This window comes from Mugil cephalus, chromosome 15, assembly GCF_022458985.1.
Source record: "Mugil cephalus isolate CIBA_MC_2020 chromosome 15, CIBA_Mcephalus_1.1, whole genome shotgun sequence".
Taxonomy (NCBI): domain Eukaryota; kingdom Metazoa; phylum Chordata; class Actinopteri; order Mugiliformes; family Mugilidae; genus Mugil; species Mugil cephalus.
The window spans coordinates 3,573,734-3,836,019 of NC_061784.1; the positions used below are offsets into that span (position 1 = coordinate 3,573,734).

At 40.0% G+C, this 262,286-nt stretch overlaps 14 protein-coding genes and 1 long non-coding RNA gene across 31 annotated transcripts; 6 read left to right on the forward strand and 9 right to left on the reverse strand.

The window, feature by feature from the left end:
- The first annotated feature begins 2,756 nt into the window (after positions 1-2,756).
- npas2 (neuronal PAS domain protein 2) lies at positions 2,757-44,288 on the forward strand. 4 transcript variants are annotated; one of them, XM_047606926.1, is made up of 22 exons: positions 2,757-3,186; positions 26,868-27,065; positions 28,649-28,705; positions 29,949-30,103; positions 30,206-30,297; positions 30,495-30,584; positions 30,980-31,100; positions 32,143-32,256; positions 32,374-32,492; positions 33,288-33,370; positions 33,461-33,567; positions 33,691-33,838; positions 34,015-34,099; positions 34,188-34,314; positions 35,824-35,921; positions 36,040-36,126; positions 36,567-36,767; positions 38,055-38,261; positions 38,470-38,654; positions 38,914-39,006; positions 39,094-39,304; positions 40,286-44,288. In XM_047606926.1, the coding sequence occupies exons 2-22, from the start codon at positions 27,010-27,012 to the stop codon at positions 40,508-40,510; spliced, it is 2,661 nt and encodes an 886-aa protein (XP_047462882.1). In that variant the 5' UTR covers positions 2,757-3,186; positions 26,868-27,009; the 3' UTR covers positions 40,511-44,288. The 4 variants fall into 4 exon arrangements, with proteins under 4 accessions (XP_047462882.1, XP_047462883.1, XP_047462881.1 ...); XM_047606927.1 differs by lacking the exon at positions 2,757-3,186 and adding an exon at positions 18,033-18,848 and having other exon boundaries at positions 35,827-35,921; XM_047606925.1 differs by lacking the exon at positions 2,757-3,186 and adding an exon at positions 18,034-18,848.
- Positions 44,289-45,141: 853 nt separating this feature from the next.
- Positions 45,142-55,296, reverse strand: radx (RPA1 related single stranded DNA binding protein). 2 transcript variants are annotated; one of them, XM_047606930.1, is made up of 15 exons: positions 54,208-55,296; positions 52,691-52,833; positions 52,187-52,379; positions 50,209-50,317; positions 49,918-50,018; positions 49,729-49,848; positions 49,540-49,635; positions 49,267-49,434; positions 48,810-48,967; positions 48,577-48,725; positions 48,422-48,469; positions 48,234-48,340; positions 47,650-47,880; positions 46,903-47,085; positions 45,142-45,553 (listed from the first exon to the last, which is right to left on the reverse strand). In XM_047606930.1, the coding sequence occupies exons 1-15, from the start codon at positions 54,791-54,793 to the stop codon at positions 45,417-45,419; spliced, it is 2,529 nt and encodes an 842-aa protein (XP_047462886.1). In that variant the 5' UTR covers positions 54,794-55,296; the 3' UTR covers positions 45,142-45,416. The 2 variants fall into 2 exon arrangements, with proteins under 2 accessions (XP_047462886.1, XP_047462885.1); XM_047606929.1 differs by having other exon boundaries at positions 47,650-47,883.
- A 2,734-nt stretch (positions 55,297-58,030) lies between these two features.
- tbc1d8b (TBC1 domain family member 8B) lies at positions 58,031-71,170 on the forward strand. Of its 3 annotated transcripts, XM_047607098.1 has the most exons (21): positions 58,031-58,286; positions 60,824-60,934; positions 61,164-61,282; positions 61,371-61,596; positions 61,939-62,179; positions 62,481-62,688; positions 62,804-62,971; positions 63,072-63,233; positions 63,403-63,553; positions 63,713-63,927; positions 64,551-64,668; positions 64,764-65,049; positions 65,139-65,268; positions 65,350-65,448; positions 65,524-65,592; positions 65,682-65,922; positions 66,012-66,077; positions 67,717-67,809; positions 67,947-67,994; positions 68,072-68,169; positions 68,266-71,170. In XM_047607098.1, the coding sequence occupies exons 1-21, from the start codon at positions 58,160-58,162 to the stop codon at positions 68,692-68,694; spliced, it is 3,405 nt and encodes a 1,134-aa protein (XP_047463054.1). In that variant the 5' UTR covers positions 58,031-58,159; the 3' UTR covers positions 68,695-71,170. The 3 variants fall into 3 exon arrangements, with proteins under 3 accessions (XP_047463054.1, XP_047463056.1, XP_047463055.1); XM_047607099.1 differs by lacking the exon at positions 67,717-67,809 and having other exon boundaries at positions 58,032-58,286; XM_047607100.1 differs by lacking the exons at positions 67,717-67,809; positions 67,947-67,994; positions 68,072-68,169; positions 68,266-71,170 and adding an exon at positions 66,167-67,664.
- Positions 71,171-75,053: 3,883 nt separating this feature from the next.
- Positions 75,054-77,911, reverse strand: gja2 (gap junction protein, alpha 2). The gene is made up of 2 exons (XM_047608045.1): positions 77,636-77,911; positions 75,054-76,754 (listed from the first exon to the last, which is right to left on the reverse strand). Exon 2 carries the CDS (start codon positions 76,701-76,703, stop codon positions 75,636-75,638), a length of 1,068 nt encoding a protein of 355 aa, XP_047464001.1. The 5' UTR covers positions 76,704-76,754; positions 77,636-77,911; the 3' UTR covers positions 75,054-75,635.
- A 1,568-nt stretch (positions 77,912-79,479) lies between these two features.
- On the reverse strand, positions 79,480-82,864 carry gjb1a (gap junction protein beta 1a). 2 transcript variants are annotated; one of them, XM_047606108.1, is made up of 2 exons: positions 82,699-82,864; positions 79,480-80,995 (listed from the first exon to the last, which is right to left on the reverse strand). In XM_047606108.1, exon 2 carries the CDS (start codon positions 80,979-80,981, stop codon positions 80,259-80,261), a length of 723 nt encoding a protein of 240 aa, XP_047462064.1. In that variant the 5' UTR covers positions 80,982-80,995; positions 82,699-82,864; the 3' UTR covers positions 79,480-80,258. The 2 variants fall into 2 exon arrangements, with proteins under 2 accessions (XP_047462064.1, XP_047462063.1); XM_047606107.1 differs by lacking the exon at positions 82,699-82,864 and adding an exon at positions 82,112-82,206.
- Positions 82,865-85,553: 2,689 nt separating this feature from the next.
- Positions 85,554-111,874, forward strand: LOC125021215 (oligophrenin-1-like). 2 transcript variants are annotated; one of them, XM_047607182.1, is made up of 24 exons: positions 85,554-86,233; positions 87,414-87,509; positions 87,970-88,031; positions 90,340-90,411; positions 95,909-96,010; positions 96,099-96,209; positions 96,369-96,473; positions 96,574-96,703; positions 96,927-97,027; positions 97,139-97,230; positions 98,410-98,488; positions 101,113-101,146; positions 101,294-101,356; positions 101,893-101,967; positions 102,871-102,955; positions 103,366-103,424; positions 104,308-104,413; positions 104,537-104,696; positions 105,318-105,456; positions 106,141-106,434; positions 107,261-107,408; positions 107,811-107,861; positions 110,686-110,727; positions 110,835-111,874. In XM_047607182.1, the coding sequence occupies exons 1-23, from the start codon at positions 86,080-86,082 to the stop codon at positions 110,708-110,710; spliced, it is 2,343 nt and encodes a 780-aa protein (XP_047463138.1). In that variant the 5' UTR covers positions 85,554-86,079; the 3' UTR covers positions 110,711-110,727; positions 110,835-111,874. The 2 variants fall into 2 exon arrangements, with proteins under 2 accessions (XP_047463138.1, XP_047463139.1); XM_047607183.1 differs by having other exon boundaries at positions 101,896-101,967.
- A 1,926-nt stretch (positions 111,875-113,800) lies between these two features.
- On the reverse strand, positions 113,801-139,959 carry LOC125021432 (androgen receptor-like). Its single transcript, XM_047607500.1, has 8 exons — positions 137,687-139,959; positions 132,636-132,787; positions 132,369-132,485; positions 124,912-125,190; positions 121,984-122,128; positions 118,001-118,131; positions 117,734-117,885; positions 113,801-117,266 (listed from the first exon to the last, which is right to left on the reverse strand). Exons 1-8 carry the CDS (start codon positions 138,838-138,840, stop codon positions 117,108-117,110), a joined length of 2,289 nt encoding a protein of 762 aa, XP_047463456.1. The 5' UTR covers positions 138,841-139,959; the 3' UTR covers positions 113,801-117,107.
- Positions 139,960-163,739: 23,780 nt separating this feature from the next.
- Positions 163,740-165,251, reverse strand: LOC125021284. The gene is made up of 2 exons (XR_007114318.1): positions 165,161-165,251; positions 163,740-165,042 (listed from the first exon to the last, which is right to left on the reverse strand). It is a non-coding gene; the product is annotated as an uncharacterized LOC125021284 (long non-coding RNA).
- Positions 165,252-168,391: 3,140 nt separating this feature from the next.
- Positions 168,392-183,257, reverse strand: msna (moesin a). Its single transcript, XM_047606755.1, has 13 exons — positions 182,931-183,257; positions 175,822-175,905; positions 175,297-175,392; positions 174,890-175,164; positions 174,703-174,786; positions 173,656-173,802; positions 173,468-173,564; positions 173,188-173,351; positions 172,812-172,942; positions 172,531-172,691; positions 172,326-172,418; positions 170,971-171,201; positions 168,392-170,668 (listed from the first exon to the last, which is right to left on the reverse strand). The coding sequence occupies exons 1-13, from the start codon at positions 182,940-182,942 to the stop codon at positions 170,504-170,506; spliced, it is 1,740 nt and encodes a 579-aa protein (XP_047462711.1). The 5' UTR covers positions 182,943-183,257; the 3' UTR covers positions 168,392-170,503.
- Positions 183,258-187,185: 3,928 nt separating this feature from the next.
- Positions 187,186-202,627, reverse strand: zc3h12b (zinc finger CCCH-type containing 12B). 2 transcript variants are annotated; one of them, XM_047607053.1, is made up of 6 exons: positions 202,127-202,627; positions 196,907-197,701; positions 196,626-196,765; positions 196,232-196,466; positions 195,755-195,861; positions 187,186-195,651 (listed from the first exon to the last, which is right to left on the reverse strand). In XM_047607053.1, exons 2-6 carry the CDS (start codon positions 197,518-197,520, stop codon positions 194,228-194,230), a joined length of 2,520 nt encoding a protein of 839 aa, XP_047463009.1. In that variant the 5' UTR covers positions 197,521-197,701; positions 202,127-202,627; the 3' UTR covers positions 187,186-194,227. The 2 variants fall into 2 exon arrangements, with proteins under 2 accessions (XP_047463009.1, XP_047463008.1); XM_047607052.1 differs by lacking the exon at positions 202,127-202,627 and adding an exon at positions 201,554-202,120.
- A 275-nt stretch (positions 202,628-202,902) lies between these two features.
- On the reverse strand, positions 202,903-209,457 carry LOC125021806 (APC membrane recruitment protein 1-like). Its single transcript, XM_047608023.1, has 2 exons — positions 208,986-209,457; positions 202,903-207,406 (listed from the first exon to the last, which is right to left on the reverse strand). The coding sequence occupies exon 2, from the start codon at positions 207,302-207,304 to the stop codon at positions 204,266-204,268; it is 3,039 nt and encodes a 1,012-aa protein (XP_047463979.1). The 5' UTR covers positions 207,305-207,406; positions 208,986-209,457; the 3' UTR covers positions 202,903-204,265.
- A 303-nt stretch (positions 209,458-209,760) lies between these two features.
- Positions 209,761-219,646, reverse strand: gab3 (GRB2 associated binding protein 3). Of its 2 annotated transcripts, none has more exons than XM_047606977.1 (10): positions 219,338-219,646; positions 216,077-216,377; positions 214,005-214,161; positions 213,459-213,907; positions 213,275-213,324; positions 212,172-212,421; positions 211,865-211,955; positions 211,562-211,643; positions 210,673-210,789; positions 209,761-210,380 (listed from the first exon to the last, which is right to left on the reverse strand). In XM_047606977.1, exons 1-10 carry the CDS (start codon positions 219,491-219,493, stop codon positions 210,261-210,263), a joined length of 1,773 nt encoding a protein of 590 aa, XP_047462933.1. In that variant the 5' UTR covers positions 219,494-219,646; the 3' UTR covers positions 209,761-210,260. The 2 variants fall into 2 exon arrangements, with proteins under 2 accessions (XP_047462933.1, XP_047462934.1); XM_047606978.1 differs by having other exon boundaries at positions 209,761-210,377; positions 219,338-219,643.
- A 2,354-nt stretch (positions 219,647-222,000) lies between these two features.
- On the forward strand, positions 222,001-232,871 carry aifm1 (apoptosis inducing factor mitochondrion associated 1). 6 transcript variants are annotated; one of them, XM_047606970.1, is made up of 20 exons: positions 222,001-222,263; positions 223,574-223,707; positions 224,857-224,977; positions 225,327-225,410; positions 226,171-226,242; positions 226,422-226,493; positions 226,602-226,667; positions 227,048-227,169; positions 227,305-227,435; positions 227,878-227,968; positions 228,270-228,354; positions 228,969-229,045; positions 229,214-229,322; positions 229,410-229,517; positions 229,638-229,726; positions 229,817-229,957; positions 230,487-230,629; positions 231,985-232,109; positions 232,200-232,387; positions 232,474-232,871. In XM_047606970.1, exons 1-20 carry the CDS (start codon positions 222,176-222,178, stop codon positions 232,543-232,545), a joined length of 2,118 nt encoding a protein of 705 aa, XP_047462926.1. In that variant the 5' UTR covers positions 222,001-222,175; the 3' UTR covers positions 232,546-232,871. The 6 variants fall into 6 exon arrangements, with proteins under 6 accessions (XP_047462926.1, XP_047462927.1, XP_047462928.1 ...); XM_047606971.1 differs by having other exon boundaries at positions 225,330-225,410; XM_047606972.1 differs by lacking the exons at positions 226,171-226,242; positions 226,422-226,493 and having other exon boundaries at positions 222,002-222,263.
- A 1,193-nt stretch (positions 232,872-234,064) lies between these two features.
- glra4b (glycine receptor, alpha 4b) lies at positions 234,065-243,965 on the forward strand. 2 transcript variants are annotated; one of them, XM_047607176.1, is made up of 10 exons: positions 234,065-234,446; positions 234,919-235,046; positions 235,824-235,891; positions 238,633-238,856; positions 239,944-240,026; positions 240,120-240,257; positions 240,360-240,574; positions 241,324-241,482; positions 241,967-242,062; positions 242,179-243,965. In XM_047607176.1, exons 1-10 carry the CDS (start codon positions 234,385-234,387, stop codon positions 242,449-242,451), a joined length of 1,446 nt encoding a protein of 481 aa, XP_047463132.1. In that variant the 5' UTR covers positions 234,065-234,384; the 3' UTR covers positions 242,452-243,965. The 2 variants fall into 2 exon arrangements, with proteins under 2 accessions (XP_047463132.1, XP_047463131.1); XM_047607175.1 differs by having other exon boundaries at positions 239,944-240,257.
- A 335-nt stretch (positions 243,966-244,300) lies between these two features.
- nufip2 (nuclear FMR1 interacting protein 2) lies at positions 244,301-254,917 on the forward strand. The gene is made up of 4 exons (XM_047607332.1): positions 244,301-244,882; positions 246,359-248,029; positions 248,759-248,791; positions 249,947-254,917. The coding sequence occupies exons 1-4, from the start codon at positions 244,735-244,737 to the stop codon at positions 249,997-249,999; spliced, it is 1,905 nt and encodes a 634-aa protein (XP_047463288.1). The 5' UTR covers positions 244,301-244,734; the 3' UTR covers positions 250,000-254,917.
- Positions 254,918-262,286: the final 7,369 nt, after the last annotated feature.

The window sequence follows — 262,286 nt, forward strand, 5'->3', positions numbered from 1 at the left end:
TTGGTGTAATTCTCCCTTTTCAAAGACGCAGAAATTTCAACTGGCATGTGAACATTGAAACTCACACTTTATTTATCAACAGACTGACAGCCAGCATTTAAACTGATGCCGTCTGTCTGTATGCCATGCGGGACATATTATGTGAGAAGTCCAGGAAACTCCCAGAGATGTGAACAGCAGGTAGCAGACTAGTTTCTGCCCACACATGATTTGTTGTTTTATCGTTTGCAAATGAAGCGCAGCAGCTCTCACATTCACAAGCTTTTTCTCACACCTTTGGGGAAAAGTGCTGATTGGCCTTTTAAACTTAAGCCTATAAGGAATTGTGCTAAAGCGAAAATGTATGCACACCTTTCAAACATGGATTCATCTACATAAAAGCTACTTTTTTTCACTCTGAAATGCTGGTGCTGTAATGTAGCACACCCCAAATGTGCACACCCTCCGTCATTACTTCACAGACAATACTCGACCTTTGAGATCACTGCTACGCAGCTTTGTTTTGACAAGACTTTGTGACTGTGGTGTCAAGGCGCCTGCTGGGGCAGATTTACAATTTAACCTCTGACTCTAATTCAGCTCTGACGCAATGTTTGACGCTATCGTGATGCAGTGAGTTGTATTCTGCTGAAAACTTAGGCGTCCATAATTGTATACACAGTATACATCTACTGTAGGCCCTCCTAATTGCCCCTCTTGAGGATAAATAAAGTTTTTCTGATTCTGATCTACAGTGATCTGACATCATGTTGTAATGTTTCCTCAGACTCTCAGATTATTTCCGGATTTCTCTAATGTGGGATAAATTGAAGGGTCTTATCATATGTATAAGAAAAGTACTCCTGATATAAGAACGACCAGTTCGACCAAGTCCGACAGTGTCTTTGAAACCCAGACTTACGATGAAACATGTTAGAGCACAGATGTTCTTCCAATAAAATCACTACCTGTTTACTAAATTGTAGCATGTGCAATTTTCTGTTTGGTTGGCATGTACTTATTTTGACATGTCAACAGTCAGAGCCACAGTACGTTTATGTATATGGTGTAAAAGACAAAATGTGCATTTAACAATTTCAATGGGTAAATTAAAGAAACAAAGTGATGAGTCACCCTTGGAGCAATTTATTTAAACCGTTGGTTGCTTGCTCGAACTTTTCCATGACTTCTTTGTCATAGCTTCCACTGACGCAGTACACTGACCAGTGTTTGACTCACAAGATCCCAAATTCCACATGAAATGCTCACTGAAACTTTTACATTTATTCCAGTTGAACCTCACATAAATACATACATTTCTAAGATACTATTATTTAGATTAGAAATGTTCTTTACATCAGTTCTTTACAGTTTTAGTTACCGCTCAAGTTTCATATTAATAATTCTGTACACAGAAAACAGGCCCACGCAACAACAAGTTACAACACAAATATGCTACTTACACCATACATGAGTATTACCAGTCAACAGTGTAAAATAACAATGGCAAGAGCCATTTTACTGCATATATATTTTTACATTGTATCCAATGCATGACTTTTATTTGTGACTGGATGCTTTTTTATTGTAGCTTTTAGCATCTTTAACTGTTTCCACCACTGAATAGAGCACATTGACCTAAGGATGGCGCTACAGCGTCTGCTGACCTGGACTGTGTCTAACCTCCTGTGCCCCTGTTACAGAAGACATTTTTGCCTGTCACTGTAGGGAAAACTCAGAAGATGTTTTAATCATGGCTGGATTGCACATAGGGGAGGGTTTGCTTTTGTGCACTCTAGGAAACATAATTGCTCATTGGGACAATTAATGGAAATGGGCCATCATTAATAGACCTGTTCTTTCTCTGGTGTGACAAATGAAAGTGTCTGCGAGCATAGGATAATCAGCCGCACAGTCTAATGGCCTTTGAAAGCGTGCATCAGACAAAATACATGAGTCACACCAATCAGTCATGTATGCAACCACATTCAGTGCACCAATTAGTTTAAAATACAGTAATGTAAAATCCATGCATTTAAAGTGTCTTTATAAAAATGGGTCTTAACTACAAATATTAGATCACATCACAAATCTAGGAAATCTTATTTGAGCCTAACTTTTCCATGGACATGTGAAACAGTGCAGGTCACGAACCGAGGCCACCAAAACTTGAGAGTCATTTCGACATAATTTTATTTCAAAATTTTTTTAAAAACTATTTTTTGTAAAATACTTAAATGTATTCATTTTCATACGTCGACTACCTGAGTATATGGAAGTGAGCTGTGTGCATTTAACATAATGGACTGTAACTGAGACACATTTCTACACTAAGGGCTATCTATGGTTACAAATATTTATTGCAGTTAAATGTGGAAATATTATTATTATATTATTTTATATTATTATTATCCTTATTATTATCAGTTGTATTTGTGTTTTCTATTTTTTTTTATTTTGATATGCATTTAATTGTCGTCCAATTTATTTCAAATGGAAGATTTAATAATAATAAAAATAACATATTATTATTATTATTACATTTTATACAGTAAAAATAGTAGTAATTATATAATATTATATTTTAATAATAATTATTAACTCACACATCCAAACTTTCGACTGGTAGTGAGTATATATAAGTGTGTGTGTGTACATTTAGAAATTATTATTATTATTATTATTAATATTATAATTATTATTGCTGTCGTTTTTAAGTTATAAATGCTCATTAAACATTTGTATTAAAATAGAAGTAAATATGAAGTAGCCCGCTGTTCCAGTTCAGGGCTATTTTAGCCCTGAGGTAACTTTAGTTAGTGTGTAGTCCAGGGGGCGGGTCTGTGTCCAGGGACGTCCACTGGTTACTGCCTGGCTGGAGGACTCCTCATTCAGCCTTCATCTGTCTGAGAGCAGGACCCGCTCAGATCGGCCCCCCTGTCTGATCTGGTGAACATTTGAGGTGTGAGGTGTGTAGGCTGGATCTCCTCCCTCAACGAGCCGTGTCCCAAACACACACCGGGAATAATCATTTGCAGTCCGGGACGAGTCGTCGGCGCAGTTACATCTCTGGGTAACTTTTTTCTGGAATTTAGGACGTCGGAGTTTTTTTTTTTTTTTTTTTTTTTTTTTTGCCTGTCAGAAGATATTTTGCTCCCAAGGCTCTTTGCTCTGGATCCGGTTGACTCTTACTACTCCTCATACAAGGTAAGTTTCAAGGCTTAGCGGCTACGGACGCTTCTTACTAATCCGCCCAGCTAGCGTGAAAAACTGGGAAACTAACGTTACTCTCCAGCACGGACAGCATTATCTGTAACTGTTTCTTTTTCTCACCGCATGTACTTAAAGCAGCTGTACACGTACAGAAACTGTTCTCATTAGCGAATGACTTTCAGTTTTATTTTTTCTCACTAGCTAATTTATTTATTTACTTCTTCTTCTCTCTGTATTTAACTGTGGTATAAGTGTGACGCAGGAAAAGCAGCTGTAGCTATATTCTCTTTCCTTTGGTTTTAACTGTCGGTGAACTGTTACTGTTACTGCTGATAAAGTTAACCTGGAAACCTGCTGTTGATTTGGGGCACACACGGGTTCACAGGCTTTATTAAATTTGAATAATTAAGTCCATATCATGTGTGTGGCCATATTGTGATAGTATTGTTGCGTATGGAACGACAAATCACACCTCCACAAGTAGGTGAAAGTGGTGTGTTTGGTGACCGTCTGAGGCCAAGTTCATTGTGACTGCTTCAGGTGCTTTGGGATGCAAGGTAACAGGACACAGCTGAAAAGTGCCGGGGTTTAAGGGCCAAATCGATGACTTATTTCTCTACTCATGTTGAGGCTGGAGTCATTTTGCCGGCTTGCTGCGTCAGTGCCGAGGTTGGCCCAGAAGACATGAATAGTGATGAGGATGTGTGCTGACAGCTGAGTGGGGCAGGATGGGCTGTTCCACGACTGACTGGCTGAACTGGGGTGTTCGCCGCACCATATGCTCCGTTTTACATCATGCCGTTTAAACATTTGGGCCAGCCGCATGACTCAAGCCCCCTTCTTCTGCCTTCAGCTATTTTTTTTAGTCCCGTCACCAAATGGGAAAAATCTAGATTTACGCAGTGGGCTTGATAGAGTGGTATGTTCCATAACGCCTGACCTTATGCATAGAGAGGTGAGGGGTCATTCATGGTCCACTTTGTGTGTTTTTTATGTGATGAAGCCCGTTGCTAGACGGTTTCTGAAGAGTAAATCTGGGCTAGGCAATAAGCAGCTTCGCTGGGCATGCTGTGTCATTGGTACGCTGATTGTACAGTATGCCAACCAGTGCTGTCTCCCTGTGCGTTTGACTTTGCACATTAACCCAGAAACGCATAACAAAGGTTTGAGGGTATCAGGTTGCAGGGTTACCTGTTTACAGAGCTGTTCACCTGATAAATGAACTGTAATGGGACGGGGTGTGCGCAGAATAGAGGGAAACCCAGCACACTGTGAGGTTTTCTCTCTGTAATGCTGCCACTTAGCTTTATATAGATATAAATCATTAATGTCCCAGTAAAACAGTAAAATACTGTAGCTCAACTGAGAACCATTCTATTTCTGGAAAAACTTTGCCACACTCTTAAACTAATTGTCCCAACTGCCACTTGTTGTCTCATAATTGTGAATAGTTGCCTTAATGCCATGTCACGCTTATTACATTCCTTCTCATTATTGCTTCCTACTCACTGGTGTGACAATCCCTGACAGTTTATTGTGTATTCGTTTACACCTTGTTCTGTGTGGCAATACCTTCCCTCATGTCCTAATTTCCAATTTTAGCCTTCCCCGCTGCTTATTTAGAAGACAAACACACAAAGAATGTCAGCGTTGCATTTCACCTTTAAGAGTCAAGTGAGCCAGAGTCCATATGTAGATTTGTTTTCCTGAGAATATTGTTATTCATGCTTCGCTCGAGCTGTGCTGTATTTGAATTTCTGCATCTCTTTGCTGAAACTATGCTGTGGTGAAGGTTAGTTAACTGATGACACAGAGCCTCCTCTCTGATGTTACAGAGCATGTTGTGGGGAAAGTAGGTTACTGGGCCATGTCCTGCAAGCTTAAACTGAACGCTAGTCTGAATATTGCTCGAGCTGCTTAGTGTGACTGGGCATGCACAAATGGTGTAGGTCTGCGCAACGGCAAAGGGATCATTTGTATCTTCTGTCTCTTTAAGGAAACAGAGCGGCGCTCCACATAGACCCAATGTTGAATGTTCAACCCATGTTGATTCATCCCAAACACACATGAAATAGATTGAAACCTGACAACAGGTTTACTAACGTCACAGGGTGCAAATTACTAAGCCCTACTTACCTTAAAAAGCAGTGGTCTCATCCTCTTATGCGTGAGCAGGCCACTTTCAGTGTTTTATTACTATTCACATTGTGCTTGCTCTCACTGATCCCACTGTTTATCATTAGAGAAAAAGAAGGATTTTAAATAAAAACTAAATGAAGAAACGTGTGGTTAAGTGCTCCTGTGTCTCAAAGGAATCTTGGAGCATGAGAGGTCATTTACTCTTATAGTGAAACATCTCATTTTACTTCTAAACAGATGCCTTTGTACATTAGGTCTTGCACCTATAGCCATTATGGTTCACACAGCTGTGACAACACTGTACCTAGGAGATAACTAAACTAGATCTTGTGCCATATCCGATCTCTGTATTTTCCCTTTTTGTTTAATTAATGAAATGTCCTTTGTGTAGCTATAGAAGATGGCAGGTTTAAAATCTATTGTGAAACTTTTGTTGGATTAGTTTTGATTAGTTCCTAGACATCAGTCATCGCGTATAAAGAAATAACAGCGCATCAGAGATGGGCTCAGTTATACAGCGTGTCAGTGAAAACAATTCAGTTGTTGCTAGTAAAATAGAAGAAGCTGAGAAAGATTGGAAACAGGCTGCCTGGCTGTATTAAAGTGGTATTTAAAGTATTTCTAAGTTCCATCACAAGTAGACTTTCCATGCTCCATACCAAACTTTAACAGTAGTTCCCAGGGTTGTTATGTATGCTGTCTATCCCACCAGAGGCAGTCTGAACTTTGGACCGAGGGAGGATAAGGCATTTTGTGACAGTGCAATGCACAGCATCAAGGAAATGAGACAAGAATAATGGCCAGGCACTCTGAGGCAGAGTAAGACAAGGATGTCTTTATTTAATGGGGCATATTAGGCTTTGGTCAAACTGCAGGCCATTGACATTTGGTTCTTAAATGAGAACTTTATAACTGTCAGCACTGTAAGTTGCAAAGTAATGAGATCCGATTTGTGTGTCCAGACATCACTGACTTATTTGGATGGGTTGCTGTGGTGACACCACAGTTGTCAGTAACCATGTTGCTACATTAGTGATGTAGCGAAGCCTTCCCCCAGAAGCCCATCAGACAGCTTATTTTGGCGTCTGTCTACCGACTGCTGTTCTCTATGTTGTCCTCCCAGCAGTGGCATGGATTCGAATGAGATCTTTTCATCACTCTGGAGTCACCTTGTAGTTGTGTGCCGTGTTGGGAGGGATACAACGGAAGACTTTTAAATCCTATTTGAGGAGCCAGATTGTTGAGCTGAAACGCATCTGACTCAAAACCCGGCTAGATTTGCATTTCAAGTCACATTTCAGTGTGTTCTGGATTCGTTAGCAGCCACAGATTTAGACCTCAGTATATACACCAGCTAGTTTTGAGCCCACAGTGTCGCTATTAATGAAAATAGGCATAGAAATAAAGAAAGAATATTTGAACAAGCGTGAATGTTGGTCGTCCTTGTGCCATAGTAAAATTGTGTCATGATGGATTTATTCGTTGTTGAGGATTGAGTTTCACCGGTATTGATAACATCTCTGTAACTGGCACCATTACTCAGTATGTGTTTATGTTTAAAAGTGACTGTAGCCATGAAAATGAGGCTTAGAAGTCAACTCTAAATAGCACATTTGGACTAAATATGTCTGAAAATGTTATTTATCAATTAGCCACGCTTTGCTTTGATGACAGTTTTGCGTACTCTCTTACTGAGTTTTTACGTGGTTGACAGGTCTGATGCAACACTCATCATTCCTCATCGTTCTTCTTAGTTTTTTGTCTTGGGTCACTGTCCCTTTGGAAAACATATCAGAGTCCCACCAAGTGTGAACCAGATGGGATGTCATTACAGAACGTTGTGGTAGCCATGCTTGTGAAGATTTGCCTTGAATTCTGAATAAATTGCTGAATAAGTGTCACCCTCTTACCCACAGACACACATACACCCCCGCACATGTGCGCGCACACACACACACACACGCCATCACACCTCCTCCTCATTCTCCACGGTGGAAGCGCCACATGCAGATACCATCCGTTCACCTCCTCTGCTTCTCTGCTTGATGCGTCACGAAACAAAAGTCTAAAAATTTGGAGTCACCACTTCAAAAAACGTCCGTCCCTCGTGTTTGCTTGTGATTTCACTGCAGCAGTTCAGCCACGAAGGCCCGATTCACACAGTCTCTTCTGAACAGCTGACGTGGAGACGTGAACACCGAGAAGCTTTAATGTGGGCTTTAATCAGAGGTGCTGCAAATTGTTGATTTCCGAGGCTGGAAGTTTTAATTAACTTGACCTCCTTAAGTGGTAATGATAAGTAAGTAATGATGATTTCCCTTCACCGGGCTGAGCTACTCGCTATGAACGAGGCTGTTTGCTGTTTAACTAACTCAACACAAAATATTATCAGGTGCCTTATGAATGCAACAAACGTGGCCACTTTTGACGTCTGGGTATCACCTGTAACTATTCAGATGACCACATCATGAAGCTACACACAATTAAGACGTGTGATAAAGGCTACTTTCTGTTTTTCTCTCACTAAATCATGTGAATGTTTTTTGTGTCATTCTGTAGTTTCGATGTCTTTAATGTCAATATGCACTATAGAGAAACATTTGGCTGGTAGTCGCAGCAATAAAAATGTGAACAGCACTCAAATGGGACACTACAATTAAGCTTGTTCCTTGAAATCAGAGATCAGTATCATGTGCTCTGTATTAGATTAGTATTAGAAAAATAACTCAAAATGTTGTTTAGTAGGACAGTACTACAGCTACTACTGCAACTATTTATAAGTCAACATGATCATGGCTTAAATAACTGTGTACAGGAAAGTAACAAGTTACTTGCTCTCAACCTGCAGACCATACACTGCACATATGTATTGTTATGTCCCCTGTTTTTTTGTTTTGTTTTTTTTTTACTCTGCAGGTCCAATAAATTGGGTTCTTACACAACAATATTTCAGAAACAATCTTCCCCAGCCCTTTGAGTGCTAATTTGGATTAATGCCGAACGCCTAGTGTGAGCATTTACCTTGTGTGTTGCAGCAGGGATTATTCTCCTCTGCTGGATGCAACAGTTTCCACTTAACATGATGAGAGGAAGGACTGGCTATGTAGACCTCTTAAAATCAAAGAAAATACAATACTCGACAAGACGCACAGCGCCATTAGTACTTCAAAAGAATGAAACTACATTATGTAAGCAAACATGCTACTCTTCGTCTTTATGTCAGTGTTGAAAATGAAATCAATAAAAAATGGTAGAAAATATAGTTACAGTTAAAGTAATGTAGTACTTTTATTTGCATTATGGTCTCTTATCCTTACTGTAGAGCAAATGCTGGCCTTGTTTTGAATGTTTAAATGGTGTGAAGGAGACTAGGTACTTCTGTATGACTGTTTGTAGTCACAAGAGAAGCAAGAGACAGACATGTTGATTGTTAACCTCACAAAAGGACATTCCTTTCTGCTCCATACTGGACTAAACCAGTGGCTGCCTTGCTAAATTTTGCTTCATTTGGCCAGTGGAGCTATGTTGCACATGACTCTTGAGACTATGACTGGTATTCATGTCACACTTTTTAACCTTGTAACTATGACAGACAAAATGTTCGGCTCCGGTTATATAACTGCCTCTACAGACGTCATCGGCCTTGCTGCTGTCGCTGATCTCTTGCTCCACAGCACACAGTGATTGTCCTCAGTTGCTTCAGGCTCAGGTTCAGCGGGGCATGATTAAGCCATTTAACTTTAAATTAATTTATTTATTTACTTAAAAAAAAAAAAAAAAAAAAAAAAAAGAGGGCTGCCTTCTGGTTGTAAAGACCAGTCACACTGTGTGTATTTGCTGAATGACATAATGAGATACGAACATTATGTGTGAGAGTTTCTCAATGGCACTGCAGTAATTCATGAGAATCTCTGTTAGATGAAATGTTTCCAGCTGACCTTATATCTTCTCAGTGTGTGTTAGAGTCGTTTTCATCGTTCAGCTGAGTAAAGCTTTATATAAATGAGGTTCTTTTAGAAGCTGCTGACATTAGTTCTGCCTCCAGTGTTGAAGTTCCACAATGCGAATAAATGCGTCCGTTTAATGTATCTGATTCACAGGATGGGAGGTTGCACTTTCAATCTTTTCCTTCGCGACAGAAGGCTCCTTTTAAAGAATCGGGTGGGGCTGCTTTTTGTGTAGGAGATGAAGAAAAAATAAATTGGCTTCACAGTATAAGCGCGCCCTGCCCATGTGTGTGACCTAGATGTGATTCACATTTTCAGCTCAGGGTGTTGGCTGCATGAGCATTACAAAGTTGTTTGTTTTTTGTGGGGTCAAACACACAACAAGATCACGTCAGGTAGGATGCTGAAGCGAGCAGAGCACTCCCAGACGGGTTCCTCTTTCCTTCAGTAGGTCAAACCTGATAATTACTAGTGACTGAACTGGAAAATTCACATACAGTGGTGATGATTGACTTTTATTTGAGGAAACATCAAGTTTTCTTCCATTTTTCTTGCACCTACTCATTGTAACCTGGATGCTCTTGGATACACATTTTCTTTCCCCTCCAAGGGCGTTCCTTTGATTTATATTAAGTGTCTTGTCTGATTTGACATTCATCTAATAAGACCACATTATGAGTTCAAAGGACGGGGTCTTTTTTTTCACAGAGCTGGAAGTGATTTAGACTGGCTCAGCGACACTTTAGCTTAGTGAACCGTGAATTATTATCACAGTGAAGCAGGATCACTGCTCGCTACGAGTGCCTGAGTGCTTCTCTTTTGGTTTGAGCTGTTTTTCTGAGTAATGATCTCATGTAGAATCATGGCGTTTTTAAGAAACTAAATTAGCTCTATTATACCGTCATTTAATCAGACGCCAAGCAAAAAATGTGAAAACTACTCAGTGTGATTATTCTACTATTACTAGTAATGATCCTGTCACGTATATTGTACATTACAAATGTGGATGCTATTAAAACCACTTTATTAGTCAGGATCTGTTGTGATCTTATGAAAGCTCTCCATGTTAAGTAAAGGTAGCTAACCTATAGCTAAGTTACATGTTAATTACTTCAAACTATGTCACTGGATAACGTGAAACCTTCAGTAATTCCAGGAAAGTTCTCTTTCATTCTGGGAATAAAACTGTCTACAGTTGGTTTCTGTGTATCAAACATCAGACAGAGTAGAGGTTTGGCTTTGGTTCAGTTCAGTAATCCAGGGCAACTTTTGTTTACCTGTATCCTCAAAGACACAAATTCTTTTAATTACATGCTGCTTTTTTTTTGCTGAGAGAAAGTCCAACGTCTGCTTACAGGGGGAAAGCTTCGGAAATGAAGAAGACAGAGTTTCATAACGCGGAAAATGAAACAGCAATAGATAGGAATGGAGACATAAGGTCATTTTTTCCATGGTCTCCTCGCGAAAGGCTACTTGAGTTCAGAACAGAGTGGCTGGTGGTGGTGGTGGTGGTGGTTTTACAAACGCTCACTGATTAATTCATAACGACAATGTTATTCTAGTTATCATCTCCAAAGAATCAGTTGTAAAAGAGTCCGTTCTCTCCCACAGCCAGGAATTTGCTCAAAGATGCAACCTGCGGTCTGAGCTTCAGAGAGTCGTGAAAAGAAAGAGCTGCCTTGGCCTTTCCACCCATGCCCTAGAATTGTGTCCCACATATTTGCTCATACACTGCCTTAGGTAACTGCGTCTTTCCCTGGGCAGCGGTTGCAGCAGTGGACAATAACTGGTGATTCATTTGGAATTGTGCAAAGAATATAATTATGAGGAAATTTGAGAGCCGATCTACCTTGTGAAAGGATGTTTGCTTTATAGGTCTGCATTCTCATTCAGTGGATGTGACCGCCCACAGGGAGTGTTTGCTGTGCAGTGAATGTTTAATTACAAGGCACATTTTGGGTAAAGCATCCTCATAAAGTGAACAGAATAAGCGAAATAAATCTATGTTAAATGTATGGTTATACAGAAAAGTACTGACTCACATTTTTGCTAATTTTTCAGTTATTAGTTGTTATTATTATTAATATATAAAACATACAAAAGGTATATAACCATCAATACATCATAATAGATAACTCCAAAATGTCAGTATGCAATTTACAGAAACAGAAATCGGGAAAGCATAGCTTGAAAATTCTGTTTTATATATATTAATAATTATCTGATTGTTCAACGGATGCATTAACAAGTGCAGATAACACAGGAAACATAGGTTTTGTGTTTGTTACTCTCATGCACAGCAGGTGACGTTGTGTTAAAGTGAGCTGTGACAGGATTGTCCAGTGAGTGCAGCTCAGAGAGTGTAAGGGTTCAGCTGTTGCCCAGGGGAGGATTAGTGCGAAGCTGCTGCTCCGTTGAGACGGACAATGCTTGTGGGAAGGCATGGCATAATGATTTGTTTCTTCACTGCCTTTTTCCATTGGGTTCTGAATGGAAGAAAATGCTGTTTGGGCAAGAATGGCCCAAATAGTCCCCTCTGTGATTTTTTCCCCCAATTTCCTTCCTCGTCTGCTGGATAAGGTCTGGAGGTTTAGCCAATGGTGCTCCATCTACACTGAATTACATGGTGCAGAATGTACTTGACCTGAACATTGTGTGACTTCAGTGTTCTGAAGAGCGGTTATGTAGAAATGAGAAACCATTTCCTCCTACAAGGTGATTTCTTTTGGGTATTTCAGGGACTAGGAAGAATATCTATTGTCACACCTGTCTCTTTGGAGAAGCATTCAGTAATGTCAGTTTTTCCACCATGAGGAACATAAAATAATTAGGTAAAATGAGGCTTTAAGATCTTAAGCTGTGAACTATGGAACATGTCATTTTCCTTATGGTCTTCATTAGTGACTGTTGAGAAAATCTCAACTGAGAAAAGTCAGTAAATACTAAATCATTTTATTTCCCTCCCTGCACATTTATTGAGAAAGTGTTAAAACAGTTTTGATCAAAGCACACAGGCGGAGAGGTTTCCTGACGCTTTATTAATATTTGACAGATTAATGACAAATTGGGTTATGTATGAAAAATCTCCTAGACCTGAAGAAAATGGAAACCAGCAGCTTGGTGGACATAGCTGTCTTGGTTGGGGGAAAGTAGACACCACACATTGTTACCATGGGAACACAGAGTGAACAGCAGTGCCACAGTCTAATTAATGACAGTCAGTGCTTCAGCAGAGGGCCACGGCAACGTCATCAATACCAGCACCACAGATGTAGCAAGAGGCAATATGGGCTTGAGTGATTATACAAATACCCAGTTTTTCACCGGTGCAGACGTGACCAGTCTGGATGGAGGTGCGGGATGTAAAGAACACAACAATGGGCATTTATTATGTAGGGAAAGCCGCATATGAGCACTAAATGTCACCTCATTATCCAATAGCATGACCTACATAAAAGAGCGGAACTAATCTCTATGTAGGCGGATGGTGAATAATGCAGTAAAATGTGGGAGATCTTTATGAATCTTAGATGTCTCACACTTGTTGGTTGGTGGCAGAGCAACAATTTAGTTCAGAATGATTTATATCATCACTCTGGTGCTGTTTGCTCTCTTATCTTTGCTTATATACAATGGGATTCATGGAATCTGCTATAGAACTTGACATATTTGCAAGTCTTTCCTTAGCTGACTTGTTACATAACTAGTGTAAGCTGCTTTAATATGTCATTCATTTTTGATGTAAAAGTACAACCATTGTAAAGAAGTTGCAGTTTCGCAGAGCTAAATGCATCTTCACCATGCTAACACGTTCACAATGACGTATTCATTGTTTCAGTGTTATCATGTTAGCATGCTAACTTTTGCCGATAAGCTCAAACAGAACAGGACTAATGGCTAAAAAACTTTGATCACCTGATGCTTGCTGTGCAAAGTCATTTTGGCCCATTTACTGTGAACTGATAAGTGAGTGTGAGCATTTAGTCCGACATGGGCTGTTGTTTAATTTATTGAGCATTGCCTCAAAGGCAGAAACATGAACCTCTTGATGGCACAGATGAAAAGCCAGGGGCCTCGTCAAAGTAGCGGGGTCTGAGAAACCATGACCAAATCCGGACCAAAAACAGGTTGAGAGACCAGCTAACCAACACTGCCATCTTTCATGTTGGTTATTCAGTCCCATCAAACCATAATTGTAGCAGCAGTCAACCACAGTGCTAAATGACAGTCATTAAATTTGCACCACTGGCCCAGACAAATGTATTTTTGAGAAGTCCTTAATGGTACCATTGTTGGGAGTCTTTGTACTGTAACATTTTCAGGTGTGACTGTAAGAACCCTTAAAATGTAACATTTGGAAAGAAAAAAACTGGACTCGCTAACTTTGGATCTTTTGTCTTTGTCATCTGTTCACTACCCTTTAGTGTAAGCAATCTCAGACTAGACAGATTGGTAAATATGAGTGTGCTCTGTGCAGTTTATTGACATTGTGTTGCATGATATGGAAGTAGAAGTCCAGAGTGTTTAGACATTCGGCCCCCACCATGGAGATGTCATTGCCTCTCTTTGGTATAACTGTAGGACGTCTCATTTCACTTAACCCTTTATGGGAAAAGGAACCATATATGGTAACTTCAGCCCACTCATTCAGCCAATCAAAGAAGATCAAGTAAATAAATCAGGGTCAATTGTGGTCTTCAAGGTAGCATAACTGATTCATTAGGTACCATAAAGAAGTGCCTTAATGTTGTCCTAATGTGATAATGTGTATGTTGACAAGTGCCAGAATAAGCTATCATGTTCTAGTGGTCTAAATACATTTGTTTACCACCTAAGGGCCTAAACCATATATGATAAATTCATTAATCTTGATTTTCTACATGAAAATTCAAAAATTTGAAAACTTTTGCAAAAGTTAAAAAGTCTTCTTATGCCCTACAACAACACTCCAGGTTTGAAATTTAGAATATCCAAGCATTTCAATGAGTGCCCTATAAAGGGTTAAGGACTGAACCCATGCATGACTGATTTACCATCTTTTTTTTTATGTCTATGAAGCAGGATTTACCACACCCATCTTTACCTAAGGCCTTATACGTGTAGGTGTAATGCTGCTTTGAAGACTCAACACTGAAGTCATCTTATGTTGGGGTTTGGTTTTATCTTGTAGTCAGAACTCTTAATGTATCAGTACTCAAAGCTGTGATTTAGAAAAAAAAAAAAAAAGTTTTTTTTTAAAAATGGGACAAAAACATATTAATGAACATTTTTAATGTGAATATGTGTGGGATTGTAGATTATACCGTTGGCAGGTATGTGTCCAAGGAAAGAAGGGGAAGAGAGAGAGAAAGAGAGAAAAACAACATTTATTTATTATAATTATATACACTGACCAGTCACAATATTAAAAGCACTGACAAAAGAAATAAAGAACGCTGACCATCTTGTGACAACACAGCTGGGCAACTTGGACCTGGTATTCATGTGGATATTAGACATGTAGCACCCCCTAGACCAGGTCAGACACCCCCACCCCATAGCAATGACACTCATTGATGGCAGCAGCCATCCTCCTCTACATACATATGCTTTTGTATGAGAGTTTATTGGTTTGGTTTCTGGCGTGGTATTTAAAGTTATATATTGGGGCCCCTCTGTGGTGGAATTTATTTTCTGGGGCTTATGGTTATCATATTGTATGTGAATACACTATAATGTTGAAACAATGACCGAAGTCTCATGAAATGATTAGGATTCACAGACATGTATTTTACTGTAATTTAAGCAACGCTAACTGCACATGATCTGTAATGAAAAATCAGTTTCCATTCAGTTCAGGTTTTTTTGGCACAGTACCATCATTTATACGGACAGCATAGTTGATTTTGTTTGATTTGTTTTTAGCTAAGAGTTGCTTCTTACTGGGAAAAATACACACAATTAACGCACACCAACAGCTTTCAACCAATGCAGAGCTGTGGAAGAAAGATTTTTTTTCTCTGATGTCATTTATTGTCGTTTTTCTCCTACACTCTGGCCTGATTAAGAATCTACTATTACTTGTATATAGCAGACAAAATAGTTGATGAGCCATCATGTTCATATACACTAAGTGAAGGACTAAATCAGTCAGGTGTCACCGACCGGCTGTGTGCAATAGATGCTTCAAGGTGCACCTATAACAATTCCTATAACCTTGGTACAAATGGTGCCATGCCGAAAAGTCAGTCGAACACAAAGGTGCCTTCATTAACCTGTGTGTGGCTGAGAATCTGTGACTTCTGTGTGATGTCTTACAAGCTGGCGAAAATGGCATCACACTGGCAAACCCTCATAAGCCATGTCAGTCATCAAAATGGGGACTACAACAACAGCTGCAGTCTGAATCAGCCGTGGGGAAAATGTGACTCATCACATTGAGATGGTCATTGAGACAAGTTGTCTGCGAATCCATTATGGCCGCAGTGGTTGTGTCTCAAGTTCATGGAAATCTGGACTGAAATGTAAATCATAGAACATTGAATAATGAGTACTGGCAGAAGCAGGGTCAGACATTTGGCTGCCTCTGACCTTGAATTAAAACTTTTTTTTCTTTCGTTAGTTTAGCTATCTAAATGATAAAAAAGGTTGAGGAATAAATGTTGGGAAAAGCTACTGGACACATCCGGAGAGCCAAAACCGCATTATAAATCACAGGATATAGATGTCTGTGTCCTCTCTCCATGTTAGATTTTAATGTACAAACCTATTTAATATTTTGTTATATCATCTTAAGCATCTTAAGAGACTTGTTATTTTTGCTCCCACTTTAAAGGGTTCCGAATAAATGAGATTCACTGAAAATACTGAGGATACTGTAACGCACAGGCCAACGCTCTCATTCTCTGTTATAAGAGGCTCCATTTGTCTAATTGGGAACACATGCAAAACGCTTTCTCATGTCATAGACTAACCTGTCAAAGCAGTTGATTCTCATGTGCTCTGTCCTCTTCGCTCACAAGACAACTGGCCTTTATCACAAGACCATCGACCATTACATAAATGCACGTATGCAAGAAAGACTTCCTGAATTGGAAGGAAATGATGATGTGAGTTGATAAGAAATAAAAAGTGTCATTTGATGTGTCCAATTCTGCCTTATGGTTACGACAGGGGGTGTCCTTAACACTAAATGCTTTGCATTCAAGTGGTAACTTCAAATCCTTGGAACACAGCTTCTAGGAAACTGTTGCCGTCTAGAACTCACTGGAAAATGTCCACTTACGAGGTTGTGAATAGTACAAGAGGGGGCCATTCATGTGGACTTTTCCCATGAACATGTGAAACAGAATCCCATCTGAAGGCAGCACAAGTGCAGCCTCACAGAGATGACTGGCACAGGTGGTCTTGGTATTGTTACAGAAATTTAAAATGATTGAATTCAAAAAACTAAAACATATGAAATAGCTAGCCGGTACTAATTGCCCTTCGGGAATAAATAACGTTTTTTTCTGATTCTGTACAAATCAAAGAGTGGTTTTCTAACTGAAAATGACAAAATAACTGAATAGATGCTAGCCTTTACTCAACAGTTTAAAATCAATTAGCAGCCATTACACAGCCACAAAATGTTCACCACTGTGTAAGTGGTCTTGTGTTTATATTACGCTTTTCTGCCTATTGGTATTCAAAACTGACCAGGTTTTGTGAAGTGTCTTGAGATAATTTGTATTGTTATTAGTGCTATAAACATAAAATTGAATTGAAAGCATGTTACAGTCACAGTGATACATCTACCTGTTGGCTCACACACCAGTGGCATGCACTTGGAGTTCATTGTCTTGCTCAAGGGCTCTTCGCCACATGGCATGTTCTGGGAATCAAACTGCTAACTCTCGTAGCGGCTCGTAGACAACCAGATCTACCTACTGAGCCCCAGCCACCCCATAGTGTAAGAATACACTTTTACTTTGAAAAGGGCCCACAATAGAATTTACAGACAATAGACTTTGAACATAGTTAAACGGTGACATTGAAAAGACACATTCAGCAAGTAACCTTCAATTGCAATTTGTTTTGGTATGTTTTTGTTTTTTGATCTTAAAAGCAGCATCCACTTCAAGTTGATCATCAGAATAAAAATGATTTTCTAGCATTTACTGTTTGAAAACCCTTTATCTCAGCTAAATGAGGGCTCTAATCACTGACAGTGGGATCATCGCCTCAGCCACTGAAAACATAAGCTGTGTTGATCAAATTCAGGATTTGCTTACAGTTGTTGACGCACTAAAAGACTCTGTGTGGGCTGCACAATTAGATTACGCGACGACTGACTGATGCACTGATATGTGTCAATCAAACACCGACAGTGTTGTTTTAGAGTCTAAAGTTTCCTCTGTCTTATCTCAGAAAAGTAAACAGATTCCTGTAAATGCTAACTTTCAGTGAAATCTCCCAGCACGCCCGCGTCTGTAGCCATTTGAGCGATCATTTAACAGAAGCAAAAATATTTGGAGCCTGTCCACCATGAGCCTTTGAAATTAGTCATGCAGGCTGCTGACCCACATTTTGGACTTCATGTGAGTTAGAAGGCCAACCAGGAAGTTGTAAAAAAAAAAAAAAAAAAAAGATAGGAAGTGCATTGGGAAGTACTTAGTAGAAAAACAAAGGCCTCCAGATTGTTGTTTTGCTTATGGGTATACATGTCATCTCTTTGTATGGCCTATGGTGTTCCTTTTTTTTTTTTTTTTACACAGATTGAAATAAATGGTTTATCAACTTATAAAACAGGGTCAGACAGGCTAATCTGCCCCGTCTTGCTGGCAGGGAGGCGGCTGAATTTAACCCTCCTTTATATGACATTTGCTTTAATACACCTGTGAGAAGGAGCTTTGGTCATTTTCCATCATGTCAGGTCGTTTCATTCACGACAACATAACTGGTGTGTGTGAACCTCACAGCCGTATAGATATAGAGGCTAGCCAGGCGATACTACACCTCAGATTGTACCATTCACTATTTGACGCCCAGACTAAAAGTGCGTTGCAATCCCACGTTACACAAATATATATTTCTCGCTTTTCGGCGACTGTGTGACATTTAACTTGGCGTTATTATGCTTTAAGCACGTGTTAAAGATTACAATCGGCCCCCTCCTCCCGGTCACTGCAGGGTTTCTTTCGGTTGTGCTGCTTATGCTGCTGCCGTGGTTAGCCGAGTATTGAGCTACCAGCTGACCTACTTTCTCTGCTCTCAGCCACTCGGTCCTGTTTACAAGCCACTGCCAGCGGAGGATGTGGAGTACAGAGCCTGGAAAATAGCTAGAAGAAAAAAAAGAAGAGAGAGAAAAAACCCACGAGCGACAAATGTGGTTGTTTTTGTCGCTGATAAATTAGGACCGTCAAAGCAGCAGACGGCGACCGGCGAATTAATAACACCACGTTATTAACTTAAGGCGTTGTTATGCAATTTAACGCTTTCGGTGCTCTTTCCTGCCCAGTCAGACGCTGCTGTTTGGCTGCTATGCCGTTTAAAAAATGACTTCTAAAGTTAAGTGTGGACCTTTGCTTCTGTCGGAGACCCGTTTAAAAGGTACGTGAGATTTAAGTTGAGCTTTCAGTTTCGCGTCACTCTTGACGGGCGAGCGCAAAATGCGAGCCGCTGTTAACGCCGTTTTTTATCATCAAAGTTCGCCGCAAATTAAAAGCAGAGGCGGCGGACCGCATGATTATAACTAAAAACGTATTTGTTTCTCTTTCTTCTTCTCTGTTACACGAGACCAGACCGTGCAGAGTTTTTTATACATATTTATATATATATATACCTGTATCAGCCAACGTTACATATACTCGGCGCTCTTGAATGCTGCTTACATGTTTTCAGCTCAGAGTCATCAAGTGCCCTGGTTACAAGGTTGAAATAACCTATTTTTCCTCCCGTTCTACCGCTGCTCATGACATTCATGGTAAAACACTGAAAGGATTTTCGTCACTCGTTCCTCTAAGACGCTGCATAGAAAAAAATGTTTAAATGTCACAGGAAAAAAAAGTGCTTAAATAATTTCTCAGCGGGCTTAGGTCAGGCTGATGTTACCCAACCTGGCAGCTTTGAGTCCACTGGAGTTCACATTTCTCTCACTAGCCCACAGTTTTCTTGTTGGCAAGAGACTCAGGGGCTTCTCATTTAGAGTTGGCATGAAGTGTGACACAACTACTTATTTACCCTGTACATACTGAGAAGTTATGGGGTCATTGAATGTACTCACTGGCCTCTTCGCTGCTTTTCATTCGTAGGTGTGTAACCAGTGGAAGTGTTTCCCCTTTCCTTATCACTCACAGCGGAGACTTTTTCAAACCAGAAATCACAAACAAAATGTACAATGTAATTATACATGCATAACCTATTTATACTCAAATAAATGAATAAATAAATAGGAAACGATGGACATGATTTAGTCTAAAGCAACGAGACACATTAAAGCAAACATTACCAGATTGACTGAAACTAAGCTTGTCCAGGCCCAGTTTGTGTTTACCTAACAGCTTGAGCTGTCGGCTCAAAACCAGATGCAGGTGGAGGTGTTCAGGCAATGTCAACTTTCAGGCAAGCAGACAGCACACCAGACCCTGCATTAGGATTAGCAGGTATCTTAAAGCCGTCGTTCACTACAAGAGCAGCAAAACTGGTCGTTTAGCGTTGTTGGCTTTCAGACCATCTTTTCTTTTCCTAACAGTGTGTTAGCTCCTTCAGTTTCTTCAATGTTAACTGGTATTGCAACAGTATTATGGTGATGATTAACACTTGTTTCACTGTCTGCCTTACTGTTTATATTTGGTGCAGCACCTGATTTAGCTAGTACTTTTGTGTCATTACTTCTCAGTATTGTGTTGCTGAATAACTTATTAACAGCCCTCCCTCTTAAGAATGTCGTTTTGAACACATCATTTTTTAAGCGTCATTTTCTAATAAAGGTCTCTAGTGGGATGACTCACCCGTACTTCTTTCGACATGAGAAAAGCAACAGTTGGTGAATTATATATTATGACACGTTATCTACACAAAAAGAAAGAAAGAGCGTCTATATGTAAATTGAGAAGATAGGACCCAGGAAATGAATAGCCAGGGAAATCAAAATGCTTCCTCACAGTCCTTCTCCTCGATATGCAACCCTGCCTGTAAAGGTCTTCTAATAATATGGCCAGACATATTAAGGGGATAGCAGCCTCAGTAAAAATGTTGTGGTTGTTGTGGTATCCAGTTCTCTACTCTAGTATGAGCAATAAGTAACTTTAACATTTTAAAATATTTATAAAATGGGTCTGTTGAGTCTCGATTGTAATTTGTGAGTGCTGGAATAAATTAGAGGCAAGGAAATTACATAGTTCTGGACCGGTTTGGTATAAATCGAGGTTTTATGGTGTTTGGGTTTACAGATTAAAGATGAACTGCACTGCTCCAAATTACTTTGTAAACACTGTCTTTGTTATAATGTTCCAAGCTCCAAGTTCCAAGAAATATAATGTGAAAAGTCTTGGTTTTACTCTTGCACATACGTGCCCTGATTTCTGAAGGCCTTGAGCTTGGTACTTTGTGCATCAGATGTACACCTACACTATCTGGATGCCATATACTGTATGGAGAAAAATGCTTATCTTAAATCATATGTGGCAGAACATCTATGAATCTTCAATCCTTTTGGGTTGACTCTGGCTGACTTGCAACGCCCCAATCTCTGATGTCAAACAGGTATTTTATCTTTGACAGCTACTATCAGCATCTCATATCTGTACCTATGCACCTCTACCGGCCGTTATTACAGTTACAGAAACAACCTGTTTGCATGAGACGTATGATCCATCATTGACTATGAGTCACAGGTCACATGACAGCATTCTGGTAGCTTATATTCTCTTTTTAATGAAGACAGACAGAGTAGTTTGTTTAATGGAACCTGTACAGTAAGCATACTATTTTATAAAGGCCGGCACTAATATCCAGTTAAACGTTAACAAAGCGAGAGTAAGGAGGAAACACTGGCTTTTCAGGTGGCATTTATTGCAGAGGTTATTATAAAGTATACTATATTTAACAGTGGCCAAGCTGTATGACACAAGCATGCTTTTGTTATTTGTGTTGACTATGCACTGATGTTCTGATTAGATGGGTAGCAACTATTTGAATTTGCTGAGTGTTCAGGAATGAAACACCAGATGGAAACACATATTATATTTCATCCCATCCTTTAAAGTAGGGTGTGACATTGAGTATGGCAGCGTCTTCTCTTATAAAGTATAAACTAAAACCTATACCCATTCAAGGTATCCAGCAAGTCATACACAGAGTTTGTGTCTTGTAATTTTACGAGCAATAAGAAAGTGATTTTGTGTTAGTTTTACAGCCCCATTCTCCTTAACAGCATGTTTACTTACAGCGTTGGTCATGAACTTGAACTTCAGTGTACCTAACGTGCGTCCTGAGTTCGGGTTTCTAGTTAAAGGCTTTAAATACCCTAAGGCATCAGTGTAACTAGACTCTAATGTTTTTTAGCTGTTAACCTTGCAAGGTGTGGTTTAACCTCAATACATTAAGAGAATGAGGTTTCATTTTACGCAGCTTTGCAGAGAGGAGAAACGGTTAAAATGATTCTTGATTATAATAAAATTGCAGAAGTCATTAACACAGTAGATTAACTTGAAAGTATTAATGCATTTATGTCGCTCATAGACATAGCTTGTCTTTGTTTAGTCAACATTGCCCGCTGTGGAAAGTTTCAGATTTTGTCACTGCGTCAACATTTCAGGGACATATTTTCTTGGCATCAGGTTCACACTCTGAAATCGTTATTGGTCCTAACAGTAGTTTGTCAGTGGGTGCAGACAGCACTGCAGTAAATGCAGAAATTATGTTTCTGATTAAGTGTTAGTATTTCCCTCAGCAGCAGCAAATGTTTTTTCCTGTTGAAGGCTTCTCATACATTTGGGAAACATTAAAATTGTAATGGCCCCATTAGATAATCGCTTGAATTTTCTGTAGGAGTTCAGAACTTCTGTCTTGGGTCGCTCAGCATTTGCCTGGCTCTTGCTCTGGTTCCTCCCTGCTTTGGTTTCTTCCTGCTGCTTTCTTTTCTCATAGGTCTGTTTATGTTCATGTGGCCATGGGGTGGAAAAGGAGGACATACTGGTTTGTTTATATTAATTAAGACTTTAATGGAAATCTGTTTATATTGAATGGGTCAGTCATTGGATTTAGCTGAGGCTAAAGGTGACAGTGAATCGCAGATGGGATGTGAGCCTGGGATGGGAAATGTAACCCTGAGAAGTGACAAATTCACGTTTATATACAGAAAACATACAGTCAGTTTGTTTGCTGTCAGTGCTATTTCCCCAAAGTGCTGTTTTGACAAATCAGTTTAAGATTCCTGACTTGAAGTAGAAAAACAGGAGGCATACAGGTGTACGCATCCACAAATGAATTGTTTTGGTTACATTGTAGCAGGAGATTAGCTTTATATGACTCATTCAACCCTTCTGTCTGAGGTTTCCCAAAAATTAGTGTTGATGCTCATAGTGGTTTCACCGGTTGTCGCCATCTTGGTAGTGCCTGATCCTCCCTAACTCCCAGCGTATTAAAAAGAACATTTAAGTGGCGGATGACAACACCAACCTGTCAACCAAAGTAGTCTGAATGATGAATACATTTAAGCCTTGATGAACTGTAAATGTAATGGGTGAGGCATAAAACCATTCACCTGTGCAGTTTACAGTAAATGGGGAAATTGGCGAGAGAAATAGAAACCGATTTTTGTTTAAAGTTGTGCACTTTAACATGGATGTGCTATGAGGACTGACTCACTGTTGGACCAGGCGTCGTGTGGCTGTACGAAGATAAATGCAGTTTTTGGCACTTCCTTGTTGTCTTAATTTTGTAGCCCTGGAGTTTACCGCTTGATGTGAACATAATTCATTGTATACACGGCTGAGCAATGTGTTATCCTGTTGTGGACAATGTCACCTGTTGCTTAACAGTAAAAGCCTTTCAGGAACAACGCCTTACTTTGATTGTTTGATTTAATTTGCTCGCATTTTTCTGTTGAAATAACGCAAGTTTAAATCTGTATTTCTAGTCCACATACAGTAAAAGCCAAATTATTAAAAAAGTGAAAATAACTAAAAGGTTATGGGGTGAATAAGTTCCAGTGGGAGCTGAATGTAACAGCAGGTAGTATTAAAACTAAAACTCAGGCTCCTATTGCTGGAAGCTAAGAAGTGGAGAAAAGTGTTCTCTCTTCTTGGTGTTTGCCACTGGTCTAGTAGGCTGTAGCAGCCTCTTGGACTCTTTTGGACTGGAAGCTGGAGCAATTACATGAGTATTTCCAATAAAACACAAACAAGGACCCTGAATAAGAAAGCAGCTCTGCCACCGCCGAATGGAAAGAACAAGAACATTTAAACATAACAAAATAATAAAAAGCAGGGCCAGACCTTGAAGCAGAATGTAGCATTTAGATTTTTCCATAAATTGGCATAAATTGAGGGCGTAAGTGAAATGCTTTTAGCTTGGCTGCAGTACCAACTGATATAATTAGTGAAAGCTATTTTTCAAAATCTTCACATGAGGGTTCTAAATCACATCATACCATTAGAAATTATAGCGTGAATATCTGAATGACATTAATAATGGAAATGTTTTGAGAGCAATGAAAGTAGTCTGAGGGAAACTGTAATAATTAATATGTTTATTCCATTGTCAAGTGAAGAAATGCATGCTTTATTCTTTATACTCCTATTCTTTAGGATCAAATGTGTATGGAGTAAGAATGATACACTGACATTATAGTAACTATAGTGGTAAGAATGTTTTTAAGAAAGACGTCCAGCTCCTTGTAATATGATTTTAAAAAATCCTAATCCTGTAAACCAACCAGTGGGCTTCTAAAATCAGCCAGCTGTCACTGACAGGTTTCTTCTCTCGTTTCATGTGTTGCAGCACAAAGAAATGCACATAATTAAATTTCACACAGTGTTGGTGCAAAAGTGGTCTGAGGCTGAAGTAATTTAGACTGAAGTGGTGCTTAAAGACCAGCAACATTCAGTTGTATATTTGTATATGCTGTGGGAGCAGAGAATGAGTTTCAAAACTTAGTATATAAAGTGATTCCTATAATGAAATCCCTTGGTCCCTATAATCTATTATTAGAGTTTATTGGATTTTTCTTCGAAACGGGTTTAAGGCACTATCAGCGCGCACTCATTTTATGGCAATTTTAAGATGCAGACTTTTTTTTTTGTCAGAGTCTAATGAACTTTTGAGGAATTAATTATTTGGGCTGCCTCAGATCACTCTTGTATTTCCATGAGAGGATTCTTCCGCCGACATTGGGGCTCATTGATTTCAAAAATGATGGAAAAAGCAAGAACGGATGGTTTTGCCAGAGGCCGCTCTGTGCACGCTGAATAAGGAAAACACTGATGACTACCTGAATTAAGATGACCCGCTAACTAGAGTTATGACTTAAATATAATTGTGTGTCTGTGTAAATTATTTTCAGACCACAAAACCATAGGCTATTTTTACTAAGTCAAATGAAATCATGTGTGTTGTTTCCTACTGGAAAGTAATGGTGGCTTGGAATAAAAACTCTTTTATTTGTTAATGTCAGCATCAAGTTGAATTCAGCTTTGTACTGTGTTCGCCACAAGGGGAAAATAAATAAAACCCAGTGGTTTTGTTATGTTTGTCAGAGGTGCATGTATGTAGGCATGTTATTGATAATTGGTAATTAAATACAGGGTGCATGGTGATTAATTACAATCGGCAAAGGCTCCACTCTGAATTCTTAGTTGGTCTGTAATAGAGGTGTCTGCTCCATGTTGTTTATGCTTGCCATATACAAAGGATGTGAAGAAGGTGGCTGTTCTGCTTTCTTTTTTTGTGCTTGCTTATCAAAAGAGGTGTCTGCTTCAAGCAGTTTTCTAGGTCAGGAGAGCTCCCTCCGTACAAAAATACTTCTTTAGCGATGAAGGACTGTATGCAGGTGAAGATAGTGAATTCACTTTACGTTGCATTATTGATGCTTCTATATCCCCGTTGCCACACTTGCAACCTGTGTGTTGTAGGCAGTACATTCTGTGTTGCTCACAATATTGTAGCGCCTCAAATTCTATTATTTTATTCCATTAAGTCGTCAAAATGGAGTTGTTGTTCTGGCTGTGTGCAGTTTGCGAGGCTGATGTTGTTGTGCAGTGCTCCATGACACTGTGTGTCATGGAGCACTGTGAGGTCTGGGGCTAAGTTATGTTCAAATTGTAGATCAATTGTAGACACACACACACACCCAATTGTTTTGTAATTGATCAATTGTTTCAGACCGGGTTTTAAATCGGATTGTGTAAAGCCTCTTGAGACAATTCGTATTGTTATTGACGCTATATAAATAAAATTGGATTGAATTGTATTACACATGATCGTAGCAGGCTAACCTAGCAAGACTTTGTAGTTATTTAATTTGTTTTCTTGTGCACAGACTGTTACTGATTACATGCTAAATAAAAAGCTGCGCTTTTAGAATCATTTATTCAGTCAAATCCTCTTCCTTTGTGATATTGCTGTCATCTAAATGTGTGCTCTACTCCAAGTCAACACCAGGTTGAAGGTCCACAACGTTAAAACAGGAAGTGGGCCATCCCAACATTTTATGGCAGGGGGTTGGACATGCTGGATAGAAAACAGAGCAGAGACTTGCACCATTCTCAAGAAAAAGTCTTTTAACCCTCTCAATTAGCCTGTATATTATGTTAATATGTAGGAACAATGGGAATAATAATGTTGTTTTTGCTGTAGAAATATATAGTACACTTGGTGATTGTGAGCACACATGGATTGCTCTTGAAGGAAAGGCTCTCTTTCACAGAGACAGTTCAGTGTTCCACTGCTCAGTGTTGGCTGCAGGTTTATTTTACAGATAAATGGAGGCTCTTGGGTATTCCTCTTGGATATTGTGTTTTGGTAACTACGGTGGTAATATTGATGATCTTTGTTTCTCTTTGGCAGCATCTGTGCACATAAGCTGTAATTGCAGGTGTGTTTTTGAACCTCTCTTACCGGTTTCACCTTTGAGACACTTAGTGTGTTTACATGCACAGCTGAATTGAGCTATGCTCAAAACTCAACTTAATTCGATTAAGCGTATACATGGTGGAGAAAAACGAATTCCAGTCGCATCATCTGGGTGTCTAAATAGGATAAAGACAACTAAGGCAGGGGCAATAATTAGTTTGTTTTTCACGTGCATGTAAACGCGCTGATTGTCAGATTTATGTTAGCTTCTTCCGTGATGGGACACACGTCACTAACTGTGTATAGCTCGAGAGTTTTCGCAGGGTTGTGATCATAGATGCCCTGTTGATGTCTATGACATGATTATGTATATTCTACATAATTTCCTCAGTGGGTCATAGGCTTCATCAACATGTTCTTACCTCAGTCATGAATAATGACTTACAGTAAAATGTTTAAGATTGAATTTGAGGCAATGCTGCTTTTATCCTCAACAAATTGCCTCACTTTGAAGTTGCACTAATCAGTTTGTTTGTTTGTTTTTTTTTTTCACAGGATTTGGAGCATCTTTTTTGAAATCGAGGAGGTGGTGGGCTACTGGACCACGATAGGTTTTCTAAAATAGTGTTCAGACAAGGTCAGCGCGGATGGGACTTACACGACTTCAGAAAGGGCCTGGCTGGGAGAGGGAGTGAGTATGGACAATCTTTCGGACTTCGGTGGCCCCTGTCCATCCACACACAGGGAATGGGAGTGAGTATCCAATCAAGTCAACGTCATTCTGGGGTCTTCATTCAGTTTGTTGTGCAAATTGTCCTGCAATATTTTATGATTTTATTCATGAAGATTAAACACACTGGCTATAGCAGGCCTGCATTTTAAAAAGGACACATTTCTCTTCTCTTTAATTAGACTTACAGAATCTTGACTAGTGCCACCTGTTTCTCCTCGCTGATACCATATGCTGTATGCACATTTAATAATCCTTGCTGCAGTGTATTCTTTTCCTGTCTTCCTCTAGCCCCGGGGAAATATTTTAATGGTTTTTCATTCATAACTTGAGCACCATCTCTCTAAACAAAGAATATTCATACATACCGTTCGTCTTGTGCTACATAGATATAGAGTTGTATTATTTCAGTGAAATACAACATGGTAGAATACAAGATGTTTGTGGATGTTGAAATCAGAGTAAAGATCATGTTAAAGAGAACTTTGGAGATGAATGCACATTTTCCACGGACCATTAAATAAGCTGACAGGAGGCAAATGTGTGGGTAAATGTGACTCAGCTGACTCAGTTTTGACTTTGGCATCCAGTAACTTTCCATTGACTTTACTCGTTGCTAAACTGTATGCTTTATATAGACTTTGTATTTAATTTTGTTTTCTGTGATGCACTATATTGAATACGCGTTGCATTCCGTCCTTGTTGTGTTCTTCCTGATAGCGCACTTGGACTGCTTGGATTGATAACAAATTGCAGTGTTATTATACGATCATAGTAATGAACTAGTCATTGCAGTAGTGTAGATGTGTTCAAACTACAAACTCTAAATGTAAAAGGTAGTTTCAGAAGTTTTCCATGGGAACAACTATGTGTCTGCCTTATTTTATGCACAATTAACAATCAGCTCACAAGGGTTTTTGTAGAGTATTTTTTACAGTGCAGATGTCTGTTACAGTCACAGAGAGATTTTCGAATACGTTACATTTGAAACTAACTAAGCCTGAACCCTGCACTCGCCACTGGACAGGTTAAAGTCTTAATTGGGTGGGGCTGTTTACATACAACACAATACTTTATGACAGTTCACCTCTGTTGCCCCAGGTAAACCTATTATAGTACTGTGTAAAAAACAAAAATGCTCACACTTGTGCTCTCAGACAGTGCATGTCTAGAGGTCAACTGCCATTGCTCCGCTCACTGATGAATAATGTGTTGAAATTGCCGCCATTAACAACAGCAAACCATGTGATCCTGTGTGTGTGCGCTGCCAGTAAACTAAAAATACAAATATGGAGTAGGTTGTTTACATGCCACAGTGACCTGTTAGGTATTGGAGAAAACCAGGAGCTTCAACTGGGTTACCAGGCTACGCTAACAGAAGCAGGGCATTAGTAGTGGATAGACTCTCATGATCTCTTTGTCTGATTGGTGCTAACTACTGAATGACCTTTTTTTTTACATATCCTACACCCAAGATTCATACTAGCCTTTTTTTTTGTTTTTTTGACATGTCATAGAAGAAAAAGACTAAATGACCAAATTCAATTTAATACCTACTTTCACCTCAAAATTTAAACATGCCCTACTTGTGTTATTCTCTTTCAAGCACCAGCAGCTGTGTGGATGATTTGATGGACGAAGATGAAAAAGATCGGGCAAAAAGGTAAGCAGTCCTTTTACTCATCATGGTGGAAATCATGCATTTGCGGTGGAAGTTATTCATTTTAAAAGCAACTTCAACTTCAGTGTCAAAAGCCCTATTTGCACAGGATTAGTTTTACCTGAGGACATCTTGTGATTCAGATATTACCCCCTACATCTGTGTTACATGTGGCGCATTCACACAGAATAAACAAACTCAGTGTTTTACTCAAATTACGTTCTGTTGTTATGGCTCTGCTACTTTCAGCCTCACTCCACTACAGTTTTAATTTCTTTGCAAATCATGATGGATGATAAAAACACATTTTTGATTTATTCCGGGGAAGAAATAACCGAGGACCTGTCAGAATTTAAATCAGACCAAACTTTTCTGATGAACACATTATTGGTTGATTTAATGTTTTCATCTGTCTAAACAGGTGAATAGTTCAGTGACATCTTGACTTTGCGCTCTATCCATCTGTCCAAACTTTGAATTATAGCACATTCTTCATAATTCTTAAGTAACAGGAGGCAGAAAAAAGCTGCAAATCAAACAAAAGTTGTGAAAATGTAAAAACTCGCCCCTAAATCACAGAGATGTCAATTCACACTGCATTAGTTTTATCAGAGGACCTCTGTGTTACGAGAATTATGGTAGGTAATTTGCAGTATAATTTTTACTTTAGAAATCACGAACATGGATGATATGCACAGGACTAAGATCACAGACGACCTCTGCGATTGTTACAAATTACCCTCCCTAGGTAAAACTAATCTCGTGTGAATAGGGCTATATTGTGGTTTGGGCTCCTTTAGCCTAAACCACCATTTTACAGTAGATGTAGAATTGCATTCTCAGTGGATTATTCATTTTGAACTTAATACGCTTTACTGATCTCTTTTGGTACAGCTCTACACTACTTGACTATGGAGGATTTCTCTTCACATATATGAATAAAAATGGTCCACTAACTTTAGTGTTTTGGATATCAACATGAAAGAAAGAAAATACAAATTAGTAGGAAAAGATGGGAAAAAAAGAAACATGCAGGCTGTAGACCTGTATTCATCTACCACACAACACACTAGTTTTGTGCTGCTGTGATCCATCGCTCTTCTCTTTCTTTCTGTGAGATTGTTTATGCTGAACTGCCTTTATTGTTCCATGTGCAGTGTGGACATAGTTAAACCACACTATGTTTAATTGGCCTGGTTTTTCACTTGCAATTCCGCTGATTGCTTTCATCTGTTGACCGCTTCAGGGCATCCCGTAACAAATCGGAAAAAAAGAGAAGAGACCAATTCAATGTGCTCATCAAGGAGCTCTGCACCATGCTGCAGGGTCAAGGCCATCCACGCAAGATGGATAAGTCCACCATATTGGAGAGGACTATTGACTTCTTGCAGAAACAGAAAGGTAGGAAACTACAATGCACTCTGTATACCCTGCGTACTCTCATTAGTTTCAGTCTTTTGCAGACTTAATTATCATCGTTTACTCAACTTCCATCTTTTTCAGACATCACTGCACAAAATGAAACGTGTGATGTGAGGCAGGACTGGAAGCCTTCATTCCTCAGTAATGAGGAGTTCACTCAGCTAATGCTGGAGGTAAAGCTCAGAAGGATGTGTTTGTATAAGAACGCATTTAACTCTGAAACTGGTAATACTGAAAATCAAAATGATGATGATGATGATGATGATGAGTTTTATATTTAACAGCAGCATGTTAGTTTGCCATTGTTTCATTTACACTACACTGTTCAATATACTGTAACCCCTTACCAACCTTCTCCCTCTTCTTACAGGCCCTAGATGGTTTCTTGGTTGCATTAACTACAGATGGCAACATCATATACGTATCTGACAGTGTGTCTTCACTTATGGGCCATTTACCGGTAAATGGGAGAGCTTTATTTTCACTTTCTTGCTAACACTGCATTGTTTGGATGTTGCACTGAATTTATTTTGTGCTCGCTTCGCCTTCAGGCTCATTCTCATCCAAACATGTTTGTCAATGGACATGTTGCCATCCAAGTAGAAATGACTCTTGATTAGGAACAGACCAGTTACATGTTATGATCTGAAGTGATTCACAGTATTCATTTCATTTTTATTTCAGTAAATTTTGGCAACAAAAAGACACAACCGTAGTCGTGCTCTAGACCAAGCATTAAAACCCGTACCCTTCAGAAGTTAAGATCCCTAGTGTGCAATGATTATGTCACGCTGTTGCTTATGACACACTCCTTTGACCAAGGCTGACCGTCATTTATCGATCCTTTTGCATCAGTCAGATATGGTGGACCAAAATATCTTGAATTTCCTCCCGGAGCGGGAACACGGGGAGGTGTATAAGCTGCTATCATCCCACATGCTGATGACTGACCCCATTGCTGCTGACTTCCTTGACAGTGAGTATCCTGCTGGGCGGGCTGTCTGCACACACACTGCGTCTAGGTCATGAAGTTGAAGCACAGCGGAAGTGGAAAGGTTAAAGCTGTAGATTGTTTCCCATGAAAGGAGATCAAAGGTTCAGTATGTATTCAGAAACAATGACTACGGGGCAGTTCTTTTTGCAATCTTTCACTTTTGAGTCAAAATACAGTTTTCTGAGGCTCTCCAAGGTCTCTCCTGACTGAACTATTTATATATAGAACAGGTTGCCGAATTGGGGTTTGTAGTTTATTGGATTGCTGATTAGTTAGTGTCTATGATTAGACTTTTAGCTAATAATAGGAGCTTGCTTAGTATCATAGTTAAGACTTTAAATCAGTCCGTGTTATGCTAGCACAGTAATCCAAAGCAATGTAGTATGGGAGACTCAAGACACTGACCTTAATCCTTTGTTGCTATCGGGCTTTCCTGGGGAAGATAATACAGGGTTAGTTACTGGTTTCTCAGCCTGTCCTCAGAAGCCTGAACTGTCACAAAGTCATGTCAGGAGCCATCACCCTCTTTCAGGTTCAATACTAGTGGCATCCATCATTTATTTGCCTCTTTACAACATCAAATTGCTATGTAAGATCAGGTTTTTTTTCTATTGACTGAATATAAATAAAAGACATCTTCAAGGGGCGCTAAAGAACCTTGACTAGTCCAACCAACTCTTTTCATGTTCTTTCGTGGAAAAGATCATTTGCCTCTGAACACAGTAGTCTTGTCCTTTAAGTGGGCTGTTAAAAACCATAAATGAATGTGGATGTCATACATGTAATAATTACTGTATTAAAAAAAAAATTATACAAACCTTAACCCTTTGTTAAGATTATTTTAATGTTTAATAGCAAACTCGTTCTCTTCCAACGGCTGCTGAAGTGTGATTTAAATCTTTGTTTTCACACTGCACATCTGCAGCTGCCGTGTTGTTGCTGTGTCATTAGAAGGTTATCAGGAAGAAATTATTGGTTATTATTTATAGGAAGTAACCATGACAACACCTTGTGCTGTTTTTAGGTGAGGCACATATTGAATTTTGCTGTCATCTAGCCAGAGGTAACATTGACCCAAAGGAGCCACCCGTATATGAGTATGTCAAGTTTGTGGGAGATTTCAAGTTTCACAACAATGGTAAGATTTCTTTAAATATGCACCTTGTGTGCTTTTAGTAAACTTTGATTCAGATCTTCTCGACTTAGTATTAACTTATGAAACTGCATGAGATTAAATATGTTCCTCGTCACGCAGTGCCTACGTCTTCTTGTAATGGGCTTGAATTGACGTTACCAAGAAGTCTGCAGTCATCGCTGGAGGAGCAGGTCTGCCTCATTGCTACTGTACGATTAGTCACTCCACAATTTCTAAAGGTAAGACCAGGTCTCAGTTTGTTTTGCATGAATCTGGTTGTATTACTCCCAGAGGCATAAAGCGTACAGCATGGCAACAGCGAGTTAGGGTCCGTGACACAATAGGGATGTTGTCTGAGGGAGGGCACATTTTGGTCTGTACCTCCTGTATTATTTCATGAACTCTCTGGAAATTTGTTGTGACACAAAGGTCCAGTGCGGCACATGGTGTACTTCCAGCAGTACATCATTAGGATGTGACTGATCCCAAAGGTGCTCTGCGGGTTCAGACGTGGGTTCTTGTCAAGTAATAGAAGTAAATAAAGGTCATGGCTCCACTGGATTTTTTAATATCATCCACATCAAAACAACAGTGTTATACTTAACCTATAACCTTGGAAATGGCACATGTTGAGTTATGGCTCAGGACGGATTCACTTTTGTTCCATGTTAGCATTTACAAAAGTGCAAATAATACTGTTTACAACTGACAGGTTCTGTTAAAGTCCTGTTAACCAGATATGTTCTGTTCTGTACTAGTTTTTATCTGCTGGTTTTCACAATGCGTATGTACACATCATACAGAGCTTTCAGTAAATATGCAGAGCAAACTCTCTGAATGGGAAGTGTTAGCAGAGTGTAAATTGTCAGAGGCTGCTACCAGTGCTAGAAGCTATAGCAGCTATTGTACATCCTGCGCTAATTTACTCGTGACAAATGCATCGGCTTGTCTGCTACTCATGCTGCTACTAATTTCCTGTCTTTGAAGTGAAAACGTAATGAGTTCTTTCTCACTCTGACTTTGTTTTCGTTTAGGACTTGTGCAATGTGGAAGATCCTTGTGATGAATTCACTTCCAGACACAGCCTTGAATGGAAGTTCCTGTTTTTAGATCACAGGTAAAAGAGCTTTATAATCCCATCATTCTACAGACTGCTTATTTAAAAAGGATAGTTCTTGCATGTACATCATCTTCTTTTATGTTTCAGAGCTTCACCAATCATAGGCTATTTACCCTTTGAGGTTCTTGGAACTTCTGGCTATGATTACTATCATGTGGATGATTTGGAGCTCATAGCCCAGTGTCACCAACAATGTAAGTAAATACTGTATGTCTGCACCACCAGATATAGATGTCTCCTGTACTAGTGCACAGTAATAGTCTGTTTGTGATTCCTGAACAGAGCACTAATTTGCCCTGACGTTTTTCTCTTTGTAGTAATGCAGTTTGGAAAGGGTAAATCCTGCTATTATCGCTTCCTGACCAAAGGTCAGCAGTGGATTTGGTTGCAGACTCACTACTACATTACTTACCACCAGTGGAACTCCAAACCTGAGTTCATCGTCTGTACTCACACTGTTGTCAGGTAAGCTGGCTGTTGTTCTTGGATTTTCTCTAATAGCATTTCTCAAGGGAAGGATGTTTGTGTGTTTTCCACTGTCCTGGGATTAGGATTGTGTATTAGGCTTGGGCAAAATACAACAATATGTCTGTGTTAAGTTTGTGCTTGTCACGTAACTCTTTGTGCCTGTTGTCGTTTAGCTACGCTGAAGTGCGAGCTGAAAGGAGGAGAGAGTTTGGCCTTGAAGAGTTGTCTCCACCTGAGATAGCTCCCTCCTCTGTGAAGGTGAGAGCTCTTACATAGAGTGTGTGATGTTCAGGGTCAGTAATGAGGTCAGCTATAACGCTGTATTGAACGTAACTCTGTGTTCCAGGCTCAGGAGCTGTACTTGGACATCTGCTCCACATTGGATGCACCACCGGACAGAAACAACCGTGCACGTTCGGTTTCCTCCCACAGCTCCCGGAAGTCCTCCCACACAGCGTTGTCAGACTCAGCATGTGAGTCATCCTGTGCTCCCTAAAGTGCTAACTCACTTTACAGTGGGTCATTATTTACAGAAATGATGCTCGTGTAGGCCTGAAAAATCTGGTATTTAAATGCAGCTTTAAAAAGGGGGCTTCTCTTTTCTAAACAATATGACGCCATATTAACCTTCTTTCACTGGTTTCAACTTGTGAATTTCACGTGTATGATGAAAGGTGTCTTACTTTAGCACAACCTGTTTGTTTGAGCCACGTTCTCTGTGACTTGCTGATCTTCCACCCACCACCTAATTGACAAAACCACTTCACTCGCATCTGCATATTTATGAAGAATGCGCAGCAGCAGTCCCACATCATTACAGTTGCTGGATATAAAAAGTGAACATTGTGGAGCAATCTTCCTTGAACCCACACATACTGTATATACTGTTTCATTATTTATGAAGACATATTCAGGGAAGATGAATGTTAGAAAATGGCATGTGGATATTTTTTGTGCTGCAGAGAATGCTTCACAAGTTTGTGGGTTATAGACAGTGGCAGAATGAGGTGGCAACCGAGGGCTCGTGAATCAGCAGCGTTGTTATACAACCAAAAAATAGCGTTTCATATCAGTTAGTAGTAACACCTTTTAGGGAAAGAAATGTGATTCTTTTTAATTCTTGTTGTATGAAGGTTTTAGTGGGTTCAGGGGGATTTGTGATGGCACACTGTCACACTTAAGTTACAAACAGCTCTATCTGATGAATGCTAATTTGACAACTGAAAACAACAACAACAACAAAAAAAACAATTAGGGGCATGAAGCTAGACAGTACCGCTCTACCTAAAATATAACGGTGGAAGAACCCTCCGTAGTGGTTTTGAATCTCAGTGTGGTGACTCTAGCCGTCGCCACATCGGAAGTGCCTGCCTAATTAGCAGCCTAAATCCAAAAAAGAAGCACAACATTTAATTATGCACAACTGCCATTAATAGGGAATTAGCTTAAGGGTACCTGACTGTAAGGATGTGTAATTCTGCTGTGAAGTTGACCGTTTTGACATGAGGTCAGCATCGAGTCATCGTTTGAGGAAGTGCAATATTTGGCCCTTTGCTTCCTTTTTTGAGCTAGTGATTGAGGTTTGCTTAGCACTTGTGGGGAAGCACATGATTCATTTTTGAAAGGCCTATGACTAAGATTCTGTAAAGGAAGCTGATGCAAAACTTCTGTCAGTTTTTGTTGACCAAAATGTCAATAAGAAATGGCAGTTGAAAGAAAAAGCGGGACTGAACACAAGAGCTAGAAAATCAAGAAATAAAACCACATATGCTACGTAGAAATGGTGCTGCAGGAAGGTTTCAATGATTCACAGATAAAGAGACGAGAATAAGATCCCACAGCATCCTGCTAGTATAATACGTAGAGAATCAAGGTGTTTACTCACCATTGTTGTTGTTATCCTCTAGCAGGTGACAGGGGAAAAACACTGATTACAGCTACTTTGACTGAGTGTTTTTAGAGCCAACTTGTCTGTTTTGCAGCAGCTAACTCCTACTCAGAGGCCTGCACGCCAAAATGGCAGTCTGCTTCCATGGGGCCCGAGAAGACATCTGCCAGACTCCAACCTAGTGGCTCAAAGGTCAGTTTATTCTATATATAGATAAAATGATCAGTAGGAAACAACTGCACAATGACAACACTTTATTGAGTCACACACTGTGTTAATTGTAAAACTTTCCCCTTCCTTTTCCCTGTAGAATTTGGCACAAAGACAAAATTCCTTTGACCTTGTTCCCCAAATGAGCCTCCCTGTTTCTCCCACCTGCAGCAATCACTCCACAATGGTTCGTGTTTAGACTTCCTCTCCTGCATGTTGCTTTCCTCGCTCCAGTTTGTTTACAATATCTTACTGTTATGACTGTTGCCGCTGTATGTGTTTACTTCTTCTTCTGCCTATGAACAGTTCTTCTCGACCCTGTCATAAGATTGTGTTAAAACAAAATCAAGATCATATCTGATATGCTTCCTTTATGATTTGTATGTATGGCTTGTGCAGTGAAGCTGTCAAAGAAATTAGTCATTTCAGCCATGTCTCAATTGTAAATTCTGTTGTACAGGAAAAAAAAAAAGAAGAAAAAATTGGAAGATTGATGTGCTTTCACCTTCACGAGAACAAACCATACCATGACTCATGCTAACTGGGCCAAATTTCCTGCAGAAAAACGCAACAAACAAACTCGGGCTACAAAAGAGTTTTTTCCTCTCATGTCTGCTTTCTTTCCAGCAACAGCAATCACAACAACCGCAGCAGCAGCAGCAGCAGCAGCAGACCTCTATGTATCAGCTGCAGCAGCCTCAGCTCGGTGTAATGAACCAGCTGAAGGAGCAGCTGGAGGAGAGGACGCGCATTCTGCAAGCTGACATTAAGACGCAGCAGCAGGAGCTGCACGACATAAAGGAGAAGCTTCACCTTGCTAATCTACAGGTAGCGTTGTCACAAAAAAGACAGACAGCTCGGTTCATTTCCTCAGTCAGAAGTAATGAAGTAGTATTGCGTGTGTGAGTTTTGTGCACTGAGGAAGCCAGAGATGTTAATGTAGACATTATGAAATAATCAGCATGTACACTATACTGCCAAAGGAACTCGCTCACCTGACTTTACACACATATGAACTTAAGTGACATCCCATTCTAAATCCATGTGACGTAGGGATGAATAAAGTATCTATCTGTAACAGCTTCAGCTCCTCTGGGAAGGTTTCCACAAGGTTTAGGAGTGTGTTTATGGGAATTTTGAACCATTCTTTGAAAAGATCATTTGTAAAGTCAGACACTGATGTTGGATGAGAAGGTCTGGCTCACAGTCTTCATCTAATCCATCCCAAAGGTGTTCTATAAGGTTGACAGAAGGTCTTTGTGGACCTTGCTTTGTGTACTGGTGCACAGTCATGTTGGAACAGGAAGGGGCCATCCCCAAACTGAATTGAGAGCATGGAATTGTCCAAAATCTCTTTGTATGCCGAAGCATTCAGAGTTCCTTTAACTGGAACTGAACTAAAGGGCCAAGCCCAGCTTCTGAAAACAAGCCCACAACATAATCCCCCTCCACCAAACTTCACATTTGGCACAGTGCAGTCAGACAGGTCCCGTTCTCCTGGCGAAGGCCAAACCCAGGTTGGTCCATCAGATTGGCAGATGAAGAAACTTGATTCGCTACTCCAGAGAACATCTCCACTGCTCTAGAGTCCAGTGGTGGTGCTTTACACCACTGCCTTCCACGCTTTGCATTGCACTTGGTGATGCGGCTGCTGGGCCATGGAAACCCATTCCCTGAAGGTCTCTATGGATTGTTCTTGAGCTAATCCGAAGGCCACATTACGTTTGGAGTCTGTAGTGATTGACTCAGAAGAAAGTTGGTCACCTCTGTGCACTCTGCACTTCAGCATCCTCTGACCCCACTCTGTCATTTTACGTGGCCTGACACTCCAGTCACGTCCACTTCATTATAAAACCACTGACAGCTAACTGTGGAATATTTAGTAGCGAGGAAATTTCACGACTGGACGTGCTGCACAGGTGGCCTCCTATCACAGTACCACACTGGAATTCACCGAGCTCCTGAGAGCGACCCATTCTTTCACAAATGTTATAGGAACGGTGAAATTGCCCCACCTAGAGGCACACACTGACTAGTACATGACCTAGACTTTTGTATGTTAGTTTTATGTCACCACTGCTAAATTAATATCGTTTGTTTTTGTGTGTGTGTTAGATGTTGTTACAGCAGCCCATTCACAATGACTTTGGTCAGGGCCAGCAGCAGCAGCCCCAGCAGCAGGGCCCCGGGAGGCCGGCGCAGCAGAGCCAGTCAGGAGTCATCAGGCAGCACTCTGGCCACCCTAAACCCTCGCCAGCCTGTGGGGCTCACAGCTCATCCCCTCGCTCACTCCTGAGAGAGAACAGCTCACCATCAACACAGGTACAGAGCTGGGAAAAAAAAGATATTTACAAAAGTGAATTAAAAAACACCCATGTGGAAAACAGTTCTGTAATGTTAAGAATATGATATTGGATGAAGTGAAGGTCAATTCATGACACTAAATGAAACCCATATAAGTAAGATTATTGATGCTTTATTAGCTGGCAGTATATACACTGATCAGTCTGTCTCCTTGGCTTCATTGCAGGGCCAGCAGAGGATCGCTCGGAGCAGCCAGGCGCAGGCGGTGAGTTTACCGGTGCAGACCAACACAAGCCTGACGATGCCCTTCTACAGCAACCCCATGATGTTCTCTCAGACCAACACAAGGCCTCAGCAGGATGCAAACCAAAGACACACAGACAGCCAGTTGAACCAAGATGGACAGCTACGGTGAGGAACTGACACACTATAGTCTAAACCACAGGGAGAAAACAGAGTCGTGGCACTACACACAGTTAATGTCACCACTAACTTTATGCAGCTTTGCAGGAAAAACACTTCGGTTGAAATAAATGTAGCATTGTAGGCATGGACATTTATCCATGTATTTGTCAATCAGCTCAAATAAAAAGGAGCGTGTTTTCCCGATAGAGGATTATTTTCACAGCACAGAATGAGTTCTTCCACTGACAGATTTATTTTCCTGCAGAATGCTCCTCAACCAGCCAATGCAGACGCTGGTTCCCACTAGCAGCGTCACCTCGCAGCCTTCGCAGTGCAACATGGGCATCTCCCAAACCCTGTGAGTAGTCAGATCGCGCGACACGTCAGGTTTTTGTTCTGTTATGTCACACTGTGCGTGACTCTTTCATTTCCCCCACCAACACAGATACACCTTGGATCAGCAGCTCCTCGGCCCCTCGTTCTCCATGCAGCAGGTCAACTGCAACGCCGTCCTCGTCCCCTCTCCGGTCTTCACGTCCCCCATAATGATCCCACACAACAGCTTCATCACTCACCAATCTCAGTCAGCCTACCACGCTCAGCCTCAGGCCTCTCAGCACTCCCTGCAGTTCCAGCAGCCCCAGCAGTTCTTTCAGGTATGACGCCGTGTTACTCAGCATCTTACTAACAGCTTTCTAGGAAGTAGGTTTTTCCACTTAAATATCAGCAATTTGTGATGGATTGTTGTACAATTCTGCTCCGTGCAATCACCCATGGTTTTATATTGATTAATTTATGAACATTTTAGGTATCACACTGCATCTGAATACCTAGTTACCACAGCAACAAGCTGCCGTACAATTCTAAAACCTCAGCGTTGTTTTCAAACTGTGATGTGACCTGGTAAGATGTAAGTGTTTAAACGTTGAATTTTTTTTTTTTTTAGGAATGTGCCATGTAGATTTGGTGCAAAATGTTTTGTGAGATGAAATAAGAAAGAACGTCAAAAGCGTTATTTGTCATGTGTGGAGGACAACAATATCAAATCTGGAACAGGGATTTATTCTCTAGTAGACCAAAACGACATTAAGACTGCATACTTTCCTCACCATGGAGGAGTCACATTACTTTATTTTACATTATGACAAATTATGATATACCTAAACCTTCGGTATATTAGTGAAAATAAGTTCATTCTAATGTAACAGTCCTTCACCAGATCCTCCTTCATGACTGTTTATATTCAGTTCATGTTGAAACAGCATCAGAGAGGAGAGAATTTAACTGGATGGTCATTTTGGAGGATGGGGTTTGTGGTGCTGTTAAACTGGATTGAATGAAACGCTGTTGTGTTTCTGTTGTTTAACCTAGCCCACTGACTAAAATGGGGTTTCCAGAATAATACAAATGTGTCGGTGCAACACAATACAATTCAAAAGTACAAACCACAGCCTTCAGAATGAGGACACAGTTGAATCAATGGCTCTGTTATTAAGCTAATGCTGGATACTGTAACTCTCATGAAGCTAAGAGTTGGTGCCTTCACGTTACAATATATTTGTTTCACTTGTGAACCTAAAGTACAGTTTAGGGTTGTGTTTTAAATTAAAACTATAGTTTCTCTCTTGTGTCCACAGATGACTCAAGGACTTGTACATGGTGGATCTACTCCAGCATTCTTACACACCACTAATGTCCCACAACAAGGCAGTGGGGTGGGTTATATTCAGCAGCAGCAACAAACGCAGCAACTGCCACTTGCACAGCAGCAGCAGCCACAGCAGCAGCAACAAAGACAATACCAACATTCCCAAAACCAGACTGGCAGCGTTTCAGACTTCCGAAATATGCTGACGCGGTAGCAATGTGGACTTTGTTGGAGCACCGAGATCTGTCTCTGTGACGTCGTCATGCAGGCGGCAGCAAGTTGTGGCATTTGTGAAGTCAAACTCGATGCGGAGTTCTGCTTCAGAGAAGTGGGGGGAAAAAAAGAAAACGCTTGTGGTGACCGAACTTTTGATGTGAAGCTGCCCGCTGAGAAGAAGCCAGTCCATACGTCTCTAAAGTGAAACCAGATCTGGAGAGTCTGAGGCGCTGGGCCTTCATCACCAGGCTGCATAGCACTCAGGCGTCCACCAGTCCAACTGCTGGAAAAGTGGATTATCAAAGCTCTTAAGAAGACACTTTACATGTTTACATGTGGAAGTTTTTGTCTAACAGAGTTTCCTTCTAAGTGTCTGTTTGCACTTTGGTACTACCCCCTTCCCCGAGAGTAGAATATTTATTCCCCTCTCCCCCCATATTTTAATATTCTATTTTGTCCATAAATAACAGTTTAAGAAGAATTTGATTACTATTGAAATCTCCAACTCAACACCCCACCCCCATTGACACATGATATTATTTTTGCCTCCAATGAAAGTAGTTAATGTAATAAAGGGATTCATGTACATGAGGATTCTACATCAGTGTACATTTCAGTTGGCTGCCATAACGTTCCCAAAACAATGATTTACTCACATGTTCTTGGCGAGTTGGTTAGACGATCATATCAGAACATTAGGTTTGGTAGGAAACTAATAAACGGGATTTTCTCCAAATGTTAGGAAGCTCCATCTAGATTTTTAAAGCCTCAATCTGAAGAAGGGGTCCTGCAGCTATCAGAGCTCTGGAGTTGAGCTGGGCAGCATGAGTCCTCAAATGATAAACAGCTACCAGAGAGAGAGAGAGAGTTAGAGAGAGAAAAATGTGCCTTCAGCCATGGTGCGCCCATGGTACGGTTTGATGGTTTTGTCCGATTACGGCTTTAAAAATCCAGCTCAGGTCCATTTGGAATACAATGTTTTATTTTCATAAAGGTCATAATGAATTATTTTCCTTATCAGATTGAAATAAAATACATCTAGATTTCTATTGGGATATATTACAAATATATATATATATATATGTCAGATGATTTTTACATGCCTAGTACATCCCAACATTTTCATGAACTCTAGTGTACTTGATAAGATTCATTTATTACTTAATCCCTATTTATTACATGTATATTTCAAACAATATATGATTAAGAAACTACTTTTATACACAAAGATTAAAATAGTTTTTTTTTTTGTGTTCATTTAGACATTGAAAGGTCAACTCTGGTCTTTCCCTGTCATTGTTTCATAGAAACTGTTAGCATGTGGCTAATAGTATGGTTCAAGTCAGAAATTTACATACACTATAGCCAAATACTTTAAACCTTTCTGAGGTCAGTCAAGATCACTACTTTATGTATTTAAAAAAAAAAAAAAAAAAAGGAAAAAAAAGTGAGGTGAAAAAGTGAAAGGAGAAATAAGAGAGGAAAATATTTGTTTCATATATCACATTCCCAGTTTGCAGTCAGATTTGTAGCACTGGCATGTACTCTACTTTGTTGTCTTTGACACAGGTGTAGTAGGATGCTTGGGTTCGAAGAAACAATGGGCAACATGCTGCTGCCACCCCCATGCTTAGTGGTCAGGATTGTGTTATTTGGTTGTCCTCTTTTAATTCTAAACCTAACAGAGGACATCGAAGGTTTAGTCAGACTAGAGGATATTTTCCAAGAAAGTAAGATGCAGACCGACATCAGTTTCTATTCCAATCAGTTTTAAAGGCACATATAAACTTCTGACCTGCAGGAATTGTGATAATGACAATAATATTATATGTTAAATAATCTTTATTAAAGTAGATGTCTTAACTGACTTGCCAAATATATAGCTTGTTAATATGAAATTCGTGGAGTGGTTAAAAAAACAAAACAAACAAACAAAAAAAAGAACTCAACCTCAGTGTATGTAAACTTCTGACTTCAACTATGTTTTACACCACAATATAACAAGCGGCAGCAGAAGAGTGGAACTAGGGATTTGAAGATCTTTGAAACATCAGAACGGATTCTACCTAAACAGCATTACTATCTTTATCTGGTCAGATCAGTATTGTTTTGTTTATTTGAACATTTAAAGAAAAATGTCCGCTTATTTCTAAGCCCCCTACGACAAATGCATTTAAATACAAATATTATGAGCACATGCTTCATTTACCTTGAAAATCTAGCAGCCTCCAACGTGGGAAGAAAACCAGATTCGAGAATAATGTATTCACGTATGGAACGTTCCGCCAGTCACTATTTCAACATGTTACAATCTTTTCATTCTGATGGTGTCTATTTACATGTCCATCTTTGGAGTGCGGGGAAGGAAATGTTGCCGCAATATGTTTTGCAACTGCTAATCGGCTCTAATAACTGCACTCCTTATCTCAACAATATAAAGTTAAGCGGATACAAGCATATTCATTGGCTTAAGTTGTAAAGCTGTGTTGTGCATTTTGTCAGCGTGTTACCAGTTTGGGGTACTGTAATAATGGTGAGATTATGTGAGATTACAGTTGTTACAGAGAGGATTGGAGTATATCGACCAGATTAGCATCTGAACAATACACAGGAAGAACTAAGAAAAGAGCAAACTGCTGTTTTGTTTTGTTTTTAATGACAATCAGACAGATGGCATAACATTTTGAAACGTTCTGCTTAGATTTTTTTCCCCCACACAGCTCAGCAGAAACACTGATAATGCCGTTTCTTGTGCTACACTTTATAAAAGCCACCGGAATATTCAAGAGTCTGATATCAGGATATATTGAAGTTCAATTCATCATAGTACCATTGGAGACTGCTGTTCATACTGGATGACAGCTGTCAGCTAGTACACTTTCAGCATGATGTATGTTCAGTGCAGTTTTCCACTTTTCTATGTGCAATGTCAATTTGAAGAGAAGAATGTTAATTTATACTGTTTTAAATGTTTCAGGACAGATGTACGATGTATATAGAGGTGTAAAATAAGCTGTTGTACCTTGTAAATTATATGGAAGTATTTTTTTAATGAAAACGCCCTAACATTCCTTCAGCTGTTGATATTGACAGTATCCTTTTTCTCTAAAAAAGAACAGAAAAAAGGAGGAAAAAAAAAAGGTACAAGATGTGTCAACTGAAGTCTATGATTACAATGATCTCACAGGACTTTAACTGCATGGGAACTGTGTTAGTTTCTCCCGAACACAGAACCTCTGGGGTCAAGGGTCGTATGTTGACCAGGATGATTGGTAAACAAGATTAAATATTAAGTGAAGAATCCTTAACGGCAGGGTGCGGCTGTGCAGCTGCGCAGTCGCTGCTTTAAAGGCAATTCAGTGCAAACTGAATGAAGTCAGAAGAAAAAGTGCAATTTTACACCATCATCAAAACGTTTTTTTTTTTTTTTAAACAGCTGAAACAAGTCTCCCTTCATTCATCTCTATAGTTCCACGAGTTATCAGTGAGAGAGACGGCCCGTTAAGGTTCAGTTCAGCCAGCAACTCACATGTGCCATAGATGACGAGATTCGCTTTCCTTCATTTATTATGGAAAAACCAACAGAGTTTTGCAGTATATCACCCTGTCAGACAGTGGTAGATTTTTCTCCCCTTAATTCACCTAAACACATCATGCAAAGATTTCAGTCCACGTCTGTAAACAAATTCACTGTTATCACATTGTTCATGTTGTATGCCTTGCGAAGGTGGTTGAGGGAAATTCTGCTCATTAAACTCCACTGTGCTCCACCTAAATGTTGATGTTTCAGTGAGATGATTTTTAGAAGGCCTACTTTTTTTGTTGGCATGTATTGCTTCATAGAAGTTGTAAATAATCCATCCGCTTTGTCGATAGACACAGTTTTTTCTTTGTAGTTGGGTTCAAATGCTCCCAACAGTAGTTGCTGCACCTTCATTATTGTTTCCTTCAGAATGCTTTTCTTCTTCATGGTTATTTTACATTGTCGCTGTTTTGTTTTTGAAGGTGTGTGAATTTAATCACATCTAACCTTTTGTTTTCCGATTTGTAAATGAATGACTGACACCTTAAATGTGAGCAGTCGGATCAATGCTTTCTGTGTAAGATTCACCAGGAATGAACAAAACCAACCTGGTATATACAGCCATTTCTGCAGTTTCAGTGCAGAAAAAAAAGAAAAAAAAAATGAATATATTGTATAATAGAATGTAAAAAAAAACACTTTAGGCTACATAGTTGTTTATTTTATATGTCCAATAGATTACATATGTATGTTACATGATTTTAAAATTAAAGTAATTTTGTAACTGATATTGAAGTGTCTTACTAGAGGAGGTGAGGCTTTCTTTATGCGTTAAAGTTGGTGTTGCACAGTCACTTGTATGGCTTGTTTTATTTCTGTATTTACCATCAAAATAAGCTTTAAAAAATTGTTAACATTGTTTTAAAAGAAATTGACAAATTAAGTTTACATTCTAAAATAAATATCTTGATATTAATTATGATATACTGAATTATTTATAAATCATCCTGGATATTGTGAAATATTTGAAAATAAATATTTTTAAACGTATGTATTGTTATTCTGAGCCAGCGTTTCACTCAGTACAGGAATGTTTCACACTTGTGTGCCCTTAGTGCAAAAAGACACATTTTTATTTTGACATCAGACAACTGGACTTGTATTTCTCTGTGAAAGAAGGTCACAGATCTGTATTTTAATAATAATAATAAAAAAGCTTTCTCAAAGGATTATACATTATGTGACACTTACTGCTAGATCTATGACAAGAAATCAGAGAATCTGCAGGTGTCAAAAGTTATGTTTAGTATATAACAAGTGTATTCATCTTCCATGGCCTCAATGCTAATGTTTACAGCTTCTTCTCTTATTCTTGTGTAGACTAGTCAAGAGAAACTTCTGTGGCTCTGTACACCTTACTGATCAGGATTTCCACCTCATCTCCACCCAGATGACACAGGTCCAAGATGCACACCACATGTGTGTCCTCCAGCTCGCTGGCAGTGACCAAGACCTCCTCTGCAAGACAAATTTTAAACATGAGGTGTTGGTGATAAGAGACTGTACAGGTCTACGGAGCCCTAAGGGGACATCGGGAAGAAAACCGCCTCACTCCACTACGTGTCAGAGGGCAACAGTTCAGCTTTAGTTACTTACTTCATCACAATTTTTTTTTATCATGTTCATGTTTAATCATGCTCAAATGACCAGAACACACATACAATATAACAAAATAATTACAATTACAACAATGTGCTCTCGGATTAAACTGTAACACAGAGTCCCGCCTGAGTTTCTCTGATTTCAGCCAGTTGAGCATATTTGCCTATTTGCATGGGACTAGTAGTAAGTGTACGAAATGCCTTGTTGGTGTGAGAGGTCAGAGGAGAATAAGCACACGGATTCAAGATGATAGAAAGGCAACAGTGACTCAAATAACCACTCGTTGCAACCAAGGAATGTAGAACACCATCTCTGAACACACAACACGCCCAACGTTGAAGTAGTCAAACCAGCAGAAGACCAAACTGGGTGCCACTAAGAACAAAACAGGAAACTGAGACCACATTTCACACAGGCTCAGACTCAAACTGGATAGAAGATTGGAAAAACGTTGCCTGGTCTGATGAGTCTTGATTTCAGCTGTGACATTTGGATGGCAGGGTCAGAATGGACCCAGGACGTCCCAGGTGAAACTAGTCGAGTGTAACTACATTTTTCATCTCGTGAGCACGAGACTCTGTCAGTTTGAATATCTCACATGATGCTATCTCGTGATGCTTTCTGTAAAGAGATGCTATCTCGTGATGCTTTCTGTAAAGAGATAGTATCTTGTAATGCTTTCTGTAAAGAGATAGTATCTCTTAGCAGTATAGTATCTCTGCTTTCTGTAAAGCATCACGAGATGCATCACGAGATGCATCACAAGGTGTAAATTTGCACTTTTGACTTTGACTTGAATAATACAAAATATTACATAACATTAAAATTTGAGAAACTATCTCATGCTCATGTCCTCTTAGGGGCTCGGTACAGGTCTGTTGAAAAGCACGCATCACCTTTTAGTTGGAATATATTTAAACAATCCAAAATCCATCAGATCAGATTTTCAAACTGAACCGTTCACATTGACGTCAAATAAGATGATTCACGTCCCTCATGGAAACTCCTCAAATCTCTGGATGTTTATCCCATGTGAGGCAAACATGCACAGGAAGAATTGATTCATGCTTTATTAGGTGTTAACTGACTACTAAACTAACTACCCTCAATAGGGCCACTGTGTTTCATTATGATTGTGCTATTATTCTAGTTATTACATAAGGTAGCTAGTGAATGCTTCCCCCCTCAGCTTCAGTGCTGGCTACCTGGCTCAGGGAGAGTTGCTCCGCTGTGGTTGTCTGTGTGGCTGAGCGGGCAGAAGAAACCTGATGACAGGCAGGACAGCATGCTGTTGCCGTGGGGAACCTGAGGAAGGCCGACAGCCCGGGGCTCATCGGACCTCACAATGGGAAAATAAGCAGCGTCAATGGCTATCTGCTTGTTGATGCCTGTCAGAAAGATTACACAATAAAGACCATTTAATTGTTATCACTGTTCTTTGCTCTATGCAAAAATAAATATATGGTTATTATTCAGCCCTCAATGAACACTTATCTGATCATAGGTTTATTTTACACACAGAAAAGCTTCCATTCAAAGATAAGGCGATGTGTAATTACAAACAAACAACAAACAAAGCAGATCCACCTTAGTAATACAGAGTTATATAGAGTGACTCTAACGTTTGACTGCGTGACTTAGTTTCCTCTGACGGTGGGTCTCCACCTCAGAGTGACTCATGGAGGACGTTGAGGCCAAAACAAAAAAGGTCAGTTAGCTATTCAGGAAAAAAACAATCAGACAAACATCTTTGTCTAGGTGGCAGGGCTACTTATAAGAAACAGAAAGTTGGTTCCTGTATTCTCAAGAGAATATTACAGACAGAATATTATTCAGAAAAAAAGAGGATGTTGTGTCACAGTTCATGACCAAGAGAAATCACAGTGAAAGGAAGAGCGAGGAGTATGATTTTACAACAGAGACTGTCTCATATCAGAGTAACAGTACTTTACCTAATATTGTTACTTGGTAGTATCCTGTACAAAGTGGTGGTGGGACAGTGTCAGCGGTGTGTTCTGATGTCCACCGTGTTGGCTGAAGGTTGCTCCACTGCAGGAGGACATTCTTCTTGTCAAACGTGAACCTTCGAGAGATGCTGTCCTGGTAAAGTCCACCTTGACACAAATGCTCAGATATGTCTTGTTGTTGATTCGTCCAGCTGCTGCTTTCCCATGTTAAAGAGTCTGCTGAAGGACAAACACATCTTTGGCACAGGTTTCATGATAAGAGCCAATATACTTGTATTCATTAACTTTTATTTATTTTACACAAAGAAGATGGCTCACTGTTACGTATGACACAAAGAGAAATTATTAAGGACTAGCTTGGAGGATTTTTCCCTTGATGCCTTGCAGAGCTATTCAGCTGTCAAGCTTAAAGGCCTACATCGGATTTATTTGGAAGTTTATTGGACATAATACAGTTGCACTGTGGACAAATGATCCAAGAGAATACAAATAAGATTAAAAAAGCCTTTACGAAAAATAATAATTACAAAAATACTTCAATAAAGATTGGGATCGGACCGGGACATCACCTGGACTTGGAGTTTGCAGTTCTGCCTCTTGAACTCCCTCAGATACAGAGCCACTCTCTTCTTCTACTTCTTCTTCCTGCTCTTCTGTATTTTGATATACAGCCCTCCTACAGGAACAAAGACAACGAGCCAAAATAAGAATGCTTAAAATATTTTACTCACAAACACAGCAGGTGAATCTTAACTACCTTTTAGCTGATGCTCTACTGCGTTTCGGGGAAGCCTCCGGGGCTTTACTGTAAAAGATATTACATTTAACAGATGAATTGAGGCTTAACTCTGCCACATAACTATGATAAATATGTCAAACACACAAATCTGTAAGTCAAGCGTCAAACCATACCTGATATGAATTCTTCTTTTCTTCCTGCCTGATGAACTATTGTCAGATGGGGATGTTATCTTGTCCAAAAGACTCTGTTCCGATGTTGAGGGATTAACGTGTGGTTCTTGTACAGTTTGTTCACACACATCAGGAGAAACATCAGGCACCTGAAGAAAATTTGTGGAGTTATTATTACATATTTAATGGAAATTACAACTCTCTGAGAAGTGCTCTGAAATAACGACTCTTACATCTTTCTCTTCCGTTCCTTGTGACTCTGGGGTCTTTGGGCTTTTCATGTATCGCACCGCTGTGATCTGTCCTTGGATTGCAAGTTTTTTATGTTCTCTATATTGCAGAGTCTCTAACTCCTTCTTCAAATCAGCCACAGCAACCAGGGGAACTTGAACTGAAGACAAAGGGAAACTGGGTAACAAAAGTCTACGAAGACAATTCAGCCACATCACTTTTAGGATAAAGACATAGAGGAGATGCACAGTATAGATGGTAACATGGTTTGTACAGTATGCTGTATCGTGTAGCAGAACTACAGAAGAATGCTAACACAGATATGACTGAATTCCTACCTTGTTTTTCTCAATCTAATAAATGTACTCTTAAATGAAAAAAAACAAACAAACAAAAACTGGTTTAAATATGTTTTAAATAAACAAAACCTTTGAACTATTCTCTATTCTCTATCCTTACTTGAGGAACCTGCTGTTGACTGTGTAAATATCTGTGGGGGTCGAGGGTAGCAATAGTGGCCACCAACTGCTGTCTTCTCTTGGACGGCGCTGTCCTTGAGAGTCTTGGTCCACTGGATGAAACTCTTCACTCTGGGATCACTCACATATGGCTGACCTTTGTGGTAGCCTATTGTGGACACAGATCAAGAATATTCAATTGAGCTCCACCAACAGCACATGATACTACCACCACTTGATATTATCAGGCACTTATTGCTACAGCTGTTTTAACCTGTGATGAAAATCTCAGTCTCGCAGCTGCTTGTGAGGTACGGCAACGATCCCTCCACTTGAAAAACTCTCATCTGAGTGCACACCAGGTAAGTCACTGTGGAAAAAATGATGGTATATTAAGAAACTAAGGGGCATGTTAACAGGCTGCAGCAGAGCTAAGAGATACAACTTGATACAGGTGACTTACTTGGACAGATATGACTGAAGATTTCAGCTTGAGAAGAGGAAAACAGCTCCAGGATAAAAGGATGGTTTGAGGTTCCATCCACCGCATGGACCCAGCGATATGTCCAGTATTTATCTGGACCTGAAATGTGAACATTGTCAGTCAGTAAATTAGAAAGGAAGTAGCAGATTAAATAGAAATGTTTCTCACCCTTGTTCCCTTTATTCTTGACTCTTTCAACGCGACCAACAAATGTTACCAAACCAATAACATCACATGCAGAGTTGTTGGCCAGGTTCTCCAGTTCTGACCTGTAAAAGTCAAACATGGAATAGTTCTGGAATAATATTGAAATCATAATATTATGATTATGATTATTTGGACCAATAAGCAAAAGCTACACAACAGGATCGTATTAAATGTCTCAGCTAGAATCACATCTGGAATATAAGACAGACAAATGTAGGACCGTGGGGTAATTAAATGATTCCAATTCATTACCTGGTAGTGAACTGGTAGGAAACCTCAGGCAGACCCCACTGAGGTAAAACACTCTTTGGTGAGACCACAGTGATGACAGAAGCTGGGTTGCGAGGGTTCAGGCAGATTTCTTGGAAGACAGCATGATATAAGTATAAGCTAAGGCTTTAGTTTATTAACTTAATTTAATTAACTTAAACCAAAGGTATTGACAAAATAAATCACAGATGAGGTTTCCTGCACAGTTTAGACCTTTACAAAACCCTGAAGAATGAAAAATAAATGCCAGCACAGATGGAATTATTTGAATTTGGAAAGATTATATAGAAATGCTATGCAATTTTCACACAGTGCTGTCGCATCTTCGAAATGCAACAATATGATTAATAGTTACAGTGGGGGAAATAAGTATTTGATCCCCTGCTGAATTTGTAAGTTTGCCCACTTCCATAGAAATGATCAGACTCTGGTTTTTATGGTTGTTTACTGGTTATGGGTATAGACAGAATATCAATCGAAAATGCATAAAAAACACACAATCTAAAAGTTATAAATTGTTATGTATTTTATTAAGGGAAATAAGTATTTGATCCCCAACAATTCACTTAGAATTCAGGCTCCTACAGATTGGCTGGTGCGCATGTGGCACACAGCTGTGCTCAGTCAACTAATTACCAATACTCCTGATCTTAACTCGTCATGTATATAAAGCACACCTGCTCTAAGAATCAGTTTCTTACATTCCAACTTCTACAGCACCATGGGCAAGACCAAAGAGCTGTCAAAAGATGTCAGGGACAAGATTGTAGACCTGCACAAGGCTGGTATAGGTTACAAAACCATCAGCAAAAGGCTTGGTGAGAAGGTGACAACTATTGGTGCCATTATTCGCAAGTGGAAGACCCATAAAAGGACCATCAACTGTCCTCGGTCTGGAGCTCCCCGCAAAATCTCGCCTCATGGAGTGAGGATGATGATGAGAAAGGTGAGGGAGCAGCCTAAAACAACACGGCAGGAGCTTGTTAATGATCTGGAAGCAGTTGGGACCTCCGTCACCAAGAAAACAGTTGGTAACACACTGCGCCGTTATGGATTGAACTCTTGCAGGTCCCCCTGCTCAAGAAGGCACATGTACAGGTCCGCCTTAAGTTTGCCAGTGAACATCTAAATGACTCAGAGAAGGCTTGGGAGAAAGTGCTGTGGTCTGACGAAACCAAAGTTGAGCTATTTGGCATTAACTCGACCCGCCGTGTTTGGAGGATGAAAAAACGTGAGTATGACCCAAAGAACACCATACCCACGGTTAAGCATGGAGGTGGAAACATCATGTTTTGGGCTGTTTTTCAGCAAAAGGTACAGGGCAACTTCACCGCATTATGGGGCCAATGAATGCAGCCATGTACTGTAACATCTTGGACAAAAACCTTCTTTCCTCAGCAAGAACACCGAAGATGCCTCGTGGGTGGGTTTTCCAACATGACAATGACCCAAAACATACTGCCAGGACAACAAAGGAGTGGCTCAAGAAGAAGCATATTAAGGTCATGGAGTGGCCTAGTCAGTCTCCAGACCTTAACCCGATCGAAAACCTGTGGAGGGAGCTGAAGCTCCGAGTTTCCAAGAGGCAGCCAAGAAACTTGAAGGATTTAGAGACTGTCTGTAAAGATGAATGGGCCAAAATCCCTCCTGCGCTGTGTGCAAACCTGGTGACCAACTACAAGAAACGTCTCATCGCTGTGCTTGCCAACAAAGGTTTCTCTATAAACTACTGACTTGTGTTGTGCTTGGGGATCAAATACTTATTTCCCTTAATAAAATACATAACAATTTATAACTTTTAGATTGTGTGTTTTTTATGCATTTTCGACTGATATTCTGTCTATACCCATAACCAGTAAACAACCATAAAAACCAGAGTCTGATCATTTCTATGGAAGTGGGCAAACTTACAAATTCAGCAGGGGATCAAATACTTATTTCCCCCACTGTATGTACCTACCTACAGAGTTAAAGTTCTTCATTCTGTGATGGTCCATTTGTGGTCGTGACCGGTTAGAATAACTCTGCTTCAGGGTGTAATTTTGGAGGTACAACACTGTGCCAACATTCAGTCTCTGGTAAAACTCAGGACAAAGTTCGTTCCAAAGCACAACAGACATTGTGCCACTCTGATCAGCAACTTCAAAGTATGCCTGAAATTATGACAAAGAAAACTTTTTGACATTTTGGTTCCAGACTGAGAAACTACCTCAGTCTTCAACTATTTTTTACCATTGTTTTATTTTTATCTTAATCTATTTTTTTCCCTTGACTCATATTCTTATGTCTATGTCTGGTAACATTTATGTTCTCTGTTATCTTGAGACTCTTGGACAAAACCATTTCCCTGCAGGAATCAATAAAGTGATCTTGAATCTTGAATGAAAACTGAAATAACAACACTGATATATAAAGAAACATAAGATGAGATACAATATGAAAAACATCTAATTTAAAAACTCACCTGGTAGGGGTAATCAATCTTGAGCCCAAACTTCCCATAGTACCTTAATCTGGATTTATGTATTATTTTCACCAGGAGGGGGAGATTTTTCCATGTGCTTCTGAAGAATGACTCCAGACTTGAAAGGAGCGCAACTTTGGACACTGTTGAAAAGAAGATGTGTTCATCACAGTGTGGTAGACGAAGCAAATTCAAATCTAGACAAGTAAGGAATAATAAAATGAAAATATGTTATGTCATATAAAAGAGGAGCTGGACTCTTACCTGACTCGACTTAACAAACCAATTTCAGCAAACATGTTTTAGCCAACTGTTAGTGAATAGATATCATATTAGTTTACTATTAAAAATAAATGTTTTTTTGTTCTGTTCTGGTTTTAGCTTTGTAAATTTTCTTTTTTTCTCTCTTTTATGTCATTATAAATAAAATATGTGATAAACCAACAGGCACTCAAAACCAGATATCTGAGGACTGTGACACTGTAATGGGTATGTGACACCCACTGTTGATGGCAGTAGCTCAGTTGGTAGAGCAGGTTGTTTACTAATGTAATTGGTGGTTCAATCCATAGCCAGCAAACGTTTGGAGGACAAAATGCACTGCACATCACCCCAAAAACACCACACCAACAGTGAAGTTTGGTTGTGGGAACATCATGGTGTGGGGCTGTTTTTCTGCATATGGTACTGGCAAACTTCATATAGTTGAAGGGAGGATGAATGGAAAAATCTACCGAGACATTCTTGAGAAAAATCTGCTGCCATCTACCAGAATGATGAAGATGAAAAGAGGATGGACATTTCAGCAAGACAATGATCCCAAACATAGAGCCAAGAAAACTCTGAACTGGCTTAAGAGAAAGAAAATAAAGCTGCTAGAATGGCCCAGACAATCAGCTGACTTGAATCCAATTGAAAATCTATGGAAAGCTAAAAATCAGAGTTCATAGAAGAGGCCCATGGAACCTTAAAATTTTAAAGACTGTTTGTGTCAAAGAATAGGCCAAAGTCACACCTGAGTAATGCATGTGACTAGTTTCTCCATACAGGAGGCGTCTTAAAGCTATCATTACCAAAAAAGGCTTTTACACAAAGTATTAAATATCAGTAAGCCTGTTCAATACTTTTTTTCCCTCTGTTGTTTTACATTATTACACGTAACTTAATTTCTAAACTTATTTGTTTTTGTTTTTTTCTATGTATGGATTACTTGGGTTGTTACCAACACCTGGTGAAAATTTCATGTCAATAGCACCTTTAGAAATTAGTTTACTGTGAAAAATTGTGATGTGTTCAATACTTAATTTAACTGCTGTATGTTGAATGACAAATGACTGTGAAGACTCTTTTTGACTACCGCTATTATAGAAAAGTGGTATGCATGCATCCATTTTTCAGTACAAACTAAGTTGTGTTGCACCTGCTATATTTACTAAACTAAATACTGTCACATAATTACAAGTCAAACCACATTAGTGATGTAAATGATATGTAACAGAGAAAGTATAGTATCTCACCATCCAGAACCGAGACAGATGAAGGAGACCGTGACTCCCAGATGTCTCCCTCTGGATCATCATTGTTCCACAGAGACAGGTAGTGTTTGCGGCTCACCTGAAGGGGAACATCACTTTGCAGCACCAGACTCCTTTCCATGCCATGCTTTATCAGCATGGGCAGTGAACTGGCATCCTTGACCTGGGGCAGGACAGCAGACGTCTCTGTACCACACCTGAGCTTTTCAAGGCAAATGTAACCATGTCCCAGTCTCCTCTCGTTGTAAACAAACGAGCACTGCATGATGCGGATGTCACTTCCAGTCCTCAGGGTGTTTTTGTGCACCAGGTGATTCAGGCTGGGGTGGACAAAGCATTTGGCTCTCCAGACTCCATCGGTAACCGTCACGTCATAGCTGTAGCTATCGACCTGCTGCAGCCCATCAGTTTGCTCCGACAAGTACCTCTGGAGTGCAATGACAGCTACAGGAGCCGTCTCCTCAGTCTTTAGTTTCAGGCACTGTGTATTTGATAACCGCTCCAACGTTCTCTGGAGGAAAGACGCTGGAGACAGACCAGCCGAAGAACAAGACGAGCTGTCCTCCATGACACCATTTAAACCAGTTACTTGTCAGATAGCCGAAGTGTCACAAAATTATCTCATGTTAGCTCGGTGGCTAACTTCCCTCTAGTAATAGCAATAGTGTCAGAAGTCATACGCGTTTAAATGAGTACGATGAACTAGTCGTAACTAACTTAATAAAAGAGTAGACCGGTCGCCGTGATACAATTATTTTCTCGCACAAGACTTAATAGTGACGTTTATGAGCAGAGGCTACTTTGCTAGCTAACAGTTACTAGTTGACAGTTATTGCTAACTCGCTACAAACACCTCGGTGCCAGTTGATGGCGTCACTATTCACCTCGAACACCAAAACATGTAGAAAGCGAAATAAATTCACTTCATACACGCGGATAATTTATGTCTTACTTTGTCAAACCAAATACTTAAATTTGACCTAAAACTTAGCCGGCTAACGTACTTCGTAAATTTCTGTTTTTAAAATCCGCGCTGAGCTGAGTGAGCAGTGAACAGTTAAACTGACGTCATTCAGGGGACGAGTGCATTGTGGGGAGCATAGACATTAATACAAGCATTAGCACCATTAGCACTAGCACTATACAGTCGCACCCATAGATGCACCGAGCAGTTTGGTACACAAAAGCTTTTAAGAGTTTATTGTAAAACACATGTATGTTTAAATATTTACAATACCTAACAACATAACATGATTGGTTGTTGACTGCACACTTAATGAAAAGTTAGCAAATCAGAATCACGAAGACATTTAAATTATTATTATTTTTTTAAATTAACGGTTTAAAATTTTTAACTTTAAAATGCTGTAGACATATTTTAAACCTTATAAATTTGATTTCTATTGTGGCATTGTGAAATGGCCTAATTTCTTTTTATTTTTATAAATGGCAGGGAATAAGATTCTATCACAGTACTATTCTTCCACATCTTTATACCACGGTCCAAATGTGTCTTCATGTCAGACCAAATCTATTATAGTCTACAGCATCTCAAATCAGCTTCCAATGGCAGCCTTTTTTGTAGTCAGTTGAAGGTTCACAGCTGTTGTACCAAAACTGTTGTCCAAATTGGACTATCCAAGTATTTGGCTTAGATTCCCCTAAAAATCTTGAGTTTATGAAAAAAAAAAAGAAAAAAGAAAAAATGCAAATCATTAAAAAGCAAACCTATTTCTCTTTATGAACTTCTATTTTCCTTATCTCTCTTCATGAACTTCTTTTTCCTTATATGGATAACTGTATGTGAATATATATACTGTATGTGATTATTATTAGTTTGTGTCCCATGCCAATGGTCCCATGGCATTTTATGTCATTTATGTGAGATGCCAGCAGGGGGAGACTTCTCCTTACCACTGCAGAATCCTCAGGAGATTGAGCCCAAACACACCCTCTATTGTTCTCTGTATTTTCCTCTCTCTATATATATTTTTTTATTTATGTTCTCCAATTGTGTTTTCTTGTTTCAACCTACCCTGTTTTTCCTTCATTATACTCTTGTTCACTTGAGCCTTTCCTTTTTCAGTGTCAAAGTATCTTCTTGCACAAGTAAATGGTTATACAGTAATGTTTTTATTAGACTTTTCTTGCCCTCACAGAGCTTTAATGTCCACCTGAACCTCTGGGTTGAATAGAAACTATGAATTCCAAGCTTAAAGGTCAACCTCATTCATTTTATTTGCTTTCTGGTTAAATAGCAGGTAATCAAGGTGTTCTTGTGCGACTGTTGATACTTGTAAAAAGTTAAAAAAAAATTTTAATCAGACTTTTACATGATTTTAATTCTAATTAACTGCATTTTATCACATTTTATGATTTTAATTCTTCCTGATTCTATTTTATCACCGTTGATTTTTATTTATGTTATTCATGTTTTACATGGCTTATTTTAACATGGTTCATTTATTATTTTTATTTATTTATTGATCTATTTATTTTAATTTCTTACCACATCTTACTGTTTTAGTATTTAATTCAAGTCAAGCTCAGGCCTTCTGGGTGTATTAAGTGGTAGTAGAAGATGAAATGAGAGATGATTTGATTTGATTTGATTGATTTGATTTGATAAAGAAGTAGACACTGAAGGAGTCTCACAGTTATTCATAACACTGACATGACAAATATCACTGTTGCAACTTCCTGGCAAGTGACTCAGCCACCATGTTCCTCCTATCTATGTCACTTAAACTTTTTTTTTTTACATATTACATAGGGTTCAGCCACTTTCCTTGTTCACGTGTATAGGTTACTCATTTGCCACCATGAAATGCAGTATATCATTATAAAGTCACAGGTATCATATGTTCCAATCTTACAGTTTGCATTCTTGGTCAGGTTTCTTGGTGTTATAATGTTTGGGTTTTTCTTGACAGTACAGGACAAGGGACCAAGATAATAAAATAAAACCATGCATAACATCTTTCAGTGGTGGTGCTGCACTTATATTTTTCGCTTATTATGTTACTCAGTAATTCAGTTATAAGTGAGCAGAAAGAAATGGCAATGCTCTGAAACCAAAGGCTGACGGTGTTTACAGAGGTTAATTGTACATATTGCTCATATTTCATATGTACAATGGCATTAAAGTGTAAGTAGCATGTAAAGTCTACCAAACAAACTGACCGCAGTCATTTAACAGAGGTGCAACAAATATCTGCTGCTAAGTTAACACACTCTTGTCACTGCCAGCAGAGATACTTAATGTATCTTGGGACAAATTAAAATATTTGGCCTGTGAAGCCAAGTAGACCAAGTAGGGGAAAAAATGAAGAGGGGCTTCAAATAAGGCTAGCTTTAGTGATATTTTGCAATAATAAATATAAACTTCTAAACCTGTTTAAATGAAAGTGCATTGAAGATGTTCCACAATTCCCCCTTAGGTGCCCCCAGCTATCTTCTTTATGACAGATTTTGCTAGTTTGTTGTGGAGGGGGTGCCGTTCAAGATTTAAGAGGTGTAAATACTGGTTCTACTTGTCCCACTGTGCTACATATGTATGCTGACAAGACACACAATAACTCCCACTGCTGCATGTACTGTCGCATCTACTCCACATGCAGAATCTGTTGAAATATTTGAAAATTGTTGTGGCTCGGGGAAAACAGACTTTATTAGCAATTAAAGGTGAGCAAATATGATGGATAATTGGCCGTATTATTCATTCATTATTTTTTTTTAAGAATGAAACGCCTTCGCGTCGTAAACTACAATCCCCACAATGCCCTGCGGCCCTGGCAGCATTTCTTGTCGACGTGGGAAGGAAGGGAGGGATTCGGACACAAACAAATGTCCACGGGTTCACTGCTGGAGCCTCGTTACAGACAACCGTAACATGCCAGCTGGATTTAACAGATAACTCTGTGACATTTGAAACATGTGGCTCAAACCTGAAGAGATTCTGCTGAAAAACGCGTTCAAACTGTGGGTCACCGAGAAGGATAATGAGTATTTCGTACTGCAAAGGAGGCGAGGGTACGGAGAAGGTGGTGGCGGTTTGACAGGTACGGTTAGCGGGTTTGTTGTCGCCTCCGTGTACACGTAGGACAGCTGCTGGGTCTCCGGAAAGCACAGTTAAAAAAACACAAGTTGTTAAACGTTTGAACAATCACACATTTGCTCGGCTAACGGGCTGTCTGCCTTGTATAGGGCGGGTTCTGCTACATTGCCTAATGGTCCACAGAGAAATAGCCTCACTGCAACAGGTATTGACTGAAATGACAGGAGGCAGGTTAGGAAGAGAACAGCTGGCTTTCACAGAAACAGTCTACAAGCTGCCCCTGAGTCAACATTTAGTCTTATTTGGTTTGGATAGGTTAATGATTGTTACAACACAGAGCAGACAAGGAGGCGGCTAATTGGGAGAAAAGTGTCCACTACACAGTTCATTTCATTCCCAGCTGTTATCACTGCTCTGTTCCTGTTTTGTAAAAACTGAACCTGTTGTTGTGTCACAGTTACACTGAAGTGAACACATACTAGCTAGGAAACGAGACTGAAGGTGACGTAGGCCACACATTTTGCCTGTTGGGTCAGTTTGTTGTTGTTGTCTCCCACAGCAGGCCAAATCACCCTTCATTTGTAATGTCACTGCAATGTCAGGGTTGTCCTAAATAAACATTAAATGCATCAGCGACTTTTGTGCAGGCTCTGATGCCTTTGAGTTGTTACTCTCTAAATCACATTATATTACAGCTGCACTAAAATGAGATGTCATATTTTTGCATTGAGGGAAAACTAATGTTTCTGCAGACCAGGGCTGCAACTGTTGGTTGTTTTAATATTATTTAATATTATTATCTATCTACACTAATACAATTCATATGTACAAGGTGACAACTTTATAAGGCTTCTTTTGTCAAGTAATCCAAACTGTTACTGCATTAAAAAAACAGCTTCTTGTCCTTTTTTCATTTCAATTTAGCAACACAAGGAAAAAAAAGTCAAGAAGCTGAAAACAAGCATTTATTTATTTATTTTAAATTTATATTTAGGGACAGAGCATATTAATGAACATTATAAATAACATAAATATGCCAGATTCTAGCTGAGGCTAATTTCCATCTGTTGTCCCTATGGCAGGATGTTGTTTAAAAAACAAAAACAAACAAAAAATATGTAGAAAATACCCTACGAGGAACTAAATATAGCAATAAATACACATAGACACACTGTTTTAGTGGGACAAACAAATAAGAAGTGACTCCAGTGTATCAATTCGTTAGTGACCATAACAAGAATAAAGAAATAAACCAAGACCCAGATTCTAGTTATTTATCATATAATGGAAGTGTTAAATATTCTGTTCCTCAGCTGATCAACTTATCGGTTTACTTGTACAGATGTTTCTTAGAGCTGGTGTAACAGCTTTCCATATTTCTTATATGTGGAAATATAGAAATATAGTTTGTATTGTAAATGTTTTGGAAGTTGTTCTTATTTTTACCTTCGTTTTACTTGTTTTCATTACTATCATTGCGCAGTAAGAATGGAATTCAAGCAGATGCTGTAGTGCATGTAAAATTTAACAATGTGAACTGTCAGAAATGGTTTTGTGGTGTGAAAGCACCAGCAATATCCTTTTAAATTATACAACACCTTCAAGGTCCTCAGTTCCAGCTGAGCCCTCAGCGAGTTTCTGATTTAGACACAACCTGCATCACAGACTTGAATCTCTGAAACCTGTATTCACCTGACAAAATAAAAGTAGTGCTTTGAAAGCAGCCAGTGATAGTAGATTACAGTTTCTAAACACATACCAGAGTGTGTCATTAGCAAGGTAATTAATAGATAATTAATGATAATGAGTGGTGTTCTAGATGAAAGAAGCAGAGCCCTGTCTGGCTGCTTTAATGATAGTGGAGGTTAAATAATATGTGGTGGTACACAGCATGCTGCACTTGGAGACATTTTCAGCCAAACGGCCTTTTTTAAATATATATATATATATATGTCTGAACTATCTTTTATTATGTGTTTAAGTCGATCGTGTTGTTTTACACCGATGAGAACATAAATTCTGTAAACCGTGTTTGATCTGCTGAAAGCTCTACTATTTGGCAGCTCGATATTAGAGCTTGTGGAGAGCTGTGTTCAGCAGGCAGGCCAGTATAATGCTGATGCAGTGCATGAGAGAGTGGTTTCACTGCGACCTTGTTAATTATTCATGGAGGGCACGTCAGAGAGAAGTTGTAAAGGTAACAGATTTGGCTAATTTTAGTTCTGGTAGGGCCTGGGGGATCTTCCATTTCCACTGTCATGATGAGTTTACGCACAGTCAGTGATCCAGCTATATAAAGAGAATGACTAAAATGTGTTACACAGATAAACTCAAGCTGATTTAGCCTAAATTATTCATCTCTTCCTGTTCTCAACACAAGAAATGCTTACTTTTAATCAGTAAACACAATTTTTTTCACACAAGCGCAAGTGTGTCAAATATAATTCTTCGGGATACTTGTCTTTCTGGTTTTCAAAAAAGTTGCATGTCTGAAGAGTTGTATTTGTGAACAAAAGTATATCAGTATGCTGTATGTTACAGGCCTCCTTGTGGGAACTCTGGATACCGTGCTGGACTCCACATCCAAAGTTGCTCCCTTCCGTATTCTGCACCACACACCAGACTCGCAAGTGTACTGGTCGATAGCATGTGGTATGTCTGTGATTTTTATCTCATTCTGGCAAACATTTTATTATTTATTGCTGTGTTTATGGATTAAGTACATATTACATCACATGCAACTACAGTGTAGGAAGCTGTTTAGTAAATTCTGGCAAATACAAGTGAGTTCATCAATATTATGTCACCTAATAATCTTTTTCCTACAAAGAAAGAAAACAACCTAAACATGATAACTGAGCTGAGATTTTCTTTGGTTCAGGCGTTACCAAGGAGGAGATTGTTCAGCACTGGGATTGGCTCCAGCAGAACATCATGAGAACACTGTCTGTTTTTGACTCCAGCGAAGACATCACCAGCTTTGTGCAGGGCAAGATTAGAGTAAGAGTTGATAAAAAAAGCCTTGAAGAACATGTGGATCTGTTAACATTCCTCAATCTGCAACAACCGTATATGTGGCGTATTTTAGGGTCTTATTGCTGAGGAAGGGAAGACATCACTGGTGCTGGAGGAGGATCCTGAGAAGTTCAGAGAAGCACTCTTGAGGTTTGAGAAGTGGTTTGAGCTGCCACCGGAGGAAAAGTTGGTCACATATTACTCATGCAGCTACTGGAAAGGAAAAGTGCCTTGCCAGGGCTGGCTCTACCTCAGCACCAACTTCCTGTGCTTTTATTCATACCTTCTGGGATCTGAGGGTAAGGCATTTATTAACACATGCTGACAGTCAATCTTGATGATGTTTGGTGGTAATTGGTGGTATTGTAGTGGGCTTTTATGGTCTGAAAAGAACATTCTTTGGATATTTTTTTTCAGTAGATAATAGCTCTTAGTAATGATGGCTTCCAAAGTTGTGAAAAAGCTGTTAGAGCTGACCTCATAGTGGAAGCTTGAAAAGGCACTCAGATAATGGATGCCACTGAGTTTCTACATTTTAAAAATGTTCACAATTATTCTTCCATCACTTTCACTCTGTTGGTATCAGCAGCTCACTGTAATAAATTCTAATCACTGTTTTCATCTTTTTCTCGTTGACTCAGTGAAACTGGTCATCTCCTGGGATGAGATCTGGAGGCTGGAGAAAACCTCGAATGTTATTCTGACTGAGAGCATCCACGTTTTGGCTCATGGAGAGGATCATTACTTCTCCATGCTGCTGCACCTTAATGAAACATTTGTTATCATGGAGCAGCTGGCTGACTACTCCATCAAGCGTCTTTTCGATAAAGAGGCTTTTCAGAGGGAGCCAGCGCTCTCCGACCCCCTACAAATTACTAAGAGGTACTGCGTGTCTGCTACACTGCACAGCTCTACATGATCCTATTTGGGCTGGTTGCCACCTGGTAGAACTAAAGTAAACATAAAGTCTGATTTGAGGCAAAAAGCATTTGTGTTTGTTGTCATCAGCCTCCAGTGCCAGTTAGGTGCAATGTCAGATTTATGTCAGGTGTTTTCAAAAGGACTTACTCTATTTGTTTACTTTGATTTGGTATCAGCCTGCCATAGCCATGCTTGTAATTGAGGAGATACAGGCTGCTGAAACATTTATTTGTGACGTTCTACTGCTTTACTTTCCCCACAGAGGCCTGGAAACTCATGCAAAGAGTGAGCAGTTCCGGACATTTTTCAGGCTTCCTAAAGAGGAAAACCTGCTAGAGGTGCATGAGAGCTTCCTGTGGGTGCCCTTCAGCCACTTTAACACTCTTGGAAAGATCTGCCTGTCTGAAAACTACCTGTGTTTTGCCAGCCAGGACGGAAGCCAATGCCATGTCATCATTCCAATGCGAGAGGTAAAGTCAAGCAAAAATTGTGTTATTGGATCAATAAAAACATTGAAATTCACTTTCAACTAGAGAGATGATTCAGCAGTGACTGTGTGGTCTGTAAACATTTGGCTTCTTCCAGGTTGTTAATGTAGAGAAGCCAGATTCCAGCAGCAGAGCTTTAACCGTGTGTGTGCGTGGCAGGAGGGCGTTGCGTTTCTCTGAGGTTCGGGATTACCAGCGCCTTGCAAACACAATCCGTAGCAGGTGTGGGATCAGTGCCAGCCCACAGCACTCTGCTTCATCAGAGGTAACATGCCTTGACCGTTTTATTTGAGCTATTTTGATATGCTGCTGCTGCTTTGCTGTGGTTTCTTTCTGACTGTGAAAATTATGTGTTTGTCCCAAAGACCATACGAGGGGAATGTCAGTCACTCATAAACCACTTCGAGGACAATCCAGAGGACGTGACTCTAATGGTGGGACAGAAAGACAGCAGCAAGGCCGTGAGCACTGAGGCTCTCATGACTGTTTTCCACCCCCAGGATGTGGAAAACCTTGATCCCAAAATGGTACCAGAGTTCAAATTAGAGATACACCAGTATTTTGTATAAAACAACTACATTTACTCCAGAAATCTAAACAGTGAAACTGATGTAACTGTGTGTGCATGATCGAATCATGGCGCTGGCCTAAATACATAATTACGTGGCATAATTAGGTATTTATTTGGTTTAACAGCTTAAAGAGAAGATGAAGGAGCAGTCTTGGAACATCCATTTCTCTGAATATGGACGCGGTACCAGTATGTTCTTCACCAGAAAGACCCGGGACTTGATTGTCCGTGGTGTTCCTGAAGCCCTCAGGGGAGAGCTGTGGATGCTTTTTTCAGGTATTTATACATCAGAGATTACTTTCTCCTCCAGTGATGTGTTACTGAAGCCTTGATTGAAAGTACTATGTAATCAAGTTTTCACTCAACATCAGTAAATACATAAAAGATGGTTGGTGTGGGATCAGTGCATCGTCTATTTTTGGATTGACTCTGTAGGAGCTGTAAACGACATGGCCACTCACCCCGGCTATTACACTGAGCTGGTTGAGCAGTCTCTGGGCACAAGCACTCTAGCTACAGATGAGATCGAAAGAGACTTGCACCGCTCTCTGCCTGAACACCCTGCCTTTCAGAGTGACACAGGAATCTCAGCCCTACGCAGGGTTCTTACTGCCTACGCCTCCAGGAACCCTAAGATTGGATACTGCCAGGTATTTGAAATCTTGAGATCTTCAAATCTGAATTCTCAGCCAATTGGCTCTTTGTTGACCTTCTGATTGGTCTGCTGATCACCAACCACAGGGCTCCTACTCATTTCCAATCCCCATCCTCATGTTACTGTTGCTAAACTAGACAAACAATAGTAATGCAGTGGTCCATTCCCACAATAAAATTAAAGCCTTTAATAGTAGTAGTATAATAGAGGGATACAGCTAATGTTAGCAGACACTGATTTTGTTTATTTCATTTTATTTTATTTTATTTTATTATTTCCAGTTTTTATGTAAAGTTATTTCCTCTACCAAATTTACTCTTGTCAACTGTACATTTTTCATGTTTTTGAAGAATCACAATTATGAGATTCAATGCTTAACAAATCTAGATGTTAATGAACCCCCACATGACTATTGGCTGTCTAACCTAACAACAGTAACATACTGTAGGAGCCTGGAACTTGACAAAGAGTCAAGTCCATATGCAGAACAATCAGAATGCCAACAACATGTTGTCACAGAAAAATGTTTGATAATTATAAAGCATAGATGTTAACAGGATACTAGTTTGCTCAAACCAATGAAAACTAGTAGTAATTGAGTCCTCTTCTCTTCTTTAGGCCATGAACATTCTCACCTCAGTTCTTCTGCTCTATGCAAAAGAAGAGGAAGCTTTCTGGCTGTTGGTAGCCGTCTGTGAAAGGATGCTGCCGGATTACTTTAACCGCCGAATTATTGGTGAGATGGAAAGATATTCAAATATTTTTTTTAATATTATTATTATTTGGTTGGTAATTTGTGGGCAATAAATCACTCTGAACATGTTTATTCAGGTGCTTTGGTGGACCAGGCTGTGTTTGAGGATCTGATTCGAGAAAACCTGCCCCAGCTGGTGGAGCACATGACAGACCTGAGTTTCTTCTCGTCCGTGTCCCTGTCCTGGTTTCTCACACTATTCATCAGTGTCCTGCCCATAGAGAGCGCTGTGAACGTGGTGGACTGTTTCTTCTACGACGGCATAAAAGCCATCCTGCAGCTCGGCCTGGCCGTGCTGGACTACAACATGGAGGCTCTGATCACCTGCCATGATGATGCAGAGGCCGTCACCATCCTCAATAAGTCCGTGTGAATACAAACTAAGCAGGGTTGGCATATTTCAAACATGATCACTCTGTAAATGACTGTCTCTATCTTTTTATAAACCTCAGGTTCTTTGATAGTGTGACAAACAAAGACAGCCCTTTGCCTCCCACAGTGCAGCAGGCTTCAGCTGGCAATAATGATAAAGCTTCCCACATCAGTGTAGACATCACTGAACTGATCCGAGAGGCCTACGAGGTATTACAATATTACTCCTTGTCAGTTTTAGTCACTGATGTTATTTTAGTTGATTTAACCAATTGAAGGACTTCTTCACAGAAATATGGAAATATCCGTTCAGAGGAGGTTGAGAGTTCACGCAAAAGAAACAAACTGCATGTGATCCAGACTCTGGAGGATACAACCAAGCAAAATGTTGTAAGTGGGTTTAGGATAGTTGGTATCATTGTATAGTTACCACAGCATTAAGGACTGATTTAAATCTGTTTTCAGATCCGAGTGGTGTCCCAGGAAGTCAAATTCAATGCCTCGCACCTTGATGAGCTGTATAATTTATTTAAAGTGAGTCCAAAATATCTTTATCTTCCATAAATGCCAGTTAAAATAAGAAAAATTAACCCTGTTTTTTTTTTTTTTTTTGCTCATGTCAGAGGCAGCATTTCCTCAGCTGCTACTGGACAATGAAAAGTCCAGCTCTGCTCCACCATGACCCCAGTCTGGCCTATTTGGAGCAATACCAGCTAGGTTTCCAGCAGTTCAGCATGCTCTTCTCCCTGCTGGAGCCCTGGGCTTTTTGCTCCACCAAGAGCACCCTCTCCCTCTGGGCCTTCCGCCTGATAGACGAGAACCAGGATGGCCTCGTCAACTTCAAAGAGTTCTGCTGTGCCCTTGGTAAAGTCCTACCTTCTCAGCCCTCTACTAGTGCATCTTTCAACCTCAGTATCCCCGCTGTTATAACTGCATTATTGCTTCTCCCACAGATACTTTGTACAGTGGATCTTTCACAAATAAGCTGAAATTTCTCTTCAAGCTCCACCTGCCACCAGGTTAGTTACAGACCAGGCAACAGCTAATCTAAATTCTGAACATGACATTTCTCACATGCATCACTTGCATCTGTCTCTTGTAAATTCAGCCTCTGACCCACTTCTTTCACAACATCTCTACGTTGACGACAAACTCCAGCAGGTTCAGAGAGTTTCAGTGTAATAATGTTACAGGATGGATGTTTTACAGTTTCCAAAATCTTCCCAAATGCAGTCAAATACATAGCAGACATACAGAGCAGTGAAAGCAAAGCACAAGGTCAGATCGCATTACATCAGTTTGTGGCCTACAAGTCTTGAAAATATATGAGTTGTCATTTCAATAACCCAGTCCATAACTCAGCATTTGTTGGGTGAGCACATTGCCTGGGGGAAGAAGCTGTCCTTGAATGTGTGTCTCTTATCTGCATGATGTGACATTGTCCGCTTGAAGGCGGCGGTGGTAAGAATAGTCAGCGCTGGGTGAAAGAACTTGCCATGGCAACGATCGGTGTAAGGAGCTGCGAGGGCATTTTGGAGTGGGTTAGTTTCTCCATAAAGAGGATCTGCACTGAGGACGAGCTGCTGAATTTACAACTGACAGCCTAGCAGCAGAGGAGCACTGAGTCACCGTATGTGACATGACAGGCCAGTGAAAATCAAGCAGCTTTCACGTCTCACAGACAGCACACGTTGCTTCAGCGCCGAGGACAAGTCACATCCTGGTGGCACAGTCCAAACAAGATGGGAGAGGCTCACTTCCAAACCCTGGCTCTGCTCTGTTCTTTGCTTCCTCTTTATAATTAAAGGCATTGGAACCGGGCCAAACACTGAGAGATGAAATCTTGCACTATGTAGAGCTGAGGGTTTGCAGGTCAGTCCAAATACACAGCACAGCAGCTTCTCAGTTATATCACCTGTGTTGTGGTGAGTAGAGACAGCATGTCTTCTTGTACCTTTAAATAACAGTTGCAGCCCTTCTAAAGTCCACATTGTTCTACAGACTCCACACTTATACTGAGGATTTTACCTGGAGCACAAGGCAAACAAGACTATTATATTAAATTGCGTCATATGTGTGCAAGTTGAAATTTAGTGTAAACGTGTTTTACCTACGCGTACAAAGGTGAGCAGTAGATCAGTTGCTGCTGCAGGAGAAGGAACTTGTGTTCAGTCCTCAGGCTGTGCAGCTGATGCAGCAAGAAGCTATCAGGCAAATAAACTGACACCGCTGGCTTGTGAGGATAATTGTTTAATCCAGGCATGTAAATCCACACTCATGAATGCACCCACATGTGGTCATTGGTGAGCTTGGAGCGTGAAATTACGATGATACAGACAGAAAGCATTTTAAAAGTGTTATTTAATTTTCAGAGTAAGGCTCAGCTTTTGCACTGGGATTATACACAAATGATTAATTATATGCATGTAATACTGTACATTTCAGTAAGTAATTATTACCACCAAGTTATGCAAATGATAACTTTGTCATGGTGAGCTTGACGAAGATACAATAATTTTTTTTTTAGAATTGGTTGCGTAAGAATGTGTCTAATAAATTGCTGTGTATGCTTTCTTTAACCTGATTCCTCAACAATTTCATCTCTATCTATGTTTCCTTTTCTTTCCGTTCAGTGCTCTCACAATCGGTGTCTTTTAGCTTTCACAGGCAGTCCTTTGCACTTAAAGGAGCAAAGAATCCAGCACTTTATTCCAGTGACTGAAGACTCTTCTCACTTGAGTAGACTCACTGGTTAGCCTCTTTACTCCTTCTCTTCCCTCACACATTTTCCACCTTTTTTCCTAACTAAATTCTGTAACAACCCCGTCTTGACACTTGCCTCAAAGTATTTCTCTTTACATTGTGTTCACGTGTCACTTATATTTCAGCATTTGATCTTCCAGAAGATGGCGTGATAAAGAAAAGCCCCGAGCGAGGTAATATTGCATTCTATGCATGGACGTATACACTCAGTGGCTACAATACAACTACATCTTATCTGTAAAATTGACAGGCAGAGGAAAGGTTGACCTGCAGGCCTACCTGAAGCAATGGCAAAATGAAATACTCAAGAAAGAGGAGACCATCAAGGACCTGCCCAGAATCAATCAGGTAATCTAAACCCCACATTTTCACTATAAAATAACCTCTCCTGCTATATTTCTGATTATCTGACGAGCACTGTTCACATTTGTTCTTCCGTCTCAGACTCAATTCATCCAGTTCTCCAAAACCCTCTACAACATTTTTCACGGTGATCCAGAGGAGGAGACACTGTACCGAGCCGTGGCCCACGTGACCAGTCTCCTACTGAGGATGGAAGAGGTGGGACGGAGGCTTCAGGAGCCGAGCAGCCCACCTGAGTCTAAAAAGCCTGCCAGCGTCACTGCTGCGGAGGAGCCTCCGACTGAAGAGGTCTCCACCACCCCCGAGAGCTCAGACACCTCCAGCTCCCACAACAGTCAGGATGCAGGGCCCGACCTCTCGGAGACGGAGTGGTCGTTTTCGTTCGAGCAGGTCCTAGCGTCTCTGCTCAACGAGCCAGTCATAGTCAACTTCTTTGAGCGGCCTGTCGATGTTCAGGCGAAACTCGGACAAGCTAGGGTTGCCCAGCTGAAGCTAAAGGCAAATAAGTGAAAGGATGCACAAGTGAATCGTCGCTTCAGATTTACACCTAGGGGTCGCCATACATTTCCTTTCTCCTCCTGGGCAGGGCAGTGGATTTTGGCGAGGCAGAGGGTGAGACATCATGGACGAAGAGGAGACATCAGAGAGTCAGGCAGACAACGATCAGCAGTGATGGCTGAGGAAACGTATGAAATGCAGCATCTCTAAGACACTGTTAACACCGTTCTGACCAAAACCTGCAGAGCATTTTCATGTCTAGTCTTGTTGCACACACATTGTAGCTTCCTCAAATCTGATTATGCATTTCCGATTTTGTCGATGAAATTGTTCCCCTCGTGTAGCTGCAGTTTGTTCAGATTTAAAGTTACAGTTAAAACTACGTAGGTTAGTGTTGTATCAGGCACTTTCACTACTCGTTCTGTATTCAGAAACAGAAGAATTTCTCATCCCTCTGTCTCTGATGTCAGGTTGAGATCCAGTTCTTGATATATATATTCTCATTCAGATTAATAGTCACTGCTGTAAAGTGAAGTTTACTGTAAATGATAGTATAGCCTGTGACTTCAGTGTCTTAGGGTGTGTGTTATCCTCTAAACTTATTGTGAGAAACACCAGCTTTCCAGTTAATGCAGGCACAGAGCCAACAGGAGTTCGGTCAGTGAAGGACCAGGTGAAGTGTTGTCCCCGGAAGCCATAAATTTCAGAGACTATCTGAGTGAAGATGTCAGACAAATTTTATTGGGAGTAGTAATACACATTTGCAATAACATACAATGGACGTGCTGCACTGCCACAGCACTCTCACCTGTCTCTTCTTATAGCAGCACACATGTCAACCATCATATAGCATGACTTCATGTGTGTCATACTTGAAATATGTAATATGTAAAGGTAGAAATCCACACTGCTGCTGCAGGTGAATCTCCTGCATCCTCTGAAACTGTCTAAAAATTGTGTGTTATCTTCACACCGTGGCTGGTTTCTGTATTAGCTTACGTCTATATGTTGGAAGTTATGCTCTAGTGTCAGTGCAGCGTTTTGTACATAAAGGTCAGTTCAATAGTCGTGTGATTATTGTATTTATGAGGCTTATATTGAAAATGTTGTATATGAGCTAGCAGACTGTTGTGGACAGCTGAAACCTTTTAGTTTTATCAAATCTCAGGGTGACATTTGTGTAAAATGAAAGGGAGAAAAGGGATATTTTTCAACCTGGGATATATAAAGTAAATGAGTTATACAAAACCTACATCTTATCACTAACATTAAAATTATAAAGCATGTGTAGCATAGTTACAGGACTTGTCATTTTATGCCAGCCTTCGATTAACAGCCGCTTGCTACAGAAAGTCAGATTTTACTTCAGTTTTTCTATTTGTTTAAATGATTTAAATGTTTCTGCTTCTTTACTTTCCTCTTGCCTCTGTCCTTGCTGAATCATTTGCACAGTTGTAGATACGCCTTTATCTCGGCCAGATCTCAGAGGCGTTGGATTCAAAAAAAAGGTCGTGACCACTCCTGCTGCAGCTTATCGTCTCCGGGGGCCAAAAATCATACATTTCTAAATCTTTAGTGCTTTAGATGCTTCTTAAGTGCAACTGAAATTCAGTTTTTATTACTTTGCTATTTACTAGGAATGCAAAAAGCTTTTTTTTAATTTTTATCAAGTACTTTGTCAGAACTGTATTTAATTGTGTAATTACTGGGTCAGTTTGATGTATGTTGTTGGAGTACCTTGTTCAAAATCGTAGACCTGAAACAAAATCTGTCTCTGTTTACATGACTAATGTAAAAAAATAATAGTTTCACATCTTAAATCCAAAGCCTAATCAGTGACTTTGCCTCAGCATTAAACACCATGATATAAAAGTACTAAGGCACCCGGGCTTCAACAAGAAAGCATCTTTGTTTTCATGATTTCTAACTCACACCTGACCATTTCACTACAACTATTTCCAGTTTCTTGTCACGTTTGTAAAATCTACAAACATCTAAATGCGAATGACAAGTTGTTATCGCATGCTTATTTAATTTCTGATTATTTGATAGTTAATGAAGATCAGCGATCACATAAGAAGAGTTTTCTTTTAAAAATGTGTTTGTTTGTCTTTCTGTGACAAATACACAGCTGTAATTAAGATGAACGTGTTTGTGTGTCTTCAGGCTCAGCGTCTTGGAAGAGGCACTTGATGAAAATGATAGGTTGTGGTTTCTTCTTGCTGGGATAATAAATGATGACTTTGTAGAAAGTGAGGAAGAGAAATAAGATAGTTGGAAATCTTCCCCTCACTCCGGCATGTCTGCAGTTCTGCCAGTTAAGCATCAGAGGTCGTTTGTGGTCAACTAGAGCATTTGAAGTCTGTATCTTTTAATTGAATGCTTATTTTGCAAAATATGTGGCGGACAGATATTTCTGTTTACTTGCTTGATTATATATATTTTTATTTCCATAAAAATGTACAAGAATAAAGAGATATGACTATGAGTGATGAGGTTATTGTCATGTCTTCACACACAGGTACTTACAGTGAGCATGTACACCTTGGATTAACTCACTTAGTACTTTGACCTAACACTGATTAACTACATTAATGAGTAAAAGGTTATAATGAACTGTTGAAGTGGAGTCAGGATTTCACCTACTTTCAAGGGGATAAAAGAAAAAGTGTGACTTACTCCGTTTGATACATTTCAATATGTGATATTCATCAGGGATGAAAAAGCCAAAAGTCAAAACCTGTCCACCAAGCAATAAATCTGCTCAATGTATTTCACACATTGCTGGAATTTGGACCGCTTCAAGTTAAAATAAAATGATACTGATGATAGATCTCAGTTCACCCTTCTATCTCAATCAAACTACTTGGTTAAATGGTGTTTGAAGTATATTGATAATTACACCAGGAGTCTTCAACATTTTTCAGGCGAAGGACCCAAAACTGTTGGAGAGATTAAGTAGAGACCCCTACCTACTATATGTGTTCTATATTAAACTCAGCCTACTGCTGTTTATAAATATACATTATTATTTTGCATTCAGTATTAAGCTATCCCTTATCCCTTATTTAGTAAAATATGTTGGATTCATGTTAATGTGTATTTAACAAAATTTAGTACCCCTGCAGTCCCTAGGGGTTGTGGACCACCCTGTTGAAGACCTATGAATTGCGTGCTGAAACTGCTTTTATCTACATACTACCACTACATGTAACAGCCATATGAGCTACTTACTTCCCCTTACTTCTAATCAGCACATGCAATATTAACTACACTGATCAACCACAACATTATGACCCCTGACAGGGAGAAGTAAATAACACTGACCAGTACAATGTGAAACATTTGGACCTTGTATTCATGCAGATGTTGCTCAAACATGTAGCACCCACCTAGACCAGACCAGACACCCCCACCCCATGGCAATTACACTCCTTGATGGCAGTAGCCATCCCCAGCATGATGCAGGCTGACACACACACACAAATGCTTTTGGAAAAACATGCACAAGGTGTTGACCTGGCCAAATTGACTAGATCCCAAATTGATCAAGAATCCGTGGGATGATCCACAGAGGACCCTCCCCTCAACCTATAGGACCCAAGGGCCCCCACTAACAACATCCTGTTTCCAAACACCACAGGACACCCTCAGAAGACCCATGTCCATTCTCTGATGAGTCAGAACTGTTCTGGAGTTACAAGAGCCCCCAAGGCCTATACAATAAGGAGGTCACAATGTTACACCTGATCTGTGTTCCTTATCACCTCCCCCCGACGACTTGACACAATCTGTTCTGTTTGACATGTGTTGTTGTGGCTCAGTTTTGTTGTATGGGTGACTGTGCAACGACAATAAATCGAAAAAGGCTCTGCCAGCAAACTAGAAGGCCATTCACATCTTAATCATTAACGTCCAAACTTAATTTCCTGACAGTCCATCCAGTAGCTGTTGAGATATTTCAGACTAAATCGAAGTTGTGGTCAAATGGATCGACTGTGTCATTCAGAAACTGTAGAGTTTCCAGTGTATGGGTTTTGTTACTGCCACAGTTGTTGTTGTTGTTGTTGTTGTTGGCTGGGCTTCAGCTTTCACCCACAGGTATGTACATTCATTGCTCCCTAAAGACAGCTGACTTCCCAACAACAATAAATATCTACAGTTCCTGGCTTGTTGGCTTCCAGATCAGGTCTCCATAAAAGCCTCTCCCAACACATCAAGTGGGAATATACAATAACTATGGGAGTTTAGTGGAAAGTACCCACATTATGTCCTAATGGTTATGTTGTAATCCGTTTGGAAGACAAAACCTGTATGAGGCAGGCCTAAAAGCTTTTGAAAACAACACAGTTCACGCAGATGAAATGTCATCATACACGAAAGAACACTTACAATACATCACTTGCTTGCTTTGCTCTTTTACATAGCATGTACATGGAAAATATTCATATTCTACATGAAATTGATGATTTGAGTCTGCCAACATAATTGAATGAATCATGTTGCAACTACATAGTTAAGTTTTAATGTCTTTCATAAAGAGGATCTCAAACAGGACTTCTCCATTAGTGGGTCATAGTTTGACCTCTATAACAGGCGGCATAATGGACATTTCCAGGTTTACTGCTCACTGGCAACACAGCATCAACAAAAATAGCTTCTTTTATGAACTGACGCGCACACAGGATCATCGGGTCTACAATGATTCATCACAAACAGAAAAATGCCCCCTCCTTGTCACGTACCAAAGTGTTCACTCCGTCTGCCTGATTTATGAGAGGCGGTGGGACGCGGTGACGAATAGTCTCTGCGTCTCCCTCATACTATTCTGGCTCGGAGATTTGGTTGCATATGGTTGTAACCCAGAGTTTACAACCTTAACCCCCGTCACCTGTTCTCTTTTCAGCCCTGTCCTGTCAAGAGAGATCGATCTGCGTTGAGTTTTTTTTTTTTTTTTGTATTTCTGTTCATTGAATCAATCAAAGTCAGTGGAGAATGAATGCCTGTTCTTTCTGAAAAGAGTAGCACAAATGTGTATGAGGATTCAGCTTTAATCTAACACCACTGACTGTTTAAAAACATGATTCTGCTGGTGCTTGTGATACATTTAAATATCAAAAATGAAAAGCTTAAATTGGTTTAAATAAGATAGACCATGGATGTTTATCATTTTGCAAGTAGTTATCTACTGGGATTGAATTAATGAATTTGTATTGCTGCAGGGTAAAGGACAGATAATGCACTGCACCATCATGTAGTCACTGTTTCCCTATTTTAAGGCAGCATCATTTCCATCATTTCCATCGAATATTAGTTCTGCTTCATGATCTAATAGACAAGAAGCCTTTATTTATGCCAACAGCTTGTCATTGTTACTGATGCAGGACAAGAAACTTACAAGAACCCCACCCCCACCCACTCCATCTCACCCACAATGCTCCTTCAAGTGTGCATGAGATCTATTTATAGTTAGCAGAGAGGAAACTGTGCAGCATGGCTCTCAACAGTGTATGATGGTATGTGTTTTGGAAATGGGTCCATCCACACCATACCTCATCTGCGTGAGTGTCTGCTGCAGCTGGTGGAGACCAAGCAGCTAACATGGCAGCTTCTGGGAAAAAATAGCAGGCCGGCACTGATATACCGGGCAGATCACAACACAGCTCAGCACAGAATAAACATACCGTAGACACTTCGTTTATAGTGTGATAGCAATACAGTTATACAATTAAATGATACAATACAGTACAATAAAAGATTTTCATGGGTCTTTTAAAATATGAATAAAAAAAACTAAAGTTTTTTTTTTTTTTTTATCAAGTCAAGTTAAGACTTGAGTTGATTGGCTTCTTCTTGTAACTGCCAGCTCCTCCTGTCCAGTTAGGTCAGAGTATAACATTTGTGTAAAGGAAGACATTGTTGGGCAGTCACTGTCCACACCGGAGACTGAGGACTAACTTAAATTAGTTAATTAGACCTATTACAAAACTGCAATAGCCTGTATGAAGGCTGTAACATTTAGCAGTGTGGTATATGTATATGCTGACTCAAAAACATGTGACATATTCATATTTAGGGTATATTATATAGTGTATATTTTTGTATATTTTTCAGTTTCTGAGAGCTTTAGAATAAACTCAAACAGTGGATCTTTTCAAGTGAAGTCCGAAGATAAAGCAAAAAAGTGGAAGGTTTAAAAAAAAAAAAAACGTATCTCTGGCAACTCTGAGGATAATTGAAACCATTATCTCTGGCCTACATCTTCCTAAAACACCTAAAAGAAATAGGTCAACATATGGGAGATGAGAAAGAAATGAAAACCATTCTTGTATTCTCAATGTGCATGATATATGAAAGAATCAAATCAGGGATGTTGGACAGTACTTTAATCAAACAGTCTCAAACCATCAGAGCAACTTGATGCTTGTGTATGCCAGCGTTTACTATGACATTTATTGTCAGTACTTGACGGATAAAGGTAACAAGTGGTAACATGGCAATGTGACAAGCTCACTAAGACATTCACATCAAACAACACGTATTTTTGTTCATCTCAGTTTTTGTTTAAGTAAAAGACTCGTAAACAAAAAGAAATCTTGCAAGTTAAGAAAGATCATTAATGACAAATTTATTGTGCAAGAGTTTCAAGTAAACTCACTTATACACAGAAATGGCCCATGTTTCCAGTTATCTGCAGAGGCTTGTTGTCAATGACCTCTCACATTTTAAAGTCCCTTGAGCTAGGGATTTCATTTCAGCCATTCTTGTTCTAACCCCCAGAAATGTGTCCCTGTGTGCTCTCAAATACCGACTTGAAAACAGATGAGATCAATAGTCTGTTTTGCTTTTATTGCTCAAGTTTAGTCCCTAATGTCTTCCACACTTTTTTCACAGCTTAATGCATAGTGGCATCTCCTATACTCCCTGAGTGTTGGATTCAAAGGTGGAAGGCCCTAGATCTTCAAGTCGTCCAGCCTGCTCTTGTTATTGCTGTGCTTGCTTGACTGACTGTTTCTGCGGTGGTTTTCAATAGGCATCTCACAGACGGTACTGGAGGTTTTTCTCTCCTTCGATTCATCTTCGGCTTTGCCTTTCCTCTCCACAGCCATATTGTCTCTGTTCTGCTTGTAAACTGCTTTGCTGTTGTAAGGGCTGTAAGCGGAGTTGGGTTCTGCCATGCCGTACTTTGAGTCGGTGGGGAAAGGCTCAGGTACAGTAGGATGACCACCAAAGTAGTTGTAGCTCGGGACAAAGTGCATGACTGCTTCGCTTTGGGGCTTGGGAGCCTCAAGTGCAGCTTGTGACCGCCTGTAACGAAGACCCTGGTGGCATTTCGTGAACCCTAGGTGGTACATCTCTACCAGGTTGAGCAGCAGGGAGATGCAGGCCACAGCGAGCATGAAAAGGATGAAGACTGTCTTCTCAGTGGGGCGAGAGATGTAGCAGTTTACCATGTTTGGACAAGGCCAGCGGTCGCAGGTGTACATGGGCTTGAGCTCAAAACCATACAGGAAGTACTGAGCTACAATAAATGCAATTTCAAACAGGGTCTTAAAAATAATGTTGAAGACATAGGTACGCAGCAGCGCACCTTTCAAGCGAACATGCCCCTGGTTATCCTTAACTGGGCCTTTCTTGGCCTTACTGCTAAGCAACTGCTGCTGAGTTTCATTCTGCATTGAAAGCTCCTTTTGTTTGTGCTTGTCCTTCTCCTCCATGCGGACCAGATGGAGGATGTGGCCCAGGTAGATGAGAGTGGGCGTGGAGACAAAGATGATCTGCATCACCCAGAAGCGGATGTGAGAAATGGGGAAGGTCTTGTCGTAGCAGACGTTCTGACAACCAGGCTGCTTGGTGTCGCAGGTGAAGCCGGACTGCTCATCGCCCCACACCTTCTCAGCGGCGGCCCCCAGCACCAGGATGCGGAAGATAAACAACACTGTTAGCCACACTTTGCCCACAACGGTGGAGTGTTCCTGGGCACTTTCCAGCAGCTTCCCCAACAAGTTCCAGTCTCCCATACTGGCTCAGAAATGTACTCTGTGCTTTATCTGCAAAACCAGGAGAGATGTCTGAAAGGAGAGAGGACAAAAACCAGAGAAATGTGTAAACTTCGTAATAGTCCTTTAAACAGAGAATCTTCTTTGTAGCCTTTTCAACGTGCTGATCAGTCCAAAAATACACTGCGTTAAAAACTTTCAATTTAACATACTTCAGTTTAGTTTAGTTCTGCTCCTTGTAATCAGCTCTTAAGAAAAATAATTGTAATTAAGCCTTTATATGCAAGATGCAATATTATTGTATGTTGTGTAGCAAGCTGTTTTGAAGCAAGCGTGATATTCATTTATCTGATTTAACAACCATTTAAACAGACATGTTGCATTTTTACAGCATAATGACAAAAGTTGAGCCATTTTATTTTATTTTGCTAAAGTTTTCAGACTCATACAAAGACTGTTGTACATCAGAAAGCTTAGCAAAAGAAATATTAATTCTCCATGTATTCACTGCCTGTATTCCTAATAATTGTGTCCTATCAATCGAATGTTGCTAAAAAAAGGACCAGGACAAGGTTGACTGTGTGTGAGAGAAAGCCCTGCAGCAGACTCAGCCAGACGCTCAGTCTTAGCATGGATCTTGTGACATAGTACCCAGCAGTGCTCCCCTACTCCAGAATTAGGTTACTCGTTTAGATTTCAGGGCCTATTGGTTACAACATTGCAAAAGTTTAACTTTAAAAATAGTTGTACTTGTCCTTTTCATGTATGGAGCTTAGAAATAGGCAAACTGCGTTTTGACTGAGAGCCAAGCTAGAGGGAGACACTTTTCACTCAGCTGTAATAGTTGGAATTAAATACAAGAGGTACAGATGCAACAATTAGTATCCATTTCGGATTATCAGACAACACACAGAGAATGTTACTCCTGGCTACGTTCAGTAAGAAAGACTTACCTGGTAATGTTCATTTCCTTCAGAGTCACTCAGTGACTGAAGCTCTTCACTTCCCAGAGAGGCCACGTTCTCCTGAATCACTGAGGAAGCTGCAGCGCCAAGATAAACTTCTCAAATAGTTTTCACGGAAGACTGTGATTCTGCCCTGAGCAGTCCCTCCCACTCTGACCTTATCAATGCTCAACAAGCCAACACAGCTAAACTCTGTCTCCGTGCGAGCGTGGATGAAAACGCTCCAGTCTGTGGAGAAGTCTAAAGAGGTGTCTCTTCAGCTGAGTGGCAGCTGAGGGGTCCAGTGAGAATGCGGGTTACATGTCAATGTCCTCTAAATATAATTCACGGTGAAGGGAGTGGCCTTGTTGTCACTCTTATGGTGATCTGACCCTTGACTGTTTGGAGGAGCCTCAGATCCCCTAGAGACGTCCCGTAATGCGGCAGTGAGGGCTCGACGAGCGGCTTCCAGCATGGCGGTAATACATGAGGGTTCATCATTTCATTTAGACTGTGTGTCAACTTTGTGCACACAAAGGTCCTCCGTTACTGCAATCACACCATTGGGACACAAAGTAACAGATTCACTCTGCATGATTTCCAGGTCCCAATGCTTTGTACTTGAATGTTAAACATTTATTTGTAACGGTTACCAAATCAAAAACAATGATAACCTTTAAAATAGATTTCATTATTCCTGACAAAATGCAAATACAGAAGTTAAAACTCTGCCTTAATTCTCACCTCAACCACCCTGTCTACACATTGATCTGTCACATTGATCTGTCCGCCATATCGTAACATAACACAAATGAATTAAATCCATTAAACCGCATTTTACAGAGGGGTTCCACTCTTATCTACAATACATAACAATACTGACAAATGCTAAGGGGAAAATACGGCAGCCGTTATATGTTTTTTTTTAGCATGGGTACTGCCATTTTAGCATGGGTACCGCCATCTGTGATCCGTGACATCATGGGGTTGATGGGGTGATTCTGAACTTATTTTATTTTTGACTTTAGCAAAGGTTTTATTTTGGACATAGTTTGCAGTACATAAACTTGTCATCTCCCCTTTCAGGCCTGATCTCTGCCACAGTGAAACAATCACACAAGGCAATTACTTTTGTTGTTGTATATTACTTTTTGGATAATCCCCTGAATACATAATATTAATATGTCTGAATCAATCTCAGTATGATGAACTCCTGTAAAGAAACTTTCAGAATTTGCGGATGTGGCTTAAATATTCCAGAGATCATCTGATCTTTGGTCGGTAATCATATACCTAAAAAACAGACTACAGGTACTTGTTTTTGGTACAGTGCTGCCAATATGCTTCCCGTCTCTCTGAACTCTATAGATGGTGTGTGTCAACGCGCTCCTTAAAAAGAAAAGTGTCCTCGTCCCCAAGGCCATGGCAGGACCAGCTGTCCCTGAGGTCAACCATTGTCACCCGCGCACACCGACCCCCGTACATGGCGAGGCTATTGATAACCCCAAAACTTTGCACTCTGGAGAACTTAATCAGCTTCAGATGTCTTCTCACAGGTGGCAGGACGGCCTTCAAGGATCCCTCTAGCCTAAACATGGTGCCACCAAATGTGTGAAGGTTTTTTATGTTTTTTTTCTCTAAGTGACACTGCCGACAGCAGAGAAGAATCACAAAGTGCCACTGTTATGGCTGCAGCTTAATTTGTTCTCCTGGGTTTCTTTATTGCTATTTTATGGTATTACATTTCAACTTTCAGATCAAAATACATTAAACATTCCTGTTTAAGAAGCAATGACATGTAAAATCTGATTTTTGGAGACTATAAGAAAGCCTGATAAAAAGGAGACAATTACACAAATTCTTGTTGATTTTAATTGTAGTATACAGACAAGATATAAACATCCAGCTTCAAAATCAACACATTTAAATGGTAATGATTAGTTTAGTAAACTTCAGAGAAAAAGTTCAAGTTTGGGTTGTTGTAGAATGTGCATAAAGCAAACTCTGTTTACATGTATTAGTGCAACGTCTCACCAGTAACAGCTGTAGAAAAGGAACCAATCCTCCAGTCCATTAGATTCAATTCAAGCTAGTCTTAAAGACACAGAGTGTGTGATTATATTTGACATAGATGATGGGATATTATTTATTAGGTTTCACCACGGTGACACACTCTTCTGATACAGTCTGATGATTTAAAATAGCATGAGGCAGAAATCACCTTTCATAATTTAATATTTTCAAGATCAAAAGCGGAAACAAATCCTCGACAGCAGAACGCTACAACGTGGTCAGCTGGAAAGTTGCTTCATGAAATGTTGCTTAATTCATCTTTAGTCAGCCAAACCTCAAACCATTAAATGATGTCAGTACAAAGTGCTGTCCTTCAAATACTGAGATGATGTCAGTGATCAGATTCTGAAACTTAAAAACGCAGGTGTAAAAATGGTTTCTGAATAGAATGTGTTTCCCACACCGGTTCTGGATGCTTCTTGTCTCTCTGATTATAAACCACAGAGTAAACCCTCAGCATCATATTGTGATGAATATGCTTAATGAGCCTTTTCCACAAGAAATCAGTATTGTTACCTGAATGGTCACTTATATCCCTATCTGTTTTAATGTATGTGTGTTAGTATAAGCAAAGCTTTTGTTGGATCCAAGCACCCATAGCCGAGTCTCCAGCATTGTGCAAATGCTTGCTGCAGGCCTTCCCCACCAAGAAGATCACCTCTGCAATGTTGAGCAGAATACAAACCCCGGACACGGCCAGCATGAACACAGTGAAGACAGTCTTCTCTGTGGGCCTCGACACAAAGCAGTCCACCGTGTTGGGACAGGGGTACGAGTCACACTTCACCAGCCTGATCATCTTGTAACCAGGGTAGATCATATAAAACAAATACATGAAGATGACTTCAAAGATAACGCGGAACAAGAGGCTGATGACGTACGTCCACCACAGGGCCCCTGTGATTTTCATCTTCTGGGTCTTTATCTGCTCCAGGTCTTTGGGATTGGTCTTCCCTGACAGTTTGTAGAGCCTCTTGTCAACGTGGCGGCGGTGGGCCACGTGCATGGCTACGAGCAGGGCGGGAGTGGAGACGAGGATGAGCTGTAGCGCCCAGAGGCGGATGTGGGAGATGGGGAAGAAGTGGTCATAGCAGACGCTGTTGCAGCCCGGTTGCTGGGTGTTGCAGGTGAAGCCGGACTTCTCGTCGCCCCACACGCTCTCGGCTGCGACCACTAGGACCAGGATGCGGAATATGAACAGGACAGAGAGCCAGATACGACCGATGCCAGTGGAGTGTCTGTTCACACCGCTGATGACAGCATAAAATGATGCCCAGTTCATCTTCGGTTCCGGGTCTGAGGCAAAAAACACAAGCGAAATGGTTCTTTGATAACATTTTGTGGTAATACTTGAGTTTTATTATTTGACCACTGGAACTCTTTAACCACTCATCAACCACCACGCATCCCAGATCCTCTTCTATATTTGAATTCACCTTTACTTCCTTATCTTTTTTTATTTTTTTACAGTTGTTCAAACCGAGTCTAAATAGGCACTCTTCCTGTCGTTGAACCTCTCAGACTGTCTGTGCAGCTTCTCATAAGTACGCTCGAAATTGACTCTTGACTGTTCAGCCAAACTCTTCTTGAAAAGGCTGAAAAAAAGTTTGCTGTATACATTGCAAACAAATATTTTTTTCTTAAAATAAAGATATTGCTTAAACTGATGGTTGAATGTTGTATAGATTTTTTGAAGAAATAGGTTTAAAAAGTCTCACTAATAATTATGATGTATTGTTACAGTTTGAAAAATATATTTTATACACTTTTGTACTTTTGAATATGCTCAAACTTGGTTCAGCGGTTACAAAAAAATTAATAGAACAGTTTAAACAATGATGATTAGATCCAGGCAAAGATTCATTCACCAAGACAAAATGTAATAAATGTGAATATTCTGAAATGCAAATTCAAAGCTTTCTCTACCTTTAGCTTTACCTTTGCAATGGAGAAATTTGCAGCTTTAATCTTCCCTGTTCTGGGAAATAAAATTCTACCCTTCATCAGATTAAAAAAATCACTTTGCAAACATCTTCATGGATGTAAGAAATTTTGTGACACATTGTGAGTTAAAGAATATGTTGAAAATAAATTCAAAAAGTCATTAAAATAATAAATACATGTATATAAAATAGCATTATTTAACCATAACAATACAATCTGTGTATGTTAAAGTAGAGTTGCGAGTGAGTATTTGGATATTAATCCACAAAATACCTAGTGCAATGGTTTAGTGGTAACAGCAAAGAAATTGGTACGCAATCAATTTAAGTGCAATTATGCTTCAAATTTTCATCTCATATTAATAAATTATTGGTTTTCTGAAACTAGAAGTCATTTTGTGTCTAGCTCTGTGCTCATCATCGCTGATTGTCCACACTACTTGTCTAGTTTAAATGTCAGAGTTGTTACCGGGCTCAGCTGGAGGCGTAAGAGGCATAGGAGGCAGCGTAGAGGACAATGTTGACCCGCTGGTTTGGCATGGATGTGAATCCAGAGAAGAAGAATGCCTCTCTGGCCCCCTCTGCAGCTGGCAGGCCACTTAAGAGTGCCATACTGAGGTCTGGCACCATGTGTCATGTGACATGCTTTCACCAGTCGCCATGGTGTAGCATGCAAAGTGGGGATCTGCACCCAGCGTAACCGAGTCCGTTGCACTTTTCACTTTTTGACAGCAAAATTATTTTATGATCTTGACGACCAGTAATAAATGACTCATCTGGTTCTTAACTTAAAATAACTGAGACAAACTCTTTTTTAGTGACCAGCTGACCAGCATACATAAAAATCAATCATATGGACTAATTTATTTTGATTTAGTTTGACAATTCTATATTCTCCTTGGTCAAATTTCTGGATTTCCTAGTTTCAAATGGCCTTGTCCTTACAACTGTAAGGACAAGGCTATAAGCTAAACATCTGCTGGACACAGTGAAAACAGCCCAACTATCCAGCTCTCCCTCAGCCACATTATCTGATAACAAATAAAATCAACTTACCTTCAGCTGGAGCTTTGAATCAAGTACATCCAGGAAAATTTACGTCGACATTAGCAGATTTTTTTTCCAGTCTATGACTGTGAACAAGAGTATCAGAGCACCATGACTTTGCATTGCTAATGATTTCTCTCACACTAGCCACTGCCCTGCACTGGGGAGGTCATATGCTTCTGTGCGAAGAATTTGCATACAATAGCCCCATTTACGTGGAGCAAACAAACAGCTTCACAATTCAGATCAAACGTTTTAATTTCTGCCCAGCTGAAGAATCTGTGTGGGGACCGCAGTCAGTCCTCTTGTCCTCTTTGTGCTGTGTTCTGCTGAGGAAGTGGGGGATGTTTTTGACGCAATATGGAGTAAAACATAAAGGTCGAAAACAAAGAATGATCCACAAAGTCTAAAGATAAGAGGACAAGGGTTTTTTATTAGAATAATCAGCCTATCATCTGTGTTTTTCTCCACAACCTTTACATTCACATTGTTGTTGCCTTCTGAATATTTAACCACATATCCAGCCAATGAATGAGTGTGCTCACTGTGAGCGCAGTCTGGCTGAGCACAGTTTGATTTGTTCCTGCAGTAAAGGGTTATCTTGGCAAGCCCTTTGTACGTGTGTTTAAATCAAAACCTATCCACATTAGCAATTTCCCCAGTATTTTTTATTTTTTTATTTCTCAGACTGAGACGAATATGTATCAAATACCCTTTCTGTGATTAAATAAAGAATAACAATTGCTTTTTTCTTTCTCCTGACATTGTTAAAATAGATTTAGTGAAACTTTTATGAAGCCTCATTAAGATTGAGTTCTCTTTTGGAAGAGCACTCAAGTGCAATAACTAATTTTTCAATAATCCACTTATGGTTTTGGATTGTATAATGTTTCTATTGCTGAAGAAAATAATAAGCACAAGAATTTAGCTTGAAGTCTTGATTGAGTTGGTACATCAGAGTTGTCTCCCATACCCAGCATACACACTCTAGTATTAAGAGCATCAGTTAAATTTCTATTAAGATCAAGGATCAGAGAGGGTACCCAAAACACCATGATTTTGTTCATGTTATATTTATGGAGGTCAATACTTTAAATCAATAAAAAAAATCAATATTGCTTTTATGGCCACAAACTGCACAACATTATAATGGATTAATGGATCAGTGAGGTCCATTACCATATTCATATTCTAATTACCTGTCTTGTTTGATCATATTATTGCTAAATACTTGTATGCAGTACCTCTGTTTGTTTTTTTATTTATTTATTTTTTTTAGTTTGCTTATATTAATCACTTTACAGGGGCGAGAGTCTGTTACGTGTACAATAAACAAGACACACACATAAGACGACAATGCACTTATTTCCATTATCTACCTGGAAACTTAACCCAACCTGAACCTGATCCTAGCCAAACTTGTTTCGTGTCTGCTCTTTGTCTTAAAGTGGAATGTGAGTCCTCATGGGTAGCCTTGAATAGCTCTGAATCAGTTGTTGCTCATAACTTCTTGATTTATATAATGTATTTAAATGTGTGTGTGCGTGTGTGTGCGTGTGTGTGTGTGTGTGTGTGTGTGTGTGTGTGTGTGTGTGTGTGGGACTTATCCCCTTCTTCAGCTGAGTCTGCAGGATGACATCTGGAGGTCATCAACAGTTACTACAACATCTCTATCCTCGATTCTCTGCAGAAGATCAGCAGTGAATGTACCTTATGGTGAGTTTAGGGGGAGGACGTATTCAGATATTGTTTACTTCAGATAATATAATAATGCCACTGTGTTAAAGAAGAAGAAAAACACTTGTGTTTATAGTAACTAGGACCATCAGGTAAATGCAGTAGAATAAAATGTGTATTATTTATCTCTGAAATGTGGTTGAACATAAAAATAAAGGTGCAGGAATGCACTCAAGTGCAGTACAAGTACTTCAAAGTTCTACTTTAAATTCCACTGCTGCTGGTGAGAGTACACAAGTAGCAATTTCTTAAGCAATCGAACTCTACATTCTTCAACTGGGACAACTCAACACAGGCATGCCAGGAAAGAAATGTCTGCAGATGTGAAGAGACTGTAAATAATTGATTTCATGGTTGATCATCAGACAATAATCAACCAGTCATACAAACATATTTAAATATTTCTTTGATGTAGTCAGTCGAGCTAAACTGTGAGTCACTGTACTTCTGCTATCTGCTGTCATTTAATGTTCCCACGATGACATGGCGTTACATCGGTGTTTCCACCGCAATTATTGTGCACAGTAAAGAAGATAGCAGACATATCTTCAGCACACCCAGTCGCATGCAGGTGTGACCTTCTCACGGTGGAGGAATCACATGATTCTCTAATACATGCAGCAGTTTAAACTGGGTGTGCCTGTGTAATGTCATGACGTCTTTTGTGTACAGTAAGCCAGCAGACCTCCAGAGCTGCTGAGGGTTAAGTTCAAGAGCACACGTTCAAGAACTGACCTCTTTAGATTAGATTAAACTCAGTGTAAATAAAAGAATACAGCTGCAATGTGTCAAGAGTTCAAAGTGTGCACAGTATGCTATTGTAACACACCCACATAACACTGTTTGAACATTAAAATTAACTTCGATGTGCTATTTAGTCAAGTAGTTGTAGTCAACTTAAAAATCTATCTATCTATCTATCTATCTATCTATCTATCTATCTATCTATCTATCTATCTATCTATCTATCTATCTATCTATCTATCTATCTATCTATCTATCTATCTATCTATCTATCTATCCATCTATCTATCTGTGTAGCGGCCCCTTTAAGGGCGTCCTGGGTGTGGAAAATGGGAAGTTTATTGTGAGGCTGTAGCCAGTAGGATACGTCCCATTACGTTCTTCCCTTACGCTGCTAGCAAAGATGTGGGATTTCACTACGTGTATTATGTGTATTTTAAATTAATATTTACAACTAAATCGGACTCAGTGAATTTAACACGAAGCGTTTAACACTAAAGATTAATTACTATCTTAAAACAAGAGCAGTTCAGGGAGATGCCTCCAGAAAGTGTGATGTTTTTTGGAATGGGACGCGTCCAGCCGCTCTCCTAATCACGACGCCGTAACGAGGAAAAAGTAGCACAGAGGAGCAACATACAAATGAAATTACTGCGCGAACAGCGCGTCAGTCGAGAAAAAGGGGGAAGTGAAGCTAAACCCTGCACCTTCGCCGTTCAGCTCTGTGCTTAAGACACCAGCGGCTGCCGCAGGCTCCCACGGACACCATGGTTTGTGCTCCTCCGGACAGACGAGAGTGGAAACGGACAATGTGCTATAGACGAGCGTAGGCAGCAGCAGCAGCATCATCAGCGGCGACTCCTAAACAAAACCACTGTTCCTATTGTCTAAAACCGAGTGGGGCAGAAGATGGGGCATCCTCCTCTGGAGTTCAGTGAGTGCTATCTGGACAGCCCGGACTTCAGAGAGACTCTCAAGTGTTATGAACTGGAGCTGGACAGGACGAGCAAATTTCTCAAAGAGTTGGTAAAAGACGGCAACAGTGTAATCGCTGCAATCAAGGGTGAGCAAAGTTGTTTTGAAATAAGTAAGAGATTGTTTTTTTGCGCCAAGCATGTGAATGGAGGGGTGCGATGGGGGTTGACAGGGGATCAGCATCAGTGAGGCCTTTTTTTTTCTTTTTTTTTTTTTATTGGTGGGCCTGCAGGATCAATGTGGGTGGGTGGGATATGCACATTCAGGGAGGTGCTAGCGGTCCCCTAGAAGGAGAAGACCAGACCGCCTGCTCTGAGGGGTTCTAGATGGGGTGCAGATGTGCAGGAGGATCGCTGCTGTTTGTTCCCAAACTGCACAACAGCTGTCTTTTTTTTTTTTTTTCCTCGTCGTTTTGCAGGATTTGAACTCATGCACCGCGTCTCCACTTCTGTATGTGTCATGCTGTCTTGTCATCTGTCTGCTGCTGCTGCTTGTGGAGTCCCACTCATAGTATGGACCAGAGCCAGGGACTGCACACAGCACTGTGGACGTGCATATTTGGGTCAGCGTGGCACCCAGAAGGGGAACACTGTTTGTTTTGTTTGACTCTCCAAAGATTCAACTGTCAAGCTTTTCACCTCGAAAACAGACACTGTCATTGTAGGTGCTGTAGCAGCGTTGTGGTGAGGGTGAGGGTCCTATAGACGCTCCACATAATAGCCAGAGGTCACAAGTTGCTGGCATAAACTGCACCAAGGCTCCTCAGTAAAATCGTGCCTTAGTTATAGTTAAATTGTGGGTCAAAAGTAAAGTAGAAACCACCAGAAGCACAGGGGTGTAATGGAAAAAAAGCACACAAGTTGACTGAAAGATTTAAACCTTTTCCATTGCAAAAAGAAGGATTTAGAATTTGAGACTAGGCACACGAGCCAAGTAAGTTCCTCGGCCTAAAGGCTCTGCAATATTGATCTGACAGACTCTGTTGTGTTTGGGTAATAAAAGCCAGACGTAGCAGGGGTAATATATTGCATCAACCACACGCTGACTGGCTGCTGCTCTGCTGCTGAATCCTGCCAAGGATGTCTTTCATACTTTACACTTTCATACCAGAGGGGGGAGGAAAAGAAAAAAGACACACGCACTTCTTATGACCATGCAGTTTGTAATCCATGAAAGCTGCGTAGAAGTGAAAGAGAAATGTATGCATTTTGTTGTTAGTCATATATATATATATGTAAATGACACACATCTTTTTTATTTTTTAATAGGCTATTCTTTGGCAGTGCAGAAGTTTTCCCAGACTCTCAGTGGGTTCCAGTTCGACTTCATCGGCGACTCCCTGACAGACGATGAGATTAACATTGGTAAGACACAACAGACATGCAATGTTGACAATGGTGAATTCACTTTGAAGGAACATTCAATGGCTTATTCTCAAAGTTTTTAAACTCTCAAAGTGAAAGAATAGTCAGAAGTCCTGTGTCCCGTTTGTATTTCACACATGCACAAAAGACTTCCCCTACTTGACCTCAGTAGAGAGCAACACAATTGGCAGCTGACTGGTAACTTATTACAAACTTGAATTAGAGGAATCAGGAAGCAGAATGTTGTTTTGGAGAACACAAACATCAGCCGTAGAGCTTCGTGCCAAATAAGGACTAGCTGGAAGTATTCATCCTCATCATAAAGTCTATGCCAATGCACATTTTGTTATGTTTGGTTCAAATGTGTTTCTTTCTGAATCTCAAATGCATCCAACAAGTTAAGAAACACAAAGTGCAAAGTTTTGATCCCAGTCTTCATCTTGTGTGTTTTCATCCACAGCGCAGTCGTTCCAGGAGTTTGCGGGACTTCTGCAGGATGTGGAGCACGACAGGATGATGCTGGTGGGTTATCCGCTTCCTCCACGCTGACTCTGCATCCTATCTGATACCTCATTAGACATAGAAACCGCATTAACGTACTTCTCTGCAAAGATTAGACTACTTGGAAGGAAACCTGTGGCACATAATAATTATCTGTTTGGGATGATGCTGTTTGTGTGGGTTCACTCATCCGCACATGCTGATGTGGGGTGTGTTGCCTCTTCTGGTACTGTCAAGAGCTCTTCTGCTAGTTATTTTGGTATCACTTCCCCTCTTGGTATTCTTGTTCCCTTTTTGATGATGCTTCTATTGCCCACATGGGTTTCATCTCTCTGACTGCTCTTTCTCACCTTTCTGCCGTTTTTACAGTTTTCTTTTGTGATCTAAAGTTCAAAACAAATCCACCACGTGATGACACTCAGTATTCAATTAATCATATAATTCTGATAAAAGTCTGACCAATCATTTTATTCAGTCTGGATTAAATGATTTGCAAAGCTTCCTGGCTGTCACCTGTTGCCGACGTCCCTTCTAGTTGACTACCGCTGTCACCTCTCTGCCAGAGACAGAGCATGTTACTTTGTGACTATATAAGATGAAGTTAAAAGAAAAAAATAGACAGAAAGAGGTGAACTGTCCTCTGCCCTCCCTTCTCTGTCTTCACCTTCGTTCACAGTGTCCGTGCGCAGAAGTATATGATAGATAAATAATAATAATAATAAAAAATGCTTTGTGGTGCAAGCAGACTCAGCACCACATACAAATTTACAGACGGGCATTGCAGAGATCTGCCGGGGTTTTTACACAAAGTGTTAGGAAAAATAAGGTCGGACTTGGACACATTATTATTGTGTACTTTCGGTTTCACCTTTTGATGCACTAAGATGCGTACACAGCAACATCACTCACTGATTTTCGTCAAAACAAAAAGTAAAATGTATGCTCGTTTCGCCCCACGTTGGTCATGCCAAGAACCGCCTCTGATTACAATAACGTTAATTGTAGCTCGTCAGACTAAGGTAACTGAATGTTACGAGGGTATTTTGTTTTTTACCACATATAGATTTGAATACTATTTTGTTACGGTTGACACTTGCCAGTGCCTCTAACATCTGACTCCATTGACCCGTTTCACTCGTCCTGCTCCATCGCCTCTACCTTCACTTTGCCACCACATGCGTTGGGGAGGAGGGGAGCGGTGGGGCCGTTGGAGGGAGGCAGGCAGGCAGGCAGAGTTGTTCTTGTTCACATTTGTTTTTATATATATATAGTTATCAGGATGTAAGACACAATAGAACAGGAACCAATGATCATATTTATACTGACTGTCACACCACAATTAGAAATATAAACATGTTGACGTCATAGAAATACTGTGCAGCTCTAAGAATGACGAGCAAGGCATGCAGTTTACCTCCTAGGATATTTTCTTAATATTGTGGCCCACAGCAACATAAAGGGGCAAAACAAGAAATGATACACAATTCAAAAAAGAGAAATGCCTTTCACCGAATATCTGATCTTCTCCAGCTTTAGAAAAGACATGGTGGCATCGAGCCGCTGAGTGCTAGAGGGAGCATTAGCGGACTTCCAGTGAAGAAGGAGATGGCTTCTTGCCAGTAAGGAAGTAAAAGCAAAAATATCTAATTGCAGTAATTGACGTAAACTGATCATGGTCTTCTGGAAGCCAAAAACTGGTGACTTGGGGGGAGACTTGTGTGATCGATGCTATGATCACGTCAAAGCATCTTTGACATGGTATCAAAATAATTCTGCTGTTGAACATATGGATTAAACTGCACGACGGAGCATGACATTTGTCCCAATTGTCAGTGATACTGGGGTAGATTTCTGACTGTCGAGGTTTAGAAAAATTGGCTCTAAAAACAGTAAACTGTGTAAGTGTGAGATGAGCGCAGACTGAGCTTGTGTACATTTTCTTAGGAGCAGTGTCCCACCAGTCATCCTTACAGTTCAGAGCAGCTTTGACTTTAGTAACTGGTGAGCAATTTAAAGACTGTGTCGAGATCAGAGATGAGTGACTTTTGTAGTTGTCGTGGCTTTTACTAAGCACTGTGCAACATGCCAGAAAGGTGAGTTATGCAGACAAAAGTATGCGGTCCTCAACGCAGTTGGACAAGAGAAGAAGAAGTAATTCCTGTTAGACTGGGTTATCTGCATACTGATCTAATTTTAAAACCAGAGGTCATCTTCTGAACTGAGGTTTCTGTGGTGCAGAAGTGCAGCGCCTGTAATAGTGTGAGCTACATATTGCTGGTATGTGTGCATTTTGAATTGGACTGCATTAACATTTGCTTGATTTTTCCAGGTCCAGAACGCATCCGATATGCTCATCAAGCCCTTGGAGAAGTTCAGAAAGGAGCAAATAGCAGTAACAAAAGTGAGTGCTTGTCTTGATTCCTCAGCTCTGTTAGTGAAATGTGGATCATCTCTGTGAAGAAACGCACTTTCTGATTCTACACATGGAAATTCCATCTAATCTTGGCTTGTCTTACATAAACCAAACAGGATGTTATTAGGTACTTCACCGTAAATGTCTGTATGAAACAAACCCCTACTTAAGAACAAAGATACACTCACATACCAAAATATAAGTCACACTCAAAGCCCTATTCCCACAGCATTAGTTTTATCTGAGGACGTCCTATGATTCAGATATTACCCCCTACATCTGTGCTACATGTGGCGCATTCACACAGGATAAACAAACTCTGTGTTTGACTCAAATTCACAAACAGTTGTTATGTCCGCTACTTTCACTTCATAATGGGTGATAAAATATATTTTTTTGATACTATTTATCCCGAAAGAAATTACCGACAACCTGGCAGTATTTAAATCAGCTCCACCTTTGCCGATGAACACATTAATGATTAATTTAATGGTTTCATCTGTCTAAACAGGTGAATTCAGCGACAACTCGACATCTGTCCAAACTTTGAATTATAGCACATCCTTCATAATTCTTAGGTGACAAGAGGCAGAAAAGGAAAAAAGCTGCAAAGGAAACAAAAGCTGCGAAAAAGTAAAAACTCACCTCTAAATCACAGAGATGTCGATTCGCACTGGATTAGTTTTATTAGAGGACCTCTGTGTTATGAGAATTATGGTAATTAATTTACGGTGTAATTTCTACTTCACAAATCATGGAAATGGACGATTCTCACGGGATTAAGATCACAGACGACCTCCGTGATTGTTAGAAATTATCAGAGGTCCCCAGGTAAAACTAATCCCATGCAAATAGGGCTTATTAATTTTAGTTGATTAACATACTCTCTTTTCTTATTCTTTCTCTTTGTACAAAAGACGAATGCGGTTCTTTTAAAGTCATTATGAAGCTCTGTGGGAAATGAGCTAAATTATTCAGGATGACATTAGTGCGTCTGATCAAAATAGTAATATCAAAAATCTGCTTTCTGTAAACAGTGCATTTGTATTGGTATTTATTTTGACTGTAAAAATCATGACAATTTACATTACATATGTAGAAGACAAGTCATTAATATAAATCAATTTATATTTAAAACATACACCGATCAGGCATAACATTATGACCACCTCCCTATTATTGTGTAGATCTCTCTTGTGAATCCAAAACAGTTGTGACTCATCAGAGAAAGAACATGGACCATCTGAGGGTGTCCTGTGGTGTCTGGAAACAGAAGGTTGTTGGTTCAGGGGAGGGACCTCTGTGGCTCATCCCACAGATACTTAATCAGTTTGGGATCTAGTGAACTAGGCCAGGTCAACACGCTGTCCTCCATGTCTTTTGACTTGTTACATAAGCTCATGCAGGATTCAGCGTTTTTGTGTGCACACACACAAAAACTGGGGATGGCTGCTGCCATCAAGGACTGTTGTTGCTATGTGGTGGGAGGTGTCTGGTCTTACATTTTTAGCTATAGTTTCATTTAAGGTAACTATTTAAATTTAATTAATTACTTTTAGCTGTTGTTTTAACCATTTTCACAACTGCAGTACAGTGTATCAGTTATAGTTTGCTAAGTTCTTGAACTACTTAAAGTTGGTTGATTTACATTATTTGAGTTAATCTAAACTATTACAACAGTTTATTGTTAGCTATACTATGCTAATATCTTTACCTAATCATTCATTGTTTTATATTAGTTACTTTTTTAGTTATTTAAAAAAGCCAACTACTTGTCAGTCTGCCTCACTCTGAAAATGCTGGTCAGCACATGTTAATTTTTGTTTCCACTTCTTGCAAAATTTCACCAAAGATGAGTCATACAAACAAATCTCTGAACCTCCTTAGTTAACTTTTCCTCCGTTTGTTGATCTTTATTCATCCAACAGAAACTGCAGAGCTGAAGAATCAGCTGGAAATAGTAAAGTGGAAATGCACTACTGCTAAGCCAGTGCTTCTCAAACTGTTTGGTCATTCCCCACTGTGAACAAGTGTGAATTTTGAAACACCACCTGCCCATATCGCCCCAACAAAAAACACCAAATAACACAAAGTTCAAAAGAAAATAAAAGTGTGGCATCACTCGCATCAAACACCAAATGTGAAAGTACAGTAGTCAGAAGTAGGGAAAACAATAAAACAGTTTTAGTCATTTGCAATAAAGCAGCACAAACCAACGCAGCAAATCCATTTATCAAGGCAGGTGACCAAGTGAACTTTATCCTGCATTAGTGGCTGCAATGAGCCTGTGTTCCACTGCACATTTCTTTCAAAACGGGTGACAAGCCACTTGTCAAAATCATGCTCAGTGTTGAGCTGGGATTTGTATTTTGTTTTCAGCGAAGCAGCAGCTGAGCAGCCCCCGAGATAAAATGTGGGAAAAGGCAGGAGAATGCAGAAAGCTCTCTGACCAATGAGTGGCTATACCAACTACACTCCAACCCAGAATTCACTAACCCTGAATCTCCACCGGATGCATCTGCAGCACAGTAGATCACAGCAATGTGTTCCAACCAGACGTGCTGCGGCACGCTTTTGAAGCGTCCCCGAAGCGCGGTGTTGCTCGGCTAAATATAGGCGGCTGTAATATTTTTCCTGCTTCACTGCATGAAAAGACCTGTACGCGGCCCTGCATACAGCCACACACTTCTCAGATATTCAGGCGTAAGAAGGGGTATCCAGGCATATCTCTGCTGTAATAGGAAATAGGAAAACATCCTCAAATTTCTCAAATGTGACTTTGAAACAGGTCTACAGCAGGGCTGTAACTGGTTGTAACCTCACTCAACTATGTGATGTTACTTAAAATTTAAAACAAGTTCTAATGAAAATTTCAGAGATATTGTCCAATACAACTCTATATGTTCATGTTTTAGACCAGGGGTCGGCAACCTTCAACATTTAAAGAGCCATTTGAACCAGTTTCCCACAGAAAAGAAAACACAGTGAGCCACAAAACCCCTTTGACATCTAAAATGAAGATAACAGTGCATATATCGTTTTTACCTCTATGCTAGGACTATGTATATAAAAAAAAACTACAGTGTGTTGTATTTATGAAAAGAAAGAACTACTACAGAGAAAACGAAGTTGTATTTATTTATACATAACGGGGATTTAACCATGGTTGGCTTACCTGAGGTTGAAACGTTCAAGACTTGCTGGTTGGTGTCACACATCCGCAGTTGTGAGAATTACAGTGGGGGAAATAAGTATTTGATCCCCTGCTGAATTTGTAAGTTTGCCCACTTCCATAGAAATGATCAGACTCTGGTTTTTATGGTTGTTTACTGGTTATGGGTATAGACAGAATATCAATCGAAAATGCATAAAAAACACACAATCTAAAAGTTATAAATTGTTATGTATTTTATTAAGGGAAATAAGTATTTGATCCCCAACAATTCACTTAGAATTCAGGCTCCTACAGATTGGCTGGTGCGCATGTGGCACACAGCTGTGCTCAGTCAACTAATTACCAATACTCCTGATCTTAACTCGTCATGTATATAAAGCACACCTGCTCTAAGAATCAGTTTCTTACATTCCAACTTCTACAGCACCATGGGCAAGACCAAAGAGCTGTCAAAAGATGTCAGGGACAAGATTGTAGACCTGCACAAGGCTGGTATAGGTTACAAAACCATCAGCAAAAGGCTTGGTGAGAAGGTGACAACTATTGGTGCCATTATTCGCAAGTGGAAGACCCATAAAAGGACCATCAACTGTCCTCGGTCTGGAGCTCCCCGCAAAATCTTGCCTCATGGAGTGAGGATGATGATGAGAAAGGTGAGGGAGCAGCCTAAAACAACACGGCAGGAGCTTGTTAATGATCTGGAAGCAGTTGGGACCTCCGTCACCAAGAAAACAGTTGGCAACACACTGCGCCGTTATGGATTGAACTCTTGCAGTGCCCACAAGGTCCCCCTGCTCAAGAAGGCACATGTACAGGCCCGCCTTAAGTTTGCCAGTGAACATCTAAATGACTCAGAGAAGGCTTGGGAGAAAGTGCTGTGGTCTGACAAAACCAAAGTTGAGCTATTTGGCATTAACTCGACCCGCCGTGTTTGGAGGATGAAAAAACGTGAGTATGACCCAAAGAACACCATACCCACGGTTAAGCATGGAGGTGGAAACATCATGTTTTGGGGCTGTTTTGCAGCAAAGGGTACAGGGCAACTTCACCGCATTATGGGGCCAATGAATGCAGCCATGTACTGTAACATCTTGGACAAAAACCTTCTTTCCTCAGCAAGAACACTGAAGATGCTTGTGGGTGGGTTTTCCAACATGACAATGACCCAAAACATACTGCCAGGACAACAAAGGAGTGGCTCAAGAAGAAGCATATTAAGGTCATGGAGTGGCCTAGTCAGTCTCCAGACCTTAACCCGATCGAAAACCTGTGGAGGGAGCTGAAGCTCCGAGTTTCCAAGAGGCAGCCAAGAAACTTGAAGGATTTAGAGACTGTCTGTAAAGATGAATGGGCCAAAATCCCTCCTGCGCTGTGTGCAAACCTGGTGACCAACTACAAGAAACGTCTCATCGCTGTGCTTGCCAACAAAGGTTTCTCTACAAAGTACTGACTTGTGTTGTGCTTGGGGATCAAATACTTATTTCCCTTAATAAAATACATAACAATTTATAACTTTTAGATCGTGTGTTTTTTATGCATTTTCGATTGATATTCTGTCTATACCCATAACCAGTAAACAACCATAAAAACCAGAGTCTGATCATTTCTATGGAAGTGGGCAAACTTACAAATTCAGCAGGGGATCAAATACTTATTTCCCCCACTGTATATTTAAAAAACTAATTAACTAAAATAAAATACATTTGAATTAAATGCTCAATAGCAAGGAGTATATGTGCAGCAGTGCACTGTGGGAGTTCAGTGTTTTTGGTTGATGTTACAACCATGAGTGCGAGTGGTGTGGCATTCAATGTCATTCAGTTGTTGTGTAGCTCTTGCTCGTTCACTATTGAGTGAATAGTTACCACTATTCTGAGGCAGTTATTGTGGAAAAAGTGAACAACTTTGACCAGCATCTTTGCACCGCCCCACTAGCCGCAGAGGGATGAACGAGCTGCGCTCGGCCCCCCACTAACAATGATTAGCATACGAAAGATCAAGTCATGCCATTTTCATGTAGTGCTTGACGTTTGGAAACCACATAAAAACAAGCAGATCAAAACGTTCAGGCAGGAAGTCCGTTGTTGGAAAACGTAGCGGATCCCGGGTTATTGTCAAGAAAGAAGGTGCATTGAATCGAATATTTCCTGTGTGTCTCCCGCCCCACCTGCCATGTCCCCACTCCTCACCAGTGGGGCGCGCATTAACGCCTGCCTACGGTCTGGGCTGACGACATAGGTACACTGTGCATTACCTGACTTAGTCCTGCCATAACCTCTCACCTTCACAATTCTCCCCACTGTCCTACAGGAAAAGAGGAAGAAGTTTGAGAAAGAGAGTGAAAAATATTACTCCCAGCTAGACAAACACCTGAATCTTTCTGCCAAGAAGAAAGAGAGTCTTCTTCAAGAGGTCGGTTGAGCTACAGAAAGTATTTATTGGTGTAGTGAAATGTAGAACTGAGAGCCACACTGTGTCAATTTCCCGTTTTTCACAACAGGCTGATGAACTATTGGACAAAGAGCGTGCCAACTTCTATGAATCATCAGTGGAGTATGTGTACCAGATTCATCAGGTGCAGGACAGGAAGAAGTTTGATGTGGTGGAGCCGGTAAGTGTATCTGTGGTTTCCCATTTTTCCTGTTTGCTACCACATAAGATCGAGGAACTATGCAGTACACTTGGCTGAAATTCTTTTATAGTGAGGGCTCTCTCTAGTTTGACCCGCCTTGACAGCAATCTCAAGTATGTTCTTGCTTTGGTCGGACAGGTGCTGGCATTTTTTCACAGCATTTTAACTCTCAACAACCTGACAGTGGAGATGACTCAGGACTTCATGCCTTACAAGCAGGAACTGCAGCTCAGCTTGCAAAATGTAAGTGGTGTTACTGGCAACAAATGATGTCATTAGGGAAGTTTAAAACCCTATTATCTTACATGTGAGTTTCTAAAGGGCTTTCTGGTTTTACCTGCAGACAAGAAACCATTATGAGAGCACTTCCGAGGAGTTGGAGGACCTGATGAAGAAAATGAAACACCCATCCCAGATTCATAAAATGCACAGTTATCTTCCGATGGAGGGTTATCTGTACTGCCAGGAAAAGTGTAAGTGTAAAATGGTTTCAAAGAAACTTGGTGCTTCTTATGGGATGTGACACCCCAAGCCGATGGTCATCTGTTTACGGTGTTGGGCTTCTGTGAGGTCCCTTGGCCATAGTTTTTCCAATACGTCCCTAATTGTTGTGAGACCTGAGTTGCAATAAAGACCGCCGACACCTCGGTCTGCCTTTGTTGCCAGTAATTCTTTTTATTTTGTTTGTTCCACCAGGGGCTTTGGGAGTGTCATGGGTCAAATATTATTGTAAGTATCACAAGGAGGGGAGACTGCTGGTCATGGTGCCTTGTGAACAGAAGACTACAACTAAACAGGTGCTTCAGACAAACACAATGTTTACCTTAAACAGCTTTATGTTTATTTCCAGACACTTTGTCTCCATCGCACTCATCGACCACTTCCCAACTTTTTTCCTTTCCCTGCAGGGGCCTCTGCAACTGACGCTAAAATCCTGCGTCCGCCGGAAGACGGAGTCCATAGACAAGCGCTTTTGCTTTGACGTGGAAACTATCGAGAGGTTAGCACAAACAAATCTGAGGAACTGTGAGATGAGGCAACAGAAAAGCCTTGTGGGATAAACAGGTTCAGGCAGCGAGGTGAGCAGGTGGTTTACAAGGACAGAGTGTGAAGGCTAAATGGACTGTAGCCCAAACAATCCCTAAGCAATGGGCTGGCGCTGAAGAACAGATGGCAGAATGTGTGAATTTTTTTTTTAGGAGAAGAACACAACAAGCTTTAATTGCCTCTTGAGCCATAGGCTGCTCTGTCACCCAACAGGGTTTGTGTCTTGAAATCAGCGAAATACTTGAGTGTTTTAAAGGTTTAAAAGCATCTTGAATTATGCATTAAGCGCTAGAATATGTCGGTGAATGTTGAGCAACTAATTTGTGAACTGAGCATAATGAGGGGTTGGCCGTTTGATAAACTCAAGGTGGCAGTGCTGTCTAATGTGGAAGGTAATGATGAGGGCTGGAGATGATTTAAGGCAAGAGAAAAGATGCCTGGTGCCAGTACCTTAGTCTGACTTTTGACCCCAGAGGAAGTTAATTAACAGTGATTCCTCCTACAGGTCTCCTTCTGCCCATAATATACCCGGTGGTTGGTTTTCACCTCAGTGAAGATGTTTTATTGTGTGTTATATGTGGATTTTGTTTAACTTCAGATCAACATACAGGAAGCATTAAATCTCTGCGACACCCTGTGCGGCAAAAATCTGATGGAGGTTATTTATTAAACTGTGGAAGCTGATAATGAATACATCTTTTGTTACTTGATTAGCTCAGTTGGCAAAAAAAGAACTTGGAATCAATTACACAGTTGTTATAGTTAACAATTGATTCAGAGGCCTGCAAGCGGTTAAACCTGGCACGAGATTGTGTTTCTTCTACAAGACACAGATTGCAGCAATAGATTTTCGTCATCTCTCTATGCTTGTCTTATTTATCTCCATTGTTGCTATTATTGCCACGTGGGATTCAGTGTCTTTTACTTCAAAGTCACTTTAAAGTCTTTCATTCCTCGGGTGTTCTCAGTTGTTCTGTCTCACTGCTTGACTTGAAACTTGTGTAAGGAACTCAGGCAAGGCTTTAAAAAAGCCATCCACAGTGGCTGGATGTTGCAGCAGAACATCCTTTTAACTGAATAAATTAATTGCCACCTTTGCCTCTTTAATGGTGTTTTGTTACCGTTTCCATAGAAACACGCCCGTCACTTTCCAGGCTCTTTCGGAGGGAGACAGGAAGATGTGGATGGAGGCCATGGATGGAAAAGAGCCTGTGAGTTTGTTTCTCATCTCATTTAAAAATGAATCTTTGTGTGAAAACTGCTTCACAAAATATCTCTAGTGTAACATTATGGAGTAAACATAGCTTCCGAAAAGTTGGTAGTTTCCTAATGTGCATCTCGGAGCCTGTTGACACCTTAAATGTTAACAGGTGGTTAAATCTGTGATCACAACTCTTATGAAGCATTTATTTGTATTTATTTAATCTGCACTTTCTCAATTAGATTGCACTCAATTAAATGTGTTTCAATGGAAAAAAAAATGTGATTTTTCGAGCAAAGCCAAACAGTATTACAACATTAGTACTGCACTGGAGTGGCTTCTTCTATTACAGATGTGGGAGACGTTGTATGAAACCTTTTGGGGCAAATTAAATTGTCAGTGTAAAGCTAAATGATGCAATCTATTAAGTTAACAGCTTCTTACGGCATGGCTGAATTCATACAGATCACAGCCATTAATGGAGCCCTCAGTGTGCCAACTTGTACTTGCACCCATGTTCTGTCTCTGCATTCAGCACAGTCGAAGCGATGAAATACCCAAACAGCCTACTAGCAAGATTTAAAACCAGTTAAATCCTCTCTTGGTTAAAGCTGTAAACAGTGTTTTGCTTTCGGTTTTGCTCTCTCTGCAGTTTTTGTAAGATCTCTTACATAATCAGACAGCTTCTTGGTGGATGATGTGAACATAAATAATAAACTGTTACCTTGAGAGGATGTGAAAATAACCGAAGGGACACTTTTCAGTGCCCTCTTCCTGTGCAACTTCCCCATCAACTTCTGTATATTATGCGTGTTGCACAAAAGCTTTTCCATCCAGTTTCCCCAAATATCCTGTAGACTCGCTTAGCTTTACCATGCTCAGAATGCCCTTTAGCCATCTGATTAATATGAGGTGCAGCACTGCTTCTGTTCTTGGTTGGTGCACTATGTCTTAATACGTGCTGTCAACTGCTTTAAACATTTGTTAACTTTCTGTACTGCATCTTCTTTTTTTCAAGTTTTTTTCAAGTTCACAAAGCATGCAGGTTTACTTTTATATTAGATATATATCATGGTAATCTGGCACGCTCTCCATCATGCTATGGTCAGACTCGCTGACAAACCCTCCACAGTGTCACACATAAGGTTCTTGAAGAACAGTTTTGAAGTTAACTGTGATGGCTCTGATTCCTATCTTGAAAAAGTCTTAATGAGTGAGTTACTTAAAAAACATCAGCCTGTACAGCTGTTTAGAATGTGTAAATTAGCTGTCGAGTCCAAAAACTATTTTTGTACTTATTTCTGCTGTAAAGCTGAACATTTTAACACAGAGGTCTGTGTAGATATGATCAGCCCCCGATGGTACCGCTTGAATTAAACACAAAATCTGATTATTAATTTTGGTAATTTTTTAAAGCCTAAACACAAAAAAAAAATTGAAACTTCTTGAATATAAGATTGTTGGATCTTGTGCGATAATTTACAGAATATTTGGGGGTTTATATTTATACATTTTCCTAGACATTCGACAAAATAACTTAATGAATTATTTAATCAAATTAGCAGAATATTGTTTAAAAAAGGGGGGCTCTGCTGCAGTTCCACTAGACATGAATTAGCCAGAATTTCTGTGAGCCTGTGCTCATAAAAACCCTGGAGCAAACTTGCGCTGGCAAATTTACTCTCGAACCCAAAAAGTTGACACGGTTGAGCCCCTGTGCCAAGATGACATGTTATTCTACACCTAAAGATCGCGGTGGTGTGTCTTCAATTAAAACTTGTCTAAAAGAGAGAAATTCCTGCATGTACCTCTCCAAAGTCTCCTGGACGTTTTGGCAAATGTCCTGTTGACGCAGAAATGAAAACAATCATTTAAATGTCTCATTTTTAACTGTTTGTAATGTCTGGCTGCCTCATTATGTTTTCATCCATAGATGAAACGCTGTATCAGCCCTGAAGCGTAATTCTCAGCAACGGTGCAAGTCCATTTTTTTTAGAAACTAACTCTGAGGTTACAGTGAAATTGCCATAACAGATTCCATCAGTGACCGAAGCTGGGAACAAACTCATAGATTGATATGATGGATAGTTTAGTAGATGTTGGTCTAGTCTCAGTTCATGTTTCACACTTCTGATGACTTTCATAACAAACAGCCATACTGCTTAAGAGTCCTTTGAACAAGACTCTACTGTCTCCAGCCGCTCTGTGGCTGTGTGATCCCTGATGTCCATTAGAGGGGAGGGCAGTGAGCTTTTTATAGAGGGAGAATCAGACACTGCTTTAATATAAAACCTCCACATCTGACACTGACTACCCTGGCTCCAAGTTGGATTTTCTGAGTTCCCGTCTGGAGTCAAGATACATCTTTTTTATCCCTCACCCATTTTCATGATTGTCAAAATTGTAAAAAGTAATCTGAATCTCCCTAAAAGGTAAACGATAGCTATTTTCTATCTGTCGTTTACCTTTTAGGGAGATTCTCACCGTTTATCCTGGATGTTTTCACTGGGTTCAACAGCGGTTTTGTTTCCTCATCCATTTTTTTCACTTCTTATTTTAAAACAGAAAATCACACCGCGGTAGATTTTTCCACAGTCTTCACGTTCTTTTCACGTTTTTTTTTTTTCATTTCAGATTTATCATTCCCCAATTCACAAGCAAGCAGAAAGTAAGTGTCATTATCCTCCAAGTCTGAAGCTGTTTGTAGGCAGACACCTTACATTTCAAACCATTGAATGTATTCATGTTGTAACTGTCTTGCAATAACATTTTCATTGTTAAATGTGATGTGTAAAATGTTTTTTTACGCCCACAGTGGAACTGAATGAAACTGGATTCAAGTTTGTCCGAAAGTGCATCAACTACATTGAAACAAAAGGTAAACTGTCCCAGTACAAGTTTATGCCAGTTGTCGTTGCTTCTGGTTGTTCTTTTCTTGTCCTCAAGGGGGCGCGTTTGAGTCATATGTTACATGTTGATGCCGCTCCTGCTCTCAAGGAGAGATGTCATCACATTGATGGCAGCCTGAAACACTGTCTTTTGGAGACTTTTAAACATGACATTTATATCTTTAATTTATTCTGATAAATTTATATCGACTTCATTTGACCTTTCATCGCACGCTAAAAGCTCACTAACACAAGCACACGTAACCTAACCCAATGCAATTCTGCCTCAGTCCACTAACGTGGTTCATTTTAGGGGAATAGAATTAAACACCCAAGCCATCAGCATGTAATTTGACCCTGAACGGCTTCAGTCGACACTGTTATATGTAGGAAAGAACATCTGCATCCTAATACTGGCTGTTTAGAGAAAAAGTGGTACGTTTCCACTGCTCTGTATTTGTCCAGATTACATCCAATCCGCACGCACACTTCTTCTTTCTTTTACCTCTCCCTCTCTTCCTTCCAGCAGCCACACAAGAAGGAGTGTACAGAACAGTTGGCAGCAACATCCAAGTGCAGAAGCTTTTAAATACCTTCTTTGGTAAGGAAATAGGCCTGTGAAACACGTGCATGTCCTTTTTCTCCAATTTGCCTCATTAACGTGATGGTGCAACTTAACAGGTTCTGCAACTTTTTTTGCGCAGCTCAGGTGTAAATATAACGGGGTAATATCAACTGGTTCCCGGCTCATAGTGCTGTGGAGGGTTCTGCCTTAAAAATGCTGTAAACATTATTTTACTAGGAATTACCCTGCAACTTTTAATTGAGGGGTCATTTTTAGTCTCAGTCCCAAAGACAATCAACTCTTTGGCTTTGATTCTCTGCACCGCTGCCGAATATTTTCCCAGCAGTTAGTGGAAGAGTGGACGGAAACTTAAACACCTTACCTCTTATATGTAAACATATCACCAAAAATCATCGGTGTTATATGGGGAATATGGAGTTAGCACAGCTGCTAAATTTGATCAGCTGGCAGGTAGGCAGTGGATCAAGGCAGGTATCTTAAAAAACATACAGACAAAACTTTGTCCAAATCTAAGTCCTAAATCACATAAAGGTTAGAAGTCTATACACAAGATAGAAAAGATGAAGAAGTTACCCATGGGAGCAGGTTTGACGTGTTTTCAGCCACTGTTTAAGGGTCTTTTCAAAGGTGATGTAATTGTCACAGTTTCTAACGTGAGCTGCCTGTGTGATCCAAGACTGTGTTCCTCTGATCGACGCCACCATTTGGCCAAATTTAGTCCCGCGATGTTGTACATCCCAGTCTCCTCTAGTCTGCTGTGGTGTTTAATCTGGAAGATATTTTCTTTATGAAGCTTTGTAAGGGTTGATGGGCTAATCCATTGAAAACCTTAAAGTTGTTTGTTTGTTGTGGCCTTTTCACACGTCTCAGGTAGAAATTTTAAACGATCCAAATACTAATTTCTTTGCTCTTTCATAGACCCCGCAAACCCAGGAGATGTGGATCTCCTCAGCAGCGAGTGGGATGATAAAACCATCACAAGTGCACTGAAGTTTTATCTAAGGTGTGTTTGACTGGCCTCAAGCTCATTTGAAATGTATTCTACTGATCTCTGATTTACTGTCTGCTGTCACTTACTGTCACTCCTGAGCTCCATTTTCGATAACATTGAAAACTTTGACAGCAGTCCCGATGTCCTGATTAAGTTCTTTTGCCCTCGGTAGGATTGAGCTGCTGATACAGCAGCCGTTAAACTAATACAAAAGATCAGCTTGACTATGTGCTTAACCCCTATCCATTCTGATCATTTTTAAAATGCCTTGATCGGTCCTGATGCTGATTGGGACATCGCTGTGTGAGTGCGCTTGTGCTTGTAAATATGTGACTAGTGGGTGGTAAGTCTTGGTTTGTTGTGTTTGATGTGGCGTACTGTAGTGCACTTGTCTTTACTTGTGTCTCCTTATTTATCTGCAGGAGTCTGTCTGAACCTCTAATGACCTACAGCCTCCACAGAGACCTTGTGTGTGCTGCAAGTAAGAGACTTTTGGGGAATTATCCAGCACTAAAATTGGCCAGGTTGTGTCCTAATTTGTTCCTCCACTTTAAATTCTCCTTTGGGATCTAAATCTACCCCAGAAATACTTTGCAGTAGAATCCAGCGGGAGAAGGTGTGGCACTTCATCCCCTTAAAGGATTTTCAGATGGAACTGGCAGTAGAAGAAATGAAACCTGTCCTGGCCTGTTGACATTCCGCTGGGAAACACTATTTGTGTAAATTTCACATAATTGGGGCAGTAATTACGAACTTTGCGTGCATCGTGGCTGCGTTTACATCTGATTTAACATGGCTGCACACTGCCAGGGAAAAAAAGCTTCGATACCTGCGGGCAGCAGGTTCGGAGCTTAAAAGGCGCCACTGTATAACTCTGGACCCTAAAGGAAATCTGAGTCCCCTGTGTGTTTTTGTCTGTCACACATTACTGTAAAACCCAGAAAACGACGGGTTTAATAGCAACAGTCTCATTCTGTCAGGATGTTGCTTTAAAGCGCTTTCCTGGAAATGCCATTCATTAGTTGAAAAGTGGGCTCCTCATTATACAGCCTGACTGTTTGCAGACTTTCTTTTATTAGTTTCATGCTATCGCAGGGGCTGGCTGTGCCCCGCTCCGTATTGTTTTGTGATTATGTATAAGTTGTGTGATTTCGGTCGTGCCCGGCACAAGTCTTTTCAGAACACCTGAATTTTACTGAGATGATGTAAAAAACAAACAATACAAAACACAAAAACCCTAAGTTCTTATTAGTATCGACGTTTCACACTCAAGGGGCTGGTGTCTTTAATTTATGTAGACACATCCTTACAGTTTTTCCCACATTCTGTCATTGTGGTAACTTTGCTTTATCTTTGTGTCACAGAGTCAGATAATCCGGACCTTCGACTCAGTGAAATTCATTCAATCACCTACAAACTGCCAGAGAAGAATCGAGAAATGCTGGAGATGCTTATTAAGCACTTGGTTCAGTGAGTACCTTCTTTCTTTTGACTGACTCCAGAGGACATACGTCTGTTTCCGTGAAATAAGCTGAGATCCCGTATCTTCGTACAGTTCAATTTTATTCAACCCAGCCTGGCTTTTGTTAACAGCGTGTGCAGTCACAGTGACGAAAACCTGATGACTCCTTCAAACATGGCCGTTATCTTTGGACCCACACTCATGAGAGCGAAGGAGGAGACGGTGGCAGCCATGTTGGATATCAAGTTTCAGAACATCGTGGTTGAGATTTTGATTGAGGACTACAAAAAGGTACAAATACATTTTGTCCAACTAAGGGGATGATAGATATTTTGGAAAGTACACAAGTTATATACACAGAAAATATGTAGAGTTCACTTTTGTGTTTGACTCTACTTAGCTAACGTAACGTAGCTTCAGAAGCAAATGTGTGAGAGCCACTTGTTTAGCCTGACATAAAAAACATACTAACAAAGGGAAACAAACCGCATGGTTCTTTCCAAAGGTAACAAAACCGTCCAACCTGAATCTTTTATAGTTCACTAATCAACATATTGTATGCAGAATTATATTTTTGGCCATTTGCCACACAGCTGGAGGCAGAGGAGTTGCCAGGCAGTTAGTGGTTTGCTGCTGTTGTTTTTACACTTTGGACTCTGTTCTAATTTGCCAACGACTTAACACCTTTGGCCTGAGTGCGGCTGCCAGAGTAGCCCACTGCTAATATGATTTTGAACTGCAGAGACTTTGCCATTATGTCAGTACTTAAGTATTTGTTCTTGTTTGTACGTTATTAATGTCATGCTATAAAACAGAAATATGTTGTTTCAGTCTTTCAACAGACTGGAAATAGCAGCTACCGAACTAAAGTGTTATTGTAACATTTTTTTATTTTTTTCTGTGTGCGTACAGATCTTCAGTTCAATGCCGGAGGACAGCACCGCCCCACCTGTCCCTCCTCCGCGCATCACCCCGAGAAAGCGGCAACCCATCACAATCTCCAAGCGGCCAGCTCGTGTTTTTCAAGCTCTTAGTCACGACCACTTCCAGAGTAATTATTAGCCTCTTTCAGCTTGTTGTCATCATCCTCACCATTATCCCACCCCGTCTGTGATGAGTAGATTATTTTGACTGTTGAAGAAAATCTTTTTTATTTCTTATTAAGACTTGTGCATGGTCGACCCTTGACATTTTCTTAATGGGATGTATTGTAATGTTTGTGTTCATTAAATTCTAAGTGTTAATATTTTGTCAAATAAAATAACTTTTTCTTTATTCCATATCAGACTTTATATGTTGCCAGAAAATTGCATTTTGAATAAATTTATTACCTCTGCGTTTTCAATCTCAAGTTAGTTTTTTTTTTTTCATTTGTTTTTCATCGCCTCAGGCTAAATCATGTAATTTTCTGTCTGTTTGAACCCCTTGTTAAGTGGGTGTGACTCCATTCTCTCATAGACGGTGGCAGAGAAATTCAGAGCACATGCAGCTTGTCCTCCCTGCTTCGTCTGATATTAAACTGTAGCCTCATAACCAGCTCTGTCAGTTTGTCTGAGGGCGTGTTTAGTTCATGAACACTAGTTGCATGACCAGTTTCACTAAACTCTTCTCTGTGACATTGTGACCTTGTCGACATTCTTCCTTTATCTAGTTTGTATCAGTCAAACATCACAGAGAAAACATTTGCATTCAGCTGAGCTCGAAATTTACTCTCAATGTTGTTTCTGTGTAACAGACGGCCAGTATGACACCTTCATCCCGGGAGGTGAAGTCTCAGGGAACCCCGTTCCGCTACAGCGGACAAAACCACTGTGTCCTCGAGAACCTCCTCCGAGACATGCCATAGTACCAAGGCCAGTTAACCGTCAGGACAAACAAACAGACTCTGATGTTGGGAAGATTGACGACACGAGGCAAAGACCAGACTTTTCCTCTGCAGCAAATGGGGAGTCAGGAATGCATGTGAACAGAGTGCCATCGTTTCAGGGCAGAAAACCACCTCCAAAGAGCACTGCAGCCAGCAAGGAAGGTATGAACTGAGAACTCTCCTCATCTGCAACTAAAGAGGATTTGTTTTGAGTCATTTTAATTAAGACGAGTAGATACAGCGGTGATTAATATGAACAGTTCAATATTGGTTTAGCAAGTCGGGATGTGAAAATATTCCGGGAAAAGAAAATGATGAATTCTGAGCCAGCTTCATCTGCTCATTGTTTCAATGTGTCGGTGCATGTGGCTGCATGCGGTGATCAAAAATCATGAATCATTCCTTTTGACGTAGTGTTGATTGTTTAGTGGCGCTAATGGTGTTGCTCATTGCTCTGTACCCCTCGTGACTCTTAGCCATCTGTAGTCGTCTTTTCTTCATTAGTTCATCATTAAACCTCGTTTGGCCTGGTTACTTTTTAATTAACTTCTCACGGAAGCAGCAGAGATGACCGCTACGCAAACAGTTTTGTTTGATGATGGAGCAAATCAGTCAGGTTGATGGGTTAAATGTCTAGAGGGTAATTATCTAAGAGTTCTACTTAAAATTCTAGGCAAATATTCGTTATATTATAACGTATTGGGGTGTCAAAAAAAAATCCACTTCAGCGTCTTCCAGCTCCCACCCTGTAAATTCCCTCTCTAGTTTAAACCTCGCTGTTCTCATAACCCCATTTTGCAGCAGTCTCGTGCTTCTCTTTTTAGCAACGACACAAAATAAGTTCTGATAAATGCTCTGTACGCTGTCGGCCCAGCACCAAAAGTAAACTCACTAGTGAGGGAGGTATAACTTTATGAAGTTACAAGCCATTAGTGCACTGCCTAAACTGTTACATTGAGTTTTTGAGCTGGTTTTGATTTTTTTCCAGGGGATTCTGATGGCCTGACCAGAACAAGGGCTGCAGAGAAACATGCCATTTGTAGACCCCCTGTCCGGCCTCCTGAGCCCCCCTCCAAATTCCCAGCTACACAAAAGACCCCGGGTGCAGCCAGCAGCGACGGCTCGCCCATCTCCTAGTAAGTGCTCTTCAGAGATACAAAAGTCTCTAGCCACATTCTTTTGGTAATTCAATTACGGTTGATTTACGGTTAAGAGAAGAGGTCCGGAACCAAATCTAGGATGTGTTCCTTTTATCAAAAGCGATATAGAAAGCACTATAGCATTGTGCATTGGCATTGTGGCAGACGTGCTAATTCCTGTGTCTCAGAAGAAGCAGCACTAAAGCCATTCAGAGCGCTGTTAATTAAACTGTCGAATAAATGAACAGTAGAGATACTAGCAGTGGTGCTGATTGATTGTAAAACATCTACTCCGCCCCTACATTAGTACATGTTGCTGCTGGAGTCCTCATGATTCATCGTTTCTGTATGTACAATACCCACATGTCAATTATTATTATTTTTCTTTTTTTCCGGCAGTGTTGCATCTAAAACAAAGTTTTTTGAGAATGCTTCCAAGCAAGTCGGCAGGTATGTAAAAGATCTTATTTTTGTTTTTGTTCTGGGATTCAGTCACAGCGTGTTTTATTCTGCAATAAATAAAAAGGTAGTGATCAGAGTGTATCTTATTTGTAACTATGTATAATAGTGAAAGCAAGTGCATGCTAATATTAGAGTCCTGCACTAAATCTCAGCTCAGTGACTGTTCTTCACTTGAAACAGCATCAGAGTGTCTGGAGTAGAGATTGACCAACATGTATTTTTTAGGGGCGATGCCAATTTTTTTTACATCAGCTTTGACCGATGGCCGATACATGCTGCTGATTTTTCTGAACCTCTACTCCCTCCATTTACATGATGAAAATGACACAGTGATAATACATGTTACAAGTCTCAATTTAACCAAAAAACATTAACATTTATTGAACTCAAAGAATATTTAACGCTCCTAAGCTTACAAAATACACAGGTAAGAAGAGCTAGAGCACAAGAACGATCTGTTGTAAATGACAAATAGCATTGGCTATTGTGACCAGCTCCTTGATATTGTTCTTGTTCTCGTGTGTTAATGCCATCAAACATGTCAGTTTTGAGCCGTTTTGTGTCTGGGCTCTACCAATACCACTAACTGTTGAATGCCAACATAAGAAACGTGTCAATCACATGTATTTTTTTTTTTTTTTACCTGTATCAGTGCCCGTGCTCACCTACAAATTGCACATGCTGCACCGAGCCTTTCCTCGTGTTGACTTGCTGCCACGCTGGCTTTGATTCCTGTTCAGCTATTTTTAAAAAGAAGAAACAAAAACACAAATTCAGTATCAGTATCAATCTTGTGCTTTCATCTTAAATTCATATCACCCCATACACATGTGTGCATCGTATGGGTGGGGCGCACAGGGTGACAGCAGTGTGCAAAGCATTAACGTCTTCAAGACGGCCATGATGATACATCGTTTCCTGATATATAATATCATAAGCCAAATAGACATAATGTGGTTATTACAAAATGTTCCCTGTCTACACATTTTAATATCTCATCACGTCTTCTACTACTCCTGGGGATTGCTGGAACCTATCCCAGCTACATTTTAATACTTTTAAGAAAAAAGTAAACCCGAAAAGTGGCCACTGAAATAAAGTGCTTAATTTGTAAAAGTAGGTCCGCGATGGTTTCCCTTTTTTCAACGTAAAATAAAATGACCATGTTTTATTATCCCACCTATTATGCAAAGAAGACACACTAGTAGGCCTGAACGACAGCGTGAAAGAAGCTGTCAGACGTAGCCAACCCCAGGACATAAATCAGCAGATTATAAAATAATAGTGATCCAAGATGCACATTAAGCAATTGTCCAGGTTTCTACTCTTAAAAACAGCAGCATGTGGTCCTTATATCTGGTGCGTTATCAGTGTTAACACAAATAAATATTCAGCCGCATAGAAAATATTTCTCTCGTCATACAATTTAAAGTTCTTGTTGAGGTGAAGCAGTGTCCGAGTGAGAGCGAGGACACACACACACACACACACACACACACACACACACACACACACACACACACACCACTGAACTGAATTGACAAGGTCGACTTTCAGCGTTAACAGTTATCATTGCACACAACTACAGCGTTGAAGGTACAGCTACGTTGAAGCTCTCTAAATACAATGATGAGCAGTTGTATAGACGAGGCTTCAGGATTCCCATTTTCTGTTTCTGACCTACAAACTGGCTAAATACAGTTACAAGTACATTTATGGAGCATGCTTTTGGCATTCGTGTTTCCACTTTCAGAGTAAAGCAATAATACAGTTAAAAACTAAAAAAAAAAAAAATAATAAATAATACTTTAAATGTGTAAACTTACCGTTCTATCAAGGGAGCTGCTGCTGTTGGCAGGTTGCCTGTGGATGCCTCCGTCTGTAAATTTTGGCGGGAAAAAAAATCTATAAAGTTTTATTTTATATTTTTTCTCCGACATATCAGTTGATCTCTGTCTGCAGCATGTAGTTTGTGGTGGATTAAACACTAAAGTGTTTCTGTCATCTAGCCTACTGGCTACAATGTCAAAATGACAGACACATGTGTAAATCCAACACAATATAATTCAACAGTGTGACAAACCATATGCTCCAAAATGAAAACACAGTTGAACATGTCTCTCAGCTGCTTAGTACAAATGTTGAATACTATAACCTCCATAAAGCTGGGACTTACACACAACACTGTTACATTAGAATGTGTTTTCTTCTTACAACAGTCAGTTGGCCATTTATCTTTAACTTTATTTGCACTCATTTAGAATTGGCACGCTCTCATGGCACACCGCACCGTGCATGGAACCTTAACTCTATTCTTTCATTTGGCCTCTAGTGTCAGCTTCTGCCTCTAGTGATGTGGTAATGTCTCTGTGAGCTTCGATCGGACACATCTGGTCTTTTATGTTTTTACGTGGATCAGCCAAGTTAAGGTCCAAGATGTCCGCCCTGCACAAGATTTGATGGTGGCTGTAAATGAAGAATGTCCGAGCGGGAAGAACTTGTTGGAGTTTTATTAAAGAGGGCTCAGCTCATCATTTATCGTAATCACCTCTATTAATGTTATAAAGTGTTTACATCAACGTGTTCAAAAGGCCGGTTGTGTATTTGTCCAGTGCTCTTGTCTGGCTTTTGAACAAAAGAGACACGGATTGTTATTCCACAGTGTTTGGCCTAACAGACAGTTGTATGAAGTAATGAAGTAATAACAGCTACTAGCTGTTAACCCAGGACCCACGATGACGCGCGATTACAGCTGAAACTGTGCAGTGCACTATGAATGGGTTTGTAATTTATTTGTTCTCTTGTAATTTAGCCCACCGACCTCGCCGCCCCAGTAACAGATGTAAAAAAAGAGGTGAGTGATACTGTGATATTTTAATTCATATATTCATGTTCAGTCTCATGGATTAGCTTGGAGTAATAAAACGGACGTGGTTTCTTGGTTCTGCTTCGTCTTTTCAGGCTTAACATTGAGTCTCAGACGACATCATGTGATGTCTACCAGTGCTGCACAGGCGCACATCACGCTGGAAGGAGTCGCCATTAACAAACTCAGAACTCCACCTCGATCACACAGAGGAAATGGCTCTTGGTAGAACTGAATGAATGAATTTGGTTCTGTTTGGTTTTAAATGGTAAGAACAGTGTTGTGAAGCAGCACAAAAGCAAACTGACTTTGACTAAGCTCACAAAGTAGCCACTCTGTGTCGTAACATCAGTTTAGCTGGAATTAAAGTCCTTATTTGCTTGTTCCACACTTATTGACAGTGTTCAGTCATTTTAATGTGTTAAGTTGTTAGAATTGTAATTGGCCAATTTTATACGTGGGAATTAACTGTTGTACTGGTTACGACATGTCAGTTAACACTTGTTCCAGCAGAGACAAATGGACGTCCCAAAGAAGACTCAGTGGTTTCCTCAAAGCATCTGCTTACCGTTATGAAACTATATTTCAGTATTAAAACAAACACCACGAAAAAGTAAGAACGTTACATTATACAATATTGCACAAAAAAAAAGTTAAGGATTATGATGATTATGATAATCTGTAGAAGAAAATATTTAAATCAGTTTTAACTATGTCATTTGAGACATAACTTTTCACTCCAACATAAGTCACTTTGTAAGAGGAATTACAAAAAGTATTTTGCTCAAGCGTCGGCCTATATAATCAGTGTAATTAGAATTTATGTTGAATGTAATGCTAGTGTTAGTTCTAAAGGAAACACCCTGGGGTGCATTCCTTCCCTTCTGGTGTGATTTAGGTAGGTCTGGCTGCACAGCAGAGCATTTGTCGCTTGGGTATGAAAAGCAGATCAAGTATGGAAGTAAATTTATTATCACAATATGTGAAAATAACACTCCGTTGTTTTGTTTCTATTTCTCTGTTTTTAGATCTTTAGTATCTTAAGTTTACACTCCTTTTCATAACCTAACCTGAAAATTGTGGTTGTTGTCTGCTTTTCAAAATTGAAAATAAACATCAAGAGATATTAACATGACTTATGTCTATTTATTTTTTAAGGGAAAAGAATCACGGAGATTCAAAAAATTATAACGCAGTTGGATTCAGTTTTTCGCCTGCTGTGAACCATTTAATTAAGTTGACCTCTTTGGCCCTGTGTTTCCGAGCTGTAGATATTTCCATGTAGATCATTTCTAAAAGTCAGGAACCACCGGTTTCTTAGCTGCAGTTAAACCAGACAATATGACATACTTTACAAATAAAGTATGTCATATATTTACAAATTTGGAGATATTCAGTGATGTAAGGGCATCCGATATCAAGACAGGAACTGACACCGGAATCCTCGTTGATACAATATCTGATTAACTGATTAACAGGTGGACGATCCTATACCATAGGAAGGCATGTAAACATAGTCCCCAGAGAGCAGAGGGTGAATGGGGCAACATGAGGTGAAGTTTACAAGGAGTCAAATAGGTCCTATGAATAAAATCTAAAATTGATTTGTTCATGATCTGAACTACGATAAAGTGTTGATATAAGGTAGATAACAAACTTTCAGATTCTCTCCTAGTTTTTATCAGTTCATGAAGTGGATGAATAGGTAAAAGCTGATGCCATGAGACGTCACACGCTTTGAGAGGAGCCTCAACTGTAGAAAGAAAAAAAAACAAAGATGGTACAGAATAACTTTTCTTAATGTTGTGAAAAGTACACAACACATCCTTGTCACCCTTGTTTACCCTTGTTTTTTAAGAGAAAAAAAAGATTCACATTTGTGTTTCTGAATGGCGTTTTTGTCCCTTCTCTTGTGTTACGGCTTCTGTCTCTGATTTATTGTTGTAGTTGCTCTCTCTGGAAAGATTGTGGGACACAGTTATTCAAAAGATCATCCAGCAACTTTACACTTCACCCAGTAATGTATCCATGCTGCGGTATGCCAAATTAAATGTGAGGTCATGAACAGGCACAGCAGTATTTACATCAGAATGCTAATGTCAACATGCTAATGCCCTTTTAGTTTGTGTGTTAACCTCCTAATGTTGGCTAATTACCATGAGACACAAAGCTGTAGCTGGGAATTTTACAGATATCAAGTTAAAAAATAAAAAAAGCAGACACTCAGCTGGTGAAGTATGTAACAAGAGTCTTGGTAACCATTTTCTCAAATTGCTAGCATACAACTGTATGAATATATCTATTTTTCAATGAATTCTTGAGGAATCCTCACACCGCTGTCTGTCCATGAACATGCCTGTGATCTTCTTTTAAACCTCGGCCAGCCTTTGAGGTGCTGAACTGGTGACATTACACATTGAAACATTACACACAAGAAAGAGAAACAAAATGGTTCCACTTAGTGGCTATCTGTAATTAAAAACCAGTTTTCAGTTGGACATTGTATTCATCTTGCCTTCTCCTCCTCCCACCACATTCCAACCTGCACTGCCAGCCAGAGCCTTCCCTTCCCTCCTCGCCTTGGCCCTTTTTATCCCGCCAGCTTGCACCACGATTTCTCACTACTCTCGCTGCAGCGGCGTCCGTTCCGGACTGAATGAATGGCTGGCTCCCAAACGGGATTGGTGGAAATTCCCATGTTGATTTCATGCCAATTCATGTGGCCTTGAGCTTCAGAAATTAAAATGCAGCCAAGTGCATGACTCTCCAATAAGGGAAGCGCGTACAGGAACAAAGAACGTGTGTTCTCGCCTAAACAGTTTAGTACTAGCGTTTTCCGTTAATCAGAGAATGTGCTACAACTTGACAGTGATCCGTGTTTCAATTAAAAGCACCATGTGGTTTTTCTTGATGCGTTGCTACAGAATGATATACAAGACAGCGCAAGATTCTGCTCTCATGCAGCATACTGTATGTAAGTTAGAGTCAAATTATTAACTCAAGTAAAGGCTTTGGTGAGCGGGGTGTTGAAAAGGACACACTTACTACTAACACTATGAAATGGCTTTAACTTTCAAACACTTTAATTCCCTTTAAAAGATGATGAAAATTTACATCTTTGAAAAACACACATTGAAAAACACAGATCACAAAAGATATAAATCATACAAGAGATGACTTTAAAAGTCAAGTGTCCGGACACCAAAACAGACATTGAACTAATCTATATATACAGTTACCGTAACATGTACAAAGAACCGTGTGAATATGCGGTACATATACTGACAAAATACAAACACAAGAGTCAAATCTGACTGAATCACGTTAGTATTCAAAATGTACAGGAGCATCTATGTGGCTCATCCATGCACTGGCACTGGTATGCCTTCATATTTACCCTGTGTAATGCATAATAAAGCTAAAAACTACGACATTATTGAAGAACCAGAGTTAATGTGAGAACACTTTTACAATATAGTGCATCCAGGAAACCACTTGATGAATATCTGGTTGTGAAGTTTTGAGTGTCAGGGTAAAATTAAGTCATTATTAAGGGAGGAGCTCCTCTCGTGGATTACCTGTTCTTCCCAGTTGTTTTAGCACTGTATATAACATCGTATAATAGACAAGTTGAAGACAAGAACACATTCATTTGTGCACATGAAGTAGGCCATGTTACAAACTTCACTAAAGCTTATGAATGAATCTGTAAAAACAAACAAAACAAACAAACTGTAAAACAGACTTGTCATAGTCGGCGTATCATTTTACTGTACAACAAAATGTTCTCATGCCTTCTGATAAATGTCCCGTGCATTGAACGATAATGACACTACGATAAACAGATAACTGGAGGGATATATGGATGTCCGTGCATCGCTTTCTGCAAAGCTTAAAGTTACGTATACAGTTATACCAACACATGATGCATGCATCTATAGGCGTGTGAAAGAAGAGGGCTGTTGTTAAAAAGGGCTGAATTTACAGAGCTATAAAATGACTCAGATCAGGTCAGAGAAGTTAAAGCTGGGATAAACAAAGAGCGGCTGGAGAGTAAAAATATGATCGGCTACAACTGTAGTTCTTTTACTGAAAGTCTAAATTATATTGTGCCTCATTTAGACCATGCTGTATGTACAAAATTGTCTCATGTTTTACTTCTCGGGTTGTGTTTTTAAATAAAATATAAATAGTCATAATTGTACTCAACTGAATTATTTCTTTTCAACTCAAGACTCTGGGATCAGTTATCTTCAAGGCATTCCTCAGATTTTTCCTTGGTTCTGATCTCTGAAGTCTGGCAGGGCCACTCAAGGACTTTCACATGCGTTATCTGCGGGCCTTCCAGTTTTCAGTTGGCTTTCATTTTATATTTGTTGTCCTGTTAGAGAACGATGGCCTTAAACTAAGATCCCTGGCGCTCTGAATGAAGTTCTCTTTCAATATTTGCACGTGGTCAGAGCCACCCTTTCTTCCTCGTGTCTCACAAAGACTCCCACAGTCTGCAAACCCCCAGTCACAGCGTGGTGCTATAGTTTGGCAGCGCTGGTGGTAGATGAGTGAAGAGCTGCGCTGTGGGCTACAGCTGATGGCTTCATTTTAGTTTTATCAATGGATCTTTTACTTCAAACTCCAGTCACATGCATGATTTTATTTTACCTCTGAAAAACGTATGGCATTTCTTTCTTTCTTTCTTTCTTTCTTTCTTTCTTTCTTTCTTTCTTTCTTTCTTTCTTTATTTATTTATGCCAAATTCAGGCTTTGACAAACCCAAGGATCCAGGCTTATGTATTTACACAGAAAGAGCATGCGGACACAATGTGTTTGTGGTAACATCAGTTGCATGAAATATTTATTTTAATCAGAATTTATTTTAAGGGATAATTCTGATGAAATCTAAACTGATTTGAAGCAGTAGAGAGAAGAAAAGGTCTTTATAGACTGCCCAAGTACCTGTTTCACATATTTAGAAGTAAATAGATTTGTGCTAACACTATGCGAACAAGTTAAAAGTAAGAAGTGGCCATAAGCATGTAGTGTTTTCTTCGTATAGGTCTGCATTGAGCTGCACTGGCTAAGCTTAGAAAGGTCTAACATTCGCCTGTCCTGTTTTTGTGATTCTTCTATTACCATCAGCTAAGATTTTAAATCTGACTGTAAATTACAGGAAAATCTAACTACACTGAGAGCATGTGATTTAAGAAGAAAATATTACTGACCAAGCGAAATACCTTCTCTGCTTCAAAACACAACAGAAGTTGTTGTGATGTTTCTGTAGTCGGAACACACATGTCCTACATACATCCTGTCCTCTGTTCACGTTAAAGACAATGCAAATAAACATTCGACTTTGAACGACCGACCGTTTCAATTTTGTGTGAGTACTGGATTAATGCTGTCAAACCATGAGCGACAAATACACTACAGCTGCCTTCAACTGCACTCAGAAACAATTCAGCAACAGAGGAGTAAATACAACTGGGAAATACACTGGACAACATGCAAGCCCATAAATGGCAGAAAGAGTAATATAATAAATGAAATATTACTCAGACAGGTATTTGTTTTTTTGTTTTCAGATTGAGACACTGGCACTGTGTTATTTTAGGTCTAGTGTCTGCAGGCAGTTTAATCACTTTTATAGTTATAATACTTGACTGGCAAATGCACAGCCTGTGTCAGAGTGAGAGGCATTTTGGCCAGAGTCTTATGAAAAATACTGTTAAAATAAAATTAAACTGTTGGTATTGAGACACCGTGACTCTTAAACACGTTCATGCCTCCCAAGTTGTATTTACCACTCTCAGTTTCACAAGCACAAACTCTGCAGATGCCCCAGAGAGCAGTGATTATAAAATGTGTTTTTGGTAAACTGATGTGAAACAAGTATTTGTTTGTTTCTGGGATCCAGTTTTCACCTGCTCTTTGGGTCACCTCTTTTTTTGTCATTATTGTTATTATTTTATTTATTTTATAATTCATGATTACCTTGTCCAGTCTATGTACAATATGACGAAGGTCACATGCAAAACTTCAAGTTTTTAACCCTGCTACTTTCAGGTTGCTGTAATAATAATTTACAGACTTACTGCATATGTAAAGTAGCATCTCTGTCCCGTCTTAAAACAAACTCTCCACGCAGAAGCAGCAGAGCTGTCGACAGTTGATGTCTTGCAGCTTTTCAGATAAAAGCTTTAACAGTTCTGAGCAAACAATCTCAATTATGGCTAAAAGGGGAAAAAAAAACCTGGGCAATAAAATAATGATTACAGAACAGTGCTAAAAGCAATTGAAGATATTGGGAAACAGTTCAAAGCCTTTGTCAGTTTTTGGAGGCAGCAAACATGAGTCACCATTCGAAAATCCTTCTACTTGTGAAACAAGATTGGTTTAGCCAAACCTGCCAGGATCTTTGGTACGTGTACTGAGATTATTTCTCCAATCATCTCTGGAAAGCTGACCTTCGTGGGGAGAGACTGAGCCTGGACAAAAAGGTCAAATGTAAACTGATGGAGCTTCTTTACAGTCTGAAACAGAAGAGGGGACACAAGAGATTATGTCATTTGAATGAAATTTACTACAAGCACAGCAACTGCAAGAGGCAAGAGTTTGGACAACGGCTCAGGAAGCATAAACCTCAGCTAATGTCTTTTCTGAATGAAATCCAAGCACTGTTATTAGATGTTAAAACAGATAAATGTATTGCATCAAGTTCTGCTTGAGTTAGTGTGAATGCAGCATTTCCTTGATGTCCAAAAAAACCTAAAAATCCTAAAAAACAAACATCCCCTGAATGCTTTAGAGTAATCAAATTACAACTCTAACTTTACACTCTTTTTCCTGTTTGTCCGGTTTGGCAAAATGCACCCACATGTTCAAACAGCTTAAGCTTTTACAAACTTTTACAACTCAGCCGAGGCCATATCTTTTAACACTGTTGGGAGAAGGAATGCGTGCATGTTAACTTGAAATTATTTGCAGCAGTGCATCTCACCATCTGGAGAGAGTCCAGGAGTCGCGTGAGCTGGTAGAACCTCTGAGAACAATTTGTGGCCATTTGATAGTTAATGAGGCGATCGAGTTCATTGATGTAGGTGAGTCGCAATTCATCAAAGTACTTCTGGCTCTTGAGGCCCTCAACTGGAACTGGTGAAAGCAAGCAGAACAGCCATGTCTGTATGCATCTGACACATTTCTGTCCGTGTTCTTTTCTCAGCGGCATGCCTAAAGAAACTTATAGAAATATCGATGGAGTACTCACTAATGCTGAAGAGGAGCAAGGCCTTCATGCAGAGGAACTCTTCCTGGGTGATCTGCAGTAGCACAAACTCCTGTGAAAGATGCCTCATCCTTATGCAGTGCTCATACATGGTGGAAACGTGCATCCGATGTCTGCAGATGGAAAAAGGTCAGGGTGAGTGGCGCGAGCCTAATGTTCAAATTACAACAGGTGTGGAATAAATTGCTCTACACATTGGACATTTATCCTGTGATGAAGAACTACAGAAGAGGAAAGAAAGTCAGAAGTTAAATCTATCACTGGCGTAACAGGGTCATTGACCCTGAATTACTTAATAACAATACAGATTTTTTGCAGTGTAATCTTTGGCACATGGTTCAGACGATGAAGATACAGCGCTTTGTTACTCCCCTCATTTGCCACTGGCTCATTATAAAGGCTGATTGGATATTTAAGGTACACCACCATGGGTTTATAACCGACATCATGAATCAGATGGTTTGTCTCAGACCCACGTTCTTACTTTATGAATATAAAGGTGAAATTAAACACATTTTGGGAATTAGAATAGAAATGGCACTTGGGTTAAAAGAAAAAGACATCGCTGAATGTTCACTATAAAACGCAAAGTTCAAGCTTAATTAAAGGAATAGTTCAACATATTGGGAAACATGCTTATTTCATTTCTTGCCTGGAGATACTATAGATAATTCATTCATGGGGAACTCATGCCTCATGAGCCTTTGGTAACAACACTGGAAGTTATTCACAAAGGAGGTTTGGAAATCAAGTGATACATCAACAGTAAGTCCTGAAAAAACAGGTTAACAAGCTAATGAAAAGGCAGTTGAATTTGGAAATGCGAACGTGTAATGAAAGAGGTTTTTTATGGACATAATAATAAAATATTATATTAATTCTCATCTTCTATAACTACTTGTCCTCTAGGGCCCATCCCAGCTGTCATTGGACGAGAGGACAGACAATCATTCCCACCTACGGCAATTTAGAATTAGCAATGAACTAGGATGTCTTTGGAGGTGGGAGGAAGCCGGAGCACCCAGAGAGAACCCACACAGACACAGGGAGAACATGCAAACTCCTATTACATTAAATGAAAATATATTCTATCCACCTCCACTATTTCTGAAAACATCAGCAACTCGTGAACGTGTGCATTTCCACTCACAAGGTTGTGAATTCCAAATTAATTATACAATTAATAGAGTATAGCTTGTTTGGTTAGTTCATATGAAAGGTTTAAAAGTAGCAGTTGTTTGGGCTATTAAAGAGCATTTTTTTGTTTATGCTAAGCTAAGCTACCTGCCTGCAGGCTGCACAGATACATGAGTACAATTGATTTTTTGGTATCTTGGTAAGATACCAGTTACAGCCTGTGATACAGAAGTCTGTATCACAGGCTGCAAATAAACATACTCTCTTAGCCGTATTTTTCTACTCTTATAGCATCACAGAAAAAGCTGTTATTTCATGTAAAAAATATATCTTCTTATAACAATTAAATTAGACCTAAAATGAGTTGTATTCCAAGGGTTTTATGAAGGGGGGGAGTAATGTATATAACTATATCAGTACTTCTCGTGAAAAAGCACAACAGTCTGGCTTTACTCCAGTCTCCATTTTCAATGGCTGTACTGTGTTGATTTGGCACGAGATGGTAAGCAGCAGGTATGAAAGATGTCAAGGAGGCCTTCAGTCCATTCTGCTCACATTTTCTTCAGTTATAGCCTAAATGATCCATTATGTTTCAAACCGAGCTGCTCATCCGCTACACCTGGAGCTGAATAAACTATTATGCAATATTTCCTTTCCCTGTTCCTGCTGTAGATATGTTTACGGAAGCCTTTTTGATGAGAAAGTTCACGTTAGCGTAACCTCTTCAACACCTTGACTCAGTCAGCTGTCATCAAATTCTGACCAGTGTTTTTGCATTGTCCTAATTAGCCATAAATAGATTTCCTCTGTGTCACATTTCTTGGCTGCTAATTCCATATTTTGCTCCTAGGTCCCTTAGGTCATCCTCATCACAGCTCCTCACAGGACTTTCTCAACTGCTATGCTGCTCTGGAATAATCTCCTGTCCTACCACTGACAATTCTAATGAAATTTAAAAACTTTCTTCCACTTTTCGTTAATTTGTTCTAAGGTTGCTTGGTCAGTTACACTCTTAACTTAATTTTTAAAGGCCGGTTAGTGTACATTACTCAGTTTCTGGTCTTTATTCAATCTTTCCTTTTTATTCTGACTTTAGCTGTCATGTTTTTGTATTATGATTATTATGGCCACCCATAAGAAAAAAAAATTAGAGGGGGCAGTTTTTTTTTTCATCATGTGCTTTGAGAAAAAAATTAAAATTTTGAGAAAAAAGTCAAAATACATTGTCATTAAGTAGACCATCAATAGCTTCAATACTCAGCAGAAGAGTATTGGGGCTTAATTATTAATTAATATTAAAAATGTAAAATTGTATTTTTATTATTTTTTCAGTTACATTGCTATATAATTACAATAAATTATGCTGTTGTTGTATGTCAACAGTTGCGTGGATACTGTCACACAGTGTCGCCTTGTCCACTGAGGGAGGGACGTGCCTTTAAACGCCTCAACTTTTAAATGTGCTGTTTAAATGAAATTCTTCTTCTTTTGTTTTTACATTGATGTGCAATTTTTCTTTTACTTTTCAGGCAGGATACCATCTTGTCTGAGTCTAATAATTCTAGTAAGAATAAACTGAAACAAAAATGAATGAAAATAATAATACTTGCAATTAAAAGTCAGGACCTCTGCTCCTACATCATGTTTTGTCTTTGCCTACATGGAGGTGCCAAAGTAAATTCTTACAAGGGTAATTTAATCACGTTGTCCTAATCCACTGGCTCTCAACATTCTCATCAACCACACTCTGGAAAAAGATGCACACCATACTAAAAATACCACACAGTTACCACATGTCCACAGTTACTGGTTGTAGTAGCAACAAAGACTGAGTGTAGCCTATAAAAACTTCACTATACACACACACACACACACACACACACACACACACACACACACACACACACACACACACACACACACACACACACACACACAGTAACAACACTAATTCGCCTTACTGGTTATTACATGATACACTTTGGGTCTAGTGGAGCAGACTGCTGCTATAGAGCTGTCTACCTGTCAAATTCTACACATAATTAAATGTAAGTAGCTTAATGTGCTTCATGTGAAATTTCGGACATTTGTTCTTATAAATAAATGTGATGACATGCTATTTTCTATTCAACCTCTTTTTTAATCAGCACATTGCCTGACACTTAACACAAATAAGTTGAGCAACTAAGTTTTGTTCATTGAGTGGAAGTTCACTGAGCACTAGTGTGCTGTTTCAGCGAGCTCATGCCATTTAACAGCACAACTGGATTCATTGCAGCCAAATGTGTCACGCAACGTGAACAGATGTTGCCCAAACCAGGATGCAAGTTAGTTCAGCCTTTGCTCTGAATCATGAATCTATTCTGCAATGATACAAACAGTATTTATGAGCAAAGTCTCAAAAAGTGCTTACATCTCAGAATGTCTGAAATTAATACATGCTGATCTCAGTAACTTGCATAAACACAATTAAGTTGCATTTGTCAGTAGTCATTACAACTTTGTATGTTAAACACACATAAAAAATATGGGTGAAATAGTGACACTGTTCCCATATATGTTATAGTTACAGTATTTGACAGTCCTATTAAATATAATGTGTTTAAAATCCATCTGCATTTTAAAAATCTTGTCTATGTCTTTGTATGTGGACAAGAAAGGAAATGAGAGAAAGATGGAGAGAGAAAGAAATGAAAACAAATGAGAGCGCCGGCTTAGTCACTGGAGGTGCTCTCTAAATATAATGAAAATCACAGCACGTTTGTCACCTCCTAATGAAATCTCTTTATAAAATAGAATTGAATTCAACAATTCAGAGCTGTACATACTCATTGAACACAAGGTCCGGGGCAAAGTAAAGCATCCTGCCATTGACATTCTTATAGGACCTCCATCCCAAGGCAAACACCATCACCCCCATCCATGAATGTTGAATGACAGTCATCTGGTCGTCCACATGGAGATTTCTAAAACCTAGAGACAAAGATGTGGACAAAATGTTGCATATTTTGAGCTAATAGAATCAAGACTTTTTATATTTACATTTTTGACAGTACTAGAACATGATCTTAGACTGATTATACACCTAAAATCAATACAAACATGTCATGGTCATATCTTTTTTTTTTCTTTAAACATTACAAAATGTGTAACTTGTGGGGTTCCTCATGGATTGAGTTTAGGGTCTCTACTTTTTAATCTGTATCTATGCTGATGACACACTACTTTATGTCAAAGCTAAGATATTCTTCTCTCTATGTCATTTTGTTCTGCTGAAATCTGAACCTATGGTTATTACTATACTAACGTGCTGTCAAATCCAGAAATAAAAAGGGGAAACAAGAAATCAAAAAAGTGAAGAGTGCAGCCAATGCAATGAATGAACAAATGACTAAATGAATGAAGGAATGAAAATGTCAGGGCAAGTAAAAAATATTATAATGGTTACTATTGTTAAACTTGTTCTTTTACTGAACTAATACTAATACCCATACTGTCAGTTTAACCACACAACTACACACCCTAACCACTTCAAAACATTTACAATAGTTCTCTAAGATAACCTGCCCAAACAAACAAACAAACAAGCAAGGAACCGAGTCCAATTAATATGTTAAGTCTCATCTCCTTTTTAATCATCTAAGGTGTGTTTATTTGTTTCTTTGGGTTGGTGCAAAACAACAAATTTAAGCATTTTTGTAGCAATCAATGTAATTTGATCTATCCAAAAATGGCCCAAACTCATTACAGTTAATTGAAAACTCTGCCAGAGAGCTCTGCAGAACTAGAAACAGCTGTTTTGATTTCATATTATTTGTCTGACTATTTGCCCATGGTTAAATTTATTGTATAATTCTGTTGCTTGTGCTTAAAGAACTTTGTGGTCTTACGTCAGACTATTTGTGTGACATGCATGCAATGTTTGAACTGCCCCTCGGGTCATCTGGCACAGGCCTTGCTGTTCCAAAAAGTGGGAGCAAAACATTTGGTTAGGAAGCTTTTATTTTTTATGAGCCCAAATTAGGGTTGCTGCGATCTTAAGCTTCTCAAGACATGTTCACAAATCATTCTAAAGCTTGAAGTCATCAATCAAAATACAGCACTGAAACTGGTGCAATAAATCTTCATGAATTATTATAGTGTGTGCTGTCCTATCTCATTATAATGATCTTGTAAGCCTAGCACACTGGATGGCACTAATCTGTGTGATTGTTGGATTGTATCAAAAATAATTCACATGTGCTTCTCTGTTTGGATTGTCAAATATGTGGCTTTATTTGTACACAACTTAGAGACACATGTCTCCATAGTAAAATTGCTCAAATTTGAAATCCATTGTAATGTAAATTCAGGCAGAGATGCCATGCTCAGAAAAGAACAACACTGTCGACTTTGAGACAGTGTTGTCTTAAAGTACTAAAATATGCATCTGTTTGTAATAATTAATGGTCATCATCATAATTCATGTCATAGTTGCTAAACTGATGAGCCAGCCAGTTTGATATACACCATCTTTGAAGTCATTCATGGAAACAATTTGGGAAAGGACAGCATAATTTATTTCAAAAAATACCAGCTATCATGTCTATTTTGGGCTTGTTTCAATGCATCTGATAAAACACAATGAGCTGCAGCCCTAAGAGCCAGGATGTTGATTGGTCCCATCTCTGTGGATCAGCTCCAAGTCCCACCCCAGCAATAACAAATCTAGTAAGCCATAGTTAAAGTAAAGGTAACACTACACTTCTTGTCTCACACAACACGACAAAACCAATATGGCCACCACGTGTCACATTTCCACATATTCTTTCAGAGAAATGAAAAAACTAAAAGAGGTGACACATTTTCTACAGGATACAAATATTATTTGTCTCTCGCCACTGTCTATAACTATAACCTTTTTTTTTTTGAAGATGAATAAATAACTGTGTTCTTTGCCTCTCCAAAGTTTAATGCCTTTCCAGGTTGATTGAAATGTCAATGCATAACCTCACAAGGGACACAAGAACCTGACTGCCACACAAACATCCCCCTTTTTTACAACTGAGAAGTATGGATATAAACAGGGAATGCTCTTTGAATTTTACTTACTTTTACTTACTGTCTGGTTAGTATTTCTAGGTTTGTGAGAACAGAAGCACGCCTTGTCTCATTTTTCTCTTTTCCATCTTACAAAGTAAATGTAATCACATCATTGGATCATATTTAATATCTGACCAAACCTTTTGAGGCATCTGTAAATCTTAAGTGACTACAAATAACAACAAAATCACAGAATAAAATGATCACATTGCCGTTCCATTCAGCTCTATGGAGCACTGTGGAATAGCTCGTTGTTTTGGTTTGATTCACTCATACTGCTGTCATCAATACTGTTTTCATGCAACAGGCAGCTGCTTTCAATTAATAATAATAACTGAAAAAGTGCTTTGGGTTCCAATAAGTAGAAAAAAGCTGTATGAAAGCAAAAAGTCTCATAAATTCACTGCCTTTCCACCAGCCCAACAGGCTCTGTGGAACTTAGTTAATGTGACAGTTATCTCATGTGATTTCTTCCTAACAAGTAATCCATATCACCTTGGTTGATATGTAAAGGTTGCTTTTACAGCTTATTTCTGCTGCCCCCCAATCCATTACTGGCTCCCTCTAAATGTGTGTATCTATCAATAATCTGAACATGAACAGACAAGTGAACTTGTGTAAAAAAACAACAACTGTAAAATCAGCTATCAACATTGCTTCATTCAGTGCCCTACCTGGAAGTCCCTTTGCCCATTTGACCACTTTGACCAGTTGTCTCTCTCCCAGCTCGTTGAGGCTTGTAAGCAAGGTGGCAGCTGAGTCTGGCTGGCCACAGTCATGTCCTGCGTTCACCACGTCAGGCTCGATGGACTCCAGAATGTTGAGGAAGACCAGCTGCGAGTTGAAGTTTACACCCGACTTTGGAGAGACATTCTGGGCGATTTCTGCTGGATCATGAACAGGATGATCCTCTTCTGGGTTCTTCTGTTGTCCAATCTTCTTAAGCTTACGTGCTGCAAGAAATAGTGACACATTAAACATCAGTCCATGTATTTATAGGTTAAAAGTTCAGCACTGATAATTAATATTTATAACAAGATGCCACACAACCAAGGTCTCCAATCCACCAGTTAAATGTGGTCAAATGCCTTCCATTTTCTTCATAGTTCCTGGAAATGCTGAAAGAAGTATCTGTGTCTCTGGAACTGCAAGCGATTAAAGTCCTTAGATTTCATTTTTGGGGGGTCATTTTAATAGGTACATACTTTCCCAGCACAAGAGGGACCTTTAGGGTTAAGTGTTTGTTGATTGGTCGAACAAATAAATGCTATAATGATACGAAGCAACATTAGTCTCATGAGATGCATCACAATTGGGTGGACAATGAAGCCCAGGCTTTATATAGCATACATGCGCCATTGTTACGATTGGAGTTAGGGTTAGGGTAAGGGTTGCTGCCAACATTTCTAAGTTGGACAATCGAAACCTATGCACATTGACTGGCCATTGAGCATCAGAGGAAACCATCAACCAGAAGCCATAACCACTAAATGCAATTCCACTTTCCAAATCATCCAATAGAAAGGCCTCATACGGCAATTTAAAGTGATATTTTTAGGGGGAAATATCAATTTTACTCAACAATACTCGATGCTGATCTACTAATGGCTTTAAAGATATTGAATCATATTCCTTTTCAAAGAAAACTCTCCGAACAGATGAGCCTCATCGGATGGAAAGACACATTATCATCCTGTGAGTCCTCACCGGAAGTTTTTTTTTTCTTTCTTTTCATGCATTTTCAGGGTTCTAAAAATATATCCTTTAACTATAAAACTTATATGCATGAAATGTGCATGATTTTGCTGTAAACGTGAGCTTCTTTGTGTATTCCCAGTGTGTAAGGATTAGGAGACAAAAGAGAAAATAACAAAACAAAACACAAATACTGTAGGCCCTGAACAATGAGAAAGCTGGAATTTCTTTCCCTACAAATGCTTCATCACAGGGCAGCTGCTCCATACAGCACCCTGCACTTACAAACTAAATCAGAGCAGGATCGCTGCCTGGTTTCTTTCCACAGGCAATAGAGCTGCAAACAGCCAAGCCTCAGCTTGGCCTGTTATTTTAGAATGACAGCTGTGCTCGAGAGTGAGTGACAACGTGCTAGGCGCACTGAAGAACCGTCACTTTTGTTATTTCACTATTTTAAAGTGCGACATCTTTAAAACAGAGGTAATTGAATGGTCTAATTATTCTGTTGTCGCTTAAACAGGATAGGGCAAAAAAGCCAAAGGCGCAATGTAAATATGAGACGTGTTGACTGACAGTTAAAAGTTAAGTGCTAATTGTCATGAAATTTCTTCTTGCAGCTTCTGTGTTGAGAAAGCCTCATTAAACCTGTAACCTAGCTCTTCAGTTCAGCTTGATCAATATTGAAATGCCAGTTATAGATTTAAGTCTCTCACAAAAGGAGCAGTGCAGAAAGAAAATTGCAGATCTCACAAGAAAGATTTTTAAGTCGCGCATTTCCATTCCTGATCCACTAACAAACATTTCAAGTAAAAATGTTTAATTAAAAATTCTTCCAAGGGATTTTCAGCTGTGACACAGGTAGCTGTCTGATCTTTGCGAAGTACAGTGTAAATAGGTTGGGTTGAAGTAACCTTAAACTCTCCATACTTGAAGTGAAGCCAACATAAACACACAGGGATGCTCCAAAGACGGGGTCAAGAACTCAAATTTCGGCACCTTTTCTAAATGGCCTAGGCTGGGCATAAAAACTCTTAGAGACCTGTTCATTCAACTTTTGCTTCTTTTCAAAAACTGGTAAATAAATGTTCACTTCCTAAAGGACATTTTTTAGATGCCTTCAAGTTCAAACTTTTGTCTGTAGCTCATTCCTGAATTCCTCGCTCTTCCTAGGCCTTCAGAGTTTGGGATATTTCTGGGTATTTCTCTTCATTAAAAGGCCAATCTCTTCTATTTATTAAAATATTTATAACCTGGGTCCAGGCTCTTCTACTTTACTTAAAACAGTCTGGGAAACAGATCTAGGAGAGGGGATTGTAGGTGATGTTAGGGAGGAGATTTCATGGACAGTTCCCAGGTCTTCATAGTGCTGGTCACAGCTTTATACAGTGTTGAATCCTCCATCGAGCTCAGTGCACTAAAGCTCGGCTTGCAAAACTATTTGAAACAGTGTCTCCCCTATGTGAATGATGCCAACAAGCCGCAGCAAATTACTCACATATGTTTTGGAGCTGTTCTGCTTTAGTACTTTATCCAAGGTAATTGGAAGGGATGTGACTAACAATACATAAACTGCCCTGTTTGGTGTATGGCCTATCCCACTTACTCTTTCTACAGCTAACAAGGACTTTAAAGCCTTCACAACTCTGCTGGCCTGGAGGGTGATCCTTCCAAAATGGAAATCCCCAATCCCCAATCCCACCTACCTAAACAAACTGGGTTAAGGAGGTGCTTTATTTTCTTAAATTAGAAGAATTAAAGAGGCTGACTGATTGTTAAGGCTCATTTGAGAAGACCTGGAATCCCTTCCTGTCTTATGTCAGTAGCACAAAATGACTGACCATGGTGAACTGAGTACTGCAGTGCTGAGCTTATCTGTGCATTTTTTGTTGTTGTTATTCATTTATTAAAATTGATTTATTTTTAATTGTTTGCCAATTATTTAGATATCTATGCTTCTTAATGGATTTTATGAATCTGTTCATTTGGTTATTTAGTATTTTTCAGTATTACTATTATTATTTATTTATCTATTCTTTCATTCATGTATTCACTTGTGTATTTGTATTCATTTATCCACTTTCTCTCTTGCTTTTTAACTATATGTGTCCGTCTTTTAGGGCTAGGTGCCAGAGGGATGGGGGTGGGAGGGTTGGTGTCTGTTCTGTGGTATGTTGCTACAGATTTTTTCATTTGTAATTATCATTGTATGGAACGCTATTGTTTCTTGTTAATATGGAAAATACAATAAACATATTGTTAAGAAAAAAACAAACAAACTCATATTTAGTCAATTAATTAACCAAGATACTGTGGACTGTCCGTATTCAGAGCACAGACCAGGAGACTGAGGTCTGGCATCAGTTTCATTATTTCTTGCTAAAACTGACCTCCAGTGAATGAGCTGCAGATGTATCTATTACAAAGCCAATTTCTCCTCAAATCAAATTGCACATGTGAAATTTATTGCCCATTTTCTGCTGAAAATTTTCCTAGTTCGCCTTCTTCTGCACCAGTCTCATCATTATTATAATCTCCATTTTTAGCACGTCTGTCTTTTTAGGTGTTGCTTGATTGCATAAAAAAAGCTTCCAAAAAAAAAAAAAAAAAACAAAAAGGTCAGTTTAGTAGCTTGTCTTCCTCTTGAAATGACTTGGCGCAAGATCCCACTTTACTTTCACTTTGGTGTGCACGTGGTACATGTCATTACATCATTATTTCCTCAATGTAAATTGTGTTTTTGGAAAGTAAAGTTGGACAGAAAGAACTTTACATTAGAGCACTAAAGTATTGTCCTTAAATAGTCTGGTTATAGCAGAGTAATGTTCTGATTAACAACTGATTGTGCTCATTTATATTAACAACCAGTATAGCGCCCCAGTTTCAGGGATGCAACCAAGCCATTATCGCTTCCTCTTAATTGATGGTAATATTACTTTAAAAAAAAAAAAAAGTTTGATAGTTACAGTGCAGAAGTGACAGAAAATTGAGGCTGGGAAACACAAAAGACCTGTTTAATTATCACTTTAGACTAAACAGCAAAGTCCAGAGCACTGGCTCAGAAACACGCTTATATTTTCTCTGTCAAAATGACAAATAAAGGTGTTGCCTAACTCCACTAACGTATTTATTATCTCTTCATAGTTACTATTGTGCTACATTTGTTTTGTGCTGAATGTGTTTACACTATATGCATTTTGAAGTTTGTCAGTTGTCCTGTAAAGAGAAATATCCACACTTCAACTTGATTTTTAGGTAGGTTCTAATACACCCCTAATATATCTAATATTGACTGATAACTTAAAGAATAATGCTAATTTGGATTCTTTTATCACAATAGCCCCTTTATATTGCCTATATCTTCACCACAGTATATCATTGCTGTTATGAACTGCTTATTATTACAGCTCAACTAATAATCTTTCGTGGTTCTGGTTCTAGATTAATGTGACTATTTTTGTATCGGCGTAAACGAATGCTCTTTGAAATTTGGACTGTTGATTGGAAGAAACAAGACGTCACCTCTGTGTCTGGGATGATCTCATTGTGATGTGTGCTGTGTGTTCTCCAGCATTTTGACTCATAGACCAAGATAATAACCTGAATCTATGAAATGTCTGAGTGCAGATGTGCAATGAGCTTCCCTCAGATCGCTGAGAAATGGAACTGCTGTCATGGTCTGGCAAAACTAACCCCCCTGCTCGATTTCGTAATTAACATTCCAGAAATAATTGGAAAAATTCAAGGCATTCTTCCGACAGCTGTCAAAGATGTAAGGACAGTGGACTAGTTTCTAGAATTAGAAACTTCTGTAAGACCTAATCAAAATTCGGAATCCTTATGTCCAATAGATATTTCTGAGCTCACTTCAGTGATTACAGCATCTAAGCCATCAACCTGTCTTCTAGATCCCATCCCGACTAAATTGCTTTATTAACAGGATATGTGCCTCAGTCTTTTAATGTTGCTGAAATTAAACCATTACTTTAAAAATATACTCTAGACCCAGATATTTTAGGAAACTATAGACCAATTTCCAGCATTCCTTTTATTTCCAAAATTCTAGAAAAGTTGTTACTAATGAATTGTGTGACCATTTAAACAGGAATAGTGTGTATGAAGAGTTTCAGTCAGGTTTTACAGGTCATAGTACTCTGGTCGGCCAACGATGTCTTCATGGCTTCAGACGATGCCTTTGTCTCCATACTTGCCCTGCTGGATCTTAGTGCTGTATTTGTTCACAGTGTTCTACTACAGAGACTTGAAAGTGTTATCAGGATAACAGGAACTGCAATAGGCTGGTTTGGATTCTATCTGTCAGACAGATTCCAGTTTGTCCACATAAACAATGAAATGATTGTTCTAATTATACAAAAGTAAGTTGAGGAGTTCCTCAGGGTTCTGTGGTAGGACCAATGCTAGTCACATTATACATGGCAACCACTTAGGCACTTAGGCAATAAACGTCCATAGATTAATATAGACTACATGTCTCCATGAAACCAGATGAAACTAATCAGCTGGCTAAAATCCAATCATGCCTTAAAGACATAAAGGTTTTGATGACCTGTAATTTTCTTCTCTTAAAGTCAGACAAACCAGAAGTCATTGCATTTGGCATTAAACAACATTCATTATCTAACCACTTAGTTTGTCTGGATGGCATTGGCCTCTGGTACTACTGTGAAAAACCTTGGTGTTATATTTGATATCCTTTTATGTTGATCTGCATTTTGCATGTTTTATATGACATGTTGAATGTGAAGCACTTTGTCGCAAATACTCTCTGCGTTTAAGGAGCTATATAAATGAAATAAACTTAAACATAAAGCAAGTGACTAGGACTGCCTTCAATCACCGTAATATCGTCCAAATTAGGAACATCCTGTCTCAGGGTGATGCTGCAAAACTAGCTCATGCATTTATGTCTTCCTGGCTGGATTACTGTAACTCATTACTATCTGACTGTCCAAATAGCTCTTTAAAAAGCCTCCAATTGATTCAAAATGCCACAGCAAGAGCGATGACAGGAATTAGCAAAATAGATCATATTACTTCAGTTTTAGCTTTGAAAGAGAACTTCGAACAGAATTCAAAATCCTCCTCCTTACATACAAGGACCTCAAACCTCATTGTACCATATCATTCCAACAGATCACTTCAATCTCAAAGTGCAAGTCTACATGGTCTCATCAACCTGCCCAGTCTTCATGGCCACTCCTACCTGGAACAATGCTCCAACCTGCCTATGATTCCTCTCAAACTGTCATGTAGCATCATCAGTGACATCTTTTATTTGTATCATCATCAGATTCTACGCTTTAATCAGATCTCTGACAGATGTATGTTTATCTACTTTCTCCTGCTGTTCTCTTCCCTCTCATTTCTGGAATTTAAATTATCAAACCTCCCGGCAATAATAAGAACTATGGTTCAGGTTTGAGGAGATGCCAAACACAACGAAATCAAGAGTCTGAGATTTCATTGCTTCCCAGCAGACCTTCCAAACTACAAGGAATGAAACAAATAACAGATGATGTGATCTGAAGATACAGTGGTTATAATTTAATGGACACAACTGCCAATTTATTCAGAATTTTGTCGTAAATTAATTAAAATGCAGTTAGGTCAATTAGAACCTTCCTTCAAGTATTTTGAGTAAGAGGCCTCTGGGATAATACCAAACGTGTAATTTTCCTACATCCACTTTTTCAAATTATTTCCATGAATTTCCCTGTGAAATGCCGGGAGTGAATTACATGTCTGTGATGAGAACATAAGTGAAAAGATCTTTTTAGCCACAACGAGAAGAGGTGTGCCTTTTTACTACAATCACAGCATTAGCTCGCATTTTCCCTCCATGGGTTTGTCAGTGACTGGTGGCAAAATTACCAGCATGTCTGCTGCTTTAATTCACATGTCTCATGTCAGCTTTGTGCCTCCAGTACAATTTTCACCGTTAACAGAATGAGAAAATGGAAGAGAGTGAAAATTGAACACAGGACTAAAATTAGTCCACTACATGTCAATCTTTACAGCCTAATATGACGAACAGGTCTGGGTGACAGTAAGGAGAAGTGAAAGGAAGAGGTCTAAATTGCATGGCAGCTCAGTCAGGGGCTTGATTATCAGTAACATCCCCTATTGTGATGATGCTGCAATTGAAGACAGTCACCTAAGATGTGCAGTGTAGAGAGAATAAAGAACTTGGGCTTGGAAAACCATTAATAGTTCCACTTCTAGGACTTCACTTTCTCTGTCTGTAGTGTTCTTTGTTCATTTAATATTTATTACAGCCCATATTGTCTATGTATATATTGTGTATGCATCTTTGTACTTCCCACACACATCCAACTGATGTGTATTACCAACACAATTTAGTGACGCTTATACAAGTAATTAGTAATATTAGATAATTTAGTAGATAAATCCACCTCACCTCCAAGAGTCATTCCAGCCTCAAAGCACTTCTTCAGACGACAAGAGGGGCAGTTCTTTCTTCTTAGCTTATCAATAGTGCAGTCATTTTTGCTTGCACACAGGTATTTTTGTTTACCTGCAAGGGAAACAAAGGAACCACAGCTTTAATGAACATGTGAAACACTGTGCATATCATCGGCGCAGAAATGAAGCAGAACTACGTAACGAGTGAAAGCAGACAATGTAAAACGTCTCCAGGACTGAGTCGGACACTTTGATGCTTTACCTTCCGCGGCTCTTTTGAAGAAAACCTTGCAGCTGCCACAGGTGAGCGCACCGTAATGGCAGCCAGATGCCTCGTCCGAACAGATCAGGCACGTCCTCTGTGGGGGGAAGAAGAACTCCATGGGGAACATGTGCTCCCTGCCAGCCTCAAACCTGCAGTCAGACATATGAGACACGGATGAGCAGCTACAGGACATGTGTGATAAAAACCGGTTGATTATCAGATTGGCTCTGTATCTTCAACATGACTTTATCATCCTCTGACACTGATAGCACAGTGGGTACAAATAAAACCTTTTTAAATTTATATAGGACAACAAGACCTTATATACTGTCCGAAGATGTGTGAAAAACCGAGGGTGAGTTTGGTTAGCTGCAGCCTTGAACACAGAGAGATTGGAGAAGACTCAGACACAATGCTGTCTCAGTGACGTGAAACTTAGATATCAAGGTTTGGTGTGAGAGGATTAACTTAAGGCCACAGGACAAACTATTTAATTTAAGTAAGGCAAGATTACAACACAGATACATTTAGGCTTTTATGGAAGAGATTTGACTTAAATGCTTTTTCATATGAGTTATATTAGAAGAACAGACCCTGATTACCTCACTTAAATATTTCAGTTGTTCGCAGTTTCAAACGCGTCTGTTTTATTTGGAACACTAAGCCATTAAAAAAAGACCTTCCTAAGGCTTCTTCAGTTTAAGGTCTAATCAAGCAAAAAAAAAAAAATAATGTCAGTTCAAACAAAGAGAGTCGAGGTGATGAAAAGCGACCGAGAGTTGTTACGTAGCCTGGCACCCATCCACGATAAATGTGAAAAATATGCATGCCGAGATCCGTACGCCAGTGCTCTGAAGGAACACAACAAGGGCAACTGATAAAAATCCGAGAGTACAGCAGACACAGGAGACGGTTTGGATTGATTAAATTTGCACGCAATATGTTGAGAGAGAAGTTCATCTTTTTTTAAATTTTTTTAACTCACCTAACTGAAACACTGCTCCCTATTTACTTTCAAACCCCCTGCAGTATTTCTTTTGACAACTTACTGCTGCAGCCTATCTCTAGGCATAAAGACATTGTATTGCGGAAATTATCTAGGCTGACGCAAACCACAATCGATGTTGTTTTTGTAAAGCAGGACGCTAACCAGTGTCTACAAGTCTCATTGGAAAAACAAGGGTGACAAGCCGTGCTTTTAACAAGCTAACTGACTTTAAAGTGTCTTGGATAATGCCGATGGAGACCGTGGCACATGAGGCTTCATTAGCATAAACCATACACCATGCATGTACAATGTATATAAAACACAATGAAAGTGTTGATCATAATGAGCAGCGGTTGCATCAACATACCAAGATCAGCTTTTTAACAAAATAAACCAGAAGCTATGAACCAGCCCGAGTAACAAGTCATTCAGACCTTCAATCTGCGTTGTATTTACATTATGTGTACAGCGTCTGAGACTACACAGCCCTTTGACTGGAAGCTTTTCAAGTAGAAACGACTGGTTTCAGGAGTAGAGATCTACAGAGGCATGCAAAGCACAATTTAGAAACGAAGAACTCATCCTCACTCATCCTTACAGTCATTCATTTCTTATTTCTCAGCTTTGTTTAAGTGACTATTTACACTGTTTATTTACTACATACTGGCACATATTCTGATTATTTATTCTCGTTTTGAATGTTTATTTCCGATGGTTCTTTGTCATCATAGCTGAGTGGTCTAAATTATTTATTAAAAAAATTAACACCATATTCAGAGTTATTAGCATCTTTGGAATATACGTGTTATAAGAGAAATTAAACAAACAAATTCATTAGAATGCACCAAAACAAATTAAATATGTTACAGGAGCCCTCAAGGCATCCATTTTGCTTTTTTTTTTTTTCAAAAAAACTTATTTCTACACTTCAAAAAACAGAAAACTTTTCAGTAGTCTATTTTCTAATGGTAAAGGTCAGTAAAAACTCATTAACGCGCTTGTCCATACACAATGCAGTTTGATTAGTGCAGCAGAGTATTAGGATCTTTCCTACCTGTGTGTTTTATATTTAATGTGCATGAGCAACGAGCAGTATTTCTCTATGACACTGGACGATCCACTCCAATGACTGAGGGTCGGGCACATTTTAACCAGCTGGTCCGAAAACGCTTTGTGCAGAGTTACTTTTGGCTTGTTTCGGTTGTTTGTCTCATTTTCATTGTACAGTTTTGCATGCTTGGACTAAATAGTTTCATTTTCAGTGACATAAGTTCAGACAGATTTTTGATACAGTAGATTGTACACAAGTCCACCAGTATTGTTTTGTTTTTTAACTTTGCTTGTCTGTTGCATACGTCTACAGTATATGTCTCTCACATCCACTACTCACTTTGCCACACAGCCCTTGTGAAATTCTTTAGATCAAGCAGCTTTTGCTCAAAGTAAGTTTGCTTTCTCATCTCGAGACAATTTGTCATAAACAACTTGATAAGCAATCAACGTAAAACACTTTTTTGTTAGTTCTGATCCTGGTGTCATTATAGTTGCAGGAAACTGTGAACACGGACATTTTGTCAGAAAGTTAAAAGTTATGTCTCTTGACTGCGTTTAGAATCCTAAAATGTTCTGTTAAAATGTTTTTGTCTTTAGGCAAGGCAGGCCCGATATGGTGAGACTAGTTTTACCGAACCATAAACGCCCTGCTATTTCTCAGCCAGCTGTGCCAGTTCTCTGCCACACATGGCCCAAACATGTAGATGTTTTCTCTGATGTCCTTTGCAGTGAACTACACAGAAGATCTGCGTGCTCACAGCAGGTGAAACGTCAGCATGTGTATCCGTCTACTACGCTGCATTTTCATGTAAATGACAGTGAGGCACACATTCATTCAAAAAGGCCTACCTCAGCAGCAGTAACAAGAGGCGAGGCAGGTGCTCATTCATGAGACGTTTTAGCAATTAGAACACCGGGAAAACTTCAGCAGAGATCTTGAAAATGAACAACAGACCTTGTTGCGCTAGAGAAATGTTGAACTTGTTCACAGTAGGTTACTTTTATTGTATCCGTATGCTTTTTTTTTTCCTCTCAAGGTGTTTTTGCTATTCAAGCACATCCCTACCTTAGCAGCAGTGTAACGCTACAACCATGAACCATTGTAGTTATTAGTGATGAGATGTATTCAAAAACACTCTTAGTAGAAGAAAATAGTAAAATGATAACAGCTGCATTATGTATAAACAAGAATTACAGGCAGGAAAAACTCAGCTGGGAAATGAAAACCTGTAGGTGATTCTCTCTGGTGTGTAAATCTGCAGAAAGCCTGATCTTTGGAACAGACTTGAGCAACGTCTTGCTCACATGGGGGCGTCCTTTTGACTGAGTGGTCTAAACTGCACAACCCCGCTGAACCCGCTGTGAGGTCAGACTGGAGACATCTGTCACAGATCCGTCCATGTTTCTTGTTGCCCTCTACAGTCAAAAAAAAAAAAAACTCAATAAAGACAAATTACCGTAAAACAAAAACCGTATGCCCCTCTCCCCATCAGGCAAGGCACGCTCAGGGCTACCGCGTCTCTGGGATTCAAAGCAGACAAACTCAGACCACTGCTCAGCAGGTCAGGCACCTACATGCTACCTCTCAGCAGTGACAGGAGGATGCGCAGCTGGTTTCAATGCCCATGCGTTTAATAGCGCCACTGGCTTCTGTTTACTTCCTTTTTCAGCTAAAGTCGCTGGTCGGGCAGCGTCCTCAATCATTTACCCCAGTGAACTCAACAGGCAGTTAGAGGAAGGCCTTGACGACGTCTGCCGCATGACACCTTTTGTCTGGCGTACATGATACCATGGCTGTCAGTCGACATCCGCTCCGAGTGTCCTGTAGCCCTCAAGGCCAGACTCAGACTCGAGAGACCAAGCAAACATGTTGTGTTAACCTTCATGAAACGCTCATAAAACTATCACATAACTTAAAACACACATGATTAGCTCTCACTTCCCCTTAAAAAAGGACAAGCTGCTTTTCTTCACCATAATTTGATTGTAGTCACATCTGACCTATTTATTAAAATAATATTGTAGTTATTTTTAGAAATTACACTTTGCAGATGTGGTTTTCAGTTCTTGTAATGAGTGGTAGACGCACGAAAGCAATGCAATCTGAAACTTTATACATGAGGTTGCTTCCTGCAAATTGTAATAAATGTTAAAAATTATCATTTTGCAACCTTTTTTTTAAATAAGGTTTTCTATACTGAAAAAGGGCGTATATTTAAACAACAACTCAAACTGAAATGATATTAAACAGACACGGTCAAACGTCCTAAAATGCTCAAAATGTGAACAAGCCAAAGGTATTCAGACATCTTTTTAAAATGCGCCACAGCCTCAGTCGGAGCAGATCAAGTTTTCCAAAATATTTATTTAAAAAAAAAAATTCCTTAAAACCTTAAAACCGATATTTGAGAATTCTTGATTTTTCCAAAACATCTTTTTTGTTGTTGTTGTTGTTTTTTCCACTTGGGCACTTGGCTTGATCTTTTTTTAAGAAACAAAAAACAACAAAAGAAAAAAAAACGGGCTTATAATAAATGTTTCCAGTCTTACAAAAACACCAAAATCACCAAAGCTCATAAAGAAACAAGATGCGTATTAAGAGATTAAGGTCTGATATGTGTATTGAATGTGTGTGATGAATTTTGACATTTTATGAGGAAGTCCTGCCTTTACTCGTCATTTCGGTGCAGTGCTAATCTGCACCTGGACGATGACCTCTCAATTAAGTGACACAGCTCCAACCCTCATGTCTTGGGTCAGACTGAGGTCAAGGAGTGGTCACATTTTAGACTCCTACTTAAAAGTAGTAAAGTATTTTTTTTCCCGTCTTTATTATGTTTTCTAGAGGTCAGAACAAAATCATTCTTTTGAGTTCCTTTAATGGTATTTTAGCTTTGGATGCGTGATTATTTAAGACATCTATTAATATTATTATCATACGTTTATTATTATTATTATTATTATTATTATTATTATTATTATTATTATTATCATTATTATAGTTTACCTGGTGTCGTTGTAGGCGACATCCATCCATTCGCCAACTTCACTTTTCATGTAGTTAGAGTTGGGATAGGGGGTCCTCAGCATTCCTCCAGGGTACCACTGCTCAGGACGCATGACGCTCCTCTCATATGGATTGCATATGAACGCGGTGCCCGCTCCTGCGTTGTGTGCGCTCATGCACTGCCTCGAACCCCAAAACTGCGAGTTGCACTTCTCGTTGAAGGTGTAATTACTGCCCCACAACGCCGCTGAAGATTCGCCCTCCTCAGATTTGATTTTGACGCCGTACTGCTCCGGCTGGTAACCGCCGGGCTTGTTCTCCGCGGCGTCCCCGAAGTCCCCCGCTTCTTCGGGAGGCTCGTAGGCCCGACACGGTCTCTCCGTGGACGCGTGTCCGAAGTGTACCAAGTTGTCTGGTGCGGCCGGGACATAAGTGCAAGAGGCTGAGTGCGCTGTGTCCAGATGATCTATCTCTTTTGAAGTTATGTCATCAGTCTCGCACAGCGCGAAGTTTTGCGCATTCATAGATGTCCGAGTGGAGCCGAGGTGATAAAAATGCGCAGCGGTCTCTGAACTTTTGAACATTTTCACCAGTTGCTTGTGGCCGTGCAGCGGTCGCTCATCTCGGTCGGGATACTTGTACTCGGTGACTGCAGTCTGGGCTCCGGTGCAGTTGAGAGGCACGGCTTCGACTCCGAATAAATACTCTTCGCGCATTTGGTCATTTGCGGCGCACGGGGGGAGAGCAGCATCGTCGCTTGTGTCACTGGACTCCATGGCCAGACCCAGCGACACTGACACCGCTTTGCAGAGCTCCCTGGCTGTTTCTGAGATTGTGGCGCAGGCAGAAAAGGAGCGACTGTCGCCCACACGGTAGTCAGCGCTCAACAACTCCTCCTGAGGAGTAGGAGCTGTTTGGCAGCACTGCTTCTCCATGTCACAGGATTGCGGATTAACGCGTCCGGATCCGTAAATGTTTGCATTGTCGGAATATTTCAGCCTGCCCGAACCGCTTCCTGTCGGGTTGGTGAAATAGACCTGACTTTCTTCAGTTTTTAGCGCCATGCTGGGTGCGCACACGGCGTCGCACGTCTTTATTTTCTCACTCACTGGCCAAATTTTGCTATAAGAAAACTCTCTGTTCGTTTGGCTCATTTCCCAGAAAGTGTTTGCCTGGCCAGGAGACCGGACTTTGCGCGATAATAGTCTCCACAGATCCCAGTAATTGTTTCTGCTCAGCTCAACTCTCACGTTGTGAAAAACGTTTTGGTAAAGGTCCAAGGAGAGCTACAAGAGTCACAAACTCCTCCTAAACTGAGATGTTCAGAGTCAGAGGCGCTCGAGTTCGGTCTGATTCAAAGTGAATTCAGGGAAGGACCTGCGACTGTCAAACGTCGCACTTTACCCAAGTGTACCAAAAACAAGGTGGTGAATGATTTACTTGTGGGATTTAGTCATAAAGTTATATTCTGTCAATAGACTGAAATGCGCGTTAAGAAGGATTCAGACGAAACAAACCTCCCATCGTGAAATAACACACTTGTCTTTTACCCCACAGCAGACTTGTATGCGTGCAGGACATTTCTTATGGGTCCTACATGTTTTATTGGGGTATATCGGAGAGACACAAATCTGTTTGATATTTCAGCTCATGCAATTTATTTTTATTTTTATTAATAAACGGTTCGTGTCGTGGTTAACCATTCGCCAGAAGTTTGCATCCATATAGTCTAATTAGAAATTATTAGAAACACACACACACACTTTAGGAGTACATACTGCATAACAACATGGGCTTCTCTATAACACACGCTTCCATTAATTAATAATTTCTTTTGATTAAACTTTTTTTTAATGGGATCCTTCACCCACTATAACCCTTTTCCCAACTTTTGTATTCCATTCAGTAACACACACCAAACACATTTAAGGCGGGGACTCAGTAGTGCATGTTTGAACTACTAAAACCCTGTTTCGCCTTGAGAATTTTTAACTTCACCTTCCAGTCAAAATGTTTTATGATATTACTCTGCTTAGACGTTTGACATTTGCAAAAGCTGTGCAAACGGTGTAGTTCCAGAGTCTGAAACTAGAAGGTTGGGAGCATTTGTCTGTGCTCACAGAGCAAATACAAGCGGGATTTTTGCTCCATCGCAACTCACAGAAAAAGAATGGAGATTCAGTCTAAATAATAAACATATGAAGCTATTCCACATCCGTCTCTTCCTTGCAGGTATGAACAATATCCACCATGTTTGCAGGAATAAATAAAAAATCCACGTCTTGTAATTCCTTCCAAATGTTCTTCTTGTTCGTCTTGTTTTATTTCTTTGGAAATAACTGGATCTCCACCAGTATGTGAATGTTCAGTGATATGAACCGAGCCACAGACTGTAATGCAAATAGCCCAAACATATAGTAACAGAGCAGGGAAATGAGAAAAGAGCATAGTGACCTCCCACTAAACCCTCCAACCTACATGACAAAACACACCACGAACACAGGTGGGAGGCCTGCTTCAGTGGAGGCACATTTAAATCTCTGTGTTTGTGAACGCACTTTTTTTTCACAAACTGGAGGCCAATTTATAGTTCATTCACAGCAACACGCAGGCCACAATGAGCAAACGGCAGCGGATCTCTCAGTTCATCGCAGTCATTTCGAATGAAGTGCTGTAACCGAGACTCTCCTCCATCCCACAGTCTGTGTGTCACACCGTGCAGTTTAGAATTAATAATGTGCAGCTCCTGGCAGCCATATATGTCTGTCCAACCGAACCACTGAAAAAGAGAGCTGGTGGGCCAGAACCACACACAGGAATCCTGGCTGCCTGGTAGGCCAAAGCACTTGTGTTTTCTCCGTATTTGTTTAACACACTAATGCAAGTCCTCAAATCCTCGATTCAAATGACCATCACATGGTTTATAATGTATGAATCATCAGCTGATACTCAGGCATTATGAGGCAGTAAATGTTGCAGACAGGCTTCCTTCACCTCTTTAAAATCATTTTAAAAGCACATAAACCCCTTTTATAGGTGCATAGAAGGCAACATTAGCATGGTTTGCCTGCTGCATCAATAGGAAGCTCTAGTATAATCCTTCTGTTTATTATAGTTGTACAACTAGTATGTAAAACATAAATATACGAGATACCAGATAAATGCCAAATGTTCTACATTAACTCACATTAGATATAGTCCCAGTTGCAGAGCTTCACTCTTGACAGTGTCAGTGCAGACTTGAACTGTTTGAGCATAACGACACAACGCGGTTCCCATTCAGATCCATCAGTGTGCTCTTCTATCATCAATTCTTAAATGGAAATTTGTGTTAAATGGAGCAACTGTTATATGCCACCCAATTGTCATAACACCAGCCTTGAACTCACATTAACAGCCTGAGCCATCTGACCTCAGAACAGGTGCCTATTCCTTTTGTTTCAGCGCAAAACTATCCACGCCTCCATAGAAACCAATCTCTAGCCAGATTGCTGGAGCTAATAGCCAATTATGCACTCAGAGCTAACAGGCAGGTTTCCTGTTCATCGTGGTGATAATGAACATTTTCCACTCATTACTTTCGAGCCATCTGAAGTCTGAGAAAATGTTTCTGATGGTGTCACGGACATATGATGAGGGGTTATCCAGGGTCGCTGTCTGGCTGTTTTTGAAGTCACATAGCTCATGTGATGGACACACTACAGCCACGTAGACCGCAAAGTCATAACAGAACGGCTGCCATAAAAACTGGGCATCCAGAGGACATGAAGGACTTGTTAGGGAACTGCCTGTTTGATGTCCAGTTTGAGAGCTGTGCATCAATTTGTGAGAACAGATATTTTTCTGAGCGCACGCACACACTGATGTTTTAGTCCATGCAATTCAGTCACTTGGGGGTATATTTAACAGGCAGCATGGGGCGCGGTAAATGCTGCTCTCCATGTTGATGGACATATTGGCACAATGTACAAGCGCACAGTGCATCCATATAAAGAGCTTTACAGTAGGTGTGAAGCTTTCCCCTAATGCCTCTAACAATATGCATTAATACACTGGGACATTACGTGAAAGGAAGTCACTGTCAATCTCATAGTCAAAATCTGATCTCACTTTCAATAATATTGTTCCCTATAGTGTGTTTTAAGACATGAAACTGAATGTAAATGTTGAATATATGAATAGTTTATAAGACAGGTAAAGTGCTGGTTAGAGGAAGTACTCGCTCTGTGGCTCATCAGTTAAGACTGGAAATAACCTAGTGCTGCTTTTAAAGCTGCAGCCTGCTGCTGGGTTGCAGTGCCCTTTAGGCCACAACTGTCACAGTCCTATGTGTTGAAAATACGGAGCACACGCACATACACGTTTTAATGTAAGCTCATCTCCACTGCCGCAACTGCATTACATGTGATCCATGTGTGCTATTTACCTACTACATTCAACTTTACGTTTAAAACCGTCTCATTCTCGATTTGTTTTAAACCATCAAAAAAGCTTCTGTTTAGCGCAGCATGTTGCTCTTTTTTCTACGATAATTTAGTTACAAATGATGCTTATCTCTGATTTAAATTGCATTATTTCACTGGCGGTCCGAAGATAGATTCCCTTGCCTTTTTAATACATAAACATAAATCCTTCATTGCCACAGTGATGACATGTTTGGAAATATGGGTTATTTTCAGCTTATGCTGAGTCCTTGGCTCTCACGATAGCAGATCTGAGGGTTGTTTTTCTCGAAAGATTGAGTGTCGATCTTAACTTTTCTTTACAGGTGGCCTTCACAAAGTTTTTTTTTTTTTTTTTTTTTTTAATATCTCCCTTATCAGAACGTTTCCCCCATTGCCAGAAAGGATGACTCATTGTAGGAGGCAGCTTTCTGTCATTCTGACACAGTGGGCATTCACATTGAGTCGTTTCTACAGGAGCAAGACTTTAGCTGCCGTTCTTTGTCTCTTGAAATATGCTGGCATTTGTTCTTCCTTAAAATGTCAAGGCTGCTAATCACTGGTGGAAGCAGTGAGCAGTCTTGCAACACCAAAACTTCCACGTCTGGTTAGGATACGTTTTGCTGGGTGACCATTGAAAATCAGTTCTTGTGGGGAAGAGAAACACTGACAAAATTTCTGAAATGTGCTATTTACTAGTTACAGACCAGTTGATGATGTTATATGGAAAAATCATGTTATGTGGAACACTATTATAGCTAAATGGTCAGAGTATCAATAAAATACTAAGTGAAAACAGACTGCCTTCCTAGAAATGAAAAGATCAAAGAAAGTCATAAAATTTATAGCACCATTTCAAGCAGAAATAAATAAATCAAACTGCAGCTTCAATGGAGCGAGCGCACATTTAGCAAAGACCATTATTCAAATGCACAAATGAAAAGTTTTCTTGGCCATCCTTATTTCAGCAGCAGGGTCAAATAGAGGTTCTTAAAATTTCAGGTCACACTTTATAATACACTGTCAATTCTGCAACATTGTCTCTCAGTTTCATCCGGGATGATGCGGTGAAATGTGACACTGCTGTACCGGCAGTCTCCCAGCCATCACCACACCACCAACTTCACAAGCAGTCACAATCTTGTTCCAGCCTCGTTGGAAAAATGTAGCGCCGTAATAGCCAGGCTGTTTTTCCGGCTGTTGAGTATAAACCTGAAAATCACCTCAGAGGATAATCCGAGCATGCGTTTGCTCAGATAAGGCGCATGTTGCATGTCGCTTCAAGTCAGCCCTCATTGCCTTCTCTCGACTATCAAACAAAACACCTAAAGGCCTGTCCTGGAATTTGAGCAGTTCTAATAAACAGTAGTCTGTAGTTTGATTAAAACGTTTAATTTATACCATGAAGAACTATACTGTTTACGAAGTTTGTTTTACAGGTGACGCTATCGGTAAGCTAGGCTGGCGTCACAAAGTGTTACAGTGTAAAAGAAACCCTCACCCATGTGACCAAGCCTTGGCTCTATACCAAGCGACACATGTAGGCCAAGGATCTCTTCGTTTCATGCACGTTTACCTTGACGTTGTCTAGGGCTGCCGGGACTCCCCCATCAGCCCGTTGTTAAGCTGAATCACGGACTTATACAAGTTCATCTTTGGCTGAGAAGCTGTTGGTTCTGTAACCATGCATGCGTATGAATAGATCTCCATTCATTACTCACACAGTAAGGAGGGAAACATGGACCCGTGTTTTTCGACTGACGCATGACTATATGCTCCAGTCAATAGTCACCACCGAAGCTGACAGCACGTCTCCCTCTGCCCACCCTGACACAACAGCTGCAGTCATTTCTTAGCAGAATCCTTGGCCTGACTTTACCGAAGTGATCTTTCACTGCTATTGTACGAGTAACGGCTATTTAACAGGGGTTCAAGAGCTGGGATGTCTCACGTTGTTTGTTTGTAACCTTGAATATTCCATTTCAGTTTTTCAGCAGAAGAAGCTCTAGTGTCTCAGCCTTGGCATTTTGCCTGGTAGAAACCTTGCTTTTTCATCTGCGCTCTCCCACACATTCCCGCCTTTACCCTCACTCTGGAACGAGGGTAATATCTGGTTTCATTTGTGACTAAACAGTAAGAAGGAGAGAAATAACACTGACAGCAAATTGTCACAATTCTTGTCAAATCTGTAGTCTACGGGAGGGTAATTTCCGTCTTGGTTTCCTTAACAGCTCAATTTCAAATCTCTCTCTCTTTTTCAAAAGACAAAACAGAAAAGTTTCTGCAGAGTCGTGTGGTTGGTAGACCGCTATTGTGAGAAGCTCAAGCAAGGCTGTTCTCATGCAAGAAAAAAAAACTACAAAGTGCAGGTGTTTAATGTTGCTGTTGGTGGTTTTATCGAGGACATTTTTGTCTGGCAGTCATTCATGGCCTTCATAGCGCTTGAATCGTTTGAGAGGACGGAGAGAAAATGGAACAGCCTAAGAAGAAGTTTCACGTTAGAACTCAGTCTCTTATGCTTACTGTACGTAGGTGGAATCCAAACACGTTCTCCTTCAAATCTCACTGCTCTCGTACTGATGTCATCCTTGAGTATTAGAGCAGCTTTCAGAAGTTTCTTCCTGTGTGCAGTTTTCAGTCAGTGTTTATCTTTGCAGTAATCTAGGCTCCTCTTTCCCTCCGAGTTAGCTTCAGACTCCTTTCAGTGTAAGCAAATGCTAACGTAATTTTCCACATGATTTTTCTTTCCATACTGAAACACATTTCTCCTCTTTCCATAAAATGTGATTCTCTTTAAGATGACAGGATTTGTTTTTGTAACACAATGCGTCATGGTTTTCATATGTCTGCTCGAATAAAAAAATATCACGAGTGTATGAGAAAATAAACGAATGGAACCACAAGTCCTGTGAAACCTCTGTAATTATAATGATATGAGGTGCAGATGATGAGTGACTGGCTTTAGAAAATCATGAGAAAATCAGGGAGTGTCCTGCTCGATGTTACTGATCTGTGTTTTTTATTGGACAAACCAAAATGTGATATATGTGTGATGAAATTGTTTTAGGGAACAAACCAAAAAGACACTGTTTGCTTGAAGTGAGAGCCTAATCAGGTCAATCTGACATTGCATGGAATGAATTAAACAACAGAGATATCACTCGTTGTGGAGTATTTATAAATCCTGTTTTGTTATAAATGACAAAAAGTATATGTATTTTTTTTCTTATAAACTCACTAGACAACCGTATCTTTAGTGTTGGTGACAGTTGGTTTTACAGTACTTTAATGTGACATCCTCAGTTTATATTTCATTACAGGTGTAAACTGTGTAGTCGCTGATTGTGCTCGTTCCCAAGTTGAGCTTCGCACGCTAGCACCTGCATGATAGTCAAAACATAGAAACGAAGCCACTGTTACCATTTTCTAGCCATTATCATATCAAACGTTTCCCACTACTTGGGTTTTCCCTAATTATGCCATTTGTTTTACTTAATCCAGATGCTCCTTCAGACAATACAAATGTCAATCTGCAACCTACATTATACCAATTCAGTCGCATTTCTCTCGCAATCCAGTATGATGTTTCAACCGTGTATTCCTGAGGGAGCATAGGGACCCCCCATATGTGTTCTACATTAAATTCTGTATAGAAAAGTTTTAGACTTCAAATTGACCTTAAGTTTGGACAAGGTTGAATCTGGTGTGGGATCTTTCCAGGTAAAACTGCAGACTACTTTGTCCAGGCTGTAGAGAAAAGAGCGTCATTCTTAGATTTGTGTAGGTAAGGTTATGTGCAACGAAGTTACGGTGACAAAGTAATTTCCCTCATGGATCATAAAGTCTTTCTAAGTCTGAGTCTAAATTCAAATTCATGAAGCCAACGCATTTTTTAAACACAATCCGAGTCTTCTAGTGGCCAATAAAGGAAGTGCAACATAAAAAAGCCAGGTGCGTCGATGGTATATGACACTGAAATCTCGATTGTTCACTTTTAATTAAAGGAAACACTCATCTGCAGTTCACATATAGTAATAACCATGCCCTCATCATGTTATTGTCTATTACTACTTATCCTGTGAAGGGTTGCAAGAGGTTGGAGCCTGTCCTAGTTAGCATTGGGCGTGGTACACCCTGGACAGGTTGTCAGTCTGTCACAGGCCTAACACAAAGAGACAAGCAACCACACTCACATCCACACCTAAGACCAATTAAGAAGCAATTGTCCTAGCATGCATGCCTCTGGGATGCGAAAGGAAGCACACGGACAAAAGTCACACAGGTGCACATAAAAAAAAATGTCTGGAAGAAAAGGCAGCAACCTTCTGACTTTGCGGTAACCAACGGCTGATTGTGGCAAAATGGTCTTACACGGGTCCATGTTTCCCTCCTTACTGTGTGAGTAATGAATGGAGATCTATTCATACGCATGCATGGTTACAGAACCAACAGCTTCTCAGCCAAAGATGAACTTGTATAAGTCCGTGATTCAGCTTAACAACGGGCTGATGGGGGAGTCCCGGCAGCCCTAGATGTGCTATTGTTTTACATAGTGCTTTTTATATGGAAGTTAATGCCACTAGTTTTCATTGTTCAAAACATTGAGATATTATATTTTCTGTATTGCTAGGATGTCAGAAAAGATACAGTGTTTCTTCACGGAGACTACACAGACACAGACACAGACACAGACACAGACACAGACACAAAACCTTTGACTTTAATACCAGAGAATGATGTGAGATGTGCATGCCTGACTTTACCCTTCTGGGGCCCTGCATTTGGGACCTTTAATCCTTAAAATTCCAGCAGAGTTAGACATTAATATAATTCAATTCAATAAAATTAAAGTGTTTTACACCTGGTCTGAACCCCCCAGAGCAAGACAGTGGCAAGGAAAAACTCCCTTTTAACAGAAGGAAACCTTGAGCAGAACACATGGAGGCACCCATCTGACTGAGACCAGCCCGGTATAGAGACAGAGAAGAGAACAGCAGGAGCACCATACATAAATACATCTGATTAAAGCAAATGTGCAGAATCTGACCATGATACAAGTACAAGATATAACTGATGTATATTATATGAGACATTGAAAATTAATATAAAAAAGAGCATAGAGTCATAAAAATGTGAGTGACAGCAATAGTTCTATTACAGGCAACTGCTGCTACTACTTCTATTCTTATTTAAGCACCTTTACTATTTCCAGCGTTTGATACCTGGACACATACACAGCAACCATTCTATAATGACATGATATGATCTAAAAAATGCACTGCAAGTACAGACACAGCTTTGCTCATTTACTCATAAATTGACTAGATACACCAAGAGAGATTTTGTTTTGTAAAGACGTTTCAAAATGACATCTAAACTCTTTGCATCCAGCTTTTCAGCTGGTGCAGTTTACCCCACGCCCCACCCAGATAATCCTTTTAAATCAGCAGAAAATGGGGCAGCAGTTTTAATTTTCTGCTTCTCCATTTATAGAGTTGTGCACTGTGTTGTCCCATCACAAAACGGGCTGAGAGGCTGAGCTCAAAGTATTTATAGCTGCTGTGGACCTTCAATTAGATCACATCTGTTTCACATTTGTTCACAGCCAGCAAGAACTACAGCATGTGAGAGGCGCTGCATTTAATTCAGTGTGTGCAGGGTGTTTAAATGCTGCTAATTGTAAATTATTAGTGTTCTTTTTCATATTAATCCACAGCATAGTAAAAATGGTGATTTTTGAAATGAAACAGTTCTCCAGTCAGTTATGAACAGGTTTGTCAACCTCAGCTTTCTTATTCATGGTAAATAAGACTTGTATTCACTACCAAACTCAACTGTGATTTCTTTTGATTCAGTCACTCTTTTATGACTTTTTAAAATTACCTATTCATTTACTCATTTATTTTAATTTTTTCAGACTTAGTGCAAGATCTGTGAAAGATCTGAGCGAGAGCTAATGAAACACCAAAACATATTAAAAAGGGACTATGTTGTACCAAAGTCAAACATGGCTTTAATTTTGACTGGAAAATGAGCATGAGAAGATTTTGTAATTCAACACGCGGTGTCGTACTCATAGTTCAACGAGTCACCTTGAACTGCAGGTCGGTCACTTTAAGCAGGCCCAGTGTTCAGGTCACTTATCAGGATGATGAAATGCCCCTCAGCTGTTACATGGATGCAGCTTTCCTGATTTCACAGCTCGAACGTTTGTACAAGGAACTGAACAAACATCATGTTTTGGTGTTGCATGTTGAGTGAGGTATTGATGAAACACAAAGAAGTTGATTGCCTTAAAAGGCGTGCAGTGTGTCAGGATACTCTCTTTGTTTAATCTAGTCCTTCGTTTAATGTTTATTCCTCCCACACATTACACATGTCATTACTCTGTGCTGAACTGGACCTCTTCACAAACATGAAGTGTTCAAAACTGTTATTGAGACTCATGAATAATAATGTCAAGCTTATCAGGTCTACTACTACTACTACAAAAAAAAAAAAGTATGATTAGTTATATTTGTTGGAAAATGTCTAAACTGAGTGAAAAGGGGAGGCATAGTTAAATATAAAGTAGCTAAAAGATTATTTAAATTACAAATAACATAACAGCTGCTCTCACTTTCAGTAGTGATGAACACGCTGCATCAATTTGATATGGATGTCTTCATGTCTTCAATCAGCTATATTTATGATCCTTTGACTAATCACTGATTAGTTCAAACCTTTTGAATTATATTGACACGAACGTTTCAAATAAAACTGAAACTTTGTGCAATAATTAGAGCTATTGCATTGTATTGATTGAGGTAATCTCCTCAAATATTTTACTAAACATGCATCTTAAACACATTCAGAAATATGAAAAGAAGAAAAATTATGAAAAATTACCCAGTTTAACAGTTTAAGACCGAGGAACTGGAATCAGTAAATCTTCAACCTTTTAGGCTGCACCCTGGACTGGATGAATACTGCGGGGTGTAAACGTTTGATCCTATAGTACATAATCCTCTGGACACCACAGGAGGGCGGCTGTAACAGGCTGCTAGATGTGGGCCACATTGCTCTGTGAACACATTTGATATAAACATAATCATCTCACACGATATTCAGTGTTAAACTCGTTGCTTCGGGCTGCAGCCAGCGGAACACATGGGCCCTCATCTGAAATCTCAACATCGTTTTGATTTGGGGGCAGTCATATGACTGGATAGCTGGCTAGTTTTGTTGATACACATTTGCAGTGTCAATAGCTTTGAATTTTTAACAAAAAGACTTTATCTGGTTTAGTGGAGCAGTGAACAATATGTCAGTTGCATTAAAATATTATGTAATGAATCCCTCAGGTTTTACCAGGGAAACTAAGGTATGGCTTCTGAAAATTTATTATTATTATTATTATTATTATTATTATTATTATTATTATTATTATTATTATTATTATTATTTTAATTTCAAACTGCATGATAATATTAGCCTAGAAGACTTCTCCCACAATATTTTTGAGGCAAAAAGTTGGAGTGCTCCGCTGGGGACTGATTATACTCCAGCAAAGGAGGCCATTCATGTTGTTTGGGTGAGCTTTATGCAGTGATGGACAGAAGGACAACAACAATGTATTTATACACATCATCTGAGAGATGTGGAACTAGTTTTGATTAGGACTATCCAGTTGATGTGGTTGATACACGCTCCATGATGAAGTGTTGCCAGACTCATATTCTGATAAAAAACTGAGACTAAGTCAGGCTATGAAAACATGACCTAACGGTCTAAATATTTTTCTTTGGCAAGTGTCTGTGGGGTAAGCATGAAGCATTGCCCTTTGAGGCGTCCATTATCAGGAATTAACTGACTGCACTGTGTCCACAACTGCACACATGAGGGCGTTATCCCTTACTAGATGGATAGCTTCAACAAATACCAAACAAGTTCTGTGTTCAAATGCATAGCCCAGTTTAAAGATATAAAGCTGTGGCTGAGACCAGACTGATGATCATCAGAGTTGTTTAAATATCTTGCTTGGACCAAATCAGTTAAAAAAGGAGTTACAACTTCTTTATTTCAGTTTGAAGATGAAAGCCCTCACTGTATGCTAACCCAAGATTCATGGTGTGACAACAACACAACTCCACAACACATTTTGAGTAAATTGAAATGTGCGGTCATTGGGTTAGCTCAAGCATAAAGTAGTTGCAGGTGAGGCCAAGCAGAACTGTTCATCTATTAGAAACATGTCAGATCTTGTGGCACTTGGTATCTCTCAGGTTTAATGCTGACATGCCAGGACAGATCTGTGGACTCCACCATCCATTTACCTACTTTTCCAAGGACATTTCTTAGCATGCACAGATACAAAGCCATTCAAAATGATTGAAAATCTCAGTATTTAGTTTATATTAATGAGAACCAGACCTCTATTTGTTTTACGCACTGTCAAACAATTGACAGTCTGTAATAAAAATGTTGCTTCTCTCAATTTACGTTTGGAAGGCAAATCAACCCATAACTGTTGAACTCAAAACTATCTAAAGTTTATTTTTCAATTATCTTTATGAGAGGGAGAGCACCATAAAATGGTGTGTGTATTTAGTTTTGCAATAAACTTTCAAAACGCGTCTCAAAATACCAGTTCAGATAGAAAACAAGAGTCGGTATAGTCAACCCCCTTATTATGTGTCACCTCTTGTTGAGTGGGAGCACCAAATTGAAACTCCTGAATGATACAGAGAGGCCAGAAGTTAACAGACCTGAAATAAGCAGCTTTGAATTGAGGCAAATGCAATATTGTGTCATAGCACTGAATGAGCTGTTGTTATTGTAGGTGGCCCAGTTTCTAGTTGTAATCATATGTGGTTGTGAATGTGCCTATACTTAAGGTACAGTTTACTTTGTTTTTCAGCGCATCAAGACTTAAATTTGTAAAGAAAAAGAATGTTAAAAGATTCTTGAATGTCCTCCCGATTTAGGTAGTTATTTCTTTCCACTTATTTCCATGAGTAAAAATTAATCAAATGTTTCTGTGAAACCAACAGAAAATAAAGGAAATGCTTAAAGTAAATAGGCTAAAACAGCGTGGTAAATAAGTCACACTGCTAACTCTGGAGGAGTAAGGACATACTATCATAAAAATGGCTGAAGAATGATAACAAATGTCTAACGGTAACGTGAATCTAGTGTTAAAGAGAAGCATCTGGAATATCTTTACTTTCTCTGAGAGAAAATAAATTCTCACTATTTTGAGGTTTTAAAGGTAAAGGCGTCTCGGTCTGCTCCTGTCAAAACAAGCCTCAAAAGGTTTTATTTTGACAGGAGCAGCTTAACTCAAAAAAGTCTTTCTAACAGGCAAGTTTTCTCCATTTCACAGACATACAAACACCAAAACCCAGACTTATACGGGAAGTATTTCACAATGTGACACGTGCAAACCGGATGTAGGAAAAACTCTTTTCCGTTCAAGGCACCAGTTTCACTCCCAGTCAGAAGCAATAGTAGCATGTAGTCTGTCTTTTTGTTCTGCCATATTTGTCATTTCAAAACTTTTCCACAAATTTAATAATAAGGATTTATTTTTCTTCTCCATGCAGGGCAAACAGTAAGACTGTTCAGTAGTTTGACTTTGTGTTTGGGTGTGCGGGTCATGGTTCAGTCCTTTATCCCCATTCTACCTGAACCTGGGTTTGTATCCTCATTCCCCTACCCTTAACTAGGGTTTATATCCTCATCCCACCCCTTCCCTTCCAGGGAGAGAGTTAGTTTGGACACCCGACCAACACAATTGTGTATTTTGCTGAATAGCAGTAAAACAGGGCTAAGCTAATCTCTCAGTGGTTGAAAGTCACACGGTTGTGTGGTGGCATCAAGGAGGGGGTGATTCCATGACGCTGGAACTCCTTTTGGGGTGTTGTGGACTTAACTTAATGAAACACCGGTGAAGGGAGGTGCCCACTTGAAAACCCTAATGATGTGCAGCATACTGCTCTTGGCTAGTCTAGTTAGTTGGTCCTTGTTGGTTGCTAGCTGGTAGCTGACTGCTAGCCTGCTGGTCAGTTTTCAGTTGGACGGGGCATCTAAATGTGTTTTGCCCCGGATCTTGGCACAAGGGATTGAAACATCTTATCCTGTGTAATAATGAATAAATGGCTAAAGATATAAACAAATAAATTAAAGGTCCTTCATGTTCATGAAGGATTTGGATATTCCAGATTTGCATCCTTCAGAATCTTTTTATTCAAAACTCACTGTATTTCTTAGTTGGTTGATCACTCCTGTGGAGTTGTCTTAAATCTCTTCCATTTGGTCACGGTTTGTTTGACTGTTGATTTGTAGATTCCAAACTCCTTAGATATGTCATTGTAATCCTTTCCAGCCTGAAGCGCAGCACCAACTCTTTTTTCTGAGGTCCTCAGAAAACTCCTTTGTCCACGCTATCATACCCTTCCACGAACAGATCAGACTGTGACAAATCCATGATTTTTTAAACAAAACCGGGCACTCAACAACACCTAAGTTTTATTACACTGACCGAAAAACTTCTGAAAAGATTAACGTTAAGACCATGAAACAAATTCATTATCCACACACCTCATAGATATGTAATTTTGGTTAATTTTCCTGCACAGTTTTGATATTTCTTTTTCATTTGTTTGATTGGCCTTTACCTACTTTCAGGATTTGCTGATATTTGAGTCATTTTATACAGAAAAGTGGAAAATTCCAAACCTTTAAGCGGCACCGTATGCACCCGGAACAGGTGATTTATAAACTTATACCAATGCTCTCCAACTTTTTTCACAGACCCACTGTACCAGTACACTGAAAATGCAAAGGTAAATCAATTTGGAAGATGCATTTAATTTTTTTCAAATCAGCTGACAGCCTGAATATAAATGTTGGGTCAAGAAAAGCTTTGTCTTTTTCTCATACTGTAGCAATGTCTCTTAACATAGATCCTCCTCTCTTTGTTGTCTCTTCTGCAATCAAGCACTTTGCACATGACATGACTGAACACATTAATGATTTTCAGTCAGTCACAGGAAAAGTAATTATGTGAGCTCGGTGATGATTTATTTGAATGACTTTTTTTTAGAAGCAGGCAGGGAACATGTAATCCTCCTTCAACCATGTTTCTTCCTCAATTAACAATCTCCCCCAAAAGGATGCGCGGCTCCTCCGAGTCAAAGTGACACTGAGAGTGCAGCATCCACAATGAACGGGGTCACGGTGCACCACTGAGTAGGAAAAGGCAGCTCAGAGGCGGCATTTTCTGCGCCATCAGCTTATACGGCAAATTATTTGTGTTTCATTGAAACATTGTTGAAATGCGACAGTCGGCAAAAAAGAAACTGCAAAGAACTGTTTTAGTCTTTATTCAGAAGGCTTAGTTAATCTCGATGTTTCTGTGCTCGAAGTATGATAGATCATGGTGACGCATTGCAGCCACTGGAAACCACTCTAGCGCTGCCTCTGACTTTCGGCTTGTGGTCTTCAGATGCCTTTATTTGACCAGTTACATTCAACTAACAGAGTTACACTGCCACGATGACACTTTCCATGTCTGAATATGTTTCTCAACAATGAACTGATCTGAACATAATATCTAAAACTAGATACAAATAATGAGTAGTTTTGTTGTAACATATTTGGACAAAGAAACATTTGATATTATTTAATATTGCACCTAAAAATAAAATGCTTGTATAAGATTACAAGGAAAACAAATCAATCGGTTATTTATCTGTGGAAAACATACACCCTTGGCCTCATGAAATGGTATACTGTCCTTTCTGACTGTTTTTTGTCCCCTCGTTGATGACAAATCCTTGCGGAAAAGTTGAAACACATTTCTGTACAAAATTCCTTCAGCCACAAGATGTTTGAGGGTTTACTTGCATGTACTCCCTGATTCCAAGTCCACAACATTACAGTGACTCAGATGCCTTTTGTTTTTGTTTTTTTTTCTCATCCAGGCCATTTTCTTCTTTTGGAGACGTTCCTCCAAATTGCTAGTGCATTTTGGGATCATTATCCTGCTTCCAGTTCAATTTCAGCTTTTGAATGGATGGCCTCATATTACCTCCATGAGATGATGCAGAATTGTAAGCTGTCCAGTCCCAGAGGCACAAAGCAATCCCAAACCACAACATTTTAACTACTGTGCTTCATAGTTGGAAAGAGGTTTGTCTCCCAAAAGTGCCAGGAAAGAAACCTACTGTTACTATAGCTGCTCATTCTTTGATTCATTGGTCCACACACACTCTTCCAAAACTCCTGCTCCGTACCTATAAATTCACTGACAATGGTAGTTTTGTTCTAATGTGCTTTTTGGACAGCAAAGGATTAATCCTGGAATCCATCCCATGCAGGTAAAGATTATGCATTCACTTTCTGTCTGTAGATGTATTTACTTTGACACCAGCAGTTCCAAGAGTTACCTATAGAACCTGTAAAGATATTGTGTTGTTCTTAAAGACTTCTTTTGGCATCAAATGCTGTGGTCTGGTACTAAATCTTTGGAGAACCACCCTGATCACACTGTAATTCAAAATCTAATTCACTTCCTTCCACTGGAATGATTTTCTAAATCCCCCATAAGTATCTACAACCCTTGTATTACTGATGGTTTAGGGAGCTCTTTAGAGTTTGGCATCATGAAAGCACACATTTCAATAGCAAAGACATCAGCTGGTCTTATGGCAAAAGTTTCATCAAGACAAGGGGTTCTAATCATCGAATCATTGAATCGATTGAAATTTGGAACCACCAACTTCATGGATTTAGTCTTAACCCGTGTAATCCCAAATTCTTCCCTGGAAAAAGAATGCATGCATCTCATACCTTAGGCCTCCCTAGTACATAAAATGTATGATTTTATTCTTTTAATTTCATGTTGGTTATGTTAGTGAAAAAATAGGTGACCAAAAAATGCACAAAGGCATATAGTTCACATCATATATCAGTAGTAGACCCTTTTAAGTATGCATGTTGAAAATATTTTAGTTATACCATTACATTAAGGTATTTTACCTGCTTCCTCTTGTAAAGGTTTGAGGCAGACATTTCCTTCCAGAGGTGCAGGCCAGAAGTAAAGAGACCTAGTGATGTGACCATTCATACTAGCTACATGATATTGATATAAGCTATAGGAGACACCCTATTCTTTCATTTTAAAACTTTAATTAGCTACCCCCAGTCAAACTTAGGGTAAAAAAAAGGTTAAAAAAAAAAAGAAAGGTGTTGCAACTATTGTTGCCAGTGTGATGAAGCGGGTTAAGTGTACATATGGTTTTTCATGTGACTAATCTGTTCTTGCCAAAATGTCTTTTTTATTGGCAATGTAACATGGAAGTCAGCAATTTCCATCCAGTGTACAGATTTCTTTAATATGACGGCGTATCTTACTTTGTTGTTTTGTGAGATTTCAAATAGTAACATAACAAATCAGTTCTGTGTTCTGTGATCTCTTGAAAGCTAGAAATGTCCATGCATCTGATTTTCTGTTAGCTAATTCAATCAGTGTGTCAGTCATGAAGAACAGATGAGAATCTTCTTACAGTGATGGGTGTAACTGATTGTGTGAAGTTAAAGGCCGTTTACAGTAATGCTTGAAATTTTATTGATGCGTGGTATCCTGGGAGTGCAGATGTGGGAAAAACACTTGGCCTCCTGTTATGCAGATGTCGCTTACATTGCATGTCACTGGTTCATTATATACTTATACAGCATACGTATAATTTCACCAGCATAACCAATTCTGGAGTAAATATACAGGGGCAATGGCAAAATGCAGAAAGCCAATATATGTTTTGAAGCATCATCATTCCAGATAGATTCACCAAAAACAATGGACATGTTCCTAAAAACCACAGCCTTAAAATCATCACGGGCAGACGTTGTGTTGTTCTAAATGTTTGATGTGATGGGTCAGCAAAGGATTTCTCTGAAGGACAGGCAACTGTCATGGTATTGACTTTGTAACCGTTTACTCCATCATGATGTTGTTTGTTCTCCAGTTTTCTTGAAATTTCTGTTGGCATTTAAATGCTATATTTCCTACCTTCTTTTTCCAGCCTTGTGATTACATTCACTTATGTTGTCTTGGGTCTATATGCTCTTCCTGTGTCTTGTTTCTTATGTGTATAGACCCCTTCATGGTTTGTAAACAATGTGACAGTTTTTGAAGGGCAGATTAGTTGGTGGTAAAACATGTCAAACATGTTAGCATATGCACTCACTCCCTGAGACTGCGAGTATCATTTTAAAAAGTTGACTGATGGGACTACATTCACCGACCCCTACACTCTCACTCACTGGATGGACGATTTGACCAAAGGAGGACAAAGAGGGGACCAAGTCTGGTCTGTCTTTATCAAGTGAAGCCTCTCCATCAAAGATATTACAAGAAGTAAGTGGAACCACTAGGGCGGGCAACATGGCAAATGCAACTTCTGCTTGGAAACCCCTCAAACATGCAACTAACGTTGTGTTAGCTCGTGGTTAGCATTAGCATTAACATGTAACAAGAAATCCCCAAATAACGATTAACTTAACGTGATTTGTCGGAGTGAGTGACGGACGATTTGACAGGACTGTCCACCATGCAATGGGCAGACATTTACACGTACCTAATTGAGAAACCCAGCATTTCCACGAAAGAAAAATTGGAGGCATACCAATCGCCTATATCAATGTCTTGAATGGACATGTGCAAGATTTGCAGTAGAAGAATGATGACTTTTGTCCATTGAAACAGAGGGGCTGTCTTTATTAAGCCTTTACAGCAAAGATATTACGAGACGTAAGCGGAACCACAGCCCACCCCTGAAACACGCAGCTAACGTTGCCTTACCTAGGGGTTAGCATTACAAGAATAACAAGACATAACAAGAATCCCCTAAATACGCATTAACTTAACATAATTTCCTCATACCATAATGTTATTCATTCCGAAACTGTCACTGTAACTTATCTGATAAGAAGTGTGCGCGTTGTTGATTGACTCACTCCAGTCCTTTCTTTTAATCGCCAAATTTAAACCAAAGTTGTCTACGACTGAAAGTGGCTGGTATGTTATAAAACTTCAGGTCAGTGTTTTTGATATTTTGGTTTTGGCAAAAAATACAGCAAAGGTTGAAAGTGGCAGTGCTCGCCTCAAGCTTCACTCTGTTTTTTTTAGCATTGTGATGTCACAGTGACGTAGGCCATGGAGGGACTATATACTGTATATACAGTATATAGTCCTGCCTTTGTGATTGTGTCTTGTTGTTTTCTCTGTGTTTCTTGACATTCCCCACCTACGTTAAAAGGCTGTGTCTTCTGGTTTAATGTGCACTTTGGCCTTTTGTTCTTTTTGGATTCCATCTTCTCTTCGTTTTTCCTTTGGAGTCCTCCATTGATGGACTCTTGTTTCTGTTGTCCCCTGCGCGTCGTAGCAGTGCCTTTTATCTTTTTAGTAAGGTTCATTAAAGTTCTTTTGTTTCCTGTCTCTGCCTCCTCCTGTATCTTATATTAAGGGTGCTTCTTTCTTCTTACATGTGAGAGTTTGTTGGGACAGGCTTGATGCAGACCTTCCTATCTGTTGCAGAAAAGAAGCAACTGCTGAGTAAAACTAGATAAATGGTTCCTGTGATAGGTTCAACATCAGAGACATAATATGGAGGTGGCGTTCATTACAATGCAGAGCAGGGCAGGAGGGGAAGGGCTGTAATAATAACTGTAAATCACATAAGTGGTTGTTCAGATGATGCTTGAAATGTTACCAAATCACTCCACAATCAGTTTCACTCCGTGAGTATTTACCTGTAGGAAGCTGTCAGTCTTGGTGGTCTGCACTGCTCCAGTGTAATGAATGTGTGTCCTATTTGGTTATTTTATTAACCTTTTTTTTCTATTTTTTTCTATTCAGGATTCCCCTGCTCCCAGCAGATCCTGGGATACTCCAGATCCCACAGCCCATCCTCTTTTACATGTCATTGGTTGCTTGGTTAAGCAGAAGCATGATTAGACCTTGTGTCAACAGAACAGAGTGCAGTGTGACCTGAAAACTTCTGAGCAGCAGTAAAGGCCAAAACAGATGAAATCTCTGTGTTCTCAGGGCTGTTTACCCTCTAGCACCTCCCTATCACGTGGCTCTGACATTCGCCCTGTGCTTCTTTCCCACCAACTTCCACCTTTTTAGTTAGTTATGCGAGTATAGTCTGCCTGGGTTACCTGATAAACTAGAAACTTCCACAACTTATCTATTAAAATTTGGTTTAGATTTCTCTTAAGACATTTCATTCCGCTCCTGTAAGAGGAGTAAACAAAGCCATCTATGTAAGATTGAAAAAGCCTTTTCTGAACAGGAGAGCCACTGTTCAGCCACTTAAAGTTTTCTATAAGTGTCTCCTCAAAATATGTGATCCTCATCCACACCTTGGTTGTTGGGTGCCACTTGTGCAAAAACAGAAGACCACCCAGGTAAGAACTCCTCCAGTGAGCATCTGGTTGTTATAGCAGAAAGTGTTCAGGTGGACATCACCCACAAATGTTCCTAAAAAAAAACAACTCTCCATCAGATATTTAGAACTTAACAAACCACTTGGATGAGTGGTGAAATGTTTTTAAGACAGCTCAACAGGTCAAGTTTCCTTTGGTTTTGCTATGTTTTTTTGGATTTCACTTTCTCTTGCATTCCTCTAGTCCAGGGATTTTCAAAGTGTGGGATAGTGAGTCTCCCCTAAGAGATTTCATTATTATTACAGTTACTATTGTTGCTTTGTTTGTGCCACGCTTGGTCTTTGGTGCCTAGTTTCAATATGACGGTGGAATTTATACGGTCACATACTATCGTTAACTAGCACCTCTTTGCAAATAACACTCAGCGCACTGCGAACCGAATTATTACCTTAATCCGACTCTAACTAGACAATTTAAGTGCACGTTAACTTTAACTAATATTGGAGATCTCCTTATCCGACTAACACAGATAATGTCACTGGGAATTGATTTTCACCAGCATGTATACGCCTTAAATGGAGTTTAACTCATTCAACACGTGTGCACATGCTCCACAACCACTGCTCTGGTATATGACCCCAGAACAAGAACAGCTAAGAAATCCGGTCGCAGCAAAAGAAGGTAAATAGAACCGCTAGAAGAACCACCTGAGAGATAGTGCACATTATGTACAAGATGAAAAAGCTGTACTATTATCCATCTGGGTGCTGTTTGAAATGTCGGTCTACCGCATTAGACTCCAGTTGTTTATTATTTGACCTAAAAGGTCAACCAGATTAGCCGACTGAAAAGACACATGTCGCCACCTAGTGTGCAGGAGGAGGACATGTTCCCGTTGGTTATTCAATTTTCTCCATTGCATGTGAACTGGGACAAGGTCCATGTTCAGAAAGTCAAATTTTGGGCATAGCTTGATTTAGCTGTCTAAGCTACTATTGCTCACATTCCATTTGACTGTTCAGAAAGGCGTCTGATATGGATGATGTGAATTTGAGCAACTACCTATATATTTTTTTCAAGCTTTCACACCACCTGCTGTCTCTTAGTGATATTTAAACTTTTTATTTCTCAAATATAGTTAACAAAGAATCACACCACTGTTAGATCACAAGTCAGGCAGACAGCCTCCAAACACCACCTTCCTGTCACCTGCCCGCACCAAGGAGCTTCTAAAAGACTCACCTCCTGTGGCCTGCAAAGCCTGTAATCTGTGAGCAAAACTGATGATTTAATCAGGTTTATTTGATTTGACTGTGTTAATCAGTTGCTGACTATTTTATCTTAATTTAGATTTGTGTATTGTGGAAAGATTTATATTCATGAGAAAATCGATGTATTAATGACACTGTCTGCTGGTCAACCTTTAGTTTCTATTTAAAAAGATCTTTAAGTTGCCTTAAATTATATTCAATTTGTCATTTTGCATCTTTATATTTGTATTAAGAGAAACATTCACAATAAAGATCATTTAGATCTGTGTTTTTGCTGAGCTTGTCATTTGTTGTGGTGTTATACACGTTTACACTATGTAGCAAAGTGCTTGCAGTATAAACATATGTCTGATTTCAGCTCATAAATTGACTGTTTCAAACAAATGGGGTTCAATAATACTTGCTGCTGCAAATGAAAAATTGCTTAAAACCACAGTTATGGCACAAGTATATTATTTTGTTTTAAATCAAATAACTGGAAATACTGACTTTTATTATAAAAGTATAGTATTAACAATGGCAAAATAAAGGGGTCCTCATGGCATTTGTCAATAACACTATCAACAACATCTCACTTCTGTCACACAGGGGTCCTGGTGGGGAAAATACTTCATTTTAATATTGTTTGTTTAACTGCATCTTAGTAACTTTTAAGGTGACATACGCACTTCTGTCTCTCAGTTCTAAATTCTGCAGATGGGTAATTTACACTCTTAAAAATCTGTGATCTGCACCAACACACCCCTGAATCTGTGGAGCATGACCCACCTAGACTGCAGCTTCTCAGATTAGACACAGGAGAAAAATAAAGACGAAGTTGTATGCAGTCTGGATTCTGATTAGAATATAATGAGAAGCAAATGTATTTCAGACTCTGGCGCATTATGAAATGTCAACAACAGAGAGTCTGTGAGTAGAAGCGAAGAATACTGCAAACCTCGAAAACCTCGCTGCGAAGTTTAAGCAGTTCTTTATCGGTGCAAAGGGTTTGTTCACCCACAGTTCAGATAATTAACTTTGACATCACTCTGGTAATAATAATGGATGACGTATCTCTGCATCTGATATTCTGTAACACAGCATGGATTGTAAAACTAGGACAAGAAATTTGCTGGTATAAATTCTAGAAATTTATTGAATTATGTACTTTTATTGTGATATTTGTCACTGTTTGGATAATTTTATTTTGGCATGTTTAACCATAATTTAATTTTATTTCATAAGTACTTACTTATTTTTGGTAGATACTGGGTGTAGTATCCCCATTTTTTATCATTTCCCATTTTTTATCTTATTTGTTGTCATTTCACGTCATGGCCTACAAACCATAATACATATATTTTTTTTTTTCTATAATGAAATCTCTAACTTTTGTGTGAGTAGATCTATTGTCCAGCACAAATTGTTAACCCTTATTTTCTGATGTAAGAAACGTCGTGACACATTGTTCCAACACATGCTGTGTTTACGTAAGTGTGTTTGTAACCCCTGTATTACTGTGGGGTGCAGATGATGATACAGGTCACAAAGATACTGGTAGTCACTAAAAAAACAGCATAAACACACAACTGAACTTTTATTAAGAGTGGAAACCAACTAAAGTTAAGAGAGACATTACAGTCCTAATTTCTCTGCGCTGTGGAAGCAAACATGATTGTCGAGTTGCTTGCCCTGGGCACAGCAGTTAGGGAACAACTTTAAACTATCTCATCCCTCTAGATTAAAGTTTTAATAAAATCCAAGGAACAATTAAGACCTGATGTGTTGCTGTTGTTGTGATCTCTTTCGCTGTTTTAAATTAGACTTCTGGGTGTCACACATAATAGCAAATAACTTATCATCAATTACTGAGACTTCTCACAGAAATTTTTAACCTTCATATTGACTTCCACCGATTTCTGTTCTGCCAGGTCAAAACTGACCCGCTGTGGTTTGACTGTTCAGCATACGAATAAGTTGACACTCAATTATAAATTTTTAGCCAGCTTCATTCACTTTTTACACTTCATTACACCTCATTTATAAAAACTCATATTTAGTCCAGAAACCTTCAGAAAACCCCACAAATAAAACAGTTTAGATCAGAGGACCAGTAGAGCATGTTGGTGGATTATTACTGACTGATACAGTATATGTCAGAGTTTGTCAGGATCAATCTATTCACAGAATAACATGTCTTGGATCAAAGCTGAGCTAGAAGTCTGGTTTTTCTACTGTTTGACTGTGAGTATAACTCACAGTCAAACAACTGACTAAGTATAAAACACAATTCTGTTTTACTTCATTCCAGAGAATGAAGTAAAACACTTTGCAATTGATGGTCCATAGACCACGTTTACATGAAATGATCCCCAAAAGCAAAAGTTAAGAATTATTATGTCTTTAATTAACGTGTTCTCTAGACTGGTTATTGATGGTTCTTTACAAAGTTTAAAAAAAAGGGGAAAAAAAACAATGCAGTTGAGAATTATTTGCTTTATAATACAGTGTGGGTGTGTAGATGTATTCATCTGTTCAGAAATCTACAAAACACTATCATGTTAAGAAAAAGGAGTATGATAACACTCATTCCTGTTGCTCTGTTATCACAGTTTACTGATTACTGGTGTGTTTTATATCCATAAACAAAGATGACATTTGACGATCTCCGTTGCTGCAATTATTGAAAAGCATGTTGCGGGTCTGTGCTTATATTCGCAGTATAAAGAATAAATGAGTTGATGAATGAAAATGTTAGCGGGAAAGGACGCGTGAATTCAGTGTGCAAATGTTGACATAAAACTGGCTTCAGGAATGGAGCAATTCAAAGAACGGAGTTTTACCCCCACTTACTGGACAAACTAAATCACAGCAACACAATACAGTAGTAGCAAAGAGAACAGGAAATAAATGAGAGGCACAGTAAAGGGATAGCTGCTGTATTGAATTTAAATAAAGACATATGCAATTTTCGCACTGCTGCATTAAATTTCCTGTCTTACTTCTGTAACTTTCTACTGATTTTCTTTACTAGATCTGTCATTTAATCTGACAGGGTACGGAGCGTGGGTGTAGATATACTGATAGCTTCAGAGCTTGTGTTTCATCTTCAAATGTAAAATGTGTGAGATGACAAATCTGTAACTGTTTTTTTTTTTTTTTTTTTCTGTGAGAGCAGACACTTATTCTGCAATTCCCACCGACATCAGGCAGAACTTGCAGGTGTGTTTTTTTTTTTTTTTTGGAAACAGGCACGCTGGGCTACACAAAGATGTGTTGTAATGCACAAACTGGCAGCCTCATTGGAGGTCAATTCCTCTTGTGCAATGTGCTCGGTTTGCCTGGCCAAATGCACAGCCTGGGTGGCTCAACGAGTTGGACAAGGCACAGTCACTGTTGGTTTCGTGCGTTGTGCTTAATAGGGAACTGATCTAATAAAATCTATGAAGGATCCATTTACACACTCACAATCTTATTTTTCTTTTCTTTTCAGATGGCTTTAGGACATGCACTGAAGCTCCGTTCCAGACAAATGTTTAAGAGTATTTCCAGCAGCCTTGGAAGCTGGACAGGCTTCGGTTACAGCGTACAGTACAACTTGACATTTGGACAACCTTCAAAAAAAAAAAAAAAAGGTCTGGAAATCAATCAGAGGCGCGGCCTTTTTTTTTTGTTTGTTTTTTTTTTTTACTGTGGTGTGTAACATTGTAAAAAGAGGCTTGCACTGTAACTAAACTGATTTAAAAATGCAGAATGTGTCCAGGTGGTGTAACTGTGTATGAGAGAGCCATGAACACATGATCACGGCCGGCTGCGCAGATAATAGAAAAGTGCATCATCCACAATATGTTGTTAATGTCGAGCATGGCAAACACACACGTAAACAGAATTATACGACAACGACTAATACACATGCAAACAAGAGGAGTAGTGAGAATAGTTTTTATTTCTGCAGCCGAGGCAAAGTGCGTATGTTGCCATCTTCCTCATGCATCGTGGCAAGTAGTAGACATTATTATTGAGATCGTAGTGGTAGTAGTAGCAATAGTAGACACTTGTGTGGTAGTTTAGCACTTTTAAAAATGTTTATGACACGTCTTTTTATGGCAACCTTTTGATGCAAAGATTAGAAACTTAGCAACTCTGTGACAAGCAATTACAATTTAAATATCAAACAAGCACGCACACACACGCACGCACACACACGCACACACACACACACACACACACACACACACACACACACACATCTGTTTTTACGCCCATAGTCAACGCAGCGCGCTTCCACAGGAACAGGAAATGCAAGACGGTGTGATAAGTGCTGTCTTTGAGAAGTTGGAAGATAAGGAGTTCCACAAGCTTCCGATTACAGAAATAACGCTTTAAAAGATCTGAAAATAAACAAATATATATATACATATATATAAAAAATCACACTTCACATGCCTTAATCATACACTATAGTTGCACCAGATGAGATGGTCATGTGTTTAAAGATACTCCCAGACAAAGTCACATTTATTTTATTCTCTTCCCCTCCTCACATCGACCAAGTCTGATTTTAACCAGTGGGACTAAAAACACATGCGGCCCCACGTGCTGGCGGAGACGTGCTTTATTGTCCGTTTTTATTGAAGCAGAAAGTGATCGCAGATTCACATTTTTCCAGAAGCTAGATTTACTATTATGCATGAAAACATATGGTGAGATCAATCAAAGGTGCATTTTCTTCACTTGCAAAGCTGCCAGTGTATCAGACACGGCATTCGAGTTGTTGCTCTGGGAAACAAAGAGACTGAAAAACAGAAATAGTTTTGAAGAAGGCTTTAATTCTGTTGATAAACCCGATACAGTTCCTCAATTTGACTCCAATGTCTCTATGAAGCCTGAAGCTAATGCTTTCAGTTAAGTGTACACCAGAACTTTGCATAAAATATCACTAAGGCTGGCAGTTGTAAAGATGATAAAGATGACTAGGCATTCCTCACCAGTAACCTGCACATTGTAAATCCTCCTCAGTCTGCTCCAAAGCTTCACATGAAGTGTGACTTTGTTACCTTGGAGGCTTCAGAGCTGTCTGGTCAGTCCGTGCAGTGAACTTCATTTGTAGACTAGTGACACCTCACTTGGGGTATTTGACAAACTGACACTCCCTGATACAGAGTGTCCAACTCAGCTTGTCAAATACACTAAGTGGGGGGCCTGATCTCCTGCACAATCAAAGATAGCTCTGCAAAATAAAGGAAATAAAAGCACACCACAAAACACGCATCATCAAAACAGCACACTGGCTGGTTAGTTCTATCTTCACATGTGCATTTTCTAAATATGAGATGCTAATCTTTTACCTGTTTGACGCCAAAGCAGATGAGCCCCGAGAGCAGCACTCGTCTTCCCTCCAACAAGAGATCAGAATGATGACACTGCGCACAAGACAATTCGTTTGACCACTGAGCTTCAGCACAGCAAAGAGGAAGTCAAAACAAGGAAGATAACTGCAAAGCTAGCTCGCAGGAAATATGTGGAAATAAAGTGTCAACATGTCACAGTTGTGAAATGCCGTTGGAGCCATTAATGGCTCGCAGTTTTTGAGATAATGGTCTGCTGAGACACATTCAACCGCTTTGGTCTTTGTGGCATGCCTATGGTTGCTTACGACTGCAGAGGGGACTCGTGGGACCGGGTGCACATGAGTCGAGCGCTTGTATTAGTCAGTGAAGTAACTTCCCATGTGAGACTCAATTAACAACACATTTGTATCAGCCAGTGTAAAGAGAAACTTAGTTACACTTGAGACTTCTTGCTGAGGCATAACATGACACAAGCGCCATCATTTATTTAATTTGACTTATCACACTTTTCAGTACCATCAGCAGTATGTTTTTCTAATGTCAGCAGCATTTTTTTGAACACGACTGCACTTCACTGGCCATCATATGCCCTTTCTTAGGTGCCCTGCATATCCACACGGATATTCTAATATTGCAATACTATTTCACATTAGCCCAAATCCTTTTGTAACAAGCAGTGGCAGTGTTCTATGTATGAACAGTGCTGTGTAACTTCCTCAAGTTACTCCGGACCAATGAACCATGAATCACCAGCTAGACTTCCTTCTACAGCTACAACTGTACTGTATGTTGAGCTTCCCTTACACACCAAGTGACCTAACAACGGTTTGTACGTGTACCGACGATTCAGTCCTCACTGCAGACCCCACTGCTGCTCGCCAGAAGGCTCAGCTGGGTCAGTGTAACTGCAGCAGTATGCAGGGGAGGAAACATCAAGGCCGCGGGGAAACATTTAAGAAAAAAGCCAGGCTGTAATGGATGAAAGCGAAAGTGGCCTTTAGATAAAAGCTCTTATCAACAGTTTGAAATACTTAATTGTGCCATGCGTGAATTTCAAAAATTGTTAGGTTAGGAGTTATTCAGAAACAACGTCTACATCCACCACCAAATGGATTGTATGGAAGGGAGAGATAAAACAAAATGCTGCATAAATGAATAGGAGCACATGTGCCAAGCTGCGTTCTGAGTAGTGACAGCCTATTTGGCACTACACTACAGTGGGAGTGTTGGAAGCCACTTACTTTTTTGCTGTTTACTGACAGGGATTCATTCTCATTTTTCACTGTGAAATACCAGGAGCGTGATGTATAGCGCTTTCAGCCCCCGCAGGAGAAACATCCATCGATGGGCCTTTTTGTAGAGTCTATCCATGTTGTGTGTTGTGCCACCCTGATGATGGGCAGATGAGTGTATGAGTGCACCACAAGTTACGATTCCATGCTGACACATGCGTTTGTCATATCTGGGTGGGGACCAGCACAGGTGTGCCGTGACTGCGTTTCTCTGCTAGTTATTTTAGGGTGGTGACATGCAAGGCAAATGTAGAGTTTGGGATAAATAATACTTTTGCCATTTGCCAATCTTCACTGCATGCACTATAGAAGCTCCTATAACCCGATCACCAGCCAACCAGGAAGATATGCAGCCCTGGGCCATGATCAATAAATGCCCAGATCCAGTCCATGCAACATACTGTTATCACACATGCAGTAGACAAACTGTACATGCACATGTGAAACTGTAAGACTGTGTGAAATGTCCCTCAGGGATAAAATAGAAGTTATAGCTTTCTTGCAAGAAATGTCTAAATAGATGTTATTGAAAAAAAATATCTACTTTTTCAGCCTGTTCTAAAATTCAAATCCTATAGTAAATGCGAATGTTCAAATCTAAAATGATGATAGAGCTGCCAGGTATTATAACACCATTAAACTGCAGCCCCTTCACCATCACACTCATACTTTTAATACTTTTTAATATTGCCTACTAATTGCTCCCGAAGCCTGAAATGTGCAAATAAAATTGCTCTATATCTGTAACAGTCTCTTTAAAACACTTTCCCTCCCACAGCTGGAGACTGTTGCGCCTTTTATCAGCCACCCGTGCAGTGAAAGGATTAATTCCATTCATTAGACAAAACTTTGGTTTGATTAGATTACTAAGGCAATGTGCCGTGGATGGTGTCCATTTGACAAACTGAGCGCTAACAGTAGTCCTGACTCATCCTGTGTTAAACACTGAAGTATATTCTGTGAGCTTTGTTCATACAGGAAGAGTCATTGCAGCTTATCTCTAAGTGGCAGTTCAGAGTGTGAACCATTTCGACACCCCTCTCAGGCCACCAATACCGCCAATATAGGGGAAGTTAGAGATGAAAAACATCACCTCCCTTTGGTGTTCAGCCTTGTTCAATTTCCTATTACATAAATAACAGAATTTTTTGACCTTATTTGGTGAAATATTTATCGATGCACCACCAATCAATGGTGAAGAACAAGGAAGAGGTGCCTATTTTGCAGAAATGTACAGAATCCTTCCCTTTCTCTCGTGGTTTCCAACACTCACTAATGAAATAAAAATTTAAAGCAGCAGAAACTGAGAGAGCCACCTCTGGAAAAGCGCATCAGTTTTTAATGGAGAGACAGGTGCCTTCTGCACTGTGCCCCAACATCCAAAGGTTTAAACTGCAAATCAGATGGTTTCTTATTGGCTTGCCTGTCAGTCACCGGGAGCGTTGTTTACTTGAGTTTGGAGCATTCAGACTCAAAGTGCCATATTTCAAATATGCAGGTGACAAAATGTGGCATTTGAGGAAAACAAAATCAGCTCTGGGAGACATTTCAGTGTTTGCAGAAAAATTGTTTGCACAACAGTTTCGTGGCACGTGGCAGGGGTGTGGGTTAATTTTGATATCATCTTCGCTCAAAATTTCATTCTGACTGTGCACTTCAAAGTCACATTTTCCAACATCGAAACACTATGTGTGGATACTTATTTACAGGTACTTATAACGTGACCTGTGTATTAACGTCAGTTCAGGTAATACAGAACTGACACAATGACCCCTTTGGAATCGTTGCCATGTCGCCCTCGGTGCAGGCTGAGCTGAGCCACCTTGTGGACGGTTGTGAGACATGAAAAAAAAACATTAACTGGTTTCTACTTAGACACAGATACTGCAGAAGCTACTACTAATAGTTGTAAAACACAAAATGAGATGAAAAGAGAAACAATTTCATCTAAATTTTATTAATTGGTGAAAGGAAGACTTTAAGCAGCAAGATCTGATGAATAAACTTGGCAAGGCACTGTATCATTTCACGATATCAATTCTGGTTCAGTTCTTTCTGACAATTTTCTGACTGAAAATACAGAGAAGCGCCTTTTAATACATTTCTCATGCATTATGACTTGAATTAAAATTAGGCTGGCGAGGCATGATGCTTCAGGTAGAACACAATGTGCAACATTAGAAAAGTTCCTGGTGTCCGTAACAGCAACAATTTTTAACATTCATGGGCGATACAAGAAGTGCACGCAGCACTGGGCAAATACTGTATATGAAAACTCCTCTCGGAAAAACGTTCCCTCCAAAAAAGTCATCATAGCAAACACGATCAGTTATATTCAGCACTAAAATACATTTGTTGCAAAATAGTGTAAAATAAATCGTTCTAATTTCTAAAAATCTAGGAACAAGCGAAACCCGTGGCATGTCTCTGTGCCACGATGAAAAGTGGAACAATGGTACAGTGAAGCGCTCACTTTCATTTTTATGCAGGTTTATTTCTGGCCTGGTTTCAAATTTCCGTTGCCGATACAACCAACAGAATACAGCATGAATACAACGTCCCGCGGGGTCGGTCCTGTGACAGGCTCTCGGGTGTCGCTTGTTCGATCGGCTTACTATCACAGCAGTGAGCTGCCCAATTAGTTAAAATACTGTCTTCACAATGCTGCCACATTTTTTTCTACAATACAAAAATATCCTCAGAGGTGTCACCTTTCATTAATTATTATCACAAAAATCCCAATTACAAAATACACACATGTAATTAAATACATACAGTATAACAAAATGAATGAACCGGGGGAAAGGTGCCCATCTAGGACAGGAAGTGTTGACTCACTTTTCAAAACTGTGATTTTTTTTCCAGTGCATGTCTAATGGAACAATTTCAATTTCTGATTGTGTTATTTTGTGTAAAAAGTAGCCTTCTGTGAAGTTTAACCTCACTGATGATTTTACTGGCATCTCTTTCGCCAACAAAAAACAGCCCTGTGACGATTCTAGTGTAATTCCTCATGATTTACTTGGCTACAACAGCGGAATTTAATCTGATAATCACACAGCATCCTCACTCATGAGCAGAATTAAACAATGAAAGCAAACGGACAGAACTCCTAAAAGTACAGACAAAGCAACAAAAGTGTCCTCATCGGTTATTTCATTTGAATGCTGCAGATTTCCATCAGATTTGATTTTGCAGGTAAAATTTCAACCTCACCTTTTCAGTGTGTGAACGAACGCTAGAAAAAACACAGCACGGATGTGACACTTTGCAACAAAAAGAAACATGTGGAATAAAGTCAGATTGTTGAAGATGTATTCAAATTTCATACTTGGATTGTTTAAAAAAAAAATACAAAAATCACTCCTAGCCTTTACCCTGGCAAAAACGAAAAACGGAAATCCACACAAAAATTTGGAAATGAAAAAGATCTTTAATATCACATTGCGAGTGGGTTTAAATACTGCATGATTTGTAACAGTTGCTCGATTCTGATTACAGTCAAATTAAAAGCAAATAAACTGCAAATCTGCAAACAAATAATACTGCTCTATGGAGGTTCCTCACTAACACTTCAGATTCATGTCATGTTGTGTAGGTTACAGTGCAGCCGTGGCTTTAATACTGTAGGGATGTATCATCACATCCTGATTTTCAAACTGTAAGTTTGGATTGGTTTCTGAGCCTTTTTGTTTTGATATCACGATATAAAAATGTGCAGAAATACATGAAGGAATTTTACGCTTGCTCAATGTGTCATGAAACGAGGCGTGAGTCGTTTACTGATATGCTACATAATCCCCTTGTACTAATAAAATACAGTATGTCCCTTTTCAACCAGTGACTTGCCTAAATTCAAAGTTAGGAATGATAACAAATGGAATTTTCCAGATCCATATTTGTACATGGTGCTGGGCTTTTGCAGCCGCGGCATGTGGATGTGGATCTGATTAATTTGGATACAGAGAAAACAGCTTGAGTGAGGAAGGACTGCAGTCCAGGCAGACTGGCCCAGCTGAGTGGGCTTTTGCGTTGGTGAATGCAGACATCACATGCATTCAAACTCATCGATGCGCTGTTTGGTGTTTCCTGACCGGATCTGTCTGAGGGTCTTGTACTTGTCTCGTCCTGCTCGCATGTTCTCTGCGTGGATGATGTCGTTCACGGTCTTCTTGGTCTCATCCCTCGCGTTGGCCAACTCTGAGCTCAAAGCCTGGAGACACATCAGGACATAATTAAGAAACATTCACCAAGCGTCTTAAACTGCTTTGCGTCTTTCTTTTTTCATTAAAATTTATTTGTGAAGCACTGATTAACAAATAAGAGATGATGACATTTACCTGGCTTCACCTCAGTCTACCAAGTCATCCAGTCTACTTCATTACAAGTGTCCCTAAGGTTTGACTAACACCAACGTCCTGTTCCATTTTAGCTGATTAAGAGCTACAACAAACATGAATGTTCGTCTGCTGTTTGCCTTGTGATTCTTCACTGACTGATCGTCATGAGACTTACGAGTAGATGCTTCTGCAGGCGTTCGTTCTTCTCTGCCTCGGTCATTCGTTCCTCTTCACTGCGGTCCTTGTACGTGGCGGCATCTGTGAACTCGGCACTGGCCTCGGCGCTGCTCTCGTCGTTCTCGTCGTGCTCGTTCTCTGCGTTGAGGGGCTCCTGAATGTGAGCTGACATCACTTTGTTTTTGAGCTCTTCTTTGGTCTTCTCCAGGTCCTCCTGCACCGTGGTGGCCTGAGGGAACATCCAGTGAAATGACGGTGAGGCTCAGGTACAGGTTTAACCATATCAGTATCAATCAGTAGAATTAGAATTAACACCGCGTGGTTGTATGCAAACATCTAATCAGTGTATGAATTCTTGATTTATGGTCCCAGTGATCTTTGACCTTCATTGAAATAGAAAACCTGAAAATATTTATTTGGATACAGCTGTTGCAGACAAAGAGGCAGAGTAAAACCAGCATTTCTCTCGCTGAGTCCAAAGAGCATTCTCCTACAGTGTGGAGAATGTAAGTGGTGGAAACAATCAATAGACAGATGCTACATGATTCAATATGACAGAATATGGATAATAACTGACTTTCCATGAAGAACCTTCTAGAAAAGCACAATGTGTATTTTCTTCATCTCTGCTGTGCTTGGTTTTCACTTTCTATTTCCTGTCCTTCTGTATATTGTACGTTTTAAATAAAGGAAATACACTCAGGAAATATGGCGAAAATCAGACAATGTGCTCCATGAGCTGCGAGAGATAAGAAACAGTTACTAGAATGAGGCAGGAATGTCAACTAAATGCGTGCCAACAGCAACATGGAAACCATTAATTAGCACAGGATTCTATAATGAGTCAGAATATCATAATGGCCCAAAACACTTCCTGTTGGGAGCTTTCAGCCCTCACCTAAATCACCAATGTTTCCGTTTCCTGAAATCCAAGTTTAAAACAGCCCAAAACGCTCAAATATTCAATTTCAGTTTTCTTCATTTTAGTTATCATTAACTGTAAGACATCTTAAATGTACAAACACGTGGGAGGAATATAGATGTAGATATGTTGATCCTGAATGACTGAAACACTACCTGACTGTCCTACCCATCCCTCACCACATGGTGACAGTACAGCACAGGTTTCATGATTTTTTTTTACTGAGGAGCAGGAAGAAGACATGGAGCTGCATTGCTGTGTATGTGACTACCCGACCAACTTTCCAATCAGCTAATGAATTGCTCTCTTTTTTCCATCGACAAGGATGATTTTTCATGTCATGGATCTTTTCATCAAGTTGACAACAACACATTGTGCTCTAAGAGAAAAAAGACCACACACACTGTGCTCTAAAAGAAAAAAGACCACACCTTCTGTTGCCACTCCACTGCCTCTTCTTCCTTCTTCTTCTTGGCGTCTTCCAGGAGAGAAATCTTTGAAGTCAGTTCAGCCAGCTCTGTAGCCTAAAAGAACAACGCCTTCCTTTAATGACTTTCTTCGTATTGACGCACACTGACATTTTTATTTTACTTCGATGAATTGTCTATGATCAGAACAGTTTTTCTGACGACTGACCAGGTGTTCTTGGTTCTTCTGCTGGTTCTGTGACTGCTGCAGCAGCGCCAGCTTGGCGTCCTCCGCACTCTTCAGGTCGTTCTCCAGACGTTCAGCCTCCTCCTGAGCTCGCTTTCTCTCCTGCTCCAACTCCAGAGCCTTCTGTGTTTGCTCCTCCAGCTCTGTGCACACACACACATTCACACACACACAGAAGCACCAAAGGTAAGGATCACGTGAGTATGTCACAATCCATCTGCTCACCGTGACAAACTCATCCTGAACTCTGTCAGGTCACCCACCTTGTTGGGCCTTTTTCGTCTGCTCCTCGATCTGCTTTAATCGCTCCATTAACTCCTCCTTTTCCCTTTCAATCTTTTCCTTCTCCTTTTCTGCAACTTCTCTTTTCCTCTTCTCATTCTCCAGGAGAGCTCTAGTGGAAACAGAATAATTAAAGGGATGAATCACAATATTTACAAATGTACATATTTGTGCATAAAAGTCACACGGTCCATGTCCCACATTGACGAGTGTCCGAATAATATAACTATAACTGCTGTTGCAGTTATTAAATATTTGGCACACTGTAGCTGGCTATTTCCTGAAGCTCAAACATCAGGATTCTCATAGTAAGACTGAATCCATATTATGTACATATTTTCCCAACTGCAGTTTTACCTCTCCATCTTCTTGTGATTCTTCTCCTCCCGAGCCTGAGCCTTCATCTGCTGCACTTCGATGGTGTCGGGCTTGCGGCGGCGCATATACAGCTCGTGGTTGCCCATGCATAGAGCCAGAATACGCTTGTTGATGCGCAGTCTCGGAGCATAGAACACAAAATCCTACAATGGCAGCAGTAGAGGCTGTTATCACAAGTCATACACCGAGTAACAAGTACAAGCACCTAATTTGTTAAATGTAACGCAATATCAGTAAATAAGAGTTAAGATTAACGTACAGGTGCTTTCTTGTCAATTGGTTTGATGACGAACTTCTTGTCGTTGAAGGAAATGTTCCTAATTTCACTCCAAGGAAATCCAATTTTGGGCGTCATTCTGTAGAAGAGAGCGCAAAATCTCAGTCCAGTTTCATAAGACAACTATTATCAATACTGCTCAGTACACGCACATCTATAGAGTCACTTACTTGTCATTCTGCTCATAAATGTTGAGACCCAAAGCGTCCACTCCCAACCACAGCTCTGTCCCTTTCTTGTTCTTGATGCTGAAGTAGTTGACTCCATACATCTCAAGGTCTTGAGCGATTTTCAGATACTCCATCATGGATTCCTCTCTGTGGACAGCGGAGTGACAGTTAGCATTACCAACAGTAATGTATTTCATATAATGCCTTTCTACCTATTTGTACCCAAATAGTCACAATGACACATTCACACACCAGTGTCATTCAATGACTGCAACTCCGGGTTCAGTGTCTTTCTCAATGACACTACAGCATATGGTCTATGTGCCACTAACCCCCTTATTTGTGGAGAATCCGCAGCACAAATGTGAAAATAATGTTGTTCTGTTACTAATGTTAATGTTCTGTACCTGTGCATGCTCACGTCATCTCATTCGTGACACTTGCCTACACAACAACAGTGTGTGCCAAACTCAGATATAGCTGATGCAGTTCCAACAGCTAACTTAATAGCCTGCTACTTCTCGTTACTGCTCCATCTGCGTGCCCAGAAAAAGCAGTGGACACACTCTCCCCTGTCTTCACACCTCCTCTGTCGTGTATGGGAGCAGCGCAGAGTACGGCTCCTTTTGTACTTAATCAAGTAATGTTTTATTGTCCGTGATACGCTACTGTATACAAATTACACACTAACCAAAGGTGCTGGGCTTTGGGCTAAAGCTTATACAAGTACATACTTATTCATGATACACAAGATAAGTTATCTGACTCTGATGAGCACACAGAACTAATCAAACTGAATTCAGAACAAGCATCCTGATTTACACGAAATGATGCAGGAAAGTTCAAGATACGCAGTTTCAGAATAAGGAAGAGTTAAATATGGACGGAGTGTTAGCTGACACCTTTAAACACCAATGGTGTATGGTGTGATTGTGGCGATAAAATCGAAAAAAAACTGAAAAAAGTGTAAAAGCAGTCCTTGAAAAAGCATTCACTGAAAGAGTGCGGAGGTTCCATCTTGAAGTGTATATGTGTGCCACTGGTCACCTGATCATGCCCTTGTGCTCTTCATGCCACACTTGAATCCTCTCCTCCCACTGTTCCTTGTTGAGTTTGTGTTGATCCAGAACTCTGAGAACATGAGAGTGTTAAAAGTCACTCAGAGTAACATGTTTCATAGCACAGTGGATGGAAGGCTGCATCTGATGTTAACTGAACTCTGAACGAGTGTTACCTCTGAGGGAGCAGGTGTTCCCCGTTCAGATAGCCTGGTGTGTGGACTTCCTTATTGTAGTCAGCGTACTTGGCCTGCACCGCATAGGAGGCCAGGAGGACTGCAGTCTCTGGAGGGCAGTAGATGTCGTCATTTAAGATACCCTCCTTCACCTGCAGGAAGAACAGCCGCTGTGTGGCATCCTGGATTAACTCCTCTGAAACATCCTCAGGGAAGAATTTGGCACGGAACTTAAACAGCAGCGGGCTTTCCTTCCTCACATCCTGGGCTGTCACCTAAAATAAAACAAGACAAGGGTGAAGGCTAAAGGCTGCACTTCTGTAAACAGACTCCAGTTCAACAGAATAGTTCAGTCTTGACAAAGAAGGGTCAAAGAGTGTTGTAGAACAAAACAGAGAGGAGCTCACCTTCTTGTTGAGTTTCAGCCATGTAGAGAAACCCTTTGTATCCTGGTACTGGAGACCGAAGTACCACACCTCTCGCAGTCCAATGGTCTTCACCACCTTAAAACACAATGAACAGATCGATTATTGAAGAGTGCCCTCAAACTGGTGCCATGTTGTGTTATTGTACTGTACACTGAGAAGATCTGAGGAGCTTTAACTAATCTTAGGCTTTCTGTTAAAACTGTAATACGTTACAGTGAGCCCAGAGGAGTTCTAAATGTCCTAAGAAAATACACACGTGGATTGATAATGGAAATAATGTCGATTATTTCACAAACTCTTAACAACTCGCAATAGTTTCCAATATTAGTGTGGTTCCTATTGGTTATGTTACAAGAGTGCACATCATGCTCATCAAATGTCCATTACCAGTATAATAGAGCAATGTCTTGAGGGTTCAAAATACAGACTAAACATTACCAATAAGTGTCATTCAAAATGAAGTTTCAGTGACAACACACTAAGTCAAAGAGAAGTTTTTCATACCTGGTCAAAGAGCTGCTTTCCTGTTGTATTGGGCTGAATGGCGAACTCCAGTTCAGCGTCCATCGTGGTGACTCTTACACTGATCTGAGGGACAGAGCGAACAGAAAAAAGAACATGTTACTTAATATGTTATTGTTATTTACTATTTCAAATCATATAGAAATGAAAAAAAAAAAAAAACAATACAAAGAAAGATTCAGCCTTTGCTAAAATGTCATTGTATGGACACTGAATTTGAATACATCTGCTCCCCATCTTGTTCAAACTTTCTCATGCCAGGCCAGTCACAGTCATTCATCTAATAAGTGGGGGTTTCATCTGATGAATGAACAGAGGATCACCCCTGAGTCACTTTTCTAAACAACCAAGATGGTTACATCATTTTATTGCTCTGAAGGCTTGTAGGTGTTTCCAGCTTCGTCCAGAGTCAGAGTGAACTGAGGGGTCTATTTCCACTGTGTATGGCTACATTTCGTTGTGAAAACATGCTACAAATCATGTATAATTCCACGTATAGAGGAACACGGACTGAAAACTAAAAGTGGCCAAGGTGCAGTTACAACCCTGAGTACACCCCCTCAGTCCAGTGATCCGCCAGTCAAACTCATTTACTCTATTTTGACAAAATTTCAAAATTCATTAAAGCCCACATCTCATGGCCCTAGACTGTGCCCATCTGACTCTGTCTCAGTAGAACTTATCTACAGGAAGTAACCACATCCTCTGGCGGCTGAGCCCTGTGAGGCATGACTGCTAAACACTGAGCTCTCATGAGAGTCGTCTACATCCTGTCATGTATCAAGCAACCTGTCAGTGGCTGAACTATCTGCTGCAGCAGCACTCAGCAACAACAGTGTGTGAAAACTGAACAGGAGTTTGATTTCCTCTTCAGGTAACACAGTTGGTTACAGCTGCTTATTCAGACGGTTTCTGTGCACTGCAAAATCCTGTGTCAGAAGTTAAATGCACTTATTTAACCTTTAAAAGTTTAAGAGTCAAAGTGTTTAGCCAAGAAAAATCGGAACTCCGTAAACTGGGCATTCAGGGATCTCTTATTTTCCGCATCCACTTAGAGATGACAAAAACAGCAGCATGTGTGTCTATTGGGAAATAACTGTGCAGGCAGAGGCCCACGCCTGGCTTGAACAACAATGGTGCGCATTATTTCCCAGTTGCAGGGCTGATTAGTGTTGCGTTCTTTCCCATCCATGTCAGCAGGACCCCATTTGCTGCTCAGGACACTTGCCCTTCTGTCACTTCCTGTCATCCCTAGCAGCTAAGAGTGGGAGTGAAACCTTCAGTCTGGGCCTACACTCGACTTCAACAGAGCTTCAGAGCCTCCTCGACATATCAGTCCTTAAAATGACAGTGTGAACTTTTTTAGAGTTGCGCAGATGAGAGTTCAGATCATGGCCACCCTGCTAGTGTTTAAGCGGTTTCGTTTCCTGAGTGAGACTGGTTAATCTTGCATGAAAAAGGAACTACGCTTTAGCATTTTCTGCCTGGTTAGGGTGTGTCCCGTATGGCCAGAAATCAAAAACACTTAACCCACTATTATTAGCACACGCTGAAGAACACCCATCGCAGGCCCACGTGCCATGTTTCTAAGACTTTCTCTTAACTTGTTTTTATCACTCTCACACGACACAGAAGTAAATGCCTCAGACAACTGTACGATTTAGGAAAATGGCTCTATGGCCGTTGATTACATGTAGCTTCACTGACTGTCTGAAACGTTGTGTTATTTTTAACCTTTCCATTTGCTTCGCTCATGCAGCTGTTTGCAACCAGCGCACACAGATCTCCTAAAGGGCTCATCTCCTCTTTGTACGACGGCAAAAAAAGTGTCTTCTTCTAGCATCCACATCCGTCACATACTAATATAGCATAATATACCAAACCACAAATTGAAATGAAAGACTTGAAGTTATAAATATAAGGTTACTAAGTTTCAGACTCTGGAGATAATAAATGTTTGTGCCTGATTTCATGTCAGCCATCCAGAATTTATTCACAAATGACCTCAATATTTTCACCTTAACAAAAACTGGTGCGTGTGAGAAGGCTAACACACGCTGGAGCAGTATGACAAACGGCACAGAGAGCTCCAAGGCAAATTTAAAGACAAAACCATCAGCAAGGGCACATTTGAGAACAAAAGCAAAAGCAATGAGTAGACAACCAAAAGCTGAACTGTGGAAACACCCCAGGTGCCATGAAGAGGAAGCAAAACCACTTGGAGATTCACTGAGACGTCCTTTGGTCAGGCTGCACATTTATTAAAAGATTCACCAAATGTGTTAGATATACCACTCGACACGGAAATTAAAATTCACTGGCACCGACCATTCAGAGTCACCACCCTTACATTCCTACGCCAGTGTTATCTCAGTGTGCTGTTCCATCGCAAACCCTGACATCAGAAGAAGATAACACTAAGTGCCTAGTACAGGCAACAATCCCTGTATATAAAACTTAGCAATGGATCAGAGAACCAAATCCTACTTTTATGGTATGTCTTAGGTAATTGTTTGATGGTTGATGAATCTGAGTCATATGTCTGAGTCACGCCGTCCGTAACAGCCACTCAAGGTCAGCAGCTAAAGTCAACAACTCCTTAACAACGACTCCTCCTGGTTACCAAAGAAACCGTGCTAATGACATCTGCTTGATGGCTTATCTCAAAGACAAACTGCATCATCTCTATGTTCCACCACAACTTAGATCCACTCCAGTCAGGTGGAGCAGTTCCGATAAAATGCGAACACAAAGGGTTACAAGCGTAGCTAACAATATGCTGAATTTGAAGTGTGAAAATGTGGCGGACCAGTCTGTCCAGGGCGCGGCCCAGTTTAACAGCGTCGCTGTTGTATCGCTTGAAGACGATATATGAGACGATATACAAGAAATTACAATACAAATATTATCATCTTTTAGAGAATTAAGTTTGCAGTACACCAACAGGAACATATAATTGCTGCAAAAACAAACCCTGTCCCCTGTGAGTTAAACCATTAACCATCCTCTTGTAGTTTTGGTTTCTATCTTACAGTGAGATTTAGAACAAGGTTAGAATTCCACCATGTGCCAACCAGAATATATTTGGATGTCGTTCATAATGTCAAAGTTGGGGCTCAGAGTCTCTTTATTTCTTCTGTCTTGGTTAGACTGTGGTTTTGTGTTGATGCAGTAGCCCCAACACCCTGAAAAGAGTCTACGGCTGAGAGTTCAAACTGAGTGACAGGAACAGGATGAGGTCTCTTTCAAAGCGGGGGATCGTACTCGCTCAAAGGGGAGATGTGGATTGTCTAAAACTGATTCCCACGATCACTGTTCATGCATTTGAAACATGTAAATGTAAATGAACTTTAGGAACTATGCTGCTTTATCATCTTTTATTTATTGAACCTGTCACGTAACTTGTTACCTGTTAGCAAACTTCTAGTAAGCCTCCCGACGCACCAAGTCTATTTTAGATTTCAAATCCTATATAATTTTTTTTTTGGAGTTGTAGACATTGATGTGACAAAGATATAATGCAGCAACATGGGGCTCGTGTACATTTAATTACATGTTTCAAGCACAGTAAAAAAAACACTGCTGCAGCCCCCTCACTTAAGATGGCCGCGGTACAGCTCGCTGCTTCATTTGGGCGGTGTAATGATTTATTCAAAGTAGCTCGACAAAGAAACAAAGGCACATATTTTAGCAGGTCAGTAGGGCAATTAAAAAATGAACGCACACTGTTTATCCGAGGCAAGAATGCCCTAACAAACTGGTCCATAAGAACTGTAGCTCATCAGCAAAATAAGATTAGGACAAGTTTACCTCGTAAAGAGATGACTTTCATTGATACAAACCAGCAGCTCCTCTGCTCACAGTAATTAAAAAGCTCACTGTAATCATCCGCTGATGTTATTCCTTTATGCTCTAAACAGTACTTTAACTTTAATGACTTTAATACTACTAAGTGCCAATTAATAATACGTTACTTGCTTAGATATGACATGTTATACCTGAAAGAAATAAAGATCACAGTTTGATTCCAAAAGCAGCCACAGCATTTAGAGATGAGGCATGTAAAAACAGCAAAGTACTTACTTTGAGAAACACAGATTTTCCCACAGTCTCCAAACAGAATACAATAAACAAGAGAAAACAGCAGAAGTTTTTATTGTAGCTTGTCTGCCACCTCGACACGCTGTTAATCTGCTCTGCTATGTGCACTACAAACCCATTTAATCCCCTGCTTGCATACCTCCAGGTCTTTCCATTTACCATGTCTCCATAGACACACTTGTTAAAAGTGTTGGTCCTTCTAACAAGAAAACTTCTGTTTTGAATTCTACCCGTTGGCCTAAAAAATGGTAAGTTATGCTCAAGGTTTGTGTGATAACAATGCTGCATTTGTGGATTGGAAAGATGTTAGGGGTTAATGTGAAAACTCTTTTTTTCTGCTGTATGAAATGGATCTGTTGTTCACCACGTAGGAAAAGTAAACTGCTAAAGCCTTTCTGTGGTTAGGTAAACTAGAAAATATTTTTATTAGATCACAACACCAGCGAAAAGGAAAAAAATGTTCAGCACTTTATAGAGAAAGACGTGTTTAACATGTTATATTGCGTAAATTGAGAGTACTTCCTCAAAAAAGCAGGTGATAACCCTAAATTAAACATAGCTTCCGCAGAAAAACAAGTTATACATGCATGACAGTAGTGTAGCTATGTTAGGATGTAAAATAATACTTAAAAGTCAGATAAACAGTGATATACTGAAAACCCGGTACTTGTCAGACTGCTGTAATGCAATCTAAAGTGGAGCATGGCATCTGAGGACCATGCTGGGGAAAAGCAGGGAGGAGAACAGGCAGACTGTGATGTGAAAGTCCATATAAGGCTGCAGGCGAGGAAATTACCAGAAAGGAACTGATGTAAGCACAGAAACCTTGAGTCACAACATAACTTCCTTGGGAAGCTGAAGCACTGCCAAGAGGAGTCTAGCAAAGACTCAGTAATTATTGCTTTTGTCAAAGATATTTTTATATGTAACTTGAACTACTGGATAAATAACTGTCTGAAAAAAATGGGGAAGCTAAACAGTTAATGGAAAAACTTTTTAAAAAAAAAACTAAGATGCTTGTGCTAAATGTGAAAGTGACCTCAAGCCAGGGACAGAGCTTTGGGCCATTTGCTGAATCAGTGTATCCAGCTTCCTTCTCTCAGATGCTTTGTTTGCTGCATCTTCACATGGCGCCGCGAGCTTCAGGAGACAGACCACTAAGTGTTGCAATAGCAGGTCTGACTTTAAAGCACTTCATCAGTGATATCACCTCTGCCAGGTGCAATGATTTCTACTCCAAATAAATCGCACTGCATCTGTGCAAATGAGACGGAATAACTTCACTTGTTTTTGAGTTTTTTTACATTGGTTACTGCAGCAGCTGCAGCACATACTGTAGACTCTCTGGTGTTGTTGAGGTTAGCAAGCGTCCCAGCTGCATGCTGCAGGTGAAAGGCTGACAGTAAGTGGAGGACTAAAAGTAGGTGAGAGGAGGATAGCTGTCAGTAAAATATTAATATCACTGTTCTCAGTGTCATGCAGACACTTTGAAAGCCCCACATGTTCATCTCCATTTACTGCAAACAGCTCTGAATATATTTGACAATTTGTCCCAAATAGACAACTGATTAATTATAAAGTTACCGCACGTTTTATTACTTAATTACTGGCAGCTACGTAAAGTTTATTTTTAAGTGCTGAAATGAGTAAAGAGATTCCCTTTGGGAAGAGGAAAGTAGTGAAGGCTCTTTAAATACACCATTTAAATGCCAGGATGTGTAACTCTTTTTTTCCCCCATGGTTGACAGCTGGAAAATTTTTTTAGAGGAAGTGCTGGCAGAAACAATGCGGCAGGAAGAGAGCAGGTATGAGCCGAGGAGGCATTTGTGTTGTATTTCAGTCTGGAACTTAGAAATGTCCCCGTGAAAAAGGTACAAGTAATTAAAGTCATGTAACTGCTCATGAATGGCACTGCATCATATTGGCCGAGTCACGATAAGCACTTATAAGGACCGTCTGCTGCCTACTAAAATAATGACGTTTTTTAAAGTAAATCAGAACTGGGCACATAATCTACAGTCACTCCATTGGAAAACAAATCCACAGTCTTGAGTGATCTTAATAGCATCCCGCTCCCTTTTGCAAGCAGGGTACATGTGGCTGTTCTCCAAAATCAAACTGTGCACAGTTTCCATATCATCTTCCTAAATCAAACATTATTTTTACTGAGTCACGGCCCAACATCTCAACACAGTTTCAACAGGAGCGGGGAGAGCGCTTTCGGTTCCATCTTTCCCTGGTGAAAGTGGGAGCACAAACACGGGCAGTGCTGTGTGAACAGAACACTGGTCTTTGTGTGGACCCCGCTACTTTCCTTTGTGCAGAGCCACCGCAGTGGGGGCACAAATATACTAAGCTTTGGACGCTTTGTCGTGTGAAATCACAGCTCAGGCCAATAATGTGGCGCTCATTTCTTATCTTAGCGATGAGACATAATAAATCTAAGGGGCTCTCCGTACGCGTCCTCGCTGTTACGAACTGGCGTCCATTTGCTGCAGATTTGGGCAGCACAGCTGGCCTGAATGACAGTTCAAATCCCTCCTCGTTAGAGCTGCTGAGTGAAACGGAGGCCTATGAGGACTAGCTACTGCTACCACGGGCCACACTTCCGCTAAAAAACCGGTTGAAAAACGGGATGCATTCGGGGTGTTGGGCTGAGGCAGAAGTTTAAAGTAACACAATACCCGTTGCCCGTTTTAGGCTTGAATGAATGGTTTGATTAAAGGCGCTAATTTACTGAATACACAGGCGGGAGCGCGCGCGCGCACACTTAACGGAAAGTACCATGTTAATCCTCGGGTGAGTTTGAAAGGATGTAACAGATTTTTTAAGTGAAATAAGTACAATAAACACAAACAGCGTGATTTGTTTTACCTTAAGATTACTATCGAGCATGAGAGGAGGAAAATGCAACAACGTCTCAATAAAGGAGAAAGAAAGATTTTTTTTTACATTCATTTACATTGCGATGGTGTAGTTTACAATCTTACCGTTTTCGGCATCTTTCCTTTTCTTTTGCGTCCGGTTCAGGTTTTGTGTAAACTTCTTAAATAAGACAAGCAGTCAGCGAAAAACTTTTTCCCATCAGAACAACGGCGCCAAAGAAACGCCTTCCCGTGTCGAGGGGACAAAACGTCACTTTTTGCCTGTCTACGAGGAGCTTTTTTCAACCCTTCGCTTGTGGGAGTGCGTTTTTTCTTTGTTTCGCCTTTAAGTAAAATGGACTGGAGCTTGATTTCCTGCTAACGGTACCTCCGACTGCAAAAAAACCACACCCAGGCAGGCCGATGACAGGACAGCAGCCAGCCAGACGGAGACAGTGGGCTCAGGCCAGCAGCAGACTCCGCCCGCCCGCAGCAGGCGCATCATCATGGCTGCAGCTCAGTCAAAAAGTTACTCAGCACCACTTTCACTCTCAGTAGACCTCTCAGTACAACTCATCCCCTGAGTGTTGCTCGAAATAATTGCCGTGCAGTGTGTTAACATGTTATAATGCTTTAAAAATATTAGAAGGAATGGTGAAATGTGGGCAGTGCAGCTAGAGCAGGCCTGTCAAGAGGTGCACTACAGTGTAACTACACCTCACAATAGAAAATGTTCACAGTTTGTAATGTTTGCTAGCAAAATAGTCACAAGCTATCAGCCATGTTTTAAACTCAACAAACAGGATGACACTGAGACTTTTTCATGTGCGTTTGCAGGTGGTTGTTCGGTTGTAAATCCATTTAATTTCACAGCAGTTTCATTTTTTTGTGTGTTCTTATTTTTAATTCACTTATTTTATAATTCTTGTAAATATTGTGTATACAGTAGGTTATATTGCGTTTTTAATAATTTATTTGATTTTTTTGTTATATATCATGTATGGATTTCGAGTGTCTGTACATTGCTGCTGCAACTGTGAAATTTCCCAGTTTGCATGAATGAAGCATCTATCTATCTGTCTAGTGTTCCATCTAGTGTTAGTCACTTCGATACATATTTCAAATATTTAAATACTGTATGTTTCCATTATCAGGTCTGGCGCGTTGCTTATTGCAAACACCCCCTCACAGTGGTTGAGGTTTTACATCCTGTATGTACCGTAAAAGTCTGAGCTTTTGGTTACAGACCACCACTAACCATTCTGGTTGTCTGCTCTTAAATTCGAATGTTTCAGTCAGTCTGACTGTGATCTTTGTGTTCTCTCTGTTTCAGGTATGAGTGAAGTGATTGCAATGATCAGTGCAGTTTCTAGGTGAGATCCTCCACATAAAGGGAGTAGAAACAAAGTACATGTAAAAGGAGGTAACATAATCACATTTTCACTTCTGCAAAGCTGGGTTATATTAGTTTGAAAAGGATAAAAAGTTTCAGAGCAACGTGTGACAACTAGCAGCTTCCAGGCCAGACCGTCGTTGGCGAATGATCAAATCCAATCAAAATCACTTTTGGAAAGCTGCTGCAGCAGTAACACATGCAAAGTTACCACCAGTTTATTAACCACACTTGCTCTGGTGTTTAGTCGGTATGGCCAATAATGATGAAATACAGTCACAACACATCATCTTTAATCAAATGCATTATTTTATTGACCTCCAAATATGGAAAAAGACATCAGAATGTAACATTTTGGAGGCAATCATCTTTACTGTGTGAATGGTTGTGAAAAGCATTCCAACTCTTGTGGTGTTTGAATGCTTGGACAGTACAGCATAGTGCCTCGGTTCAGTTATTCTCATGTCATCAAACTGTTCAGTGAACACACAAACCTCTTTCCAAAGAACTGCTGCTGAAAAGCTTCTTTGCAGACCCACATCCCTCAGAAGTACTTTTGTATTTGCCACAATGTATGGCTCTGTGGGTCAGCTGGGCTAAAATATGTCACATAATGTTTCTCCGCCACAACAGAGTGTCCAGTCTGCTTTATTGTGAGAGACGAGGCCTCAGGCTTCTGGAGCGGGAATGAATCATCAAAACATACATTTTCTCTCACTGCTCAGTAACCTGACATTTGTGCCACTTCGCTAGCATCTGTAGCATCTGTCTCTACTTGTTGGTGAATCCCCTCAGCGCAGATAAATAATATGCAGTCAACACTGTCGCAAGAAATAGGTTTCCTTTATCATTGCAGGCTGTTAAAAAGCACAGAGTTTTTTCTAGGGCAACCCCAGGCTTATTTAGCGCGGTGATTCATTTTCCATTCCTGCTGCTGTTTATTTAGACAAAGTCACTTATAAGCCAAACCGACTTCCACACCCACACATTTTTTTGTGGTGGAAAGTTGGTCTGGAACCGCTGTGTTGGGAACTGATCATGCTGTGGCAAACAAATGTATTAGTTTTATTCTCACATTAAAATAACTATTTCCATTTGAAATATTATGCAAAAGCAAGAGTGTTATACTGTACATACACACACATCAGACATAACATTATGGCCACCTGCTAATATTGTGTAGGTCTCCTTTGTGCCTCCTCCTTGGGCCTTTGGATCCTATGGGTTGAGGGGAGGGGCCTCTGTGGATCATTCCACACATACTTGATCAGTTTGAGATGAATTTGGAGGCCAGGTCAACACCCTGCGATTCTTTGAGTTGTTCCTAAACCGTTTTTGTGTGTGTGTAAGGCTGCATCCTGCGGGGGATGCCTGCTGGGGAGCTATGTCATTGCTATGGGGTGTGGGTGTCTGGTCTAGGTGGGTGGTACATGTCTAAGTAACATCCACACGACGGACCACACAATGGTCAATGTTATTTACTTCACCTGCTGGGGTTTGGTTTTAATGTAGTGGCTGATCGGTGTATATGCAAAATGTGCAAGTAGAAAAAAAAAAATAACCAAGTTTTTATGCATTAAAAGTAAAAAAGAAACTGACCCCAGTGTAAGAATCACTGGAGGCCTGCTGGTGCTTTAATACTCCCAGAGGAAGCGCAGCACAGAGACGTCACTACGTTTGTATGTTGACTCATCCTCTCACTCCCAGGGCAGCATGACCTCCCACAGTCTAACTGAATGAGCTGCAGTCAAATCAAAGGCAAGATGGCGTGCTGTCTCCCATAATCAAGTCTGATGCTGGCCAGAGCTGTAGAAAAGTGTCTTAATCTCTAGTGGCAAAAGAAAGCAGATCATTTGAAGGACATGCCAAATCCCTTAGTAACCAAACAGGTGAACTATGGTGCAAATGTACTTCTTTGATAAACTAATCCTAACAAAAGCATGTATATTTTCATATGTATACTCCACATAGTGTATATGTATATAGTGCAGCTCTGCAGTGTAAGAAGCCCTCTGGAATTCACTGTTATCTCAGGTCACTATATCTGTATGCAGTAGCTGATAATAATGCTGAGGAATTTCTTTTCTACACTTGCTTATGGAAGGAATGTCTGAACATTTGACCTTTACTAAGATGGTGCTAACTGGACAGATCATGTGCATTTTTTTCCATACAATGTATAATGTATGTACAAATACTTTTAGCTGCTACTCTTCCCTGCTTCAGTGAATTCATGCAAAATGATTAATGCCCGTTTACATGTGTGTGTTTCAGTGACGCATGCCTTTAGCTATTACACCATTCAACCAGCAGGTAGTGTGCATGTGCTGTAACCTGTTGTGAGACTACAGTAGCTGTATAACCAAAGTGCTTCAAGGCATTACAAGAAACTAGTAACAGCAAAGCCAGGCTTGCATCTAACATATGATATTGATCAGTCCGTCATCTTTCTTTTAAACAACCTGTATATTATAAGCCTAGTTTGCAACAGTTTCCAGTCATTTTATTTGATATCAATGACTGTTTTTGGCCACTATGAACATAAGATAAGACAAACCTTTAATGTATCCCACAGATGAATCACTTGCTGGTACACATTAATAGAGCAGTCTAAGCTTCATGACTGTGTTTGTTTAGTTCATGCTCAAACTGTGTGAGAAAGGTGGTAATACAGCTGGATGATCATTTTAGAGGATGTAGTTTGTGGTGCTGTTAAACTGAAAAACTAAAACAGTTATTCAGCCTGGCATGTTGACCAATAGTAAAAAAAATGTCAATAGGACGAAAAACCACAGTCTCCAAAATGAAAACACAGCTGAATCAACATCTGTGTCAGATAATTTAAACACATGCTGAACACCACAATCTTCACGAAGCTAAGATAACAGCAGGGCTGTTATATTAGAATCCATTGCTTTTCACTACTGTACATAATAGACTGTGCAGTGAATGTAGTTGAGTTGAGAATAAAAAACGCATAAAAGACAGTTTGAACAGAATTATACTTTATTTAGGGAGAGAAACACAGTTTGTCATTAAGACTTACATTTTGTTTGAGTCCACAGACCCAAATAGTCTATTTTTGTATATTTTGGTCTATAAAAGCAATGCTTTCCAGTCCATGTGGATTACAATACTGCAGATCATCACAACACACACAAAAAAACTTGCTTTATATTTCCCTTTTTACATTGCAGATACAATGGTCTATTCAAACAGGAGACCTACACTTTAGAAAGGTGACCACTGCATTTCTCAATATTAGAAAACAACCAAGTCTGTGATTTAAAATGTTTGTGTGACTTAACCTGAGTATTACACGGTATACTGTATTATGTACAGTCATGTTTAAATGTGTGTGCCTCTTCTTGTGGCATTTTGTACACCAGCAAATCCACAGTAGCACAAACTGCAAGACGTAATGTGTACACATCAAAATCACTTTGGTCTTGGTCTTAGCCAACAACAACTGATTCTGAACTCAATATAATATCAGTCTTGAAAATAGCACAAGTCTAATAATAGCTGGCATCAGATAGCAAAAGTATTAAATTACAATTGGTGAATAATTCAATACTCCAAGAAAACACAATTCAACATGGAGGGTTAGTCATTAAATCAACAGCCAAACATTCCAATTAATGCCAGTCTCAAGAAGCATCAGCATTTTTAAACAGCAGTCAACATGAAACACAAATCCGGATGAGAACTGGCCCTGAGTTTACCATCCACTCAGTACATTATGTTACTGCAGCCTGTCTTGCCAGTCATGTGAAGCATCATCTGAAAGCAGGAGTTCAGCCAATGACTGTTGTTCCTGTGTGCATTTTTTTTTTAACCTCCAGGCTAGTCCCTTCATTTGTGTTTGATGTTAAGTTGCTCTCACAGCTTACAGTGAGAAAGAGACCAACATCCTCTGCCCTCAGACAAACAGAGGTCATTGCATGACAACCCGTGTGCTGAAGCCGCCAAAGAATAACTTTGGCATGTTTTATTAGGCAAAATATATCCAAAAAACTTGAAATTCCCATTAAAATAGCATAAAGCAGACATGTCGGTTGAGAGGAAATCGATGCACTTAAACGAAGTGCACGAGTTACAACACAGAACTCATCTGAAGTATTTCAACAACTTAAGTAACTTACATTTACAGATCTCTTTTTATATATATATATATATATATACACACACACGTGTGACTATGTACAGAGAGGACATGATTACTGCTGTACACAGGGTATCTGTGCACCTTTAAGTAGCACGTAAATGTCCCTGTAAATTAACTACTGTACCCAGTAAGAGTTAGTACATACCAATGGGCTACTCCCAGTGACACACAGTGTCACAAACATTATGGCATTGTTTTCCCCCCCTTTATTTAAATAAAACTATTATATTCATATTATACATTTCATATTTTGTTACATTCAAGGTATAGATACAATTTGTATCAACAAGCAAAAGTCAATTCTAGACATTTGTGGCTTAGTTGTTTGCGGCACTTAGAAAGAGAGGGAGGGGACTATGAACCACTATCCTGGCCTTTAGTTTAACAATCTGACAAACCAGTAAAATACTGGATTGGCACATCAGAAGTCCTTCGTAGCCATAGAAGTTTTTTTTTGTTTTGTTTTGGTTGGGGAAGTAGTCTATTCCCTGGAGAACACTTTGTCTGTAATAAACAATCAATAATAAATACAATGCTCCTACATTTCTATTCTCTTTTGTTTACTTTGAATTGAAGCCAACACTGTGCTGGAAACACACAAGCTAGTGAGCAAAATCCAAAATTAGAATGAAAAAGTGAGATCCTCTTTAAGAAACCATAAACTAATGGGATTCCACTTAGATCTGCCAAAATCTAAACTGATTTAACATTTATTTTATGTCCTGTAAATTACAGTCCACATGTTTAGTCTGTCACAAACTGTTTTAGCTGCCTTATACATCTATGAATGCCACTCACTGTGCCCACTGATTTACTATTAGATGGAAAAATATCATTTCTAGCATGATTTTAGCATAAACCTCAAAATTCCCAAACACACAGTTCATCAGGGCAATAGACTACTTCAGAGTTCAGATTAAACAAGAATCTCAACATCACTAAGAAACATTTTATTACATTAAAGCCAAAATGCTTGTGACCTCAGTTTGGTCTCACAATGAGCAACAGTGTTGATTTTATTTCTTTTAGCACTGACAGCATTTAGGTTTTAAGCATTGATGGTTTTAATTTTTCTATTTTACGACAGTTCAACCATGTCGAGGAAAAGGATTGCACGCAAACGTTTAGCCAAATGCCAGAAACAACCTTGACAGCAGCCTTGCAATCTGATTGTTTCACATGAAGAAACATTTAGGCGGTTTGTTTCACCTTCTCATGAACAGACAGCCAGCCTAAGGTGGCCTCGTCTTTTTTCATGAAAAAACAAAGTCAGCAAAGCCCAAAATTCATTTGGGCAAAAACACATTCAACATTTTTTTTTCATTTTTTTTTTCTTCTTTATATCTGGTCATAGATCACGGTAGTACCTAAACATTATAAAGAAATATATATTCTGAAAGCACCACCAATGAGACAAAGTCAGGCTTGCAGAATTAGCCCTGTTAAAGAGTAATACCACTCAGTTCTAAATTCAGTGTTAGTATGAACCCTTTCCTAACCAATAAATTTTCCCTCATGTAATGTGATGTCCCTTAATGTATTTTTTGTTATTCCACTTATAGTAAGGTTATTTGATATTAACAAACAAACAATCTTAGGTGATACTATGCTGCAAATTTGTAATGTTCATTCATGCAATTTCATAGCTGGTCTATCATAACCATTCCTGAATTCTGAAAATAAGTGGCATTTCCCTTTATATGCACTCGAAGCATGGTTTTGCTGTAGGGGTTGGCTTTACATGGTACAACTTGTACAACTGTAGGCTTAATGGTTAATCCAGCGCTTTGTCCAGAGGGCGAGTTAGAAACAGTATCAGAGAAATCCTTTAAGTGTTAAGTAATAGGTTTGTTTCGATAATCTGGGGCAACACCAAACTTCATGGTTAATACCCATTAACAGACATTAGCATTCTTAGGCCCACTAATGGGAGGTATTTAAGGATCACTTGTTAGAATTGTCTTCTGCTCAGAAGATGGTTTTTAAATGCACCCTCACAGACAACCAACACATTTTCATTCGACTGAAGTTGCACCACATAAATCCACCCTGTCAGCCCACTATTCTAGATCCCAAGGTGCATAAAGAGGATATACACAAAAAGTACAAAGGTCTGCAACACCATCTCCATGTTTCAACTGTACATAAGTGACTTTAAGGTACTACATGTTACATGTAGGGTTTTCACAAAATATATCACTACTAGATCAGAGTACACTCTTGCCAATAACCACTGGTTTTCGGCAGGAAAAATACTTAAAATTAGAAAACAGAAAGCATCCTGAGAGCAATGTGCTGCAAGGCACAGCCAAATCCTTCCATGATCCTTGGAGACTGGCTGCATGTATGCATACTATGCATGTGTATGTCAGCAGTCCGGCCTCCCACAAAAAGCCACACTGGAAATATCATCTCCAACATGCTTCCTAGCATTCACTTAGTTTTTTTTTTTTTTTTTTAAATGAAGAAACCTAATACTCTACAACATATCAAGATATATTTAACTCACTCAGAGGCCTAACTGTTACAGCCAGACTCTGACAAATGCAACATTAAATATACAGTCTGGTAAAGAATTCCTTGTGCAAGCATTTAATGGTTTCCATCACTAGCAGTAAACTCTTACGACTTGTCCCCACTTAACAATTTCTGAAAGTTTCACCACATTTACATGCACATTAGAAACCATGTAACTGTCAGAAATGGGGTTAAGGCATTGCATCTGATAACCTTATTTTTTTGTAAAATGCTCTTCTAAAACCACAATTAACACACAGTTGTAACAAAAACTCCTAAACAGTTTTGTCATGTCAGCTTTGTCATGTTTTAAGTGGATCTTATTTGTTATAAACAAATTCGGACTAATGCTGGATGGCATATAATACTGTATGTATGTCTTTCAATTTCACAAATTCATTACTGCTGGAATTAGACTCTATTTAATAAACTAATCTACTTATGTCTAAAGTAGGGAAATCAATATGTTTGTTGATCATAGGACCTTTGGATGTAATTACTTTAGGTGTAGCAATATTGCATTTCTGCTAAATTGCTACCACAGCGAAGGTACCTTCGCTTTCCTGGGTTTCTGCCATGCACATTAATGCCCAATGCCTTAAAACTGATAAAGGAAACAATTATTTTCAATTATGTGTCAGTAATCAGCATAAGCTAGTTATCTTCAATACTCAAGTGCATGTAAAGGTAGTGTGAAACTTAATTAACCGGCTCTACTGACAACTTGAAGGAGTCCATTAGAGCTACTGTTTGAAACAAAGATACTTTGAATACTTCCACGCTAAAAATAAGTGGCACAACAGATTTGACAAATATATAATTAGGAAAACCCTGGATGTGGCACCCAATAAAATCAGAAAGGTAGCTATATAGTACACAATAGGAAATTATCCAAACACGGATGTTACTTTATGCTGTAATTAAATTGATCCTGTGAACCGAAAAAGGTAATGTTATGTAGAATACAGACACGATATAAATTCTGTCTTTTTTGGCATTATTTAGCAGCTTATAAATGACTTTGAAATAATGGCTTTTGTGTGATTATATGTACATAAATATGTGCACCTGTATACAAGTCAAATCTCTTGTTTGGCTTGCTTTGTGCACTGTCAAATTCTACCAAAATAGTAGCTTTGTTAAGTGAGGCTGAGAAAATATATCTCTTTAGATACTGAGATAGTGCTTTACATTTGAAAGTAGGAGGCTTCAATGACAAAGACTTTCACTGAAACCAATCAGACAATGACTAAAGCGTGAGGTCATTCAGATATAAGGCCATAAAATGTCATAGTTCATGCTGTGAGGTATACACCTACCTCCCCTTTACTCATCTTCAAAACAAATGCACAAAAAAACACAAGAACTATTTACAGTAGAGGCAGGCCTATGCAAGGTTATTTATACTTCCACTCCACCAGAAACTCTTCAGATGCTTTTCATAACACATTCACAGGGCCTGAGCAAGATCTTCGCAAAAGCTACATGGTGTACAAATGTTCTTATGTCAAATCTAATAAGGCAAATGTGGGAGACATTGTTGATTATTACTTCCCATCTTCACTGTGTTGCTATGTAGCTTAATTGCTTACTCAATCACACTGACTCACAATTACACTAACTAGCTATGTTAATTAGGATTGGATTAGGTTTAATACGATGATTAACCCACTGGCCATCAAAACTGTAGAACCAATGATCAACATTAAATGAATGAAATATATAATATTATGAAAACAATCACCATCATTATAACGCATTATGAAATGTGATTTCCTTGAAATGACAGTTTTGTGTACCCTATTAATTTGTCAGATGTTCTAATACATGCATTTTGCCAGTGATGCTTTTAATCCGGTTAGTTTTATAGTGTGACTTTTCATGACAGTGGTTTTGTCACTCCGTCCATGGCTTTCAGTCAACTTACATCCAATAGGCTTAATAACTGCAAGCAAATACAGTCGTTCAGCGTCTGTTAGCTAGAGCACCAGCAAAACCAAAGCTATCACTTGGGCTGTTGCTAAGTAAGCACACCAAACAGACAAGCTAACTACTTACTTCTTAAGCTTTTAAGGCATAGCTTAGCAAGGATTCTTATGCTAATTAACTAGATGGACCCACATCCAAGCTCAGAAGCGCCAAAATGAGCAGCATTATCAATCCTGTTGGTGTGAATAACAAATAAATGAGGTGCGTGTCTTTCTTGGAGGAACATCACGAGAGATAACAGTGAATGGTATTTACTGCCATAAACACTGTCTCTTCACTTTGTTCTGAGTAATACACTGAACTCACAACACTGCTAAGCTTATCGCCAGCTTATGCAGCCCTTTACAGCTAAATTAACAAAAAGAAATGTTAGTCTCTTAGTCTGTGTTTGTAACAGTTGCAGGTCCTTAAATTACACCGAGGCTCTAGCTAACAAGTGCTAAAGGGACAAACGTAGCGGTGGAGCTTCAGCTTACTAGGTAAAGATCAAAGTTGAGAGCATGATAAATGTCCTAGCCTGGAAGCTGGGCTTATGTCCGCCCGCCCACAAAATCTTGGTGGGGAATTTCAGTCTGGACTCCTGCTCGCTCCAGATTCATTGTGCCCAGAAAAGATCTGCCAATCCAATGGTTTAGTCCGGCTTTATGTGGCCATAATCAGAATAGTAACAGCAAAATAGTCATACACCTGAGAGCTGTTGAGCTTATTTTTTTACAACAAAATGGCTGCCAATGGAGAAGCGAGATGATCAGATTCTTCTATTATATCAGATGTACAAGACATCGACAGTAATGACTTAAAAGAAACAAAGAGTGAAATTAAAATGAGTTAGGTTTTCATTATGTATTAGTTATTTTAACATTACTGTATTTAAATGTTAAATGAATGTACTGAATGTATTGAACTGTTTTATTTTGTAAAGTGTTAATTTAATACTAAACTTTATTTGGGTTCCATGTACACCTTATAAACATCCAATCAATTTAAACTGCTTGCACATAATTCAGAATTGATTTAAGGAACATTTTCCAGTCTGGATAAGGACTGTATTGTTGAACAAATTCTGCTCTTGCACAGGTAGCATGAATGTGTTATGAACCAGATTTCTAATAAGGTGTTGCTTTATATCATATAGCTGCACCACACTCCATATAAAAACTTCAATTATGGTGATTATTTCTATATTAGCTTAGTGATGCAAAATCTGATAGCCAGATTTCCCACCCAAGACGAAATGATTAACTCCTGAGGGCAGATGTTGCATATGCAGCAACATTTAACAAGTGCCTATCTTTGCAATTAAGCTTCTTAATCCCTCATCACATCACGTTCAATTGTTTCATTATAATAAACTGCTCAGTGGCAGGACCTCAGTTTTGTGACAATGACAGCGGCAAGTTGTTGTGGATCTGTCAAATGAGGGTTCTTCTCCATTACTGAGTGGACTACGTAAGCAGGAAATATGTTACAAAGGTTCCTATATGTTTGATACTGGTGGTCTGGAATAACATACCGCTCTTGGTGTTCAGCTGCAGATGGGGTCTCCCATGGAGAGTTCCAGATTTGTTCCATTTTGTCTGGCATGCTGCGGACCATCACCCGCTCACAACATGGCATCAGGCTGTTACTCAGTGGATATGAATGATATCCATAGGACTCATTACCACAAGGCAGAGGGTCCCAGCTTGCATGCTGCTCACGGCACAGTGGAGGTCGCCTCTGTCTCATTGGGTTGCTATCGTATAACCTTGAATCCGATATGCTGTCCATTCGAGTCATACCTAGAGACCGCATGGGTTGGGATGACAAAGGTGGGAGGACATTCTGAGTCAGGGGGTAGTCTCCAGGACAGCTGGACCTGGCTCCCACTGCAGCATGCTGGACATGTGGTGCTAGGTGAGGTCCAGACTGCTTACGGGGGACTTGCTTCGGCTCCTCTGGTCCATAACTCTGTACTCTGCTCAGCGCTTCGTGACGAAACCCGTGGGAGAAAGCCTGCATCCTACCCTGTGCAGAAGACTGCTGCTGCACCTTCATGCTCTCCTCTAAGCTACTGTCAACAGAGCTTGGGTACAGGTCCCCATACGAGGAGAATGAGTCACTGTTTGAGTGGCTGAGACAGGACTCAGGGCAGTGGCTGGGATTTCTCTGATACACATGCTCGTGCTCCATGCTACAGAAACTGTCAACATTATGCATGCTGCTCATGCTCATATTTGAAAAATCACTGTGCAATGAATAATATCCATGGTCACTAACTGAGTCATACTTTGGGAACTGTTCACTGTATGTTACAGAGGCGCCATGACTATTAGTAACTAAAATAGGAGGGTACTGTACACTGGACATGTGCTCCAGAGAACTATGAGAGAACTGCAGAGAACCTGGCACTGGGCTGCTGGCTGATCGTGTGTTCAAGGCCCCCGCTGCGTGGCTCTTTACAGGCTGCATGGTGGGCACACTGAGAGCAGACACAAGGGAAGGCACTGAATTTGTCTCAGACTTCCTAGCGACAGACAGTGCCTCTGGAGGTTCACAGGCCACTGAACGAATGCTGGGGTCAGACTGACGTTTGGGTGCCACACGCTTAGCCTCAGAGTTAATGTCCCCCTTTACAGTTGCGGGACCAGTGCCACATTTAGCCAAAGCCCCCTCACTCATTGTTTTCACAGCAGACAATTTGGCAAAGGCCCGTAGTTCATCAGCCACGGACCGCTGTGGCTGGTTGACGCGCTCCGGATGATAGTACTTACACTTATGTCCATATGTGCACTTTTTCCCTTGTTTAAAAAAAGAATAGATGAAGTCAATAAAAATAAACACTTAAATCACCCTGACCAAAGTGAAAGTCTTTTCAGACATTGCTTGGAAAATGGAGCTTACCATAGGGGCAAGGTTGCTTTTTGTGCTCTGGAACAACAGGCCGCTTGCGGAGAAAGTTTTCTAAGCTTGGGCCGTGTCTTCCTAATGGATCGTCAGGCGGCATAAACCTATTAAAAATCCAAACGTATCTGTCATTAAATGTCAGCATAATTGTATACTGAATTATAAGTGATATTAATATACACAAAAAAGATTAATTAAAAGATTAATAATTGGTCCCCAACTTTAGAAACATTTGATTATCAAAAGATTCAGTAAAAGAAACAGGTCATGCCAAGGATAAACTTTCATAAAATTAGTTGAATGAATATCCATTTAAACTATTTACTAAATTTGTCATAAAATATTCTGTATAATAGTGTATAATATATATTACTTTTCACTAATATACACAAAATCAATGTTCATACTCTTGCCTGAAACAGTTCTAAAATGCATTTTAGATAAGTCATTGTCTGTAAAAATGCAGTTTCTTACTTGTCATTGACAAATGAGTACATAAGGAGACGCTCTTCTATGAACTTCTTCCACTCTGGCTTCTCATTTTGCAAGTCCCTGTAGTTGTCATTTGACACAATAATTCCATCAGAATCATAAGCCAGCTTCACTATGAAGCGATCATCATAGCACACCACTCTCCGGCCTTGAACTCTCCGAGACGGGGTGAAAACCAGGACCTTCTCTTTCTCCAGCTTGCGTAATATTTCTTGATCTGAAAGCGAAATATTAAGGATTTTTTTAATGTAAATTTTTATGAAAACAGCAAGAAGTTATATCTTAACAAACCTTGGCCTGTTAAATAGCTCCAATTTAATGATGGCATCAGTAATGTGTGAGCACAGCAACAGCTGCTTATAAATGGCTTTAGTACCTGTGATGAGGGCGTCAGGTCTTGACTGCTCCTTTCTCCAGGCTGGGACAAACACAGTGATGTCTTTGTGTCCTTTCTCCACAAACCATTCAACAGCAAGCTGGATACCACGGCAAGAGAATACCTCCTTATTTCCATGGCTGGAAAACAATACAGTGAAAAGTATACTTAAACCTCATGGACCAGACCTTTATAAAAAGAAAGTGTTTCAGAGAAAATGGCAATTTGTATGAAGCACAAATCAATTAAACAGGAGGTGTATATGTTTGTGAGCGTCTTACCTCATTGCCACATTTGAGCCATCAATCACAATGGGCCTGAGGTTATCAAAGGTATCTACAGATTCATCTTCCACTGACACTTCTGGACTAACAGTCTCTTTAACACAGGGGGGTCTTGATATTGACGTGGCTGTACTACTGCAAGGTTGAATTTCAGACTCGACTTTGTTCCCAAGTCGTACTAACTCGGCAAGTATGTCGTTAATAAGTGCAGTCGCCCCCAACTTGTGGAGCACCGTCTCCACCTGCTCTCCCGAATAGCCCAGCTTCAAAGCAAATTCCATCTTTGTCTGGTAGTCTCTGTCACTGGCAAGCTTGATCCCTGGTGCTGTGCTGGTGTCATCCTCACGAAAATCTTGCACGGTGCTACTCTGGGAAAAACTGGGCCGGTCAAGGCATGGAGAGCGACAGAGTTGTCGGTGAGGTTTCGTCACAGCCAAGGGCTCCCTTCTCCTGCAGCCACTGTTCACCTGAACCCTCTGATGTTGCTGATCCTCTGATTCGCTTTCTGAGCTGCTTCCATCCTCAGACTCGTCAGTGGCATGCTGGGCCTCGCTTGAGTCAATGTTCTCCTCCCTGCATGGGCGTTTTTCCATTTTGAGCTTCTCCACCATGGATCATGCTGTCATCATGTTCGTCTTGACACCTCAAAATTCCACCCCATGCTTCCTCACCTCCACCGCAACCAGGGAATCATACTCAGTTTTGGACTTCAGCACTGCAGGGTCTTTGCGTAGGGCCAAAGTAATATGGTCGTCCCCTATGTGAGCAGCCAAATTATCAAATTATGTAATCCTGTATGGGAGCAAACACACAATAGTCAGCATCAGTAATTTTGTCCTAAACATAAACTCACTTGAACATGATGCAAAAATATTTATATAGTTAATTAATATAGTAGGATAATTGATAAAAATGTGCCTGTCCAAGTGCTTGTGGTTTAGCATACTTCAGAACCAGTCGTTTTATCATCTCCGCCCTCCACCCCACTTCTGGTAAATCAGTAAGTTCTGTGGGAAACACTGCTATCTGAGGCAGGTGACAAAATTGCATCAGTTCCTTGCCCACACGGATGACTTTGGTGATTTGTGAAAATGCTTGGCAAAAGAAAATGCTTGGAAAAGTCTGCAAAGCTTACAGGCTACACTTTTTTGTTGGGCTGGAAATCCTGTGCTGAGTGAGATGATGAAACAGTCGATTTATAAAAATGTACAACCAATGACGTACTTTAAGCAGTAACTAACTGCTAATTCCAACTGCTGGTAAATTTTGCCTGCCCTAATTGTTGCGTGAGACAGATACGAACAAACCTGGACAGAATTGTGTATATTTGCTAATATTAAATGATTCACAACTGCATTTTTTTTTTCAGATTAACAAAAAACACAGAAAAAATAATATTACTGCTCTCTTGTGGAAACCATGTGGAAAACATCTGACAGCGTCAGACAACAAAATACCTAGAGAATTTCCCTATCTCTCAAGCACAGATGTTTTAAAGTGACAATTTCATTCTTCTGGCAAAAAATGTGTTAATGTACTGCAGAACAACCCTCGTCACTGAGCACAAAAGTCTTATTGGTCATGCATCAATATTCAAGCCAGACACACGGATGGGGCGAGTACACAAGTTAAGATAACCTGAGACAAAGTGTGGGCTGAATAGTGTATCCCTGTGCCTCCAGCCCTCTGACAGACAATGCAAATTTCACAGAATTCCACAGGGAGCAAACCTGTTTTATGGTAAAGCAGTGCAGAGCTCCGTGGGAGCCTGCAGTAAAAAACATGCAACACTGTCAACAGTGCCAAGAGATTTTTTATTTTTATTTTTTTACACAGGGATATTGATAATCAGAATAATGTTATTGCAAGTGTGATAATGAAGAGACACACTTGACTACACTTTCCCTCAGTCTTGCAGAGAGTAGAATACAGGCATACAGGCAGCTTCGAGCTTCAAGAGGCACAGCCCATGATGTGCGTTGCTTAGCAACACAGCCTTGTCATCAGCTAACTCCTTTTTACCAGTCACGACTAACACAAACACAGCTCATCATCTCCCTTCATGCAGCCAGTAAATGCAGAACACTTACAGATACACTACAACTCTACACAAAAACTCTTGAGACAGCATATTCTGCAGTAACAAATTACATTATTGTGATATTCATCAGTGCTGTCCACTGAAAAAAAATAAAAGTATATGTGACCTACAGCATATGTTTGACTTTCAAAAATGGTTCACAATAAATACAATAATACTACTAATAATAACAATAATAAGTCACAACTGTTTTTACATTCAATGGTTTAAAGGTCACTCTAATAAGAAAACAGGTATATGTCTGAATGTGAGTCACTACTGATCACAACTCGTATGACAAGGATGAGGAACAAACTATAGTTTTCCGTTTAAATAACTGAAAGGGGAGGGATGTTAAAGCACCGCCATGGAACTGCTAGGATCAGACAGAAACAACAATGGCTCACACAACCCACTGACATTTAAGACATTTTATGACCATCTCAATACATGTTTAGAGGAGCAGAGTTCTTCGAATCCCTTCCTCTCCACCTCCAGATTCAGAGGCTTAGTCTCAGCAAGGCCTCCAGACTATCTCAGCACACACACAGGCTTGTGTAGATCGGTTTCATAGCAACAAGTGTAGCAGGCTCGTGAAGCCATATTCTTTATACTGCTGACCCTACATATCATCCAGCAATGAGCAAGGATGATCTGCACTATAGTCAGCTTTTTTTTTTGCATTTATTACTTGAGAAGTTATGTATCTTGAAACCAAGGTACTGCAAAATAAACCACCAGTACACAAAAATCACATGTAATTGTTGCTGTATTGGCTGCACCACGAGCATTCAAACAGAACAAAATCATTATTATGTTGGTTTGACTATGTACCTCTTTATTATTTTGCTATCATAATGCAAAGAAATACAATCAGTTTGTAGTACTCTGTTCTCAGCACTTTTACGAGGTCCCAAAACTTAACAACTGCAGAACTAAGATGCCCCAGCAACAAACAGTCAATGTGTTTGGGTCTGTATTAAATCTGGGATTTGTTCTACCATAAGGTCATGAGTAGCATCTGTGGGACAAGTTATCAGTTTACATTTGTAATATGCTTCCACATAAATGCATGAAAGTCAAATAAAGTTAATGGCTCACAACCAAGGCAAAAATATGCTTTAACTTCCTTATTGACACTGATCAGACGATGGCACTATGCTCCCATCGTCTGACTCATTAGACCGGTGACTTCTGTGCTGCTACAATAGGAAGACTGAATGCTGGCTGAAAATCATGACACTACATCTGTTGGCTGGTCATTTCATATACAAAAGAAGATAGAGACAGCAACATTTCAAGTGTGTTAGGTTAGCACTTCAGTATAAAAAAAGCAACTGTCAAGAATAAACACAAACTTAAAGTGAACATTTTATGTTTGCTCATTCATCATCTCCTTTTTAGTTCTTATCGTAGTGGCCCATCACTTGGAAACTCACTGTAACAGGCGTGCTCCAAGACAAGATGGAGGGGATAGGTGTCACTTGCAAGTCTTTTCATTTATTATTTAATGTCTAGTTTATAGTGCTGTTGCGCAAATAGATATGTAACACCACAGGTGTCAAACATGTGGCCCACCAGAGCGTCTAATCTGGCCCGCAGCATGAATTTTCAAAATGCAAAAATTTCACAACAGCTAACATTAATTCGTCCACTGTTTTAGAAAGAGAAGTGGACAGAACACAACAGTGAGACCCAGGACTAAAATGCAGACAGCCATGTGCCCAAATAACACTTGTATTTCTTAACATTTCTATTTATTTATTTTAAGTTTTTTTTTGGACAATAGTTTATCAAATGTAATCATTCTCCTAATTTACTTGTTCTTCTTTGCATTAAAACAAATGGAAAAAAAAATCTGCAGTTGCTGTTATTAATAGGTTAGCTATTATGATAGCCAGTGGCCAGTTTTAGATTAAATTGGGCAACTTGTCTAAATACTCCACACACACAGACATATAAGAAAAACTTACTTCCATAACAGCAGAAATTAAAACTGCACATACTCTATTTGTCTGTACAAATATATCAGCACACAAGGCACAAAACGAACAACTTGCTTCAAACTTTATGCCCTCATCCTCATTTTAAAGTGCATTTTCTGCCAACAACACAATATTTAGTTCAAACCAACAAACAATGTTTAATTTTTTTTAAGTGCTAATTTGAACCACTCATATACAACGTATTCAACTGAATATTTGTTTCTAGTTCAAATTGAAAGTTGCAGAGGGGACGTCAACAGCAGGCAAAATGAAGTAAGGATGTAAATATGTATATTTTTCATATTGATCTAGTTCCTGCGTTTAAAGGAAGCTTACTATATGAAAACGTTACATCTCCACATTAGTCCCATTGCTAAGTTAACTTTGCTGCTCTGTTATTGCATCTATCAGCTAACAACAAGTTGACACGTCAAAAAAAAATAAATAAATAAAAAAAAAATGGGGAAAAAAAAAGAAAAAACTGAAGCGATCGATATCTTTGGCAACAGCATCATGAGTCGAGGGGATGAAATGGAGGATGGTTAAAGAATAAGACACGAGAAGACGTTTCATACTTACATTACACTTTTCCGAATAGCGTTAAATCGTCACTACACCACACGACCTCTCCTTTGTGACTGAATTTGTTCAGGGAGGGTGAACTGCTTTGACAGCCTTAGTTAGGCCGAGAGTTGTGGTTAGCACACGCTAGCAAGGTAGTATAAAATATATCCCTAAAAAGCAGCTGGTGAGACAACATTTTAGCTACATAAATTTGTCCACCAAGCTGGGTTAACCGCGCTGATCAGCGGCTAGGAAGCAGACGTATAACGGTAACTGCGAGCTACCGCTAACCGACAGGCTTGTCAGGCAACCCCGGTCTGTATGTGTTTGACGGCAGCACGGCGCTAGTTAGCGACCGTCCGTCCAGGCTGACTCCAACGTCTGGCTGCTAGCGTCGGTTAGCTTCGGTAGCTGAGCGTGCGCTGCTAACATTTTTACGGAACACTACAGCAACTTAAGATAAAGTTGACGACCATTTCATAACCCAGACGTGGCTGAAACGACAGCAGCATTTTACGAATCTTTACGTGTCGTGCACGCACACCGCCGCCGTCCACCGCCGCAGACTTGGAACGGTGCTCGTCTCACCTTGTTGCTGTCATCCTCCTCCTCGCCTTCATGTTTTGCTGCCATTGGCGCTGTCGCAGTTTAGTCAGGGTTGCCAGATAACGGGAGGGAAACAAGTAATTTCAATTGTGAAAAGATAGCGGGGTACAAAAAGAAAAAAAAAATAATGATTTCTCCTACCCGCAACTTAGTCGGACGTTTAATAATGTACTTTATGTTGAAAGCCTATAATGAGAATGTCTTATCCTGTACTTGTAGGAATACCAGATTTTGAGATATATTTAACCCTTTATAGGGCACTCATTGAAATACTCTAAATTTCAGCTCTAGTCTTATTGTAGGGCATAAGGAGGCATGGGAAATTTTTCTTTTCTTGTTTTTTCATGGAGAAAATCAAGATACATTAAAACCATATATGGTTCCATGTCCTTGAGTGGCAAGTAAATGAAAACAGACCATTAGAACTTAAGTGCCTACTCTGGCACTCAACACACACATTATCACATTTGGACAACATAAGGACACTTCTTCATGGTACCTAATAAAGCAGTTGTGCTCAGTGTTAATGCAGAGGTGCGCCTTGAACACCACATTTGAGCTGAGAATCTTTCCTTGATCTTTTCTAATTGGCTGAGTGAAAATCTTATGCTTCTAAACCTCAGAGAAGCACAGGGACACAACTTGAACGTGACCCTATATGGTTTCCTTTGCTTATGTGTCAGTATTAATGCTCTTTTGCAACACGTCTAAGCATGATGATTGCTTGGTCAAACAAGTAAAAGGAAACAGAAAAATGGTCAACGTTACTTCGTCATGTTTATTTTTTGTGTAAGGCGGCATTCTACTCTGACAAAACGGTAAGAGATTCTCAAGAAGAATCCCCAAGTGTAACACGTATGTAACTCTAAAAATAAAAATACCAAAAAAAAAAAAAAAAACAGAACTGAAAAAGAATAGAGACCATTCAGAATATCAGTTCGGAATACAAATAGCTGAGAATATAAATACAAATTCTTTGACGTTTGTTCAATATTACACTATAAAAAACTACATCATCTGACATCTGATTAAGCTTTGACTGACATAATCACAAGAAAATGACATAGTGAAAGTACTAGTTCATCTTTCGACATTTTCATTTTAAATCCAAACAAAATCAAACAACTTGTTCGTTCCACTAGCTTACAGTAATGCAATTATGTAGTGCATACATTTTGATAGGTTTGCACATCACAGAAAGTCAAGCTGTTCAGAAATGGGATAGAATAAAGTCTGTTTTGCTCATCAAACACACTTCTGAGACTATCCAGTACTTCAGCTTTTTTGGTTCCTGAACTCTTTACTACTTTTAGACTATTTCTTCAGTGTCTTACGTACAACCGGCTATCTAAATTTGCAGTGTTCTAAGGAAATACATCAGCTTTGCCTTGCAAAGCTATCTACAGTATGTAAATGAAATGGCAGCTAAAGTTGACATGCAAGAACTATCAGTCCATCTGTATATTTTCTATTCCTGATAATCCTGTTCTGAGTTCAGGGGAAGAACTGTTCTTGAGGTGAAGTCAAAAGAGTAGGCTAAAGAAATGAAAGATTAAATTTCAATGTCACAATAGGATAAAGTAAACCTTAGTTAGGCAAAGAGGCTGTGAAGAGGTCTCAAACACAAACATAAGCTGATATTTAAAGCATAAGCATTCATGTGTTTGGAGGCAACTGGCAAAACAGGACTTGGTCAGCCGTGTTTAGCTTTACAATGGAAACCAGGCTGATGAAAACCCACCCAATAAAGTGTGTCATTACCTGGAGACTGAGGCTACACATGGGTATAAACATTCTAGTACATTAATAGCTTAATGAGATGAAATCTGTGAACATTCCCAAAGCATATGAAACAATTACTCCCCTGAATACCATCAGTGGACAAATTTATGCGGATGTGTTAAGTACAAAAAAGCAACTGTTAATGTGCAAACGCAGAACATCTGACGCAGTATGTCACACTCCACATTTCAAAAGTCAGTTCCTCTTTCTGTTCATCACAGTGTACAACAATTTTCAAAGGAATCTGCTGTGCATTTTGCAACAATTACTCCTTTGGATAAACATAAAAGCACTCATTGGCACGTGTATATTTGATCTTAAACGTAGACTGAAAGATTCTCAGTTAAAGTTTGCCTCAGGAAGATTGTTGCAGGCCACGGGGAAAGCCACATCCCTGGGGGGGATTTCTTCTTTAGACACACCTGTATTCAGAGGACTCCCTGTCTGGGACATACCTTCCCCACTAGCCACTGGTCTCCCTTGATTATAAGATTGCAAATTAGTAGCAGGCTTACAAAAATCATCATCATCAATATCATCGGATACCTTGTCCATCCTTCCAGAGTAAACAAAGGTGCCATGAGGTAAACAAGAATCCGACTGCAGAGGAAGATGACACTGCCGATTGTAAAGCTCTGTGTTCTGTGAAACGAAATCACAGCATGATCTGTCTGAAACATTGGAGCAAGCACATGGGGCTTTACTGTTTGAAAAATCACTGTTGGATGAGCTAGAAAATATTTTGCGTTTTACTTGGGTCTGATTGAGGCTCTGGAGCTTTTGATTGATCTCCCCGTCTGTATGAGGAAGACTTAAAGCCATTTCTGACCTTGTTTGCCATGATAAGGCCATAATGCTGTTACCATCTCTAACTTCAGATGCCGACATGGCTACATTCGGTTTATAATATGGTGAGGAATCAGTTTGTGGACAGGAAATGTTAGTAGCCCGGTTCTCTCTGCAATTTTCAGGTGTCTTCAACTCAAGGCTTTCTCTATCCAGAGACCTACTTCTCCTGTCTAGGGACAATGCGCTCGGCACGGACTGCCCAACCCTTGTAAGGCCTAGGTGCCGTGGGAGACTAGTAACGGCCCATGTATTACTGATCAGATTCTGTTCATAAAGGTCTAACATTTGATAATCACAGTCAGCAAATGCATCTTTTTGTAGGTAGCTTTCTTCAAACTCCTGATATGGTGAAGAAATGTCCTCCTCCAGTTCCATGTGAATCTGCTCATCGTATTGGCCCTCATTATGCATATCCACTACATCAAATGTGACTATGGTGGGTAAGGCCTCCATGCTTGGAGTGAAGGCAGAGTTCGTCTCCAAACCGTCCGAGTTGTTGTGCAAGTTACTCAGCATTTGAGCGTGTTTTGTGTAGTCCACAAGCGCCTGTGAGAAACACACAGTTTGCCCATCATCCAAGTCGTTGCAATCTTCAGACTGAGAATTGATATTTCTGTATGGTAGAGCCACGGGCTTGTTTTCCTCAAGATCTTTGGATTCACAAAACGTTTCAAAGTCTGGGTCAGATGTGCTACTGCACGATAAACCATTGGATTTTGTTCTTTTTTCCGTGGAAGAGAGCACATTTCCCTTTTTGTTAAATATATCCAGTTCTAAATTGTTCTTATTGATTGATGCTTGGGGTTTTGAAATCAAATTACAATTTTTATTGACTCCGAGATCTTGGCGGCCAACTGTATTTTGCGCCGACTCTGGGGATTTACTGCATGTGCTTGGCATCTCTAGAAAATCATGAACTTCGTACAGTTCAGGACTTATTTGCAATCTGCTCATTTCTGGAACAAAGGCAGAATCTGTCACATCTGGTGCCTCACTTAAATAGTCACACTGCTTAGAAGTGGGTAGCTTTGATTTGTTTTCATAATGTGGACTGATGAGACTCTCATCAGGTGCAAAAAGTTCATAGAGGGCATCGCCACTGTAACTGTCCCTGGGTAATCTACTGCTTCTTAATCTGTCAGATTTTTCTTGCCCTTCTTCTGGCGCAGGGGTATTTGAATCATAGTATCCCTCATCACTGTTTGGAACTGACTCTTGATGTTCACTTTGAGGAGTTAAGACATCAGCAATTGAGGAAGTGTCTATGCCACCAGCCTGCTGTGCACTGCTGCTGTTCAGCAAGTCCATATTGTGGGAACTAGTCAGCTCGGCAGTTACGTCTGTGTGGTCTGGATTGCAAGTGCAGCACATTTCCTCTGAAGCAGTATTTCCCCAAAAGTCATGAAGACACGATTCATCCAAATCTTCTGGTGATGCCATTTCTTCCCCGCCACCCTGATAGGTAAGATAACAAGAGGCCCTCTTTCCTCCATTTCTGCTCCTCTCACCAGAAACTGTGCTCTCTGTGATGCTGTCATCTTCTTGATCTGCAATAATATCCCCACAGCCAGTGAGTGAATCGAAGCTCTTTAATGAGGCAACGTCTCCAAAAATCAGGTTCAGCTGATCCGAAGAGCCGGTAGGAGTTTCAGGCTTCAATGCAGGCTCAGACGTCGAGTGAAGTTTTAGGCAAGGCTCGCTGAGACCTCTAGGCATCTCCTCACAGTCCCTGGAAACCATAGCCATCAACTTCATTTCCTCCAGTTGACCGTCACACACCTGATCTCCAAGCTCAGATACTGGGCTTTCTTTCTCCAAGCTCTTCTCTAGTGCCATTGCTTCACTACATTCAGGACCAGTGAAAATATCGGATATAACATCTGCAAAATCAGGCACATCTGGTTCAGATCCCAGGCACTCTGTGACAAACTTGTGGGCGTTGTCCTGGACAACAGGCACCTCTTTCTTGCAGGGAGGAGAAGACATTGCAATCATTTCAGTTTTATCCAATCCATCATTTCTATGGTTTCTGTGATGTTTAAAACTGTGAAAAAAACTTCGCAGGCCCCTTCTCTGACGCCCAAGAGTCAGTGATTTCTGGTCGGCAGTGGTATGACTACATTCATTGTGACAGCTGCTGTGGAGATCTCCAGCAGCGTCCCTCTGGCTGTGGTACTCAAAATCTCCAGCTGAGGCAAACCCGCTTCTTAGATTGTCATCATGACTAACTTTACTTAACCCATCATGTGTTCTGCTTTTACTGATTCCTTTCTTAGAAGACCACTTGTTCTGATTTTTACTCCTGCCTCCAAAGAAACTTGGTAAAATACAGATACTCTTACGAACTCCAAAAAATGTCAGGGCAGTCCTCCTGAATTTTCCAGATTTTTGAGGTTTCACTGTCACATTTGTCGTATCTGGCTGAAGCTCCTCCACAATGTCATCAGGGCCACACCGGGGAAGCTGTTGAGCGGCTGAAGGTGACTCCTTGGTGTCACTTGGTAGCTCATGTACCTTGCGAGAAGCCATGGCTGCCACATTCACAGAAGCACAAGTTTCACAGAAGACATAACGGCTGAAGTTTCAAAATCATCTGACTGCAGTGGATTTCTCCTTCATCTGATGCAAGTCCTGTGAAAAACGTCGAGACCACAATCTTTATTAGTCACACAACACTGATGTTTATCCTCATTTGCACAAGAGCTACAAGATGACTCTCAGTGACATCTTGTAGCTTGCAACAATTTTCTCAAGCCTTGAGTTTGCAAACTGTATTTCACTTTCTTATCTCACTGCTTATTTTACTGCAAATATCAATTTGCCTTTGCATCTGCTTTAAGTAAACCTGTCCTAGAGTTTCCCTAGTTTTCCTTTTTGAATGTGAGTTTTATGAGTGAGTAATAAGCATACGCTGCAATCAGGATTTGTAGTAGTTGTTTTGACGTCTGTGCTTTTGCGCTTATGTATGTGTTTGCCCTATTTTTTGTTTTATACTTGTGTGCTATTTTTCTGCCTTATTCGAGATTGTTGGTGGCTAAATAATACCCAAGGAATTCACTTCTTATTAAGTACTTTTACTTCATTTGTGAAGAAAAGACAAATGTAATGTCTAATTCGGTTTGTGTAATATTACAGCTATGAATCTGGTGGATAGGGGTATGTGCTTTTTATGTTATATATTTCTATATATCAAAACATGCACACATGCTAGTTATATATCAAAGGACAACAGAATATTACTGGTACTCAATTCTCACTTCTCAAGTATATATAAATGACTGAATGTTGATCAAAGATAACATAAAACTTGAAAACTGGATTGAAAGGCCATGTGATGAAGCAACAGACTTGAGGTGTTACTTCATGCTGCAGCTGCACCATTTGTTGTGCCATAATGACCACGCTTAACTTTATACTTTAGATCACAAGTGTCGGCCAGACAGTCTAATCTGGCCGGCGGCATGAATTTACAAAGTGTGAAATTACATAGAAGACTGCAATTTTTCAATGAAAATAACTGCCATCTCCACCGTTTAGTCTGAGAAGTGGACAGAACACAACACCGAGACCCAGGACTAGACCGCAGACTGCAATGAGCCCAAATTGCACTTATTTTTCTTGAGAAATTAAATTTTTTTTTCAATGATAGTTTGGACATATCCAAAGTAACTTGAATGCTGTTCATGGACATTTTGGAGCACATGCATGGTCTTGGTCTCTTTTCAAGGCCATAATCACTTTAAGTAGTATTGCCCTTAAGTAATCAAATTTGGTACACAGCTAAAAAATAAGAAGTTGTTGTGGTCCGCCTGAAATTTTTAGCTTTGAAAAAAAACGTGTCGGCTCTGTTTACTCAAACACAACTCGTGTACGGAGCTCTGATTGGTTCAAAAAGCTACTGCCGTCTCATATACCGCCCAGGGGTACTCGTTCTTCTTTGCACTAAAACAAATAGAAAAAACAGGAATTGTTGTTACTTATAGGTTATTACTCTGTTGTGCTATTGGTCTGGCCCGCTTAAAATCAAACTGGGCTGAATGTGGCCCCCGAACTAAAAACGCGTTTGACACCGCTGTAGATCGCTGTCTTAGCAAACAACACAGACAGCAACATTAAGCAGTTTTGACAAAGCCCTCAGTTCCCGTGTAAAACCGAACTAAATGCAATTGTAGCGCGTCAACAGGACAAGTTTGTAAGTCAACTAACTTACCACTGCAGCCGCGCCGAGCTGGCGGTGGTTTCCTGACCAGGAGGCGAAGTTAGCCCTTAGTGTTATGGTAGCTTGTTGAACAGTCGCTGCGTTGTGGTCGCCTCGGGCCCCGGAGTAGCTTCCCTCAGATATGGTTTCATTTACCGTCAGCTACCTGGATGGCTGGGGTGCTTGCTAACAACGTAAACCACTCTCACCAGTGTGTGTGTGTGTGTGTGTGTGTGTCCTGCAGCTACTAGTGATGTGAGCCTCACTAGCGGTGGACCTAATGTTAAACCACACCGTATGAAGAAATATACTGGAAAAATCACTAGGCCGGTCAACCCGGGATAAGATTACTGTGTGTAGTGTAGCCACGCATGACGAGCTGTTCACAAAAAAACCCAGCATTCAAAAGCCAGATGATGACTTCCACTGCCGACTTCTGAGGTATTTTTTTTCCCCAAATCTCCTTTCCCGACTCCTCGGCGCATGTTAGTGACGCAACATGTGTGTAACACGCAGAACACGTAGCTTAGTAGTCATGGTAATAAAAAATAAATAAATAAAAGAAAGAAAGAAAGAAAGAAAATACATATGGATTTGGATATTACTATGCATAGTACCAATAATATTTTGTTGTATATTTATTAATATCTATCTATCTATCTATCTATCTAGAAATGTAATCACTTTGTTGTGTTGTAAAACAACAGTTTTCTCAGTGTGTTGCATGTTGTAACCACAGAGTGTTGCAAACAACATCACATTGTCACAAAGACTTAAACATGCTGTGTGGCTTTATGAAAGCACTTTTAGTGATTTTATTCAATTTTTTAAAGTTAGACCTGGAAGAGCTTTTTTTTCTTTTTTTTTTAAAAAAAAAGTTCAGGAAGGATCATTTCACCACATAATGAGAGAAAGAAATATATAAAACATTTTATCTTAAAAATATCTTTACAACCATAATTATTATACATATACATATTTACAGTCAGTCTTTTTTAATGCAATGTAACGCCCTTCTCGCAATTTGGTCAAAGCTTATGCTACGGAAAAATCACAGTGAAGAGTGCATGATCAGGCAGTATTTACAATTCAGCTCCACAGAAGGTTCACATAGTTTATGCTGTGCATTTTTGTGTTTCCTCTTTGCAAAAGAGCACGACTGCTTACATATTCTTGCAACTGTATTATAATACTCTTTTAAAAGTGCTCTTTTTTGGTCCTCTTCATATATTAAAAGTCTTAGTTGTTTTGTGTGTCTCTCTGATTTATCCTTCATGTATTTTCCAGTCATGTTTTTGACTGCCGGACATCTGTCCACTCCATTTTGGTGTTTTGAAGTGCCTGAGTCTTCTTCTCATCCACCTGTACGTAATCCACTCTGTGCTCATCAGACAGAAAGGGCTTCTGCTAGAGAGAGAGACAGACAGACAGACAGACAGAGAGAGAGAGAGAGAGAGAGAGAGAGAGAGAGAGAGAGAGATGAGAAGACAGTGATGAGTTGTGACAAAATTAAAAAATAATTAAAAAAAAATGGTTCTGCTCATGCTGCCTCTCCAGAATGTACTGTAGAAATGTACAAATCTTGGCTATCATGCATTTCTCATTGTCCGGCATACAGATGTTACATTCATCAATGCCATAATAGTACCCTTATGTCTTAATTGAATTAATAGAATTGAATTAATTAATCAAAGCATACCTTCTGCACAGGAGAAGGGGAGGCGGAATTGAAATCCAGTGACAAATAATCGAGGTTTGAGCTTCTCATCCAGGGATGAACCACTCCATCAAAGGTGAGACCAAACTGCCTTGATTCCTGTCAGAGAAAGAAATAGATGATGAGACCGTTCAAACATCCTTGTAGCCATTTAAAGGATCTGAAATACTAAAGGCATATAAGTAGTGTCTAGACACACATGACTGACATGCCTTTCTGAAAGCATTATTATAAACACTAAGTAAATATACACAATTTTATGCAGTATGCATATAATTCAATATGCATGATTTACGATGCATGAATTTGCTGCATGCACATTTATAGCTGTGTGAAATTTTGGTTAATTTATAATTACAAGAGATTGTCGAATTTAGTTGTTTGAAGTCCAGAATTATCGAGAGAATGCTCTGGTTACACACTGTACTACAGTGTACTGCACATACAGACGAAAATTCACAATGATTTAATGATTTCTGCAGACATCACGGATCTTGATATGTGAAACATGTAAACACAAATCTGCCAACACAATTAGATTGTTATCAAATCCCACATCTTTTCATTTATTTATTTATTTTTAGTCACTGGACCACATGTTAGTTCAAGCTACATGACAAAGAAAGATGAGAAGATGAACTAGTTTAATGAACTACACAGTGAATATGCTGTACATTACCATCAGAGATACCTTTATCAATAATGTCTACACCTTAAACTAAGGATGCAGAAGATCAGCATCTGTTTATGCTACAACAGTCAAATAAGCTCCGGAAACTAATTCTAAAATGTAATTCCCTTCTTAGCAGTATTGTTAAAATTGCACAATTGAGTCACAGTAAACTGTGATTTAGCTAAATAGAAATCTTACCATTGCCGAGCAGACTGTGACTTCATCTCTTGACTTGTCCCCATTCAAAGATTTTTCAAGAGGTAAACAGTTTGCTGAAAAGCTGCCAAGAGTGAAAAGAATTTAGGACAGACAATACAAACAGGAGCATACTGTATGCATTATCAAACAAAAATATGGTTTACCATATCTAGTTCGATCTAAAATCTGAGGTTTAATTGTATTTAATCATAAGCCAAAGGTGGCTCATAGACAACATACAGTATATTATTATTATTATTATCTACTGCTGTAAAAGACTTGTTTTAAACTGTTTTTCCTCACCATGATTCAGTCATTGCTCTGCTCAAAGGAAGATGAGTGGGAAATTCTGTGATTGTAGAAAGGCCTCTCAAGTCAAGGGGTGGGGGTCGGGCTGTGAACCAGAAAAGGACAAAGTTACAGAACTGGCTCTAAATCAGGCTCAGAGGCTTCTACTGGTATTTCCCACAAATTAGCATGTAACAGTGTGGGCGTATATATAGACGAAACTCATCCTCATTTAAATACATCTACGTTTCCAGCCCAGCTCAGTTTTCCACACAGTGCCAAATATTTAACGTAAGCCAGTCAGGCCTGGTGTGACTCTCACCTCTCCTCAAGCGGGGCTTTAGGTGTCGGTGTATCGGAGGCGGCGTGACATCTCCAGATTGACACATCAGTGGGCTGAGAGACGAGGAGGGCTCAGTACTGCTGGTGGGGTTGAGGAAGCTGAATGCCCTGGGGCTCATGGGGATGTAACCATCAGTTGATTCAAGAGTAGGAATAGAGGGTGAGGGGGAAGCCATGGGGACGTATGACTCATCCTGGTAGCTTTGAACTTGTGTGGTATGAAAACAAGGCTGCCAAAAGACAAAGCACCATGACATTAGACATGTTCACTGCATTGTCACTGTAGTACAGCTGGAACATTTATTAATACCAATATGAGACGGCTTTTTAAACACATATAGCATCTCTTAAGCTATTTTGATTTTATTTATTTAAAGTGAGGTGACACTAACACTTATGGACACTAGAGTCGTGGTTAGTCAAATCTTACAGTGGCTTTAAAAACATACACTAGTTTGACATTTTAGGAAATGCAACTCCTCTGCAAAGGGTAAAAACGGGGCAAATAGTTGGCCTGGCCCTCACCAGGGAATTATTTATGATGTGTCATAATTTGGGGGTTATGTGTTGGAAAGTTTTTATTTCTTGGCTGGTTGCAGGGACTTTGCAGCTACACTAAGCTATGTACCGTCCAGCTACAGCCCTGTCTCCGGGAAGTAATTAGCTATGTTCTTATCAGAATCTGGTAACACGCTATTTGGAATTCAGGGTCATGCTTCAACCGATACAGAGAAAGAAACACCAATGCCTGCAATTGGATAGTCCTACAACCAAATCAAAGCCATTTTGTTGTAAACAAATTCAACGCCATGGCACTCAGATGATGTGTATGACAACACTGCTTTTATACTTAAATACAAATGATTTGATTGGGGTACAGTCAGTTTCGACTAGAGCAACTACAGACCAACTTTCCGTCTCAATAATTTTGGGGTGGTGGACGTGGGAGTGGCTTCCAAACTAGGAAGTCACATCATTTAGCCGAAGATGGTCTACTAGCTACGTCACTTCTCAAACTCTTCTTATCTGACTCTCATAAAGAAAAATATTTTTGTTATCTCTGTCTGCTGAGGATCATCTTACCAAATTAACACTTTGCCTCCGGTTTCTCATCTGCCTCCCGTCAGCTTCTCCTAAAGAAAATAATTGAAAATGACATTAGTTCACTTTTTCAAACATCACACTCAGTTGTTGTAGATACATGCAGCCCTCCCACAAAAACAACAGGTTCTTTCTGGTGGTTGCCAGCTTCATTTTGAAGATTTACCTATTCTGAAATGGTCCAGACTCGAAAGTGACGTCCTCCGGGGAAATAATGCATTGTTGCTGTGGAAGTGCCACGCGCTTATTGCTCTTGGCCTGTGAGCTCCTTCATCACTTAACTGCTGCTCTGACAGGTGATTGGGCTTTGGTGGCAGTGGAGGGGGTGTTAGTCCATCTCCTGTTGCCTCAAACGGCGTGGAAGGATAGGGTTTGTCAAACTTGAAGACACTTTTGGGTCCGGGAAGTAGTGGAGAAGAAGAAGATGATGGTAAAGCTACAGAGGCGCATGGGGCACTGAAGGGGGAGTTAGTCAACCTTCCGTGGGGGAAAAGAGATGGGCTTGGGCTAGCGTGAGAGACAGAGGATGATGAGGAATCAGTGCAAATGTCCTTGACAGCATCGTCTGTTGACTTCTGCTCCAGAGAGATCTCGGAGTTTGAAAAGCTGTCACGTCTACAGATAGGGAAAAAATGAAAACATTGTATTTGGTAAACATGGACTGCTCCTATCATTTCAGTGTGTGTGTTAAATGTTTCCGTATCGTACACACCTACTAGTGCTTACACTCCCCGTCTCACATTGTGAGAGAAAGAGGTAGTCCGGTGGATGGCTGATGTCCGGCTGGCTGGCTACAGATGCTCGGTCAGAGCTGTCGGGTGTCAGCTGAAGGGAGCTTGGGGTGAGAGGAAAGCCTTCCTCTGAGCTCTCTGTTGAGAACAAGCAGACAGAAACACAGATAATGTAGCTTCTGAAGGCCAACTTAAACAGGCAAACCACACACACACACACATACACACACACACACACTGGTTCCTTCCAAGCTGTCCTCACTTTGCCCACACCGTAAGTGAAGCAGGTGAATGTGAAAGGAGGAATGGTATTCATTATTTCTTTACTGGCACGTTAAAAGGAGACGCATTTGAGACCTGTTCCCTCTTTTGTTTATATATTCTCTCTCTGTTTTAGTCAGGCTGGCCCTCATTCAGACATTCATTTCATTCCATTTCACTCAAGGCCGCCGAGTCAAGGCTATCCCTGAAGATGATGCATTTAAAAAAAATAAAATAAAATCCAGTAGACTTCACATGTTCTCATGAAACATTCACTGTCTTTTAAAAGATGTTTTTGTTCCCTTGGTGGCTTTTATATTGCTTTGAAAAAGTTATGAGGTGCTGCCTCACGGAACTCTTGAGATCCAGGACGGATCTGCTGTCCTACATACTTGGGAAAACAGAAAACAAACTTTGTCTACTTGTGTGGGTTTCTCTGAGCACATACGATTTACAGCAACACACAGGGCAGCATATCAGCCGCTCTGTGCCGTTGCTCTATCTCCTTCATGCAGATGACGGTGTTCTAACAGTCTTGAAGCCTCCTTTAAAATCTAACAGAATCCCAACGCAAGGAAATGTTAGTATTTATCTATTCATTTTAATGTGGCATGAACTTGATAACTTCTTGTGATCTCTTCTGATACACCATTAGACTGTGTGGCACAAAGCATGTAGAACGACAACATTTTTAACAGCTGGAAACATCTTCTGTGCACAGACAACACTCGGATCCCTGATAAAATGCAAGGTCACATTTTGTTCTTAAACCGCGAGCACTGTTTGACTGGAGCGTACATCTAAATTTATTTCAGAGTGGTGTCAAAAACACTGTAGTTTATACATGTGTGTATATTTGTATGTTTGTAGAAGCGCTGCATTTCCTTGTTGTTGCTGCGGCAGAAAAATAAGCAGATATGATTTGTATCGGGTGTTTTTAACCACAATCCGATGACATGCAATTGTATGTGGGTTTTGGAGCTCAGTTATAGAGAAATCTATCATTCGGTTGGTTGACCAGAAATGAACCACAGCGTTCTTTGAACACGCAGAGATAGTTGCATGTGTTCAGGCTTTTTTGGCCAGTCTAATGTTTTTGAAGCCCACCACTCCAACCATAACTACTGACTATTTACAGAGATTATAGTTTACTTTTCCCAATCATCATTTTCTATCTCAGATTTTTCTTTTTTAAACTTAGATGAAATAAACACAAGGTACTATTTACTTATACTGCTTAGTTTTGTGCGTCATTTTATGGACGTTGGAAACTGATATCTTTTGGGTTTACAAGAAGAGTGAGTTGTCTGAAAATTAGATGGTAAACTTCTCAACATTAATTCTGCATTCGTGTCTGATGTTTGAAAGCTGACTAGTGGGTAATGCTTTTACCAAAAGCCATATAGCATCACACACGTTACCAGTGACCTTAAAAAGTATTCTTCTCAGTTCACCACTTCCCGTGTGGGCTCAGGTGACACCAATTTCATTTGGATCAGTCGTCCAAATCTACAATGTTATTTTCCATGAGATAGGTGTAGCGAGAGCTAAAAGTCTTGCCAAGTGCAGCTTTAACACGGCCACTTTTCACCTTCAAAGGGCCACTGTAGGAATTTGAGGTCTAAGTCTCTCACGCACTGGAAGGTAAACTCCCCCATAACACATAAAATTATCTTTAGGACCAATGTTTGGTTTGTATTTTCTGGGTATATATGGGCTCATACAAAGGTAACAAAAGACTGTGCGTATGTTTTCAGGTGATTGTGGCCTGAATTTAAATCTGTGTGTTTACCTGCATCATCCAGGCTCCCAAACTGACAAATTTGACTGATGCTGCTGATCCAGGTTTTCATCTCCTCCTCAGTTTTGGCCACAAGGTAAAAGATGCGAGACGAGGTCTTGACCACAAAGAGGTGCTTCCCGTGGAAGTCTCGCTTTACGCGCAGTTGCCCATTCAACATCTCAACCTCGCACTCTCTCAGGTCGATGGTGCGGATCGGCTTCTTGGAGTTTTTGCTTTGGTAGTATTCCAGCACATCAGGATTACCGCTCATGCGACCTCTTCGGAGTACAAACCAGCGTTTCCTCCACGCCTGCAGGTGAAAGGAGCAAACAGTTTGTCTGGGCTTTTGAACTTACACCTCACAATTATTCATTTTAAGCACGGTGATTCATTATTCTGACTGCAAGCATCTCCCATTTTCCGCCGCTGCCATGTTTTTTTAGTCACAACCAGTCATGAGAATCTGATCATAGCTCGTGTTCACATTAGCTAACTGTGCAACTTTAGTTTTTTGCTTTTGTTATGGTCAGCAGAAGCGGAACTTCAACTCCAATTTCCCAGAAGTGCAAAGAAGGGGAAGTTCACTGTATTTAGCAGAAAATGCCTGACACAACGAAAGAGATATTTATACAGTACTTGGTCACTGCTTTAAACTGACAACTTAATTCTGAAACTGTGCCGAAAGGTATTTATAGCGACGAAGATTTACTAGTAATAAGATGTGCCTGTGCCCTGGCTTCATAGAAAGTGCCAGCAAAGACATGAAGGTGTGAAATGTAACCACTATAACTATAACACAAAGATGTCGTAATGTCACACATGGTCTCTCTGTGTGCACTGTTGGGGCTGAGCCTTTCCTGATATTTTAGATTTTTTTTTTTTTTTGTCTTTTTGCATGTAGGTACTCTCCTCCAGTCAGTTGGTAAGTTATGTGTTCATATCAGGAAATGGTTAGACAAGCCACACTTTCTGCCAAGTTTAAGAGGAAACCGTAACTAGGCAGATGGCAATTGGATCCTATAGATGTCCCACATGTGAACATTATTTTTGCGACGTGCATAATAAATGCGTCTATCTGTATTTGTATATTTAATTTGTATACCCAGGCCCATCCAGCAGCTGGTGAATGTAAAAAACTGAATAAAGTTTGTTGTTCATTTGAAAATAATCTCTTTATATTAACTATGCCTGTGTGTTCCAGACACTACCTTAATATGATCTGTCCACATCACGTTTTTCCAGGCCATTCAACCACATCTCATCGCCTTCGTCATTAGGTGCGTGCCTGTCATCATGTGACCTCAGTACGAAAGTCTAGTCACATGATAGCTGGTGGTCAGTTGTGATGACAACAATGTAAATGGGCACGTAAACAAACCTTGGGTTGATATGTTTTTTGCAGTGAGGAGTTCACACTCAAGGTTTGTGAAGTTTATATTTATAAAAAATAGGTGATTTCACAGCAGAAGTTAAAAGGCTGGACACATTTTGACGTATAACTAACTATGGCTCTGCTTGATTCGAAGGTTCCAGTAAGCCACATGTCCAAACCTCAAGCAGCTAAATGGAATCTAGCCATATTTCATTTTTTTTTAGTGTATTATCCATACAACCGTACCTAGTCACGCACTGTGGCAGGTCATAATGTCTTCAAAGACCAATGTACACTCATTCTCCAGTCCACTGTGTGTGCTAGTGAAAATAAATGCATTGTAATGTAACAGCCCTGCTCTAAATATTATCTTCTTGAAGGTTATGGTATTTAGATTTGTTTAAAATAACTGAGAGAGCTGTTGATCTGACTGTGTTTTCATTCTGGAGGCTGTGGTTTGTAGCACTGCTGAATTGTATTGTGCTGTACCGACACAAGTTTCTATTATTACAAGTTTGTGTTAAATAACACAAACACTTTTGCATTTAACTTAACAGCACCCCAAACTACATCCTCCAAAATGTTCATCCTGTTGAATCACCACCCTTTGCGCGCTGCTTCAACATAAACTGAACAAACGGTCTTCCAAGGCTGTTATATCAGAAAATGTACTCCTTCACCTGCAGTGTTTCTGCGGGTGAGTGTATGGACGATTGACACATGCTCTAAAAACAATGCTGACTAGGGAATATTAGATGTACATAAACAGTGACTAATCACTCTGTATGGTTCAGTATGTTCCCCTTAGAATGGGCCTTCATGATAAAATATCTTATCTTAAAAGTTAAACATCTTGAACAAAGTGGATAAATAACAGATAACATTTGTGTGACTTGGAATGCATTAAGCAGCTGATACATCTATATGTGTGCACCTAAATAAATTCAATCCTAAATTATATGTGATGGCAGAAACTGGGACTACAGTGTTGTCAGGGACAACGGACAGTATTTGAATTGTTTCTGAGCAACACAACATCTTAACATCTTTCTGCACCACTGCATTGGCATCAATACAGCTGGAACATCACATGCGATAGGAAAAGATACATTTAACCAAGATCATTAAAATTTCCATATGGCCAGAAACCAGCGCCTGAAATTTGAATGAGGCAAACAGTGTATCTATCTTTAACTATGTGAAGAAAAAAACCCCATCATCAACATCATTTGCATGGCTATAATAAGTTTCTGTTTCCCGCCCCGAACCTCCATCAACACTCATACACACCTCCACCCACCCTTTCCTTGCACTGCTGTTGACAAATGGTCCTCATGTGTTCGTTGGTTGGTTGGTTCACACAGAGGAAGTGCAAACAGCCATCATCAAGCTGGACTATTTCTGCTTGTCGCTTAAGTGTCTGACTGCCGCTGACATTACTTCCCATGTTTCACAATACACAAACACATACACACAGAAGAGAGCGTGTGGCCAGACCTACATCATCACATGACCCCAACAACCACAGAGCAGTAAAGGCTGGATGCTGTTCATGTCGGCTATTATATACATACATTTAAGAGTCGTATCCATGTCTGTGTGAAGTACATCTGCAGTTAGCGACCTATTGCTAATAACCATTATCTAAATACATTATAGCTATGAAGTGCCACGCCACAGACAAGTAAGGCTTTATAACAGAAATGAGGAAGACAATATGTAGGTAATTAGAGCTCAGTTTAACACAAGAATTCACACAAATCAATGTGTCTCTAAATCCTCATTCCCCATCATAACACACACTCACGCACACAAACACAAGGCTCAGCAGCTCGACCTGTCATTCCCCTTCCCCACAGAGGACAAAGACAAGTGTCCGATGTGTAAGTCCTACTCACAAATCTCTTTAGTTTTTTCTCCGGAGGGGATTTAATGAGCCAGCCGGTCCAGACCACATCCCCAGCGCTCATCTTGACTGCAGAGCGTGTCGTCCTCACGGCTGCTGGCTCTGCTGCTGCTGCTACTGCTGTGAAACTGAGAGTGCTGTGAAGCATATCCTGTGTTCTGGTATTCAGCTCAGCCACTCCAAAAGGAGGAAGTAAAGAAATTGATCACACTGACGGAGTGAGAGAGAGGGGGGTGGGGGGTGGAGGGGTATAGAAGGAGAGAGACGGAATGAGACAATTATATGTTTAGTGGATAAAGCCTGCTGGATTGATGGGGAGTTAAAGAAGAGGAAAATATTATAGAGGTGTGACAGATCTGAGACGCGCTGACTTGCTGTACAACATGTGGCCAAGTCGCGCGCTGTTATGAGAGCACACGTCGGCGCGCACATTTCATTTTGTTGTTGACATGTTCCTTTCTGGGTTCAGCCACTGTGGTTTGAGAGCTCTGCAGAAGTAAGAAGTGGTTTTAACCGATTGAAACATCAGCCCATTGCATTAATAGTAGTGTCATTACCGCTCTTATGTATCACTTGACTTTCCCTCCAGTCGTCTGCCCTTGGCCACAGTCAGTAATGTAAATTGTGATTACCTAGGCAACTAAACATGTTTCTAAAGTTAAATATCGTGGCTTATAGTAGATTCTCACTTTACATTTGGGAAACATATTGTAATCACCACTAACACAGCCAGTACACACACCCCTATCCAATGTTGATCATGCATATTCTTAATTATACATTATAAAACACTATCTTAGGACACAGTCAGCCATTTAGATTCTGTCCATATCCTGAAAATGTCTTGTCAACAACCTGTCAACACTCTACATTCTGTACATAACACACACTGCAAATATATAAAGCACCACTTAGCTCTAGTACTGTCACTTCAGTACATACATCTGTAAATAATACCGTCCTTGCACTTGTTAGATGCTAACTATATTTCACTGGCTCTGTATCTGTACTCTGCACTAAAGTTGTATGCATTGTGACATTTTCGTTTACATGAACTGGTTAGTGGTTGTGTAACTTCCTAGGTACAAGCACCTTCTGCAGCAGTCACGCCTCTTAATATGAAGTATAGCCCTGAAATGCATATTTTGTACAAGACAAGAAAAGATCACAAAATTTGATAATATGAAACTTACGTAACCAGGCAGCTGGTTGGAATAGCATTTTTAAGAGGGATCAGTCATCGTGAATAATCTAGAGTTTATCTTTGAGTTTTAAGGTACAATTAGTGTACCGTTCTTTATGTTTTGCCTGTATTTTCTGTGTAGCCTAAACACATTAGCTCAAGCAATATATTTTGTGTAGTCATGGTTTAAGCCATCTAATTACACATCAAATAAGCACAGGCAGCAGCAGGAGTATTACAACACTAATAATATCTTAATGCGAAAGTAAGACTCGTAGCAAGAACAGCGGTACTGGTAGCAGTGTAAAGGTTAGCCGGGCCTTTCAGTCCGATGATACCTTTATCACGCAATTGCTCAAAATAAATTGTAAAACACATCAGGTACACATCAACCCACTGAAATGTGCACGCTCTGCATAATGTGAGCTCATTTCTCTTCCCAGTAAAGTCAATGACCAACGTCCACATCCCATCGCCTTTTTTGTTCTCTTCTCAACAGGGGAAGTAAATAAATCCTCTTATTTAAAATGAAAACGATTTCCCATCATGGATTATAAACTTCCTTAATATTCAAATCTTCAGTACAAACAGTCCGAAACAATCCGTTTCAGAATGTGCATCTGATTGCAGCCAGACAGCACTTATCAACCAACGCTGTTCAAATATCTTGATGAACCAGCAGGGGGCGACAAAATTACCTACTTTATGATGTTTTGTTTTCTATCACTGGGCGAGTTTAATATTTATAAATCATGACTCATTAAAAACCTGTGAGAGTTTATATAGATACATCAGACTGGCCCGCATACATTAGCTTTCATGAGCAAACATTTACAGTGCATTTTTAAAGAAAATGCACTTTAATTGCATTTTGTAATTGCACAGTCTAAGCCCAGGAATTTTTAAATCTATGATCCATCTGTCCATTACATTTCAACCAGCAACATTTTTTTCCCCTAACAATAAGAATACAATAATTTACAATGAAACAGTTATTATCAGCGTTTTGTACACGTCATTATATCTTAATATTTATCTCCCTTAGCCACGTTACTGCGTTAAACACACTGTGGGGGCAGTCGCAAACTATGACCGCATTAATGTGTAAAAATGCCAAGAACAAGAATAGGGTTTAAGGGTACGGCAGATACCAGAGATCATCTTAATAAAGATGGACAAAACACCACCAGGGAGCGTAACAACCTTCAATACAGGCCTGTAATATGGAATAATAAGTTATATTAACTCTCTAATTATTAATTGTAGACTCAAAATATATTACACCGCCACGGAAACAAACTAATCACTAATACGACTTTAAGTAGCTTAAGTTTTCAAAGAAATCGCGCTCACAGCTGTCAGTGATGTAAGTGGCGACGCCATCTTTCTTCCGAAGGCGTTAACTTCCATAGTTGCTCGTGGAGAGCAATCTCTTGTCCTGAAAGAGTCTCTGCTATTACCCATGACTCCCCTGGATAGAGTGACCTGTCTCTGGCCTTGGCGTGTGCTGTAACGCAGTGCTGCTCCTGCTCCTACTAGCTGTCAGTGGTCGCTAGCTGTTGGACCCCGTTAACGGTTACGAGCTCGTGTTTGTGTCCGACGAGTCGGTTGGTAAGCTAGGAGCCGCCACAGCGGAGCGGAGCCACGATGCTGACATGTAGGACTATGTGGAGAAAGCTTGCACCTCTTGCCAGGAGCTCATCAACTGTGTGCCGGCAGAATGTGAGAAGAGCTGGTGGGTAACTAGTTACTGCAACTTGTTGTCTTCGTGAGAGGTGGCCTCTGTTCCAACACACATAGCACGATATTAAAATAAATAAATAAGACAAATAAAGACATTAACCAGGGTAGCCTTGTTAGCTTAGCTTACTCAAACTATCCCGACCTTCGTATGGTTGTGCGAAAGCTAACGGGGCTACTTAGCAAATGTTGGCTGCAGAGTGTTTCTCTGACACCTTGATTACTGGCCAGCTTAAACTTCGATTCATTTCATTCATTCATGAAGTTTCCCAGAACGCAACGCAAGAGAATCACAGTCGTTTGAATACTGATAATCTCGTGCAGGTATTGCACCACATTCTGTGACCCGTCTTATTTCACCACGCTTACATAGGCCGGCTTTGGTTTGGACCGCGGGGTTTTGCCATTCCTCTGTGATCCAGATAGGATCAGCACAACAGCCCTTCTGAATGTTATGCATGGTTGTACGATATTCACTAATGCATTATGTTATTAACAGTATCTCAGAGTGAAATTACCTAGCACTGCAGATGAGAAAACACATGCAAATTGACACCAGGAAAGTGAGAAAGCATCCTCATTAATTTGACAACACATGTAAATACAGAATCACCATGCAAGTGACAACAGAAGAATTGCCAAGGGACCCTGAAAGATGATCAAAGGGCTCATAATAAATGTTAACACCGTGTTACACCGCTATCAAGCTGTAAATCCAAGTGTGGTCATTTGAATTGACAGGCTAATGAATGAGCAAAAGGCTGACGACGAATCAGGCACTCAGGATGGTGTCTTTTCTTGAGTTAAATAAAAAGGTTATTTAAAGTGAGATTGAAGCCTCAACCAAACTCAAATTGTGGGTGCACTGCTTTTAATTAACCTGATTAACTGCCATAGGGATTTCTGTGACCTCAGTATGACACCAAAGTGTGTCAGTCAGTTCATTTTAGGAAATGTCTTATTAAAACCTGAAATCTAGAGGTTTACTGAAACACTGCGTAAAAGCACATCCTTTGAAAATTATTTTTCATTGTGGACATCTCTGCACCAACTAGAATATTGTAAGATATAGAAGGAAGGTGAGATATTATCTCCTAAATGATGCAGACATAGTTAATATTTAATTGAGTTGCAGTGTCAGTCAGAGTCCTGCAACCTACAAAACCTGATCAATATAAACAAAATCAAAGATTGGAGAGCAACTGTAAATGCATCTGTATTGTCACCATGCTGGAAAAGATATATTTTTTATTACCCGTGATTGGACAATATATTTATATTAAAAATATGTCAAATTCTTTTCAGGGTTGAACAGTGGCAGAACACCCACATGCGTACCTGCGGCTCACATGTCCACGGGACCGGCAGGGGGTGGAGGAGGGGATAACTTGAAGTACGCCGTCCTGGTTGCAGCAGCCTCCCTCGGTAGCGTGGTATATGTGAGTATGGGTCTTCTGTCGTAACGTATAGCAATGTTCAAAATGTTCTAGTGACATGAGGAGGTTTTGATGAAGTGGTTAACTTCCTAAGTGCAACAAATGGAAAAAAGGAAATCACGTAATCTTATAATGCGACCACCTCTTTCCTTTCAAATGCCAACAGTTCTCCTGTCTGTACTATTTCAAGATGTCCTTCAGGTCTGTTGTACAAGCATCTTGGTAGCAAGTTACTAGATGTTTCGTGGATCTTAGTTGTTTTGGCTGCTTAATGTAATTTCACAGGCGTTGCATTTAAATGGACACTAGCATTCCTTTAACAATCTCTCAAATTACTCATGCAACCATCCCAGTCAGGGCAGACTGGCCTGATCGTAAGGATTTAACCTCAACATAGGAGTTTCTCTTTGGTTTGTCCCATGCCCACATGTGGTAAACATCACGATGGTAGAAAAACAGAACTGGTCTGTAACTGACGCAGCATTTTGGGTGAGGAGTGTTTAATTTTTTGATGTTTGAAAGATTCTGAACATGAAGCGTTTAACAACCTTAGCAAAGCCTGATGTGGGTTCGTCTTTGTAATTTTCGTCTGTTGAACAAATTCATGTTATCAATGAATCAGTGAGAAAGGACAAAGTCTTCACTTATATTTCTTACGTATTTCTTACATCGATGCTACAGCCGGCAGGATCACTTTCCACATTTCCACAAAGTCATATTCTGATTGACTTTGCGGAAATGTGGAAATCTGTTTGTTTTGGGAATGTAAATGTACATCATACAGTCCTTGTAAAGACAGTGGCACTGATCGTTTGAAATACGCACAGTTCTCTGAGTGGCTAAACCATCTGTTGCAGCACTTCTTGGCCTTTAGGTGAAAAACACTGAATGTTGTTCTTGAAGAACCTTTTCTGATGCTTAAGAAGTCATTTCGCGCTGAACACTTCCATGATGCTGCAGCGTTATGGATGAGTGTTCATTTGGATGTAACCCTGTGATTTGGGTTGCTAGCTCATGTGGTGTTAGTGTGTGAGTTTTCACCCAGAATGTCCTATCCTATCAAGGCTGGAGCCAATTGACAGATTTGAGCAGGTTCATAAAGTAATGGTTCAACTGGTCATGACTGAACGTAGTGAATTTTTGTTTGCACAGGCGTACCAAACTGTGAAGGGAGACCAACAGAGATATGAGGCTCGTTTGGCGGAGTTGGCATCCAGATCACAGAAGGCAGCTTCAAAAGACCCAGCCACACTCAGCCAGTCAGAGCCTACTGGTAAGCAGTCTGTCTCAGCTGATCACCTTTACTCTTAACTCATTCCACTTAAAAATCTTAACATATGTGTTAGAGATTTTCAGCCACAGTTAAGTTATTTAGTGCAAGGTCAAGGCTTTAATGAGCTGAGTCTGCACCTCACAGTTAAGCCTCCTCTTTATTTGGATGTAAACAGCAGATTTTAAGACTGCAACAGTCCGATGGCAACAGAACTGTACTTGAGTTACTGGTAGACTGGTTTAAATCCGTCAGTGAACATTACCAAAAACCTGATTCCTTTTTACTCTTTAGCTTACATTTATTCCTCATCAGTATCGAGTTAAAACGTGCTGCCTCTCTGTCCCTGAAGCAGCCCCGTCACCAGAGAAGCCGAGCCCTCCGGCCTCTGATGCCAAAGGTGCGACCCCCAGTAAATCAACAGAACCACCTCCAGGTTTGTCTGCATACTTCCCTATATCCACACAAGCATGTCAAGCATGTACCTAGTAGATACTAATGTACTTTGAAGAGACGTAGATATTGAAATGATGCCACCAGCTGGTAAAGTCATGGAACTGCAGAAAAACACACCTCTCATAAACACTGACATGTTTAATACTGATGCTCAGGATATTCTGAACTTGTATCATCTGTGAGGCTGAGAAGTTGACTGCATGAACTGGAACTTTGCCTTTGTATTGCAAGTGTTGATTTTTCAGTGTTTATTTCCAGTGTTGCATGTTTTCATTCTCACTGCTTGTGCGAGGTTTTATTAAATCTGTGCTGTGTAACCTCATAAATTAACCCTTTACACTTTCTCTATAGCCTTTGGAAACTCTCCTCCTCTCCTACACACCTACAACTGTTTGTATTTCTGTGTTATGTTTTGCGGGACATATTGTTTGTATTCGTAACAAATATGTTGGCTGTCATATTTGGGAGGTAAAACGGAGGACCTCGTGTCTGACATGTTCTGTGACTGACATTCGTTGTGCATCACTGTCTGGGGATTTGTTGTGGTCGTTTTGTCTGTATAGCATTGTGTGTGTCTGTCAGATTTTGCCACCGTCTGGGCACATTTCGGACATTCTGGTGTTGGTATGAATGCTCTGCAGAATATTGAAGAGATGCATGAACCCTGTTGACCCCAACTTTCATAATATCCAGAGAGTATAGTTTAAACTTTAAACCCAGACTATGGATTGCCTCAACAGCAGATGAGCCAGTGGGGGAAACATCACCAGAGGAAGCAGCAACACTGCTTGCTGCACCTGTAGTTGAGCAGGGTAAGACCTGTGCAGCAAGGATGCATTCATTCTATTTAAAATATTGGCTTTATACCCCTGAATTTATATCTGACTCTATGAAGTAGATTGAGCAGGTATAATGAAAGATAGATTTCACATATTGCCTAGTAGTACTTGACATAAGGGGTCGTTATGCTGCTTTACCACTATACTACTAGAACCGTCACCCCCCTCTGAGTCGTCTCCTGCCGAGCTTACAGAGTCACCCCCAGCAGCAGTTGTGGAGAGTGGTAAGGCCTCAGTCAGACCTTTGCATGGAAGCAGTGATGTAACGTTGCCACATCTGAGGGCTTATTTTCTCTCATTGTGACTGGTTAATCATCCGGTTATACTAACAGAACCTGCAGCAGAAATCCCCGCAGCAGAGCCACCTGAGCCCCAGCCTGAAGTTGTGGCAGAGAGTGGTAAGACCATAGTCCAACTCTGAGTTGGGGGGAAATGGGCAGACACCCTACTACACAACACATCTTCCCATTCTGATCATTTCATTCTCCTTTTCTCCCGTTTACACAGTTGACTTGTCTTTCCATTACAGCTTTTATCCCTGCCTGTTTTTTCCCCACATTGTTTGGTTTGTAACGATAAAGGTTAATCTCACTTGTGACATTTTCTTTTCTTTTATTTACCAGGTGCATTCACTCCCTCCGGGTGTATTTGTGTAACTCATGGGTTCTAATGAGATCATGCACTGACTGCATCTCTTTCTTGTGTTTCGCTTTTTGCCTTTCCTCTCTTTCTCTCCCTCTTTTCTTTCCCTTCTGCTTGCTGTCGTTCTCTCATGCAGCAGTGGCCTCAACACCTGCCTCTTCCAAGTTGCCCTCACACACCCCTTACCTCCTCATTGGTGGAGGCACTGCGTCTTTTGCTGCTGCCCGGTCTATTCGAGCCAGAGACCCTGGTGCCAAGGTCAGTCGAGCCTTTATACTCACTCTCTGTCCAGGTTTTTACCCATCTAGTCGAACCTGACTTTCTTTTTGTGTCTTTATGTACTGCATCTATTAGCTCATATTACTCATGCATTTATTTAATTTTTGCTGCTAGGTGCTGATTGTGACTGATGAGCCAGACCTCCCGTACATGAGGCCACCTCTCTCTAAAGAGCTGTGGTTCTCTGATGATCCCAGCGTGACGGAAACACTGCGTTTCAAACAGTGGAATGGAAAAGAAAGGAGGTGTGTTTAAACTCTTCTTACCTGGTATTAGCTTGTTCAACTTTATTGCTTATTATTACACTGTTTGTCTCGTGTAAACATGTCTGTGCATACTAATGCTTTCCATTGAGATCTCTTATATTTTATTGCAGGAGTGTCCACTTTTCCATCCAACCTGATATTTATACTCATTTTAATGGTGTCTACTGTACAGTTACTAACTTCTTCTTTCTTCAGTATTTGTCACAAACTGATGTTGTTGAAGATGCAAAACAAAACTGGCACCACCCTCTGTGCTGCAAGTCTCTGTTTCACTAAGAAGAACATGATATACAAAGTGTTTTCACATCCTAGTATTGTCATGAGATCAACTAGAAGGATCGACATTTCAGCAACTAATATCTGAACATTGTTAAAAGCCAAAAATTAAGTCAAGTTAAATATTTTTGTGTTTATTTTCCAGTATCTATTTCCAGCCGCCGTCATTCTACATCAGTCCAACAGAACTGGATAGTGCAGCGAATGGGGGAGTGGCTGTTCTCACTGGCAAAAAGGTTTATAGTTCTGTTATTAGCAGATTGGCCTCTTATCGCACCTTGTTTGTTAATGCATATTTTTATCTTTATAGTCTATTAATGCACACCTTCATGCACAACACGTACAGTGCAGTTCATCCTGTATCTCTATTATTGTGTATATTTCTTTATTATTCGATTTTCTGGATTTATCTTACTTTATAGTACCATAAATTCCTCCTATGTGTGAACATACATGACAATACAGAGAATTCTGGCATCATAAAGATGAGTAAACCTAATGCACTAACGTGTGTCCCATGTTTTTAATCCATTTTAGGTGGTACAGATGGACGTGAGAGGAAACAAAATAAAACTGGATGATGATACTGAGATTTCTTATGACAAGTGTTTGATTGCTACAGGTAAGATGCTTTAAAATCCTGTTTTATGGGGAAACACAGAAACTAGTATTGAGGGTCGGTTGTACTGGACTGTACTCATGTACTGAGCTCTGATATAACTCACACATTATCACTAACCACGTTGCACCTTGACACATGTTGTGTGTTACAATACATAACCAACTCTAGCTGCATGTGATTCAGTGGTAGGCACAGGTTTATTGGCTCTTTTAGATCCTTTTTGGAAGGAAACATTGAAGATGCAGTAGCACTTGAATATAAATTAGATGGACATATCATACATTCTATGCTACAGTAAATACTTTCTGAAAAAATAATCCTCCTTTTGGAAAAAAAGTTCTTTGGTGCCGGAGGAGATCCCTGCTGACTGTGATCATGATTTCAAGAGCATTCACTGACATTCATTCTGATATTTCAGATACTTAGATGTTGATCAATCATTAACACTTCTGCAGAGGTGGTAACTGAGCAACCCAAATATTTAATCTGAAAGTATTTTAAGTGCTCACATCGGCGCCTTGAGGCAACTATTTCTATTTGTTCTGAAACAAAAGTTGTGTTGCGGCATCCCTATTGTTTTTATGACACCATGTGGCTTAAATTTCTGTGTTAAGGTGGCGTTCCCAGAAACCTGCAGGTAATTGAAAGAGCAGGAGAGGAGGTGATGAAGAAGACAACGCTATTCCGCAAGGTCAGTGTTTAGCCACATGGTGGTGCTAGTTGTGTTTTGTTTGGGAATTATTTATGGCGTGATGGAATTACTAACTGGAAGTGTTAATAACCCAGAATGTAATTTGTTGTTTTTAACTGTTTTAACATAAACATGTAAATTTGATCTAAAATATATTTTCCTCCACAGATTGAAGACTTCAAATCACTGGACAAGGTCTCCAGGAACATAGAGTCAATCACAATCATTGGAGGCGGGTTCCTGGGAAGCGAGCTGGCCTGTGCCCTGGGCAGGAGATGTAAGACTATTTGACAAGTTGAGAAAGTAAGAAAGTAGATAAAAGACAGATGTGTGACAAAATGAATCATTGGTTTTCTCTCTTTAGCCACTGACTCTAACCTGGAGGTGATCCAGATGTTCCCTGAGAGGGGTAACATGGGAAAGGTGCTGCCTGAGTATCTAAGCAACTGGACAACAGAAAAAGTCAAGAAAGGTTCAATCTTGATTTCATACAACTAGTTTGACTGAAATAAGAAAGACATGTTTTTATGTATACACATCATCTGTCTTTTAATTTCTATATAATGGTATCCTGCATCTGATTTTTTTCCAGAGGGTGTAAAAGTCCTCACAGAAGCATTGGTAAAATCTGTGACCTGCAAAAACGATAAGTTAGAAATCCAGTTGAAGGACGGCCGATTAGTAAGTTCAGACTTTGTTGCACAAATGTGGCCTAAGTAAGTAAATGTATGTCACTCATAAGTCACTGATTATCTTGTTCTTCATGTGTAGGTGAAAACCGACCACATTGTTGCTGCAGTTGGCCTGGAGCCTAATGTCGAGCTTGCTAAGTCAGCAGGTCTGGAGGTGGACTCTGACTTTGGGGGCTTTCGTGTCAATGCAGAGCTGCAAGCTAGGTCCAATATTTGGGTGGTAAGTTAATGTTCACATGAAACGTTATAGATATATAATAGTGACAAAGATCCACAGAGCTGCAAGGAATTTCTCAGTTTAAAGGCCTTCTTTCACATAGTATTGTGAGATCATTCAGTGGTAAAGCTCTGCTTTCTTTTACCAGTTAAGCCAACAGTGCACACTAATTATTTGCTATTTTTTTATATTAAACAAATATTGACCAAAGAGCAGAAATATGCAGACTAGAGGTAAATTAAAAAAAAAAGGTCACAATTAAGAGATTTATTTTATAGTGTGTGCAGGGCTATTATGATAATTTGTAAAGTTATGTCTTTTGATATATCAGTCTTTCATACGGTGCCCTCTTCAGGCCAGACAAGTCATGATCCTGATATAATTCGCTGTAGAAGTATAATAAAGCAATATCTGCCCCCTCGTTTGAAGTAAAAGTTATATTTAAAAAGAAAAATTCTCTTCAGCTTTTAGTGTGAAATAATAATTCAGTCCTTACTACTACTTACTACGAATCTCCTCTGTCTTGACCTAGGCAGGAGATGCCGCGTGTTTCTACGACATCCGACTGGGACGCAGGCGAGTGGAGCACCACGATCACGCCGTTGTGAGCGGTAGACTAGCAGGAGAGAACATGACAGGAGCCAGCAAACCCTACTGGCATCAGTCTATGTTCTGGTGGGTATTTCCTGCTAGTAATACTAACTTATGTGGATCCCTTTTCCAGATGAAAGCTGTGCCCACAGTGTGTGGAAATGATGGAAATGATAGTGCGAGCCAGTCTGAATGTTTGAATTGAATACAGTTAAATAATGGACCAGTGGGGAATCATTCTGCAATTGACCAGGATGTAGGTGTCAGATGAACACGGGTGATCGCTTTGAAGTCTATAACACCATTAAGTCTGAAATATTTAAAATGTCTTTAGAGGACATTAGGATTGGAGTTGGCAGCAGAGGGCTGTATTACTCAGACAGTAAATTAATTATGGACTTGAAAAATGGCTCTCTGTTGACCATCACTGACAGGATCGCAGGAGGAGGAGTTTCAAAAAACTGAGCTTCAGCGTGGAATGCGCTTCTCACTAACCAGTTGAATGCTGTGATTGCATGTTGCTAACAGCTGGTGAAATATGACACAGTGCTGACAACATGAGTTCACTGCAGTCCAAAAAAATACACTGGGACATTAGCCCAACTACCGAGGCGGCAGATGTAGTCAAACAATATGTCACTGTTTCTAAGAATCAGAATCATCCCAGTGAATAATCCTGGGGAGTAACTCGTAATCTAGGACACACAGCACTTAATCGTTACTCGGCAGCTGGAGGCTTTTAGTTCATTTCACGTTGTGTTGTTATAAAGCGTGTTCTGTATCCACTTTACCCCTCCACTGTAAGCTTCTCGTTTTAGAGTCAAAGGACTTTTTCCAGTTCATCTTTTTTTGATTATTCTGGAATATAAACTGTTTTATGAACAAATAGAGTTTGACAGGAAGATTAGAACAGTGTCAATGAAAGTGTGTCACCAGATTCCCTCAAAATCTTGATGAACACTGGGTCTGCATGCCTCTGAATTAGTGCAGTTAACGCTGAGGCTCTCTGGGAAGTATGTCATTTGTCATGGACAGCTGGCTGTGACATTGCTTCAGGTCGTCAGCTCTCTTGAAACTCATCAAGTGTCTGCTGCAGGGTTGTTACTGGAGCTTCCAGCCCTCAGTTTATTTCATGAAAATGCTTCTGTTGCAACGTCTTTAGAATAGAAGCTGTGTGAAATACACAAAGAAATAACAATTGTGTTGTTACGTTTTTAAAGTAGACAGTTGCTGTACTTCACATTGGAAGATAAACATCAGCAAAACTATTTCCTGCAGAAGAGAAAATTCAGTTTTGAACTTAAAAAAAAATAGAGGTGACACTTCTTGGTAGTAAAAGACTGTATGTCTATTTTCAACACACATTGTCTGAACTCCAAAAGCTTATGATAACATATGCCTGAGTTATTCTTCTTGTTAAAACATGTGTCTCCTCTCAGGAGTGACCTGGGTCCTGATGTGGGCTACGAGGCCATCGGGATCGTTGACAGCAGCCTGCCAACAGTAGGCGTGTTCGCCAAAGCCACCGCCAAGGATACACCTAGAGCTGCTACAGAGCAGTCAGGTAGGGGCGTTTGCTGTCCAGTCAAAATAATTTCATTTTGATTAGAAGTCAAAGGGCCAGATTGAGTCTGTGTCTTTGATTGTGTCGCAGGGACGGGGATCCGGTCAGAAAGTGAAACGGAGGACACGGCCACCAGCACAGTGGCCCCTGTAACACCTGCCCCCGCTGTGCAGCAGAAAGACGACTATGGCAAAGGAGTCATCTTCTACCTGAGGGACAAAGTGGTGGTGGGCATCATCCTGTGGAACGTCTTCAACAGAATGCCTATTGCGCGGAAGGTAGGCACATTGTTTTGCTTTATGCCGTCAAAAGGATTGAAGTACAGAGTTGTCTTTTCTAAACAGCCTCTTTGTGTCGTTTGTAGATTATCAAGGATGGAGAGGAGCATGCAGATCTGAACGAAGTGGCCAAGCTGTTCAACATCCATGAAGATTAAGATTTCAGAGGGAGTTGGGCGTCAAGTGAAAGTTGAACTCTGGCAGTGACTGCCACATTCTTTAACTGGTCAGGAATACCAAACCAGAGGATCAATGTAAATTATATCATGTCGCTGGAATATTTTCATATTTGGAATTTATATGTGCTGCCCTTTATCGTTGTATTTTTCCTCTCTTCACATCTTCCGCGACACTTGTGTGATTGTCTGTCGGCCCCACCCACCCACCAGGCTGAAAATGTTGCGCATGGATTATGGTGTCCCTCTGTCTGATCAGAGCGGCTTGTTCTCAGAGAAGCTGCAATAAAAGCTATTTTTAAATTGGAGTCAACCTATTATTTATAGTTTTGCTTCCAGATAATAGCTGTGACAACGGATAGGTTGACCTCCGTTCTGAGCCGTGATTGTTCTGATGGTTGTTAAAGTCAGCGTGGCTGAGCTCATCTGTCCCGAGGCATTTTAATCAATGTGCAGTCAGCTTGGCACATTTCCTGTGGTCATACATTTGAACTAGAGTGACTTGACCTTAAAGCTGAGTGAGCTGATGTTGAAGGTTTGACCTCAGTTAAAAGACTGTACAAAAAAAAAAAAAAAAATGCATAAATATATTTTGCAGCGTGTGAAAATGTGATCTAATTAAGTAAATCCACTCTGCACTCCACTAAAATAACATTCAAATAAAGCTTGGCCTACTTACTCTGACCGGAGGTAAAAATGCTCGGGCATGCATTTTTTTTTATTTATTTATTTTTAACTGAAGGCTTCTCGTTATTAGAATTGCCTTCATGTTTTTTTTTTCTCTCTCACACATTTCTTATCCTGTTTGACACAGTGGGCTGCAGAGCGAAATGTGGAACGGCCTCTGGAGTGTGAGGCAAACACGTGCAGCCATAACGTCCCGTCGCTTTCTTTGACATTAATTTTACATGAGTAAATGGCTGAACTGCCTCCCCCTCTGTATGGAGGAATAAACATGAGCTTCCACATTTGTATTTGAATTTGTCTGACAGTTTGAAGATGAAATAATTAGACCAGAAACTTTCAACGCCACTGCTACTGATAAACAACTTCTTGATGTATGGTGACTCTTAAAGATATATTACACTTGAGTTCATTGGCTCTTAAGGCTTTTATTTTACTTAGCTTTTACATGCAGTTACTGCCTTGACAACTTGGCTTTAATTATGCATTCTTACAAACTGATAAGATTTCATATCATATTAAATATCTGTAGACACTTTAATGCTACTAGAAAAATGACAGGGTCACTTTTATGTGATTTTATTGCTTTTATTTAGGTGTGTGTTCTTAAAAAACATTCAAATTTGTGGATTTGGGTTGGTCACTTACAGTGTTCTACTATCCAATTATCAAGATATTTGAAAATGGGAAGACTTTATTTAAAAACTCTTTCAATGATAACTTTATTTATTTATTTTTACTAAGAAAGCTTACTTGTAAATGTAAGGCATGTCGTATGAATTCTCTGTGTTTCCCGATGCAGAAGTGTGGGGGCCCCTCCACTATGAAAATGGTGCTGTCACTTTAAATATTCTTGCAGTAATTCCTTCAGCATGCATATGGCCATGAAAAAGAGATAAAGCTTGAAGTCATCCACACAAACACAGGCAGGAAAAAAAATAACTTCCTTAGGATTCTGAATTATACAGCAGCAGCTTCCTGTGTTTACACCTGCAGAGAGAGAGGGAAGGAGGGAGGGAGGCTCAGAAGACGGAGTGGAAGAGCAACAAGAAGTTCTCCGCTCGCTCCTCCGCTTTCCTTCCCCACACAGTTTCAGCTCTTTGTCTTCTCATCATCTGTTGGGTCTTACAGCGAAGGATGCGGCTGCTGCAAGTCACATATTTGCTGTGGGTTTGGTTTCTAGTGTTTCTACAAGGCAGGTAAGACATTTCCATGAGTAAATGGAAAATTTGTGCTGCATGTCTATTTGACTCCGTTTCATGACATTTCACTTGTTTTTTATTGTTGCTTTTAAAGTGAGAAGAAACTTGCATGAAATATTTTGTCTTCTTTAAATGACCAGAATAAGATAATCGTTGATTTATCCAACAGTGAGGAAATTCTCAAGATTTGTAAGATTAATGAAACAAAAAAAAAAGATAATTCTACAGTTGTAATTGAATTAAAATAACATCAACACTGTTGAGTAAGCAGGAAGCAATTTAATTACCAAATGCACAATGGTGCAAAAATGTGATCACTGTTCAAATCAAGTCAAATTTCAGATACTGCACATCTTTAATACAGTCTGCTTGCAGAAGAAAAATGGTTCTTAAGTCTTTTACATTAAGTTAAAAGTAAAAAATCCAGGAGGAAGTGTCACTCAGACTTGGTTGTCCCGTCACTTGGCAGGTCTGTGCTCTGTAAGGAGGTGAAGTTACCCAGCAAAGCAGCCAAGCCCCACTCTCCTTCTGACTTTCTGGACAAACTGATGGGACGCACATCTGGCTACGACGCTCGCATCAGGCCAAATTTCAAAGGTAATGCAGCGTGCAGTTGTAGGACCTCTTCCGTCGGGACAGGTGTGATGATGTGCACCGCTCAATTTGCGCCTGGGCAGCGAAGCAGCACAAATCATTCACAGATGGGTCAGAAGTGAGAGATGCTGCAGGCTATGAGCGTTTCACACAGAAGTCTTGTTTCCTTTAGTCGTGTGTTGTTACTGTTGCTGTGTTGACCCACAGCCTCGGGTTGTCGTATTTTTACACAGACTTTCAGATTTCTTTGTGACAGAAATGTGCAGTCACCCTTGCGTGTTACCCCAAAGGCCTATTTCAGTCCAGTCTTGACCCGCCTCGAGAGTGAAGCCAGCAGATTCTCCCTGACACACTTCCCCCTCAGCCTCTGGGGTCGCATTTCATATATATTTCATACTTGCTCCACATCCTTGTCAGAGCACGCTGGGTAAATCCCGGACTGATTATCTATAAATACACTAATGTAACTAAAGCAGAATCAATAAATTATTGCCTCTTAGGAAATGAGTCTCTAAAATATTTAAGTTTAAGAGGTCGATGTTTGGACTACGCTAATGGGAGCATAGTGGAAATGACAACACAATTCCTTTCTGGTTGCCTTGGATGTGGCTGTACATCATGACACAGTGTGGCACACTAGGCAGGAAACAAGCACGTGCTGTTTTGCAGGAATGCTCTTCACTGGTTTCAGGCTTCATGTTCATCTTTTTCTTCTTCAGTGGTATTTAAGAAATCAGGGCTACTATGGTGTGATGTGTAATGACTCTCTCCTTCTGCCAGGTCCTCCCGTCAATGTCACCTGTAACATCTTCATCAACAGCTTTGGGTCCATCACTGAAACAACTATGGTGAGGACATTCATTTTTACAACATTTTTAATACAGCACCATTTTACTTCAGTATTCAGAATTACCACAGAATTCACTGAAATCAAATTTAACTTTAGATTTCTTTGTATGGTATTAGTTAAATATGTCAGTAACGTCTGCTGTTTTTTTCCTTGTTATTTGTATCCCTGTGACTGCACCAGAGTACAACTGGTGACCATTCACTAGTAACATTATTGAAAGTAGTTTTTTAGTATTTCATTCTTAGGACTTTATCATTATCCTCCTGAGACCCTGCGTCCTCATGTGGGCACATTAAATTGTTTGGTTGGTGGTACAAGGCACAAAACCTCATCAAATTTTACAGTTGTAACTTGTTTATTCATGCTTATTTACTTTTCTGGATTGATATGATCGGCAAATTTAACAATATTCTTTATTTGTTAAATTTATATATATATAATATTCTATCAATAGCAATAAGCTACAAAGTCGCTAGTTATCATCTGACGACTTTGGAATTTCATAATTTCATTGTTTGTAATCTTGATTTTGCACAGACATGTTCAGGGATTGAAACAAATACATTTGTTACACATTTGTGACGATATTGTATTATACAGTGAAATAATTCTGGTGTCCACATATGAGGACTTTTTTTTTTCTCAAAAACTACTTCCTGTTCAAACATGATGCTTATGCTTAGTTTTTTAACGTCCTACTGATCCCAGATACCTTAGAGAAATTAAAAATGCATGGCAAACAAAAGCTCGGGTGTCTGGAGGTTAAGTCTTTGCAAAACAATAGCTCTGAAAAGAGTCACTTTGATAGGAAATAAGTAAAGTATGTGCATATATCTAACTGGGTTTGTATGGGCTTTTGTCGGTAGTAGTCTGTAGGCGGTTGCATGGTCACATTGTTGTCTCTTAGTTGCGGGTTGTTATACTCAACATTTGCCAGTGAGAATAATCCTTCCTTATCATGTCACTGCACCGCTGAGTCTTGTCACAAAACATAAGAATAGGAATAGGAAAAGAGTTTTTCCTTGCCACCATCACCCTCAGGCTTGCTTTGGAGGTTTCAGGTCGGTTTTTCTAAAGCGTCCTGAGACAATTTGTATTTTTGTTGATACTATGTAAATAAAATTGAATTGAATTATGGTCCTGCCCTCCTCTGTTGGAAGATGTATTCAAAGAAGCAACACCACAGTGTAGAGATACTACTTCAGTATTAAAACAACAACAACCAAAAAACAATAACAAAAAAATTAGCATCAATATACACCCACAATACCAAAAGTACTCACAAACTATGACATAAAAGTCATATCGCATTCTAATTATGGATGCATATGCGTGCACTAAATGAATGTTGCTGCTTTATGAATATACTCTGCAATAATAGATGTATGGTATTTCCCTCTGTAATGTATTAAAGCAGCAGCACAGAGTTTTAAAATATTTGCGAATGGTCCGTTCTGACTTATAAGTATTTCTGATCTGCTCCACCACTTAATCTAATCTACCCCATAATGACAAGTTCCCAGGTATTTATGCAAGGCACTGTCATTTTAAATAACCTTATAGTAACATCTTAGTTACCTCTACGCTACACAGTAAACTCAGAGCAGAAATGATTTGTTTATGTCCACAAATATACACGGGATATTTAACTTGATTAAATTTTTCAAATGTTGCTGATTGTGGCAGATTCTCTGAGGAGTCAACCTGCTACTAGTGGGATTATAACAGTGCTGCAGTTGCATTTGTTGTGCTTCATTTCCCCTGCATCAAATGTGGTACAGTTCTAGGCCAGATTCAACAACACCAGAGGTTACCGACCATCGTTAACAGTCTAATTTATTGTTAATGAAGTAAAAATGTCGAGGTTGTATATAGTATATAGTATTTTTCTCATACCCAAGTCTGTGTCAACGAAGGAACTATCCTTTATTTATGAGGCCCATGCATATGGTGTCTGTTTGGGGACTTATTCTAGAGTCTAGAGTTTGAAAGACTTTCTAAAATACCTCTAAGAGAGAGACATCAAATTTTAATTGATAGAAAGTGAAGTGAGTGGACTTTGGTGTTGTTGAGGTTATGGGCACTGAGGTCTGTTTGTCAGCATTTATGCTTTTCTGTTTTTTCTTTTTTTTCTTTAATGCTACAGGTCTCTATCCCTGATTAGTTACACAGACTTGTGGCAAATAGTGTAATGTTACTGAATATGTACAGAATATGCGCTGAACACTGATCAGGCATAACATTATTACCACTTCCTAATACCATGTAGGTCTCCTTTGAGCGTCTGGTAACAGGATGTTGTTAGTGGGGACCTTTGGGTGCTATGGGTTGAGGGGAGGGGATTTTGTGGCTCACTTTGAGATCTAGTGAATTTGGAGGCTAGGTCAACTCCTTGTCCTGTTCTACATGTTTTTTTTTTTTTTTTTTTTTCAGTTGTTCCTAAACCGTTTTTGTGTGTAGGAGTGTCATTGCTGTGGGGTGGGTATGTCTGGTCTGGTCTGGTCTAGGTGGGTGGTACATGTCTAAGTAACATCCATATGAATACCAGGTCCAAATGTTTCCCAGCAGAACACTGGATTGTCACAATGTCTCAATGTTATTTACTTCTCCTCTCTGTGGTCATAATGTTATGCTAGATTGGTGTATTTATACTACATAATAACATTTTGTTTCAGTGATTTAAAACTAGAACTAGTGCGATCTCTAATTATTATCATGATTCATGACTCCAAACCACAGGACTACCGGCTCAATGTATTTCTGAGGCAGCAGTGGAACGACCCCCGGCTGGCATATAAGGAGTATCCAGATGACTCTCTGGACTTGGACCCTTCAATGTTGGATTCCATCTGGAAACCTGACCTGTTCTTCGCAAATGAGAAGGGAGCCAACTTTCACGAGGTCACAACGGACAACAAACTGCTTCGGATATTCCAGAATGGAAATGTCCTCTATAGCATCAGGTGATCTGTTCTTCGTAGGTGGAATTGGCTGAGCCAATATATATATAATATATATATATAATACACATAAAAACCATATCAATGGTTTCTTATTTGCTGAGTAAATATGTGTCCTCTCCCTCTGTGACTTGTAGCCTAAGCTGAACATTTGGCTCACTGCTTGTTTTTTTTTTTCACTCCAGTTCATTTAGTTGTAATGGTATTGTCCAGCACACAGTGTGAACCAGTCCATGTTGAAGAAATAACTGCAGGCTAAAAGGGAATCAGGTCAGAAATGTGGCAGTGGTGAATTGTAGCGTAATGATAAGGAGTTATAATTAGAATATAAAGAATAGGAAGCAATGTGGAAACTCTCTTAGAAAATCCTCGAAACACAAACCAAATCATCAATAACAGCATCATACAGAATGTGTTAAAAATGTAAATAAAAACCTTTATTGACATATGAGCAACATGTGGATTACACTATATTCATCCTCTCTCCAGGGTTGCTCATTTGAATGAAAGGCTTCACTTCATCCTTGCTGGAATACAGACAAGAAGGGCATTTAAAATGAGCAGCGGAAGACGTCAGGACTCAACAAAGAGAGCAGTGACAGCTAAAGAAATTCAATGTATTATCAGTAAAGACCACACCAACGCCTGTGTTAAATAATGGGACGTTCTTTTTTATTTAATCTTGATCTCTGTGTCCTGTGAGGGGGGCAGCACACTCCTATTGTGATGGTGCTGCTGTGTTCTCAGCCCATTTTACCTCAAGCCCACCGTGAAGGCTGACATGTTGTCTGTCAGCACCTGTCAGTCCTTTCTGCTGCTTGTAGTGGAACAGAAAGATGGAAAGGAGGACAGGTGCCAAAGAGGTTAGAGCCGCTTGATGTGACCTTTAATGGAGGGTGAGCGTGCAAAAAGGGGTTGGAGTGACACCTGAATAAGAAAAAGCTGGAGCTGTGGGGTTCAGAGGCGCTGGTTGGCGGGGTGTCCGCTAACTTTGTTTTTGTCCAGTCATGGGTCAGAGTGTGCGGGCAGCACTATTTTGTTTTACACACCATGTCTGTAGCATTGTGGTGTTGCTGCCTCTGTTTTCCAGGCTGACACTTACTCTTTCCTGTCCGATGGATCTGAAAAACTTCCCTATGGATAGCCAGACGTGCACGATGCAGCTGGAAAGCTGTGAGTTCTTCTTCCTTTTCAAAAACATCACATTCACAGTAGATCCTCTCACAAACTCAAGTGCATACTGTGCACGTTCTCTGTCTCTTCTAGTTGGCTACACCATGAACGACCTTATTTTTGAGTGGCTGGATGTCGGAGCGGTGCAGGTGGCTGATGATCTGATGCTCCCCCAGTTTGTGCTAAAAGAGGAGAAAGGCCTCGGCTACTGCACCAAGCACTACAACACAGGTACATGTGGCCACCTGTCACTCGACATCCTCAGCACACACAGCCAGTTGCCAGTCTCTAACAACATCGTCAATTTGTGCTTCCATCTGCTGTGCTTGGTAGGTAAATTCACCTGCATTGAGGTCAAATTCTACCTGGAGCGTCAGATGGGCTACTACCTGATCCAGATGTACATCCCCAGCCTGCTCACCGTCATCTTGTCCTGGGTGTCGTTCTGGATCAACATGGATGCTGCTCCTGCCAGAGTGGGACTGGGAATCACTACGGTTCTCACCATGACGACGCAGAGCTCTGGCTCCAGGGCCTCCCTGCCAAAGGTCACACTGTTTGCTTTGTGACCTTTTACAGGGAGGAGAGGAAAATATGATTAGTCATTGTTCATGATAAACTGATGATTTAAAAATGTAAATGGTCACCGGACTAAAAGTGTGCCTTGAATCTTTGTTTTATTTTATTAACCACCTATTGTGTACCCATAAACAGAAACTTTACATACATTGTATTTATGTACAGTATATGAATATAGAAATATATCTATTTCTATGAAAGAAGCCAACATTTAGGTCTTTCAAATGAAGGGAATTCATACATATTTTAGTTTGCACTCTACTTCAGAGAGAAATGCATGACTATAGCTAACAATTTCCTTTCACAGTTTTTATATGTAGCACATATGGCTTAGTCTATCCACCTTATAAAATATGACATGTAATCATTGAAACTATTGTTATAATAATCTGTATCTTTACCAATGACAAATGAAAGTGCTACTTAAACAATGAAAGTTAATAGTGCAATGTGTCAATAGTAACAGTCAAACGCTTTCCACACAAACAGAAACACTAAAATACATTTTGTTGTACATTTACCTAAGGTTTTAACTTTTACCTGCCTTACGTGCAGTGTAGTATACTTAAATAATACTATAACACTTCTTCCACCACTGCATGATGTTAGCGAATACTTAGCGGAGAAAATAACATGACATGTAAGTCCATATATGTAATTTTATTCCGTATTTCACAGCCTAACATGACTGATGTAAACTGAGTGATTTCTTTCGCAGGTTTCCTATGTCAAAGCCATAGACATCTGGATGGCAGTTTGTCTTCTCTTTGTGTTTGCTGCACTGCTGGAATATGCAGCAGTCAATTTCGTTTCACGCCAGCACAAGGAGTTCTTCAGACTGAGGAAGAAGCTGAAAGAGCAACAGCGGCAGAGAACAGTGAGTGCAACCCACCCACTCAGCCCTTTGGGCGTCTGTCACCGGCTATTCCCTGTGCCTAGCTATGCACGAGCTGCAATTCAGCTGCATGCCGCACTCCAGCCATGAAATGCAGACAGCGCTGACCTGTAATTAATTCAAGTCACCACCTCACTCCAGCGTTGGCTGAATGTTCTCTACATCTTGCTGCCTCACATTAGATACTCTGAGAAGAACAGGGGGGAAACTAAATGGGCTGAAAAACAAAATACTTCCTAAATGTAGCAGTGTGACAGCAGCTGCAGAATTCATTCATATTTTTAATATTTATTCGGCAATACACAAAACATCTGCTTCACTCTTGTGTACTTATTCATTGTTGGATTTATGCAGTATAATGAAAATTTGTCTTGAAACATCTACATAGGAAAGTTGAGTTGTGTCACATTTGTAAAACAGCTCCACCCGTGCAGTTTCACTGACATGCCGCATTTTTCCTCATCAGCAAGGAAGCGGCGACACCAAGGTGAAAGGAAACAACATGTCAGGCAACAATGCTCCACATGGGAACGCAGTCCAACAGTGCAGTGCCTGTGCCAGGGTATATTTTGCTTCCTTGTTTACCAGCCAGTCACTGGCTCGAAAAGAAAAAACATCAGCTGCTGAGCTGTGGGATTCACAGAAAGTGTAGTTATGCTATGTGTCTTGGTCTTGCAGGAGGAGGAGCTGGCACAGCAGGGTTTTCTCTTCCAGAGTTTTGGACTTGCATTGTCAACAGGAAGTGCACCAGAAATGGATGCCACGCCGGTGTTTGCAGATTTACCTCCTGGTTTGGGTTTCTATGACATACGCAGACGCTTTGTGGATCGGGCAAAGAGGATTGACACCATCTCCCGAGCTCTTTTCCCCATGAGTTTCCTCATGTTTAATGTCCTCTACTGGCTCACCTACAAAGTTCTTCGACATGAAGATCTCCACGCCAAGCTGTGACAATGGACAGACCCAGGACCCTGAACATACTGGATACGTTTAATTCTGCTCTCTTCACTAAAACATTTACAGGCTGAGAGAGCCCTCAGCCAGGCCATGAAAGATGCGTTATGACTGCATGTCCAGTGCCATTGGGAAATTCCATGACATGGAAGAATTCATCAGTTTCTTTAAATTTTTAATGCTTCCAAAGAAATCCACTTTTTATTAGCACCAATGCACATCACACATCGGAGTACAGTGTGTGGGTGTGTTTGTGTACAGCTGGGATTTCAATTATAACACACTTGCAGTTACTGTAGAGCTTCACCAGAATTTGTACTGCAGTGCATGCTTACCTGGCCTTCTGTGTACTACTATTACAGGTGTCATGATACATGGTATTACAGAGACAAACCATTTAAACACTGCAACCATGAATTACACTTTTGCAAGTGTTTCTTAACTACAACACATTGATCCAAATATTTCCATCCATTGTAGGCTGCAGAACTCTAGAATTAATTACTGTTCTTAATAATAATCAGGAGTCAGGTTACATTTTGAACCCACCAGCAGGAAGCATATTTGTGATATGAAGTGTGAAATCATCTGTAATTTCAATTATTTAATGCTACAAAAGGAAAGAATATGTTGTTGAAATATTTCACTGTATATTTATATAAAACCATAGCACACAAATATCCAAAAATATTATAATTATAATTATAATAATTATTATTATTATTATGGTCAACAATTTGAATCTTGAGTTGAATCTGCATACCAGCCAGAGATTAATATAGTCCTATGGATTCCTCACTCTTTGTGGCTACTTGAGCTCTGTTAATTTGCTCAGTTGTATGTTTTTGTTTTATTTATTTTTTATATGGAGTGTTTCTGTGTGCATCTATCTGGAGACTGGTTGAGCGCTAGAAACCTCTGATTTTAAGAATAAATCTTGCCATAAAATGAGGCTGACATATGAATATTTCATTTTAAAAAGTAGCTGTCACATGCATATACAGTAGTAGGCGGAGGACAGTACTAAGAGCAAGGGTGACCTCTTTTTCTAGAAAGCAGGATCAGAATTATAAGAGGACACATGATAAATATTTTGTGGACATATAAGACAATCTTAGCACAGAAACACTTAAATAATTGGATATGCTACCTTAAACTCACTCTCACACAAATGTGAATTTTCATCAGTGAGTTTAGACAAAATTAGAGAAGGGACAGAATTAGAAGAAATCTTGTTGCATTATTTATTGCATTTGTTTTAACTGCACAATGCCATCTTCAGCCACAAGGGGGCACTATTGCATCGTCTATGTCTGGAGTGATCAACCTTAAAAGGAAACTTTCCTTTTTGCTCTGTGAGGTTAGATGTAAAATAACTGAGAGAAAATAACTTATTTGATAGATATATGTTCTGCAGTTATTGTGCAGGACTTACACGTACAATAGATTGTAATAGTATTAACAACTTTACATGATTATGTCATTATTATTATCATAATCACCATTATTATGAATAATCGCATTGTTATTATTATTGTTATTGTTATTAGCCTTTGAATGGCTAGTACTCATTTTGACTTTGTCATTCTAATGCACCCCAAACTTTACTGTGCATTTACTTCTTTTATATTCTGGTTAAAGTATGCAAAATAAACAAATAAATAAATAAAAATACATCATGTTACTTATTCGTATGCCGTATGCATATATTTTATTTATAATATTCTTTTTTTGTGAATTTAGGCACGAATGCAAAACAAAAAAAACAAACAAAAAAGAAAGAAGAAAGAAAAAGAAAGAACACTTTCAGTGAAATACTTGCATTAAATTGGTTTTCCCAGTTTGGGAGTGGGACAGTTGTCACCGAGACCCTCCACCAAAGTGTGTCCACTGGCTGGAGACGTGGCAGCGCCACGGGTCATATGATTTTTCTTTTTTTTTTTTTTTTTTGGTTTTTACACGAACCCCACCCCGTTATTGCCCACCCTGAAAAGATTTTTGTTATAGTCGCTCGCTAGTCATGTCAGTGTAAAATGTCCGTTTAAACATCTGCATATTCAGCATAAATCTTTCAAAATGCCCCTTCCATAACTCAGCACAAATACTAGAGTCTGGTTTTTGGTGGCGGTGACCACCCAAAACAGTGCCATTTTTAGACGTTTACTGCTGACGTTTACAGAGGCTTCAAATAGCTTCCGTTTTACACTGGTAGTGATTGGACTGTCCTGTACTAGAGTGAGCTAACATACTGGTTGAACAAGTCCGACATTCTTCACTTCAATGGAGGAACAGCCCAAAGATCGGGCACAAGACAGGCAATATCACCATCACGGAGAGGACAGAAACTCTAACCAACATACAGCTTGTCTGAAAAATGATCAGAGCCACTTCCAGTGCCAGCTTCAGGAAACGCAGACGAAGAAAACAGGTTGGGCCATCCGGAAAAGTTAGCTAATGCTTGCTAGCCGTGGTCCGCTAATGTCAACGAGCCGAGTTAGCATGTGCTAAGTGATAGAAGGTTTAGCATGCTAGCTAGCTGTGAGTTCAAACTGCATGCTGTTGCTCGGGGCATAGTAAGAAACGCCACAGTTGAGCTGCTCTCTGGGTGAACAGATAGTTGGCCACTACTGGACCAGAAAGCAGTCGTCTTGTTAGCTAGTCGGCTAGCTGACGTTTCGTGACAGTTGTAGCTGCTGCTGGTTCTGGTGGTGCTGGTTTGACATATCGGGGATTGACCTTGTGCGCCGGTTTCACCACCCATTTTTGTGCAAACGCCTCTCTATCATTTCATCAAATCCCGCACTTTCAACCCGTGTTATGCACACATTAATTGCCTAGTGTGCGGAGAATTGTCTTGTACTGTAGTCGGAGCGTTTTCATTTTAGCATGCCTGTGTCCACTTTAGGAAAGCGAGCCGGCTCCACTGGAATGTTCTGAGCTGCCATTTCCTGTCGGCCATGTTAGAATATCACTGCGAGGAAAAGCTAAAGTTATCTGGCTAGTCAAGAATTGCTGTTCAGCTTCGATGCTGTATATTTCTGGCGTGTCATTGTTCTCCCTTTTGGCTACTCGGGTTGTTGCTGTTCGGTGCTAAAGACAAACGAGGAGCTGCTTAGTTGACGTTAGCTGGCTAGCGTTAGCCATCTCTGACAGGCCTGTTGCATGTTGTCCAGTCAACGTTAAGCCACGCAGCAACTCGGTTATACACTTGATCAAGATCTTGTGTTCTGCAGAGAGCATCGACCTAACGTTGGCAACACGTATGCTTGACGGTGAACTTTAAAACAGACTCCGTGTCACAGGAGTCAGGCGAGGTTGCGTTCAGAATCTCGCGTGCGCTGTGCCCACAACCGTAGGGGGCTCGGCACCATTGAATGGGAAGTCCCACGTTGACACAGCAATTCCCATACCCCTGTGCAACACACAGGCCTATTTATGGTTTACTGCCACCCCATATGTGTATCATATACTGACGTGAGCCTTATACATCTTGAGACAACTGTTCTTAGATGTCAAATCAGATATTCTGCAGAAAGCTAGCCAGCTAACAGTCGTGTATGTAGTTGACAGTTGTGAATTGTGTCCATTGGTTGTTATTATTACCAAACATATTATCTAAGCATGAGGGTGATATAGCATACATCTTACAGTGTGAGTAAAATGTGGATCTTACATGTTACATTTGATTATATCACCTTGCAGTTCAGGTATTGTGTTTTGGGCTCTTAAATATCCTATGCTGCTCGTAGATATCTGGACAGCACGGGAGGCGTGAAGTTCAGATGAATTCCAAGCTGGCTTTTTGTAACATTTCTAGTTTTATCTGGCAGTGTTTTTCGACAAGTAGAATGTGGTTGATGTGCTCTGTCATTTCATTATGAACTGATTTTGTTTCCCTTTTCAGGCAATAAGAAAGTAGTCAACAGTGACGTGGAGGGGGAGAAGAATCAACATCTGTCTGATACTGTTGGTATGTCGCATCCCCCCAACAGCAATGGAAACAGACACTTAAGTAATACAAATGTGAAGCAGAAGACGACACAAAAGCTGTACACTACTGTTCCGAAAGTGAGCAGCAAAGGGTTGGACCATAAGAAGAATATGGACCTTAAAAATGACAAAGAAAAGACCTTGGATTTGATTCATCACGAGGGACAACCTTTGGATAAGAAAGACTCTGCGTTGCTTCAGAATGGCATTGTAAACTGTGGCTTAATTACAAATGGCTATTCTAGTAAGGACAATGATGGCAGCGGCTCTGAAGGTGGATATACTACTCCGAAGAAACGCAAGACCAGATGTAACAATGCCAAGAACACTGAAATTGTAATAAGAGAAAAGGACATGCAGCAGGGCAACACTACACAAGAGATCGGGGCTTTTAATCTTGAAGCAACTGAGAAAGGAATGGCCTCCAGACTTGATGGCTTTAGAGCCAAAGCAGAAGCTCAGTCAGCAGCTCGACGGGCTGCTGTGTCAGAAGCTTCTATGGGCGAATCTCAGAGGAAAAATTCTGATGGCAAAACAGTTGGCACCTTTGGTAAAAAATCAGAGGAAAGGCACAAAGGCAAACTTTCCTCACCTTCAAAAGAGGACTCATGGACTTTGTTCAAGCCCCCTCCTGCCTTTCCTGTGGACAATAGCAGTGCTAAAATTGTTCCCAAGATCAGTTATGCAAGTAAAGTAAAAGAGAACCTCAATAAAGTAGCTCAAGGTGGAGGAGAGGCACTGCCTCCTCCTGTCAGACTGTCACAGGTCCCTATGTCTGCTATGAAAACTATCACCTCAGCTAGCTTTACTAATGGTCCTGTTTCTGGAAATGGAAACGGCTGCCCATCAGTGGGTACCTTCTTTGCTCCTGCTGCTAGTAGTATTCCACCAGCCCCATCTATCCCAAGTGGCGAGAATGTAGCATCCCCTCTGGAAAGTAACTGTAGCTCTTCAACCAGTCCTGTGGATGGAGAAGCATATGAGCATAGAAAGTGTACTCTATTAATTTACCCTTTAAATATGCAACCTGTGCTCCCTAGTGCTCGTCACCTAGACCCACCGGCTGCTCAGACAAATCAGAAAGCCCTGGGAGACATCTTCCAGAATCAGTGGGGGCTTTCCTTCATCAATGAGCCCAACTTAGTGCCGGAAGGAGGAAGTGGGCAGGTGCCTGCAGAGGACAAGACTACTGTGGTCACATCTCAAAGCGAGTGTCAGGCTGTTGCAGTCAAGGCTGTCCAGCCCTGCTTTGACATTAGCCCGTCGTTCTTAGAGCCGGGCACTTTTGCTCAAGACCCAGAGAAAAGGACTTGTGCCCCCTGCAGTGTGTCTAATGTTTATCCTCCTGCTTGTGTGATGGGCGAGGAGGAGAACAAGCTGCAGCCATGTGGCCAGGAAAAGGCTAAGGGTGCAGGTTCTGCTGTGTTGGCCCCCAGTAAAGACAACGGTGCTAAGCCTGCACAGGGACAGATACCCACTTTGTTTTTTGGCTCGCCTAAAGAGCAGGCCCACTCTAAAGACATTGGCAGGAGGTGTAGCTGGGGATCCTTTGACGTTAAAGCTGCTGTCACTTATCACACTAAAGGTAACTTTTACTATCTGTTCTATTAAGTTTAAGTTCTTATCTTTTAAGGTTTTATCCCGTGTGGTTTTGGCAACTAACCCATCACGTGGGTTAATACTACACTCAGTAAGTGTACGCAACAGAAGTGCTACTTGTTTATCTGTTTACAGTGCTATAAAACACAGGCCATCAATAATAATTGCAGCCACATTTGATAGCTTTGTGTGCAGTCGCAAGCATTTCCCCCATGACAACCAAGCTCTGCAGCAAGAGTGGGTCACCTTTCTGAGAAGCTGAATGTGTGCTGCCTGTCACTTGCAGCTCTTCATGCAGCAGTTCATTGTGGCAGCTCAGTACCATCCTCTTACAGAAAATATCTGTGGTCAAAAATTGGTTGAAAGGACATTTTTTTTACTTTACGCTCATGCATTAGCACTAACCTCAGTAGAAAATGCGTTGCACATTCTGTGACTGCTTCATAATCAAAGCCAGCCCACGTTTCACCAATTTGAATTCAGAGACAAGTAATAGATACTTTGAAAAGCATCAAAAACAAGGGCTTTGTTTTGTTAAAAGTCTTCTGAATTATTACTATTACTATCATCTTATTCAATGCTGTCTGTACAAAGCAAATGGAGAAATTTTTTTCACACTATTCTTTGGCAAAATTAGAGTTGCATTTTCTGAAAAACAATAAAAATCCTCACTACTTAATGGAGGATTAATATTCATTTTCTTGTCTTCCAACAGAAATGGAATACATTTTCAACTTGCAAAAACAAGGTAAGCTGAACTTTTTTATGACCTGTTTTTAGAAATGTTTTGACAGTTCCATTTTGTCAGCAAGATTCAGAAGTGGAAAAGGAAGAACATAAGAATGTATTCATATCAGCTTTCAGGAGGAGGCCGGGTCTAAAGTGAATTTCATGTATATATGTGTAAATGTTCAGAAGCGAGTGCATTAGTATTCTAACTCTGACCTAATGAAATGTAACGGTAGAAAAATGCAATTGACTGTGATTATATTATTAGAAATAATCTGTATTGTCGTTACCTGTAGTTCACAGTTAAAAGACTGGTTGGATATGTGTGAAGCAGATTTGTATTTGTATTTATCTATAGCTGCCTAAAACAAGACCCACCAAAAAAAGATCAATATGGATGTAAGATTACACTATAGTAAGAATATTATCACAGCTCCACCTTGCTGTCAGACAGCCTTTTACGTCAGGGAACTCAAGCTCTTATATCGATCTGTACTCTCTTCAAAGCCCCAGACTCCATTGACAAAAACGTCCTAAAATTGTCATTTTACCTCACAGAATACAAGGGTTGTTGGCTGCTGTGATCGGTGCGTTTGCTTGACTTTGGTGTGTTAAAACATCAAAGTCACACAGTAGGAGAAAAAAGCCTGCAGAACTCCACATATAAAAAAAAAGAAAGAAAAAGAAACGAAACAAAAAATGTATCCCTCAAAGGACATGCATGGAAAAAAAAGTTGTACTTGGGGGCTGCATCAGTGCTTTTTGCCCAACACTACATAACAATGAAGGTTTGAGTTACAAGTAGGCACGTTTGTTTTATTCCTTAACAGCGGAACCATGAGCAACCAAAGATAATCGCCAGCAGAGAGCCACTGTTAAAATGATCAAGCGTGACATACTGCTGGTGGACGGTCCTCTGGTTCTGCAGTCGGGCCAGCTGGCAACTGAAAGGCAGCAGTGATTCCAAACCGTCTGTGTTATCAACACAGACATGGGTTCAGTCATGTCTGAGACTAGCTAAACATCCAGCCATAAGCTAAAGGGAACCATGCCATTATCACCAGTGCTGGTGTCTGTGTAGAAAGGAACTGGAGACTGTGCCCACTTTATGTGCTTTATACAATCATGTTGAGTATGCTAACGCTTCTCCTCCTCTCTGTCTCTTCTGTTGTAGATCCAAAAAGAGTAGTGGTTTATGATGAGACCAAGGATGGACCTGATCAGTGAGGTAGATGGTCTACAGTACTTACCTTCTTCTCCTCTGGGTGCTGCAGTTATCTACCTTGGAAATCACACATCCTGTCGGATAGATAAAGTGACAACTGTGAAAACATTGATAGTTTAGCATGACAGATTTTCCTTGGAAAACCTTGGGTGGAACGAGACACTTATTTTGGGGACATCAGACAAACGTGCACACAAACACTCTCTGGATGGACGTTAAGGGAGTTGATTGGTGCCTCTCCTACTCGCTGAATGGACACTCGCAACTTTGACCTGTGCTAGACATTTGTCTAATGACTATTGTCATGGAGTTCAACAAAGGATGGTGTCATGGACTGCACCTCCCTAAGCCTTTATCCTGTTAAACTGCGGCAGCCGTCAGTCTGACTGTGGGATGCCTCTGTCATTTTCTTTCTTCACGCATTCAAATGAGTTCATTGTAGATATGTTTAGACGTTATACATACACATCCGTGTGCAAGCTTGAATTCATTGTATATGAAAGGAGAGGACAATTTGCAAAGAATGCCTTGAAGTTATGGATCAAAGGTGTTTGGAGTCCTGTTAAACTGTAAGTTAAGTGGAAGCTCATAGGTGAGGCCCCATCCAGGAGGGAAGGGACAACCTTGTCTTAAATCCTTTAGGGAAAAATCAGAGCCCAGAATTGAAATGCGCGCTTTTTCTTTTTATGCTGTTTCATCTTGACGCGAGTGTTGTCTGAACTGCAGTTGATGCCAGAGCACAGGTACAGAAGTGCCCACTTCGAAGGAAGGCCACGCCCCTTCATTTCACTGTAAGTTTAAGAACCAGGTCTCTGTTAAATTCTAAATGGTCTTTAGAAGCTCTTTATACATTTCAGTCAGATGGTTATGAGGTCATAACAGACTCTTACTAAACTCACATTCATGTACCAGGCTCATATGAGTTGTGAGTTTAGGAATAGGAAGCTGGGCAACAAACCTTCATGATGTTCCTTCCATTAAGGTCTTCTGTGTTTTGTGCTCCTTGTTCAGCAGCAAGACTCAGGATGTCTACAGATTATTTTGCCTGCATTTCTGTTCAGTTCCCCGTGTCACGAGGATTTTACAACGTTGATTTTTATTTAGACTCAGCATTTGGTCTTTACTTTTCTGCCTTATGGCATTGTATTTCCTGCATGTTTACTGGTGGAAATGAATGAGTCAGAGGTCACCGTTCATGGCCACACGAAGATAACAGTAAGACAACAATTGCAATACTAATCTAGGTTCCCCCAACTAGCCACTTTGTCAGACTGTGTTAAAATGTGAAGATGAGTTGTATTTTTATGTTTTACTGTGGATAACATTATTACGTTTGCAAACCAGTGTGCAATAACACCGTGTGAGATACGGAGCTACGGAATCATCGCCGCGTGGCTCACAATTCAGTTCCGTTTGTTCAAAGTGTTTCAAGGTGCGTGTTCAGTTTGTTGCACAGATTCTTCTTCTAAAAGAGTTCGCGTTGGAAGTCTCGGGAGCCCATATTTGCTAACTGGTCCGCGCCGACATCCCTTTTTCTCACCATCTCCAAATCAGGATTGGTTTATTCAAATAACTAAAGGAACTGTCCAGGTTCTTTTTCTGTAGATTTGGTTAATGTGTGGATTAATAGCACTTTATGTAAACTAATTACTTTTATCTTATAATTACTAGAAAAAAAAAATCTATATGTACTGATGAGAAATACTCCTTGAAAGAATGGCTCTGGGCTGTTACTTTTCAGAAAAAATACAGAATTATTAAATGTAACTCAGGTAGTGTTGATAAAGCCATGACTGTGTTCAATATTGTTTTTGCCAAACTGCCCCTGTCATGTAATGTTCTCGCATTGGAAATGTTGAATTGGAGTTGTGCTCTATATATATATATATATATATATATACACACATATATATATATACACACACATATATATATGAGAGAGGGAGAGAGTCCAATATGTTATGACAGCACACCAAATAATAGAGTAGAAGTGTCATGGCGTGCAAGGTGTTGTCATGGATCATTTTGGGCTCTAAAATGTTTTTTTGTTTATTTCCCCTGTTTTTTTGTTTCGTTTCGTTTGTTTGTTTTAATTTGAAAAGAAGCACATGGCTCCGTGTGTTTTATGTACATCAGACAGTAATCTTTAATTTTCTCCACGTGTTATCACGAAGCACCTCTTGATTGATTAATGCTGAACATCGTCGGTGCTTCTGCGGGGTAGTCATAAGCTTTCAAGAACACTTCTTTCCACTGTGTCCTGATTAGAAAGCGCTGCGGCTCGTGTGCGGAGAGGGGAAAGTCGTAACTGCGGCCGCGTTCTTCTAACAAGTCGTCTTGACATTTAACTTCCGCGTCTAATTGCAGTCACTTCTCTGCTATTTTAGAACTCTTTGTTTTGGCTTCCGTGTGATGGATGTGTGTACCGTCGGATGCTGCCCTCTGAATTTTGTCGGATCCGGTCAGTTGAGGAGACATTACCCATTAGTGTTTATACTTACTTATGTTGTTGTATGCTTCTGGAAATTTATATTTAATTCGACATAAAGTTACAAACACACACACACACACATGCACACACAAAAACGCAATTTCAGTTCTTCTGATTGCCTGTAATTCATAGACAAAGTGATATGAAACCATACGGTTAATGCCAAATTATTGAGGCTGAATCCGTGGACAGCAATGCATCTAAAGGGTTCTAAATGTAAAACAGGGTGATCAAATTGTATGTGATATTATTGTAGTCTTACAATTTTATAATATTTTTTTTGTCTTGTGTTTTTGAGGGGATAGTCCCGGTACAGGGGAATCAGAATCTTCTGGCTGCCCGCCCCGAGGCTCCTCTTTTTTAAGCACTTAATACAGCAACAAGGCTATGCTGAGTATGCATTTAGTCATAGAGCTATTAGCTATTATTTAGCATTGTAGCCTGCAAACCAAAAACAGGTTCTTGAAGCCGAGTAGATGGTTAATCAGTGATATTGTTTCGGTGGAGGAGGGGGATGACTGACTGTTGGTGTGTTTAGATGGAAAAGCCTGACTGTGTGGAGTTTATATTTTCCACCTCCTCAGGATGTGCAATCACCTCAAGGATGCTGATGCTCGCTTCCAGGTTGCAACTTGTTTGTTGGGTGTGTGCATAGCAAGTTCTTCCTATTATATGCAAGTCCTCGTATATTTCATACCACCCCCCCTCGTCCCTCATGTTGTTTCATATTCAGGTGCCTGTGTGGGATTTTTTTTTTTTTTTTTTTTTTTTTTTTTTTTTATAAACTTTTACAGCAATTTTGATTGTTTCAAATCTGCTTCCAACATATATCCGTGCCATTTTTTTCAGTAACATTTGCAATGCTGTTTAAGTATTCTTACGGATAACCCTAATTTTCTTCCTTTAAGCGACACGTGGACGCGGCTGAAAGCGAGGAGCATTTTTAACGTGATTTATTTTGTTTTGTTTTTTATTTTCATGGTTTGTGTTCGGGAATTGCGTGACGCAAAGGCAAAATGTGTTTGAATGGATGCGAATGACGAACAACTGCTTGCTGGCGTATTACTCATGCCAGTCCTTTGTCATGTTATTGTCTGAAGTAGCACATAATTCGTTTGAACTGATTTAACAGATTAATCCTTTAACATGTGTTTTTATTTTTGAGTTATAACCTAATTTATCCATAGATGCACACGTAGGATGAGACTAAAAGGAATAAATGATGCAGAAAAATCAAGACTTCTCATTTTTGATGAGCTTTAGATGTTTTAGCTGTTGATTAAGGCTGATGTAGGTCTGTCCCCTCCCCCCAATAGCACCAATGTTAATATATTTGAAGTTACTCTTTTCCATCAGTTTTTTTTTTTTTTTTAAACACAAGTGAAAGGATTTCTTCAGATAGTTGTGATGAGCATGGAACCACGCAGCATCCAGAGTTCCTCTTTAATATATTTTTTATTTGTGGTGTTGTTGATCATGTTGTGAGGGGGAGCGAGCTGTTTAACGTGCAGTTCAACAACTCTGAATTTCGCCAAAGGTACACTACTCAGATATTCAGCTACTGAATGGCAGCATGCACACACGGACGGAAAGGGCGCTGCTGCTGCTGCTGCTGCTGCTGCTGCTGCTGCTGATGTCATAACCAGCTTCCTGACATCCTGCTGGGTTCGGAGGAGTTTTTTTTTTTTTTTAGTGAAGAGAGGTCACTACTCGTAGCAGCTGAATGTCACTTTGAGCGCGATGCTAAACGGTGTGAGAGAGGAGAAATCTTATATACCGAAAGTGCTGCTTCCTCATCCAGTAATCGGTCATCTGTAATGGGAAATGCTGGACTTGGTGTTTGTGCTCCACTTAAAAACTGACCCTCCTTTAAACTGTCGTTGCCTCTCGTAGAAATGTTTCATTCAGGGGGCTTTTTTTTTTTTTTTCTCTCGTTTGTTTTTCTCGACCTGAGAGGTACAGTGTTTCCGATTCCACACGTGCATGGGGAGCGAAGAAAACAAGGACGACATGCGTCTTTACAGGATTCAGTCATGGGGAGGGATGTTGTGCTGAGTCATCTTTTTCTGTTGTTTCTCTGTCATCTCAAATGGCTGTTGTGCTTGTTTGCATTTTGGTTTATTTTTCTTTCTTCGTGGTCTCTTCACCTCCTCTCATCACCTTTTCCACCTCTTGCCCCCCTAAAACATGAGGCAATAGCATTTCTTTCTCAAATGTCTTACAGGTTGGCATTTATGTTTTTAAGTGAGCAGTCTGACTATTTAATTTTTTTGTTTGTTTTGAATTTAACAGAAGTGTCACATTACAATGTTCTTTTTTTTTTAAAGCATGATAATAACCCTCCAATTCCAAACAATGTAATAAAGTCAATAAAAAAAACTCCAGTGTTCACAATTTTAGTTTTCATTAAAATGTCAAATTTTCATGAAGACTGCAGCGTTGTGTGTTTTGTTGTTGGTGTAAACTGACACTACACTGGTTTGTTTACTGTTAATTATCCAAACTGTGTAATACGTCTCATTCTTAAATTGCTTGCAGGAAACAGGTCTTTTATAAAACAGATTATGAAACACAGCACTGTCTAAAAGACCCAAAGACCAAGCGCTAAAGCAGGAGCCACCTGGATCCTATAGCGTGCCAACTGATGATGCCCTTTAGTGCTGCTGGAATGTGAGCACTTGAGAAACACATTTACTGAAAACCTACTCAGCAATAATTGTACCATTTACACAAAAAAAGTAAATTATGATGCTCTTGCAGGCAGAAATGTATGTATGAGCCCCAACTTTTCTCAAAAGTCCTGTTCACTTGGTCTCATGAGGTCTATGAACTCACCTGAGAGTGACTGAGGACGCGTCCAGATCACATTCAGAGGTTTTCTGGGACACAACGACCCACATAACTCGAGCCCACTGGTGCTTCACCAAAGACCGAGACTCATTTTAATAAAGCTGCCGCTGCTGGGGATGAAAGGTGAAAAGATGCAGTTCCTCCAATGACCACAGGAGGTTGCTCCAAGAGTGAGTCAGGCCATGTGCTGCAGGATGGTCCATCACAAACGGTCCGAGGGTAAATATTTATGTGACTCGCCTGTTTGAATGAAATCAAGGCTTGAAGTTCCAATCAGTGCAGTTCAGTTCTGTTTGAATCAAAAATCAGCACATGTCGTAATTAATATTCGTAAAATTAAATAGTGACACGTCAGTATCATCTATACAAATGTCAAACTGTTAAATTGACAGGTGAAAGATTTGAACATTTGTTACTTCATGCAATTTTTGCTGAAAATTCTTTCCTTTCTTGATTCTTTTTTTAAAATATGTAGCATCAATTTTATTACTTAAATGACAATTCTTGCACTTGATTTTAATTGGTGTATATTTCAAGATATAGTTACAATTAAATAAGTACAAAAAGCTAACACACAAACAGACTTAATAAAAACGTTAGCGACATGGTAATGTATGAAAAGCAGTGCTCATGTTTCGTTTCTGTTGTGTTGTAATCTTTCACATACAGCGTGATTTACGGAGTTAAATTAACAAACATGAAACGTTCTAAACGATTATTTTATTGTCTCTCATGGAAAAAGTGGTTAAGATGGTATCGTTATTTTTTTAATGTCTGCAGCAGCAGAGAAATCTATGATTAAAAAAAAAAGTTTGGCAACAAATATTGCAAATGAAGTGGGAGGTTTTCCCACAGACATCTGTTCCTCTGATTTCACAGCATATGTCTGGAAGCGTCCCTGTTCTCTGTGTTCACAGCCGCTCTCTGCTGAGCAAGGACAGCGTTAGTTGAAGCCATGTGGTCGTTATGAGCTCAGCTTGGAGAAAAGGTCTCGGGGAGCTGCTGCTCCATCCTCAATGAGGTCTGAGGTGCTGATTGCTGCTCAAACGCGCCTCCTTGTGGCTGAAGGCTTCACCTACACCCCCTGAGTCACCAGCAGGACGCTGCACAGCTCAACTCACATTTAATCTGGTCTCCAAAAAAGCCTCCTCAAACTTTCAGGATACAATTATTCAGTTTTTTATTTTCTTAAATAAGCTATTTATTTTTTTTTTAAATAATAATTTAATAATTTCAGCTTCAGTATACTTTCACTTGTACCACACATATAACTTGCTACCAAATAACATGCAAAACTTCTTTAATGGTCGAGATGGGCGTTCTCATTTAAGGGGTCAAATAACTTTAAAGTCACCAGAATATGCACAGATAATAAATATATGTCATATTTATATATTATACATTATTATATATTACTATTTTATAACTTAGCTTCTTCCCTCTCCTTTTGAACATAAAAATGTGCTTTGTTGCTGTTTTTACTTTAGTTGTTGTCTGATGATTATTGTTGTTTTTTTTTTTCTATTTTATTCTGGGTTCAAATAAACTTTCATTCATTCATTCATTCATTCATTCAGATGGTTTATAATTACATTTTTTAATCCTTCAAATTTTGAATTGTGATACTCCTTTTATACTGATTTGCATCAATATTTCCTAATTTTTTACTGCAACACTCACCTCGATCGTCTCACATCGCACAACCTATATAAAGATAGAACAACAATACGGTGCAGAAGGTCTGGGCCTCTCCCTGATGCTACTGAGTTATGTATAAGGAGCACAGCACAGTACTTTGAAATGTCTTTGCAGGGAGTTAAATTTACAAGTTATTTGAGCAGTGTGATGTGACCCTAAAAGACGTTGGAGCTGCAGGTGGTGTGTTTTCACCACAAACACACTCTGACCATGGAATTGAACCGGTGTTTACCGCCACCCCCTCAATCTCACCTTGATTACTGTGTACTTCATGGAGGCCACATGGGGCTGGATGGTTAGCGCCCTGGTGCTCAGAGAGATTGTCCAGTGTCCTGGAAGGTCACTAAAAGGTTTGATCTTTGTGTCAACAATTCATCTGTGCCGAGGTGTTTCTGAGCAAGATGCCGCTTTCCTTTCTTCGCCTCGGGACCGCAGCAAAAAGGAAGAGCGCACAGCGACTCTTTTGTCATCAGAAGGAAAAGAAAGTGTCAAGCAAAGACAACAATGTTCTTGTGAAGGCATAGGCTGTTTCAAGTGTTCGGAAAAAGAAAACTACGAAAATCTCCGTGAGCTGTTTCAAGTGCATCTTGCACTTGTAGATGTTAAGTGTACCAGAAGCATAAAATATCAAAAATATTTTAAAATGTTCTCATTTAAGGTGAGATAAAAACATATCAAAACCAAATGCTGGACAACAGCAAGACTGAAATGTTTCCATTAAAGACATTCTATCTGTACCAACTTTCTGCTGGCCTGCACCGTGAAGGATTTCATATAGAAAATACATTCCTGCCTGAATCGGCCATTTTCAAATTGATGTGCTCTATAACAGAGAATGTTAGATGGGACAGTGTCTCTGTGTAATTGAACATTTATTATCAGGTCTCATATTTGTGACAGATTGTTCTTTAATCCTCTGTCTTATTCCTCCGTTGCTTTTGGTTGGCTTTGGTGAGCCACAGCGGCAGGAACGTGATATATGACATTTCTCAGCTGTGCAGGTCAAGAACTGTTTTATGGAGCCGTTTTTCCATTGAAAGCCCTCACACATTCTGATGAGTCCTTACGTGCTGTTCGTTCCTGACAGGGACAGAAAGCAGGAGCAGTGTATCATCCGAGTGCATCTCCTGCTTTCTGGGATGAATATATCAGCTCTGACCAGACGGTCCCTGACATTTAGTGATCTGCGGTGATCAGCATAAACCTTAAATCATCAAATGTCACAGTGAAGCCCCACTTGCCAAAGTTTGCACCTGATCCGATGTTCATCCTGGTTCAAAGAACGGCTACTGCAGACACAGCCCCAGCATTCACCCGGAGGTTTAAACACCGAGCCCTCGCAGAGTTTCATTAACAACACTAGAGTGCTGGCTGAGAATGTGTGAGAGCAGGAAGGAGCAAGAGTTCAGATGGTTGGAGAGCAGCGGGACAGGGCAGGTTGTGAAATCACATTGTCCCAGGGGGAGGGTGAAGTAAAATGTGTGGCTTGCGCACAATTCAGTTTGTCTTTGCTTCAGAAACGTTCTCTGATTTCGCTGCTGATGGTCTTCCCAACGTTTTATTTTATGATGCTGAGATTCATCAGACAAATGACTTAAGCTGATGTTGAGGTTGTTGATATTTTTTAAAAGTAAAGCAAGGATCACAGCTTCAAACGCGACAACGACGCCATCAGCTGGGCTGTGACATAGAAATTGTTTTCTAAAGGCAGCGGAGCAGCTCCTTCACTGACTCTCTGAACCTGGGATTGATACGACTCAGAGCTTTTCAAGGCTGCACAGTGGTGCTAACATCAGCATGCTAACATGCCCACACAGTTTAGCAGCCTGTTAATGCGCTAACATTTGCTAATTAGCACAAAGCACAACGGTGGAGCTGAGGCTCAAGGGAGCGTTGCTGGTTTTGTCTAAGTTTGGAGATTAATCAACATTATTAATTTGAATTGATGATGATTAAAGGTCGCAGTCCACTAGTGGCTGTCAGAGTTTTATACTGTGTGGATCAACCGGACAGTCTTCACTCAGGGTGGAGGACAGCGCGACTGAAAGAACATTGTTGTGTTGGTGTGGAAACATATAAAAAATGTTAAAAGAAATTAAAAATAATTCAGTTTTGTACAGATGACACGTACACTGAACGAATCCCACTGACTGTGATGTGGGTGAGCCCTCTAAGACTCTCGATGTAATCTACAAAGCGGTGTTGAAGAGGTCTGATACATGCATCCCCTCATTACGGCTCATTGAAATCCTCTTATTATGCAGTGGACTGTCATCATCCATCACTGTAGCTGTCCATATGTTCCATCTCACTGATCTCAGAAACATAGAGTCTGTCCCCAGTCCTACTCTGGTCATCAGTTAACTCTACAATCCCTCAAGGCTGATCATTCATTTCCTGTTCAGTGCCGTTCCTCCGTGTCCACTCCTCTCGACACTCGTACGGGAGTGAGGGGAAGACGGGCTAAGTTGCAAGGAGCTGGAAATCCATATATGTGCAGACAGGCAGCGTGGCACAGGTGTGTCTCCGGCTCGGCGCTAAAGAGATTCAGATTTGAATTAGTGGAATCAGACTCAGCTGCGGCCATGACACTGCAGCTCAGGATGCAGACGACATGCTCTGGAAGGCAGGGCGCCGGCGTTGCCTCAAGACTGTGGCAAGTGCAGCAGCCGTGCTGGTGATTTCTTTTTGGCCATTTCTAATATTCTCTCAGCAAACTGCTGCACATTGTTTGCTGCTAGGTGGAATTAAGCTTTTTGTGCTAGTAGGAGGAGGGGGATGGGGTTGGTGAGGGGGAGGGGGTGGGGGAGGGAGAGGGGGCATTTTGTGTGATATGGGCCATTGACTGCTTTTCCATAGCTCAGGAACAATAATGAGATTTTTTTATTTTTTTATTTTTTTTTTCAGAATATCAGTGCCGCCATTCAGCGCACTGATTGTGTTTATGAAATTGTGCATACATCTTTCAGTGGCGGAGCAGGGGATGGGAAAGCTATTTTCAAAACATTAGCAAATTGTTTTTCTGTTATTGTGCAGAGATTGATAAGAGTGTGTGTTGTCTAAACACACGGACGGACGCATGCGAAGGAACAAAAAAACACGAGAGCAGCGAAAGGCCGCCGCCGTCTCCCGGCTTCACTCTGTAAAGTATCCCCATTACTTCACAGCTCTGTAAGTACATTCAGCCCGTCTGCTGTAAGACCTCATCTAAGGATGGCGCACATTTTTTATTTTTTATTTTTTTGCTTAATTCACACCTTTCCGTCGTGCATTTGATGTATTATTGCATCACCGTGCTAATGACACACTTACCTGATGAGATATGGAAATGACCTTGAGCTTGACCTTGCGTGTGAAATCTGTCACCTGCACATATGGTGACAAATTGCTTGAGATTTCACAGAAATCTATCTGATTACCAACCTTTTCATGGCGGCAGTGACAAGGCCCCCCCCTCCTCATGCACGGGGGGTTACAGCTCTCGTTAGCGCGACTGATTTTTCAAGCTTTTGTTTTTTTTCATTGCATGTAAAAATTCTAGCATCAGTCCAGCAGATGTACTTCTTTGATTATTCGATACCACGTCACAGCTGGACACACGGACCCGTGACCTGACTGTGTGCGGCGAGGTCCAAGGAGCCGCTCTGAGGCCGTTTTCTCCAACACGAAATCCCACAAAATGCAGCGGGAAGGCTGTTAATCTCCTCATTTTTGCAAGTCACTGAATACTGAGCATGCATCACACGGCTCCTCACCCGTCCGGTTCTTGCTTCAACGCCCGGGAAAATCTCCTTCATCAAACATTATAACTGCTGGACTCTATTTGCGCTGGAGATCGCTGCCATAAACATCCGAGTGAAAATAATCAGCGTGAACACGTCGTGAGCACAGTGTCGCGTGAAGAGTTAGCAGCGGGGACTCTGGCTGTTCCGCTGAAACAATATTAGATTTATGAGGCCTCTTCAGTTTTTCCACATGCACATCAATACATTCATCTCTAATTAATGTAATTGTTGTTAATAGAGATAAATGTTGCCTCTGCACAGGAAGCAGGCTGAAATCCCTCTGGCAGCGGACTTAGATTTTTTTCAAGTGAGCTTTAGAAGCCAAAAAAAGTTGCTGCCAGTAATCACTAATCCATTAGTAATGATCCCATCAGCACCTCAATAACCTTTATTTTTTTCCCCCCTCCCTTGTCATTTACCTTGTATTTGTCCTCCAGGTGTAATTGTCACTCTTACCCGCTCCCCGCTCACCAGTTTGCTCCAAGACGTCTATTGATTCCGGGGCATCATCAGATCCATGAAGACAAAGATGATGAACAATGAACAGACAGCTGCATCCTCAGTGGTCTGGGCCAAAAGATGATGGCCTTTGTGAGCGTGTAATGTTTCATCTGGCGGATAATACAGGGGAACGAGAGGGGGCACAATGTGTGAATTTTCTGAGTCAGTTCGCTCACGGCCCCCTCTGCTCTCCATGCCGCCGGCTACATGCAGATCACGGGAGAACTACGACAAGTCTGTGGCTGTCTTCTGTAAGAGCTGCAGATAATCATTCAAGTTATTTATTTCCAAAGAAGCTGCTATATGAGAGGGACTATTATATATTAATAATATCAATCATTTTGGCAGAATTAGTGTGAGAAGGAATAATGACACGTCAGATAATGACACTATTGTCATCTCAGGCTTTGTAGTTTTGAAAAGAAAAAATACATTTTTGTATATAATTTATTTAGTTTATGTTAGGTTAGAGGTTTTCAAATTAAATTAAATGTAATTATGCTTTGGGTTTAATATGAGCCAAGAAATATCTGACAATGTTTCTGTCTTTTTATCGCAGTTAAAAATTCGCTGTAAAAAAATAAATGTGATTATATTTTCAGGGCAGCGGTGCCATAAAGCATCTTGTTTGTTTCTTAAACAATCCAGGGAGCAGTCCCACACGCCGTCCGCATTCTTGGCTGCGGACTGTTTGCCGTTCCCAGAAGGTCATTTGGTTAATGCACATTTGAGTTTTCATGGACTCTTAACTAGTTTTTAATCAGCAATTATTAGTGAATTGGAAGGCTGTGCAGGCGCACGGCTCTCTGCTGGCGGGAGAGTGCCCATCAATGTCACGTCAATTTCCATGCCAAAGGCTACATTAGGCCTGGAGTCTGGGAGGAAACAGCCACCTGAGTGCCTCATCTCCCCATCCACAGCAGTCTTCTCATCAACTATTGACTCTATTACACAGCTCTGTCAA

Excerpts from the sequence above, each read along its gene's own strand:
- tbc1d8b (XM_047607098.1), top strand. The coding sequence starts at position 58,160 with ATGTGGCTCAAACCTGAAGAGATTCTGCTGAAAAACGCGTTCAAACTG. Across the intron at positions 58,287-60,823 it reads AGGTGGTGGCGGTTTGACAG|GCCTCCTTGTGGGAACTCTG; the intron begins GTACGGTTAGCG and ends TGTATGTTACAG. Across the intron at positions 66,078-67,716 it reads CAAGCTCCACCTGCCACCAG|CTTTCACAGGCAGTCCTTTG; the intron begins GTTAGTTACAGA and ends GGTGTCTTTTAG.
- zc3h12b (XM_047607053.1), bottom strand. The coding sequence starts at position 197,520 with ATGGTGGAGAAGCTCAAAATGGAAAAACGCCCATGCAGGGAGGAGAAC. Across the intron at positions 196,766-196,906 it reads GGCTCAAATGTGGCAATGAG|CCATGGAAATAAGGAGGTAT; the intron begins GTAAGACGCTCA and ends ATTGTTTTCCAG. Across the intron at positions 195,652-195,754 it reads AAAGCAACCTTGCCCCTATG|GGAAAAAGTGCACATATGGA; the intron begins GTAAGCTCCATT and ends TTTTTAAACAAG.
- nufip2 (XM_047607332.1), top strand. The coding sequence starts at position 244,735 with ATGGAGGAACAGCCCAAAGATCGGGCACAAGACAGGCAATATCACCAT. Across the intron at positions 248,030-248,758 it reads TGTCACTTATCACACTAAAG|AAATGGAATACATTTTCAAC; the intron begins GTAACTTTTACT and ends GTCTTCCAACAG. Across the intron at positions 248,792-249,946 it reads TTTCAACTTGCAAAAACAAG|ATCCAAAAAGAGTAGTGGTT; the intron begins GTAAGCTGAACT and ends CTTCTGTTGTAG.
- gja2 (XM_047608045.1), bottom strand. The coding sequence starts at position 76,703 with ATGGGAGACTGGAACTTGTTGGGGAAGCTGCTGGAAAGTGCCCAGGAA.
- gab3 (XM_047606977.1), bottom strand. The coding sequence starts at position 219,493 with ATGCTTCACAGCACTCTCAGTTTCACAGCAGTAGCAGCAGCAGCAGAG. Across the intron at positions 214,162-216,076 it reads TGGGAGCCTGGATGATGCAG|AGAGCTCAGAGGAAGGCTTT; the intron begins GTAAACACACAG and ends TGTTCTCAACAG. Across the intron at positions 210,381-210,672 it reads CCCCTTCTCCTGTGCAGAAG|CAGAAGCCCTTTCTGTCTGA; the intron begins GTATGCTTTGAT and ends CTCTCTCTCTAG.
- LOC125021215 (XM_047607182.1), top strand. The coding sequence starts at position 86,080 with ATGGGGCATCCTCCTCTGGAGTTCAGTGAGTGCTATCTGGACAGCCCG. Across the intron at positions 87,510-87,969 it reads AGACGATGAGATTAACATTG|CGCAGTCGTTCCAGGAGTTT; the intron begins GTAAGACACAAC and ends TTTCATCCACAG. Across the intron at positions 96,474-96,573 it reads TGCAGCTCAGCTTGCAAAAT|ACAAGAAACCATTATGAGAG; the intron begins GTAAGTGGTGTT and ends TTTTACCTGCAG.
- msna (XM_047606755.1), bottom strand. Across the intron at positions 175,393-175,821 it reads GAAAGCAGCTCTTTGACCAG|GTGGTGAAGACCATTGGACT; the intron begins GTATGAAAAACT and ends TTGTGTTTTAAG. Across the intron at positions 172,692-172,811 it reads GACGAAAAAGGCCCAACAAG|AGCTGGAGGAGCAAACACAG; the intron begins GTGGGTGACCTG and ends GTGTGTGCACAG.
- LOC125021806 (XM_047608023.1), bottom strand. The coding sequence starts at position 207,304 with ATGGCTTCTCGCAAGGTACATGAGCTACCAAGTGACACCAAGGAGTCA.
- aifm1 (XM_047606970.1), top strand. The coding sequence starts at position 222,176 with ATGCTGACATGTAGGACTATGTGGAGAAAGCTTGCACCTCTTGCCAGG. Across the intron at positions 222,264-223,573 it reads GCAGAATGTGAGAAGAGCTG|GGTTGAACAGTGGCAGAACA; the intron begins GTGGGTAACTAG and ends AATTCTTTTCAG. Across the intron at positions 225,411-226,170 it reads ATCAACAGAACCACCTCCAG|CAGATGAGCCAGTGGGGGAA; the intron begins GTTTGTCTGCAT and ends TTGCCTCAACAG.
- npas2 (XM_047606926.1), top strand. The coding sequence starts at position 27,010 with ATGGACAATCTTTCGGACTTCGGTGGCCCCTGTCCATCCACACACAGG. Across the intron at positions 33,371-33,460 it reads TTCCTGTTTTTAGATCACAG|AGCTTCACCAATCATAGGCT; the intron begins GTAAAAGAGCTT and ends TTTATGTTTCAG. Across the intron at positions 39,305-40,285 it reads AGCCCCAGCAGTTCTTTCAG|ATGACTCAAGGACTTGTACA; the intron begins GTATGACGCCGT and ends TTGTGTCCACAG.
- glra4b (XM_047607175.1), top strand. The coding sequence starts at position 234,385 with ATGCGGCTGCTGCAAGTCACATATTTGCTGTGGGTTTGGTTTCTAGTG. Across the intron at positions 235,892-238,632 it reads CCATCACTGAAACAACTATG|GACTACCGGCTCAATGTATT; the intron begins GTGAGGACATTC and ends TCCAAACCACAG. Across the intron at positions 238,857-239,943 it reads AATGTCCTCTATAGCATCAG|GCTGACACTTACTCTTTCCT; the intron begins GTGATCTGTTCT and ends TCTGTTTTCCAG.
- LOC125021432 (XM_047607500.1), bottom strand. The coding sequence starts at position 138,840 with ATGAGCCAAACGAACAGAGAGTTTTCTTATAGCAAAATTTGGCCAGTG. Across the intron at positions 132,486-132,635 it reads CTTCAAAAGAGCCGCGGAAG|GTAAACAAAAATACCTGTGT; the intron begins GTAAAGCATCAA and ends TTTCCCTTGCAG. Across the intron at positions 117,886-118,000 it reads CTTGCTCCTCTTCAGCATTA|TTCCAGTTGAGGGCCTCAAG; the intron begins GTGAGTACTCCA and ends TGCTTTCACCAG.
- gjb1a (XM_047606107.1), bottom strand. The coding sequence starts at position 82,139 with ATGCCTCTTACGCCTCCAGCTGAGCCCG. Across the intron at positions 80,996-82,111 it reads TACGCCTCCAGCTGAGCCCG|ACCCGGAACCGAAGATGAAC; the intron begins GTAACAACTCTG and ends TTTTTGCCTCAG.
- radx (XM_047606929.1), bottom strand. The coding sequence starts at position 54,793 with ATGGAGGACAGCTCGTCTTGTTCTTCGGCTGGTCTGTCTCCAGCGTCT. Across the intron at positions 48,726-48,809 it reads AAGGAACGGAAGAGAAAGAT|GTGCCTGATGTTTCTCCTGA; the intron begins GTAAGAGTCGTT and ends AATTTTCTTCAG. Across the intron at positions 48,470-48,576 it reads AAAAGAAGAATTCATATCAG|TAAAGCCCCGGAGGCTTCCC; the intron begins GTATGGTTTGAC and ends TATCTTTTACAG.